Source organism: Cetorhinus maximus, chromosome 6 (assembly GCF_964194155.1).
Source record: "Cetorhinus maximus chromosome 6, sCetMax3.hap1.1, whole genome shotgun sequence".
Lineage (NCBI taxonomy): Eukaryota > Metazoa > Chordata > Chondrichthyes > Lamniformes > Cetorhinidae > Cetorhinus > Cetorhinus maximus.
The window spans coordinates 152051563-152339920 of NC_135884.1; the positions used below are offsets into that span (position 1 = coordinate 152051563).

General features: G+C 45.0%; 1 protein-coding gene across 2 annotated transcripts; it reads right to left on the reverse strand.

Moving 5' to 3' along the window:
* Positions 1-14911: 14911 nt before the first annotated feature.
* On the reverse strand, positions 14912-195432 carry cdh11 (cadherin 11, type 2, OB-cadherin (osteoblast)). 2 transcript variants are annotated; one of them, XM_078544661.1, is made up of 13 exons: positions 195292-195432; positions 194834-195096; positions 100151-100571; positions 88683-88977; positions 80881-81000; positions 74938-75105; positions 73631-73818; positions 67252-67508; positions 53096-53232; positions 38232-38353; positions 37819-37924; positions 19897-20148; positions 14912-16427 (listed from the first exon to the last, which is right to left on the reverse strand). In XM_078544661.1, exons 3-13 carry the CDS (start codon positions 100376-100378, stop codon positions 15934-15936), a joined length of 2367 nt encoding a protein of 788 aa, XP_078400787.1. In that variant the 5' UTR covers positions 100379-100571; positions 194834-195096; positions 195292-195432; the 3' UTR covers positions 14912-15933. The 2 variants fall into 2 exon arrangements, with proteins under 2 accessions (XP_078400787.1, XP_078400789.1); XM_078544663.1 differs by having other exon boundaries at positions 67252-67505; positions 195292-195421.
* Between the last annotated feature and the right edge of the window lie 92926 nt (positions 195433-288358).

Sequence of the window (288358 nt, forward strand, 5' to 3'; positions counted from 1 at the left end):
TGAAGTTGGCCTTTACATAGTCTGTTGATGAGGCTTGTTACCTCATATCCTGAGGCCACAGTTTCTGTGGGAATAGTACAGTGAATCCAACTCAAGAAAAAGATTGACTAGACCATTAATGGCAAGGTCTTTCTTGATATATTTTTCAAAAAGTGTCTTAACAGGGTAAAGGATCCGTCCAGAATCCAGGGGTAGGGTTTTCAGCTCAGCGTGCGGGCACGTGCCCTCCATGCACGAGCGTTAAATAGCGCACAATGATGTCGGGCGAGTGTCCTGGCGCCATCGCACATTCGCACAATATTTCGGTTGGTGGGCGCGTGCGCAGGAATCGGCGGCACACCCACCGATAATTAAGAGGCTGTTAAGAACATTAATCAATTAATTAAAGTGAAATTTCCCCTGCACGTCCAACCTTAAGATTGGGCGGGGCGGGCGGGCGAATAGGCCAAACGGGCCTTTGCGTCTTTGGCGAAACCTCACCCACGAACAGCGATTGAGAAAAACAATTTAAAAATTGAAAAACTAATTTTCACACGTCCCTGCTCGAGTGACAGAGTCACATGATGGGACCATATTTTCCTCGTTTTGAAATTTATTTTTAACGTTAAAAGCCTTCAACTCCCCTGAGGCAGCCCTGACGCCTTCAGGGAGCTTTCACTGAGCGCACCCCCCACTCCCCCCCGGGTATGCGCACACTTCAGCGCTCGCGCTACCCCTGCCTCTGCCCCGGCAGCGCCGAGGTTGTCAGGGTGCGTTTCACGCTGACTGGCCGTGAGACAGCCAGCCAGCAGGGAGCCGTGATCGGGGCCCAGTCGCGGGCAGCAGACCCCGGGCCTGCCCCCCAAACCCACCCGACGAGGTCTGGCACAGGGCATCATGCAGCTAGGTTGATGAAATTGGGTCGAGGCTGATAACTTCTTCCTGTAGACCAAGGAGGTAAAGGAGGGGGTGGTGGGTGGTGGTAGGGGGTCAGTGTCTATCAGGATACTCACCTCCTCCAGGGAAGACAGGACATCAAAGCACTGGCTATAATTGCACAAAGGTCCCTTCAACTCTATAAGAGGCCGTCTGGTCGTCCAACCTGCGAGCTGGAAGATTATTGTTTTCCAGAAGTGAATGCAAAAAAGATGGTTCAAAAATCAGTAGAAATAGCGGAAGCAGATCCTGACTCTGTAGTAAAAGCAAAAATGCTGCGTAAGCTGGAAATAAGAAGAAAAAAAAATGCAAAAAGTGCTGGAAATGCTCAGCAGGTCAGGCAGCATGTGTGGAGAGAGAAAGTTCACGTTTTAAGTCGACTTAAAACGTTGGGCGCAATTTTCTGCCTGTCAGGCGGGCTGTGTGGGAGCGAGCGCGGAACCCAATCGGCGCCCACGATCGGGTCCGCGCTGCCATTTTACACGGGTGGGCCAGTTAAGGCCGGCCCAGCGAGAAACGCGGCTCCCGAGGACAGCGGGAGTGGGCGGGCGGCGGATGGACTGCAGTGACCACTGGGTCCAGGGCCTGTTTAAAAGAGCAAAGGCTTGTCAGTCATGGCCAGTGGAAGGTCTCCCCAGAGCTGCTGGTGAGCAGGCCAGGCAGGAGGGTAGGGCAGGGGGGCCAATGTGCCCCTCGTTTTTTAGATGACTGCCTTGCTGCCCTCCTCGAGGAGATGGCAGCACAATGGGAGGTGCTGGTTCCCCAGGATGGGAGGAGGAGACCCCCCCCGACAGGACCAAACGTGCCTGGGAGGAGGTGGCGGAGGTGGTGAGCTCCCGCGACGTGGTGCAGTGCACCTGGATCCAGTGCCACAAGCGTTTCAACGACCTCTTTCACTCAGGAAGGGTGAGTACCATGTTGGCATAGGTCACTTAACCCAGCAGGTGGGCTTTCCCCCCTGGCGCTCCCCACCCCCCCCACCCCAAGTCTGAGTGTAGTGACTGCATTGAATCATTGTCGGCATGTGTCCTTCGCTGGATGGGCCAGCAGATATTGCCCATGCCGAGGTCACCCTGAGAGGGTGGTGAAGAGACGGGCTCTGCCCCCGCAGCATGTGGTACACTGAGCCCCATATGACTGTTTTGGGGGCAATTTGGAGGAGCTGCACCTGGGCGCAGGGCTGGAACTGCAGGACATGTCCAAGTTCTAACATGCTGGGAGGGGATCTTCCAGGTGGTGGGGCACTGATCGATCTGCTGCCCTCTGCGCTCCACGTGCTTGCACCTCCTCCTTGCTTTGCAAGGTTGGACCGTGTGGTGCCAAATGGGTTGTAGGCAGCATTTGGCCAAGGGGGTGGACAGGCCTAGCATCTTTGTGTGAGTGTGCGGCAGCTGTGGGGTGAGGAGGCACTGGGACCCTGAAATGTCCCACTCTGGTTGGGGTGGGACGGCAGCGAAGAGATTCCAGGTACAAGTTGCACTAATCAACGCTCTTCTCTCCTTTTCAGGAGAATGCTCATAATGCCTTCGAGTGGGTGAGGATTGGCAGAGGGCCGCCTAGTTGGCCATCATTACCAGGTTTGAGTAGGATGCCCTCGATCTGGAGAGGCGCCATGTGCCCAAGTCCACCGGTGTCGGCGAGGCTGGGGTGCCACGGGCAGGTATGTTTGCCCAACATTGAGGTCACCATTAGTGCCCCAGCAGCCATGGCACTGCTGAATGTTCAGTGATTGAAGTTTGCAACATGGCTTGACCATTGCTTATGAAAGGATGAGCGCATAATGATCTGGGGGACAGGAATGCACTTTGACATTGTCTCCACGTTAACTAATCAAATGTCCTTGTTCTTCTTTTCAGCATCAGTGGATCAAGGGGGGAGGAGGAGGCACAGTAGCCCCCTCTCACACCTGAGGGTCCTAAGTCCCTGACCCACCAGCGTCACACCATCTCTGACAGGCAGGCACCAGCACAGATACTAGCACCTCGGTGGGCATTGGAACATTGGCTAGTGTCCTGGGGCACAGCAGCGAGGGCACGTCACAGTTGTTGGAGGAGCTGGCGGAGACAGAGAGTGCCCATGGCGCCAGCAGTCGGAGGACTGCAGGGGGCCAGGCACATGCTCAGTCGGTGCCTGATGATGTGCCCCTGGAGTCATCCAGGAGGCAGCAAACACTGGAAGTCCAGCAGGGTGTGCGGGAGGACCTGGGGGAGATACATGAGGCTATGCTTGGCTTGGACTCTGTGGTGGAAAAGTCCACATGGACCAACACCGATGCAATGAGCCTCATGGCCAAGCACCACGTGTCCTCCATGGAGAGAGTGGCGACTCTTGTGGAGAGGCTCCTCCAGGAGACCAATCATGGCTTCCTGGGAATGCGCTCAGACCAGCAAGCCCTCACATTGGCACTGACCTCAGCTGGTCAGTACCAGTGTGGGAGATGGTGCAGGCACCAAGTTTCCCAGCTCGGTGCCCATCCGAAGCGACCTCACATCGGCGCAGCAGCTGTCTGTTGTCTCTGCGGGCACCTCTCAGGGCGCTCCGGATGAGGGCGGCAGCTCCTCTGCCCCTCTGCCAGTGACTGTTGCATCCGATGAGGTTGCAACGACTGGGGAGATGCCAGCTGTGGAACTGGCAGATCCCTCCCAGGCGGGGCCAGCACAGGCTCCACAGGCCAGAGGACGCCCGCCAAGGTTATCGAGGCCAACAGGACAGCAGAGTCAGCAGGCTGGCTCAGATGCCACTCCGAGCGATGGGGCGGCACCAAGACATAGCACCGGGAAACGTAAGCATAAGGCACATTAGACACACCACGGGATTCTCACTGGTGATTTTGTGTTGCTCCACAATGAGGTCATGATTAGTTGGTGTGCTGTTTAACACCTTTGTCATTTTGTTTCCTTAAGTTCATTTTGTTATATCATTCAATTTAGACATGTGACATGGCTGAGGTGACTCATTTCCTCTGCAGGTGGATGGTTACCCATGATGTTATGAGTGGGTTGTGTCACACTGAGCTTTATTGACAAGAGCCTTAGCTAATGTTCCTATGTAGGCAGATTCTGCACTCAGGTATCGAGTATGGAGCCTGCAGCCCAGGCTTGTCCTGGAGGTCCATCTGTGCTGTGCTAGCTGAAAATTCATTGGATTAAAGCCTCCCGGGTGTCCCTGCCTCCCTGCAGTATGCCCGGGTCAGCGACTATCCCCTCAGCATTTCCCTGTGCGTGCTCATCCTCGGACTCACTGCTGGACTCATCGTGTGCAGCTGCAGCCACTGCATCTACATCTTCTTCATCAACTGCCCTTTCCAGCGCAAGATTGTGCAGAGTGCAGCATGTAACCACTATCAGCAACACACGATCTGGGGGGTATTGCAGTGCGCCCCCTGAGCACTCCAGGCATCTGAAGCACATCTTGAGAACACCGATGGCTCTCTCCACCACAGCCCTTATGGAGGCGTGGCTCCTATTGTACCGCTGCTCAGCTTCTGTTCTTGGATGGCGGAGAGGCGTCATGAGCCACCTTCTGAGGGGATAGCCCTTGTCACCCAGCAGCCATCCATCCAGCCGGGCTGGAGCACTGAAGAGCCCCGGCACCTGGGAGTGTCTGAGGATGTAAGCGTCGTGGGAGCTGCCTGGGTTCCTTGCACAGACTTGTAGAATCAGCATCCTGTGATCACACGCTATCTGCACGTTCATGGAGTGGAAGCCCTTCCTGTTGATGAAGGCACCGGGCTCACCTGCTGGCGCCTTGATGGCCACATGTGTACAGTCTATAGCACCCTGGACACGGGGGAAGCCAGCAATGGCCGCGAAGCCTCTGGCTCGCTGTGTCTGACTTGCCTGGTCCCAGCAGTAGTGGATGAATGTCAATGCACGTCTGAACAGAGCCTCTGTAACCTGCTTGACACAAGTATGCACAGTTGATTGGGAGGCACCGCAAAGATCACCCACCAACCCCTGGAAAGAGCCAGAGGCATAGAGGTTGAGGGCAGCTGTGACCTTTAAATGGAGTGCCCACCCACACAGTTAGCGGAGATCTCAGGGCCTATCATCTGACAGATATAGTTGACTGTCTCCCTTGAGAGATGGAGCCTCCTTCGGCACTGCCCCTCAGACATATTGAGGTAGCTGCTTCTCCGCCTGTAAACCCTGGCAGCAGGATAGTGGTGTCTTATGTGGCCCCTTCCACCTTGGACTACCTCTTGGCCCTGCGCCCCTTGTGCCTGTGCCTCTCCTCCCAAAGGTGGCTCCCCTGGAGGCTGAACGTGGACTCCTGGCCTCCTCCCCCTTCTGGCCCTCCCTTCTTCCTCAGAGGAGGTGCCTCCAGTGGAGAGCACAACTCCCATTCCCAGGTTAAGGGAAGGCTTCCTGAAACCTGCAGGCCCCAAAAAAGGATCTTGACTGCAGAGTGCTGACCTGAAGGTTGTGAGTCCTGTCCAAGCAGCTGCTATGAGCTTTGAAGTGTTTCTGCTCACACAGACAAGCATCAGTGACTTTCCAAATTAAATATCTGGCTATTCTGCCCATTAACTCTGTTTCCCTCTCCACAGGCGCTAGCAGGCCTGCTGAGTGTTTCCAGCATTTTCTGTTTTAAACCTGAGCCTACAGCAGCCTCTAAGGTGGCTGAAAATGTCAGATCAATTTTTAGCATCAGTCCGGGAGGGGCTGCTCACTCTCTGTTTCTCGGGGGCTCAGAACGGGAGGGTTGGTGTGAGGAAAGGAGAGTGGGGTGTAAAGCAAGAGTTCCATGGTTCAATACCTACAGCTTTCGCTTCATGCCAGGCAGCAGGATCAGGGTAAGGTGGGATTTAAAAAGGGGCCTACATCAGTAACGTACCCTCACTGGGGCACAGGAACACCAGTACTGGGGAAAGTGGGGGCTGTACCATCAGGATGGTCTATACCTGAACCGTGTTCTAGCGAGCCACATAACTAGGGAAGTAGAGGCAGTCTTCAACTAAATAGTGGGGGCAAGGGATCAAATTCGGAAAGATATGGGCCAGGATTTTCCCCTCGGCGATTTGGGGGCGGGGTCCGCTCGCCGAGGGGAAACTGACACGGGATGAGGTCAAGAGGAGTCCCCGAGGTCATCCCGATCCCTTTAAATTTTTAGGAAGGCAGGCGGACAGCGAAATCAGCTGTCCGCCCGCCGACCTGTCAATGGCCAATTAAGGCCATTGACAGGCTCATTAAAGTAATTAAAGACCCTGCCCGGCCTCCCGGCAGGCCAGGGAGCCCCAGCAGGCTCCAGATTATTCATGAAACTTCATCCACTCATGTCTGTTTTGTAAAAAAGTAATAAAGTTTATGTGTTTTTTATTAACATGTCCCATCTCGTGTGACATTGTTACATGAAGGGGACATGTTAATAATTTTTTAATGTTTCTATTTTTACACATAACTCACCTGTCATGAATCTCCTCGAGACAGCACTTGGTTTCAGGGAGCAGTGTGAAAGAGCGCACTTTGACAGGTGGGGAATTCCTCCCCGCCCCCAGCTCAGGTAGCACATAGCACTTCCTGTCGGGGATGCCGCTGGGTGGGGCCTTAATTGGCCCGCCCACTCAAAATGGCGGCGGGCCCTGTTTCGGTGGCGGGGGTCAGCTGTCCACTCACCGCCGAGCCGGTGGGGCCCGGCCGCCATCCGAGGGCAAAATTCTGCCCTCAGTATCTGAATGCACATCGCATTTGAAACAAGACAGATGAACTGAGAGTGTAAACAGAAATAAATAAGTATGATCTGATGGCCATTACAGAAACATGGCTACAGGATGACATAGATTGGGACCTGAATATTGAAGGGGACATGAAATTTAGGAAGGACAGGGAGCTAGGAAAAGATGGAAAGTGGCTCTGTTAATTAATGATGGTATGAGCACATTGGAGAGGGGGTGACCCAAGTTCAGGAATTAGAGTACGAGAGAAAGCTAGCTGAAAGTATAAAGACAGATAGTAAGGCAGCTCATCACCACTTTCTCAAGGGCAATTAGAGATGGGCAATAAATGCTGGACGAGCCAGCGATGCCCACATCCTGTAAATGAATTTAAAAAAAGATTTATCAAAGTGAGCATTGGTCCTATAGAAAGAGTGTCTGGGAAATTCATAATGGAAAATCAGCAGAAGGCAGATGAACTGAACCAGTATTTTGCATCAATCTTTACTATAGAAGGTACAAGTAACATCCCAGAAATAGTTGTAAATCAGGAAATGGAAGGGAGAGAGGAACTCAGGAAAATTACTGTTATGATCCGAAGCTGAGGTTACCACAGGACAAGCCTGATCACAGGGTGGAACCCAACTTGATAGATTCTAACTTTTATTTGTTTGTTTAGATACGTGGAGAGGGGCTACTGAAGAGGGTCACCCGAGTCTGCTAATGAACTTTTAACAAAAGCATAAATCATTTATTAAACAAGAACAGATGAACTATATTACAATACTCTTTCACCCACAGCTATGCCTTTACAGATATATACAGATTTGTAAGGATAACACAAGTTACAAAAGCTATCTTATACTCTAATGTCCACAGTAAGTACACGGTCCATGTAAACCAATAGGTAACCTGTAGTCACACACACCACACTCTGTAATCAAATGACAGATGCCACCCCAGACAGATGCTATGGATCTCTCCTCAGCTCCCCCCAGACACTTGTTACACAGTGAGCCAAGCAGTCTCACTGAATTCCATCTTTCACATGAGCATTTCCAATCTCCACTTTCCAAGAACCCACCTTGGAATCTTCTCCCAAACTGATGCTTTCTCTCAGATGCCTTCCGCAAGTGTTCACCTTTAGGGATTCAAACTCTCCTTCCGATATTCCTCTCCCCTGGTCTCCACATGCATTCAAGCTGTCTTCCATGCACTCACTCTCACTCACTCAGCCATCAACAGTACACCACAGCTTCACATGCCCATAGCAAAGAATTACAAATCCTCAGCCACCTCGTTAGGCCTACTTGCCTCTTGCAAGATGTTCTCGCTTTAAATCTGCTTCCTGCAGCTTTTGTCTTTAAACTTGAAGCTTGGAGACTTTCTCTCTGCCCCTCACTCTTGATTTCACTTAACAGGACGTTTGCCAGGTTACTGTCCTTCCTTGGACTCGAAGGTCTACTTGGGACTTTCTCCTGTTCCACTCCCCTGGATTTTGGGGCCTTTTTCTTTAACTTGGGACTGGCTATCTGTCCACCTTGCTCCAGTCTCTCCTGGTAGCAACTTTCAAAACCAACTAAACTCAAACAGCTTCCAAATCAAACAGCTGTTCCTAGTTTCTTTTGTGTGTCTGTGGGAGGGACCTGCCTCTCTGGTCCCCCGTTACTAGGCTACAGCCTAGTTTCTCTACTCCTATTTGTTTAACTTAGCTTAGAGTCGTAAAACTCTCATCAGAAATGCAGGCAACGTTTAAAGTGAAACTAAACTCAACATGACTTTTTCTTAAAATGCAAATATAGAAATACAAATCAAACTTAAATATTAAAGCTAAAACCCATTCCTAACACCCACAAATACCAATATAACTTACTTAAACAATCTCTATTCCCTATCATTCCAATCACCAGGGAAGTGGTATTGAGATAATTGTTGGAGCTGCGGGCTGACGAATTCCCAGGTCCTAATGGGCTTCATCCTTGAGTCTTAAAAGAAGTGGCTAATGAAATAGTTGATGCGATGGTTTTAGTTTTACAAAATTCCCTAGATTCGGGGAAGGTTCCATTACATTGGCAAATAGCAAATGTAACGAAGATAAATGCAAAATACTGCGGATGCTGGAAATCTGAAACAAAAACAGAAAATGCCAGAAAAACTCAGGAGGTCTGACAGCATCCGCGGAGAGAAAAACAGAGTTAACGTTTCGAGTCTGTGTGACCCTTCTGCAGAGCGAATGTAACTACTTTATTCAAAAAGGGAGGGAGACAGAGAGCAGGAAACTGCAGGCCAGTTCGCTTAACATCTGTCATACTGAAAATGTTTGAAGCTATTATTAAAGATATCATAGTAGGGCACTTGGAAAAATTCAGGGTATTCAGGCAGAGTCAACATGATTTTGCGAAGGGATATCATGTTTAACCAGTTCATTGGAGCTCTTTGAAGAAGTAACATATGCTGTGGATAAAGGGGAACTGGGGAATGTACTGTATTTAGATTTCAAGAAGGCATTTGATAAAGTGCCACATCAAAGGTTATTGTGAAAAATAGAAGCTCATGGTGTAGGGGGTAACGTTTTGGCATGGGTAGAAAATTAGTGAGCTAACAGGGTATACGGAGTAGGTTTAAATGGGTCTTTTTCTGGTTGGCAAGATGTAATGAGCGGTGTGCCACAGGGATCAGTGCTGGGCCCTTAACTTCTTACAGTTTATATATAGGGACTGATGAGGGGACTGAAGGCATGGTTGCTACATTTGCTGATGACACAAAGCCAGGTAGGACAGCATGATTTGAAGAGGACTCAGGGAGGCTGAAAAAGGATAGAGACAAGTTAAGTGAGTGGGCAAAGCCCTGGCAAATGGAGTATAATGTGGGAAAGTGTGAAATTGTCCATTTTGGCAGAAAAAGTAAAAAAGAAGCATATTATCTGAATGGTGAGAGATTGCAGAGCTCTGAGATACAGAGGGATCCGGATGTCCTAGTGCATGATTCACAAAAGGCTAGTTTACAGGTACAGCAAGTAATTAGGAAAGCTAATACCATGCTATCATTTACTGCAAGGGCAGTTGAATATAAAGTAGGGAGGTTATGCTTCAGTTGTACAGGACATTGGTGAAACCTCATCTGGAGTATTGTGTACAGTATTGGTCTCCTCATTTAAGGAAGGATGTAAATGCATTGGATGCAGTTCAGAGAAGGTTTACCAGACTAATACCTGGAATGGGTGGGTTGCCTTATGAGGAAAGGTTGGACAGGCTGGACTTGAATCTGCTGGCGCTTAGAAAAGTAAGAGGTGACTTAACTGAAACCTTTAAAATCCTGATGGGTCTTGACAGGGTGGATGTGGAGAGGATGTTTCCTCTTGTGGGAGAATCTCGAGCTAGGGGTCACTGTTTAAAAATAAGGGGTCGCCCATTTAGGACAGCGATGAGGAGAAGTTTTTTTCTCTCAGAAGGTCGTGAGTCTTTGGAACTCTTTTCCTCAAAAGGCGGTGGAAGCAGGGTCTTTGAATATTTTTAAGGCAGAGCCAGATAGATTCTTGATAAGCAAGGGGGTGAAAGGTTATCAGGGACAGGTGGAAATGTGAAGTTGAGGTTACGATCAGATCAACCACGATCTTATTGAATGGTGGAGCAGGCTCGAAGAACCGAGTGGCCTACTCCTGCTCCTAACCCGTATGTCCGTATGCCACCCTGAATACTTTCAGTGATGCCAGTTGCTATGGGCTCTCTCACAGCCAGCAGCATGATCCACAGCACCACCTCCTGCATCAGGCTCAGGGGTTGACGTTGTGCCTATCCCTCCACTCGATCAGCTTTCTTCCCTTCCATTGTGTGCCATCTCGTCCTGAGAGAGGGCTGAACGTTAGTGATTGTGTTGCACTGTGTTTGGGGTGATGTACCTGCTGCTGCTGAACCGTGTCATAGTGTCATAGAGTCTACAGCGTGAAAAGAGGCCCTTCGGCCCATAGTGTCTGTGCTGGTCATCGAGCTGGGGGTGTGGGATCAGTGAGAGGCGGGTGTGAGGCTGGCATCATTGGCAGGTGGGTGAGCGTGAGGTGGGGTATCTGGAAATGCGGTGTGAATCCTGAGTGCCTGGGAGTGCGGCTGGTGAGTGAGGCGGGTATGGAGTGCATTGAGCAGCGAGAGGCCGATAGGGCGATGGGCTGAGATGTCCTGTAAAGATGCATCCACTGACCTTGACAAACCATGTGAGGTAATGGAACTCTTTCTGACACCGCTGACATGCCCTTGAGGCCAGACTCTGGGAGTTCACCTCCCAGGCCATTGGTTCCCATTGACATTGGAGGGCAATCCTTGAGGGCCTCTTGGCTCAACCTCCCTCAGAAAAATGGCGTCTCTTCTCCTGTGGACCTCCATGAGTAAGGCCTCCAGCATTTGCGAGTGACAGTCTTCCCTTTGCCATGCCTCTTCATTTCCTTTTCTCCAAATGTAGCACTGACAGGGAGCCACAGCTTCCATTCAGAGCTGCCTCCAGTTAAGAGAAACAAACTGTCTCTGGAGTCGGGCTGGAACACGTGCCAGACTCACTAATTTTTGGGCCACCTGTTGAATGTGCAGCCAGCACGTGGGTCAAAGTGAAATCATTCAAATGAGGAGACGGTGTTGTGTTTACATGCTGCTTCTCTCAATGGGAATGGGTGTGGGAGTTCACCATTCACTGCCCCTCTGCTCAAAAAACAGATCTTTATGAACTGTTAACCCTCAATGCATCAAACTCAGATTCCTTCCCATTTTAAAGAGCATAAATCCAACAGTATAAATCTACATCTTTTAGACGGGATAGAATCTTCAACAACTCCAGGCCAAAAAAATGTCATTATGGTGCTTTCATGCACAAATATCTTACCCTACCCCCATAAGCCTCTTTTACACAGTCAGAGTAACAGTCATGAGCCTCACTCATGCCAACACAAACAGCCAATGGGACATTATCTCCACCCTCCTTGAGATTTACAGTTTGGGCGGTATTTAACTGGGCTAGTAAGAGGCCGACGGGGGAATTAATGGGGCAGAAGCCGAAATCTCGGCTTCCTGACATGAGGTTGGGTGTGAGAAATTCAGTCGCTGGCGTGTTGGTGGCGGGAGCAGGCATCACACTGCCCGATGGCAGGAACCAGCTATTTACCACGTATTTGCAAACCATGAGCTTTCATTGAATGGTAATTTCGCCAAATTAAGCCCTGCCTTCAGGGTTAAGTGCGGTTAAGCACGGCTCATGCCTCCTGGTTCCTAATAGCTTAAAGGTGGCGTGCGCCAGGCGAGGTGGTTCAATCTTTAGATCTGAGGTGAGGTTCTGTCTTCGTCCAGCTCAGATGTCACAGGGAGGGGGCCAGGAGAAGCTGGATAGTCCAGTCGTGGCGTGGATGAGTGGGGGGAGAGGGTGGTGGTGGTTGGGCCCTCAAACATCACACCAGTTGGGCTGGCAAGAGGATGGTGGTGACAATAAACTGACAATATGCAGTACCTGAGCACAACTGCTCAACCTTCATATGGCTCAATGGAAGATAGTCATTAATCCATGCCAGCACCTCATGCCAGCTTAGGACTGTCACTGGTTACAGGTGTAGAATGAACGTTGACTGCCATCTTATTTTAACCCAGCCACACCTCAAGATCGCTCGCTCACTTGCTCTCTCTCTTCTTTTTCTCACTGACCGGATCCGGCACTCAGCGGTATAGCAAGGCCACTGGCGTGTTTGGGGCAGGTGTGGGAGGAGGTGTCCAAAGGGAACCGGGCTTCAGCCTATAGGGTGGGGTCCATCAAGCAGTGGTCTGGTCCCTGTGCATCCAAGGGAGGCAGCTCCGCCACATATGGCAGATAAACAGTCAGGGGAGGGAAGGGGTATCAAGCTTGAAGCAGGCAAGCCCAGCTGGAGGGAGGGCAGCCATCAGGAGCCACACACATCCAATAAAATTTCACCCTTCAGTGAGAGAGCTATTGACAGGTGCTACTCAGTAAGAGGTGTAATTTTGACTTGTGCAATTAGGTGAAATGATCAACTGTGAAATCGGCAGTCAATTTTACATCCTGTCAAAAGAGATGTAAAATGAGCTGCCTGTTTTACACTGAGTTAAAGAATCTGAACTAAAGCTGGCCCGAATTTATTTTGTTTGCAGCCAGTGAAGAGGATACTTTGGTTGCTCTGGGAGCGTGTATAATGCTGAAAAAGCCACACTTCTTGCCCATCCCTTGTTACCTTGAGGGCAACTGTGTCATGTGGGACTAGGATCACATATAAAGAAATAAAAACTTAAATTTCTATAGCACATTTCACAACCTCAGGGAGGCCTAAAGTGTTCTACAGCCAAGGAAGTATTGTTGAAAGTGTAGCCATTATTGTAATATTGGAAACGCAACAGCCAATCTGAACACAGCAATGTCCACAAACAGCAATAACAGCCAGATCATGTGTTTTTGTGATGTTGATTGAGGGATAAATATTAGCCAGGACTCCTCTGCACTACTTTAAAAGGGTGCCATTGGATCTTTTACCTCCATCTGAGAAGGCAGATGGTGGGTTTCAGTTATAAGGTTTCATCTGAAGGTCAGCACCTCCAACACTGCAGCGCTCCCTCGGTACCCCACAGGTGTGCCAACAGGGCGAGAGAGCTACTGAATGAGCCAAGGCTGACTCTTTGGTCTATAAGCCAGATGGGATGGGTTTGGCATGCATTCCTTTACTGAGGATGTTATTGAACTAGTTGCATTTTCACAAGTCTGGCAGCTTTCATAACCGCTTTACCTGGTTCAGCAGATTTACCAAATTCAACTGCCCAAACTGCCAAGAGCCTATAACTTGTGACGGCTGGTGGGGTGGAGGGTCATTGTGGGGTGTGGGAGGAGTGGCGAAATGGAAAAATGAGATGGTGTGAGTTGTGGACTGTGATGCTGAAAGTTAGGAGGTTGTCAGGGTTCACAAAGGAATATGTGCCTCTGTCCCTAGTTGCCTTCATGTAAGCTGACGTACTAACAATTCGAGAAAAAAAAATGCCCATTTATCCTTCAGAGTGCCCAGGCCACAGTACCAGGCTGCAGCACCCGGTAGAGGTCAGAGGCATCGCATGAAGAGTCCACATGTCTCGTTTGAACTTCTTATGGATGACCCTTAGAGCCAAAAGCATGGAAATTCCCGGTTAATGCTCGGTGAAGGGATTGGGGAATTCCGTCTCTAACTTCTCATGCCCCTGCATCTTTAAAGTGGACCATCAGCAGGATCTTTGACCAGTTTAACATTAGCCTCAGCGGCAAGCACTCCAGATTGAAACATAAGATTATGGATTCGTGTCCTACTCCAAAAATATGAGCACAGGATCTAGGCTGGCACTGCAGTGCAGTACTAATTGAACGCTTTGCTGTCAAAGGTGCAACTTTTTGGATGAGATGTTAAACTGAGGTGCTGTCTGCCCTTTCAGATCAATGTAAAATATCCCATTGCAATTTTTCAAAGAAGAGCAGGGGAGTTGTCCCCAACATCCTGACCAAACAACACTAAACAGAATGTCCAATTGGCTTTCACATTTCCGACATTGCTACAAAAGTATTTTATTGCTTGTGAAGCACTTTGGGTTGTCCTGAGATGATGAATGGCACTATATACTATAACAGGTATGAGAAGCTGGGGGTGTCTCGTTCTTCGACTCTAAGGTATCTGATGAACCAGTTTCATGAGTGGCATGTGGTAAGAAAGAAACTACTTACATTTCTATAGTGCTTTTCATATCCTTAGGATGCCCCAAAGTGCTTTACAGCTAACATTCCCAGTGTCGTCACTGCTGTAGTGCAGGAAATGCAACAGCCAGTTTGTCACAACCATGAGGTGGCGATAACTATTGACCTAGGACACCAAGGAGAACTCTCATGCTTCAAATAATGTCAAAGATCTTTTTGAATCCACCAAGGATGACACATTGGGCCTTAGTTTGACATCTCATTACTAGAGGAGAGTGGGGATTGAACCTACAACCTTCATGACTCAAAAGCAAAAGGTGCTACCAACTGGACTCTCAAGTTTTATAGTATTTATTCTAATCTGCTATGGCTGCCACAATGGTTCACCTTGAACCAACCAGCTTGACATAGGTAGGCAACTAGCCATAGTCCTCAAGGGTCCAGAGGCATCTCTCTCTATTAGAGAGAGAACAATTGGCATCAAGCATTAGGCAAGCCAAGGAGGTAGGTCCCAAGACCGCCCCAGCTGAACCTGGAATTGAACCCACACTATTGGCATTATTTTGAACCACACACTAACCATTTACCCGACCGAGCTAACCAGCCACCCCAGCCTGCCGTACACCCAGAGAAACCTGCAGAGTTGACGGCAACTTGTAGAAAAATTCTTTTATTGTAAAGTCCGGCTTCTCTGCCTGAAGCACAATAATAAAGCAACAGTACAATGTCCATAAAATAGAATAGTGATGCCGTAACATTTTGTTGCATGTCATATTATTGAGACTTCATGTATTTTTTACTAAAATAAGAACTTTTAAGATTGTACAAATCGACACATAGAAATGACGTAGAAATCAGGCATTTCTCACTGTGATGGGACAGGTCTGTGCCCGACACGTTATTAAACACAATACTTAAAGCAAAAAAAAAGGTTTACAAGATTTAAACAGGAATAAGGTCTTGTTCTTTCGTTTTTGCAAAGACAGATGAGTTCTGTGCCCTCTCATGCCTCTCAATGTCACTGTTAGCTGGACCACGGAGAATATTCTCGCACATTTAAAAGGTACAGTCAGTGACTAAATTCAATACTTAAGGCTCAATATTCAAACTGTGCGTCTCACTGATGGCACGTTCTGCGAGTCACAAAGGTCTGTGGAAAAGGGCCTTCTTTCTCTTCCCCCCCCACAATCGATTTGACCGAAAATGTACTGTTGGTTTGATTTTTTTCTTTTTTCTTCTTACTCTTTAAAGCTTTATCTTACAGTTTAGTCATTTCTGTCCCGGCTTCTCTGAAACGACTGCAGGAAATTCTAATGACGGCAGGCCAGCTCCATTTCCTCTTTCTCTGTTTTGGATGCGGTGGTGAGCGAGAGGACAAGAGAGTGGGAGGTGGAAAACAGCAATGACCTAGCATCGGGTACGCCCCTTTCACAGTATCCACCTTGGGAAAATAACAACGTCCTTCAACATTGAAAGGATGGAGTCATTAACATCAGTTCCTGCGCTCAATAAAATTGAGCAAATATATATATATATATTAAAAAAAAGAAAAAAAGAAAATAAAACGAAAAAAAAAAGGGATGGTAAATCTGTTCGATCCCACCAAAGTTCCAGTCCAGCGTTTCTCTCTCGAAGGGTTGATGTGGAATTTTAAGGCCAGGCTGCTCTGGTAACTGTTAAGATTCTTCGCAGGTCTCTTTAGATCCATACAGCTCTGCCAGCCTCTTAAACCGGGGTCCCCAGCTGTTGAGGTAATCATAGTCCAGGTCCGATTCGGTGGTGGCCGATTCCAGGGAGCTGAGGGACCCAGCCACCGAGTCCCTCCCTTCATAGCCGTAGATCTGGATGGAGTCGTAGGGCGGGGCAGTGGGGTCGCAGTCAGCCTCCTGGAGCCTGACCTTGATGAAGTCGTCGACGTCCACACTGTTGGGGGCGGTGCAGAAGCCTTGCCTGGGCATGTACTGCAGCTCGGGCTTGATGTCCTTCCGTGGAAGGAAGCCGTTAAGGCCGTCGGGGTTCTGCAACGTGGCGATGTCGAAGGCCTCAGTGTCCTCCTCCCCGCCTCCTTCATCGTCATAGCTGATAATGTTCTCCCGCACGTCCTCTTCTTCAAACACTATCAAGGGCTCTTTCTTTTGGCGTCTCAAAGTCACAAACAGGACCACGATCACTGGGCAAAGGCAGAAAGTAAAGACAGGTTAACATCTGGAAGAGGGCTTGCGAAAAGCTCAATGTTTTTTTCACAGCAAAGAGGCTTGCACCCTCACGCAGGTGCTAAATGTAGCGTACCCAAGAACACGCTTAGCTGACAAGCTGAAGACTCTTTCAACAGGGGATTGACACAGTCTTGCGCTGTAACTAATGGCTTCACAAATTCCCAAAACACTGAGGCTGCATGTCAATCATGAGCATATTATCATTTCAACCCTTTGGTTGCCTTCCATTGCACAAGTTCACCTTTAGAGGACAGCTATGGTTCATCTGGGTTTGTTTTGGAACTGGAAAGCATTTCAATTCTGGAAGAGGAGACCAGGTAGTTTGGAGTGATTAATGGCTTGTTCATACTCTCCCAGTGGAGCCAGCCTGGCCGTTTGTCTCAATAAAAGTGGGGAAGAAACGTACAGAGAGCTGACTTTCACGGGTGGAGAGGGGCATGCTGTACCCCCGACAACCCCAGGAGGAAATGTCGGGCGGCATGTTGAGCAAATCCACCCCCCTCCACAGCAATAACATGCCTTAAGTAGGTGATAGTGGGACTTCCGCCCCCCTCAGTGGGAGGAAGTCTCTGGCTTCGAGAGCTGCCAGCCAATCGAATTGCTAGAACTCAGTAGCGAGTGCTGCTGGGACGGCAACTAGGCCCCTGGGTAAAGGCAGCCATGTTGTCCGGACTCAGGTAATTCCCAGTTTTGGATGGGGGAAGAATCGGGGAGCCTAGGGGAAGGTGGAACAAGGGGGATCGGCGAGGGGGGGTGGGTGGGGGGGGGTGTGTTTTGGTGGCCAGATGGGAATTGAAAAAGGGGGTGGGGCGTGCGTAACATCTTTGGGGATGCCCCTGATGCGCACAGGGCAATCCCGAAGGATGAACCCACTTCCTTCCCGCCCTTGAATTGGTCTGCTTAAAAGAAACGGCCTGTCCATTCCTGCCCGCCTGCCCATACTGCACTGACTGGCTCAATTTCCCCTTAGTCACCTTTTTAAAAAGGGTGGGCGAGCTGCCGATTTCAGCACCCGCCCGCCTACCGTTTCCTGGGGAACACGTTGGGGGGTGGGTGGGGGGGGGGGGTGTTGCCACCCGACATCTTTTACCATGAGACCCGAGAGACCCTAACCTGCCTTTTCTTTGTTCGACCGCCGCCATTTTCTTTTTGAATGGGCCTGAATCAGAGAGATAACAACAGATAAAGTGGGGCAAGGAACACATTCAGTGTGCACCGGCTCTGGGGTGACTGCCAAGTCAGGCAGGTGGCAGATTTCTCAGGCCTTCTGCACTCAGTTCAGACCCAGGCTGGTGAATTAGTTCCCCAGCCCCCGGGACCAGCAGAGACACTCCAGAGTCCACAACAGATGCCCGAGGCTTGTCCAGGATGAACAAGACAGACCATGAGAGTTATTTTGTTGTCCTGCTCCCCCCACATCACACCAGTTTTCCCTAATTGAGTGCCATCCCATTTCAAATTCGCCTTAAAGTTGCTCCTTAAAATCTACTAGTTAATAGATTTAAACCCCCAAAGCATGGGATTCCCCAGCTTTCCTCGTCTTTCATCCTCCGTTTCACACCTTCTCTTCTGCTGTACTATTCCAGAACTTTCCTCACCTATCTCCCATCTCCCCCCCTCCATAAACTTGAGCTCACCCAAAACTCTGCCTCCCATTCCCTATCTTGCACCCAATTCCCTTCACTCATCATGTGCTTGCTGACTTGCATTGTCTCCCATGGGCTCGGTTTTAAAGCCTGCGTCCTTATTTTCAAATCCCCCCCATGTTTAAGCCCCTCCCTATTTCATGAATCTCCTCCACCCCTACAACCCTCTGAGATCTCTGCATCCCTCTAATTTTGACCTCTTCCACCGCCCCAGTTTTCATCGCTCCAACATCAGTGGTCATACCGTCAGGTGTTTAGGCTCTCACATGTGGAATTCTACTGCCCCACCCCAACCCCCAAACCTCTCCACCATTGTCACTCCTCCTAGGAGTGTAAAACTATTCTCAGCAATGGTTACCATGAAGCTACCATCAATTGTCATAAAAACCCACCTGGTTCACTAATTCCCCTTTGGGGAAGGAAATCTGTCGTCCTTACCTGGTCTGGCCTACATGTGACTCCAGACCCACAGCAATGTGGTTGGCTCTTAACTGCCCTCTGAAATGGTTTAGCAAGCACTTTCAAGGGCAATTAGGGGTGGGCAATGAATGCTGGCCTTGCCAGTGATGCTCACGTCCCGTGAAAGAATAAATATGAAAAAAAACCTTTAAAATTCATCATTAGGAAATGCTAATCAACTCATTGTAAATCTAAAAAGGTCTGTCAGTGAGTTATTGTCACCTCTCTGATTACCTGCCTCTACAAAGAGGGTCAAATGTCAAAGCACACAGCTCTTTGTAATTCTGAGTTGTCCTAATTAAATATGCAAATGCACTTAGTGCAAACAAGAGGATGTTAATGAACCAAAAACATCACTCAGCCTGATTACTTTCTCCCAGTATGCATTTTGCTGAAAGATATTTTTGATATATTTAACTTTAGTTCACAGTGAAGATCATCAACTCTACTCAACTCAGGTGTCCATGGCCAAGAAGAGTATGGTATACTCTTTTTTTTAACTTTCCTTTCATGACCCAAAAGCACTTTCCAGCAAGTTGAGTACCTCTTGAAGTGCAGTCATGGTTGCAATGTAGGGAAATGTGATAGCTGATATGCGCACAGCAAGATCCCACAGCAGCAATATGATAATGGCCACAAAATCTCATTTTCCTTGGCGGTTTTAGTTGAGGGATAAATATTAGACCTGGACACTAGCAAGGGCTCCCCTATACTTCTTCAAAATAGTGTGGTGGAATCTTTCTGTGTTTACTGGGGTGGGGGCTTGACGGGGTTCAGTTTAATGCCTTGTCCATCCAACTCCACACCCCAGAACGTAAGTCAGGCTGACAGGCCTGTGCATTACCGAGAGAGTGCTGCACTCAGAGGTGACATTTTTCAGGTGAGATGTTAAATTGCGGCTCCATCTGCTCTCTCCAGTGGGTTTAAAGAATTCCATGGTACTGTTTCTAAAAGCAGGAGAATTCTCCCTGGTGTCCTGGGCTAATATTTATCACTCAAGTAACATCACTGATACAGATTATGTCAGCATGATCCCATTGTTGTTCATGGGAACTTGCTGTGTGCTAATTGGCTGCCTTGTTTTCCCACAAAGAAGCAGTGATTTTACTTCAAAAAGTATTTCATAGCCGTAATGTTCTTTGGGATATCCCAAAGGTGTGGAAAGTGCTATGGAAATACCAGTGATTTATTCATTCTTTTTGTCTTTCTTTCTTTCTCTCTTTTTTCCCCATTCTCCCTCACTCCTTTCCTTTCTCTCTCTCTTCTTTTTCGTTCTATCTTTCATTTCCTCATTCTCTCACTTCCCGCCTCCACTTACCGAGAAGTATGATGATGCAGGTGAGGATGGCGATCAGTGCTCCAGTGCTGAGCCCCGCTGGTAACGTCAAGGGTTCGGCGTTGCACGACTGCACGCTGCCATCAGCGCTGCAGCTGCACACCCGAATGGTGAGGGTGTTGGTGCTGCTCATGAGGGGGACCCCTCCGTCCGAGATCACCACCGGCAAGAGGTAGACTTCCTGTTTCTGCCGGCTCATTGCTCCGCGCCGCACCTTTATATCAGCGGAATGTCCTGCACGAGGGGAACAATGGCGCCGAGTGAGGTAACATTGGGCAGAATCCCCTCATTTATCCGCATGAGGAGAAGGAACATACTCAACAAAATGGGTATCATAGTCGGGTGGTTACAGCCCTGGATTACTAATGGGACATGACAAATTTACAATCCCACCATGGCGAGCTAGAGAAACATAGGAATTGGTCATTCACCCCCTTGAGCCTGCTCCATCATTCAATTAGGTAGATCATGGCTTATCCACCTCAAGTCGTTTATCCTCCTTCCATAACCCTTACTGCTGGCACAAACTAAAATTGATTGAGCTCAGTTTTGGAATTTTCAAATGTCACCCCCCACCCCCCACCCCAACCCCCCTACCACCCCCTACCATTCCCCCCCCCAACCCGCCCCCCCAACCCACCCCCCACCACAACCCCCCATCCACCCTCACCCATCCCCCGCCCAACCTCAATCACCTTTTGGGGGAGAGAGTTTCAGGTTTCCATTACCCTTTGTGTAAAACTCACTTGGTTCACCCATGTCCTTGAGGGAAGGGAAGCTGCTGCTGGGTTATACGTGACTACATTCCCTCCAATATATTGCTAGTTCACAATGTCCTGAGGGTGGGCAATAGATACTGGCTTGTCAATGTCACCATTATCCCAAAAACAGAGTTAAAAAATAATTACAATGTGAGATCAAACAATATAAACTCATTTATACAATAGATACGAAATATGAACAAGGAGCAGGCCACTCGGCCCCTCTCACCTGCTCCGTCATTTAATAAGACCGTGGCTGATCTGATAGTGACCTCAAATCTGCATCCCACCTAGCGCCAATAACCTATCACCCCCTTGCTTACCAAGAATCTATCCAGCTCTGCCTTAAAAATATTCAAAGGCTCTGCTTCCACCCTCTTTTCAGGAAGAGAGATCCAACCCTCAGGGAAATAATTTCGCCTCATCTCTGTTTTAAATGAGCGACCCCTTATTTTTAAACAGTGACCCCTAATTCTAGATTCTCCCACAAGAGGAAATATCCTCTTCACATCCAGCCTGTTAAGTCCCCTCAGGACCTTATATGTTTCAATCAAGTCACCTCTTAATCTTCTAAACTCCAGTGGATACAAGCCTAGCCTGTCCAACCTTTCCTCATAAGACAACTCTCCCATTCCAGGTATTAGTCTGGTAAACCTTCTTTGAACTGCTTCCAATACGTTTACATCCTTCCTTAAATAAGGTGACCAAAGAATACAAATAATGTATACTCATATGGACAAGGGCAGCAGATAGATGGGAACATCACCACCTGGAAGTTCCCCTCCAAGTCACTCACCATCCTGACTTGGAAATATATCGGCCGTTCCTTCACTGTCGCTGGATCAAAATCCTGGAACTCCCTTCCTAACAGCGCTGTGGGTGTACCTACACCACATGGACTGCAGCGGTTCAAGAAGGCAGCTCACCACCACCTTCTCAAGGGCAACTAGGGATGGATAATAATTGCTGGCCCAGCCAACGAAGCCCACAGCCCGTGAATGAATAAAAAAAATGTATATATACACAATAGATCCAAACAATATCTGCAGAAATTAGGAACAGAGCTGTGAGTCAGCTTTAGGAACTTAGGAGTTATGTCATTCATTCATTGAAATCATGGGACTCATTTTCAGCCCTTCTGTTCAAGCCGGGGTTTCACCATCTGAAAAGCTTTTATTGAGGGGGTCTCACTGTCGGGACCTCTTTTATTGAGGGGGTCTCACCGTCAAGACCCCTTTTATTGAGGGAAACTCACTGTCAGGGAGCTTTTTATTGAGGGAGTCTCACCATCAGGACCCCTTTTATTGAGGTGGACTCACCATCAGGACCCCTTTTATTGAGGGAGACTCACTGTCAGGGACCTTTTTATTGAGGGAGTCTCACCATCAGGACCCCTTTTATTGAGGTGGACTCACCATCAGGACCCCTTTTATTGAAGGGGACTCACTGTCAGGGACCTTTTTATTGAGGTGGTCTCACTATCAGGGCCCCTTTTATTGAGGGAGACTCACCGTCAGGACCCCTTTTATTGAGGGGGTCTCACCGTCAGGACCCCTTTTATTGAGGTGGTCTCACCATCAGGACCCCTTTTATTGAGGGGGTCTCACCGTCAAGACCCCTTTTATTGAGGGAAATTCACTGTCAGGGACTTTTTTATTGAGGGGGTCTCACCATCAGTGCCCCTCCCTTTTATTGAGGTGGTCTCACCATCAGGGCCCCTTTTATTGAGGGAAACTCACTGTCAGGGACCTTTTTATTGAGGGGGTCTCAGCATCAGGACCCCTTTTATCGAGGGAGACTCACCGTCAGGGCCCCTTTTATTGAGGGAGACTCATCGTCAGGACCCCTTTTATTGAGGGAGACTCACCATCAGGGCCCCTTTTATTGAAGGGGTCTCACCATCAGGACCCCTTTTATTGAGAGAGACTCATCATCAGGGCCCCTTTTATTGAGGGGCTTTTCACATTGGGATCCTTATAAAATAGGGTGGGATAGACATTTGTTTTCACCTCATGATGTCTTCATGGTGAACTGGAATGGAAATCAGCCAGATTCTACTAAGGGTGGGCGACCCATTCTGCCAGTTTACCAACTAGGTGGTGAAAAGCTACCCACTGACTCACCATCTCATGAACAACTGAACAGTTAAAACCACAGGATTCAAAGCTCAATTCTGCACATTTCTGTTCATTCTTGAGGATGTTAATTTTGCGTGGAGAGATCGCTGGAAATTAGCATCAGCAGAAAGAAAGTCATTAACCTTGGGTGTCTCAGCAAGTTAGTGATTTCAACTATTTATCAGCTTTCTAATTCAGTTTCTCAGCACGGTCTCTCTCTGTTCTCCCTCCGAGCTTGTTCTCCCCTCTGATGGAATAGATGTCAAGGTCTTGGAAAGGTTGCAGGGGAGGTTTATCAGAATTATACTAAGGATCAGAGACATCAGTTATGTGGAGAAACTAGAGAAGCTGGGCTTGTTTGCCTTAGAGCAGAGGAGCTTACCAGAGTGTTCAAATAAGGAAAAAACTGGCAGGAGGTTATAAGATAATTAGCAAAAGAGCCAGGATTGGGATGAGGAGAACTTTTTTTATACCGCAAGTTATGGAACGTAATGGCTAAAAGGGCACTGGAAGCCAATTCTGCGTTACTGCCGATCGGGAATTGGATATATAATAGAAAAAGAAATATTTGCAAGGCAATGGGGAAAGAGCCGGGGATGTGGGACTAACTGGATAACTCTTTTCAAAGAGCCAGGACAGGCACAAATGGGCTGAATGGCCTCCGTGCGAATATGATTCTATATTCATAATGAATAGAATATGATTCTATTACCCGATGTAATCAGCAAGAACTACTGAAACAACAGGAGTCAGAGAGGAAAAAGGGGAAGAAATGGGTTTGTTTTGACATATTTGAATGAGTGACAATGCGCAGGGACAGCACTGATGTTGGAAGGCATAAAAGTTGAAGTAAGTCAAAAAGAAATAGCAAGTAATTGCTTCCGAGCACAAGTCTTTTACAGTCCATTTCGTGTCAGAGGATGGAGAAACTGCGGAAGGTACAGAAGTCTCCCAATTTGTGGGCCTTAGAAGCTTGAAGAGTAGGAAGTTCAAAAACAAATGAAGCACTGGCGTAATGAGCAGCCTTTGTTACACAGAAGCTGGTAAATCTACACAGTCCTTACAGCTAATCGTTCAATGTTGCTGCAAAACTTTTTTACGTTTCATGCCCTTCAGGGTGGAATCTGACTGCAGTGACCCCTCTCTCCAGCACCAACCACAGCCAAGCGCCTCACTGGCACTCACTGCTCAGCTTCCTGCATGCCAGGTAATTGTGCCCCGCTGATGGGCAATGCCTTCAGCCCAAGGAACAGAGAATATCAGAGAAAGAAAGCAAAAAATAAATGGTATATTGAAATGTGTGGATAATGAGGACCTCTGGGACTGATGCTAGGCAATCCTCATGCACAGATAAAGGTCTATTACAGGCTGGAGAGTGAATCATCAGCTCGGGCCTCATTAACCCTTAACGTAGTTGAGAAATTTCTAAGCTAAAATTGTTAAACGTTAACCAAACTCTTCTACGGCAAGACAGAGAGGTTAACGACTCTACCCCAAGTCATTAATCACATGCCAGAATTAATTAATTGGAGGATATATCAGTTAAGTGCCTGAAACCATTTGTTATGGGTCAGAGGGACTGTAAGTGACCATTATAACTAGGTGCTCTCCTTTGATAAATACTCAGCTGTTTGTAGATTGGTTACGCTCCATCTCCCATCTCCCACATCACTGTGATGTTGGAATTCTAGCACTGGAGAGCTTTGCATCAGCCATGGCTCAGTTAGTAGCACACTTGCCTTGGCATTAAAACAACCTTGGCTGATGTTCCAGAGTGGTACTGAGAGAGTGCTGCAGTGTCAGAGGTGACTCCTTGTGGTTAAGATGTTAAACTGAGGCCCTGCCTGCCCTAACAGGTGGGTATTAAAGATCCCATGGCATCATTTTGAAGAAGAATAGGAGAGTTGCAGTATTCCCAGTGTCCTGACCAATATTTATCCCTCAATCAAATTCACAAAAACAATTTATCTGGTCATCACCACACTGCTATTTGTGGGAGCTTGCTGTGCACAAATTAGCTGCTGTGTTTCCTACACTATAGCCATGACTACATCAAAAGTAATTAATTGGCTGTAAAGCACTTTGCCCGGTCCAGTGGTCATGAAAGGTGCTACACAAATGCAAGTCTTTCTTTTCATACCATACAATTATCACGGAAACCAAATATATGAAGGAGCATGATATCTCCAGTACTTTGAAACAGTCATTAAGCTAAGCACTCTAAAGGGAATTGGAGGAATAATTAGATAGCTCTTTCAAAGAGCTGGCACAGCTTTGATGGGCTGAATGGCCTCCTTCTGTGTAGTTCCATTCTATGATTCTTTTTCATTAATCTTGATGCAACCTAATTCTGCACATTGTTCCCCAATCTCTTCTTCCAGAAGGTAAGGACATGCTTTTATACCCCTTTCGTCATGTCCTCAAGACACCCCAAAGGTTTGAAGCACAGCCACTGGTGTTATGTAAAACAAAGTGGGCAATTTGTACACAGCAAGATCCCACAAATTGCAAATGAGATGGATGATCAGTTCGTTTGTTTGTAGCTATGTTGGTAGAGAGACGAGACTCCACAAGGGCTCAATTCCTCCTCTTCTTCTTCAGAGTAGCATAATGGGCTCTTTTATGTCTGCTTATTTTGTCCGTTAAGGCAGCACCTTTGCCTGTGTTCCCACAAAGCCACCCTCACTACTGTCTCAGCCTGAATCCTGGGCCTGGGCTTAAAATAACAAGGCTACTGGACTAGAGGCCAGGGGCAGAGAGCGACTGACAGGTGGACGGTTCAATTCCAGAGGGCCTAATAACCAAAGATCATGGCAGGCATGTTCCACGGCTTCAGGCGAGCACTAGTTAGCAGGGGGCCAGAGGACTGAGCAGTAGCTCAGTAATACTGGATTAAAATGGGCTGCAAGGACCAATGTTGAGCAGAATGCTGGGAATGTTGAACCAAGTTTGTTCTACATTGATTTGCAAAGACAAAACCAGACAAAGTAAACTTAGTTTTCCACAAAATAGTGCCATGGGATCTTTTATACCAATCAAGAGGGCAGACAGGGCCTTGGTTTACCATCATAACCAAAAGGAGGCACCTCTGACAGTACAGCACTCCTTCAGTAAACACAGACAAAATTGCATCCAAAATGGGTGGATTCCCTGCAGTTTATTCCATGACCCTGTTGCTACTCTTTAGGTGCAAAAAGTACCCCCCCCCACAACTCCTTAAACTTCCCCTTTAAGTGGGAGTTAGATAAATACGTGAGAGAGAACGGATTAGAAGGGCATGTTTTTATTTTAATTCGCTCACAGGATGTTGGCATTACTGGCAAGGCTAGCATTTATTGCTCTTGAGGTGGGGGTGCTGGTGGTGAACCATCTTTGGGACAATTCAGTGGCTTCCTCAGCGACTTCAGAGGGAAGTTAGTAGTCAACTACACCACTGTGGGTCTGGAGTCACACGTGGGCCATGGTGGGTAAGGACTGCTGATTACCTACCCTGCAGGGCATTAATGAACCAAATGGGTTTTTATGACAACTTATTAGTTTCGTGGTCACCTTTACTGAGACAAGCTTTCTGTTTCAAATTTATTTAATTAATTGAATTTAAATTACCCAGCTAACAGGGTGGGATTTGAACTCATGGCTCCAGGTCATTGATCTAGGCCACTAGATTACTAGCCCAGTCACGTAACTAGGATGTGGCGAGGTGAAGGAGGGTGCTCATGTAGAGCGTAAAGACTAACATGGGCCTGTTGGGCTGAATGACCTCTTTCTGTCCTGTAAATACTGTCTAATTCTATGTAGTTATTTTTCAACGTGTCATAGTGTCATAGGGCAGAATTTTATGGGCCCCCCACCAGCGGGTCTGCAGGCAGGGGCGTCCCGTAAAATTCCCTGGGTGACCTTGCCACTACCTACCCACTCGGCCCTGACCTGTACACAATTTTACAGGCATTGGTTGGAGCTATTATTTGCTCTTTAATGGACGCTAGCAGGAGGAATTCGGGGATGAGGGGGGATGGCCGGGAGGGTAAGCCCGCTTGGGCCTTGGGTGGGAGAAGTGGCGGGGTTGGGGGCACCTCCATCACTGGCCCCTTTCCAAATCGGGCACCCCCCCACCTAAAGTCTGTTCCCCCCACCCCCAAGCGGGTGTCCTGCCCCTGCCTGAGCTTGCCATCACCCCGGACCTCCTGCCCTGTCCCTACCACATGACCCCGGGCTTATCCGGTTCTGCGGACTCTGGCACTGTTGGGGCTGCTTGTAGTCCAGCAATGGCCATTACTCCCAGTGGTGAGGGGAGACTGCCTCCCGAGTGTGGGGCAGAAATTCCACCTCCCGCCAATTAAGGCTCCACGCTGAGGGGCAGCCGTGGTCCCCGACAACAATTTCGGTGACAGGGCAGGAAACCACACAGAGTAATCACAGCTCAGAAGAGGCCATTTGGCCCATTGAGTCCATGCTAGCTCCATCAGTAAAGCAACACAGTTAGCCCCATTCCCCTGCACAGTCTACATTGCTCTGTATGTGTTATTTCCCTCAGCTGCCCATCCAATTTCCTTTTGAAATCATTGATCATCTCTGTTTCCACTGCCCTCATAGGCAGAGGTTGCTACCAGGCAGTGTGTAAAAATGTTCTCCCTCCAGACTTCTCTGATATTCAAGCTGAGTGTTCACCTTAGTGAACAATTTGCCCGGATCAGCTTTAGCTTAATCTCAAAAATCTCAGTCAGGCCACAACAAAGATCTTTCCCTTTTCAGAGAGAACATGTCCACCTTCATAAACCTCCTGATAGGAACACACACCAAAGAATCCTGAAACCAAGAAACATCTCTATCGTCTACTTCCTACCTGTAGGAAACTCGTTCGAGTTACCAACAGTCACAGATTGCAACTCTTTTCGAGTACAATCACAGTTCTTGGTTTCCGGGAGTGGGACATGAACCCACAACCCTCTGATTCAAAGGCGAGGGTGCTATGAACTGAGCCACAGCTGACACCTCCCTTGAAGAAACATCTTTGTAGCTTATCCCTGTTGTGGGAAAACTTCACTTTCCCATAAAACCCATATCTGAAATCTTTTCTATTACTGTTCTCCTTCATGGTGAGCCTGTCAGACATGGTTTGAGTTTGAGCAGAATTGATTCCCAAGTTTAAATGTACTTACACAGCTATTTTTCTTCCACGATTATAATCATTTTTATAAAGCATATACATAAATATTCAACAGGAGGAGGAGGTGAATAAATCTCACACATTGTGAAAGCATCTCATTAACTTTCAACTTCCATGCCCAATGTGATCTCCAGTAGCACAACATGTATAATGCAATAAGCTCTTTAATAAGGGCAGAAAATGTCATCATTCTTACACTGCTATGATATGTCATCTCCTTGTGTAGCTATTAATATGGAGGGCTTAGAAATGGGAACTGTTAGAACTGCAGGTTTGTTAAAGTGTAGTAAAGGCTTTGGATATCAAAGCTCTGGAAAGGGCCCCTGGTACTGTAAATTGGGACACTAGTGAAGGATTGTGCTGAGGAGGAGGTTGATGGAGGACAAGAACAAGGCAGAGAGAGAGGGGATGGGTTAGCACAAGGGTAGAGAATAGGAACAGGACAGACAGGATGGATAGGCATAGGATAGAGTGAAGAGGTGGGATAAGAATAGGGTAGAGAATATAGGATCGATACATTGCAGAAAGAGGAGGGTATGGACTAAACACAAAGTAGAGAGTGCAGGATATGGGATAGACACAGGGGCAGGAAGGGATATGGGTTAGACACAGGGGCAGAGAGAGGGGGATATGGCAAAGACAAGGCAAAGGGAGCAGGTGTGGGATAGAAACAGGGGCAGAGAGAGGGGGATATGGCATAGACACAGGGCAAAGGGAGGAGGATGTGAGATAGATACAGGGCAGAGAAAGGAGGATGTGAGATAGACACAGGGCAGAGAGAGGGGGATGTGGATAGAAAAAGGGGCTATGGGATAGGCACAGGGAAGTGAGAAAGGAATATGAGATAGACACAGGCCAGAGTGAGGGGGATGTGGAATAGGCATAGGATAGATGGAAGGGGAAGATAGGTACAGGGTGGAGATGGGATCAGATCAAGGGACAGAAGGCATTGGATAGCTGCTGAATATGGATAGCATCATGAAGCCTGGGGGATAGTGTAGGAATCTGATCATGGAAGGATAGTGTAAAGAACAAATCATACATGATGAATGATCAACTCACATCCATCATCAACATCTTCGACAGAAATGCTGCTGATGCTTCTGTTCGAGCCCTTATCTACCAGCTAAACACACCAGGGTTAGTTCTGGAGCCTTCCAAGTCTTTTTTCTCTCAGTTGTTACTTTTATATCTTCCAAACTCTTCCCTTGGGTAGAACAGCAGGAGGAGATTCAGTAACATTCCTTCCATGGCTGTGACCGTCTCTATGCCAGTCAATAGCAGAGTCAGTCCTTTACGGTGGGAGGGTTTAATTGCTACAACCCGTACAATAAGGGGAGGGAGATACCCAGCAGACACAAGTACCCAACTGGATGTTAACCCAGAATTCCTTGATAAAGCTCCACTCTGCACTCAGCAGGATTGGGCTGAAAGAGGTTTGAGCACTCCACCTTCAGATTCCGAGACAGACTGAACCAAACGGCCTCTCCACACAACTCGCCCAGGCTTTAATTTAACCAGCACTGAGTCTCATTATTCTCGCTTTCAATGTTTATCATGTCTAAAGGAAGCAGCACATTCTCTAAGGTAAGCTCTTTGATGAAAACTATGCTTCAGTTTGGATTGCGTTGGTGAACAAATAAACGGGACAATCGTTGTTTATGGAAGGCTGATCAAAGTGATAGACCTGTCCATTCTGCCAGATTTCTCTGCAGACACCTCCATTCTGACATCTTGTCTTCCTATTCTGCTGATAATTACACCAGAAAAAAATATGGGCATCTCTAAGGTCCTATTTTCTTGATTGCTTCACATTGATTGGGAACCTCCTTATCCGATCACTGAGATACAAGCTATTCCAAATGAACGTCATTAAAATCTTATTAGCTCCCAATCACTTGTGATAATAGAGTCAAGCAATGATCAGAATATCTTTTTTCTAATTAGTCTCTGTGATACTCATGATTAAAGGCAGGGTCACAGAGGTCACAGGGAAATGAAATAAAGAGCAGCAGAAAATTCTCTCCGAGATTGAAGTGATAAATGGTTAGCTTCTAACCAGCCTGACAGGGCTGATGGTGCAGTTACTGATCTGAGTGCAATTGAGTCCTACATACTGGGAAGTCCTACATACTGGGAAACACTCCTCCTCACCCTCCCCATCTTTTCTCTTCCCCTCCACTGTCTCTCTACATCCTCCCATTCAATCCTTTTCTCCGCTTCCCTCCCTCCCCCACCCCCACCCCCACCCCAGTCTGTATTGAGATAAATGCTCTCATCCAGGGCAATCGTCACAGTTCCTCATACTGTTCCTGAGGGTACGGCTATCAGGAAAGACTGAACAGGCTGAAACCTTAAAAGGGAAAACCGAGAAAGTGACCTAACCGGGTCTTTAACATTATAAAGGGATTTGATGAGGTCAACATAGACGTTTCCGCTTGTGGGGAGACTGAGCCTAGAGGCCATAAATGTACAAAATCCAATCTAGAATTCAGGAAAAACTACTTTCTTCAGAGAGTGGTGAGAATGTGGAGCTCACTACCACCAAACATAAGAAATAGAAACAGGAGTAGGCAGTTCTGCCCCTTGGGCCTGCTTTGCCATTCAATAAGATCATGGCTGATCTAATTGTGGCCTCCACTCCAATTTCTTACCTGCCCCCATTTAACCCTTATCTCCATTGTAGGTCAAAAATCTGTCTAACTCAGCCTTGAATATAATCAATGAGCCAGACTCCACCACTCACTGAGGTTGAGAATTCCAAAGATGAATGACCTCAGAGGAAAGAAATACCTTCTCATCTCCCTCTTAAATAGGAGCCCTTATCCTAAAACTGTGCCCCTTAGTTCAAGATTCCCACACAAGGACAAACCTCTCAGGGAGTGGGTGAGAGGAATGGCGCAGAAGAAGGGGAATCTGTATAGTAAGCATATGTTGATGGGGTGAGATAATGAGAGGAGGTGCGCGTGCAGCACAAATACCACAACAGGTCTGTTGAGTTGAGTAGCCTGTTTCTAGCGCTATGGATGAGTTAGATTGTCCTCTCTGATTTCTACTGTGTTTTCCTTAGTGGATAATGTGTGTGGATGATGAATAAAGACATGATTAGGATTGGATGTAATATCCCCATGCTGAAGTAAGGCACCCACATTCACTGTATAATCTCACTTGCAAAGGAACAGAAAGAACCAGCATTCATACAGGCCTTATCATGTGTTCCGGGCATGCCAAAGGGCCATAAGACCAATCCATTACTATAATTTTGATGTGCAGTCACTGCTATTACGTAGACAAATGAAGCCATCAATTTCTACATTACAGGATTCCCAAAAACAACAAATGGGATTAATTGTAATTCCAACAATCTTTAGCCAAAAAAGAAGGAAATTCTGGAGATGAAGGAAATCTGAACACCAGAGAAATGTTGGAAACACTCAGAAGGTCAAGTAGCATCTGTTAAGTGAAGACAATTTGATGTTTCTAGGTAGAGGAGTGGTACTCAGAACGAGGATGACACTTCCGGTTATTTGCAGGTTAATTTTAGAAGGTCCCATAACCAAAATACCAAATTGTGCTCTTCTACCACAGGGACCTTTTGAGTGTTTCCATTCTGTATTTGGTATTGGTTGATGGAAAAACAATGCCCAGGATAAGAGGAAAACTCCTTTGCTTTCTTCTAGTGCCAATGGATCTTTGAGGCCCACCTTAACAAGAAGATAAGCCTTTAATTTAGCATATTACCTGAAAGATGGCACCTCTGAGAGTACAGCACTCCCTCAGTACTGCACTGCAAGTGTCAACCTAAAATTTGTGCTCAAATCTCTGGAGATGTGCCTGGACACATGACTACCTGACTAGTCAAGAATGCGAGCTCAGAGGGTGGGAAAGGACAAGGAAGTGAAGGGAAGAGAATGGACAGAGATGGCAGTGAAGAGAGTAAGTGGATGTAGTAGAGAGGAGATTGAGGGGGTGGGGAGAAACAGAGGCAATGTGGGAGTGTAGAGAGGGAGGGAAGGTGAGAGAAGGATGGAACAGGAGTGTGTAGAAACACAGTGGAGGGGAGGAGAAGATGGGGATGAGAAGGAGAGGGGAGAACAGTGGTGAGAGAAGTAGGAGAGTGGAAAGAAGGAGGGGAAGTGTAGTAATTATTGTTTTATTTAGTGTGTAATGTACCTTTAAGAATAATACTTATTAGGAAATATCACATGATCTGTTGTAACCAATAGGAGAGTAGTGCGGGCTACCTCAGCAGACAGTGTTGGGACATAGTTGGAGTTGAAAGCACACGTGTAGTTGCTGCTGAGTATATTGTAAATAAACTTAATGTTCCCACTTAGAAAGTTGTCTGCAGATCAACTCTATTACTAATAGTACAACTTTGCCACCCTACAACAAACTGGTGATGAGGATAAAATGGTATTGAACAGAATAAATCAAATTAAAAAGAATTTGGCATTGTACCTTGCCCAGTGATTGTAAGTACCAAGCTCCGTTAGAATTGAAGAAGTTATCCTCTCTCAAAATGCCACAATTTGGGAGAATTGCTCCTTTTGAATCAGCCACAGGTGATTGGTCCCAATACATAGAACGCCTCAAGTTCATTTTTCAATCAAACGAGATTATGGGGAAAGAGAAGAGGTGAGCGATCCTCTTGTGTACTTGTGGGAGCGAAACCTTCAGATTGATTCAAAGTTTGACAGCACCCACTGCCCCGATTCAAAGAATTTTGATGAATTGGTGGACCTCGTGAAGGGTCACTTTCAACCCAAGTCCTCAGTCACGATGCAGAGGTCTAGGTTTAATTCATGAAATAGAGCCCAGGGTGAAACAATTGCATGCTATGTGGCAAATTTGATGTAGCTAATGGGACATTGAGAGTTCGGTACGACTCTGAACGACATGCTCAGAGATTATTTAGTGTGTTATGTGAAAGAGGACACTATTCAGAAAAGATTATTGTCTGAAGTGAATCTGGATTTCAAGAAGGCGCTAGAGATATTGCTGGCCATGGAAAGCGCAGTAAGAAATTCACAAGCAATACAAGGGTGCGCAAAATGGCGTCATCCTCCACATCGGGTGAAGAACCTCAAGCGAAAGTGGCGCGAAAAAGCGAGACTCTGCCGAGAAGCGGGAAACAGCCCCCGCTAGCCGAAGAATAAAGAAAAATAACTTGGCAATGAAAACGAGGAATAATTTTAATAGAGGTGAAAACAATTAGTCTTTTAGTGATTGGTAGTTCAAAAAAATCAAATGCCACTAAAGTCACAAAAATGAACTTATGATGAGACAGTGCAAGGAAAGATTCAAGCAGGCTTGTAAACAAAAGAAGAAGCCCAATGAAATCTACAGTGTAGAAGAGCCTGAAACAACAAATTCAGACATTTACTCGTTGTTTAATCTGAAAGTTGGAAAGACAAAACCTATATGTGACACAGTGAAAGTAAACGGCAAAGCTGTTAAAATGGAAGTGGACAAGGGAGCTTCCATTACAATAATTAGGGAACATACCTTCAGATATTTGAATAATGGTGAACTTCAACAAACAGCTGCCAAGCTAAAAACATACAGGTGAAGACATTCAAGTAAAAGGCATAAGCAGAGTAACTGTCCATTATGGAAGCCAATCAGCACAGCTACCCTTGATGGTGGCAGCAGGTGAAGGGCCAAGCCTCCTGGGACGAAATTGGTTAAAGAAGATTAAGTTAGAATGGGCTGAAATTTTCCAGTTGAGAGCAAGTGGGCTACCAGAGCTACTTAGAAAGTACACCACTGTCTTCAAGGATGAACTGGGGAAAATCCAGGACCTGCAGGCCAAGATTCATGTGGATCCAGAAGCAAATCCTCGCTTCATGAAGGCGAGACCGGTGCCATATGCCCTGTGAGAAAAAGTCGACATTGAACTGAACAGACTAGAGAAACTGGGCATTACACAACCTGTTCAGTTCTCAGAATGGGCAGCGCCCATGGTCCCTGCCCTTAAACCCGACCAAAGCTTCCGAATTTGTGGAGACTACAAACTGACGGTTAATAAAGTAGCTAAGCTAGACAGGCACCTCATTCCAAAAATCGAAGACCTGTATGCCCAGCTGGCAGGAGGGACAATGTACACAAAGCTTGATATGAGTCATGCTTATCAACAACTAGAATTGGATAATGCCTCCCGGGAATTTGTCACAACTAATACCCACAAAGAGTTGTACCAATGTACACGATTGCCTTTCGGTGTCTCCTTAGCTTGTGCCACCTTTCAGAGAACAATGAAAAGTTTATTGCAGGGACTGCCCCTGGTTGTAGTCTATTTAGATGATGTATTGGTGACAGGGTTTACTGAAAAAGAGCAATTGGCAAATTTAGAAGAAGTCTTAAAACGTTTCTTGCAAGTTGGAGTGCATCTAAAAAAAAAGTGCACATCCCAAGTGAGGGAGGGATTCTATTTGGGTCACCAGGTAAATTCACAGGTACTCCACCCAAGTGAGGAGAAAGTGAGAGCCATAAGAGAAGCACCTGCGCCAAAGAACGGCTCAAAGTTCAAATCATTCCTAGGAATGATCAATTATTGAGGGCGGTTCTTACCCAATTTGTCTACAGTGTTGGACCCCCTGCATTCTCTACTCAAAAAGAACCAATGTTGGTCTTGGGAGGCACCCCAGAAAGAAACTTTCATAAAGGTGAAACAATTGTTGCACTCGTCCAATCTATTAGTGCATTATGACCAGACAAAAGAATTGATGCTGACATGTGATGCACCTCCCTTCGGAGTGGGAGCAGTGCTCTCCCATCGGATCGACAACGGCACGGAACGGCCAATAGGTTACGTATCAAGGGTGCTCATCACAGCAGAAAAGTGATACTCACAGATCAAGGCCTGTCCATCATCTTCGGTATCAAGTATTTTCAGCAATATGTACGCAGCCATCATTTTACAGTTGTTTCAGACCACAAACCAATGCTAGGATTGTTTAGTGAGGAAAAGGCTATACCACCCATAGCCTCAGCAAGAATACAACGATGGGCTTTAATTCTGGCAGCATACGAATACATTTTCGTACATAGGCCTGGCAATCAAATTGCAAATGCCGATGCCCTTAGTCACTTGCCTTTACGAGAAAATGATGAGCACGTCCCAGTTCCTCAGGAACTTGTTTTACTGTTAAATTTCTTAGATTCCTTGCCGGTATGTGCTTGACAGATCAGAGACTGGACCCAGTCCTATCTCAAGTAGGAGAACAAGTGCTACATGGTTGGTTACAGGAGCCCGTATCTGATGAAGTGAAACTGTACTTCAGCAGAAGACATGAAATAACCAGTCAGAATGGCATCTTATTGTGGGGTGCATGAGTGGTAGTTCCTCCAAAGGGAAGGGAGCCACTTTTAGTTGAATTACATAGTTTCCCATCCAGGGATGTCCCGAATGAAGCCCATAGCACGCAGCTATTTATGGTGGCCAGGAATGGATGGAGAAATAGAGAGTTTGGTAAGGCATTGTGTGCAATGTCAGCAATTTCAAAAGTTACCAGTGACAGCTCCGTTAAACCCATGGGAGTGGCCATGTAGACCATGAGTGCGGTTACACATCGACTATGTTGGACCTTTCCTGGGAACAATATTTCTGCTCATTGTTGATGCCCATTCAAAATGGTTGGACGTATATGAGGTGAAGTCACCAACATCGGGTGCTATAATTGAGAAACTACCTTAGAATTTTGCCATTCACAGACTACCAGAAGTAATCATTTCCGATAACATCACAGCATTTACGAGTGCTGAGTTTCAAGGGTTTATCAGCCTCAATGGTATCACTCAAGTAAAAACTGCACTGTACCCACCCTTCCTCAATCGGACTGGCCGAAAGGGCGGTTCAAATGTTCAAGGCAGGCATGAGAAAGCTAACTGGTGATTCCTTGGCAACCAAGCTAGCACGCTTTCTTTTTCATTACAGGACTACCCCTCACACAACACCACCTGTGGTGTTATTGTTGAAACACTGTCTCAGGATGAGATTGAGCTTAATAATGCTGAATTTAGAGGAGAAGGTGGAAAGGAGTCAGGGAAACCAGAAAACTACACACGGCTGACAGTTGCAAGAGGAAATTTACTGTGGGAGAGCCGGTATACATGTTAAACTTGGAGGAAGGACCAAAGTGGTTACCGGGTGAAATAAGTGCAGTGACTGGACCTATATCTTACCATGTGGAGGTGGAAGGCCAGATCATCCATAAACACGTGGATGTTTAGGAAGAGAGAAACAAATCACCATGATTTGGTTCCACCAGTGACCATGACCAAGTCTGCATTTCCTATTGAGGATATTCAACCCAGGACTGACATGTCTGATGTTCCTGTAAGAGTTGAGGATACAGAGCTGCAAGTGCCCACCGAAGCACCTGATGTTCAGGCAATTCTGGAAAAGGAGTTTCCTGACAAATAATCTGAAGCTGTGGAGCTGCGACATTCCACATGTACCAGGAAACAACCTGAAAGACTAAACTTGTAAATTCCTTACCCAGTGTAAATATTATGTTGTCTTGAAAAATATGTACTTGTAAATAGAATATGTATTGCTGAGTTAAAGGGGGAGGAACGTAGTAATTATGGTTTTATTTAGTGTGTAATGTACCTTTAAGAATAATACAGATCACATGATCTGTAGTAACCAATAGGAGAGTAGCGTGGGCTACCTCAGCAAACAGTGTAGAGATAGAGTTAGAGTTGAAAGCACACATGTAGTTGCTGCTGAGTATATTGTAAATAAAAACTTAATGTTTCCACTTAGAAAGCTGTCTGCAGATCAACTCTATCACTAATAGTACAACCTGGCCACCCTACAGGAGGAGAATGAGGAGAGAGAAGGGAAGTGGATTGTGCGGAGAGGAAATGGTGAGGAAGGGGAGAGACAGTGTAAAGGGAGCAGGGGGCACGGGGGTAGATGGGGGTGGGGCAGCTCATCCACAACATCAGTTTTATGCTTAAGTAGCAAGTTGAAAATCTACCCAGTTAAAACAACTTACACTTATTAAAATAATTAATATCCTTCTTGTTTGAAAATAAATCACTCTGTCCAGATCACTCTACTGAATAAATCTAAACCAATGAGTCAAATATATTGTTATAAACTGAAGCTTAAAAACATGGGCCGGAATTTCATTTTTGGTGAGGGCACAAAGTGGGTGATTATGGGTTAGCCGTTTGCAATCTCTTCCAGTTTTCTCTCTGCTAACCTTGAATTTTACCCTTTAATACCCACCCACCTGCCCCACTTGGTTGTGTGGCATAGGGGCAAAAAAAGCAATGACCCCAATTAGTATAGGAAACAATTTTAAAACACTTTTCGAATAAACTGAGCACACTACAACCAGAACAGTTCCGCTGTCTGCATCACACCCATGCCCTGCTTACCCACCACCCTTGTGCTCACTGGTTCCTGATCGAGTCGTGCCTTGATTTTAAATTCTCACCCTTTGTTTCCGTGGCCTTGCAGCTCCTGGGCTCTGTAACCTCCTCCAGCTCCGGAACCCAACAAGATCTCAGCATTCCTCCAATTCCAGCCTCTTTTCGAGCATTCCAAATTTTGATCACTTCACCACTAGTGGCCGTGCTTTCAGCTACCTAGGCCCTAGGGCCTAAACTCTGGAATTCCCTCCCTAAATCACTCAACTCCTCTCTCTCCGTCTTTAAGGCTCTCCTTCAAAGCTTTCTGTCTGACCCAGCTTTTGGTCACCCACCTCACCTTTGATCTCCTTATGTGGCTCATTTGCCAGATTTTGTTAGATAATTGCTCATGTTAAGCTTTGTGGAATGTTTTATTTTAAAGGCACTATGTAAAATGAAAGGGACACTTTTAGGCAGCTCAGCACCTTACCTGTGTTTTCTGTGATTGTGAAGTTTGGATTCGGAGCTATGCTGAAGGTCAACTTTGGCCCATTTGCATTTTCATCCTTATCCACAGCCTTGATTGTCTGGATGAGCTGAAATAAGGGAATCAGAGAGTTTAAGATCTAATCAGTATTCAGCAATTAGAATCGATGAACACTCACTGTCCCCATTCTGAAGGCAGTTTACGTGTGACCATTTAACTTTGGCCTGTAGATTGGATGGTCACTATAGCAACAACATAATGGAACATAGGCACCTCACAAAGGAGTGAGTTTAGAAATCATTAATTCTCCATTACCCCCCGTTCCTGAAGGTCTGCAGACTTTCCAAACTTTCCAAATCACTCAACAATCCTGAGAGACACAACCAGAATATTTGAAGTTGCCCAATGATGCTCACCTTTCCTGTATTTGCATTTTCACACATATCCACCTCATAAGGTTCTGCAAATTCTGGTGCATTGTCATTGATGTCCTGGATTTTGATGGCAACTTGAGCACGTGAAGTGTGAATTTGATTATCTATGAAGAAGGTTAGATTTAATAACGTGAAAACAGTGGCACCCGGACAGAAAAAAAGTTAACTTCAAACCGAGGTTAATCAACTTGAGCTAAACCTGGAGTGGGAATCGAACATATGATTCACTCACCAGGGTGTCCCCCACCCCCTCCCACCACTGAACCACAGCTGACATCAACAACAATGCGGGACTAAGGGTAAATCGGTATGAGAAGTGGCTCAGGGAAGTTGCTGATATTCTGCCAGTGTACATAATGTCCCCTGTGGCATTAACAGTATCAAAAGGACAGAAGGAAATCAAAACGTTAGCTCTGTTTCTCTCTCCACAAATGCTGCCAGACCTGCTGAGTTATTCCACCACTTTCTGTTTTTATCTCAGATCTTCAGCATCCACAGTATTTTGCTTTTATCCGAAGGACAAGAGCTTGGGCAATGGATTATCAAGCTGTCACTGTTGCCTTCCGTAGTCCAAAGTTACGGTTCAAACTTATAAACAGCAGCTTGCAACATATACAGTAGCTGATGGACACCACTATTCTGGACTCAACTTTTCCAGCTATTAGCTTAGGAGTCTTGTGCCAACCATGACAGGTGCAGCAACTGAAAAATAGGATGAATTAAGTCAAATTTTATTTAAAATTGCACGAGGAGCTGATAGCTCAACCAGAGCAGCAGTTGGATACGAAATACTGCATTTCAGCTCTTTTGGGAAGTGACTTCAACTTGTCAAAGTTACCCTGAAATCAATGCCATAGGAATTAAATGCTTGCAAGTGCTGGAATAGATCTATTGGGCACAGTGCAGTAACGTTTTGCCACAGTGATGTTGATTGAGTGGTTTTGATCTCGTGCGTCTCACTCATGGGATGCTTCTATCTGATTAATCCTCAGCCGAATGCGGATCAGATGGAGCATTCCTCAGCTAAATGAAGTCCTGGAAATAGTGAGCCCAAAGTCAATTAAGAGTAGCTGTGTTTATTTCAATGAGCTTCAGACTCCAATCATTGAAAGTAGCTATTGTGGGATTACTCTGAGTACTTAGTCCAGATTGAAGAAATGTCCATTGAAAACTGTGTTTCTTAACCAGCATTTGATAAAGAATTTTGGTAAAGAGGACAGTATTAGTTCCACCAGTTGCACAGAGTGTGTAATTATTGGTTTCCACAGATCAAGTCACATCCTCAGAAATTGCCTAGTTATCTGGGCTCAACTGGGCATTGTTTGGGGCACTCCAATGGACCTGTGTAATAACTTTAGGCTGCTGTGTTTGCAGTTACAGCCCATGGCCAAGGATGGATCTTCATAACTAAAAGAGAATAGAGGAGGCGTTAAGATGTTTTTTTTTTTAAATCACACCTCTTGAGTTTCTAGGATATAGGAACATAGAAAGAGTTATGGAACTATTCACCCCATCATGCTTGTGCCAGGCAAAAATGAGCTATCCAGTCTAATCCCACCCTCCAGCTCCTTGCCCATTGCCATGTAGGTTCTGGCGTCTCAAGTGCATATCCAAGTGTTTTTATTAAATGTGATAAGAGTTTCTTCATCTATCAGACCGTGAATTCCAGACTCCCACCACCTTCTGGGTGAAAAGATCTCTCTCAAATTCCCTCTAATCCTTCCAATTGGCCATTGACAGGTCGGCGGGCGCACAGCTGATTTTGCTGCGCCCCCTCACCCAACCTGAAAATTTAAATGGGGCGCGGTGACGTCGGGAGTTCCGCCTGAATTCACCGCACGTCGTTTTACGCATCGGCGAGCGGGCCCCGCCCCCCCACCCCCCGCTCGCCAACGGGAAAATCCTGGCCCAAGATCCCTATTTTCCTCTACACTTCTCAGTATCTGACCATTTATTGTCTATTCCCTTGTCTTGTTTCTCCTCCCCAAATGCATCACCTCACACTTCTCTGGATTGAATTCCATTCGCCACTTTTCTGCCCACCTGACCAATCCATTGATATCTTCCTGCAGTCTGCAGCTCTCTTCCTCATTATCAACCACACATATAGGTTAGATGCAACATTGAATGCAGCAGTAAAAAGGGTTTTTTTTTTCCATTGGCCTGATACCAAACAGCAATGAAATAAGCAACCATCTGTCTCACTGTCGGCTGAGTCTCAGTGACTAGCACTCTCAACTCCAAATTAAAAAGTTGGGGATCCAACTCTCGCTCCAGAGACCTGTTTAAATAATCTAGGTTGACACTCCAATACTGTCCTGCGGGATTGCGGATAGCGTTTAGTTGAGATGTTCAACTGAAGTCCCTTTTTTGCCTGCTCAGGTGGACACTGCTAATTCGGAGAAGAGTGGGAGAGTTCTTCCTCGGGTCCTTTATCCATCAACTAACACAGCACAGAATATCCAGTCATTATCATATTGCTGTTTGTGGCCGTTAGCTGTGTGCACATTGCTTTCCGGCATTTCTCCACGAAACAACAGTGATTACGCTCAAAACAATGTTTCATAGGCTGTAAAGTGCTTTTGGATATCCTGGGTTTTTTTTTCTTTATCACTAATACAATGATAACACTAAATCACCAGATGCTGTCTGTACTTCAATCACTTCGTTTTGATTTACAATAAGGATTCAAGTCTCAATCTGTACAGGGTTAAGATGGTTTCGGCTGAGGCATCATTAGGGGATGCTATAATTCACCCCAGCCACCACAGGAGAGATTAAGGTTGACCAGGACTCCAACTAGAATGATCAACTCTGTAGGATTGGCTTAAAGTCCCCAGGAATTGAAAATTAATCTCCAGGCCACTGCTGCGGGCAAAACACTAGAGAAATGTCGTAGGACCATTAAAAGAATTTTGTGTTTTCATTTTCTTTGAGCACTTTCATTTATGTGTTGTAAAAATTGGGATTTGCTGAAAAGAGGGACATGTTGCTGAAGCTTATCGTTCTGCACTCACCAGGATAAACAATTTTAGATCTTGAACTCTCTCCTCCATCCCCACCCCCTTTCCGTTTATTCCCCCTCCTTTTTGTTTTTTCCAATAATTTATATAGATTTTTCTTTTCCCACCTATTTCCATTATTTTTAAATGTATTTCCATCCATTGTTTTATCTCTACCTTTTAGCCTTTTTCGATTCCTTCCCCCCACCCCACCCCCACTAGGGCTATCTGTACCTTGCTCGTCCTGCTTTCTACCCTTAATCAGCACATTCCTTTAGATAATATCACCACCTTCAACACCTCTTTGTCCTTTTGTCTGTGACATCTTTTGGTTATCTCCACCTATCACTGGCCCTTTACCTAGCTCTTCTTGTCCCAACCCCCATCCCCTTAAACCAGCTTATATTTCACCCCTTTCCTATTTTTACTTAGTTCTGTTGAAGAGTCATGCGGACTCGAAATGTTATCTGTGTTCCTCTCCGCCGATGCTGCCAGACCTGCTGAGTTTTTCCAGGTATTTTTGTTTTTGAGCATTTGACAAGAATGCCAAATTTCACCACAAATCAAAACAATTTAGACGACAGGGGGAGAGGTTGCTGATTGGCTGGCAGACTTTCTTCATGGCAACATCTCAGCGAATCAGAGTTGACTTGCCAACCAGCCGGCAAAATGTGTCAAAGTGCTCCACAGAAATGCAGGACTATTATCTAAACATTCCAGGATATTTGGAGCATTCTACTCCACTTTGTACTGCGCTGTGAAATTGTTGCTGAGCAACGAAACTAGAGGACACCAATTTAAGGAGAATAGCAAGAGAACCAAGGGCGACATGAAGAAAAACCTTCTTGCCCAGATTTGATTTATTTAAGCGTGCGCACAGTCACAAAGCCAATAGCCTCGTCAGTGGCTAGAAGGAGTTCTTTAAGCCCACCTTCAAGTTTAGTAAGCGGACACTTCTCAACAATGTGAGTCATTGTTTGGATTTTTACAGTTAGGACCTGGGAGGTAACAAAAACAGAAAATGGTGGAAAAACACAGAAGGTCTAATGGCATCTGTGGAGTGTAGAAAAACAGTTAACATTTCAAGTCCGTTTGGCTCTTTTTCAGATGCTGTTAGACCGGCTGAGTTTTTCCAGCATTTTCTGTTTTTCTTTCAGATTTCCAGCATCCACAGTATTTTGCTTTTATCTTAGGATCTAGGAGGTGCTGCCTGAGAGAGGTGGAGGCAGATTCAATCATGGCTTTCGAAAACGAACTAGATCATTATCTGAAAAGATTAGCAGGGCTGCGGGGAAAAGGCTAGGGAGTAGGACGAGGTAAATTGGCCTTGTCCAGAGCCGGCACAGACACATGAGCCAAGCAGCTTTCTGTGCTGTAACCATTCTGTGATTCTATTCTAGAAATAGGACCTCAGTTTTATATCCCACCAAAGAATGTCATCTGTAACGATGCAGCACTACTTGAGATTGCATATTCTAATGGGCTAGAACAGGAAAGGGGTTGAGATCAAAGACATGACCTACTGAATGGAGAGCAGGCTCAAAGTGGATCTATGGCCTACTCCCATTCCTTAAATCCTGAAGTGATGTTTGAACCCACAGCATTCTGACTCAGAGGTAATGGGACTACCCACTGAATCGAAATGTCACAAATGACATCCAATTAGACTATGAAAAGGTAACCTATCCCTCCTCATCCTTCTCAACACATTTGTAGCCTTTGACATATAATTAGTCACACTAGCCCCTTCTAAAGCCTCTCCACCATCATCTAGCTGCATGGGAGTGCACTCGCCTGGTTCTATTCTTATCTATCTAGCCATAACCAGAGAATCACTTCCAATGTCTTCTCTTCCCATTCCCATGCTGTTACCTCTGGTAGGATTTACCCTTGGCCCCCTCCTATCTTTCATCTTCCTGCTTCAAATCATTGACATCACCGTGAAGACACACCATTAGTTTTCACACGTGAGCTGGTGACACCCAACTCTATCTCGCCACCACCTCTCTTGATTCCTCCACTGTTGCTAAATTATCAGACTGCTTGTCCGACAGCCAGCGCTGAATGAGCTGAAATTTCTGCCAATTAAATATTGAGAAGAGTGAAGCCATGTCTTCAGTCCCCTCAAAAGCTCTGCTTGCTAGTTACCAACTCCATCACTCTCTCTGGTAACCGACTGAGACTAAACTAGTCTAAACTTGGTGTCAAATTTGATCCCAGGATGGTCTGCCAATCACATATTTGCACCCCCAGTGACAGTGCCTGATTTCACTTCCATAACATTGCCTGATTCTTCCCCACCACAGCTCCTCTGCTGTTGAATAACTCAATCATTACATCTAGACATGACTATTCCAACACTTCACTGGTCAGTATCCCACATTCTACTCTCAGTAAACTTGAGATCATACTCTGCTGACCATGTCTTCACTTACATCAAGTCCTGTTCACCCATCACCTCTGTGTTCACTGATCCACATTGGTTAATGGTTAAGCAACGACTAGATTTTAAAATTCTCATCCTCATTTTCAAATCCCTCCTGGGCCTTGCCCTTCCCTAACTCTGTAATCTCCTCCAGCTGCTCATCCCTCCGGGATATCTGCACTCCTCTCATTCTAGCCTTTTGAGCATCCCTGATTTTTAATCACCACCCCTCTCCTCCTTTCCCCACTCAGGTGGCCTGCCTGCAAAAAAGGCATTTTCAAAGGTAATTTTTTTTAGAAGTTGGAGAGAGGGCACCTCCATTTTGAAGTACCCTCTCTCTTTCTTTACCTTCCAGTGCAGCATGATGCTCTTTTCAATCTGGAAGGCTTCTTATTAGCCCTCCAGCTTTGAGAGCCCCCTCACCATTGTTAACTGGAAGGTGAGGCCATCCTCTGGTCATTGGCCACCCCAAGGAACATCACAGAGCGGGGGCTCCTAACTTGCATTTCAGCCTGACAGTGGGGTTCAGAATCCAGCAGGGAAAATCTGCCTGTCATTGATATTAACTGATTGTGGTTGTGGACTCCAGTATTCGATACTATACGTTGCTCTGTACAATATGTGGCGTCACCTGAGACTGGGAGCTGAAGGTCAGATAGCACATGCTGGAGCCTGTCTTGATCGAGTTCAGACACTGCAGATCTGTGTTCATGTTAGGAAAATGCGTTGTCAATAAAGTTAGCTCAGCTACAATGTCGACGGCCACTGTGCCTCATTAAAAAATGAAACAAGAAACAAGACACCGTCCCTTGATTTTTTTTTTACTGCCCTCTGAAGTAGTCTTGCATGCCACTCAGTCATATCACCCTCTTGATGGGCAGCCAATAAATGCCAACCTTGGCAGCAACCCGAGAATGAAAGTAGCATTCAGCCGTCAATGTTTCAGGTTTGTTTGGTTCTCTACAAAATTACCACATCATTTTCAATTGCCCATTTTTTAGCATCATCTTGAATTGACAAGAGGAAACTGCCTGTCTCTTTGCAATCTATAACCAACATGCTGAGTCTTCTATCGCTTCAGAGAGAGATCTATCTTCAGAAAGATAAACTATCTTGTGTGATTTCCAGAGGAAGAAAACATTTGAATTGCAACATCTGGAAACTTCCTTCTTTTTCTCTCTTGTATTAGCAAAAAATAAAGGCTCACTTATTCCAAAACTAAGGCCAGTGAAGAATCCAGGAACAAAAACCTATTTTCTCCAGCCTGTCTCACGAGTTCTGATGAAAGGTCATCGGTCTGAAACGTTAAGTGTGTTAACCTGTCACCACAGATGCTGACTGCCCTGCTGGGTATTTCTAGCATTTTCTAGTTATATTTCAGATTTTCAGCATCTGCAGCATTTTGCTTTTATCTACCTATCTCTCCATCTATGTGTCTGTCTATCCATTCAAGATCTTTAGTATTTACCTAACAATCTAAACTATAAAAGCTGTAGGTATGGCTACACTTCATTGTGGTGCCTATCACACTTCACGCATCACACACTGTCTACTGCACATTTCTCGGCCACTCTTTAAAAACATAAATATATATTTAGCCATACTCTGAAGTAATAGAAAATTCCAGAGCCAGAATATCTGGAATTACTTAATTGACCTTCCCACAAATAAAGCCGGGCTGAAAACAATTAACCTTTGAGTGAATTCAACCTGTGTTCACCTAACACCTTAAAAGAGAAGAGACCTACATTTTATCATCAGAATACCACCTTACGTTTTACATCTTATTATTCTTTCATGGGTTGTGGGCATCATGGGCAAGACCAGCATTTGTTGCCCATCTCTAATTGCCCGTGCAAGGCCATTTCGGAGGGCAGTTAGGAGTCAAGCACACTGCTGTGGGTCTGGAGTCACATGTAGGCCAGACCAGGTCAGGACAGCAGATTTCCTTCCCTGAAGGACATTAGTGGACCAGATGCGTTTTTACAGCAATCTACAACAATTTCATGTTCACTATTACTGAGACTGGTTTTATGTTCCAGATTTATAAATTGAATTTAAATTCCACCAGCTGCTATGGTGAGATTTGAACCCATGTCCCCAAAGCATTAGGCTGGGCCTCTGAATTACTAGCCCAGTGACATTATCACTACACCACCATTTCCCACATGGGATAATGTTCCTGGCCTTATGAAAAAGCATAGGCTATGATTTATTTGTTATATTACAACAGTGGCTACACTTAGGAAAAAACTACTTAATTTGCTATGAAGGCGTTCAGGACATCCTGGGATCATAAACAGTGCTATATAAATGCAAGTACATATGAAAGTACAAACACATGAATTAGGAGCAGGAGTAAACCAGACTGCCCCTCAAGCCTCCTCCGCCAGTCAGTAAAATCATGCCTGCGGCCAAAAACTCCACTTTCTTTGCTACCCGCTATTGCCTTGGACTCCCTCGTCAGTCAAAATCTATCTAACTGGGTTTGTCTGTCTCTCTCCTTACCACGATGGGAGATTCAGCATACCACTCACTAGACACCTCCTGGGAGACACGCCACATGCCAGATGTCGCACACCAGATGTCGCACACCAGACATCACGGTTTATGGCTCCAAATAATCTTTAAAAAGATTTGGCCTCTATGAAGCATTTTTTATCATTTGAAGTGATGCGATGTGAAGCATTAAACATTTGTGAAGGCGTCTCTTTAGTAAGTTTTAAACACACTTAGGGCAGGTAAAGGCCAAGCCAAAAAGTTAGCTTCCCATAACAGGGTTCAGAACGTTTTTTTCATTTCCCTATCGAGGCTCTGTTACTTGCCTGCATAAAAGGACAGGATCATTCTTCCAGCATCAAAGGTACTCAGTCCTTTGGTATGTGAATATCCCAGTAACAATATCTCAAAGTTAATAATTCAGAGCAGGATATTGCTATGCCTGATCGCAGATGTGGGATTACAGAAGGGTTTCTATTATCACTGCTGAGGACAGAATTTCCTTTCAAGAGATTAAATGGATTCAGGAAGTCCATGATATGATACATTTATGCATAGACCATGGAAGGAGATTAAATGGGTGTTTGGAGTCCATAATAAATAAGATTGTACATAGGCTGTAGAAGGAGATTTAAAGGGTGGGTGAAGTCCATAATGGGGCGAATTGTACATGATGTGTGGAAAGAGATTAGACAAGTGGATAGAATCCATGATGGAGCATCACGTGTCCGTGATGGGCTGGCGTGTACATGGCTTGCAAGGCAAACATGTTATAGGCCAAATTAAATGTTCTCATTTCACACTGTTTTTTTTTAAGAAAGAGAGGGCTTGTATTTATAGAGTGCCTTTCATATCCTCAGGGCACCTGAAAATACTTTATAGACAAAAAAAAATCACTTTTGAAGTGCAGTGTTGACAAATGCAGCAACTAACTTTGTGCACAGCAAGATTCAAATGCAGCAAATGAGAGAAGTGACCAGTTCGTCTGTTTCTGACAATTGTATTTTTAAGTCACCGTGTTTTCCCCTTTCCTATTTGATTAGTTCATTGTTCACTCAAGAAACATTTCCCCTCAATCCAATCTACCAGAACATTCTATTCAATCACATTGCACTAAAAGAAAAAAATTGGGATACAGTTGCCATGGCACCCAGCCTCTATATACCACTAAATATATTTATCACATAAAAAATTAACAAAAACTTTTCAAAAACCAATTGTCTCAAACTTCCCAACAGGCATGACTTGACTGGCTAGATTATTGAGGGTCGGTCTCTAAGATATTCCCTCCCTCCTGCTCCACGCCACGTTCATCGCCCTGACTTCACACATTCTCAGGTCAGCTAATGTCAAGGGTCCTAAATGTATAAAAACATCCGGATGTCCAGGAATTCCCAATACAAAACGTCCAGGGCAACCTAGAAGATCAGTTTCTGCATCCAATGCAAAATTCTTCAACTCCCAAGATACTTGCAAAGGTCTGCACGGGATATTAATCCCTGGTGACTTCACGATAATCCTGTATACAGGCTCTGGAGGCCCAAGGTTCATACAAAATTGGGCCTCAGACCTCAGTTAAGTGGATGGTAATCCTACTGGACTAGGATTGCAGAGGCCTATAGTCTAATGCTCCAGAGACTAGAGTTGGGGAATTTAAATTCAGTTAATTAATAAACCTGGAATAAAATGTTAGTTTCATTATTAATGATCATAAAACTACTGGATTGTTGTACAAACACATCTGATTGACTAACGTCCTTTCAGCGAAGGGAATCTGCCATCCTTACCCAGTCTGGCCTACACGTGACTCCAGACTTGCAGTAATATGTTTGACTCTTAACTGCCCTCTGAAACAGCCAAGCCACTAAGTTTTATCAAAACTTCCACAAAAAACAGTGCTGCAGGTGTACCCACACCACATGGGACTGCAGCGGTTCAAGAAGACAGCTCACCACCGCCTTCTCAAGAGGAAATTAGGGGTGGGTAATGAATGCCGGCCCAGCCAGCGATGCTCATGTTTCAATGAACAAATAAAAAAAATTTTAAAAATGGAAAAATAGCTGTCAGGAATTAATTTCAGGCCACTTTCCCTGATGGGTGAGAATTTGGGATGCAGGAAGAATGATTTGCCTTCCATGTTGGGAATGACAGGAATGGTTGTCGGTGGGACTGAGCAAGGCCTCGTCAATTAGTCCCCGTGCAGTCAAACTCTCGCTTTATCGGTTCACCTGTACTGTAAACATAAATCTCCGGAAAATATTGTTTCTCAAAGCGGGGGATTCACAGGCCCGAGAGGAGAAATCTGGAACTATGCAACATCCGAGAAGCTCAGCTGTTTAGGTAGCTCATGAAATGTTGCTGCTGCACTTTCAGTTCAACGAATTCGAGTGTCAGTCAGGGTGAGCCGCTAAATCTCCCATCAAAGATCCTCCTATCTCAGCAAGCAGCTGGTACATCTATGAGAACAGAAAGATCAATAGGAAGGCAGATGCAGAATTCTGGGGGAAGTTTGAACTTGCCCTTTGGGAAGGCTGTCTGCTCGTAGAGAGGAGAAAAGACCGAAATAAACACTGAGAGGAAAAAAAAAATATGAATCCGACTGTGGGGAAAGATAAGCGAGGAAAGAGTGAAACAGGCAGACACTTCTCTTCAAATGAAAGACAATTATTTCGGAGCCACATTGAAGGATGAAAGAAAAACCTGCATTTATACACTGCCTTTCACATCCTTAAGATATCCCAAAATACTTTACAACCAATGAAACACTTTTGAAATGCATCACGGATGTAATGCAGGATGCACAGCAGCCAATTCACACATAGCAAGCCCCACAAAGAGCAACATGACAATGACCAGATAACCTCTCTTTTTAGCGGTTTTCTCTCTTTAGAGGGATAAATATTGGTCAAGGAACTGGGGATAACTCTCCTGCCCTTCTTCAAAACATTCCGTGGCACCTTTTATGTTTATTTGGCAGTCTGGGCCTTTAGTTTAACACCTCATTCGAAAGACAGCATCTCCGGCAGTGCAGCATTCCATCACGCACTAAGGTACGAGTCTGGATTTTTGGTTTGCCTCTGGGGTGGGACTTAAACCCACCACCTTCGGACACAGAGGCGAGATCGCTGGCCAGTAAGCCACGGCTGACAGTGGTGATCAGGAGCAACGGAGGGACAGAGGAAGGTTTCGGGATGAACAGGATGCAGGCAGGGCATATATGGGGGTGGCTAAACCTGTTTGGATGTATTCCTGGTGGTTTCGCCAAGGGACAACCCACATCCCAACTGCCCCACGCAGTCAAATAGCCTTTTTTCCCCACCTTCCCCATCTGCAATACATTTACAACTAATAAACAAAACTGTTCAAAGAAAATGGAAAATAAACACAGGGCAAAACTTTTTAGCTCGGAGGGCAGGCACGTGCCCACCCTGCTCGAATTGTAAAATGACGCTCATTGACGGTGAGCAAGCATCCCAACGCCAACGCGCAGTCCCACGATATTCTGTTCGGCGGGTGCACGCCGGAGTTGGCACTGCCAACAATTAAAAGGCCCGTTAAGGCCATTATCAAGGTACCGACTGACATTTTTCACTGCCTGTCCCACCTTACGATGGGCGGGGCAGGCGAATAAGCCAAGCGGCCTTTGCACTTTTTAGGAAACCTCATCTCCACGGGCGGGAACGAGGTTTCCTAAAGCAAATATAAAAATAAAGTAAAAAAATTTAAAATTGAATTAATAACATGTCCCCCGCTCCTGCGACAGGGTCACACGATGGGGGTGGGGTGGGGGGGAGGCGTGTTTTAATCAATTATTTATTTCTTTACGGTTTTTTTCTTGAAAATGCTTCATCTCCCTGAGGCAGCTCCGTGCTTCAGGGGGGATTGTGAAGCGCGCGCTCACCCCATTCACACTCCTCCCACCAACCCCCCCCACCCCCAACCACCCCCACACCTCCCGCCCGCAGTGGCAGCCCTGCCGCTCACGTTTCGTGCTGGATGGGCCCCTTTGATTGGCCCGCCCAGCACCAAATCACCTTCCGGCCTCAATCCCGGGTTCCCCACCGCCCCTCACCCACCTCCGCCCAAGGTCCCGCCCACAGTGATTTTTCTCCTGGGCTTTCGCGCAGTGCTCACGAGACGGCCGCTTAATTTTTGGAGATTCCAGGACAACCTTGGGAGGGCTGGGAACTCCAAAGCAGGAAGCCTAAGGCTCAACCGAAATTGGCCTAGCAGGGCCTCGTTTAGATAACACCAGCGAGCTGCTATCAAGGATTAATTTTGGGCCGCTTGCCATCTTGGGAGAGGATAGGGCTTGAAATGCTGCTGCTGCTGCTGGCGAGACCATCTGCTGGGAGCGACAGGAATAGTTGCTGTACTAGACTTGGCAAGGCCCGTGTCAATTTGTGTGCTGTGCAGTCAAGCTCTCTCACCATTGTTTACCTCGTCCTCAAAACACTAATCTCCAAAAAAAGATTGTTTTTAACATGTTAATATTCGCGGAGTAATTATGTCAAAAGGGAACAACAGAATTTGATCAAGACCCCCACCCACTATGAGGGAGAGAATCTAAATGCAGCTCTCCCTGATGAGTTAAATGGTGCCAGGGTAATGAAACCACTAATTCATCAAACCCTTAGTGGATTAAATCCGTAATTTGTTTAATTGACTAAGAAGGGAACTATTAAAATGATACTGAGGTAAAGGAATTCTGACGTATATCAGTGTGGGGTCCATACCGCCCCCACTTCAGAATTTTTGACCACGCTGTTTTGTATTTGACCTTTTATTTCCGTTTTGCGGGTGTTCCAGGCAGGGTTCGTGTTCCCTGCCAAACAGATCAGGTGTGCGGACATTGAGGGAGGGAAGAAGGAAGGGAGGAAGGAAGAAGGAAGGGAGGAAGGAAGAAGGCAAGAAAAAAAGGAAAGGAAATAAAGAGGAAAAGAAGAAAAGGAAGAAAAAAATAAACGAGGCAAAGAAAAGGGTAGAAAGAAGGAAGACAGAAGGAAGAAGAGAAAAGGGAAGAAAGAAAAAATAATGCAAGAAAGAAGGAAGCAGTAAGCAAAATAAATAGAAAGAAAAAAATGAAGGAAAGAAAGAAGAAGGAAAGCAAAATGAAGAATGGAAGAAAGGATGAAGGAAAGACTGACATTTAGATTGGGCCTTTCACAGCCATGTCGTAAAAATCCAACTGGTTCCCTCAACTGCCTCCTTATCCAGTCTGGGCCAATCCGTGACTCCAGTCCCACATCAACATGCTTGAATCTTAACTGCCCTCTGAATTATCCTTGCAAATCACATATTTCAGTGCCACGAGGGGATGGACAGTGAATGCCAGTCTTTTCATCAATGCCGACGTCTCAAGAATGAATAATAAAAGCAAAATTATATGGAAGAGGTAGAAAAATGGAGAGGATCTTATTTTAAAAGGGCTGGTTTGCCAAATCAATAGTGTTTACAAAGTGGAGTGACAAGCAATTACTTTCGAGTACAGCACGTAATCTGCAAATTGATTTTTATTTCTGAGCTGGTCAGAGATAGCCAAGTAGAAGGATTCTGAGCATAAGGATAGGAGGGTGGCAGGGGTTGGTAGTGGAGAGAGTGGCTACCACTAGCCTCATCTCCATTTATTATTTTATTTTCTAGTCTATATTTCTGAGTTAATAAAATCAGAATGTTTAACCCTACTGGACTGTGAGAAACACTAGCTGTAAATCATGGAGAGGAAAATTGGGCATCCTACCCTCTTCTGCAGTCAAATATTCCTCTATGTGCCCCGCCCCAAATGATTATGATCACTATGCCACTGGGGAGAAGACTCGTGCTCTTCCTTGAAGAGTAGCGTGGGGTCTTTTACCTTATGCCTGGATATAAGAGGAAAACCTTCCTCCACCTTCTCATAAAGTCCAGGCTAAGTTTGTGCAAAGAAGGAATTACATTCATGTTGGATCTTTGGTCACAGGTTTAGTTGGACTAATGGATCTGGGTTGCATGCTTGTTTCAGGATGACAGGTTGGTACCATAGACATAGCAGATCATTAGACAGTTCTTATGTCGAACACATTCTACTTTATTTACAAAGGAACTCAGCAGTTACACTTATGTACTTACAACTAAAAACCTGTCTCTACATTACTCTAGACTAGTGACAACAGACTACGAAGGTAGCCCATGCTACTCTGTTATTGGGTAATGAGATCATGTGATCTTCTATTATAACATTCTTCTTAAAGGTATATTACACAAGAGATTACTACAATTCATATAGCACCTTACACATCCACAGGGTGCCCCAAAGCATTCTACAGCCAATGAAGTGCTTGTTGATGATTAGTCACTGCTATAGCATGGGAAACGTGGCAGCTAATTCTGTGCATAGTAAGATTGCGCCAAGAATAATATAATCGAGAAGAGAGGCAAGTTGCCGAAGCTATTTGTCATCAGGGCGAACACAACAATAATGGTCAGGTCACCTGTTTTTACTGACGTTGGTTGAGGGATAAAGTTTGTCCAGGACACTGGAGAGAAGTCCTGTGTTCTGCCCTGAGGAGTGTCGTAGGATCTTTTACGTCCAAATGATGGAGCAGACAAGGCCTTGGTTTAACACCTCATCTGAAAGGTGGCACCTTCGGTAATGCAGCACTCCCTCAAGTGCTGGCATTAGGAATGCCAGCCTGGATTATGTACAGGTCTCTGGAATGGGACGTGAACCCATGCCTTCCGATTCAGGGAAAAATGAGCTCACATTGAGCAATGGCTAACACCTTAATAGTAACCTGGTAATTCACTTAATAAACAACCTGGTAATTCACTTAATAAACATCCTGGTAATTTGCTTAATAATCAGCCACAAAACCCTTGATACCCAAGATTCACTCACCGCACCCTGGCCATTAAAAGTGGATCTGCATCTCAATACTCACTGACTTCTGTTGCAATGACAGAGATATTTTGCCAGGCTGTTAGCTCTCTGTCCAGTGGCTCTGTGGTTTTTATAATCCCGTTCTGTGGATTGATGGTGAATGATCTGTCGAGGTATGATTGCTGTTCAATGGAGTATCTGAGGAATTGGGAAAAAAAGGAATGACTAATTAACCTAAGGAGTTACAGAGCAGGCTATGCAACTCAGGGATGTACCAAACATCCCCTCCCGCCCCCACCAAATTTATCCTTCGGTAACTTCTTTCACAGCTTTATCCCTTACCTCTCCTACTCCTCCTGAAAATGCTTGATAAATCTGACAGTCGAGGGAAGTCAGGTTAGCAGGAAAGTGTTGGCTAATACAAGGGAGACATTGGGCGATTGAATAGACAATGTTCCATTCCCCAAAGTTAACATTCAAGAGCTCAGTTAGCACAAACATATCCCCAAAAAATATAATCAGATTCTTAGCACACAGCTTCACCAACCGTGAGTACATTTCACAATTGTGGCTAAACGTTCACCAGAATTTCCATGTTTTACTCACTCCCGGGTATCTGTTATTCTATATATAAACCCCCCGAACCCCTCGATTAGAATCCAGTCTGTAACTCACTCCCGGGTATCTGTTATTTTATATATAAACCACACCGAACCCCTCGATTAGATTCCAGTCTGTAACTCACTCCCGGGTATCTGTTATTCTATATATAAACCACCCCGAACCCCTCGATTAGATTCCAGTCTGTAACTCACTCCCGGGTATCTGTTATTCTATATATAAACCCCCCCAAACCCCTCGATTAGTTTCCAACATGTAACTCACTCCCGGGTATCTGTTATTCTATATATAAACCCCCCCGAACCCCTCGATTAGTTTCCAACATGTAACTCACTCCCAGGGTATCTGTTATTCTATATATAAACCCCCCCGATCCCCTCGATTAGATTCCAGTCTGTAACTCACTCCCAGGTATCTGTCATTCTATATATAAATCACCCCAAACCCCTCGATTAGATTCCAGCCTGTAACTCACTCCCAGGGTATCTGTTATTCTATATATAAACCACCCCAAACCCCTCGATTAGATTCCAGTCTGTAACTCACTCCCGGGTATCTGTTATTCTATATATAAACCCCCGAACCCCTCGATTAGATTCCAGTCTGTAACTCACTAGAGGGTATCTGTTATTCTATCTATAAACCATCGAGCCCCTCAATTAGATTCCAGTCTGTATCTCACTATAGGGTATCTGTTATTCTATCTATAAACCACCTCGATTAGATTCCAGTCTGTAGCTCACTCCCGAGTATCTGTCATTCTATATGTAAACCACCCCGAACCCCTCGATTAGATTCCAGTCTGTAACTAACTCCCGGGTATCTGTTATTCTATATATAAACCGCCCGAACCCCTCGATTAGATTCCAGTCTGTAACTCACTCCCGGGTATCTGTTATTCTATATATAAACCACCCCGAACCCCTCGATTAGATTCCAGTCTGTAACTCACTCCCGGGTATCTGTTATTCTATATATAAACAACCCTGAACCCCTCGATTAGATTCCAGTCTGTAACTCACTCCCGGGTATCTGTTATTCTATATATAAACCCCCCCGATCCCCTCGATTAGATTCCAGTCTGTAACTAACTCCCGGGTATCTGTTATTCTATATATAAACCCCCCCGATCCCCTTGATTAGATTCCAGTCTGTAACTAACTCCCGGGTATCTGTTATTCTATATATAAACCACCCGAACCCTCGATTAGATTCTAGTCTGTAACTCACTCCCGAGTATCTGTCATTCTATATATAAACCCCCCGAACCCCTCGATTAGATTCCAGTCTGTAACTAACTCCCGGGTATCTGTTATTCTATATATAAACCACCCGAACCCCTCGATTAGATTCCAGTCTGTAACTCACTCCCGGGTACCTGTTATTCTATATATAAACCACCCCCAACCCCTCGATTAGATTCCAGTCTGTAACTAACTCCCGGGTATCTGTTATTCTATATATAAACCACCCAAACCCCTCGATTAGATTCCAGTCTGTAACTCACTCCCCGGTATCTGTTATTCTATATATAAACGACCCCGAACCCCTCGATTAGATTCCAGTCTGTAACTCACTCCCAGGTATCTGTCATTCTATATATAAACCACCCGAACCCCTCGATTAGAATCCAGTCTGTAACTCACTCCCGGGTATCTGTTATTCTATATATATATAAACCACCCGAACCCCCCGATTAGATTCCAGCCTGTAACTCACTCCCAGGGTATCTGTTATTCTATATATAAACCACCCCAAACCCCTCGATTAGATTCCACTCTGTAACTCACTCCCAGGGTATCTGTTATTCTATATATAAACCCCCGAACCCCTTGATTAGATTCCAGTCTGTATCTCACTATAGGGTATCTGTTATTCTATCTATAAACCACCTCGATTAGATTCCAGTCTGTAACTCACTACAGGGTATCTGTTATAAACCCCCTGAACCTCTTAGTTACATTCCAATCTGTAACTCACTCCTGGATATCAACACCTTTTAGGTTTAGCAATCCTTCTCTTTCATTAACTCACTGGCAAAGATCCCTCTGGTGCTCAGCAGTGACTAACTGGCTCTGTGTCTCGGTCGCTCTCTAATCAAAGGAAATGGAAATATACATCCTCTGGATCTCACTAATGCTGTCATGTGTAGTTTGCCAGAAGCCTGGTGGAAGATTATAAGTGTCCATCCAGCTCTGTGGGAGGCAGATATTCTCTCCATCAGTACAGTCTTTTGAGCACACATCCATCTCATTCTCTGGGATATTATTCCAAATCCCATATGTAGATTGGTACCCATGTGCATGTAGTAAAGCCTGGGAGGCTGCTGTATTAGATATTATATTAAAGCTCCCTGTCCTTTTCTAGTCCCGGACATTCACTCATTGCACATATTTTTTGGAAAACAGTTCTGCAACCCGAAGTTACTGCGATATTTGTTCATTTTACAAAGGACTTCAGACTCAATGTTATAGGGGATTTCAGCAATCCTGCACTCTCAGTGAAGAGCTACATGTAAACAGAGTGAAGATCAAGGATAGAGCTACCAGAGTGGTGTGGAGATTCAATAATTTACGCCCCTTGTGAACACTGGGTTGGTGAATTTACCCTTCATCTCTCCTTCCCTCCCTTTCTCTCTATGTTGGTATCTGCGCCTTCAGCTACCTGGGCCCGAAAATCTGGAATTCCCTCCCTGAAGCACTAAACCTCTTTTCCTCTCCGACTCTGCCCCTCCCTTTAAAACCCACCTCAGTGGCCAAATCACCCTGGCCTAATGTCTCCTTATTGTGGCATGGTGTCAAATTTTGTTTGTTCCTGCGAAGTGCCTGTGGAACTCGCTACCACAGAAAGTAGTTGAGACCCAAAACATGGTATGTTTTCAGGAAGGAGTTAGATATAGCTCTTGGGGCGAAAGGCATCAAAGGATATGGGGAGAAAGCGGGAGCAGGCTATTGAGTTGGATGATCAGCCATGATCATAATGAATGGTGGAGCAGGCTCGAAGGGCCGAATGGCCTACGCCTGCTCCTAGTTTTTATGTTTCTACCTTAGAATGATTTTCCAAAGCAGAGGCAATTATGTAAATGCATGTTGTTTATGTTTGTGGGATTCAGTTGGTGCAAAGTGACTGTCACATTTCCCTAACAACAGTGGTCACTGCACTTCAAAAAGTAATTCATTGTGTAAAGCACTTTGAGGGAAACATGTTTGGGTGTTATGCAAATACTCGTGGCTAAGTATCACACCACACTGTGTACTGACAACCTCCAAAAATAGCTTACGGCACCTGCCACGTGTGGATTGTCTCAAAGTGTCTTCCATGAGGGGAGAAGTGGATGTCAAACAGGAGATCAGCAATAAAGGAAGGGGAAAAGGGGTTGGTGTGGTGATGGGGTTGGAGGCTCAGCTGACGAGACTGACAGAAAGGAGAGAGATAGAATATGAACTCAGGTTGGGTGCGAAGGCTGAAGCGTTGGCATCCTGATAGTGGAGTGAAGCCATGACCTGTGACAGATCAATGAAAGGGAAAGGATGGATGAGGGAGTTTTGGCTGAGCTGAAGCTTAGTGAATGGGAGGCTAGCCAGAGGAGCAATCAAGTCTGGAATCACTCCGCACCAAGGAATACCGCCTCTAGTTTTATCACCGGAAAATGTTTTAAGCTTGGTGTCCTGACTGAGAAAAAACAGAGCTTCCCTGGAACCCACTGCCAATGTTAAGGGTTAAAAAATCATTCTTGCTTTAAGACGAAGGGACCATTAGTTAATTAGTCAGAGAACGCAAAGCAGACGGAAAGACCAGCTGCCAATGGGGAAGGGTGGTGGCTGGGGTGTGAGGGGGGTGGGGGTGGGGAGGGGAATGCAGCATTGTACGTGGCATTCGCTGGAGGTGAATGACGGAGGTGAGGAATGGAAATTAAGTCTGATTCAAGCCATCTGCCAATGATTGAGAATAAAATATTAGCAATAATTTATGTTGCAGATTTTCTTGTCTAGTAATCATGTAATGGAATATTGAAATGTAAAATATTCATATGACTATTAATTTTAAACGGGCACGTCTTTATTCAGAGCTTTTGGAAAGTATTTTTATGCTTTTGGGCCATGAGGGTTAATGTTATCCAGAGGGTATAGACTAAAGTTGAATTGTGGAGCTGGATTTTCTAGAATTTGTTTGGTAACTTTTGAAGATCATGTAAGAACCCAAGAAATGTTTGGGACAAGAAACGTTCATTCGACCAACACTCAGCCCAGTTTCTGTTTGACCTCAAACCCAACAACCCAATTCTCAACATACACCTCAATCCCTTCGCCTCTTCAGCCGATTCACAATGGGTGTCGGCAGCATTGCACTCGATGTTAACTCCAAGTGGATGGGTTTTGAGAATTATTTGAAATCATATTATTACTATTAGAGTTACAGGGGGAATTTAAACAGAACGCAAGAGATTTACACAGGCTGAGGTAAACTCCACAACTGGAGACATAGGGTGGAATCGTCTGCTCTTCCCATGGTGAGTTTGGTGACGGGGGTAGGAGGGTGGCAGGTGGGGACTGTGCCAACTTTCTGCCTGCATCCCGATTAAGTCGGTGTTGGTAAAGCTGGTGGATGGCCTTCCTGTCCCACTGCCAATTGAGGTCCTTAGGTGTGCAATTAATGCCCCTCTTGAGGCCCTCATCCTGCCACCGCTGGTACCAATCCAAGCGTGAAGCATGGCAGCGGACCCCTGGAGGGGTCCCTCGCTCAGGAAGACTCAGTGCATGACCAGGGATCCAGCGTTGGCAAGATGGGGGTGTGGGGCGGGGAGGAGAAGGCACTGACAGTCATACCCCTGCCTTTGCTGCCAAGCAACCCCCCCCTCCCCTCCCCCCCCACCCTTCCCCCCTCCTTGCGAACCCCCTCCACCCTTCCACCCTTCCCCACTCCCAGATATGGGCATTTGGTCTCTCCTCAATCTGGGGCCTCAGGCGGGTGTCGTGCAGGCCGCAATTACCTCCTTTCAGTGCTGCTGCTGCTGAGTGCAGAAGAGCTGTCAGACTCTGATTGGCTGACAGCTCTCAGTGGGCGGGACTTCCCCCCCAGGGTCCTTGGTTCTAGGGGAAGGCCTGCCGCTGGCCTGTCAAGTGCTTGACTGGCGCAAGTTGCGGCGGGGCGTCCTTGAGAAGGAGCAATGCGGGTTTCTCTCCTGCTCCCCAGCCGGCGGCCAAGACCCCAGACACTTCCACAAGGTTACACCCATTGTGGAAGGATATTACACGAGTGGGGTAGAGGCCACAGCAGGCTAGAGTGTGCCTGGGCTGTAGGAGGACAATAAATGAGTGGATTGAGTCAACGTTGGGGCAGCAATCGTGATAAGGTGTAATATTCTGTGGAAGAATATTAAATGTATCAATATAGGATAGCACAAAATGTGCAAAGCAATACAGAGAACAGCCAAGATACTGTAAGATATAATGATTTGGTGATCGCATGCTTGTGTTTCAAAACTTGGAATCATGGATGATAGAATAGTAACAGCGCAGAAGGAGACCATTTGACCCATTGTGCCTGTGCCAGTTCTCTACAAGAGCAACTAGGTTAGTCCCACTTCTCTGTCCATTCCCCACACCCCTGCAGGTGTTTTCCTCTTCTGGTGTTTATCCAGTTCCCTTTCAAAAGCCTTGATCGAATCTGCTTCCGCCGCTCTCTCAGACAGCACATTCTAGGTTCTGACCACGTGCTGTGTAAAAGTTGCATTTCATCAAGCGGCTCTTTGGTTCTTTTGCCATTCGCTGCCAATCAGTGTCCTCTGGTCCTCAAACCTTTCACCAATGGGAACAGTTTCTCCCTGTTTGTTCTGTCTCGATCCTTCATGACTTTCTTTTAAAGCTGTTATCAAAACTCCTCTCAACCTCCTCTTCCATAAAGAGAACTGATCCGGCTTCTCCAATCTTTTCATCCAACGCAAGTCCCTCGTCCCATTCCTGCAGGAAGCTCAAAGGATTAAAACCAGGCCTCATCCTCCATGGTCTGAAAGCCAGAGTGACCAACTTGGCTCTTTGTTAGCCCTGCTGTGAATGTTGCTGCACCTGTACGGGTGCTGTTGGGCTAACATTCATTTATGAGATATGGGCATTGCTGAGAAAGCTCCCTATTAATTGTCCTTGAGAAGGCGGTGGTGAGCTGCCTTCTTGAACTGCTGCAGTCCATGTGGTGTAGGTACACCCACAGTGCTGTTAGGGGAGGGAGTTCCAGGATTTTGACCCAGTGACAGTGAAGGAACGGCGATATATTTCCAAGTCAGGATGGGGAGTGACTTGGAGGGGAACTTCCAGTGGTGGTGTTCCCATCTATCTGCTGCCCTATCCTTCTAGGCATTGATATCATGGATTGGAATGTCGGAGGACCCTTGCCGGGTTGCTGCAGTGCAAGTTGTAAATAGTACACACTGCTGCCATTGTGTGCTTGTGGTGGAAGAAGTGACTATTTAATGTTCACACTCCTGACTTGTGCCTTGTAGATGGTGGACAGGCTTTGGGGAGTCAGGAGGCAAGTTACTCATCGCAAGATTCCCAGCCTCTGACCTGCTCTTGTAGCCACAGTATTTATATGGTTAGTCCAGTTCAGTTTCTGGTCAATGATAACCCCCAGGAACTTAATGGTGGGGGAATCAGTGATGGTATTGCCATGGAATGTCAATGGGAGATGAAAGTTGGGAAGATGTGGTCAATTATTGTCACAGTGCAAGTGAATGGTAAACCCTTAAAAATGGAAGTAGACATGGGTGCTTCTACCACTGTAGTAGGGGAACACACTTTCAGGTATTTAAATAAAGCTGATCAACAATTAAATTTGGAACAAACTTCTGCCAAGTTGAAAATGTACACAGGCGAAGAAATCCAGGTAAAAGATATCCCCAGAGTAACTATTCATTATAGACACCAATCAGCACAGCTACCAGTGATGATATTAGAAGGCGGAGGGCCAAGCCTTCTAGGTCGAAATTGGTTGAGGGAAATTAACCTTGATTGGTCAGTGAGATTTCATAAGGAAGCAGGAAGAGGTCCTGAGTTGGAAAAGGAACAAGGCAAGGTACTTCAGAAAGGATCTGGAGAGTTCAAGGACTGCAATTGGATGAAAAAGGAGTGTGTAGCCATTCAGCAACCTGAAGAAATGAAGACTATCTTAACCAACAACATGGAAAAACAGCAGAAGAAACTCAAGGAGACTCTGCTGAATGACAGAATTCAAGATGAAGTGAGTGAGCTTCGCAAAGAAAAGGAAAATCTGTTGAAAGACCTTCACACACGACAAGGATCCCTCAGGTCAAAGTTTGAGCCTCTGGAAAATTACGAAGAGAAACAGGAAGAATTTAACATCTCTCTGAACAAACTGAAGAACCAGTGGGCAGAGAAGATGCAGCAATGTTCAAATTTCCAGGAGGAAGCCAACAGATACAAGAAGGAGACAGAAGAGCTGAAGAATCAGCTGAATGAAGCTAAAGAGGCTTTGAAAGCAAAAGTCATAGAACTTTGCAAGATGCGAGTAGATAATGAAGTCATGGGTAGCTCAACCACTGAACTAAGACAAGTTGAGATTTCACTTAGAGAGCTTTGGCCGACAGTGAAGTCAAAAAAAAGGCCGAGACTAAATTCTATGGTAAAAAGAAGAATACACGTAGGAAGAGGATGCAGAATTACTGATGAGGCACCATCTTCAAACAAGACTAAGCCTGACACTTCCCAATGTGGAGGGGAAGGTGGAGGAAAGCCAGGGGTACCAAAAAGCGACTCATGGTTTGTATAGTCGCAACCAACAATTTACTGTTGGAGAAGCAGCATATGTAATGAATTTCGGTGGAGGACCAAAGTGGTTACCTGGTAAAATAAGCTTTGTGACCGGACCATTGTCATACCACATGGCACTGGAGGGCCAGGTCACCAGTAAGTTTGTGGATCATTTAATAAGAAGGGAGATACCCAACAAAATGATGTTCCACCTGTAACCATTACTGAAACTACGGTTCCTGTTGAAGTTGCTCAACCAAGGACAGACATGCCCGATGTCTCTGTCGGAGTGGACGACACTGAACTGCCTGTGCCTAATGAGGTACCTGATGTTAATGCGGCTCCAGAGAATGTGGTTCCTATGAAAGAATCGGAAGTTGTGGAGCTGCCACGTTCCACATGGATCAGGGAACCACCTGAAAGGCTGAACTTGTAATTTCATGACCTGTGTAAATACTGTAATGTCTTGAGGTAAATATCCTTGTAAATACAAAATGTACAGAAAAGTTAAAGGGGGAGGAATGTAGTAATTATAGTTTTGAGAAACGTAGGATTGTAGCTTTAAGAATAATCCAGTGTTGTAAGGTCACATGGTCTATGTAAACCAATGGGTGAGCAGCATGGGGACACTCTAGGAGAGTTCTTCTTTAGTTATAGAGTTGATGCACACGTGAAGTTGCTGCTGCTGTCTTGTATATAAAGTTATTTGTGTCCACCAAAAAAGGTTGTCTGGAAGACCAACTCTATAACAAAATGCTACCTTGGTGTCAGGCGCAGTCACTCTCTCACCTCTGGAACTCAGCCCTTCTGTCTATGTTGTGGCCAAGGCTGTAATGAGGGCTGGAGCGGAATGGTTCTGGTGGAATCAAACTGAGCATCAGTGAGCAGGTCACAAATGCTGCTCAATAGCACTGTTGGTGATATCTTCCATCATTTTGGTGATTATTGAGGTGGTAATAGGTCAGATTAGGTTTGAATTGCCTGGGTCATTCTGCATTTGGCCAGTGTTGTAGCTGCACTGTTTCAGCTTGGCTAGAGGTGCAGCTAGTTAAAGAAATACTTGTATTTATATAGCGCCTTTCACAACCACCTGACATCCCAAAGCACTTTACAGCCAATTAAGTACTTTTGAAGTGTAGTCACTGTTGTAAACATGGCTGTTAATTTCTGCAGAGCAAGCTCCCACAATCAGCAATGTGATAATGGCCAGAATGTCTAATTTCATGTGATGCTTATTGAGAGATAATTATTGGTTGGAGCACCAGGGATAACTCCCCTTCCTTTTTTTCACACTAGTGGCCATGGGATCTTTTACACCCACCTGACAGTGCAAATAAGACGTTGGTTTAACACCTCATCTGGAAGACGGGAGAAAAAGTCTTCAGTAATACTACAGGATGTTGGCAGAGCCCATCGCCATTGCTGTCTCCAGTGCAGTCAACCATTTCTTAATATCAGGTGGGGCGAATCGAATTGGATGCGGATGAGCATTGGTGATGCTGGAGACCTCAGGAGGAGGCCGAGATGGATCATCTACTCGGCACTTCTGGCTGAAATTGGGGTTGCAAATGCTTCAGCCTCACTGACTTGTTGAGCCCTCTTCTAATCATTGAGGATGGGGTGTTTCCACCTCCGGTTAGTTGTTTAAGTGCCCATTACTATTCCTGACTGGATGTTACTGGAAAGCAGAGATTTGATCTGATCCATTGGTCTGGTGATCACTTGACTCTGTCTATTCTGAGTGTACGAGGTAAATTGGGCCGTTTTTTAATAAAACAGGAAGCATGTGTCGTTTTCTAGAATCATGCTGGCAGGTCAGTAGCCAACATCAATATTAGTGTTGCTTTAGACATCATTGTCTATGATTAGTGATTAGTGTAGACCACACTCGGACTGCTGGCAGATTTCCCTACCGTCTGCAAGACCCAATCCTCTTGCTCCTAGAGCAGTAATTCTGGGATTCTTTGCCTCCAGTTAATAAAACACAGACCTTCACCAACACACATGCACACGCACACGCACAAACACACACACGTGCACAGGCACACACGCACAAGCATGCACATACACCTCCTCCCAGACACATACACACATACAAACACACAAATACCTCCATTCCCCACCCCCCCAAAAAAACCACATACACACCTCCTCCCAGACACACATGCGTACACACACCTCCACACACACACACACACACAAGCACACGGCTATCTCTCCTCCATCAAAAGACACAGCTGAGACCTGATAATCGTGCCAATGTTGACAGTCTGGGAGTCTAACACTTTGCACTGGGTCCCCAGACAGCTGCCAGAGAGCTCTCAAATCAATTTAAAAAAATGTCTGCGTAGGATTTAAATTTGTGGCGCTCTACGAGTTAAAGGATGGAGCTGGAACCTTTCTGATTTATTCCCCTATCCTTTCTCAAACAAAACAACTCACCATTTTGATTTGGGTTAGAGGATCTAAGTTAAAAAATCTTTGCCTGCAGATCCTCAAAATGGTTTGTGTGTCTAGCTCTGCCTTCAGTTCTGTCAGTGTCTCGGGAGGTAAGCTGTGGTCTTGTGACAGAGATGTGTCCCGCACTTAGCTGGTTCACATTCTTGCCCCCTGGGGAGTTTAGATTTGCAAACCATGTTGTCAAACAGATCAAATGCAGCTGGGATTACTGGAGTACTGTATATATAATGCAACCTGCTAGAATCTAATTCTGATATACTGAAACACCATTTGTAAAATCCCAGTTTTGCAATTTAGCTGCTTTGAAACAAAATAAGACAGTTCCCCTCATACAATGAAATTATCAGTCACATACAGTGAGAATCTGAATCCTAATCTCCTGTTACAAATTTCCAAAAGGAAAAAGCAATCAAATTTGCCTGACAAACTGTTTAAAAATGATTGTCTACAGTCACAGGAGACTTAAAACAACAATGTGCATTTATATAGCACCTTTAAAGCAATAAACTGTTCCAAAGCACTGCACCAGGGGCATTATCAGACAAACAAAGCGACATTAAAACAGATATTCAAACATTAGGTCAATTGTGGTAGGTTTTAAGGAGTATTTTAAAGGAGGAGCGAGAGAGAGAGAGATGGAGAGGCAAATCCATTTATTCAGGGAGTTCAAGAGCTTAGGAATGTAGGAAATAGAAGCAGGAGGCAGCCATTCGGGCCCTCGGGCCTGTTCCACCATTTAACTAGATCATGGTTGATCTTCTACCTCAATGCCATTTTCCCACACTATCCCCATATCCCTTAATATCTTTAATATCTCGAAATCTATCAATTCCTGTCTTGAACAAACTCAATGACTGAGCCTCCGCAGCCCTCAGGGTTAGAGAATTCCAAAGATTCACCACCCTGTGAGTGAAGAGATGTCTCCTCAGCTGAGCCCTAAATGACCTGCCCCTTATTCTGTAACTGCGTCCCCTGGTTCTGGACCCTCCAGCCAGAGGGAACATCCTTCCTGCATCTACCCTGTCGAGCCCTGTAAAGAGTTTTGCCTGCTTCAAGGTGGCTGGAGTGACTGAAGGCCCATGATGTATGCAGTAAGCAGGGGATGGGGAAGAGGCCAGAACAGCAGAAATGCAGAGCTGTTGGGCGGTTGTGAGATTGGAGGAGGTTACAGAGACAGAGTGCGGCGAGCGCATGGAGGGCTTTGAAGACGAGGATAAGAATTTTATATCTACGGTGCTGCTGGACCAGAAGGGAATGTAGGTCAGTGAACACACTGGTGACAGGTAAACATGACTTGGTGCGAGTTAGGACATGGGCAGCAGAATTCTGGATGAGTTCAAGTTTATGGAGGGTGGAAGATGAGAGTCCAGTCAGAGTTTTTTAATAGTTGGATTTTTAAGTAACAAAATGAGGGTTTCAGTGGCAGATGATGAGCTGAAAGGTGAAAGACGGTCTTGGTGACAGAGCATATGTATGTTAAGGGTTTTATACAGAGGTGGTTTCCTCGCCCACCCTCAGCTGGAAAACCCTCTTTACTTGGCTGGGTCACCCTGCAGCGAGTTAACGACTCAGGGCGAGACTTTCCGCCCCCATCCGAGAGGAAATCTCACCTCTGAGAGCTGCCGGCCAATCGGCCAGGCAGCAGCTCCCTGGACCCAGTCGCATTCCCAGGGAGCAGTGGCCACTGCTGGTGTTCCCAGCAGTCCCCAGTGTCGAGAAGCCCAGGGTTTTGCCCAGTGCAGGCTGGCAGTTTCCAGCCAGGGCGATGGTGTCGGGGCGGTTCGGTTAGCAGGGGGTGTGGGGGTGGCGGGGGGGGGTGGTGGGTGATCATGGGGGGAAGTGGGAAGTACTGCGAGGTGAGGGGTGGCCTCCATTTGACACAGGGTGCCCAAACAAGAGGCACCCCCTCAGCCCGCTACAAGGTTGCCAGGTAGCGATAACACTTCCCACCCCTGGTAAAATTCCAGGGACCACAGGAGGCCATTGAGTGCCTCAGCTGGCCCAAGGTAGGTCTGGCCACCCACCACCTCCCCTGCTGCTGGCAAAATACCAGTGGAGGCAGGTAGGGGGCAGGCATGGCGTCACCATCATGGCACCTGATTGCATGGAACCCTCCACTTCGCAGTCTGACAGCCTGCTCCTGGAGGGAGCTGTGAGGTTCCCACCAATGGGGTTGGACGCCCAGCTCAGGATCAAATAGGACAGCAAGATTGCAAAGAGTCTGGTTCAGCCTGAGACAGTGACCAAGGACAGGGAAGGAATCGGTGGCAAGGGAAGGTAGTTTGTGGTGGGGCTGATTACCATTTAATGGAATGTTAGACAAGCACCCTGTGATAATGGAGGGGCGGACATAGGTTGTGGGTGCCATCTGCATAGATGTGGAATCTACTGCTGCGTGTTTTCTTATAATGTCAACGATTCTTCCGCTAACATAGGTCACAAGTTATTTTACAATATTAATCACTAACAACTACTGAGGTTGCTGTTTTCAGTGTTTCTATGTTGAAATGATGGGAGGATTCATAGGCTGACTTAACAGCCTGACAGGCCCCAAGTTGACAGCTCCTTCCGTGGCCAGAACCATCTCTGTAACAGTTCATAGCAGGGGTTAGTCCTACACTGTGGGAGAGTTTAATGGGTTCCCACTATCCTCACCTACCGGACTCAAGTATCTCACTTGCCATCAATCCAGAATTTGGAGCCAGAGCCCCAGTATTCACTGGTGAGGAGAGCCTTGAGTGGGGTTTGAACCCCAAACCTTCTGACTCAGAAGCAGGTACAGCATATGTGCTCCAGTAACTGGTGGGCACACAATCAGAGCATATTCAGGTCAGATATCAGGAAGAAGGCCTTAACCAATATATTGGTGAAAAAAGAGACATGTTGCCAAAGTTTTTGATCTTGCACTCATCATGCTCATAATGTGGCTCAGTTACACTTCTAAATGTGACATACATTCATACACAGGCACCCATTCTCCGCAAGCAAAAGGAATATGCTCCAGCCTTGCACCTGTTTTTGAATTACCCAGAAACTTGGGGAGCCTATCATTCCCTGTTGCCTTCTCCATGGCAACACCTCGACCAATCAGAGCTGATTTTCCAACCAATCAGCACCCATTTTTTCTGTAGTCTAAATTGGTCAGTGATTGGTCAAAATTTGACATCCTTGCATTTGTCCTGACGAGTGCAGGATGAAAAGCTTCGGCTCACAGGTCTCTCTTTTCAGCAAGATTCAAGTTCTGCGCTACCGAGCGACTGTTTGGTGCCCGAGACAGAGCTGCAACAAGGAGCAAATTCCAGATAGCTTCACGAGTAAATAAGAACGGGACAGGAGCCACCCGTCACATGGGTGTCACAATGAGGAAACGTACCTGATGGGACTACGACCTAAATCGTGGTCCATGGCGTGCACCTGGCCCACTGTAGTTCCAGCTGGAGCGCTTTCGTTGACTTCCATGAAGTAGACAGGCATGGAGAATACAGGAGGCTCATCTGCGTCCTCCACAGAGATCTTGACTGTCGCCGTATCCTTGAAGGGGCCCCTGCTGACGAAGCGAGGATCAAAGTATACATTGGCCGCCTCCACTTTCAGGGAGTACAACTTTTTGGTTTCAAAGTCCAGGCCCTGCTAAAGGTAGTGACAGAGATGAATTACTTGGCAGCGAGAACAGGCTGAGCTCAAACGAACACTGATGAATAGGCAGGGTATGGGGGCAACACCATGATGGATGTTAATAGCTGCGCTTATAGACTAACTGAGATGAAATATTTCATTCCGAATTCAAGCGACAGAGGGAACAAAGCACCATTTCTGTCATCCACCTCTACCATGTTCTCTGTGCATTGCAGTAAGATCTAGGTGCAGCTGTCTTTAGCTTCGATTTTACATAAGGTCCAGTGACCTTTCAAACACATTAGTTTACATAGAATAGTATGAAACATACAGGACAAAAACACATCATTCAGATAATTGGTCCACGTCAGCGTCTATGCTCCAAATGAGCCTCTTCCCCACCTCTCTTCATCTAATCTCATCAACATATCCTTCTGTTCCTTCCTCCCTCATGTATTCCGCTTCAATGCATCCATGCTACCTACCTCAACAACTCCATGCAGTAGCATTTCACATTCTCACCATTCTCTGGGAGAAGCAGTTTCTCCTGAATTTCCGATAGCATTTATTAGTGCCTATCTCCTATTGATGGCTCCTAGTTTTGGCCTCTGCACAAGTGGAGACATATTCTCTATGTCTATCCTATCAAACCCTTTCATAATCATAAAGACCCCAGCGGTATCAATCCTCTTTCTCTGCAGAAAACAGCCCCAGCCTAAACAGTCTTTCCTGCCAGAAATAACCTTTCAGTTCAGTCCTGGCATCAATCTTGTCCATCTTTTTTGCACTTTCACCAGTCCTTCTATATCCTTCTTATAATATGGGGATTGTGCACAATACTCCAAGTACGGTCTAACCAATGTACCATACAGTTTTAACGTCACTTGATTGGATCACACAATGATAAAGCACAGGAGGAGGTCATTTGGCCCATTATCCCTATGTCAGCTATCCAATTAATTCTAGCCCCCTTCTCTTTCCACATTGTCCTGATTTTTCTTTCCCTTTCCATTTACATCTTGAATTCCCTTTCCTAAGTTATTATTGAATCTGCTTCATCCACCCTTTCAAGCAGTGTCTTTCATAATCCACTGCTTTTCAATTGTCTCCCTCTAGAAATGAACCCCAGTGCTTTAGTTCACACACCTGTCGCTGTGTCTTTTTCATCATGTGGGTACCTCCCAGATTGTCTGTGACATCAGCTACATCATTATTTCATAGGAAAATAATCCAAAATGATGGGTTTAGAGCAACCATGCTTAGGGCTGAACTTCACAGCCTTGTTGTAGCCATGTTGTCAGGGACGTTGGGGTCGAGAGGGGATTTAAATCCAAGACATAGAGTAGCACAGCCACATTCTCACTTCATCTACCTTCCAGTCATCCATTAGAATTAGTATCAACTCCAACACCCTGACCTCTCAGCCTGACCTAGTCCAACCAGAGGGCTGAGCCATAATCGATTCGATGACCCCAATAACCACCTATTCCAATCACAGCCCCTCAATCCCCAGCTACTCCGGGCAGCCTGAACCCCCTGCGTAGTCCAATCTGTAACCTGTACCCACCTCAGCTGATGTGATACTGTATTTTAGCTGCTTCGAAAGTGCTTTCTGCCAACTTCGGGTTTGAATTGTTGGTAAACAAGTTTGGTTGTCCTGGGATATACTCAATTTAAAATTTTCCAATCTTGGGCAGTGCAGAGGGTAATGGGTCTAGAACTGACCTTTGTACATCCCGGGAAGAGTGAGAGTCAAGTGAGGCTGTCCTTTCCTGAGAGACTTCTAGCATTCCTGACTAGAAAAATGCTTTCATCTGGACTAACCCTAATGCAGATGAGGGTGAGACAGGGCTCAGTGGTGATGCCACACTTGGTCGAATAGCAGATCGAGATTCATCACATGGGCTTCTATGGCAGGGGTGTCATAGAATTCTTATGGATGCATTGAAGCAAATGGGAGCATGAGTTAGCAACTCTCATCAAAAGAGGACACTACAGGAATACAAGCTGGGATTGTTTATTGCAGAGCATCAGAACTTTAGTCTGAGGGAACCAATCAATAAAAAGGGCAAAGATCACAGGATCTCTCTCCTAATTAATGCGCTCTACCAAGCAATGTCCAATAGCGGCAGATTTTCTTTCCTGACTAGGTAAAGCAACAGGGCCAGGGTTCAACTCCACATTCAGGCAGTGCTCTTCAGGTCACAAATATCAGATAGCCACTAACAAATCCAGTAAGGCATTCGGGAGAAAAATCGTTACCCAGAGCATGGTGGGAATGTGGAGCTCGCTGCAGGGATAGCATTGATGCATTTAAGAGGAAGCTAGATAAACACGAGGGGGGGAAAGGAATAGAGGGTTATGTTGATAGGGTGAGATGAAGAGGGATGGGGGGAGGTTCATGCGTAGCAGAAACATCAGCATAGAGCAGTCGGCTTAATGGATATTTCTTTGCTCACATTCTATGTAATTCTTTTGGGTCAAAAATTTAAAGCATGCAGATCTTTCAGTTTAAAAACAAAAGGTAGAAAGGAACCTTTAAGACTAGAATGACATCTATCATGACTGATCAGGGTAGTAAAAAAAAACAGATGGTAAGATTAGCATGAATTTTACATACAAACTGACAGCCCTAATTAGGATGATGTTGTGAAGGGCTGAATAATGGATTACATTGAGTTTGGGTCCATACACGGCTTTCCAAGGTCAGCCATGGTGTTAAACTTGCTCCAGCTGATTAAATAGAGCTGGCACAGGATTAGCTACAGAGGCACATCTACAAGAGATAATATGACACAGTCCATGTCTGTCCTTCAGTAATAGATGATCCAGGATTTTAAAGCAAATTAATGCATCCAGCTCATTCCTGGCATCTTCAAATCTCTCCATGGCCATCGCCCCATTCAAACTCTGTAACCTCCTCCAGTTCTGCTACTCTCTGACATCTCTGCACTCCTCCAGTTCTGGAATTTTATACATCCTGGTTGCCTTCACTTCACCATTGCTGCTGTAGCATCGACTGCCATGGCTCTGAGCCCTGGGAGTGCCTCCCTAAATCTCCCTGCTTCTCACTCCGCCTTTCAGGCACTCCTTAAGGTTTGACCACCTACCAGGGAAACAAATGTTTTTTTACACAACACATTGTTATGATCTAGAATGTGCCGCCTGAAAGGCCAGTGGAAGCAGATTCAATAGGAACTTTCCAAAGGCAATTGGATATGTTCTGGAATGCAAGGCCATGGGGAAAGAGCAGGGGATTGAGGCTAATTGGAGAGCTCTTACAAAGAGCCGGCACTGATATGATGGGCCGAATGGACTTCTTCTACATTGTATGTTACTCTCATTCATTGAAGTGAGGGAGGTCAATGTTGGGGGATGGGGTTATTGTTCATTTTGGATACCAGCGTTGAGCGATTCCAGCTCATGCACAGGAAGCTTCACTTAAATATATCCCTCGATATCAGCAATAATCATCAGCCTTCACTGCAACAACAGAGGCAGCTGATAGAGCACCCTCAACATAGTAAAACATCCAAAGGCGCTTCAGAGGAGCGTAATCAGATAGAATTTGACACTGAACCATGTAAGGAAAAATTAGAGAAAATGACTAAAAGCTTGGTCAAAGGGATAGGTTTTAGGGAGCATCTTTGAGGAGGAAAGAGAGGAACTGAAGTTTAGGGAGGGAATTCCAGAGCTTGGAGCCCAGGCAGCTGAAGGCAGAGTCACCAATGGTGGAGCAATGAATGGGGGATGCAGAAGGGGCCAGAATTGGAGGAGCACGGAGGTTTTGGTGGGTTATAGGGCTGGATTAAAACAAAGATAGCAGGGCAGTGGGGGATGGTGAGTGGGGTGGTGGTTGAGGCCACGGAAGGATTTTAAAACTGGATGCAGATTTTAAAATCAAGGCATTGCTTAAGCGGGAGTCAATGTAGGTGAGTGAGGCCCAGAGAGTGATAGGTGAATGGGACTTGGTGTGAGTTAGGACACAATGGACAGCCCCGTTCCCCCGCCAGTGTATCAGTGCGAGAATGGTTTATTTCCTCACGGATGCCATGATTTCTATTGCCAATTTTGTGCCCGTTTACTCTCCGTTCTGGGCAGTTTTGGGAGCTGTGGATTCTTGCCCAGTTGGAACTCATGTGAGACTGCTGCAGATTTACTTCTCTGAGACTTCAGCAGTTGGCAGCGATAGATCTTTGTGCTATCAATCTGGCTGGGATTCAAAACTCCAGTCTCAGAAATATATAAAAAAATAACTTGCATCCTATAACTAAAGGTCATCTCTCCTCCTTTCTGTTTAAAAATAGAATAATTTTAATAAAACATAAAGTGTGTGAGAACGTAAGGTGAAAGGGGGAAATAGTGAATAAGTTCCCCACTTGAATGAAGAGAATCCAAGGACTTCGACTTGCCAACTCTGGCTGGTGTGCATGCCTGGAGGTTTCATCACATGACCTCCTGCCACAAACCACCCCTCCCGCCATTGGCCAATCTTCCAGGCACCTATTTCTCACAGCCAATTGGAACGAGAACAATCTTTGTCACTCCAGTGAGTTTAGCTTGGGAGGAGACAGTGGTGTAGTGGTATGTCCCTGGGCTAGTAATCCAGTGGCCCTGGCTAATTAGTGACATGGGTTCAAATCCCACCATAGTAGCTAGTGGAATTTGAATTTAGTTGATAAATCTGGAATTGAAAGCTCGTCTCAGGAATGATAACTATTACCTGGCTCACTAATGAAGGAAGTCTGCCATTCTTACCTGCACTGGCCTGCATGGGACTCCAGACCCACAGCAATGTGGCTGACTCTTAACTGCCCTATGAAACAGCCACTCAGTTCTAGGGAAACTAGGGGTGGGCAATAAATGCTGGCCTTGCCAGTGATGCCCACATCCCATGAAAGAATAAAAAAAGTCAAACAGCCTTTATTTCAATATTTCTGCACCTAATCATAGATTATTACAGCACGGAAGAAGGCCAATCGGCCCATTGTGCCTGTGCCAGCTCTTTGAAGGAGTGATCCAATTAGTCCCACTCCCCTGCTCTTTCCCCATCACTTGGCAAATGCTTTCCTTTCCAATTCCCTTTCTGAAAGCTCACATTGCTCCATCAGAATTCAAGGGCACCTCTACATTTAAGGCCATGCAGTGAATCTGTTTCTAACAATCCTTTAGGCAGTACCTTTCAGTTCCAGTAATAAATACAAGTGTTTGAGGAAAACAAAAAGAACGTTTGTTTTTGAATGCCCCTCCCACCTTACAGGCAACAGTGACCTGGAGATTAATCTTCAATTCTTGAAGACTCCTGGACAATCCTAGAGCTGGGCTGATTCCCCATTGCAATCTGTAATCAGCAGTGTTCAACCATCAGCTGAACAGACACAATGTGCAATTTGTTGATCAACACTCCTCGTGAATGAGACCCCTCAACTGGACTGTTAAGCTGTTAAAGAAAAGCATACGGGATTCTTGGCTTTATAACTAGAGAGAAGTAAGGAGTTTCCATGATACTTATAGAAATCACTGGGTAGGCCTCAGGCAGAGTACGGTGTCCAATTCTGGGCACCATACCTTAGGATAGATGTCAAGGCCTTGGAGTAGATGGAGATGAATGTGGTAACCTGATGACCCTTAAGAAGAATGTTCTAATGAAAGATCACATGACCTTAGTATCCAATAGAAGAGTAGTGCGGGCTCCCTCAGTAGTCTATAGTTAGAGTCTGTAGTGTAGAGACAGGGTTTGAGTTGAAAGCACACAAGTGTAGCTGCTGAATGTCTTCGTAAATAAACAGAATGTGTTCCACCTAAGAAGTATCTACTGACCTACTCTGTCTATAGTACTAACTCGGCTGCCCCACAGCAAGCATGCAATCCGGACTCATAAGTCCCAACAAACTGGTGAACAGGATCCAACAATGAGATTTACGTGAGTGGTAGCAGAGACAAAACATTTCAATTATCTGAGGAGACTGAAGAAGATGGGATTGTTCTACAAATAGAGAGGTCGGGGGGGATATTTAATAGAGGTGTTCAAAATTATGAATGAGTTTTGATGGAGTAGATGTTTCCACTGGCTGTTTCCAACGCCCACTCCACTAGGCAAACAATCCCGTCCCCACGTTCACTTGATGCTTTGGTACCTTTTTCAGCTTGATAACTCCCTCCTGAGTCTGTGAGTCGGTTGCGATTTCAAAGAAATCTCTGCCGTCTCCATCAATGATTCTGTAGGACACCATCCCGTTCTCCCCAATGTCTGGGTCTTTGGCCTTTACCCGTCCCACCACTGCTCCTAAATCAGCAGCCTCCGAGATCGACATCTGATACACGCCTGAATAGAAATGAACAACACATGTCGCATTTACAATGGGGTTTCTTACTTGGATACCATTGATTATCAATGAGAATTGGTGCCCCATTAATGACTCGGTGCAAACTGAACCTGGAATAGGTATTGCTGCAGTGGTGCACATTTGTGCTAACTGACATCAAACTTCTTTTGGAGCCCCGGCATAGTGTTTATGTTTCTGGGCTAATAATCCCGAGAACGTGAGTTCAAATCCCACCAGGGCAGTTTGATCATTTGAATTCAGTATTGAATATAAAAACCTGGTGTAAAAATGACAATGAAGCTGTCAGATTGTCATAAAAGCCCATTTGGTTCCCTCGCTCACGGCCTTTAGGGAAGGAAGGTCCTCCTGTCCTTTCGCAGTCTGGCTTTCTGACTCCAGCTCCGCACCACCTGATTGACTCTTAACTTCCCTCTGAAGTAGCCTGTATAACATCTGAAAGTGATTCAAGAAGGCCTACCAGGTCTCTTAGGGCAATTAAGGATGGGCACTGAATGGCAGCCTTGTCAGTGATTTCTACATCCTGAGAATAGATGAAAATGTCTCACCAGGAGGATGTTTATACCGGGGACCAGAGGCTTCAGCCCAGTGGGATAATGAAGGCACCTGCGCCTGTACATACCCCACACCATCGAAGGTTTGGGGCCACTTAAGGATGGATGAAATGTTGCTGCTCCATTGTGTTAAGTGGTAAAATGCTAGACTCAGACTTAGAAGGTCATGAAGTCAGCCCCACCCCCCTACCCCCCACTCCAGGAACTTCAGCACATAATCTATGCTGGCGCTCCCAATGCAGTACTGTGGGGAGTGCCGCACTGTTAGAGGTGTTATCTTTCAACTACTTCATAACATTTAGTTTTGGAAATATTAAACAGAAAAAAAATAACAATGCTTTGGGATCAGCCTCAATAGAGAGGGCTGGCCATTCTTCGTGTGAGAGATTGGGCGCAATGAAACAGGTGGAGGCCCTTCAGCCGCTCAAGCCTTTTCCACAATTCAATTAGCTGATGGCTGATTAACATATTAACTCCCTCCACCTGCCTCGGCTCTGTAACCCTTAATACCTCAACGGGTGAAAGGATAAAGAGGAGCTTTCTTACTTTGTGGGAACTTTGGTGGGTTGTCATTGACGTCTGTGAGGGTGATTGTCACTTTTGTCGTTCCGGAGAGACCTCCCATGTGGCCGCCCATATCCTTTGCTTGTATCACCACAAGGTATTCCTCCCTTGCTTCCCGATCCATGTTCGGAAGGGCCGTCCTTATGATGCCTAAAGAGAGGATAAGGGAAGGATCACCATTTCTGGCATTTGTACAGGCACCGGAAACAGACCTTACACCGAGCTTGTTTTGCTGAATCAGATATTAAAACCCTCATGGTAGCAACAACATTAATTTGCATTTATATTCCACCTTTAACACGATAAAATCTCTCGAGGTAAGCTTCACCGTGGTGTTTTCATACAAAGTGACGATGAACCACGCAAGGAGAGATGAGCAGAAGCTTGGTCAAAGAGGTAGGTTTTATGGAGGGGAGTGAGGCCGAGAGGTTGAGGAAGGGAACGGCAAAGCGTCCAGGCAGCTGAAGGCATGGCTGCCAACAGAGAAACGATGAGAATCTGGGTTAGACATGGTGCCAGAACTGAAGAATTGCAGAGATCTTGGAGCATTGTAAGTTACAGAGATACGAAGGGACAATGCCATGGAGAGATTTGATGACAAAGAGGAGAATTTTTAAAATGCAGTTGTAGCCGGACGGGGAGCAAAGGGTTGATGGGTCAATGGGACTTAGGACAAGGGCAGCAGAGGTTTGGATTGGCTCAAGTACATGGGCGGTGCAACAGACCTGAAAATGTCTTTTTTTTTTAAATTTTCAAAACCGTTTTTGTTTACCACCCCTGCCCCCACAGCTCTATACTGAAGACAGTGATTGTGCTCAGTTCCAATTCCACGGACACTGGGAGCCTTTAGAATCATGGGACCAGACTGGGCAATGAATATTAACAGGCTGTTCGACTGCAGGGTCATTACAGTCAAGCATCCCCTATCTCCACCCAATTCCCAGCAGGAGTCCCGACAGTTAAAAGCCGGAATCCTGGCTTTGGATAATTTGCTTCTGAGGTGAGGTTGCAAACAGGGCACATTATAGGAACTCAACAACCACCCTGACTGACTCAACTTGTCTCAGGTGAGAACAGTGGCACTTAAACGCATTTTCAATAAAATCCCAGCATTTGAATCTCCACATGGCTTTGCTTTAGCGATTGGTTCAACCATTGCTCATTCTTTGGAATAAAGAGGTTCTTCCTGGTTGATCAGAACAGGAAGAGGCCATTCAGCCTCACAATTCAATAAGATCATGGCTGATCTGTATCTTAACTCTATTTATCCAGCTTTGCTCCATATCCTTTGATAATCTGACCAACAAAATCTGTCCATCTGCATTGTTGATATCTCCAGTTGAATCTCTCCATCTCTCTTGCCTCCTTTGAGGCATTCCTTAAAACCTCATCCTTTTACTGACCACTAGTCTTAAAATCTACTTATGCAATTGAGACAAATTTAACTTTGATACCCACTCCTCTGCTGGACCCTGGGGCAGTTAACTACATAAAAGGCACTAGAAATAAATGCAAGTTTCTGTTTGCAATCTATTTTGAACAATTTATTACACGTGGCCCTAATAGCCTACCTCACTTGTGAAGCAACCATTTCATGTTTGTACATTTTTTAACATTTCACATCCCATGTTGAAGTCAGCCATTAGCCATCATTCTTGTTAGCTGTAAAGCTTAAATTTCCCTGCTTTCTCTTGTCACGGAGTCAGGAGGTTGTGGGTTTAATTCCCATTGTAGGACTTGACCATAAAATCCATGGTGATGCTGAGGGAGTGCTGCACTGTTGAAGGCGATGTCCATTGCGTTAGATGTTCAATCACACTCCAACCTCACCTTTTAGTGGACGTTAAAGTATCCCATGTTGCTATCCAAAGAAGCACAGGTAAGTTCCCCCCAGAATCCTGGCCAACATATATCCCTTAACCAACAATACAAAAGGAACAGATGGCCTGGCCATTTATCACATTGCTGTTTACAGGAGCTGGTGTGTGCAAATTGACGGCCGGGTTTCCCTACATCACAACAGTGAACGAATCACACTGGGGATCTTCCTGGTCTGAAGACAAGGCAGCAACACATGAATTGTATTTTCAATAAAACCCAGCATTTGGATCTCCACTTGGACCTAATAATTGTCCAAGCATTTCTCATTCTTCTGAGCAAAGACTTTTTCCCTGATACACAGGAGTGTCAGGGACAGGAGCTGGCTATATTCAGCCTCTCGAGCCTGTCCACTTTGAAGAGTCAGTACACTTCAAGAAAAAGTACTTCATTGTCTGTGAAGCATTTTGGGAAGCCCTATGGCCATCAAAATCACCAGCGAGATGGAAGTTCTGTCTTTCTTTCTCTAATCTTTCCTTGTGGCTCATTCCCCTCCAATATGCGAACGAGCCCTGGAGATAAACATTGCGAGGAAACCAGAGCCAAATTACTAAAGTACTCTTTTCACAGGCAGTTCCAAGGGCTGAGTGTAAAAGCAAATTAGTCCCACTCCCCTCATCTGAATAAATTATGCAAATAAGAAATGTCTGTATAACGCTCTTCAAACCACTAGAGTGATATAAAACACAATGTTATATTGTTTATAAAGTTTAAAAATTGCTTTACAGTTGCTCTGTTCCCACTCCTGGATAGTAATGAGGTTCAGTCTTATTTAATGCCTATTACAGCTCAACAGAAACTATATCGCTAACTACGGTTAAGGTTTCAAAACAAATTTTATTATCATTTAGAAACAATGCTTTTCTCGGGTACTTTGATTTCATTTTACTCCACTACATTTCATTCTTTTTCAGGAAAAGGAAGAGGACAGGTTGGGAACGGTTAGAGGATGGGGAAAGGGAAGGATTGAAGGAGAATGGAGAAAGGTGGCAGATTGAGAGAAGGTGGAGAAAGGGGGTCTTTATGTCTTGGGTAAATGATCTTGTTGGCCAACTGAGCTTTAACTGCATGCCTTCCTATGGTCTCATCAATTGCTTCTTGCAATCAATAATGGGGAGAGACTGATGTAAGAATAAACAGTGCTGGTTTATTGAGACATAGGGCAGAGCACCAGATCATACGTGCTCACTCAGAAACCTCCAGGAATAGACTTACAGTTCACAGTTGCCCACGCTGTACAGTGATTCATCAGTGCTGTCACATGATCAGTTCAAATGCATTCTCTTAAAGGGACAGGGTATCTCACTTTACCACAGGAGCGGATGAAGAGAGAGTGGGGTAAGGGGTTAGATTGGAGAAAGGATGGGGAAAAGGAGGGAGGATAGAGAGGAGGTCGGAAAAGGGGGGAGGATGGAGAGAACTTGGGGGAAGGGAAGGATGGAGAGAGTGGGGAAAGGGGAGGGGAGAGAGAGTGGGGAAAGGGAGAATATGGAAGAAGAGTGGGGCAAGGGAAGAGGATTGAGAGAAAGTTTGTATGGAGGAGGATGGAGAGAGGTGGGGAAAGGGGAAGATGGAGAGATGATGGGGAAAGGGGAAGATGGAGAGATGATGGGGAAAGGGGAGGATGGAGAGAGTGTGAAAAGGGGAGGATGGCGAGAGCATGGAAAGGGGAGAGAGACGGAGGTTAGGGTGGAAAGGCCTGATCAAAGAGAAAGGTTTTGAGGAGATTTATGGAAATAGGGAGTCAGGTGGCAGGGTTGGGGGAACTGGGGAGAAAGTTCCAGAGAGAAGGAGTGTAATGATTTAAGCAATGAGTAAATATTGAACTTCCATTCTTAAAAGGAAATCTTTTTTTCCCCATTTTAGAAACTTCCAGATTAACCATTCAGAGAACTGACGGGTGCCAAACACTAGCTGAGAGTGTGATTCATATCTGCCTGGGATTCAGTCCTGTGGTAGCAGTGTAATTAGGAACAGGAACAGGAGTAGGTCATTCAGCCCCTTGAGCCTGCTCTGTCGTTTCATAAAATCATGATTGATCTCTGACACAAATCCATTTACCTGCCTTTGATCTATATCTCCTGATACCCCGACCTAACAAAAATCTATCTTTGTCAGTCTGGAATGCACCAACGTTCCCTAGCACCCATAGCCTTTGGGGGAGAGAGTTCCAGATTTCTACTACCCTTTCTGTGGAGAATTACTTTCTCTTTTTACTCCTAAATGGCCCTGCTCCGATTTTAAGATTGTGACCATTCATTAGAGCCATAGAAAAGTCACAAAGCGGAAAGAGGCCATTCAGCCCATCGTGTCTGAGCTGGCCATAAAAAGAGAATAAAGAAGCTAGCCGCTTATTTTTAATCCCACCTTCCAGCACCCAATCCATAGCCTTGCAGGTTACAGCACTTCAGGTGCAGATCCAGGTACCTGTTAAATGAGTTGAGCATTTCAACCTCAACCACCAACTTAGGCAGCGAGTTCCAGACGCCCACCACTCTCTGGGTGAAAAAGATTTTCCTCATGTCCCCTCTAATCCTTCTACCAATCACCTTAAATCGATGCCCCCTGGTATTGGCCCCTCAGCTAGGGGAAACAAATATTTCCTGTCTGCCCTATCTGGGCCCCTCATAATTTTGTGCACCCCAATTAGGTCACCCCTCAGCCTTCTCTGTTCTAAGGGAAACAACTTCAGTCTATCCAATCTCTCCTCATAGTTGCAGTTTTTGAGCCCTAACAGCATTTTTGTAAATCTCCTCTGTACTCTCTCCAGAGCAATTATGTCCTTCCTGTAATGTGCTGACCAGAACAGTAAACAAAACTCCAGCTGTGGCCCAACCAGCATTTTATACAGTTCCAGCATTATACCCCGGCTTTTGTATTCAATACCTCATCTAATAAAGGAAAGCATTTTATATGCTTTCTTTACCACCTTCTCTGCCTGTCCTGCCACCTTCAGGGACCTGTGGACATGCACTCCAAGGTCTCTCACTTCCTCTACCTCTCTCAATATCCTCCCATTTGTTCTTGATGCCTGCACCAGAGGAGATAGTTACTCTCTATATCTACCCTATTGAATCCTTTAAACATTTTAACTACCTCGATTAGATCATCCCTCACCTCAGCCTTTCATTTTTTTTTTAAATATTGAATCTTGGGATGTAAGCATCACTGGCAAGGCCAGCATTTATTGCCTCGTCCTGTTTGACCTTGTGAGCCACCTTCTTGAACCGTTGCAGCCCATTGGGTGTAGCTAGATGCTAACTGTAGCATAGTGACTTACTGGAGGACAGTTCGAGTCATCCACATTGCTGTGAACCTGGAGTCACATTTAAGACAGTGTACAAATGGCAGATTACCCCCCCTACTGAAGGACGTTTGCAAACCAGACTTTTTTTATGCTAATCTGGTAGTCCCATGATCATTAATGAGAGTAACATTATAATCCAGATTTATTGTTTAATTGGATTTAATGTCCTCTAGCCACCATGGTGGGGTTTTGAACACCTCTCTGGATTACAAGTCCAGTAACATTACCACAATGCTACCATTCCTTCCAAACTGAAGGCAACTCAAGGTTTATTATGCAACACCACCTCATAATTTAATCCTGATGAGTCTGCATTGCATCTCTCCCAAGAACATTGCACCCTTCCTGACGCTCAGTGTCCAGGATGGAACACAGTATACCAGATGCTGTTTGGCTGGGATTGCCAAACCTTTAGGATTATCCTGACAGCCTCAGGAATGAAAGATTACTATCCAGGAATCTGCTGCGAGCAACAACCAGGAAACAATTCACAGCGGCATTAAAATAAATGATGTTTTTGATACTTTCTTTGAACACATTTTCTTATTAGTTATCAAAATTTTGGTCATGGGAATTAAATATTAAGAGTTGGCAAACTATAGTTCTTGAGCAAGGCATCTGTATAATTGACTTCCTTCCTTTATCCGGCCGCACTGAGAAATAGATTTCAACATTCCATCAGCCTTCTTGATACATTTTTCTACCAGCCAATTAGTATTAAACGGTTGGTAGTTTCATACCTGTCTGGGGCTCAACGGAGAAGTAAGGCTGACCCTCCAGAATGCTGTACACCAGCCTGGCACTGTTTCCATAGGATGGGTCATCGGCATCTGTGGCTGTGACTTGAATGACAGAGGTACCTGAAAGGGAAGCGATGATCACATTGTCAAAGGGAGCGAGGGAGTGATAAATGGAGACAGTGCATGAAAGACTGCAGAGCGCCCAAACCCAAGCCTCACCATTCATCATGCTGTCAAAACCTTATACCTCAAGCTGTCAGCCTTGTGATACAAGAGTTTTGTTATGAAAGGTTTTACAAACTACATCAGGCAAGCAACTGTTGGCTCTTTAAAAAGCATATCGAGGCACTGGCAAAGGTGCGAAAAAGATTTACAAGGATAATACCTTAACAGAAAAGCTATAATTATCAAGAAAGATTGAATGGCCCGGGGCTCCTTAATCTCAAAAGGCGACGACCGAGCGGTGAACTGAAAGAGGACTTGTAAAGATCCTGTAGGGGTTTGATCAGGTAGGTATAGGGAAAATGGGAAGTATGTAATGCCCTCCCTCACGGTGCATCTGGCGGCAGGGGACATTTAATTGGGCGGGAGGTCGGCGGGTGAGGCCCCTGCCATCTTCCTGCCTCTGCCTCTGCCTTGAGAAGTTCAGAGTGGGAAGTGGGTTGTGGCCTGAGTGACTTGAGCTGCAATAGCACGAACAGCAATTAGATTCGATTGTTCTAAAATTAGCAACTGCATAGGCAAAATAGAAAGAACCTGTATTTTATAGCAGCCTCTCACAATCTCGGGACATTCCAAAAGGCTTTCCAGCCAATAAAGTAGTTAGTTCGGTTGTATGGCAGAAATTTAGGCCGCCCATTTTTTTCGTAGCAAGGTCCCACAAGCCATCAAAATGAGAATAACCAGGTAATCTTCTCTTTTAGTGATGTTGATTGAGGGTCGAGGTCCATTAGCTCAGTCGACTGGATGTCGAATGTGTGGTGCAGAATAATGCCGACAGAGTGGGTTCGGTCCCCATACTGCCCGAGGTAGCTCCTGCCTCGGTCTTGCCCCATCGTATTATTGTGGCATGAGCCGTGACAAGTAGCCCTTGAACAATGATGACACTGCGTAGCGAGAATGATTGAGGGGTAAACATTAACCAGATGTGGTGGGTGGGAGGCATGGGGCAGCACCCCTGTACTTCTTCAAAATAATGCCATGGATTTCACCTTAACCTTCAACTACTATGGTATGTCCATGAGTCATATTAGAGAAAGAGACTGCAGTAAAACCTAAAAATCATCAGCCTTTCTGATTCTACCTTAAGTACCGAAATGGCCGCTTTATTTTTTTTTGGATTGAAGTTGCTGTTGTAAATCTGAATCATCCGTGTACTGTCAGGAGCTAATTGAGTGTTTACAATACTTTTAACAGTTGATTTTATCTATTGAACGGAGGGACATCAATGCTCGGGAATGAGAATTTATACGCTGTGCAATCTAGGACAGCATCAAACACTTCCAGGATATCTAAAATCAAATATTGCGGATGCTGGAAATCTGTAGTAGAGACAGAAAGTGTTGGAGATACTTAGCAGGTCTGGCAGCATCGATGGAGAGGGAAACAGAGTGGACAGGCCGGTTTTTGTTTTTGTGGCGGAGGCGGGAATCAGAAGGCGGGTTCATTTCCGGGTCATGAATCTGTCCACGGTGGGAATTTGATATGATGATATTGGTATTTTGGTAGAGGCAAGCTGTCAACTGAGTCGGAGGTGGGTTTTCCAGCCAATTAACGGGTCCCCGGCGGCATGGGTATGCGGGAAGAGGCCCTTAAGACCATTTAAGTGGTTCAGCGGGCACCAGCCGATAGGGCAAAATGGCATGGTGGCAGGAAAACGTTGGGCACCCCTTTCCCCAGACACCTTCCTGCCTCCCGCCCCATCGGCAAGGGGTTGGTAAAATTCCAGCTGCTGACTCTGTTTCTCTGTCCACAGATGTTATCTAATCTGAGCAGATTCAGCATTTCTGTTTTTACATCTATAGTACAGATTGGGTACAGAGTAAAACTCCTTCTGCACTGGCTCAACAGTTCACTTCATCCCGAGCTCAGAAGACCACCCCTTAATGCAGTTCTACGCCATTTCCATTTGGCCCATTGTTCACTCTCCAGCTATCTAACTGAATCTGCCTCAGACCAAGGAAGTATAGGTGACACAACCAGAGACCATTAGGCCCATCCTGATTGCATGGCCCCCTGGGAAATTCAAAACTTATCCCACTTCCCAATTATTGCTCATAACCCTGTATATTCCCTTCTTCAAAACATTAACACAGTGTTGCATCAAAAATTGGATCTGCCTCACCTACCATTTTTTTTTTAATTCATTCACAGGGTGTGGGTGTCACTGGCTGGGCCAGCATTTATTGCCCATCCCTGGTTGCCCTTGAGAAGGTGGTGGTGAGCTGTCTTTTTGGACTGCCGCAGTCCATGTGGTGTAGGTACACCCACGGTGCTGTTAGAAAGGGAGTTCCAGGATTTTGACCCAGCGACAGTGAAGTAACGACGATATATTTCCAAGTCAGGATGTTGAGTGAATTGGAGGGGAACATTCAGGTGATGGTGTTCCCATCTATCTGCTGCCCTTGTCCTTCTAGATGGCAGTGGTCGTGGGTTTGGAAGATGCTGTATAAGAAACCTTGGTAAATTCCTGCAGTGCAGTGCATCTTGTAGATGGTACACGCTGCTGCTACTGTGCATCGGTGGTGGAGGGACTGAATGTTTGATGATGTGGTGCCAATCAAGCAGCTGCTTTGTCCTGGATGGTGTTGAGCTTCTTTAGTGTTGTGGGAGCTGTACTCATGCAGGCAAATAGGAAGTATTCCATCACACTCCTGACTTATGCCTTGTAGATGGTGGACAGGCTTTGGGGAGTCAGCAGGTGAGTTATTCGTCGCATGATTCCTAGCCTCTGACCTGCTCCTGTAGCCACAGTATTTATATAGCTAGTCCAGTTCAGTCTCTGATCAAAGGTAACTACCAGGGTGTTTATAGTGGGGGATTTAGTGATGGTAATGCCATTGAACATAAAGAGGTGATTGTTGGATTCTCTCTTGTTGGAGACGGTCATTGCCTGATACTTGTGTGGCATGAATCTTGCTTGCCACTTGTCAGCCCAAGCCTGGGTATTGTCCAGGTCTTGCTGCATTTGGACATGGACTGCTTCAGTATCTGAGGAGTTGCGAATGTTGCTGAACATTGAGCAATCATCAACGAACATCCCCACTTCTGACCTTATGATAGAAGGAAGATCATTGATGAAGCAGCTGAAGATGTTTGGGCCCAAGACACTACCCTGAGGAACTCCTGCAGTGATGTCCTGGAGCTGAGATGACTGACCTCCAACGACCACAACCATCTACCTTTGTGCTAGGTATGACTCCAACCAGTGGAGAGTTTTCTCCCTGATTCCCATTGACTCCAGTTTTGCTAGGGCTCCTTGATGCTACACTCTGTCAAATGCAGTCTTGATGTTAAGGGCAGTCACTCTCACCTCACTGCTTGGGAGTTCAACTCTTTTATCCATATTTGAACCAAGGCTTTAATGAGGTCAGGAGCTGAGTGATCCTGGCAGAACCCAGACTGGGCGTCAGTGAGCAGGTTATTGGTAAGCAAATGCTACTTGATAGCTCTGTTGATAACCCCTTCCATCACTTTACTGGTGATTGAAAGTAGACTGATGAGGCGGTAATTGTCCAGGTTGGATTTGTCCTGCTTTTGTGTATAGGGCATACCTGGGCAATTTTCCACATAGCCAGGTAGATGCCAGTGCTGTGGCTGTACTGCATCAGCTTGGCTAGGGGCACAGCAAGTTCTGGAGCACAAGTCTTCAGTACTATTGTCAGGGAGCATAGCCTTTGCACTATCCAATGCCTTCAGCCATTTCTTGATATCACATGGAGTGAATTGAATTGCCTAAAGGCTGGCATCTATGGTGCTGGGGACCTCTGAAGGAGGCCGAGATGGATCATCCATTCGGCACTTCCGGCTGATGATTGTAGCAAATGCTTCAGCCTTATCTTTTGCACTATGCTGGGTTCCAACGCGATTGAGGATGGGAATATTTGTGGTTCCTCCTCCTCCAGTGAGTTGTTTAATTGTCCACCACCATTCATAACTGGGTGTGGCAGGACTGCAGAGCTTAGATCTGATCCGTTGGTTGTGGGATCGCTTAGCTCTGTCTATCGCTTGTTGCTTATGCTACTTGACATGCAAATAGTCCTGTGTTATAGCTTCACCAGGTTGACACTGTATTTTTAAGTATGCCTGGTGCAGTTCCTAACATGCCCTCCTGCATTCTTCATTGAACTAGGGTTGATCCCCTGATTTATTGGTAATGGGTAGAGTGGGGGATATGCCGGGCTATGAGGTTACAGATTGTGTTCAAGTACAATTCTGCTGCTGCTGATGGTCCACAGCGCCTCATGGATGCCCAGTCTTGAGTTGCTAGATCTGTTCGAAATCTATCCCATTTAGCACGGTGGTAGTGCCTCACAACACGATGGAGGTTATCCTCAAAGTGAAGGCAGGAATTTGTCTCCACAATGACTGTGCAGTGGTCACTCCTATCAATGCTATCATGGACAGATGCATCTGCGGCAGGCAGGTTGGTGAGGATGAGGTCAAGTATGTTTTTCCCTCTTGTTGGTTCCCTCATCACCTGCTGCAGACCCAGTCTAGCCGTTATGTCATTTAGGACTCAGCCAGCTCTGTTGGTAGTGGTGCTTTCGAGCCATTCTTGGTGATGGACATTGAAGACCCTCATCCAGAGAACATTCTGCACCCTTGCCACCCTCAGTGCTTCCTCCAAGTAGTGTTCAACATGGAGGGAGGGCAGTACATGGTAATCAGCAGGAGGTTTCCTTGCCCATATTTGATCTGATGCCATGAGACTTCCTCTCATGGGGTCTGGAGTCGATGTTGAGGGTTTCCAGGCCAACTCCCTCCCGTCTGTATACCACTGTGCCGCCACCTCTGCTGGGTCTGTCCTGCCAGTGAGACAGGACATACCCAGGAATGGTGATAGTGGTGTCTGGGACATTATCTGTTAGATATGATTCTGTGAGGATGACTACATCAGGCTGTTGCTTGACTGGTCTGTGAGACAGCTCTGCAAATTTTGGCACTAGCCCCCAGATGTTAGTAAGGAGGACTTTGCAGGGTTGTCAGGGTTGAGTTTGCCGTTGTCGTTTCCAGTGCCTAGTTCAATGCTGGGTGGTCCGTCTGGTTTCATTCCTATTTTTATGACTTTGTAGCAGTTTGATACAACTGACTGGCTTGCCAGGCCATTTCAGAGGGCATCTAAGAGTCAACCACAATTTAGTATGAAGAGCTACATGGGACCAGCACTGGGCCAAAAGAATTTTGTGAGGTCACGAGTATCTCGTTCTGGGACTGAAAACACCATTTCAAGTAGCTAGGACCACTCTGTGTCTGGGCAACTCTTCCCTGTTGGCACCTTGAAAATTGCACCAAGACTCCACGTCCATCCTAGGATGCTGATTTGCATACCATAATAAGGCGCCCACCTGAAACAGGCAGGCATGGCCACCTGTTTGTCGAGTGCTACGTGGAAATGGTTTTCTATGGATTGCTTACAGGTACATGGGCCAGGCAGGTCGGTGCTGCAAGTTTCAGGCCACCAGCATCCCCTTCTTCCGCCACCTCCCCCTGCCTTAGCGGACGGAATGGAAATTGGTTTCAGTGTATCCCAAGCTCAACAACAACAACAACAACAACTTGCAATTAGACAATGCCTTCAATGAAATAAAAGATCATCCCAAGGCCTTTCAGAGGGAGCGTTAGCAGAATAAAATGTGACTCCAATGAGGACATATTTGGACAGATGACTAAACAGGTAGGTTTTAAGGACTGATTTAAAGGAGGGGCAGGTACTGAGACTGAGGGGTTTAAGGAGGGCATTCCAGAGCTTAGAGCCTGGAAAGCACAGCCCTTCCCTGGCACCAGGGGACTGGAATGATGCTGCCCATCACGGCCTACAAACAGAGGAGACATTAATCAAAGAACCCACAGAGAAAAGTCAAGGTCTAACCCATTACGTCACACAGTTTTCAACAGTTGGTTTTCCAGTTTTGGGTATGTGTCCATTGAGCTGAATATGTGTGTGTGTGTTGTCTGACAACAAGAAATAATTTGTAGCATAACTGATTTTTAAAAAGATTAAGTCCCTAATACTGTAGAACCAGTTATATAGTGGCAGTGAGAAAAGCAATGAAAGGGTACAGCAACAAGGAAATCCCTGAAAGTGTGATGAGTAAACAGGTACGATAACCAAGAATAGAGCAGCAACAATTTACATTTATAGAGCCCCTTTAATGCAGTTCACCCGCTCAAGATGCTTCATAGGAGCAATTGTCAAACAAACTTTGCTATCAAGCCACATTAAGAGATATTGAGCAGGTAAACAGGTAGAGTTTAAGGAGCATCTAAAACGAGGAGGAAGAGATAGTGAAGCAGAGAGATTGAGAGCTCAGGGTCCAGGCATACCATCAATGCTGAACTGACGGGATTCAATGGTTTGTGAGAGGTCAGAATTAGAAGAATGCAGAGATGCCAGAGAGTGTTAGGACTGGAGGAGTTGACAGAATGAGGAATGGGTGAGACCACGGAGGGATTTCAAAGCAAGAATGTGGATATTAAAATCGAGTCGTTGCAGGACTGGGAGTTATGTAGACCAGTGAGCATTGGGGTGATGGGTGAACGGGAGTTGGTGCGAGTTTGGATACTGACAGAAGAGTTTTGGATAAGCTCAAGTTTACGAATAGTGCAGCATCCAAAACCATGGGAGAATATAAGAACAAAAGAAATAGGAACAGAAGTAGGCCATTTGGCCCATTGAGCCTCCTCCACCATTCAATAGGATCATGGCTGATTTGATCGTGGCCTTAAGACTAATTTTCCCCCTATAGCCCTTGACTCCTTATAGATCAAAAATCTGTCCAATTCAGCCTTGAATGTATTCAATGACCCAGCATTGGAATAGACAAGTCTTAGCGATAACAAAGGCATGGATGATGGTTTCAGCATCAGATGAGCTGAGGCAGGGGTGGATACAGGCAATGTTACAGGCTTGGAAGTAGACAGTCTTGGTGACTGGGATCAAATGGGGTCAGAAGGCTCAGGTAAGGGGCGAATAGGGATACCAAGGTTGCAAACCATCTAAGACAGTGGCAGGGAGAGGGATGGAATCGGTGGCTGGGAAACAGAGATTGCAGCAGGGACAGAAGGCAAAGGATTTGATCTTCCCAGTACTTAGTTGGAAAGAAATTTGTGCTCAGCCAATTCTGTAAGATGGACCAGCAGCGTGACAAATCAAAGGCAGCAAAGGGATCATGAGAATAAGATTGAATACAGTAATAAATAAGTAATGCAACAAAGGAGTATAGCACCAAATAAGCATCGTAATAGATAAGTACAGGAATGAATGAGTAGACTAAGGAGTAGAATAATGAATAAATGTACTAACAAATGCATGTAGCAATGTATAAATAATTAAGTATAGTGAGTACAATATTGAACGGCTGTCAATTGGGTATAGAAAGATGAGTATTTTAACAAGTGCAAAAAGTACAATAATGAACAAGTACAGATGGAAAAGGGTGAACTGATGAATGACTATGAGTATGTAGTAGCAATGAGTAATAAATATGTATTACAATATACATAATAATGAACAAGTCCAGATCAAAATGAGCAAAGAACATATTTTCAGTATAACCTTCAGTAAAGCCGATGGTACCTACCGACATTAGACATCTCTGGGACTGTAGCGTGATGAGGTCCGGTCAAGAACTCGGGAGGGTTGTCATTTATATCCTGGACTTTCACAATGAACTCGGAGGGAGGCTCCAGAGGTTTGTTTGTTAAACGGTCGACAGCTTGTGCCATCAGAGTGTACTCAGCGCGCTCCTCTCGGTCCAGCGTTTTCGTTGCGTGGATGTTCCCTGTTTTCTCATCGATAACAAATATAGTTCCAGCTCCCTCACCGGACAGGATGTACCTGATCTTCCCTCCTCCACTGTCCAGATCCGTGTGGAGCTGCAATGGCAAACAAGCACCTCAGGTATTACTGGTCAGAGCACACTGTCAATTCACCCAAATAATTCACCTTATAGAGTCTCACCATCAGGATCCCTTTGAAAGAGTGAGTCTCGCCATTAAGACCCATTATAAGGAGTGAGTCCCACAACACTCATTTAGAAAGAGTCAACATTAGTGATCCTTTTATAGAGTGAGTCTCACCATCAGGACCCCTTTTAAATAGGGAGCTTTACATTAATATTATCTGGACAAGGCTGAAAATTTGCTTTCTCTCTTTTACTATTTGTTCTCGTTCTTATATATCAGATTCCCAATGTCTAAAGTTATTCCCAATTTGTCCTTTTCCCTTTTTCCTCTGCATCCCTATGAAGGTTGCTTTCTTCAGGCCCTGGCTATGCTATCACACACTCGGGAATATCTAATCTTAACACCAAGCAAGAATTCTCTTCCCAGTTCTGACATTCAGACCTGTCCACAGATCTAAATGAGATTTCAATCGCCAACTCTTTACCTGTGGCATTATCTCTTGCCAAAAGAGGCAAGCTGCATCAACGCACGTCCACAGAGCAATACCGGGTAGGATTCATCTATTATAATCCTCTACTCTTATCCGCTTTTCTCTGTCTTTCCTGTTTTTGTTCTGTTTTCTTTATCTCAAGGGGGCTAGAATACAAAAATGAGGGAATGATGCCTCAGCTGCACAGCGCCTTGGTCAGATTCTACCTGGGGTAACCGTGTTCAGGTCTGGGCACTGCACCTCAGGCAGGGTACGTTGGCCTTATTGAAGGGAATACAACACTGATTCACCAGCATTGCACCAGGGCTTAGAGAGTTAAATTACAAGGAAGCTTGAATAACTTTGTCTTGTATTCCCCTGATTATAAAGGATTGAGGGGTGATCTTGAGCAAGGTGTTTAATGTTAAAAGGATCCAATAAAGTGTGTATGGAGAATTTATTTGCTCTGGAAACAAGAATGAGGGTACATAAGGGAACACCACCACCTGGAAGTTCCCCTCCAAGCCGCTCACCATCCTGACTTGGAAATATATCACCGTTCCCTCACTGTCGCTGGGTCAAAATCCTGGAACTCCCTTCCTAACAGCACTGTGGGTGTACCTACACCACATGGACTACAGCGGTTCAAGAAGGTGGCTCACCTGCCATCTTCTGAAGGGCAATTAGGGATGGGCAATAAATGCTGGCCTGGCCAGCGACGCCCACACCCCATAAATGAAACCAAAAACAACCTTTTGGTTGGGCTGGATCCAGGAGGGAAATCAAGAAGCACTTTCTGACACAAAGGTTAGTGGAAATCTGGATGTCCCTTCCCCCAAAAATTTGGAAGCTGAGACACAATTAGAGCTTTTAAAATTGCTAGATTTTTTATGGTAAGGACATCAAGAGACAGAGTAAAGACAGATAAATGGCATCGAAATACAGATCAATTGAAGAGGGGGGAGACACACTGAAGGTGCTGAATGAGTCAAATGCTCTTCTTAATGTCACTAAATCATCCTTTTCCTCCGGGCCTCAGGTTTCTTTGAGAGAGTTTTGGTGTTTCTAAGGCAGCACCTTTGGTCATTCAGGAAGCCGGTGTGCTGGATTGAAGTCTCACTCCAGGGCTTCAGCACATGAATCTCAGCTATGCAGAGCTGAAGGCACAGCCTTCAGATGCTAAACTTCATGTCCTGTCTGTTCCTGTGGATCAGGTGGATGCTAAAAATCCACTGGTGCTTCTTTGTGTTGCAGTATCATTCAACTTTGCCTCATCCAAACCTTTTTTTTTTTAACCACTAGGCCTAATTATTCCAATGCCCTGACTGCCGCCCATCTTCTACCTTCTGTAAACTTTAGGTTGTCCAGAACTCTGCTCACACTAACATGCACTAAGTCCTGCTCACCCATCACCTCTATGCTCGCTGGCCTTCATTGGCTCCCCATTAAGCAGCACCTCAAATTTAAGATTCTCATCCTTGTTTTCAAATCCCTCACCCCTCCCTATCTCTGTAAGCTGCTCTAGCCCTACAACCCTCCAAGATCTCTGCACTTCTCCAATTCTGATCTCTTGAGCATTCCCAATCTTAGTTGCTGCACCAATGGCGGCCATGCCTTCTGCTGCCTGGGCCTTAAGCTCTGGAATTCCCTCCCTAACCCTCTCCTCTCTTTTTTAGGACACTCCATAAAACCCACCTCTTTGACCAAGGTTTTGATCATCTGCACCAATGTCTCCTTATGAGACTCGATGTCAAAGTTTATATTGATAATGCTCTTGTGAAGTGCCTGGGGACGTTTTGTTACATTAAAGATGCTATATAAATGCAAGTTGTTGTTGTATACTAAAAGGGTTATTGCATTTGCCAACATAATGCCTTTCGTTTAGTGAAAGTCTTGTTAAGCACAAGTCGTTCTTTATGGAAGGGTTTGATAGGCTTGACATAAGAGAAAATGTTTCTGCATGCGGGACAATCCAAAATGAAAGATTATTAATATAAAGTAGTCAATAATAATTTCAATAAGAAATTCAGGAGAAACCCAAGATGTGGTTAGAATGTGGAACTTGCTTCCGCACGGAGTTGTCGAGGTGAATAGCAAACTTCTGCTTAAGGGAAAGTTAGATAAGTAGACAAATGAGAAAGGAATAGGAGGAAATAATTGTGGAGTTAGATCAATTAATCTGAAAGGAAGCACTTATGGAGCATTAATAATGGCACAGACCAGTGGGGCCTCTTTGTCTCTGTACTTTTTATGTAAATAATATTATTGAATTGTCTCCTTCTGATGGTAAGGTATCCCAGCAAGCAGTGAAGCCCCATATTAAAAAGGGCAAGTAATAGAAATGGTGAGAGTTACGGCAGAGATGGTCTGTGTGAGGCTGCTGTTCAGCATGCAGTAATTAGTTTGCTTCTTCAAACATGAAGAGAACTACATGAGTGACAGACTGAGGCCTGAGCCTGAACTAACCTAGAAACTCCACGCAGGAGAATATGATCCTCTCACTCGAGATCACAATCTCCATGCACGCCATACAATTAACTCCTGCTGCCTTTGTCTCTATTCTCTCTCTACGTGAGCAAGAGCTCACAATGGAGGCTGTGTTAACCTACCCATCACAGTGAATGGGGAAACCACAGGGCCTTTATTTTCAACTGGGCGACCCCACTGCAACTATGATCACAAGATAGTCCTTGGCCATGAAGTTCATCCTCGTAGTCGCACTAGAGGCAACCCCATGGAGGTCTAGCTTCATTTAACTGGTGCTCGTTGTGCCAGCAGCCTCTACCAGCATGCCCACAAGGTGCACCAGATGGAGAAGGATGCCCACACGAGGACCCTGTGTGTCCACTGGGAGCCTAGGGACCACTATCCTGACGTCGCTCAGCCCAACCGGCTGATATGATGCTACAAACCCAATGGGGAGCCTGCAGATCCAGGCAATGAGTTTGCATGTCACTCTGCAAACAACAAGCACTAAGCAGCAGGATGGGCCCTGCACTAACGTTCCTTAAAGGGCCAGCCACCCAAATTACAGGTAAGGTCATTTTTAAGAACGTCTGCTATTGCAAACCATCTGGAGGTGGAGTGTTCTTTGAGCTGTTGTTGTGCATAATTTGGCAGGGACTGTTCCAGTCTCATCACAGGGAGGGCAGAGGAGCTGGTGACCTGTCTACACAAAGGCTGCAATGGGGTATGGGTGCAGCAGCGGAAGTGCCTCTGGGACTGCAGCACAACAGGGAGATGGAGCAGAGGCTATGGAGAGGGAAAGTTATGCCTGTCAACTTGGTGTGACACTTGGCAGTGACAAGGGGTGTCCGGCAGGCCAGACAATGCACCCAGCATCTCAGCTGCGTTCTCCTGTATTCTGTCCCATGCAGGTCCTCATTGGAATCCTCTGCAGCAGAAAGTTCCTGTGACCTCGCCTCCTGTCAGTTGGCAAACAAACCATTCTTTACCCCTGGCTGGGCTGAAGCCCACTCGTGCTCAGTGACTCACCGTGTGTTGATCTCAGCACTATGTTAACCTCCAAGGTATGTACAATACTGGTGTCTGGACTGGTGGTTGAGAGTGTCAGATAAAGTGACAGGACTGCTTCATCATGAAATACTATTGCTTTCTCTCCTCCTTCTGGAGCTGGGGGTAAGTGGGTGTCTAAAAGCAGGAACTCAGAAGGGGGTGGTTGTTGTTAGAGTGGTGGGAAGGTGGGGGTTGTGGAAAGTAAAAGGCCCTTGGTTGCATCACCAAGAGCTATGCCAGATAGCAGGATGAGGGTGAGCTGTGTGTTGAGAAGGGGCATTATAGTGTGGCACATTTGCATGTACTGGAAGCTACATATATTAATACACAGGGCCCTGTTCTTTGCAGATACAAAGAACATGGACACACATTGTGTCAGTTTCAACTAAACAAAATAAGTTCCGACCATTTACTAGTTCATTCCCCAGGGCAATGTTTTGACTAATCAGAGTCAAGCTGCCTGGTTTAAATTTCAAACAATGTTTGGCAGTTAACTGTCAGTCACCATCAACTGTTGCATTCTCCATGGCAAAAAACCCCACCAATTAGAGTCCACTTGCCACCCAATCAGCACTCTCTTCTCATGCATATAAATATGTTGTTTTCCCTGACATTGGTATTAGCAAACTGCTCTGATGAGTGCGAGGTGGCGAGGAGGGAGGCAGGAGGGCCTGAAAATTAGGTGGGTTGGCTTCAGGCCTGATACCTGATATCTTCCCACCTCCATCGGAAGTAAGTTCTGGTTAGGAAAGCCCATGGTTGACCTTCCTACCCCTTCCTACCCTGCCTCCGCTTGAGGTCCTTAAGTGGCCAATTAACAACCACTTAAGGTCTTCTTCCCGCCTCCGCTGTGGTTCTCTCAGCTCCAGGTGAGCCTGCTGACACGTGGCCTGCGTGACTCATGGAATTGTGCAGACTGCACGTCAGCGGGAGGGAGGGGAGTCCGCTAATCTGTGAGCAGGGGTCACCACTGACAACCACCCCCTGCCCTTGCTGATGCCCCCATGACCCCCCCCCCACCACCTTCAACAGCACTTAGCATTTTCCTGGAGCTTCACCGGGTATTGATCCAGCAGCAGCCACAGCCTCCTCTGAGTGCAAGAGCTTCCAGCTTCTGATTGGCCAGCAATTTTAGGTGGGTGGGATATCATATCCCAGGGCCCTCAGTCGGGAGGAAGGTCCACCGCTGTTCTCTTAAGTGGTTGATGGACATAAGATAGAGTGGGCCTTCCTCCTAAGAGTCAGTATGGGTGTCTCGCTGCTTTCTCAGGTAGCGCCGTAGACACCCGCTGAAAATGAAAGATCCTGCCCATCATCTCTGCCCAGGGCCCAGATCCTTTCTCTTGAAAAGCTTCTCCATGATAATTAGCTCTCTAGCTCCACCCAAAGGCTTAAGCAATCAAGCACAGTTACAAAGATCTGTTACCAGACCATCATAATCAAACACAGATCAATCAAACCATTGAACAATACAATGCTGGATGGCACGATAGCCAGCTCCATGATGCTGAGAGCCTTCACCTCTGTAGAGCTCAAAGGATGCAGGTGTCTTTATTCCCCACCAGTTCTGCTCTGCTCCCTTCTATTATGTACCACCTTGTCTTGCAAGAGATAGGACAAAATGTCACTGATTGTGCAGCAGTATGTTTGGGTAATGTTCCTTCCATAGTTGAATAGCTGGAAGTATATAAAAGGTAGCAGAAGCTAAGTGTGAGAGAGTGAGGTGAAGTATCTGGATGTTAGGCCTAAGTCCTTGACTGTCAGGGAGTGCTACTGGGTGAGTGAAAGGAGTGTGGTGCATTGAGCAGCACGAGGGGCTGGTGTTGTGGTGGGTAGATGGTGTCATGTGAAAATGTGTTCACTGGCCTTGACCATGCTTGTGAGGTTATTAGACTTCTGGTGGCACTGCTGCCAGGCCTGTGGGTCCAGACTCTGTGTATTGGCCTCCGTGGCAACATGCTCCTGATCCCTTTTGAAGGTGGTCTTTGAGGTCTTCTGGCCTCCTGAAGAACCATGGCATTTCTTCTTCTGTCCACCCCCACCAGTAAGGCCTCCCAGTGCTGCATTCGCCATCCTCACTCTGTCCTGGTCGTCTACTTTTCATGTTCCAAATTCCAGCAACACTAATCAGTGTAGTTTCCCTTTAAGAGGGACAGCCTGCCTTCAAGAAGGGCAGACGGGCTGTGCCACATGTTCTCAGCACAATACTGATTAGCCCCATCCCGAGCACAGAGGCAGTCAACAGCGAGAAGCCCACTGGGCTCCATGCTCCAACCATGACAATGAGCAGGGAGCACCAAGTCTGCAGCCGCCCACCTCCAACAGATTCAGGGAGGAACCAGTCACAAATCCTAACCCCCACACCCAAAAGCAGGGCAGCCAAATTTCTTGCCCTTTTAATTTTGCTCCCCAACGCGATGCTGAGAAAAACTCTTCACACTGCACCACGGAACATACGCGTGTGAATAGTTAGCATACATTGTGATTCCATTTCTCACTGTTTTAATGGAGCTATAAACAGTTTCATAACTAGCGCTAAAATTGTAAAGCTGGAATTCTTTTTTCCCCAACAAACGGTTATCAGAATATAAAATTCCAGACCACCTGTGCAAGTCAAGCGCACTGTGACATTTAAGAAGGAGTTAGTAGAAAAATATTGCTGAGGAAGAGCAGGGGCAATGGGGGTTAGAGGAGGTGGTGTGGATGTGCAGTGGCTCAGGTACAGGTGTCAACTATGACTCCGTAGGCAGTGCTCTCACCTCTGAGTCAGGAGGTTAAGGATTCGAGTCCCACTCCAAAGACTTTGGGCATATACCCCAGCACTGTAACCAAGGCAGTGCTGCACTGTGTGAGGTGATGTCTTCCAGTCGAGACTATAGACTGAAGGCCTGCCTGCCCTCTCAAGTGGACACAAAAGATACTGTGAGATTATCTTCAAGGAAAGAGAATATTTATCCCTCAACCAATGTTACTGAAATGGAGAAAGTTTCTCTCTCCACAGACGCTGTTAGACCTGCTGTGTTTTTCCGGCATTTTCTGTTTTTGTTGCTGAAACAGATTATCATCTTGCTGTTCGTGGGAGCTTGCTGTGCATAATTTGGCTGCTGTGTTCCCTGCATTACAACAGTGACTACACTTCCGAAATACTTCACTGGCTGCAAAGTGCTTTGCAGTGTCCCTGCGGCCATGAATGGCGATATAGAAATGCAAGTTCTTTCTGGGCTGAGATGATACCACTGATGCCGACAATGGACATGATTGTTCTAGTGGAGTGCAAGGTTCCGAATATGGTGCCTCTGGTAGCAAACGTAAGGCTGAAAGCCCCCCCCATCACTGTTCCCTGAAGGCTCTGGGGCAGACACAGGTTTACAATAGGCTATTACATGGGCACTGGGCTCTTGTTACTAAGCTTTGCCAGCTGTGAGCACACATTGGGAAGACATGCTTACCTTGGATACCATCATCCATCTTGAAGCAAATAAACCCCCACGCATCTGCACGGGGTATTTTTTTTTTCCTATTTGCATTCTGGGGCCATAACACAGCAGGGGAGCAGTTAGGTGGACGGGGTCAGCAACATTGGAGTGAAATTGCATGCCATCGCCAAATCAGTACATTTACCCTCATGTTTGTCCCAATTGCAGGGTCTTTAAAGGAATCGTTATGGGGCGGAAACACCAATTATCCGTTTTCTTGCCTCTCCTGAGGGAGCATGTTGTTTTTGGGTGGAGTGGGGAGTCTATATCATGATAGACAAGGTGTCGCAGTTATCATGAGACATACAGATTATTTTCCTGTCCGTCATTGTCCGTGTGTTGAAGCAATAAGATTGAGTTCAGTTTCTCAAATCCTATTAGGCCCAGGTAACCATTTTATCCCTTTTCCTGATTTTTGACACTGATAAACTTGGAGAAATCTCACACGTCAATTTTCAGTTCTTGTGACTGGTGACCTACTGGAAAAGAAATAGAGTTTGGAGACAATGATTTGCCAACCCTATGTGCAATATACTTTCATTCCCTTGAGTATACAAGATTAAAGGGTGAGCTAATTGAGGTGTTTAGGATGGTCAAAAGGGGTTAAAAGCTTAGGTAGCGAGAAACTAGTTTCTCTAATGGGTAGGGGACAAGGAGCCAGAACCTTAAAATTGGAGCCTGGCCGTTCAAGGGTGATGTCAGGCAGCATTTCTTCATACAGAGGGTAGTGGGAATCTGGAACACTCTTTCCCTTCAAACAGCTGTTGAGGTTGGTGGTCAGTTGACAACTTTGAGATTTTTATTTTGTTTAAGACATACAGAACCAAGGCAGGTAGATCAGCCATAACCTAACTGAATGGCGGAACAGACTCGAGGAACGGAATGGCCTCCTCCTGCTCAAATATTCCTAAGCTTTAGAGCACCCATTCTCTCTCAGATGCTAGTGATGGATGGCTGTGTTGGAGTTGCTGAGAATGGATGAGGGCTGTGGTTTCTTTATTGGTGTTTAGCCACCAGGTAACTCCATACTCTGGGGTCTACCTGCCTTTCTTCATCACATTCTCTGGCCATGGGAGCCACCTCCTCTTTGCCAGATTTTTCATGCTTCCCTCCCCCTCTTGGATTCTCCTATAACCATCTCCATCTCCTCAAGACCTGTCCCATTAGCACGTCATTTTAAATGCACATCTTCCTGTTGTGGTTACTTTGGCGATTTGATTTGAGGATTTGGGGATTTTGAAAGGAATTGGCGGGTCGGATAGAGAGGGTACTTTTTCCACTCATGGGAGAGTCTAGGGAAAGGAGTAGTACCCTTAAAACCAGGGCCAGGCCAATCCGGAAGAAGTTAGGAAACATTTCTTCATGCAAGGGTGTGGAAGAGCAAAGCGCCCAGAAGGAGCAGTCAATGCTCGCTCACTTAATAAACTTAAATGTGAGGTCAATCGATTTTTGCTAGACAAGATTTTTTCGGGATGTGGAGCCAAGAGTTAAGATATAGATTATACCTGATCTCATTGAACAATGCAACAAGCTCAAAGGTTTGAATTCTGATAAGGACCAGGGTAAATCATACTGCCCTTTTATGTCCACCTGAGTGGGCAGACGTAGGGCCTCAGTTTAACATCTAGTCTGAGAGAAATTAGTATTATTACATAAATCGTACTGGTGAAATTAATGACACTAAAAGCCAACAAACCCCCTGGACTTGATGGCGTAAATCTCACGTGTTTTAAAAGAGGTATCCGCAGAGATAGTGGTTACGTTGGTTTTGACTTTCCAAAACTCGGGATCAGGAACAGTCCCTGTGGATTTTGAAGTAGCCAATTTAACCTCTCTATTCAAGAAGAGAGAGAGGGGAAACAAGATCCGACAGCAATCAGCAGGAAAATGCTAAAATTTATTAATGAGGACCTGGTAACAGGGCACTTAGAAAATCATGATACACTTAGGCAAAGTGGGCAGGGAAATCGTATTTGAAAAATCTGCTGGAGTTTTTGAAGTTGTAGCTAGACAGGTAGATAAGGGCGAACCAATAGATGTAATATATTTGGATTTTCAAAAAAAAAAATCATTCAGTAAGGTTCCATACAAGAAATGATTACACAAATTAGGTGCTCATAGGATTGGAGGTAATATCGATTGAAGATCGTTAATGGGCAGAAGAAAGACAGAGTAGGAATAAATGGTCATTTTCAGGTTGACATTCTGTAATGAGTAGGGTAGCACAAAGATCAGCTCTTGGGCCTCCGCAATTTACAGATTACATCAATGGCTTAGATGAGGAGAGCAAGTGTCATGTGTCCAAGGTTGCTGGTGATACAAAGTTAGGTGGGAAAGTAAGAAAATAAGAGGCATACGCAAAGAGGCTGAGAATGAATTTAGTGAGGTTAAGTGAGTGGGCAGAAATGTGGAATATAATATGGAGAAGTGTGAAAGTTATCCACTTTGTAGAAAAAATTCAAAAGCAGAATTTTTTTTTAAAACGCTAAGACTGGGAAACATTTGCATTCACGATGTCCCAGGAGTTCTTGTACATGAACCACGTACAGAACGTTAACATGTAGGTATCGCAAGCAATTAGGAAGGCAAATGGTCTAATAGATTTTATTACAAAAGGATTGGAGTATAAGAGTACAAAACTCTTACTACAATTATAATAAAAGCAAAAAAACTGTGGATGCTGGGAATCCAAAACAAAAACAAAAATACCTGGACAAACTCAGCAGGTCTGACAGCATCTGCGGAGATGAATACAATTATATTATATTACTACAATTATATTGGATCTTGATGGACCACACCTGGAGTACGGTGTGCAGTTGTGGTCTCTTTATCTAAGGAAAGATATACTAATCTGAGAGGGAGTGCAACAAAGGTTCATTGAACTGATTCCCTAGGGTGAGGGGATTGTCATTTGAGGAGAGACTGAGTAGACTCAGCCTACATTCCTTAGAATCGTGCTTCCTAGACTTTTTCCCACTGTGTCCCCATTTTGACACTTGAAGTTGGTGTGACCCCAGAGTGAGTGGGGTGGGGGGGGCTGCGTGGTGAGGTGGGTAGGGGGCGGATAGGCTATGTGAGGGGGAGAACAGCTGTGAAAGCGGGGGTGGGGCATTGGACAAGAAAATAAATTACGCACGTACAGGTCGTCGGGCCTTGGGTCTGATGTCAGGGCTGATCCATCAGAGCGAATGCTCCACATTGCTGCCTCAGAGGACAGGGAGCTTACCACCCCGATCGCTCGACCTACGACTCCCCAGTTTGGAAATCCCTGCCTTAACTTAGAAGAATGAGAGCTGATCTGAAACGTAAGCCCTTAAGAGGTTTAACAAGGTAGATGCTGTGAGGAGGTTTCCCCTGGCTGGAGAATCTAGAACACGGGATCATAGTCTCCAAATAAGGGATCAATCCCTTATCGACTGAGATCAGGAGAAATTTGTTCACTCAAAGGGTTGTGAATGGTTGGAATTCTCCAAAGAGCTGTGATGCTCAGTTATATTCGAGACAGAGGTTGCTAGATTTATGGGCACTGAGAGGATTAATGGATGTGGGAAGGTGGAGTTGAGGTTGAAGATCAGCCATAATTTTACTTAATTTGAGCAGGCTTGAAGGGCTGAATGGCCTACTCCAGTGCCTATTTCTTATGCTCCTATGAGAAAGAATGATGGAGAGGTAGTCTTACCCTGCCCACGAGTACAGGGTCTGGGCCTGTATACTCCTCTATAACAAAGAATTGATTCCACACCCAGCCTCTCTTGGATCTGTGAAGCACTTGACCTTTGACACCGAGTCCATGACGAGATCGTGTTGACACCCGGGAGCCAGTGGAATTTCTCGCAAGGGCAGAATGACTCCAATGGACAATGCTGAAGCATGCCAAAAAACAATGTAAATAAAAGTCTCGCCTCATCTCGTTTCCAATTTGCCTTGTTTAACTTATTTATTTCACCAGCTGCGACTTGGGAGGTCCAATCGCCACGGAACGGCCCTAACTCTAGACTGAGCAGGGGACTTGTTGTCAATGTTCCTTCATTGGGATGCCTTGCTGCTTGCTCAGTAGTTCATTGCCAGTCCGCAGGGCCAGGACTTCCCGACTTTATTACCTACAAGATCACAAAAAAGATAAGAGAAATCAGATTGTTAGCCCTTCCCTGAAGGAGCAACAGTTAATCTTCCACTCTACAATGAACTGAGATGTAGCCCAGAACACTTCCTCCTTACTGTCTTCTTTACAAGTTAAGACCACCGATCCAAAAAAAAAACAAGGTCACAATGTCAGGGTTGAATGCTATATCGGCACAGATTTTGCCAGGAGAATAATTTTGAGGCTATTCCCGTTACTAAAGAGTAAATCAGACAGCAACTTCTGATGTCCGCACATGCGCAGTTAAACGCGGAAATCATGAAGTTGCTGCCCGAGATGCCCTGTTCCTCCAGAGGCTTCGTTATAACAGTATCTAGCCAAGAGACGCAGCATTGAAACACAAAGAGTGACGTAAAGATGCGATGCTTACCCATTCGATACCCACCAATTATGCCATAAAAAGTTGGGTCTCGTCATTCTAGTGTAAGAACAATTTTAGTGACACGATCAATCTCAATGACTGCCCAACAATCTCTCCAAAACTGAAAATTTACTCTTTTTTTTGAACTGTGGAGTCTCATTCCCTCACTTTTTAATTATTTTCGGTAGTTTAAAGAAAGGTTTTTAAAAATGCATTTATTTCTGTCTCTCAATCTTCTTCCTTTTCCTGCCTTTATTTTGCTTTCTGGACACGATGTTAAAGAATTAGCTGTCCTGACTTACACTTGTGGTTCAGGCATTGCATGCCTCAGTAAGGGTTTTCAACCTGTTTCATTAAAGAGAGACACAGTCACTTGCCCTATTCGCAAAGGTCCCAGGTCTCTTTAGGGCTGACATGCTGTTTTGACTCGAATCACCACATGTTCCAGCATAAAAAACCCACAGCTAGTGAGAAAAGGCAAGTGCATTGATTGAAAGGCGAGTGCTCTTCACGAGCTGCTGAACTCAAACTCTGAGCCATGATAGCCAACTGACTCCTATACCACAAGTATACACACTCAGGTACACACAAAGACACACACGCAGACACATACGCAGACACACACACACACACACACACACACACATACAGAAGAGGTATTCAGGGTTGATGGGTTTGCTATCAGGCTTTTCATGCAAAGTGCTTGGGACATGATTAACTTCACAACATCAAGCTATCAAAGGAAATGTTTTCCTTCACACATGTGGAATTGATAGAGAAAATGTGATCAAAGTGTTGGAGACTGATTGAAATTAAAGGGTGTGCCCATTCATCCTCCTCCTCCGGTGATTTTCTGGGCAAACGTAAATAAGTGATAAAGCATTTTCCATTGGACACCTTGAAGTAAATACAGTGAACACCTCCCGTTTCCTTAGCTTTGTGGGGAAGAAAAGATTGCTCTAATGCAGTGTCCCTAATTCTTCAACCTCCACGTCAGGGAGCAGATGAGGGGCCTTGATTTAGTAGCTCATTGGAAAGACAGCTCCTCTGACAATCCAGCACTCTTTCATTCCTGCACTGGCATGTCAACTGCAATTGTTAAATGACATCGCCCTATCACCGTAACTTCCTCCCTTATAACACCATTGAGAATGTCTGCGACCCCAAGTTCCAGCCTCTAGAGCTTCCCTGATTTTAGGTACTCCACCTTGTCTTCAGCCCCCAGGTTCCTCAGCTCTAGAATTCCCTCCCTAAACCTCTTTCCCTCCATATCCCTCTCGCACTTCAAGCACACCTTAAAATTTGCCTCTTTGATCAACTTTTTAATCACCTGCCCCAATACCTCTCTCTGGGTTAAATTTTGATTGAAAGCACTTGTTGAAGTGACTTGGGACTTTTCATTATGACAAAGGCGCTGCATAAATGAAATTTGTTGTCACTGTTGTTGGTATAAGATTTCGCCTTCTCCTCCATATCGACAAAGATACTGCAAAGGCTACGGGCCCTGACAATATCCCAGCAGAAGTACCAAAGATTCATGCATCAGAACTTGCCTCACCCCTAGCCAAGCTGCTACAGTACAGCTGCAACACAGGCATCTACCTGGGCAATTTTCCACATAACCGGTTATGTCCTGTACACAAAAGCAGGACAAATCTGATTGAAACTTACAGAATACTGAAAGGCCTGGATAGAGTGGACGTGGGGAAGATGTTTCCATTAGTAGGAGAGACTAGGACCTGAGGGCACAGCCTCAGAGTAAAGGGAAGACCTTTTAGAACAGAGATGAGGAGAAACTTCTTTAGCCAGAGAGCGGTGAATCTATGGAATTCATTGCCACAGAAGGCTGTGGAGGCCAGGTCATTGAGTGTATTTAAGACCGAGATAGATAGGTTCTTGACTGGTAAGGGGATCAAAGATTACGGGGAGAAGGTGGGAGAATGGGGTTGAGAAACTTATCAGCCATGATTGAATGGTGGAGCAGACTCGATGGGCCGATTGGCCTAATTTCTGTTCCTATGTCTTATGGTCTTATGGTCTAAATCCAACTCGGTCAATTACTGCCTCATCAGTCTACTTTCAATCATCAGTAAAGTGATGGAAGGAGTTATCAACAGTGCTATCAAGTGGCATTTGCTTACCAATAACCTGCTCACTGACGCCCAGTCTGGGTTCTGCCAGGATCACTCAGCTCCTGACCTCATTAAAGCCTTGGTTCAAATATGGATAAAAGAGTTGAACTCCCAAGCGGTGAGGTGAGAATGACGGCCCTTAACATCAAGACTGCATTTGACAGAGTTTAGCATCAAGGAACCCTAGCAAAACTGGAGTCAATGGGAATCAGGGAGAAAACTCTCCACTGGTTGGAGTCATACCTAGCACAAAGGAAGATGGTTGTGGTTGTTGGAGGTCAGTCATCTCAGCTCCAGGACATCACTGCAGGAGTTCCTCAGGGTAGTGTCCTTGGCCCAGCCATCTTCAGCTGCTTCATCAATTACTTTCCTTCCATCATAGGGTCAGAAGTGGGGATATTCATTGATGGTTGCAAATGTTCAGCACATTCGCGCCGCTTCAGATATTGAAGCAGTCCATGTCCAAATGCAGCAAGACCTGGACAATATCCAGTCTTGGGCTGACAAGTGGCAAGTAACATTCACGCCACACAAGTGTCAGGCAATGACTATCTCGAACAAGAGAGAATCAAACCATCGCCCAATGACATTCAATGGCATTACCATCACTGAATCCCTCACTTCCAACATCCTGGGGGTTACCATTGACCAGAAACTGAACTGGACTAGCCATATAAATACTGTGGTTACAAGGGCAGGTCAGAGGCTAGGAATCCTGTGGCGAGTAACTCACCTCCTGACTCCCCAAAGCCTGTCCAACATCTACAATGCATAAGTCGGGAATGTGATGGAATCCTCCTCACTTGCCTGGATGAGTGCAGCTCCCACAACTCTTAAGAAGCTTGAGACCATCCAGGACAAAGCAGTCCACTTGATTGGCACCACATCCACAAACATTCACTCCTTCCACCACTGACGCACAGTAGCAGCAGTGTGTACCACCCACAAGATGCACTGCAGGAATTCACCAAGACCCCTTAGATAGCACCTTCCAAACCCACGATCGCTACCAAGGGCAGCAGAAGCATGGGAACACCATCACCTGGAATCTCCCATTCAATTCACTAACCATCCTGACTTGGAAATATATCGCCGTTCCTTCACTGTCATTGGGTCAAAACCAAGGAACTCCCTTCCTAACAGCAGTGGGTGTACCTGCACCACAGGTACTGCAGCAGTTCAAGAAGGCAGCTCATCATCACCTTCTCAAGGGCAACTAGGGATGTGCAACAAATGCTGGCCCCGCCAGTGAAGTCACATTCCATGAGAAAGAAAACAAACTAAGATTCCAAATGTACGTACAATAGACAAGTCAGCAATAATTCTTGAGACCATCATTTTAATTTAGCAGTTTACAATGGATCACCACTACCTTCTCAAGGACAACTAGGGATGGGCAATAAATGTTGGACCAGCCAGAGAACCCCAGATCCCGTGAATTAATTTTTTAAAAGCATTGAACTAAATAATTTTGAATATTCCTGAGGGCAGTTGGAGAAAAACTCTTGAAGTGGAAGCAATGAAGATTCCAGGAGACTCCCAAGTCAGTTGTTACAGGTTACAGAATCAAGACAGGTAGATGGAATTAAGATACAGATCGGCCATGATCTCCTTGAACGGCAGAACAGGTTTCAGGCTGAATGGCCTCGTGCCGCTCCTCTGTTCATAGAATTATAGATTGATACAACACAGCTGAAACCCATTTGGCCCATCTTCTCTGTGCCCAGCTCTTTAAACAAGCTATCCAATGAAATTCACTTTCCCTTGCTCCTTCCTTAAAACCTTGCAAAGATTTCCCCTTCAATTATATATCAAATTTCCTTTCTAAAGTTACTATTGAATCTGCTTTCATCATCCTTTCAGGCAGCATATTCCAGATCACAACAGCTCACTCCTACATTTTGTCCTGGGTTGGACATTACCAACACATAATGCAATGCCTTAGGCAGTTACCATAGTCCCTTTCTTCTTTTATCTCCTCTATAGGGAAGGTAAAACGCCTTTAAATACTCAATGCTTTGTCAGATTTAATCTTAACACACTTCTTGTAGATTTTGCACTTGACAATGTTCAAGGCATAATTAGCCCATGGTGTCTGGTGTCTCGTTGTTGGAAATCCCCACCAGGCTTCTATGGAACCAACTTTACTCTTCAATTGCTGTCTACGAAAGAGAATTATACTCAGGATGAAGACACCATTAATGTTGCCTCATCACTCCAATTCCAGCATCAAAACCTTTGAGATCCAGAAAAACCTAAAACACATTTTCTTGTGATCCTTATTTTATGTATTGTTATTTGTAGTGTTTTGAGTTTGTGTGTGTGTCTGTTGGTGTGTGCTGGTCTTCCTTTGAGGGACACTGTGTCCCATCAAACACCCCCAGGGCAGGTACAGCACAGGGTTAGATACAGAGTAAAGCTCCCTCTACACTGTCCCCATCAAACACTCCCAGGACAGGTACAGCATGGGGTTAGATACAGAGTAAAGCTCCCTCTACACTGTCCCCATCAAACACTCCCAGCATAATGTTGATGCTGTTGACTAAGGCAGGAACATCAGTCTGGACAAAAATTAACTATTAGAAGATCAATATCACATAATACCACCTTTAGTCTATCATTTGAACTAATTCTGAAATAAACTTGTTAAACAGCTGATGTTCAGAGAAAGATTGAGAGATGAGCTTTCATATTAAAACCTGTTACTTTATTCTATATTACTGTATCCTGTATTACTGTTAAATTCCTGTTAAACTATTATGCAGCAAGTGCCGACAGAATATGTAAATGCACAATAAGGACACAGGTTACAGACAAGGCATGGGTTGGAATATGTTCCTCACTCCAGTTGGATGTTGCTGTAATGATATTTATTAATTTAGAACTCGCACCTGCAACCACACATTGCTCATGAATTATGTACCTCTCACACAAAGTGCACTGTTTGTTCTATGTTTAGACACCTCAAAATGCTTAAGCTCAAACATTAAGTGAAATGCAATTGATTTTTTATTAATTGTTTGATAGAAGTTGCCCACTTTTTGAAGTTTGACCATTAATCGTTTTGTACAGTGAAATCGCAGCTTATACAACCTTTATCTGAGCTTTTGCATATTAGAATATGTCTTGCTGTATTCACTGTGCCTTTTGCAGACACCTTCCCTAAGGGACTGAGTTTTATATATATATGCAAATACTGCTGTCTCCAGCACTAATATGTGATGTACTATTCAGAGGGTATTAATAAAAAGCAAGTTAAAATTCAATTTCCTCCCAGAACCAATGAATGTGTAGTCTGTGGATAAATGTTCAGACACTCTCCGAGCATTAAAGCTGGAAAAGTTTGAAGTTTTTGGCTTAATTCTTCGTATTTCTCTCTTTTTTTTAAACTAAAGACAAGAGAGGTAATCCCAGGGTCTCCGCTGAGCCAGTGGACGGAATCAGAGGTGAATGGAAATTATGAAAGGAGGTCAGTAGTGACGGAGTAAGACCTAAGGGATCTGATCAAGAGGTTCTTGCTGGAATGGGATCTAATGGGGTCTTTGGAATTCTTATAGAGCCATAGCAGACAAAGCATACAATGTAAAGGAAGAAAAAATTGCATTTATATAGCACCTTTCACATCCAAGGGCTTTACAGCCAATGAAGTGCTTTTTTGAAGCACTAGGAAAACACAGTAAGCAATTTGCACGCATCTCCCACGGGTATTGATCGGGTAATTTTTTTTTACTGAAGTTGCTGGAGGGTTTACGATTGACCAGGACATTAGGAATAACGTCCCTGTTCTTCTTTAAAATAGAGGTCATAGGATCTTTTATATCTCCACCTGACAGGGCAGACAGGGTCCTCACTTTAGCTTGTCACGCAAAAGACTCTTGACAGTGCCACACTGCCTCAGTATCGCAGTGTAGCATCAGCCTCTGTTTTGTGCTCAGGACCATGGCGTGGGACTTGAATCCACGTCCTCAATTTGTGAAAGGTACCACATGAATAAGAATTCATTCTTCTGTTTCAAAAAAAAAAGTGTCTTTTCCACAGTCCCTAGCAGGGTCGGATATCTTGCCAACTCAATGTCTGGTCTCGCACATGAAGAACAGGTTCTTCAGCCAGAAGAAGATTGGTATACCTGGAACAATATTCCCGACTTCAGTGGAGGAGAAAACTCTGAATGGACAGCAACATGAAAAGCGTACCGAGCTTTGCAAACAAAGAAAGCCATTCTTAACAGCCCATGAATTTACAGAACAGAAATTAAGAGACAGACCGAGGGTAGGGGAGCTGGGGCGCTGGAGAGAGCTGGAAAAATAAAACATTGAAGAGGGTCAAGGAAGGAATGAAGGGCCATTGTTATTTTAGGAATGGAATAAGATGAAATGGGGCCTAAATGTAAACACAGCCTGTGGTTAATCAGACTTCCTGAAAGTAGAAAATAGACAAATGTGCATTTGATTTCCAAACAGACTAAACATTTTCACGAGATGGTGTGTGATTGGAATTTTTTTGTGTGATAAATCATTCTCAATAGGAAATTCCAACAAAACCTTAAATTAAGCTGTTTTCTAATGGCAGGATGATTGATTGGAATACATTCTAATCTTGGACCTCTGAGTTGGGTGAAATTTTTCATTTCACCTTTTCTCCAAAATCCTTAAAGATGTTAAATTCTAGGGTATAATTAGAGCAGAAAATGTAATTTCATCGTTGGCCTGAGATGGTGAGAGGTTCAATCCTTAACTTGCTTTTGTTTGGAATATCTTTCCTCTCACAACCACGGCTTTCCCGCTTGAGAGTGTCACCCACTGTTTTGTCACTCGCTTGGTAGCTCTCTAACCTTCAAAGTCAGGGCGTCGTGGGCTCAAATCCCATTCCAGTGAGACAAGCGCAGAGATCAAAACTAACACTCCGGCGCAGTGCTGAGGGAGTGCTGCGCAGCCGGAGGTGCCTCCTTCAGATGAGATGCTAAACCAAGGCCCTAGCACTCTGCCTTGTTTGGGAGGATGTAAAAGACCCCATGGCACGATTTCAAACAAGAGCAGGGGAGATACCCCAGATGTTCTGTCCAATATTTGTCCCTCAATTAACAACATGAAAACAGGTTACTGGTCATTGTCACGTCGTTTGTGGGATCTTTCTGTGCACAAATCGGTGGCTGCATTTCTTTACATTACAACAGTGACTACACTTCAAAAGTACTTCATTTGCTGTGAAGTGCTTGGGGGACTATCTGTAGCTGTGGATGTCACCATATAAATGCAACTCTTCCATCCTTCATCCCCTGTGAAATCTAGGGTTTGACCTCTCAGGTTCTTTTGTCCTTCAACATGACAGGATAGGACAAGATTAATGGAAGCAACAACAACTTGAATTAATATCCTTTTGCTTAATCTACCAACATCTGTGCCGTCTATTATCTTTGTGCAATCAACAAATCTTCATATTTGGCTTTCTGTCCCTGAGTAGCTCACTGAAATCTATCAATCCCAGTCTTGAAAGCTCCAATTGTCGCCTGGCATCCGTGACAGAGAGAATTCGACATTTCTACCTCACTTCAGGTTGCTAACTCTCCTGGAATGGCCAGGTGACCCCCAGAATTAGCCTCGATCCCCCCTCTATGACCGAACAAGGCATTCTGGGAGCACATCAGCTCCTGACAATGGCAGCCAGAATTGGCCATCAGCCAATCACAGCTCGTGCTCGGGTACCACCTGACCTTCCCTAGGTCAGGGACCGGCTGTCAGCCAATCACCGCCCGCGTTCAGGTACCAGCTGATCTCCTCTGTGCCCGGAACCTGCTCCCCCACCCATGGAAAAGCCTGACTCAGCACAGGCGGAGGAAAGGTCCTGATAGACGACAGGCGTGCTCCAAACGGTCGAGGCGATGCCCACTCGGGGGGACAGAGCTGGAGGGAAGGGCACTGATTATGAGCCAAGGTTAGGCTGGGCTGAGACTGGATAGTGATTAATTTACGTTATTGATGTTATTAGTTAGTGTCCGATTGAATCGGGGGTGACCGGGTGGTCTGTGGTGCGCTACAGATCCCCTGAGTCCACTGGCAGGGGTAGTGAATTGTTCAGACTGAATAAGGTGGAATTGAGAGGAGGGGGGTTCACTCCCTCTCAGTGCCACACTGAATCAGCGTTCACAGTCAACAGAAACAGCTGATGTGACTCCAGACCAGGTGACCAGCTTGATGGAAAAGCTCGATAAGAGAGGAGCCTGCAGCTGCTTTCCGCTGTGTCTTTGTAGCTGCCAATCTCACATGGACTACGTTGAACTAGATATAAAAAAAAAATACAGCACGGAAGGAGGCATTGGCTCAACTAGTCTGTGCTGTGACATCAACATCTCTCGGAATACGTCCCGTCAGAGTTGGCAACCCGAACTACGCTCTGTGAGAGAAACTGCTTCTTGGTGTTGTTCCTGAATGGCTGGCTCTAATTTTAAAATTATGTTCCCCGTATTCCCGACTCCCCCACACCAAAGGAAATAATCCCTCCTTATTTACCTCGACGAATCCTTTTAACCAGCTCGATTATATCACCCTTTAATCTTCGGTGCTCGAGGAAATACAATCCGAGTTTATGCAGCCTGTCCTCATAGTTTAACCCTTTAAGGGCGGGCATCATTCTGTAACGATGCCAGACAGTGAGCATTATGACTTGACAAGTCGTTGGACTAAGGAGGTTACCGCAACTGAAACAGGACATCATACCACCTCCAACTGAGGTCTGCAAACAGGTGTCAAGATACGTAACTACCAAATAATGATCGGGAATAGGAGCCTGGGCTGCATGTTCCTCTCACTAGCCAACTGTAACCCCTTACTGTTGACCTGGCTATGAGTATCAGCTGGAGTTCCGTCTTGAACCTGAATCAGAAGGTTCAAGCCCCATTTATTCAGGCTGTTACTCCTCATACCGGTACTGAGGGAGTACTGCACTGTCGGAGCTGCCATGAATCATTCAACCAAGGTGAACGACCGTTAAAGGTCCCACGGCCCTATTTTGAATAAGATGACTGAAGCAATATTTACCCCTCAACAAAAAACCGCTGAAACACCTCGGAGAGTATTTTGTGCCGGTGGTGAGGGGTGCAGCTGCTGGCTTGAGAGCTAACAAGACCCCTGCTTCGTACCTTACCAGGAAGGCCTGCCAGTACCACCTGCCGATCAAGCAGCTGGCAGGCCAGTGGTGGGTCTTTCCTTGCGATCAGAACCCCCCCAGAGGGTGGAAGTCACGCCTACCAAGTGTTAACCACCAATTAGAGGATGGCAGCTCTTTTGAATGCCAGCGCCACTGGGGAGGCCCAGAACCCAGTTCCGTGATGGTGGGATAGTGTTTGCAAGTTGGGGGATGTGGGAGAAGCAGTGTAGGGGACTCAGTAGCAAGAATGAGGGAGGGAGGGGGTGCGGTGTTGGCTTTCAGCACCCTCCCCTGCCTTTCCTGATGTTGGGTCCCTCATTCTGGCACTGAGTGCCTATGAACAAAAGACCCCCACCATCCCACCCTGGGACCAGGTAAGCAAATGTGCTGGGATTGGTCATCAATTAGCCACTTAAGGGTCTCAACCGACAACAGGGCAGGAAGGATCAGCCATGGGCCTTCACACCACCCGGGTTAGTCGGGGTGGAGGGAAGACGATGGCAGGGTCCACGCCTGCCACCCTCCCACCTGATTAAATGACCACCCCAGCACCAAACTCGTCATGAGGGAGGGCACAACACTCTGCCCCTTACCTAGTCATCAACTCAGTGGCATTTGTGGGATCTTGCTGCGCACATTTTGGTTGCCGCGTTTTCTACTTTATACCCGTGACAACATTTCAAAAGCACTCCGTTGACTGTAAAGCGCTTTGGGATGGCTTGAGGTCACGCAAGGCACTATATAAATGCAAGCTTCTTCCGTCTTTCAAAATCCATTAATGCCGTTTAGACCCTGAATGAAATTTATTCCCCATGGCTCAATAAAGTTTTAATAGCTGAATTTTTGAAGATGTTTCCAAGGATGGAATATGGAAATATCTCTGTTATTCCCAGGACGGACAAGACGATTAAAAAAGGAAAAAACTTTACCGACAAAAAGACACTTCCCACATCGGATATACAGCACAGAAACAGGCCTTTTGGCCCAATCAGTCCATGCTGGTGTTTATGCTCCACTCAAGCCTCCTCCCATCTTTTCCCATCTAAATCTACCATTCTAACCCTCTACTCCCTCCTTCTTCAACTGCTTGTCTACCTTCTGCTTAAATACAACTTGTACGTTTTTTTTCCCATTCATTCATGGGGTACGGGCGTCACTGGCTAGGCCAGTATTTATTGCCCGTGGCCCTAATTGCCCTTGAGAACTGAGTGGCAAGGCCACTTCAGAGTCAACGTCAGGGCACAAGAGTCAACCACATTGCTGTGGGTCTGGAGTCACATGTAGGCCAGAGCAGGTTAAGGACGGCATATTTCCTTCCCTAAAGGACATTAATGAACCAGGTGGGGTTTTATGACAATCGGCAATGGTTTCACGGTCGCCATCAGACTTTTAATTCAAGATTTTTTATCGAATTTAAACCCAGAATTCAAACCCAGGTCCCCAGAGCATTACCCTGGGTCTCTGGATTGCTCGTCCAGTGACAATACCACTACGCCACGGCCTCCCCCCTGCAGTAGCAAGTCTACATTCTCACCACTCTTTGGGTGAAGACGTTTCTTCTGAATTCCCTATTGGATTTCCTGGTGACTATCCCAGGTCGATGGCCTCTAGTTTATTTTTTCCATTTTCCACTGATTTTACCAGAGCTCTAATTACTGAGAGTTTCAGAATGGATTTAAGGTTGCAAAGTCATATGTTCCTGGGTGAAAAGACCTCATTCTGGGGGTTGATTGTCAACTTTCCACCGAGCTGGAAATGAAAATTGGACCAGTTCAAAGTCTTTGGAAGGTTCACCTCCGAACTGTCACTGCAATGCTGATTAGTGGCTTGGGCTGGTTAAGGTCTAAGGGAGAGGTTCTGGAGGAGTTACAAACAGTCGCTATTCCAACAACAGGAACAACTGTATTCATTTAATGATTTTGTTGAGGTAGGATGGGAGGAGGCTGATGTGAAGCAGGAATATCAGCATGGACCAGTCAGGCTGAATGGTGTTTCCAATGCTCTACATTGTGTGTAATACAACAACCCACGGCATTCCATAGCAGTGTAAGGAATAGATGCTGAACCAAAAAGACTTACTGGAAGAGGTGAAAAAAGAATGACTTGCATTCATATAGTACCTCATGACAACCAGATGTCACAAAGCGTTTTACAGCCAATGAAGTACTTCTTTTGGAGTGTCGTCACTGTTGTGATGTAGGATATGCGGCAGCCAATTTGCACTCAGTAAGATCCCACAAACAGTAACACAATAGCCACCAGATAACCTGCCTTTGTGATCTTATTGAAGGATGGCTATTGACTGTTGGGAAAACTCGCTTCTCTTCTTCAAAATAGGGCTGGGGTCTTTTACGTCCACCTGAGGGGGGTGGGGGGGGGTGGGTGGGGGGTGGGGTGGAGAGAGAGGGCTGAAAACTTCTAACAGCCAGTTGGTGAAGGAAGAAGTCACATCTTTGTGCAGTTTTAGATTTATTCACAAAGTGAGGCATTACAAATGTATAGCACCTAACTCTATAACCCACTATCAGTGTCAATAAGTGCCTCCAGATACTCTTTTAAAGCCCAAAGATAAAACAAATTAACAAAGTGACAGCCCCTTAACAAAAGACTAACCTTTAAAGGAAACATAAAATGGTGTTTTGGGGGGGGCTGATGATGCAATCCAGCCCCTGTAGTGCCCACCAGTCGCGGAAGGACTGAAGCACGCCAGCGGACACCGCGTGCTCCCTCTCCAGGGGCATCCGGGTACAAACGTAGCCGTGGATAAGTATCTCTTAATGTTCTTTTGAGTGTACCAATAAAATAAAATAGACTAATTAACTAATTAAACAGACTCACAGGCCCTTAAAGGGGCACTGTAACAAAAGACAAAACTTTAAAGAAAACTTATATAATTAAATTAAAAATGTTGTTTTGGGGGCTGATGATGCACTCCAGCCCCCAGTGGCGCCCATCAGAATCGGAAGATCTCAAGCATGCCAGTGGACACCTCTCCAGGGACAAATATACCCCGGTGCAAATATAGTTGCGGATAAGTGTCTTTCTATAGACCCTTGTATGCAAAACAAAATCAATAAATTAAACTAAAAATCAATGAGGGGTGAGAGATCCTAGTGGGGTACTGTAACTGAAACAAAAACATGAAAGGAAGATAACAAAAGTAAAACAAAATGTAATTTCTGGGGATTGATTATGCACCTCAGCCCCACAGTGCCCACCGATCACAGACGGCCTCACAGCATACCGGTGGACACTGTGCGCTGCCTCTCCAGAGACACCCAGGCGCAAATATAGATGCAGATTAGTGTCTTTTTAAATGTGCACGAGTCATTATCCAATGAGTGCCCTCCACCTGTATACACTTAACATTGATTTATGCAATTAACAAGGATTAACAAGGGGGACTGAATGAAAGGAATAACTGGCTAACAGGAAGCAGAGTAGGCACAAATGGTCTTTTTCATGTTGGCAAGATGTAACAAGTGGCATGTCACAGGGATCAGTGCTGGGACCAAACCTATTTACAATTTATATAAATTAAAGGAATAAAGGGTTTGGAGGATTGGTGGAGTTACAGAGGTTAAAGACATTAGGAATGTAAACGCAAGAATGTGATGTTGATGTAGGTCTTATTCTCTAAACGCTAGTAGATCTGCTGTACGTTCATGGTATTCATGGTTTCTTACTTTCAGGAAGAGTAGGATTGATATGGGGAGGCTTGACATTGGTCTTGGAAGGAATTGGAGAGGTTGAAATCCACCCCAGGTTCAATGGAAAAGAAAACTGGGCAAGTTGTAAAAATGGGCAGCCACTCTTGCTCATTGTGTGCGACATTGTGTCCATGGTAGTTTTGCTGAATAGACTTGTGCCCACTGGGAACTGGATAAGCCTTAAGAAAACATTAGTTAAAACATTTTCTTTTAATATTAATTCTCAGGATGTGGTCACCACTGGCAAGGCTGACATTTTATACCCCATTCCAAGCTGCCCTTGAGAAGGTAGTGGTGTGCTGCCTTCAAGCACCACAGTCCACATGTTGAAGGTACACCCACAGCGCTGTTCGCTTGGTGTCAACTATGGATCAGTAGGTTGAACTCTTGCCTCTCAGTTAAAGGTTGTATGTTTAAATCCAACTCCAGAGACTTGAGTACAAAAATCCAGTATGACACTCCAGTGCAGTACTGAGGGTGTGTAGCACTGTCAGAGGTGCTGCATTTCAGATGAGATATTAAACAACAAGATTCTGTGGTACTATTTTAGGGGAGAGGAGCAATTATCCCTGGTGTCCTGGTCAATATTTATCCCTCTATCAACATCTCGCTTAGACTTAGTTCCTCTGGTTCCTTGTGGGACAACGGGCAGCAAGACTGCCAGCTATTGCTCTGTCGCAATCTCTTTCGCTCCAGCCCAGGTGGTATCCGGCTTTTGACGGTCAACATCAACATAAACTTCAACTTCACTAAACACAAATTAGTCATTGTCATGTTGTTGTTTATGGGAGCTTGCTGAATGCAAACTGGTGGTAGCATTTCCTGCATTACAACAGTGATTACACTTCAAGAAACATTTCAGTGGCTGTAAAAAGCTTTGGGGCTTCCAAATGTCATGAAGGGCAGTATAGATATGAAAGTCTTTCTTTCTTTAGGTAGCAAGTTCCAGGATTTTGACTCAATGAAGATGAAGGAACGGCTGACATATGAATAAACGATGGATATTTTAATGGCTATCCTGGGAAGAGGGTCTGTTCCATTGTACTGTTCTAAGTCGGGTTGACAGAAGTGAAAGGATTTTAGATTAACAAGTTGTCCACTTCTCACTCCCATTTCAAAATGCAAGTGTAACAACCAGCCATTGATCCCACATACAATACACAACTCAATGCACATCATCATACTTGGGGAGATGACAAGCAAAATGACTTCATGCAATAGGTGAAATGAGTGAATATAGTAGAGCACTCAAGTAGACAGCTTAAAAGAGCTAAATGACTTTTTGGAGAAATGGGCTGAAATTGTGAAGTGCAAAATTAGCTGTGAATGAGGCTAACATAAATCAATGATTCATGCCTTCGTTAAAACAAAGCATCTGGAAATTGCATGCACTTTATCATTATTAACATGAATAACGTGCCAGCTGAGGTTGTGAGGGGAGTCCTAGTGCAGAAGACAGCGGAAGGCGATCGGGGGTAAGGTTGGGGAATAGTAATCAACACAGCAAGGCAGTGGCCCAAAGATGAATTCAATGTGGAGTGTAAGACACTCCAGGTTCTACACTTATAAAGATAGCAATCAGCAATGCCTACTGCTGTCAGTCACTAACAATCTCACAAAGTGGGATGCCCAATGTTTCTCTCAAAGAAACATTGGGCATCCGCACCACCCCACCCCCTACCCCACCATATCAGCATGTGTAAAGGCTCCAATACCGGTTACGGATATTATTCCTGGACAAGCGGACTAACCAATGTGGCGGGCGACTAATTTTCATCTTCCATATTGGACGCTTGTGTGCCCTTTTTATGCCTGCTCACAGGTTGCTATGTGATCCAGCTTCATAGAATATCACAGCAGAAAAGAAGGCCATTCTGTCCATTGTGCATGTACCTGCTCTTTGAACGATCTATCCAATTAGTCCCACACCCCAGCTGTTTCCATGCTGCAAATCTTTTACCCTTCATGAATTTTCTTTACAATTCTGTTCCAAAATTCCCACTATTAACTCGTGCCTCTGCTTCCACCACCTTTCGAGCAGCACCTTTCAGCTCCTAACAGCTCGGTGTGCGTAAAGGAAGCTCTCTTCATCTCCCCTCTGGTCCTTCTGTCAATTAATTTAAATGTGTGCCCTTTGGCTGCTAACCCTCCTACCAGTGGAAACACTTTCTCCCACTCTATTCTGTCAAAACCCTTCAGAATTTTGAACATCTCTATTAAACCTTCCTTGCTCGAAAGCGAACGAGTCTCCCCACATAATTGAAGGCCTTTGTGGTTACCGACCTTCCTGCCATGTCTGGGCCATTATCCGGGGTGGTATTGTAGTTACTGTGCGCTGTAGTTAAATCGCAGAAAGTTCTTCCTCCATGCTGCTCCTTGGACCGTTGAATGCGGCAGAATCTGAATTTCTACAGAAGGTAGCAAAAAACAAGACGGCCCCTTTTGCATCTCATTTGCTCTGGGATGTAATATTAACAGCACTTGCTAAACGCAGACTGCAAGAAGCCACTAACGGGCCAAGGGAATAAAAGGAGCCTTTTAAACAAGAAGCTGGTGGCTCGAAGGTGCACGACAGGAACAGTGGAGTGACCACACTCCAGTAGAGGAGTGGGTTATTGGAGTAAATACATTACAGGTGGCGGAATTAAAAGTGTTTCCGTTGTCCTAGACGATTGAGCTCTGCTTTAATGATTTTCTTTAATTCATTCTAATGATGTGGGCATCGCCATCAAAGGCAGCGTGTATTGTCCATCCCCTAGTCGCCCTCAAAAGGTGGCGGCAAACCTTCCTCTCGAACTGCTGGAGTCCCCGTGTGGTGAAGATGTTGTCACACTATTTGGTAGCTCCAGATTTTGACCCAATAATCACACAATTGTTACAGTTACAGAAGGAGGCCATTTGGCCCATCGTGTCTGTACAAGCTCTCTGAATAAGAAACTCACCTGGTGCCAGTCCCCTGCCTTCTCCCTGTAACCCTGCACATTCTTCCTTTTCAGATAACAGTCTAATTCCCTGTTGAAGGCCTCGACTAACACTGCCTCTACCACACTCTCAGGCAGTGCATTCCTAGTCCTAACCACTCGCTGTGTGAAAAAGTTTTTTCTTTTGCCAATTACTTTAAATCAGTGCCCTCTCATTCTCAAATCCTTTCATGGGTGGGAACAATTTCTCCCTATGTGCCCTATCCAGATCCCTCTTGATTTTGAATATCTCTGTCAAACCTCCTCTCAACCTTCTTCTCTCCAAGGAAAACAGTCCCAAATTCTCCAATCTGTCTACACAACTGAAGTTCCTCATCCCTGGAACCATTGTCATGAATCTTATCTGCACCATCTCCAATGCCTTCACATCCTTCCTAAAGTGTGGCATCCAGAATTGGACACAATACCCCAGCTGAGGTCATACAAGTGTCTTATACAAGTTCAACATAGCCTCCTTGCTCTTGTACTCTATGCCCCTATTAATAAAGCCTAGGATACTGTACACTTAATTAACCGATCTCTGAACCTGCCATGCCACCTTCAATGACTTATGCACATTTACACTCAGGTCCCTCTGCCCCTGCACCCCCTTTAGAGTTGTACCCTTTATTTTATATTGTCTCTCCACATTCTTCATACCAAAATGAATCACTTCATATCTCTCTGCATTGAACTTCATCTGCCACCTGTTTGCCCATTCCACTAAATTGCCTGTGTCCTTTTGAAGCTCTACCCTATACTCTACACAGTTCACAATGCTTCCAAATTTTGTATCATTTGCAAATTTTGAAATTGTACCCTGTAACACCAAGGTCTAGGTCATTAGTATATATCAGAAAAAACAAGGGTCCCAACACTTACCCCTGTGGAACTCCACTACAAGCCTTCCTACAGCCCGAAAAATAACCATTAACAACTCCTCTCTGTTTCCTGACACTCATCCAATTTTGTATCCATTTTGCTACTGTTCCTTTAATTCCACAATCTGTAATTTTGCTCACAAGTCTGTTGTGTGGCACTGTATCAAATATCTTTTGGAAGTCCATATACACCACATCAACAGCATTGCTCTTATCAACCCTCCCTGTTACCTATTCAAATAGCTCCAGCAAGTTAGTTAAACATGATTTTCCCTTAACATTTATTTGCTGGTTTTCCTTAATTAACCTGCATTTGTCCATATGACTATTAATTTTGTCCTGAATTATAGTTCTTAGAAGTTTCCCCGCCACCAAATGTAAAGTGACTGGCCTGTAGTTGCTGGGCTTATCTTTACACCCTTTTTTGAACAAGGGTGTAACATCTGCAATTTTCTAGTCCTCTGGCACCACCCCTGAGTCTAAGGAAGATTGGAAAATTATGACCAGTGCCTCCACAATTTCTACTCTCGCTTCCCTTAGTGTCCTTGGATGCATCTCATCTGGTCCTGGTGCCTTATCAACTTTAAGAATAGACAGCTTATCCAACGCCTCCATATCAATTTTAAATCCTTCTAGTGTCTGAATTACCTCCCTCTTTCACCATGAGCTGGGCAGCATCTTCTTCCTTGGTGAAGACAGATGCAAATTATTCAATTAATACCTCAATTAATACACCTGCCTCTATGTGTAAATCTCCTTTTTGGTCCCTAATCAGCCCTATTCCCCCTTTTACCATCCTTTTACTATTTATATACCTATACAAGACTTTAGGATTTCCTATTATGTTAGCTGCCAGTCTCTCCTCATGCTCCCTCTTTGCTTTTTCATTTCTCCTCTGAACCTTCTCTATTCAGCCTGGTTCTCCATTGTATTATTCACCTGATATCTGTCATAAGCACACTTTCTCTGCTTCATCTTAATCTCTGGGATGGCCTATAGACTACACTGAGCAATGTAATTGCACCTTTTTTGTTTCTTAGCTCTAGCCTAATAGATTCTGTCCTTGACCCCTCTCCTTCCCCCGTGACCACTGCAGTCTCTCCTTTCCCTCTGGCCCCGGCAGCCTTTCTCTCTCTCCTGCCCCCATGGCCACTGCAGTCTCTCCTTCCCCTCTGGTCTCAGCAGCCTCTCTGTCTCTCTCTCTCTCCTTCCCCCATGGCCACTGCAGTCTTTCCTTTCCTCTTGACCCCTCTGGGGCATCTACTTTCTCCAGCACTGCAATGCCCTCCTTAATCAATACCACAACCCTTTTCTTCCTTTAATATCTTTCCTGAATACCTTGTATCCAGGAATATTTAACACCCACACTGTCCTCCTTGCAGGTCTCTGTTATCGCCACAACATCATATTTCCACATGGCAATCTGCGCCTGTAACTCACCAGTTTTATTTACCACACTACGTGCATTGACAAACATGCACAGTAATCCTAATTTAGACTTTATTACTTTCTCCCTTACTCTGACCTCACCTAATAACTTACTATTTCCTATTCTAGTGCTATCTACCTCACCCAGTATTCTGTGCACATTGGTATCCCACTCTGATAATTCCTCATGGTTCCCACGTTGATTTGAACCATCCCCAGTATCACTAACAAATCACCCCACAAGGAACTAAGTCTCAGCCCCATCCGGTCTGTCCAAGTCCCATCTCCCCCAGAGACGGACCCGATGTCTGAAGAATCTGGAACCTTCCCTCCTGCACCATCTTTCCAATGACACATTCATTCTTATCCTTCTATTTCTTGCGCTTGCGCTTAATGATGAAGGACTGATGTTGCTGTTTGAGTGTCTTGCTATAGGCCACTTCAGTTAAGAGGCAACCACGTTGGTGCTGCATTGGAGTCACGCACATGCTCAGACCAGGTAACAATTGCGGATTTCCTTTCATTAGCAGAATTAAAAACACAATCGGGAGTAGGAACACTGGCTGATTTATTTCCCCTTCACCAATGCTCAGCATGTGCAATGATGCCTGACTCTATCTCAACAAACAAAAACCAAGTCTTGAGGTGCTCTTTCCAACAGCAGCAGCTTCAGACAGTAAGTGTATCTGAATCAAATTAATTAAATAAACCTGGAATAAAATGTAGCTAGTATCTGTTTGGTTGAGAGTAATACTACTGAATTATTGTGAAAGCTCAACTGGTTCACTAATGTCCTTCAGGGAAGGAAGTCTCCCATCCTTGCCCGGTCCAGTCAGACTCTAGTCTCGCAGCAATGTAGTTAACTCTTAAATGCCTTCTGAAATGGCCTAGCAAGCTACTCAGGTGTACCAGATAGCTACAAAAGAAGTACAACCCTTCACCAGCATTTCAGGAAGGTTGCTCACCACCATCTTCTCAAAGTGATTAGCAATGAGCAATGATTGCTCGTCTTACCAGTGATGCCCAATGCCTATGAATGAATAAGTAAAAAGAGTTAGAACTTCAATTATATTGTAGCACTGGCACTAAGCCCTGTTGTTGGCATGTAACAGGGTATTTGTCTTCCAAGTAAGACAACAATCAACCAAGTTGTGGCAACTAGTAGCCCCAGCATCAGAAACTATTCTGTTGTCTCGAAATTATCCGACATCCAGCAATAGAAGGAGAAATTTCTTTCAACTAAATACTGGGAAGACTACAGTTATGGCAGGGGTTGAAAACTAACTCCATTCCCCAGCCAGAAGCTTCATCCCCTTACCTGTCTTCATCCCCTCTCCCTGTCTTCATCTCCCCTCCCTGTCTTCATCTCCCCTCCCTGTCTTCAATCCCCTCTCCCTGTCTTCATCCCCCCTCCCTGTACTTCTCTGAAAGAAAGGAGGCAGAGAAAACTGAAAGGATGAATCAAAAAAAAGAGGAATTGAACAGGCTGCGGCTCTTTTATCTAGAAAAGAGAAGGCTGAAGGCACTACCTGAGAGATGTCTTTATGGAGGGGTTTGATAGTTGTAGAGGCAATATTTCCATTTGTGGGGGAGATCAAAGCTAGGGGCCAGAAATATAAGATAGTCACTAATAAATCCAACAGGGAATTCAGGAGAAACTTCTTTACCCAGAGTGATGAGAATGTGGAACTCACTAAGTGTGTATTCAAAGGGAAGCTAGATAAACACATGAAGGAGAAAGGAATAAAAGTCTATACAGATAGGGTAGGATGAAGAGAGATGGAGGAGGCTCATGTGGAGCGTAAACAGAAGCACAGACCAGTTGAGCTATAAATGGCCTGTTTCTGTTCTGTAAGTTCTAAGTATTCTGTATGAAAAATAAACTTTCCTAGCACATTTTGATCAACCAGGTTACACCTAAGGAGAGCAGGTTGGCAGCCATTAGAGAAAAAGGAAGTGGTGCAATGGTTGAGGCCTAGATACCCTCAGGCTAATGTCTCTTAACTATTTCTATATATAGTTTTGGATACATGACTGACAGATCTAGCTTGACCAGCTAGAGCTACTAGCTAGTGTGAGAGATGGATAGACTGGAATTGGCAGGAGACAAGAGAACTCAGTGAGGCATCTGATCCATCTGTCAATCTCCAGACATCAGATCAACTAACATCAATCCAGTGAGGGGGAAGAGACGTAGACATAAATTCTTTTTTAAAAATTCTTAATGGAATTCGCATGGTGGTTTGTTGGAACAGATTGTGTGTAATGATGTTTAAATTTACACACATCCCTGCCATGAATCCTTTATTCGATAGATAGGGAGCTGAGCAATAGACAGCAGGCTGTGGTCTCTCTGTGATCATCTGCTCTGTATCCTTTGCAAGCTGAATGTTGAAAGATCAGGACAGAGGATAAAGGGCTAAAATAGCTGCATATCATGTTTTATTTTCTGAACTTTGATGGAATAGGGGCAAATAGAATCATCTCACAAAACAAAGACATCACAGCTGAGAACAGATGAGACAGTTTACAACCAAACTTCTTCAAGTGCCAATTATACAATATTTATCTACTATTTTTTTTGTCATTTTTAATTAGGTTACTGTCATTGTGGAGTATCTGAGTACATTTTCATTCCATGGCTCTTTTCAGATCCCTGTGACTGGCTGAGCAAGATCCTGCTAAACCAGCACTAGACCACAAACAAATTATAAACATGGCACCTCCAAATTCATCGATTCCTCCCTATGCAAGCGAAAACTCCGATAATTCACCAAACAAAATAACAGCACCCTCGCCGAATTCAGCGAAACACGGCAGAAAACCCACCAAAACATAGGAAACCCAACAAAACACAGAAAACCCACCAAAAACACACCGGCAATCTCAATAAAACGCACCAGCGAATTCACCAAACGCACCAGCGAATTCAACAAAACGCACCAGCGAATTCAACAAACGCACCAGCAAATTCAACAAAACACACCAGCGAATTCAACAAACGCACCAGCGAATTCAACAAACACACCAGCGAATTCAACAAACACACCAGCGAATTCAACAAAAGCACCAGCGAATTCAACAAACGCACCAGTGAATTCAACAAACACACCAGCAAATTCAACAAACACACCAGCGAATTCAACAAAACGCACCAGCGAATTCAACAAACGCACCAGCAAATTCAACAAAACACACCAGCGAATTCAACAAACGCACCAGCGAATTAAACAAACACACCAGCGAATTCAACAAACACACCAGCGAATTCAACAAAAGCACCAGCGAATTCAACAAACGCACCAGTGAATTCAACAAACACACCAGCAAATTCAACAAACACACCAGCAAATTCAACAAACACACCAGCAAATTCAACAGACGCACCAGCAAATTCAACAAACGCACCAGCGAATTCACCAAACACATCAGTAATCTCAACAAACACACCAGCAAATTCAACAGACGCACCAGCAAATTCAACAAACGCACCAGCGAATTCACCAAACACACCAGTAATCTCAACAAACACACCAGCAAATTCAACAAACACACCAGCAAATTCAACAGACGCACCAGCAAATTCAACAAACGCACCAGCGAATTCACCAAACACACCAGTAATCTCAACAAACACACCAGTAATCTCAACAAACACACCAGTAATCTCAACAAACACACCAGTAATCTCAACAAACACATCAGTAATCTCAACAAACACACCAGTAAATTCAACAAACACACCAGCAAATTCAACAAACACACAAGTAATCTCAACAAACACACCAGCGAATTCAACAAACGCACCAGTAATCTCAACAAACACACCAGCGAATTCAACAAACACACCAGCGAATTCAACAAACGCACCAGCGAATTCAACAAACACACCAGCAAATTCAACAAACGCACCAGCAAATTCAACAAACACACCAGCAAATTCAACAAACACACAAGTAATCTCAACAAACACACCAGCGAATTCAACAAACACACCAGTAATCTCAACAAACACACCAGCGAATTCAACAAACACACCAGCGAATTCAACAAACGCACCAGCGAATTCAACAAACACACCAGTAATCTCAACAAACGCACCAGTAATCTCAACAAACACATCAGTAATCTCAACAAACACACCAGCAAATTCAACAAACACACCAGCGAATTCAACAAACACACCAGTAATCTCAACAAACACACCAGCGAATTCAACAAACACACCAGCGAATTCAACAAACGCACCAGCGAATTCAACAAACACACCAGCAAATTCAACAAACACACCAGCAAATTCAACAAACACACCAGCGAATTCAACAAACACACCAGCAAATTCAACAAACACACCAGCAAATTCAACAAACACACCAGGGAATTCAACAAACACACCAGCGAATTCAACAAACACACCAGCAAATTCAACAGACGCACCAGCAAATTCAACAAACACACCAGGGAATTCAACAAACGCACCAGTAATCTCAACAAACACACCAGCGAATTCAACAAACACACCAGCAAATTCAACAGACGCACCAGCAAATTCAACAAACACACCAGGGAATTCAACAAACACACCAGCATTCTCAACAAAACATACCAGCAAAAAGATGCATGATGTAGCCTGTACCTGTATTTGAAGGGGAAAAAAATGTTCAAGTGTTGCCTGAGGCACAGCCATTAAATTGTACCAGAAACTTCCTGTCATTAAAGTCCTGCAGTCAATTATTTTTGATATCTGGAACTTTATAGAAAAAATAAGAGATTCCACATGGAAATGTAGCCAGGTATGGCATGTCTTTAATAAAAGAGGGATATGTGTACCAGTACTGTATAGTGCAGGCATGAAATCCTTTAGGAATGTGCTTCTGCTATTTGGTTAATGGGCACTGGAATGGAATTTAAAGGCATTATAAACTTGTCAGAAGTGATTGGAAGATAGCAAATAGGAAACATCTTGTTAGATCAGCATTAAAGCTGTGTTTCTCTGGATAGTTCCACACTCCCACACATTATACAGGCAACTGTCTCTAGAGGTCTCTCAGCCTTAGCCTTTGTTCCTCTGCTTGTGATGTACAGAAGGGTTAATGCCTCAATTAAAATAGTGGGCAGGGAATTCTGAAATGAACCTTGCATACTCATTTCCTGCAAATATCTCCTGTGATTTCGAGCCCATTTTCTTTGTATAGGACAAAAGAGAAAGCTTGTTAATCTAGACACAATATCCTTGTCCTGCCAGTGGTCCCCCAACACCTAACTTTGCAATCCTTCTCATCTCTCTTATTGCAATCAGCACTCTGATCATTCCTCCTGTGGGCTTTCACATTAACAAGAGGAGACCATTCAGCCCCTCGTCTGCCATCAATTAGAACATGGCTGACCTACATCCATCAACTCACCCTCCCTCTCTCGTCATGTAAGAGCACAAGGAAAAAGAGCAGGTGCAGACCCTAAGGCCTTTCGAGCCTGTTCCATCATTCAATATGGATGATCTTCCAAAAGTACATCCTGTGTACACTGCAGCTACAGTAGTGGATACCGTGTGCTGATTGAGGTGGGGTAGCCCCTCTCCGTCCATAACCGTGGCACAGCATCCACATTAGGAGTCAAGGGACAGAGAAAACGGGGGGGTAAACAAACGGAGTTAGCCTGTCAAAAGGAAGAAACATATAACATGTAAAGAGGCATGCAATGTAACTTTCCTCTTCAGTGATCGCCTGTGAACAAGGTGTATGTTTGATGACATCGATCAGCATGAGCACCCCAGGTTTATTTGTGTGTTTGCATGCGCATGTGTGTGTGTGTGTGTGAGTGTGTGTGTGTGTGTGTGTGTGAGTGTGTGAGTGTGTGTGAGTGAGTGTGCATGCTTGCGAGTGCACTTGTTTGTGTGTGTGTGAGTGTGTGTGTGTGTGTGTGAGTGTGTGTGTGTGTGAGTGTGTGTGTGTGTGTGAGTGTGTGTGTGTGAGTGTGTGTGAGTGTGTGTGTGTGTGAGTGTGAGTGTGTGAGTGTGTGTGAGTGTGTGTGTGTGTCTGTGTGTGAGTGTGTGTGCGTGAGTGTGAGTGTGTGTGAGTGTGTGTGTGTGTGTGTGTGTGAGTGTGTGTGTGTGTCTGTGTGTGAGTGTGTGTGCGTGAGTGTGAGTGTGTGTGTGTGTGTGTGTGAGTGTGTGTGTGTGTATGTGAGTGTGTGTGTGTGTGTGAGTGTCAGTGTGTGTGAGTGTGTGTGTGTGTGTGTGAGCGTGTGTGTGTGTGAGTGTGTGTGTGAGTGTGAGTGTGTGAGTGTGTGTGAGTGTGTGTGTGTCTGTGTGTGAGTGTGTGTGCGTGAGTGTGAGTGTGTGTGAGTGTGTGTGAGTGTGTGTGAGTGAGTGTGTGTGTGTGTGTGAGAGTGTGTGTGTGTGTGTGTGTGAGTGTGTGTGTGTGTGAGTGTGAGTGTGTGTGTGTGTGAGTGTGCATGCTTGCGAGTGCACTTGTTTGTGTGTGAGTGTGTGTGTGTGAGTGTGTGTGTGTGTGTGTGAGTGTGAGTGTGTGTGAGTGTGTGTGTGTGTGTGTGAGTGTGAGTGTGTGTGTGAGTGAGTGTGCATGCTTGCGAGTGCACTTGTTTGTGTGTGTGTGTGCAAGTGCGTATGGATTTTCTCCAATAATATGAGATATCAAAACACAGCCACTAATCCTCCCATGCTAGTTAATTTATTTCTTGAATCACTCAGAATGAGATTGTGTGTTGGACAGAAGCAGGAATAATTCCCAGCAATCTGTGAATCAGACTGTCAGCAAGTAGGATGGGGGGGGAAGGCATTGAAATAAAAGCCTTTATGCTATCTCTGACTGAAACCACAAGGGAGCAGTGGGAGAACTGATTGCTACAGCAAGTCCCCTAGATACCAAGACTGAAAGACTTAAGACAAAATCTGCTATGTATTTATTTATATCACTGTGAATCTTCACGATTAATACTTGCAGCAGGTTTGTCAACACTTTTTGCTTTACAATTCCATCACCTCCCCCCAACCCCCCCAGCCAGCCTTGCCTTCACAGCACTGCTGTCATGTGTACAAATGGAGCCAGCATGTTGTCAATTCTGGGTTGCCAACCCTCCAGGAATGTCCTCGAGTCTCTGGGAATGAAAGATTCAACTCAGGACATTGCAGTGAACAGAAACACAAGGAAAAAAAAAATCATTGTGGCAATTTTTGCACGTTTTTTTTGGTTTATTATAAAATCATTTGAGATGGAGTCAATCAGGTAATGAACAGTTACCTCGCTTTCTGATGGGCTGTGGGAGGGCAGGACTGCGTGAAGATGGAGGAAGTGCGGGGGCGGGGCAGTTGGAATCAAGAGACCATGGGCAGAATTTTACGTTGCCCCACCAGTGGGTTTGCAGGGTGGGCTAGATTTCCCCAGATGGCCGTCCCACTGGGCCTCCCACCCACCCCAAACTCCGCAATTTTATGGCGGACAGGCGAGGTCTAGGTCAACCCCGACCGCCCTTGTCCCAATTGAGGCCCTTAAGGACCATTTAAGGCCTGTTTCCTAACCTGGCTCAATTTTCAGGCTGGCAGGAGGGGTTCAGGAGCAGGGTCAAACCCTGGAAGTCACCCTGCTTGGACCTCAGACAGGATGGGTGGAGGGTGCCTCAATCAATTGCCTCCTTTCAACATAAAACACAAGGTCTAGCCCCTGCAGGTACTCCCTTCTCCCTGGCATCTCCACCAACCGCCCCCCACAACCCCACCCCTCTGCCCACACCCTAGGCCTCACCTCCCCTCTCCACCCTGAGACCCCCACACCTACTTGGTCCTGGACTCCTGAGACTTAGGAGCTTGCAGTCCCAGTCTTGTCCACTGCAGCATCTGGCGCTGCTGGGGCTAGAGAGCTACTGGCCAATCAGAGATGGGATTTCCTCCTGATTGAAGGACAGAAGTCCTACTTGCAGCCAACAAAGGCTCGTTGGAGCATTAAATAGCAGCGGGGCAGCCAGTATCAGCGGGGATACATTCTCCACCAGCTCTTCTGATAGTAAGGTTGCCAACTCTCCAGGATTGTCCTGGAGTCTCAAGGAATTGAAGATCAATCTCCAGGACACTGCTGTGTACATCCCTGGAGAGAAATCATCGGGATGTTAAAAAAACTGCTCTTTTTGTCATTTCCTTTGAACATTTCTCTTTGCCAGATATAAAAATATTGAAAATGGTAAAAAAAAGAGGCTGTTTGCCTGATAGTCAAGCATCACCCAATTGGGTAAAGAGCTTTTTTGCTTTCCAACTGGCGTAGGCAGGTGGTGCATCACCAGGATGGATCTGTTGGCTGGAACGTCGGGGAAAGCCATGTCATGAAACATCCAGGAATACATTTAATCTCCGTCTTCGACCTTATCGGTTGACAGGAATGGAAATCCCGCCATCCTAAAAATCCTGGCCCATCCAGGAATGCGGCCAACCAGAGTTTGCAACCCAAGCATAGTGCCATCCCCGGACAGTGCTGAATAAGTTAATCTCAGTCAGAGCAGGTGTTAGTGCAATGCGCTTGGACTCAGAAGCCCTCACGGTGAAGGAGAAAAGCATCAGACACGGTTAATTCATTCTTAGAATGCCAGTGTCACTGGCAAAGCTACAAGCGCCGATCTCCATGTGATGGAGGTATTTACCACAATACTTTTTGTTTTGGATTTCCAGCATCCGCAGTTTTTTTGCTTTTACCACAATACTAGGTAGGTTTATTTGGCATAGTGGTTTTACACAAGCACACTTCAGGGGGAAAGTTAAGAGCCAGTCACAGTGGCTTGGGACTGGAGTCACTTGTATGCCCAGACTAGGTAAGAGCAATAATTTTCCCCAATAGGGCATGAGTGAATGAGATGCAATTTTAGAACAATCTGACAGTTTCATGGTCACTGTTACTGATACCAGCTTTTTATTTCCAGGGTTTTTTTTTAAACTAAATACAAGTTCTCAAATTGCCCTGTGGGGATTTGAACTCACATTCTCTCGATTAATAGTCCAGTCACATAACCTCCATACTGCTAAAGCAAAGCTTTGGATTAATGGTAGCGCTCCTGCCTCTGAGATTGAAGCTGGAGGATTCGAATTTTACTTCCACAGCTCTGGCAAGCAGAGAGACTAGTGCTCCTGGCTCTTAGTTCTGGGCTGATGTTCAATGGGTCACTCACACCTGGTGGGTGTGTTTGCTCTGCGTCCCCGAATCCTCCAAATAACATATGTTAGACACAGATAAACCCTCCTGGGAGAAACGATGAAAGGTGTTGGCCTGAAATGATGGGCTGCATTTCTCCCCACCCTGTAGAGGGGGTTTGGTGGAGGAGGGGAGGTTGCAGGAAAATATTGGAGAGCCACTGAGGGATGGCTTCCTGATGCATTCCCTCCTCTGGGAACCTTCCCAGGCAGGGCAGGGAAGAAATGGCAGCCTCTCCGGATAAGGTGGGCAGCTAATTATGACACGATGGGCACAATTAAGGGCTAATTTCCAATGGAGACAGGACATTCCCACCATGGGAGTGCCCTACCGCCCCCCCCACCCCCCACCCCTCCATTTGCTGGGCCCACCAGCTCTTATAAAGGCAGCCTCCTGATGCAGTCCAGGGGGTCATCAATGTGTCCTTTATATCAACCCCCTCCTCTTCACGGGGTTCTGAGGGTCACAGCCGCAGCCACAGCTTCCCCTCTTAAAATCATGTCCTGGCAGCTGGGGTCACCATCAACCTCAACAATTTTATAATTCTTCCGAAGGTGTTTCCATCTCGATGTGGCACCCGTGAGGTCTCCCACCTACATCAGCAGTGCCCACCTCCCCCGATGGGGCTGCTGGCTGCCCACAGCCTCAGGTGTTCCAGTTGGTAATCCCCACTTATACAGCCTGTCCGCCGTCGCTATTTGGGTAGGGTTTTCGAAGGCGGCTTGTTACTTGGTTAGTTCCGGAAAGATCGCGCAAGTGGGTGGAACGCAGACACCATTGAGGTCAGGGCTCGCGTTTGGTGATAGCATCGGGTTCCCGACGCCCATCGGAAAATTCAGCCCATTGACGGTGTTTTTCTTTCCACAGATGCTGAAAATGTTGTTTTTCTTTCAGATTTCCAGCAACCGTGATATTTTGCTTGCTTATTGCTGTTTGTGGCACCTTCCTGTGTGTAAATTGGCTGCTGCCTTTCCTACATTACAACAGCAACTACGCTTAAAAGTGCTTCATTTGGCTGTAAAATGCTTTGAGATGTCCAATGGTTGTAAATAAATGCAACACTTACCAGCTAATCAGCATCCTTTTCTCCTATAGTATAAAATGTTGTGATCATTTGAAATTTGGCATTAGAACCATAGAAAAGTTACAGCACAGAAGGAGGCCATTCGGCCCATCTTGTCCATGCCAGCCCGAGGACATTCTTGTGTTTGTCCTGATGAGTGCAAGACAAAAAGCTTTTGACAACATGTCTCTTTTTTTCAGTAATATTAAATGCAAGTTCTTCACAATTCATGAAGTCTCTGAGATCAGCCTGGCCTGGTGGATGTTTTCCTCTGGTAGATCTTATACAGTTCAATTGTTGTAAACTCAAGTGATGGAGCAATCAAACTGTTTTTTTGTTGCACCATTTTACTCGCTGATACCATGCCAGCTTCTGCTTTATTTTCAATTTATGTCACTGTTGTGTTTCTGAGTTGTGGGAATTGATTTTTTTGTTTTCTAAAAAGGACCCGTGATTTTTTTTTAAAAATAAAATAAAGCACAGAATTATTCTTGTATTGCTCACCGAGACATTTGACCTCAATTCATGCTTTCTCCCCTCCAATTTGTTGTGGAAATTAGAGCCTCGAATAATTTTAACATTGGCCCAGAAATCTTTTTTTTTAAATGTGTGGGTTTTTTTCATGTAAAGCAATCCGGTCAATTGCGAATCCCCCTTTTCGATTTTAACTACGCTGATAATGTCGGATTAACATTGCATTTCGTCACACCTGAAGGGTGGTACTCTCTGATAATGCCTCACATCACACAATGTCCTCTCTCAGGTTATCCAATTTCAGCACTGCTGAATGTTCATGGCAGGTGGGAGTAGGGTAGCAGCCGTAATGGCGTTGTTAGTTGACTGGCAATCTAGAATCTAAAGTTCAAATCCAACCACAGCATTTGAGAATTTGAAATCAGGTAAATAAAGTGATAAAAATCCAACTCATTCACCTGCATTTATCCCCCAACCAACACCACTAAAATAAAAACAGGTGATCTGGTCATATCACATTGATGTTTGGAGGAGCTTGCTGTGTGCAAATTGGCTGCCGGGTTTCCTCCATTACATCAGTGCAAAGTTTCTAAAGTACTGTATTGGTTGTTAAGCACCTTGGGACACCCTAAGATCATCAAAGACGCTACAGATATATGAGTCTTTCATTATTGCTTGGTTAAAAAGGATATAGATTGAGGCAGTAGAGAAGGTACAGAAAAGATTTGCAAGGATGATACCAGAGATGAGAAGTTATAGGAAAGTTTGAGCAAGATGAGGCTATTTTCTGTAGAAAAATGAAGGCTGAGATGTGACCTACTCGAGCAAGGCCTTTAACACTAGGAAAGGGTTTGATTGGCATCATTATTATACGACAAGAGGAATGCACCATCCATGCCTAACCAAGAAGGTTAAGGACAGTTTCAAATTGATACCATTAGCACAAAGCTGCAAAGATTAGTGGTAGGCCAGGAGTTTGGGAAGGTTTTAGAAACCAGCAAAGGGTGGATAAAAAAATAAAGAAGGAGAAATTGGGAGTATGAGAGAAAACTAGCAAGGAATATAAAAACAGACAGTTGAAAACTTCTACACGTATATAAACAGCTAAAGAGAAGTGGCAGTGAACATTGATCCTTTAGAGGGTGACACTGGGGAATTAATGATGAGCTAAGGAAATGTCAGAGACTTTGAACAAGAATTTTGCATCGTCTTCACAGAAGAAGTCATAAAAAGCATCCCTAGAAAAGTAAAAAAAGCAGAGAAGAGGGGAGAAAGGAACTTAAAGAAATCACGACCACTATAAGACAAAATAAGAGGAAAACTAACAGGGCTAAAGGCTGACAAGTCCCCTGGACCTGATGGCCTGTAAGCTAGGAAGCAGAATTTTTACCCTGTCGGGCAGGCGCAGTGGGCAGGCCCAGAAGCAGCCGCTCGGCGGTTTACCACCTGCGATCGGGCCCTGGCAATTAACGGCCAGCCACACGCCGAGAGCCTCAGAGCTACCGGGGTGGGGAGGGTGGGAGGAGCGTGAGCGGTGAAGTCTGCGCATGTGTTGGGGTGTGCTCACTGAAGGCACCGAGCTGCCTCAGGGAGCTGGGGGTTTTTAACATTACAAATAAAAATTTCAAAAAATGAGGGAAACACGTTCCCCTCATTGTGACCCTGTCCTCGTCCGCCCCGTGGATGAGGTTTTGTTAAAAATGCAAAGGCCGCTTGGCCTATTCGCCCGCCCGTCAACCCAACGGTTGGACAGGCAGCGAAAAGTTCAATTTAATTAATTGATTGAGGGCCTTAATAGGCCTCTTAATTGCCGGCGGGGGCGCTGTCACCTCTTGCCTGTGCCCGCCCGCAGAGCCAAAATATCAGGAGAGTTTCCATTCAGCCCCATTCGGGTCGGACGCGTGCCTGCCCGTGGGACAGAACTTCTGCCCCTAGCGTCTTAAAGGAAGTGGCTACAGAGATAGTGGATGCATTGGTTTGAATCTTCCAGTATTTTCTCGATTCTGGAAAGGTCACAGAGGATTGGAAAACTGCAAATGTAACCCCTCTACTCAAGAGAAGGGGGAGACAGAAAGCAGGAAACTACAGGACAATTAGTCTAACATCTGTCGTTGGGAAAATGGTGGCACCCGTTATTAAGGAGATAGTGGCAGGACATTGAGAAAATCATAGTACAATTGGGTACAGTCAACAAGGGAAATTATGGTTGACAAATTTATTAGAATTCTTTGAGGATCTAACAAGCAGGGTGGATAAAGGGCACCCAGTAGATGTGAGTTTCTAAAAGTCATTCAGTGAGGTTCCACATAAAAGGTGTTGGTGATGATATGTTAGCATGGATAGTGGATTGGCCAACTAATAGGAAACAGAGGCTGGGACTTTCCACTCCTGCGGAAGGAACTTTGGCTGGTCCATCAAATTTTCCATCCCGCCCGTGACGATTGCTGTGGGTGGGACTGGAAAATCCCGGCTAGAGAATCAGGATAAATGGGTCATTTACAAGTTAACAACTTTAACTTGTGGATTGCCGCGGGGATCAGTGCTGGGGCCTCAACTATTTCCTCTTCCTTCAGGGCATTGGCTACCATGGACTTCCATCCAATTAGTTCATGATTATAAACAAACACAAAAATATCTGGAAAAACTCAGCATGTCTGGCAGCATCTGCGGAGAGGAACACAGTTAACATTTCGAGTCCGAATGACCCTTCAACAGAACCCATTCATGATTATACTTGGCAAAGTGCTGCAGTGGTTTGCCGTTGCCTTCTGCAGTATGGCTGACCAGGAAACACTCCCGCTCTTCTCATCTTCCATCACGCAATTTGGAAAGATGTACAAGCTGATAAGCAACCTGTTTGGCCATTTTATGAACACATCTTCCATGGTCATCGGGTCCTGAAGTAGGACCTGAACCCAGAGCTCCTGGCCCTGATGTAGGGACACTACCACCATGCTACCAGACCTCTCTCAACTATTTGTGATCGATATTCATGTTTTGGACGAAGGGACTGACTGTATTGTAGCCAAATTTACTGATGATACAAAGATAGGTAGGAAAGGAAGCTGTGAGGAGGATACAAAGAGGCTGCAATGGAATACAGATAGGTTAAGCATGTGGACAACAAAATTGGCAGATGGAGTATAATGTAGGGAAGTCTGAGGCTGTCCACTTTGGTGGGAAGATAAAAACAGAATATTATTTAAATGGAGGGGGATTACAGAATGCTGCAGTACAGTGTACAATGCTACTTGTACATGAATCACAAAAAGTTAGCAGGCAGTTACAACAAGTTAATTAGGAAGGGAAATGGAATGTTGGCCTTTATTGCAAGGGGGTGAAGTATAAAAATAGGGAAGTCTTGCTTCAACTGTACAGGGCATTGGTGAGACCTGTGCACAGTTTAGGCCTCCTTACTTAAAGAAGGATATACTTGCAATAAAAACAGTTTAGAGAAGGTTCACTAGGCTGATGCTGGGACGAAGGAGTTGTCGTACGAGGAAAGGTTGAGCAGATTGAGCCAATCTATCTTCACTGGAGTTTAGAGGAATGAGAGGTGATCTTATTGAAACATGTACGATTCTGAGGAGCGGGCTTGACAGGGTGGATGCAGAGAGGATGTTTCCTCTTGTGCGGGAACCTAGAACTAGGGGTCTCCCATTTAATAAAGTCATAGTTTTACAGCACGGAAAGAGGCCCTTCGGCCCATCATGTCCATACGGGCCATCAAGCCCCTATCTGCTCTAATCCCATTTTCCAGCACTTGGCCCATAGCCCTGTATGCTATGGTGTTTCAAGTATTCATCTAAATACTTCTTGAATGTTGTGAGGATTCCTGTCTCTACCACCCCCTCAGGCAGTGAGTTCCAGATACCCTCCACCCTCTGGGTGAAAAAAGTTTTCCTCAAATCCCCTCTAAACCTCCTGCCCCTTACCTTAAATCAAGGCCCCCTAGTTATTGACCCCTCCACTAAGGGGAAATGTTTCTTCCGATCTACCCTATCTATGCCCCTCATAATTTTGAACACCTCAATGTGAATACCACCTTCTCTGCTCTATGGAAAACAACTCCAGCCTGTCTAGTCTCTCTTCATAGTTGAAACATTCCAGCCCAGGCCACATCCTAGTGAATCTCCTCTGCACCCTCTCCAGTGCCAACACATCCTCCTACTTTGTCGTGATCAGAACTGCACACAATGCTCCAGCTGTGGCCTAACTAACTTTATACAGCTCCATCATAACCTCCCTGCTCTTGTATTCAATGCCTCAACTAATAAAGACAAGAATCCCATATGCCTTCTTAACTTATCTACCTGTTCTGCTGTCTTCAAGGATCTATGGACATGCACACCAAAGTCCTTCTGACCCACTGTACTTCCTAGGGTCCTACCCCTGGTTGGAGTTTAGGAAGAATTTCTTCTCTCAGGGAGTCATTAGTCTTTGGAATTTCTTCCGCAGACAGCATTGGAGGCTCGGTTATTGAATATGTTCTGAGTTAGACAGATTTTTGATCGACAAGAGAGTCAAGGGTTATGGGGGACAGGCAGGAAAATTACTTTATGGCCACTATCAGATTAGCCACGGTCTTACTGAATGGCAGGGCAGGCTTGATGGGCTGAATGGCCTACTCCTGCTACTATTTCTCATCATGGCTATCGCTAATAAATCCAATAGGAAATTCAAGTAAAACTTCTTAACACAGAATGTTTTGAGTATGGAACTTGCCACCACAAGTGGTAGTTGAGGTGACTAGCATGTAAGGGGAAGATGGATAAACACATGAGAGATAAAGGAATAGAAGCAGATGTTGATGGGGTGATATAAAGACGGGGGCAAGGAGGCTCATGTGGAGCATAAGTACTGGCACAGGCAAGTTGGCTGAATGGCCCATAATTGTAAAATCTATGTACTCCTATGTAAAAGCTTTGGGCTTTGAATATTATAAGCACACTTGTGCCAGTTGGTAGACTCTGCTTACTCTACATGCTCAACATTGACCTTAAATGAGCTCAGGTCCTGCACAAGGTGTCAGATCTCACTTATTTCCAGTTATTTTCACTAGTATCACGAAGAGAAGACCAACCAAAGCCATTTCTGAGGTTATGCTAAATAATATAAAAGAGAAATCAGAGTGTTATCCCTTTCACTAAAATTTGCAATTAGTTTCATTGTGTCTCTCGCACCTAACATTTAGCTGTTGGCAGTGGTCTGGCTCTTGACAATCTAACTGGGCACACAGTGAACGCAAGGGGATGGGAGACAATGAGAACCTTCTTCAATTCATCACAAGTAAATTCTCACACGTTAAACACATACATGCATCAAATTCACACACACCAAACATACGCACTCAGTGATAAATACACACACACATCACATACCAAATACACACAAACACACACACTTACACCAGCCAAAAATACAGAAACACATACTATCTCACAAATGTACACACACATGCACGTGTACACACACATGCACAACAAGCACACACACACGCACAAACACACGCACACACGCACACACGCAGATGCAACGCACACATGCACAAACACTCGTGCACACACACATGCACACACATAAACTCAGTTCAGGCACATTGAATGCACACACATAAACTCAGTTCCAATTCTTGGCGATTTTCATTGGTTCGCACAGGAGTTGCAATATGGATCTGATAAGGCCTGTTCAGTGGGAGGATGCATGGTGTTGGAGTATTTCCATGCTGAGAGTAGGTAGAGGGGCAAGGTTAAGGGTGAGAAAGGAGGAGGAGATTAAGGAGATAATAAGGATGCAGAGGTGAGGACGAAAAAGAAAATGATCTGGATGTGGAGAACGAGGAGGAGGGTGTAGAGAAGAGGGAGGATGAAATAAGATGGAGCGTGAGATGGATTAGGAGGAGGAGCAAGGAGGCAATATTCCCCCTAACCTGCGTGAGTGTGTAGCCATACAGCAATCAGCAGTGTGCCGCAAAGTGAACAAATGGGCCACACACAAGCAACATTCCCTTTAAGGTGATGAAACCCAATGAATTGCATCCTAGGGTATTAAAAGAATTGCTGGTATTTTCCAGAGTCTTTGGGAAAAGTCCCTGCAGATTGAAACACCTCTATTCAAAGAAGGAGAGGGAAAGCAGGAAACTATAGGCCAGCTAGTCTAACATCTGTCATTGGGAAAATGCTGAAATTCATTATTAAAGAAGTAGTTGCAGGACAATTAGAAATTCAGAATACAATCAAACCGAGGCAACATGGTTTAATGAAAGGGAAATCAGACTTGACAAATTCCTTAAGAGTCATTCTTTTCTGACAAGTTTCTTAAGATTTCTTGAGAATGTAACAAGCAGAGTGGATGAATGGCTACTAGTGTATGTTCAGTAATTTGGATTTCCATAAGATATTCAGTAAGGGGCCACATAATTGTTACTACACAAGAGAAGAGCTCATGGTGATGGGGGTAATGTATAAGCATTGGTGCAGTATTGGCTAGCCAACAGGAGACAGGCAGTCGGGAGAAATGGGTCATTTTCAGGTTGGTAAACTGGACCCTGTACTCCCGACCTGGCCGGCTCCTTTGTAGGGTTGGCATCTCCTAGACCCCCTCAAATTTCACAGAGTCAGGTCAGCTTCTCTATGACTCATGGTTCATGCCCCCTCAGAGGAGTCATGAATCCCAGTGTGGATTTGGGAACCTTTTGAAAGGTTAAGTATAAAAGGCCTTTGGAATTCTCTTCCCCCAGCCAGCAGTAGAGGCTGGGCAATTGAATATATTGAGACAAAAACAAAAATAGCTGGAAAAGCCCAGCAGGTCTGACAGCATCTGTGGAGAGGAAGACAGTTAACGTTTCAAGTCCGTATGACTCTTCATCAGAACATAAGAGTCATACGGACTCGAAACGTTAATTCTGTATTCTTCTCCACAGATGCTGTCAGACCTGCTGAGCTTTTCCAGCTATTTTTGTTTTTGTTTCAGATTTCCAGCATCCGCAGTATTTTACTTTTATCTGAATATATTGAAGGCTGAGTTAGACAGATCTTTGATTGCCATGGGAATGAAGGGTTACGGGGGACAGTTAGGAAAGTGGTGGTAAGGCTACACTCAGATCAGCCATGATCTTATTGAATGGCGGAGCATGCTCGATGGGCCGAATGGCCTACTCCTATTTCTTATGTTCTTCTGCTTGCATGGGTGGTAGCATCTGATTCTTAAACAGACTGTACAATGCAACAAGCTGGCCATGCACTGTTAATAGAAGTTAGAGGGAACATTGAAGGAAGGTAAGTTAATGAGGAGGAAGATGAGATGGAGCAGGAGGAGGAGGAGGGTGAGATGGAGCAGGAGGAGAAGGAACATGGGATGGTGGAGTAGGAGAGTGAGATGGAAGAGCTGGAGGGTGAGAGAGTGGAGGAGGAGGGGAAAGGTGAGATGGAAGAGGAGGGGAAAGGTGAGATGGAAGAGGAGGAGGGTGAGATGGAGGAGGAAGAGGGTGAGATAGAGGAGGAGGAGGGTGAGATAGAGGAGGAGGGTGAGATGGAGGAGGAGGAGGGTGAGATGGAGGAAGAAGAGGGTGAGGTGGAGGAGGAGGAGAGTGAGATGGAAGAGGAGGGGAAAGGTGAGATGGAGAAGAAGGGGGTGAGATGGAGGAGGAGGAGGGTGAGGTGGAGGAGGAGGAGGGTGAGATGGAGAAGGAGGGTGAGATGGAGGAGGAGGAGGGTGAAATGGAGAAGGAGGGTGAGATGGAGGAGAATGACTTCCAACCTCTGCCACCTTCTGGTCACATCTGAGAACTGCAACAGGCTGGCAGAAACACTTGTGGTCAGGATCATGGGGATATGAAGCATCTTTCGATTAAACTGATCAACAGAGAATTGTTTTTCAGCAGAAAACCATTTCACCATAGACTGATCTCATGGTGTAGGATGGAGGAGAGTATTAATGGCAACTGGTCAGCATTATGACAAAAGCCAAATCTCAACATCACTAACTAATGTGACTAGCCTGAGGCAGTGAATGCATTCGCCCTCAATACCACCTCCACCCCCTCTCAGCTTCCACAGTTAGGTGATACAGAGGGTCCTTTGCACGGCCGTCTTTCCCCTCCAGCAGCAGCAGCTGATTTAATCATTCTCCATGACGTGACATGTCAACTTCACTTGCAGCAGCTTATTATACACAGCTTTCGCAACAAGCCTCAAGGAATTTGCAATCAGTGATTGACAAGAGATGGTGGGAATTACAGGGGTATCAGTGCCCAAGGAGTCATTCGACTGACCAGTCTCCTGGGTGTGGGGAAAGGGGCTCCAAAAACTGCTTGTCAAGGCCTCCCCTACAGTCGATGACGATGCGGGGAAAAGCGGTGTCTATCACTTCATGGTCAAGAAACACGGTTCATTATTCTACTTAGAATAACCAATTGCTAAACATAAACCATGTCATGTTGACAGTGAACACAAATAATGTGACAGCAGATTTTTTAAACACTGCAACTTGCATTTATCAAGCGCTTTTGGCTTTTGTATTAGTAAAACATCCCAGGACACTTCAAGGGGAAATATCAGGCCCCAGGCCTGGTAAGGCGAAAGCAGGACTGATAAGACAAAAAGCTTAGTCAAAGAGGTTACCATTAAGGAGCAGGACAAAGGAGGAGAGAGAGGCCAGAGGTTTAGGGAAGAAATTCGAGAGCTCAGATCCTAGGCAGCTGAAGGAACAGCCATCTAATATTGGATCAATTTCAATCAGGGCTGTGCAAGAAGCTAGAGTTAGAGGAGCCAGGGTTGTCAGGGAGATGTAGGGCCAGTGGCGGTTCAGAGGTAAAGAGGGGCCAATGGAGGGATTTGAGCATAAGCGTTTTAAAATCAGGTCACTGGGAGAAATTGTGAACAAGTAAAATATGGTTTGCCTGTCAACTCAGAACCTCACCTTGCAGTCAAAAGGTTGTGGGGTCATGCACCCTGTACGTGGACTTGAGCTCATTATCGAGGCTGACACTCCGTTACAGGACTGAGGGAGATCGGCACTGTCGGGAGGTTCCAGGCATTGAATGTGAGCTTTCAGGTTGCTCAGGCAATTCCTAATGTTAACAACAACAAGACCCTGAAACCATAAGAGTAGTAGCAGGAGGAGGCCATTCGGCCCATCGGGTCTGCTCCGCCATTCAATGAGATCATGGCTGATCTGATAATCCTCAACTCCACTTTCCTGCCTTTTCCACATAACCATTGATTCCCTTACTGATTAAAAATCTGTCTATCGCAGCCTTGAATATACTTAACGACCCAGTCTCTACAGCCCTCTGCAGTAATGAATTCCACAGACTCACTATGCTCTGAGAGAAGAAATTCTTCCTCAGCTCTGTCTTAAATGGACGCCCCCTTACTCTGAGATGATGCTCTCTGGTCCTAGACTCTCCCACAAGGGGAAACAACCTCTCAGCATCTACCTTGTCAAGCTCCCTAAGAACCCTCGGGGTAGAACCTTCGGCTCGGTGAGCGGGCCCCGCCCCTGCTCACCGAGGCTTAAAGTGACGCGTGGTGACACCAGGCGTGTGTCCCGACATCACCACACGTCATTTAGATTTTCAGTTCGGCGGGCACACATCTGAGTCGGCTGCGCGCCCACCGAACTGTCAAAGGCCTGTTAAAGCCATTTAAAAAGCCAGTAAAGCAATTAGCTGAGCTGCCCGTCCAACCTTAAGGTTGAGGGGGGAGCAGGTGAAGAGCCCAGGTGGCCTTCGTATTTTTCGTGGAACCTCATCCACGGGCGGGGTGAGGTTTCATGAACATTTTTTAAAGTGTTTTTAAAAATTTTAATAAAATGAATGGACATGTCCCAGCTCATGCGACAGTTTCATGTGAGGGGATATGTCCTTAAATTTTTTTTAACCTTTATTCAATGTTTTATAAGTGAAACTAATCACCTCCGTGCCTCAGGGAGATTTTCTGTGCTCTTTCGCACACATCTGTGAAATAGCGCACTCCCTGACTCAGGCAACACCCCCCCCTCCCCCCCACCCGCTTCCGGGCGTCTGTCACGCTGGGCGGGCCTTAATTGGCCCTCCCATGTAAAATGGCGGTGACCAGCTGATTGGGGGTGCCGATTGGCTGCGCGCCTGCCTGCGCCCGCTCCAGCTCAGCACCCCAGACGGGGAGAAAATTCACCCCTATATGTTTCAATAAGGACGCCTCTCATTCTTCTAAACTCCAATGAGTTACGGGCCCAACCTACTCAACCTCTCCTCATAAGAAAATCCCTCCATACCTGGGATCAACCTAGTGAACTTTCTCTGGACTGCCTCCAATGCCAGTATATCTTTCCTTAGATAAAGGGACCAAAACTGTTCACAGTATTCTAGGTGTGGTCTAACTAGTGCGTTATATAGTTTTAGCAAGATTTCCCTATTTTTGTACTCTATTCCCTTTGAAATAAAGGCCAACATTCCATTTGCCTTCCCTATTACCTGCTGAACTTGTATGCTAGCATTTTGGGGTTCATGCATGAGGACCCCCAAATCCCTCTGTGCTGCAGTTTTTTGCAGTCTTTCTCCATTTAAACAATATTCAGCTCCTCTATTCATCCTGCCAAAGTGCATAACCTCACATTTTCCCACATTATATTCCATCTGCCACGTTTTTGCCCACTCACTTAACCAGTCTATATCCCTCTGTAGACTCTTTGTGTCATCCTCACCTTTCCACCTATTTTTGTGTCATCCACAAAGTTGGCAATAGTACATTCACTTCCCTCCTCTAAGTCGTTAAAATATATTGTAAATAATTGTGGCCCCAGCACTGATCCCTGTGGCACTCCATTAGTTACAGGTTACCATCCTGAAAATGCCTCTCCTTATCCTAACTCTGTCTCCTATTAGTTAGCCAATCCTCTATCCATGCTAACATGCTGCCCCCAACACCATGGGCTCTTACTTTATTAAATAGCTTTATGTGCAGTAACTTATCGAACACCTTTTGGAAATCCAATTACATCTACTGGTTCCCCTTTATCTATCCTGCTTGTTACCTCCTTAAACAGTTCTAATAAATTTGTCAGACATAATTTTGCCTTCATGAAGCCATTCTGACTCTGCTTGATTATGTTACGCATTTCTAAATGCTCTGCTATTACATCCTTTATAACAGACTCTAACATTTTCCCAATGATGGATGTTAAGCCAACTGGCCTATAGTTACCTGCCTTTTTGAATAAGGGTGTTACATTGGCAGTTTTCCAATCTTCTGGGCCTTTTCCAGAATCTAAGGATTCTTGGAAGATTATTGCTAGTGCATCCACTATTTGCGTAGCTCCTTCCTTTAATATCCTGGTCCAGGGGACATATCAGCCTTTAGCCCCATTAGTTTCCCTAGTATTTGTTCTCCAGTGATAGTTATTTTTATTTCCTCCTCCCTTTTGCCTCTTGATTATTTAGTATTTTTGGAATGCCAGTAGTGTCTTTACCGTGAAGACTGATGCAAAGTATTTATTCAACTCCTCTGCCATTTCCAAGTTCCCCATTATTATTTCCCCAGCCTCATTCTCTAAGGGGCCTATGTTCACTTTGGCCCCTCTCTTCCTTTTTATATAATTGAAGAAGCTCTTACTGTCTGTTTTTATATTACTTGCTAGTTTACCCTCAAAGTTTATTTTCTCCCTCTTCATTTTCCTTTGGTCATCTTTTATTGGTTTTTAACTCTTTCCCAATCCTCTGGCTTACCATTAATCTTTGCCACATTGTATGTTTTTTCTTTCAATTTGATATTATCCTTAACTTCTTTGGTCAACCATGATTGGTTTATCACCTTCCTAGAACACTTTTTCCTCACTAAGATCTTTGTTGTGAGTCACGAACTATTTTCTTAAATGTTTGCCTTTGTCCATCAACCGTTTTTTCTGCTAAACTCCTTTCTCAGTCCACTCCAGCCAACTCTGCTCTCATTCCTTTGTAATTACCCTTATTTAAGTTTAGCACAGTTGTTTCCAACCCAAGTTTCTCACTCTCAAACTGAATGCTAAATTCTATCATGTTATGGTCACTGTTTCCTAGGGGATCTTTTACTCTGAGATCATTTATTAAACCTGCCTCATTATACATTACCAGATCCAAAATAGCCTGATCCCTGGTTGGATCCAAAACACATTGTTCTAGGAAATTGTCCTGAATACATTATATGAATTCTTGCTTGTGGCTCTAGTTCTTGCTTGGCCTCTGCCAATTTGATTTTCCCAAACTACATGAAGATTAAAGTCACCCATGATTAATATACTGCCTTTGTTATATACCCTCATTATCTCCTGATTTATTCTCTGTCCTACAGTATAGCTACTCTTAGGGGACCTATAGACTACTTCCACCAGTGTCTTCTTCCCCTTGTTATTCCTTACCTCCACCCATATGGATTCTACATCTTCTGATCTAAGATCCATTCCTGCTATCGTACTTATTCCATCTCTTACTAACAAAGCTACCCCACCACCCTTTCCTTCCTGCCTGTCCTTTCGAAAAGTCACATACCCCTGAATATTTAGTTCCCAGCTTTGATCTCCTTGTAACCATATCTCCGTATTGGCTATTAACCTCTATTTGTGCCATTAATTCAATTATTTTGTTCCGATTACTATGTGCATTCAAGTAAAGAGCCATTAATTTTGCCTTTTTACTATTTTTCCACCCTTTGACCCTATTTGCTGCTTTTTTAAAATTTTTGTACACTCTGTCCCTTTTATGTCACACTCTGGGTATCATTACCTAAATAGCTGCCCTGCAAGGCTGACGTATCCTTTTGCTCTGTAAGCCTACATATCCCCTCTCTCCAGGATCCACCTTCCTCCCCACATTTAGTTTAAAGCCCTCTCTACAGCCCTAGTTATTCGATTCGCCAGAACGCTAAGTCCTAGCATGGTTCAAGTGAACAACAACAACTGGCATTTATATAGTGCCTTTAACATAGGCTATGGCTCTTCACAACAGCATTATCAAACAAAATGTGCTAGGGCCAAGGATGTCACTGAGTAGCTGCCGAGCACTCTCACAGGGGGCATCATGGTCCATATCAGTACCAATGACATACAGATAGACAGAGGGCTGAGTGGGTCCTGCAGGTAGGTTTTAGGAAGGTAGGAAATAATCTAGCAAGCAGGACCTCAAAGATAGTAACACTTCCAGTATCACGCACTAATGAATACAGAAATTGGAGAATTGAACAGAGGAATGTCTGGCTGGGAGAAAGGCTTTGGATTCCTGGGACGTTTTGATTGGTTCTGAAGGGTTGGGACCTGTACAATCCGGACAGGTAACACCTGCGAACCAGAGCAGAGATTCGGAAGGCAGAGAGAAAGCTAAGCTGGAAATGGAGGGCAGAGTTAATAAAAGACTGTGGAAAGCAGTGGAAGCAAAGGTTAGAAAATGGACAGCATAGGAGCTTTTCTGTGATTTGTGGTATATTGGTTCATTGCCAGGATTCTAGTGAATAAGGCAGATGAACTGAGGGCACAGATAGACACTTGAAAGCATGATACCATAGCTATTACTGAAACATGGCTGAAGGAAGGGAAGGAATGGCTGCTCAACACTCCTAGTAACAGGGCTTTCAGACAAGATAGAAAGGAGGAATAAAAGAGGAGGAGGGTCACAATATTGGTTAAAGAAACAACTGAAACTATAAAGATGGATGATACACTAAAATGATCATCAAACAAGGTCATATGCATTCAGGTGAAGAACAAAAACAGGGGCAATCACACTGCCGGGTGTAATATAGACCCCCAAACAGCCGGAGGAGGTAGAAAAGCAAATATGTTGGCGAATTGCTGAGAAATGTAGAAACAATAGGGCAGAAAAAGGAAGGAATTTCAACAATCCTATTATTAACTGGAATAAAATCAATATAAAAGGCACGAAGAATGCAGAATTCTTCGAATGTATTCAGGATTTTTTTTTTAACCAGTTATGTAGCAAGCCCAACAAGAGAGAATGCAGTTCTGGATTTAGGGACTGAATTTGGGCTGGTGGGAGGGGGAGCATTTTGGTTACAGTGATCATAATTCAGTTAAATTTAATGTAGTTATGGGAAAGGACAGAGATGGACCGAGACTTAAAACCCGCAACTTGGAAAAGGCGACTATTAAGCTGAGATGCGATTTAGCAAAAGTGGACTGGAAACAGCTACTTGAAGGCAAGTCAGTGTCAGAGACATTCAAAAGAGATAGAGAGGGTTCAGAACAAATGCATTTCCACAAAGAAAAAGGGTAGGACTTCCAAATCTAAAGCCCCCTGGATGTCAAAGACCTTACAAGGTAGATACTGAGAGCTCAATGTTGCAAAAAGCATAGACTGTAGAAAATGTAGGGGTAAATTTAAAAAGGAAATTAGGAAAAGCAAAGAGAGAGCATGAAAAATATTGACAAGTAAAAATGAGGAAAACCCAGAGGTGATTTATACATTTATAAAGAGAAAGAGGAAGGAATGGAACTAAATAGAAACCGAAAATGTAACGTGTGGGATTCATGAGCATAGACCTTAATGAAGACTTAGGGCCAGGTTTTTACGAAGGAGGCAAGAATCGAGAGGCAGGCTCATTTCCAGGTCACAAGCCCTCGCCCACGCAAACCATCGAGGCGGAAGCCTAATTAGCGAGGGGTTGGGAGTGGCAGCCAATTAGTGGCCCAGGATGAGGCGTGAATGGAGATGAGACACCAGGGAATAGGCCATGTTCTGGCCCCAACTCGGCAACCATTGCCATGAAAAGATGCACGATTTAAAAATAAAAATTGGCCAAGGTAGACGGAGAGCTGGGACCCGGGATAGGGGAGAGAAATGTTGTTAATATTAGTGTTATTAAAATGTCACTATGGTGCAATAGATCTTCATCAAAACTTCCATTTTTTTAAAATAAGACTCTTTACACGTTGCTGACCCTGTCCCTGGCACGCAGGTTGCAGCTGGTCAGCTTTCACACAGCTCCTGCCACCTGACCCCAGGAAGATCTTGGGACATTAGAAAGCGAGCTCTTAATGATCGCCTTAATTGCAAAAAGGCACCCGATGCAGGGGCAACTTCACCGTCCACCCCGCCCTCACAAAACTCGGCAGGCTTGGGAGTGGAGGCAGCAGACTGGCACACATACTGCCGGTGCTATTTTGGTTGCCGAACTCCATGCCACCCCAATTCAACACAGGAAAATCCAGCCTTTTGTGCCTGTAGAGAGTAAGGAAGCAGACTTGTAGTTAAGGAGGAGGAAAGTGAAACATTGGAAGGGATAAACATAGTGAGAGAGGGAATGTTTAGGGGTTTAACATCTTTGAAGGTGAAGAAATTGCCAGGGCTGGTTGAAATGTATCCCAGGCTGTCAAAAGAGGCAAGAGAGGAAATAGCAGAGACTTGCGGACCATCCTCTCTGGCTACAGGTGTAGGATTGGAGGACCTGCTACTTTTGCCCTGTTGTGTGAAAGGGGAGGAACAGGCAGAGCAAGTAATTACAGACCAGTCAATCTAACCTCTGTGGTGGAAATAGTATTGGAAAAAATTCTGACGGCCAGCATAAATCATCACTTGAATGGCACGGAATAATCAAGGACAGTCAGCATGGATCGCCTAAGGAAAGGTCATGTCTGACTAACTTGGTTGAATTTCTTTAAAGATGTAACAAAGCGAGTCGATGAAGCAGCACATTTGATGTGGTCTGCATGGATTTTAGCAAATTTTTAACCAGGTCTCAGATGACAGGTTGGTCAGAAAAGTAAAAGTCTACGGGGCAAAAGAGAAAGTGGCAAGTTGGATCCAAAATTGGCTCAGTGGTAGCAAACAAAGGGAAATGGTCGATAGGTGTTTTTGTGGCTGGAAGGCTATTTCTAGCGGGGTTCCGGAAGGCTCCGTACTGGGTCCCCTACTTTTCATGGTATACGTCAATGGTATAGATTAAAATGTAGGGGGTATGATTAAGAGATTTACAGATGTTACAGACATTAGCTGTGTGGTTGGTAGTGAGGAAGAAAGCCGTAGACTGCAGAGGATATCAATGGACTGGTCAGGAGTGCAGGTGGAATTCAATCTGAACAAGTGTGAGTCACGCATTGTACAGGGCAAACCAGACCAGGAGACACACAATAAATGGTAGGATACTGAGATGTGTGGAGGTTCAGAGAGACTTTGTTGTGCATGTCTACAGATCCCTGAGGGTTAGAAGGATGGATAAATGAGGTGGTTGCGAAGGCCTAAGGACGACTTTTCCCTATTTGCCAAGGCAAAGAATATAAACCAGGGAAATTACGCTAGAACCACATAAAACCTCAGCTATAGTACTGCGTAGCGTTCTAGTCATCCCATTACAGAAATAATATGCTCATCCTAGAGAGGCTAGAGAGGACAGCAATGAGCATGTTTCCAGGCCTGAAGAATTTTAGCCATATGGAAATATTGATAGGCTGATCTGGTTTTTGTTGGAACAGAGGAGGCGGAGTGAAGATTCAATTGATGTGAAGAGGGACCTAGATGGAATGGATAGGAGAACCTATTGCCATTAGCAGAGAGGTCAATAACCATGGGTCATTGATTTAAGGTAACTTGTAAAAGGTTAGAGAGGAGTAGAGGAGCAATTTTTTTTCACCTAGATGGCGGCAGGGTCTAGAACTTAAGGCCGGAAAGAGTGGTCGAGGCAGAAACCCTCATCACATTTAAAAAACACGTTGATATGCACCAGGTCGCATAAGCTACGGGGCTATGGACCAACAGCTGGTAAGTAGGATTAAGCTGGGTAGCAGGTGGCACAGACACAACAAGTTGAACATCCTCCTTACACACTGTAAATGTCCATGATTCTATGGTCTGACACCGAGCCACATAGGAGATGTTTGGACAGGTGATGAAAAGTTTCTTCAAATAGGTTTTAAGGAGCATCGTCAGGAGAAAGAGAGAAAGAGGCAGAGACTGGTAGGGAGGGAATTCCAGAGCTTAGGGCAAGGCACTATTGAAAGAAGGACAGCTAGGAACTCCCCTGCTGTCCTGGCCAACATTCTGTCCTCAGTTGACAAAAACAAAATTAACTAGCAATTCATCACATGTCTGAATGCAGAGTTAGTTTTTAATCATCATCCAAACCCCTCGATTAGATTTCAGCCACTATCTGTTGATCTCCACGTAAACCTACCTAAACCCTCGATTAGATTCCAGGTTGTAACGCACTCCCCAGTTGTTGGATCCTGGTCACCAGTTTATTGGGATTTATGGATCTGGGTTGCACGCTTGTTGTGGGATGGCCAAGTTTCAGAGTTGATCAGCAGACAGTTCTTAGGTGGAACACATTCTGTTTATTTGTAAAGGTGCTCAGCAGCTACACTTGTGTGCTTTCAACTCAAACCCTGTCTCCATACTCCTCCTTACTAACTCAGACTACAGAGGTAGTCCGCACTACTCCTCTATTGGTTACATAAGATCATGTGATCTTACTTTATAATATCATTCTTAACGGTATACTACACATTACATAAAACCATAGTTACCATACCAGTATCTGTTAATCTCCATGTAAACCTATCTAAACCCTTGCTTAGATTCTAGTTTGGAACGCGCTCCCCATAATCTGTATTTCAGCATATAAACCAACAGAACACCTCGATTAGATTCCTGCATGTGGCTGCACATGTATGATCCCTATTAACAAGTAGACAACTCAGTTTTGGTGAAGAGTGCAAGGTTTGAGTGCGGTGACTGAATTTGCACTGAGCTACTGTCAATTTGCTCAGTATGTGAAGCTTAAATAGTGTGAAATAATGGGTTGTGACACGAATCTTGGAACTGATGAATAACATATACGAGAGCTTGAATATATCTTTAAAATTCACTGGCAAACAACAAAGTAAAATACAGATTCTATGTGGGGAAAAAAAGGCTTTTCTCCAATGTCAGACATATAAACAGGCCCTATGTTTGAAACTCTAAAGGTGTAGTGCAATATTGCACTACACTGAAAATTAACTGAAATAGTATTTATATTAATCAGGGGAAGATCACTGAAAAATTGCAGACTAAGGTCGAAACTATTTGCATTTACGTAGTGCCTTTCACAACGTCAGATGTCCCAAAGCACCTTACGACCAACGAAATACTTTGGAAGTACAGTCACTTTGGCGATGTAGGAAACACAACAGCCAATTTGCACATGGCAAGCTCCCACAAACACCACCAGATCGCCTATTTTAGTGATGTTGGATCAGAGATTAATATTGGTCAGGACACTAGGGAGAATTCTGCTGTTCTTCATCAAAACAGTGCTGTGTTACCTTTCCCTTCCATTTGAGAGAACAGACCTTTATCTTGCCTAAAAGACAGTATCACTAGCAGCACCCACTCAGCATCGCACTGGAGACTAAGCACAATTCTCTGGAATTAGACTTGAACTCGCCACCTGCTCACACTGAAGGAAAGACTGACCAACACCTGAGATGGAGGCAGGTAGGTGCAGACTGATTGCTTGGACAGATATTGTGCGGATGGCCCACGCTGTCTTGAGTAGCGATGGAGTTGAGGCAGTTGGAAGCAGGAGATCATGTGATACAACCTAGTGTCCAACCAGAGTTGGCAACCCTGGTTGTGGTTAAAAGCTTTAAGCATTCTGTTGCAAAGTGGGACTAATTTGTTATCACATGCCTACAATCCTTGTGCTGTCACCATTTCTCCTGGAATGAAGCATCTCGGTAAATTTTGCTTCAGGAAGAGGTGATTGAAACAAGTGTATAAATGTATGCTGCAGGACATTTTGTCAAAGCATGTTTTGCCTGGAGCAGCAGATATATTTGAAAAGGCCACTTTCATGCAAAAAAAGAAAGATCTGATGATTTTTTTGCTTGTGAAATGTGGACCAAAGGGCTTAAGTGGCATCAGCTACTCCTTCTCCACGCCCACCCCCTCCCCCAGCCCCACAACCTCCCTCCATCTGTCCGTATGGGATATGTGCAGGTTGAAGTCACGGACAACGTGCATGAATTGGGCACTTGTCATTCAGTCACCACCCAGGGCTGACAAGCTCCCGTTCACTCTTGGGATAATTGATCACAGCAAGAATGTTTTATTGGGCTTTTCTACAATTGGAGGCTTGCAAAGTGGGGGAGGAAGAAAGGCATCCTGAGCAAGCACAGTGGGGGTTGACATCAGTCCACTAGCATTACAAAAAGTAAAGGAATGATTTTAAAAAGAACCAGATGGAAGAGTTGCTTCACATGACAAGTAACAAAGGCAAAAAACATGCATCTCCCAGGAGTTTCTGTGGGTGGGAAGGGGGTGTTTTTTTATAATCTAGAATGTCTCTGTGGGTATTGGATCCCTGGAAGGTGTTTGATGGATTGTTAAAGCTTTGAAGAGTTGACAACACCAGTGATTTGAGGGAAAAGGCTCTCTCACTTGTTCAAAGTCTCTACCTGCACTCACTCCTTTCCATTCATTTGAGACCTATGCGGGACTGTAGAAAGCCTTTTTTATTTCTATATTCGTTCTCGAGATGTGGGCGGCGCTGGTAAGGCTGACATTTATTAGCCCATCCTTATTGGTCCTGGGGAAGGCGGTGGTGATCGCTCTTCTTACACGTGTCAGCTGTGGTGCAGTGAACAGCGTGTCTTGCCTTTAATATTTTTTTTCTGAGTCAGAAGATTGTGGGTTCAAGACCCACTACAATAGCAAAAAAAAAAGTCATCGTTTGTATTTCAAGTCCAGTGCTGAGGGAGTGCTGTGCTCTCGCTGGGCTGAGACGTGAATTAATCTGAGGCTCCATCTGCCCTCTCCAGATGAATATAAAAGATCCCGTGGCCACTGCATCAAAGAGCAGGGAAATTCTACCTGGTGTCCTGGTGGAGATTTACCCCTCAGTCAGCATCATTAAAAAGAAAATCAGATTATGTAGTCATTACCTCACTTGGAACTTGCTGTGTGCTATTTGGCTGCAGCATTGGGATATCCTGAGGTTATGAAAGGCGAGTTTTTTTTTTCTTACGAGCTAATCAAATGCAGGGCTACCCAAGTACAGCTTCCCTGATGAAAATCTTCTGGAGTTGTGCTCTAGATTTGACATGGATTTCAAAGCAAAGCCGTCACCTTATGCATGTGTAGATGATCAAACTGGACTGTCAATGGGTATCGGAAGTGCTGGGCTCACAACTCCAGGAGGGTGTGCATGCATTGGTGCAACGGATTTCCGTCCTACAGATTGCTGCCAAGGATCACATGCCACAACGTTGCCGTTTCCAGTCTGCAGGAGGCCAACAACCTAACCTCAAACAACAAAAAAATTACAATTATCTAGCATCTCTAAGATAGAATATAGGAAAGTTATATTTCCCCATTGGTAGAGGGATCCATAACTAGGAGACATAGATTTAGGGTAAGAGGTAGGAGGTTTAGAGGGGATTTGAGGGGAAATGTTTTCAGCCAGAGGATCGTGGGGGTCTGGAACTCACTGCCTGAAAGCATGGAAGAGGCAGAAACCCTCATAATATTTAAAAATGTACTTGGATATACACTTGAAGGTCTGCAACCTATAGGGTTACAGACCAAGAGTTGGAAATTATGCTGGATGGCTGGTGCAGGCATGATGGGCCAAATGGCCTCCTTCCATGCTGTAAATTTCTATGATTCTATCTAGAGTAAAATGTCCCAAGGTGTTTCACAGGAGCAATTATCAAATCGAATTTGACACTGAACATATACGGCCATAGTGACAGAGGCAGCCAAAAGCTTGGTCAAAGAGATAGGTTTTAAAGAAGTTTCTTAAAGGAGGAGAGACAGTTGAGAGATGGAGAGGTTTAGAGAGAGAAATCCAGAGCTTGGTGCCCAGGCAGCGGAAGTACAGTCACCAATGGTGGAATGATTAAAATCAGGGATATGCAAGAGGCCAGAAGTGGAGGAGGTCCGAGTTCACAAACGGTTGTAGGGCTGGAGGAGGTTACAGAGAAAGAGAGAGGTCAAGGTCAGAGAGATTTGGAAACAAGAATGAGAATTTTAAAAGTGAAGCATTGAGGGACTGGGAGCCAACATAGGTCAGTGAGCACACTGGAGTTCAGTCTGGAATTCAGAACAATGCTGAAACTAATCCCAGACTTAAAGCGAAATTCAGTCAGCAGACCAGGTTGAATGGGTTCAAACTAATAAGACCATAAGATGTGGGAGCATAAATAGGCCAATCAGGCCAAAGAGTCTGCTCCGTCATTCAATGAAATCATGGCTGATCTGATAATCCTCAACCCCACTTTCCTGCCTTTTCCCATAACCCTTGATTCCCTTAGTGATTAAAAACCTGTCTATCTCAGCCTTGAATATACTTAAAGACACAGCCTCTACAGCCCTCTGCAGTAAAGGATTCCATAGATTCACTACTCTCCGAGAGAAGAAATTCCTCCTCATCTCTCTCTTAAATGGGCGACCTCTTACTCTGAGATTATGCCCTCTAGTCCTAGACTCTCCCACAAGGGGAAACAACCTCTCAACATCTACTCTGTCAAGACCCCTAAGAATCTTAAATGTTTGAATAAGGTCACCTCTCATTCTTCTAAACTCCAATGAGTACAGACCCATCCTACTCAACCTCTCCTCTTAAGAAAATTCCTCCATACTTGGGATCAACCAAGTGCACCTTCTCTAGACTGCCTCCAATGCCATATCTTTCCTTAAGAGAAGGGAACCAAAACACAGTATTCTAGGTCACAAAAACAAAAATACCTGGAAAAACTCAGCAGGTCTGACAGCATCTGCAGAGAGGAATACAGTTAACGTTTCGAGTCCGAGACTCTTCACCAGAACTAAGGAACTAAGAACTAAGGTGTCCTTTAACTAGTGCCTTGTACAGTTTTAGCAAGACTTATCTATTTTTAAACTCCATTCCCTTTGAAATAAAGGCCAACATTCCATTTGCCTTCCCTATTACCTGAACTTGTACGTTAGCTTTTTGGGATTCATGCACAAGGGCTCCCAAACCCCTCTGTGCTGCAGCTTTCTGCAGTCTTTCTCCATTTAAATAACATTCAGCTCCTCTATTCTTCCTGCCAAAGTGCATAACCTCACATTTTCCCACATTATATTCCATCTGCCAAGTATTTTGCCCACTCACTTAACCTGACTTTATCTCTCCGTAGACTCTTTGTTTCATCCTCACCACTTGCCTTCCCACCTAAATTCCACCATGTTATGGCCACTGTTTCCTAGGGGATCTTTTACTCTGAGATCATTTATTAAACCTACCTTATTACATATTACCAGATCCAAAATAGCCTTGGTTGGATCCACATCATATTGTTCTAGGAAACTGTCCCGAATACACTCTATGGATTCTTGCCCATGGCTGCCTCTGCCAATTTGATTTTCCCAATCTACATGAAGATTAAAGTCACCCATGATTAATGTACTGCCTTTTTTACATGCCCTCATTATCTCCTGATTTATTCTCTGTCCTACAGAATAACTACTGTTAGGGGGCCTAAAGACTACTCCCACTACTGCCTTCTTCCCCTTGTTATTTCTTAACTCCACCCATATGGATTCTACATCTACCGATCCAAGATAATTTCATGCTATCGTACTTATTCCATCTCATACTAACAAAGCTACCCCACCACCATTTCCTTCCTGCCTGTCCTTTCAAAAAGTCACATACCCCTGAATATTTAGTTCCCAGCTTTGATCTCCTTGTAACCATGGGCAGGATTTTTAGGTTGGCGGGCGGGCACGATTGCTGGGTTCAGGATTGGCCGCAATCGGCCCCTTACCTCAAATTCACGCTGGCTGGCCAATTAACGGACAGCCAGTATTAAGCACGTGCTGAACTGCTCAGCGCTGCTGGGGTGGGGGCAGGAGGAGGGCGATCGCTGAAGTCAACATGGGCGAGTGCTCACAGGAAGCTTCCTGAAGGCAGAGAGCTGCCTCAGGGAGCTGAAGACCTGCACAACCTAAAATAAAGGTCACAGAAACTGGAAAAAAAAAGTGTCCAAGCTTCGTAATCAGTCACCTGAAAATGTAGGTCACGAAAATATTATCCACAGAAATTTATTTCTGATTTAATTTATCACGGAAACCTCATCCCGTCCGTGGGTGAGTTTTCACGAAAAATGCAAAGGCCGCCTGGCCGATTCGTCTGCCCGCCAGCCGTAATGTTGGATGGGCAACGACAAACCTCTGCTAATTGTGCCATTCATGGGCTTCATTGCCCTCTTCATTGTCGGCGGGCACGCTTCCGAGTTTAACGCGCACACCTGCCGTCGAGATATCGCACAAGCGCGAGATGAGATCGGGATGCTCGCCCAACGTCATCACACGCTATTTTGCAACTCAAGCGGGTTGGGCACGCGTTCGCCCGCTCAGCGAAAAATTCTGCCCCATGTCTCCAGAATGACTATAAGATCCTGTAATGGGAATGGTAATCGCTATTTGTACTCTAATCCATTCATCCTGTTCCGAATACTACCTGCATTTAAGTAAAGAGCCATTAATTTTGCCTTTTTACCATTTTTTTTCCCCCCTTTGACCCTACTTGCTGTTTTTTTTTTAAAAATATATCCGTAAGTCATGCTAAGAATACTTATTCAGACTCATCAGAACAGATTTGACGCAGCCTTGGTCCCAAATCACAATGCATCTCTGTTTGAGCAGCAATGTGGAACTAGCCCCAAAGCAGTCCTGCTTCCAATCCACAACTGATCCAATTGTACGACCCACAGCAGCACATGCCCAGCAGTTAGTACTGGCTCCTCTTCCACTGGGATGAATTGTTAAATATAACTAGTAAAACTAGCCTTGGGATCAATCTTCACTTTTAATCTTTCATTGGCATCTATCCCACACACATCTCTCCTGGTGTGTCTGGCTCCAGGGCAAAGCTCCCCTCCGATGCAGTTTCTTTATTTTTTTTTTCAAAAGTTCTTCCAACTCTGGTAAGGGAAGGGGAGGCTGAAGGAGTGTATTGTCCACGTGGACAGGGATATGGATTGGTTTCACAGCCAGCTGGCTACCCACTGTTACTATCCTCTGTCACTGTATTGGGTCTGGAGCTTTGCATCAATTTTTTAAAAAGGAATAAAAGTTCCTCTTGGGAGCTCTGAAGTTTTAGTGCATTAAGCCAATCTGCAAATCCTCTTCTCACTCCTTCGTTGACCTCTGCCTTACACTTTTCCCTTCCCTTTCTTGTTACAGAGGCAGTCACTGCCACGTAGAACAGGCAGAGAGGATGCATAAAACAGCTCATGCAGGCTAAGTCTGGAAGGTTGTGTAAAAATGGTGTCAAGATATTATTGACTGGAACAGTTTCAGAGGCGATGAGACTGTAATGAGGGAAGGCGGGATGTGGCTGAGGGAGGCTGAGTTGATCGAGCCCCTGAGTCTGGAGCAAACAGTGCCACCAGTTGTCATTGTCCCAGTTGCCTCCCATTTCAACTGAAATCATATCATAGGATGGTACAGTACATGAGGCAGTCCTTTGACTCATTACGCTGGTGTCCCAGCCATTTGAAAGAGCTGTACAATTCATCCCACCAGCCCCAGCTCTTTCCCCCATAGCACTGCAAAAAGTTTCCCTTCCCAATATAAATCTGGGATTCCCTTTTGAAAGTCATTACTGTCCCTTAACAGGCAGCGCCTTCCAGGTCATAATAACTCACTGTGTAAAAAACATTCTCTGCATCTCCCCTCTGGTTCTTTTTGCCAATTATCTTAAATCGGTACCTCTAATTACTGAACTGCCTGCCACGAGAAACAGTTTCTTTCCATTTACTCCATCAAAAACCCCTCCTAATTTAGAAATCTCCTTTCAACAACACTCTCCTGCGTTGGTCACCATTAGTTTACTGGTGAGAGAAAGTGCTTCCCCAATGCACAATGTATGTCACTTGTTAATTTTAAAGTGAAGCAGGAGGTACTGATTCAGTGAGGATTCGCAGCTTTGGCAGGAGACCAAGAGACCATGGAGAGGGATAGGACAATAGGCATGAGATCACACTTTAACAAGTTGCAAACAGCTACGAGATAGTCAACCCAGTTAGTATGGTTTAAACGGCACATTTCTAAATGTCAAATGGTCAGGGCTATTCATACAATAAAGGCAACTCTTTACAAGTCAAAAAATCAGCCATGGCTCCTGTGGTAGCATTCGTACCTCTGAGTGACAAAGTTCCGGGTTCAAGCCCGACTCCAGCACTTGAACAAAAAGATCATGGCTGACACTCGAGTGCGGCACTGAGGGAGTGTCAGCCATGATTTCTCCTCTCCTTGGATATTTGATAGAGAGGTTCAAAATCGTGAGGGGGCTGGACAGAGTGGATAGGGAGAAGCTGTTCCCGCTCGTAAAAGGATCGAGAACGAGAGGGCACAGATTTAAAGTGATTTGCAAAAGAAGCAAATGCCATGTGAGAATAAACTTTTTCACACAGCGAGTGGTCCGGGTCTGGAATGCACTGCCTGGAAGTGTAGGAGAGGCAGGGTCAATCGAGGCATCCAAGAGGGCATTAGATGATTATTTGAATAGAAACAATGTGCAGGGGTATGGGGAAAAGGCAGGAGAATGGCAATAAGTCATAATGCTGATTTGGAGAGCCGGTGCAGCTATGATGGGCCGAATGACCTCCTTTTGCACCATAACAATCGCCAATGTGATTCCTTCCCATGCAATTCCATTGTACATAATCCTAAAATCATTCCTAGTCACTCCCATACAAAATCCCAATGGATCAAATCCATTCTCATTCACTTACAATGTACAGCATTTCATCGGATCAAACTTCTTCCCATTCTCTCACAAAATCCACACGGACCAAACCCTTTCCCATTCAATTAAACGGAACAAAATCCCATTGTACCAAGCACCTTGCCACTCACTCCCATTATACAGAAGTCCAATGAACGAAATCCATGGCTACTGACTGCCAAATTTCCTGAACAAAGCAGGACACTCCAACTGTGAAACCAATATCAGCCCAAGACACAGCCAAAACTCACCTTTAGGGAGTCGTAAATTTTAGAAGTAACCAGCGTCGTGTGACATCTCGCTCTGTCCTGTATTGTCTACAGTTTGTGACTGAATCACTCAATAGCTTGGACAAGGACAGATGTTTGCAAACTGACTACTTTTTATTTTTATCAGCTTGGATGCAGCATTGGAATGGGGTTGAGAAACTTATCAGCCATGATTGAATGGCGGAGCAGACTCGATGGGCCGATTGGCCTAATTTCTGCTCCTATGTCTTATGGTCTTATTGGTCATTCCTTCAGTGTTGTGATGTCAAAGTCCAGGCACATCCAACCTAACCGCATTGTGGGAGCACCTTCACCACCTAGATTGTGGCAAGTGGCAGCTCACCACCTTCTGAAAGGCAATTAGGGACGGGTAATAAATACTGGCCCAGCCAGTGATGCCGATATATATCACGAGAATAATATTGATAAAAATTAATTCAATCAGTGTCAAATCTATCGTTGTGTTTGCCCAGATTGGGATTGGGCTAAACTGCTTTGGAGATTTTACTTCACAAGGAGTGCAGGTGATGATACTTGCCAGAAATGTTAACCTTCAGCTCTCAGTTACTGACTAACTCACACCATTCTCACTCACATCATCTGCTTTTATATTTGAACTTTTGTCCCCAGCAATTCACTATTTGGTTGGCGTAGCAAACTGAGGCAAATGTACAGTTTCTCCGATCAGGCAGTTTCATTCACCCAGATGCATTTAGGGGCAAACAGGTTTCTCTTTATTCTTTCATGGGATGTGGGCTTCGCTGGCTGGGCCAGTATTTATTGCCCATCCCTAATTGCCCTTGAGAAGGTGGTGGTGAGCTGCCTTCTTGAACCGCTGCAGTCCACGTGGTGTAAGTACACCCACAGTGCTGTTAAGGAGGGGGCTCCAGGATTTTGACCCAGCGATCAGAAACAGCGGTCAGAGTTGTTGGGCTGACTGGTCTGTTTCTGTATTATCAGTTCTGTGTAGCAGTCTCAGAAAAGATTGAGAGAGGGAGAGAGAGAGAGAGAAAGAGAGAGAGAGAGAGTGGTGGGGGGAGGGGTGAATGTTCTCATAGCTTTTTAAGTGTCCTACAATGAAAAGGACTATTGTTCAACACTACACATTCTGCTTTCCCCAGTAACTGACAACCAAAAACTGGAACAAGGTAGGCTTGTCCCCAACAGAATGACCTATGTCGGGAAATCGTTTGTTTCACAAAGACATTTCATTGTGTCTAAAAAAACGCTCCCTCCCCATTAGTGCAATGATGAAAAACAAACTGAGCAAAGCTTTCTGAACTGCCTCAAGGGATTAATGGGCAGGATTGAGCACCACACAGCCCCACGCACCCCCCCCCAAACCCCCACTGTCAGCGGGTTTGAAGGCACAGGGCTCGCTAAATCCAGTGGGCAGCCTGCCCACCAGCTACACGCCCGGCTCTGCTCCCACTGCAATTATACCGGCGGCAGGGGTAACATTGGGCCGCCCGTCCACCTATGAATCAATTGAGGCGCTTAAGTGGACAGTTGTTTCCCACATAAGGGCCTCATCCCACCATTGCCTAGAGTTAACGGGTTAGGTTTCCCTGCGGAGGTTGCTAGTCACCTTCACGGGCTCCCATGCGCCCATCGAAGAAACCAACTAAGGTTTTTCCCTCTCAGGTTACCCTCACCCTATTGGCATGGCTGCCAATGCTAGGAGGGTGGGTTTCTGACCCTTCACCATCTTCCCATCACAACTGATCACCCAAGAGACTAACTAGCAGCATGGTCCACAAAGTGTCAGCAAAGTTGTGAAAGCAGTTATGGGGCCTTTAACATACGGAGCAGACACAGAGAGATCCAAAGAATGAAGAAACATCAAACAAGAAAAGATTCCAAAAACCAACTTTTGTTTTTAATTCATAAAAACTCAAGTGGAATCTTTCTTTTCCCAGAAGCAACCAATAAACATTATCTCCACCTCATTTTTCTTTGCAGTGGATGCTCCTGGGTAGAAGTGAAATGCAATGAACACGTCTCAGCTGCTGAGGGGCTTATAAGCTATATAGACGCAAGGAGACTCTTTCACTTAGGTTGCCAGCGCAGAACTAGAGGATGCAAGTTTAAAATTAACAAGCTTCCAGTGAGATGGGCAATTAAGGGAAACCTCTTCCACATAAAGCAATGGAGCTCCCTTTTAGATTGAGACTCCTTCACATAAAAAATAATAAAGAGAGAAAGACAGACTTTGTGCTTCACAACCAATGAAGTATTCTTGAAGCCACTGTTGTAGTGCTGCAATTTGCACACAGCAAGCTCCCACCGACGGCAACGTAACAATGACCAGGTAACGGCTGGGATTTTCCAGTCACGTTGATGGTGGGAATCGTCGCCGGCGGGATGGAAAATTTGACGGACCAGCCAAAGGTCTGTTGACTTTGGGCAGGAATTTCCGGTCCCGCGAAGGGCGGGTCGGGAAAATCCCGGCCAATGTGATTTTTTTTCCTTGACATAGGCTGGCGGACATTGGCCCAGCGCACCACAGAGAACTCTACTGCTCTTCTTTAAAATAGTGTGCGCAATCTTTTACATCACCTGGAAGGCAGTCAGGTCCTTGGGTTTAATCTCTCATCAACAAGAAGGCACCTCCAACAATGCAGCACTCCCTACTGCACTGGGAGTAGCAGCCTGGATTTTGTGCTCCAGTTTCAAGAGTGCAACTTGAACCCAAGCCTCCTGGCTTCAGGGGCAAGAGTGCTACCAGCTGAGTCATGGCTGGCTACTTCTGGACAGCTGGAGCTTGCTAGCTATGTTGGGAATCAATAGATCAGTTCGAGGGGCATGGGCCTCATCCAAAGCAATTTGATAGCTGCACCTCACCAGTTCTTCAGTGCTCTCTGGACATGGGTCAGCACAATAGCAAGCATTCTGAGGGATGACTGACTGTCAGCAAGTAAAGTCCTGGAGGGTTGGGTTTGGGTTATGGAGGAGAGGGTTGTGGGGAGTGCCATCATTTTGATGACCCACTGATGAAAATTCAAGACCTGAAACATTAACTCTGTTTCTCTCTCCACAGATGTAGACCTGTTGAGTATTTCCAGCATTTTCTGTTGTAATTACATTAAACCAAAGACCTGCCTGCCACTTCAGCTGTTGTAAAAAAATTCTGTTTTCAAGAGCAGGGAAGTCCTCCCCAAGAGTCCGGGCTAACATTTATCCCTCAGCCAACACTATCAAAACAGTTTAATTGGCCATTTATTGCATAGCTGTTTGCGTGACCTTGTTATGCACAGATTGGCTGCTGTACTTCCTGACTGCAATTCAATAGTACTTCATTGGTTTTGGGACATTCTGAAGTTGTGGGAAGGACAATAGAAGAGTTCATTCTGTACTTCTTATGGCTTTTGGCCACTTTTATAATGTAATCTGTCACTTGAGAGCGGGAGAGAGAGAGAGAGAGAGAGAGTAAATGGTCATGTGTCCCTGTCCACCATTTCTTTGGCTGAAGTTGCAACAATACCAGTGTTAAATGGTGCAGACATGATCTCTAAACTATGGAATATTAAGCTGAAACTTAAAAATACTTGACCATGATCAAGGTCAAAAACAGCGAGAGGTCCTTATGAGCGTGAAATGAGTAATTGGCGTCAGTGGCATGTCACTGGCAACAATCTCAACAATGCCAAACTGGGTCAAATTGACTGCAGATCTAGCGCTAGTTCAGGCAGATCAGCTGCGGGGGTGGTGGTATAGTGGTGATATCACTAGGCTAGAAATCTGGAAACCCAGGCTAATGCCCTGGGGTTTCATATCCCATCATGGCAGCTGGTGGAATTTAAATTCAATTAATAATTTGGAATAGGAAGCTAGTCTCAGTAATTGGAACCACAAAGCTATCATTGATTGTTGTATAAACCCATCTGGTTCACTAATGTCCTTTAGGGAAGGAAATTGCTGTGTTTACCTGGTCTGGCCTACATGTGACTCCAGACCCACAGTAATTGCCCTCTGAAATGGCCCAGCAAGCCACTCAGTTCAAGGGCAATCGTGGATGGGCAACAAATGCTGACCTTGCCAGCGATGCCCACATCCCATGAAAGAATTAATTGATTACATTTGCATATGGTCCACTTGCTGACTGAGTTAAACCCAGTCAGCAAATTCGAAAATTCAATAGTACCTACCATTTGAGCAATGCTGCTGTTTCCATTGGCAGGAGGGTCGGTAACCAGAGGGCACAGATTTATGATAACTAACGAAAGAACCAGAGGGAGATGAGAATTTTTCTCTATTCAGCGAGTTGTTGAGGTCTGGAATGTCCTGCCTGGCAGGGCGGTGGAAGAAGTTTTCAACAGCAACACTTTAGAAAGGGAATTGTCTACATACACGTGAGATCACAGTGCCATCGGGGACGAGCAGGGGGATTAGGGACTCCTTGGGCAGCTCTCTCAAAGGGCCGGCACAGGCACGATGGGCCGAATGGCTGCCTTCTGTGCTGAAAGATTCTATAACATGAAGCAACTTCTGCCGTACAAGACTGATTTCATTCTGAAATTCGCCAGCATCTGGCATGTTCAAGGGAACAGGAATGGATTGCTGCTGGTAAAATCTCCCCATTAGTTCAGCAAAGGGTTCTTGACCCAGGATCAACTCAGCCATCCTTCTACTGGTGCCAGCTTTGAGCACCCCCAACGTACCGATGAACATTGACCTTGACAATAAAATGGAGATTTAAGTTGCCTCTGTAACACACAGTGAGCTGATCACTCTGTCGAACGAATCTTGTTAGGAGAAAATATGATGTGAAAAAGTATTTCCCAGGCTGACAGCAATTGTCAATATTGTGCAGTTTTTAAAAAAAAACAAATAAAGCTTAATAAGGCGTAGGCTCACAAAACAGCAAGAACGTCGTTCCATAAATAATTCATGCTGTGGCTCCACGCCTCTTAAAAACTCCTTTGCAGCTTTTCTGCTGTCCAGTACAGTTTGTCGAAGTGTCAGTGCATTCTTGACCCCTCTGTGATACAAGTGAAGCCGAAAATAAACAACTCACATTAAAGACCCTGATTCCAAACTCTGAGCAGGAGAAAGACAGGACTTGCTGTGTCACTTGAAAGAAAAAGACTCCCTTTGTTTCATAACCTGTCATTTCTCATTTTCCCTCTACTGTTCACACTCCCGAGTTGAATCTTCAATTTTTTATGTGCTGTGTCTGAGTCACAAACAAGCTACAGATGAGGCAAAATTTAAAGAGGATTGGCTGCCATAAAGCCATAGAGCCATCCGGCGCAGAAGGAGGCCATTTGGCCCATCAGGTCCAGACTGGCTCCCCGCAGAGCAACCCAATCAGTTCCATTCCCCCCGCTCTATCCCCGTAACCCTGCAAATTTAATTCCCTCAAGCGTCCAACCAATTTCTTTTTGAAATCATCTCCACCCCCACTACCTTCTTAAGCAGCGAGTCCCATCTGTAAAATATCAAGTCTAGTGTATCTTATTTCCTTCTCATGAAACGTAACTGATTTTATAGAATATAATTTGACTTTATTCAGTCAGTTGTTGCTACGCCTCCATATTTTATACCTTGGAGCAAAATGGTGGTAAATGTAGATGGCCAACATGTGGGGCTGAATGGCCTCCTAATGTTCCTATGATGGTGTATGACGTAGTGGGAGGATTTGCAGGCTGCTTAACAGTCTGAGAGGATTTATTTTATCATTATTTGTGTATCTTCATGCTTAGCCAACAGTGTAATATAGTGGAAGGTTTCACAGACTGATTAGCAGTCTGACAGGCCATGATGTGAACGACATGACTGTAACCATCTTTACAATAGGCGATGGTGGGGGTGGGGGAGGGGGGGGGGGGTTCAGTCCAAGGCAAGGGGAGGGTCCTGTGGGCTGCTAGGACACATACAGTGAGCAGAGGGTGTCACCCATACCCACCAGGCACAAGGGGCTGAATTTTATGTGCCCCCCCGACAGGCAAGTTTCCCACAGAGGGGCACGTAAAATGGGGTCGCCCGTCCCAGCGCCTTCCTGCCCACCCTGGAGCTCATCCCCATAACACGGGGGCCAGACAGGCTCCGACATTGACAGCCTGCCAGCCATGTTAAAATGGCCAATTAAGTGCCAGTTAGGCTTGTTATTCATGCCTATTGATCCTAATAACGTGCTGCCCGCGCCATAATACGATCGGCGGGAGCATGAAGCCCGATATTTAACCTCAAATGGTTAAAGGGCAGAAGGGAAGGGGTGGGGTTGGAGGGGGGGTGGGGGGGGGGCGGGGGTCGCTCTTCAGAGTCTGCCCTTTGCTGATCGCGGCCCCCACCCAGACTGAACCCAACCTTCATTTCTACCTGCTCCCCCTCCTAAACCCACCCTCTCTCCCTCCCCCACCATTGCCCCTCTCCCTAACACTCCCAAATCCTCCTGGCCCAAGAGCCCGGACTTACCTGCTCCGGGTATCCTAGGCCTTGGGGTCCACACTTCAGCTGCAGTCCCGGCAATTGCCACGGACGCCTTCCTGGTCCTAAGGATCAGTCCTAGGGCCTCAATTATTTACTACCTATAATAATTAACTCAAGCTGGCCTACTCCTGCTCCTATTCCTTATGTTCTTATGTTCTCACACATCCATCCTTGTGATGTACGGCCTTCCTACGCCAATTGGAAAACAAAAAGACTCATTACCCAATTGGATGATGCTTGACTGTCAACCTATAAGCCCTCTCAGTTCCGTTTTAAATGCTTCTCCATCCGGTAAAGAGAAATGTTCAAAGAAGTTTTTTTTACAACTATTTTTTTTAATGAACCTATGATTTTTCTCCAGGGTTGTGCACAGCAGTTTCCTGGAGATTGACCTCCAATTCCTGGAGAATCCTGGAGGGTTGGCAACCCCAATCCCACTCTGATCTCCCCTTGTTGGGATTGTCTGGAGCAACCATCAAACCCTACAGCTCTGACTCCTTGGTAGGACGCTATCCGTAAGCCAAAAGCTCTGTTTCTGTGGATTAGTGGATGTGATATTTATTCATTGTACATTGTATGATGCAACACCTCTGCAGATTTACCAAAACAAATCCACTGACAATTAATAAATACAGCTAACTTATTCTCAAACACAATTCTTCCTCATGTATCACAACACTGCGCAATGTCTTTGATGCAGGATACATGACCAAAATGTTTTCTCTTTACTGCTGTTATAATCTTTTCCAGCTGAGTCACTGGGGAAGGTGAATATTCTTTTGTTCGCAACCTCACCTCCGAGTCAGAAGGGATCAGGTGGGTTTGGGTTCCACTCCATGGGCTTGAACGTGTACTCTAGGCTGACACCCCCAGTGCAGAAATGAGGGAGTGCTGCACTGTCGGAGGTGCTATTCTTTCACACAAAACATTAAAATAAGGACCCCTCTCCTCCATCAGGTGGATGTGAAAGATCTCACAGCACTATTTCAAAGAACAGTGAGCTCTTCCAGGTGTCCTGAATCCAACTCTCATCCCTTAACCAACATCACTAAAAAAAAAACAGGTTATCTGGTCATTACCACGTTGCTGTTTGTAGGAGTTTGCTGTGCACAAATTGGTTACTGCATTCCCCACATTACAACAGTGACTATACACTTCAAAAGTACTTCATTGGTTGTAAAATGCTTGAGGTCCTGAGGTCCTGAGGCCCTGAAAGATGCTATAGAAATGCGCGTTCTTTCTTTTATTTACTCTCATGCCTGTCTTAATATAGCACAGGGCAGACATTCTTTACATTAAGATTACAAATGTATTAAGCCTCATGAGAAAGAAGTCCATTGAGATTATACCTTTAAGAACCTCCATTCTTTTCAAGCTGTCTTATTCTGTTATCTTATTTTATTGCTTAACACTGTGATTCAAGATAAGGTTCTTAATAAAAGTAACTGACAGGGAGTGAAAGCATTCACTAGAAAAATAACATACTCTCCACAGTGGATTACAATGTACCAATACATATTATACTACCATTAATCATAGTCATTCCTATCTGACTGGCATCACAAAGACACAAAGACACTATTGTGACAGCATCAACTTCAGCTGTTATGAGCTGTTGAAATTGCAATACATTCATTCCCCCTCCCATCTGAGTGAGTGTGTGTGCCCACCCTCCCCCCCCACCCCAGCCCAGTAACATTCCATGGTTCAGCTGGTGAAGAATGGTCCTTGAGCCCTTTATTCTGCTTCCGAGGTGGAATTTAGCCAAGGAGGTCACAATGGCCCCAGATTTGATTCCCACATTATACTGAGTTAGCTTTATTTGGGTCAAAGTGGCAACAGGATAACTAGTGTTGCCTCTGGTTAGGGAGGAAACCTTTTGGAATTCTTTTACTACGATCCAGTGGCATCACTGGCCAGTACATGTGAGCTACCACCTGGTCATGCCTTCTTATGATGGAATAGCAATTTTCACAACTCGCTGTTTACATAGAATTGGTAATGGGGACGAGGTAGTGAAGAGTATTCAGCCTCCACAGAGTGGGATCTATAGGAAAGGTAGAACTAACATATATACTGCACCTTTCTCAACTTCAGGACATCACTTTACAGTCATTGAAGTACTTTCTGCAGTGTAGTTGCTGGTGTAATGTGGGAAACACAGCAGCCAATTTGCCCACAGCAAGCTCCTCCAATCAGCAATGTGATAATGTCCAGATAACCTGTTTTAGTGACACAAAAGCCAAATACTGCAAAGCTGCTGGAAATCTGAAATAAAATCTGGAAATACTCAGGAGGTCTGGAAGTTTATATTTTGGGTTTTGAGTCTAAGTTCAGCGATCTGAAGCCTGCCTCTGCTTCTCTCTCCACAGAGGCTGCCTGACCTGCTGGGTGGCTTTCAGCATCTTGTTTTAGTGATGCTGATTAAGGGATAAAATATTAGACAGGACATGAAGGATAATTCCCCTGCTCTACTTTGAATTCGTGAAATGGGAACTTTTACGACCGCCTGAGAGACCGGAGAGGGCATCGGTTTGCAGCTCATCTGAAAGACAGTACCTCAGAGAGTACAACACTCCCTCAGTACTGCACTGGGACTGTCAGCCTATGAACGATACTCATTGTGCAGTGCAGACTGGTATTGGGGACGGACTAACCAGGTGAGGTACCATGAGGTCCTCAGCTCCTGGTGATCAGTGCCATTAAGTGCCTGGAGCAACAATCTGAAAAGGGGGGGAAACGTTGGCATAAGGCACAAACCAAAACTTACAGGCCATAAACATAAATCATCACTAATAAATCCAATAAGGAATTCGCAAGAAACTTCTCGATCCTGGGAATAATGAGAATGTGGAACTCACGACCAAAGGGGATAGTTGAGATGAGTAACAATAGATATATTTAAAGCGAAGCGATGTAAACACAAGTGAGAAAGCAAGAAAAGGATATGCTGATAGTGGGGGGAATGAGGAATCATGGGAGGAGGCTCGTGTGGGGCATAAATGCCAGCATGGTTTATTTGGGCCAAATGGCCTGTTTCTGTAAACTCTATGTAGTGCCCGCTTTGTCTAACACGAGGAATGTGATGTAGCAAAAGCTGACTGAATGCCGACAGGTAATAAGCCTTTGAGAAGTGGGACAGAGGTGGCTCGATGACTCAGTTGCAGTAGATTATGCATATTTCGTTGTGGTATACCAGCGGCTGTTGTTGAAATCTTATGCACTTAACACTTTGATTGAACCACCAACAGTTTTGATGAGGGAAGCCACCTACTGAACGTCAGAATGAAGGGTATCTTATGCTAATTTCAGCATATTTTATTCAATTCCACAGAAATAAACACACTGCACTTCACGAGGAGGACAGGACTCCAATTATTGCGATTGAGAAAGTGCAGAGTTAATGAAGTGTGTTATTACTAATCAATCCTCACTCTGTAAATGATTCTTAAAAGCATGCAGTTGCAGACACTTCTCAATTAAGAGGCAGAGGAAAAATGATTTGCCAAATATCCTGCAGTTGACTCCACTTTAGTGAATACCCAGGCAGCTAACATTTTTGTTAATTGGTTTAAAGTCAGAACCCTCCTCAATTGTTTCTCCCCGCTATCTAGCATTCGATTCTGTTGACCTGATAAGTTTACCTTATGCACTGTTTGAGTGAAGCTCCTTTCTAAGCTATTTTAACGCAATGGCTACTGACTGGGTTAAGCAGTGCAAAAGTGGCGCTACGCCAATGGCATCAACCATTGAACTAACCGTAGCATTGCCAACCCTCCAGGATTAAAGATCAATCACTGTTGTAAGCAAAAAGCTGGGAGGAAAAGTCACAGTGGCATTAAAAGACAGTGTGATCAAACTTAGGCGTTTAAGATTATCAAGGATTTAACAGGGTATGTAGAGAGAAATGATTTCCTCTGGACCCCTACTTTTTTCGATAAATATTCACGACCTTGACTTGGGTGTACAGAGCACAATTTTAAAGTTTGCAGGTGACACAAAAAGTATTGTGAACTGTGAGAAGGATAGTAATAAGACTTGAAGAGGACACAGACAGGCTGGTGGAATAGGCGGGTAGGTGGCAGACAAAATCCAACGCAGAGAATCGCAAAGTTATTCATTGTGGTCAGAAGAATGAGAGACAATGTAAAATAAATAACAGGGATCTGGACTACTTCTGCACAAATCATTGAAGGTGGCAGAGCTGGTTGAGAAAGTGGGGGGAAGAAAGCATACAGTGTTGTGGCTTTATGAATTGGAGGCATAGACCGGGATTCCCTGGGGTGGCGGTGACCCTGTCCACTGGCTCGAAAGTCAAGGCAACATTGCCTCGGCCAGCTATGGGAGCCCCAATCCGATTTTACATGCAGCAAACTGCCTGAGGCCAAGGCTCCCATCCCTTTAAGGGACAAGGCCCCTCCTCTAGGAATTGCTGGCCAATTGGAGGGCCGGCAGACCTTTTGTCCCAGCAGCGCCACCAGGAGTGGTGGACACTGCTGGGACTGCAACCAGGCTGCAGTATCAATTGCGGAAGCCCCGGAACCCAGATAAGTGGTGTCGGGCTCACTGGGGTCACTTGAGCAGGTTACAGCGAGAGGGCATGGAGGGCGGGGGGTGGAATTCATTCCTAAAGGTGGGATGGGGATAGTTTCCACATGGGTGGCCCACACTTTAGAAAGGATCTGAAGGCATTAGAGAAGGTGCAGAAAAGATTAATGAGAATAGTCCCAGGGATGAGGAACTCCAGTTAGGTGGATAGCCTGGCGAAGCTGGGACTGTTGCCCTTCAGGAGGCTGGAAGGAGGTTTGATAGAGGTGTTCAAAATCACGATGGGTCTGGACAGAGCAGACAGAGAGAAACTGTTCCCATTGACGGAAGGATCGAGAACCAGAGGGCACCAATTTAACGGCAAAAGAAACAATGGCGGCACGAAGAAAAACTTTTACACAGCCGAGTGATTAGGTTCTGGAGTACCTTGCCTGAAAGTGTGGCGGTGGCAGATTCAATCGAGGTCATCAAAAGAGAATTGAATAATTATCTGAAGAGGAACATTTGCAGGGCTGTGAGGAAAAGCCGTGGGAGGGGAGCCATGGTGCATATCTCTTGCAGATAACCGGCATGAACATAATGGGCTGAATGGCCTCCTTCTGTGTTACAATTATTCCATGATTCGATGGTTGTGGGGATGGAGTCCAGAACAACAGGGCATATCCTCAAAATTAGAGTCAGGCCAGTTAGCAGTGATGTGTGAAAGAGTTCCAATATTCCCTTGTTCTATCTTGTGATAGCTTGTCACATTATGTTTAATTGTCTACGTTTCTTTGAGTCTCTTCTGCATTTTTCAAACCTTCCCAAAAATCGAACTGATTATCAATGAGACACAATTAGTGACTGCCTAGCAGTCCTTAACTCTCAACTAGTTTGCCATGACGCAGGGAAAATTCACATTGGTATTCCACCAGAATCTTCTGGCCAATTTGAACACAGTAAGATCCCACAGACAACAATGAGGTGACGATCATCAGAGACTTTGCTTTATTGGTGTTGTTGGCCCAGGGATCAATATTGGGGTTGCTGGGGGCCACCAATTGCAGCAGGAGGTTGTATTTATTGGAGGGGGGGGGGGAGAGGGGGAGGGGGTGTGGTCACTGATTGGAGTGGCTGGGGTTTGGAGGTCATCGATTGGCGAAGGTGAGCTCAGGGGTCACTGATTGAAGCAGGAAGGAGCTGTGGTTACTGAAATACCATTATTCACAGGACAGCCCAAGGAACATCCGATTATCCCAGCAAAATTCACAGTTGGCATCAATTACCGACATCTGGGGCCAATTTTCTTCTTTTATGGCAGGATGTGGGTTGATAGGAAACAGTTCCTCAGGCTTTATAGCAGGAATTGTGGGGAGCATCTCGATGCAGCTTACTAAGCAATAAATCTACATTAAAAACTTGGTGATTTTTTTTTTTATATGCCAGACAGGTCCTTAGCAGTGTGGTCCCAATAATTTGTGCTGGCTTTGTCCCAAGGTAAACACTATCCTGGTTTTACTGGCGTAATTAATCTGCTCTGTGAATGCGGGTAACAATGCAGTAACTGTTTGACCGTTTGCCGTTGGCTGAATTTTTTCTATAGCACAGGCAATGGCGAACTGCCAAAGCTGCACTCCGTCTCCCTCCCTCCACCTCCTTCCCAACAGCTTTACAGGCTTTCAAACCCAGCCATCAACAAGAGCCCAGATTTAAGTTCAAACTGACCAATCCCCTCGCTTTGAGTTGGGTGTTGCATCGATGATTCACATTGACCTACATCACTCCTATTTCATATATCTTTCCCCCCCCCCCCGCCCCACCCCAGCCCCCATCTGGCAACTGTCCCATCACACAGCTCGTATGAGAATGGTAACAGAAGTGGATCTGCAAGAAATGACTTTTTTTTTTAAAAAGAGAGAGAGGAGGTTGATGAATTTTGGTCCCTCCCCTATCAATTGAGAGGAATAAGCTTTGCAGGTCACCTCATTACAGATCGCAAGATGATGAAGAAAGCAGACTAAGGGAATATGGGCACGGTTGAAGGAATCAAATATCAGGAAGGACATTTTTTAAAAGGAAGAAAATGAGGCAAAACTTGCTTGCACCAAACGACAGTAGATGGTCCAGAGAATGCATTGGACAGTGTGAATACATGTCAGGTGGGGGGTGGGGGGCGAAAGTTTCCTCTGTGCGTTGGTAGCAAAACTGGTCCCTGTTATACACAACACAGAGAGATGATATTTTCCTCCCAGCTGCAGTGGAGAAAAAGCAATGAGGGATATTGTGACAAGTCAGGTTGGAGTTTAAGCTGAATTACAACAAGGGCCAAGCCTGGCTGTTCAAATGATCCTTTTCTCTTCCGAAGGAGAGCTCTCACTTCGCCATTCATAACAGGATTACTAAATTGTTTTGCGTTCACCTCTTCGCCCCCCCCAGTGTATGTTTTTATCTACACCACCCTCTCACCCCCGCTGAGCGTGCTTCCTACGAGGATGTGCGCTTGCTATACTGCAGCGTCGAGTGAAATAAACCTTGACATTTTTCAAAGTTCATGTGCTGCAATTCCACTTCAGTTCAAATTATGTTTCAATTGATGCAGCCTGCACGCTGTCACAATTTATCACAGCACCTGCTGGAAGCTCAAATCAAAACTTGTTGAAAGAAGAATAAGCCTATCCTCAGAGGTCCGAGGTTCAATCTTTGATCTTTGCTGATGTGGCGGAGCGCAGCCGGGATAGTGTTTGGACCACTATATTTGCTAAAGCACGCCAAGGCTCCGCTCATCCATCGCTTTCTGTACTTGCTGCTCAACACCGACTCTATATTTCTTAGCTCTGATGAAGGGTCATACATCAGACTCGAAACGTCAACCGTACCCCTCTCCGCCGATGCTGTCAGACCTGCCGAGTTTTTCCAGGTGTTTTTGTTTTTGTTCACCGACTCCCAGTCCGCCGTCGCCTCAATTTTAAAATTCTCATCCTTGTTTTCAAACCATTCCATGGCCTCACCCTTTCCTTTCTCTGTAATCTCCTCCGGCCCTACAATCCTCCCAGATATCTCTCTGAAATCTCGCCCATCTCCAATTTTAATCGCTCGCCCAATGCCGGGCTGTGTTTGTTTTCGGCTGCCTGGACCCTAAGCTCAGGAATTCCCTTCCTAAATCTCTCCACCTTGCTCTCTCTCTCGCTCCTCTCTTTTAGACTCTCCTTAAAAGCTACCTCTTTGACCAAGCTTTTGGTCAGTGCTCAGTGTCAAATTTTGTTTGATAATCGCTCCTGCGAAGCACGCTGGAACACTTTGCAATGTTAAGGGCGCTATGTACATGCGAGTTGTTGGTGTTCTGTTTTCAGATAAGATGTTAAACCGACGTTGTGTTTGTCCCCAGGTGGACGTTCAAAATCTCATAGCCCTGGCTGAAGTCGAGCAGAAAGAATTCTTCCGAGGTTCCTGTCCAATGTTTCTTCCTGAAGGGGTAAAAATGTGCCAGATGGATTTCAAGCAGAGAAATGTGAGGTCATCCATTTTGGACCAGAAAAATGGTTAGATCTAAATAGTTTTTAAACGCAGAAAAGCCAGGAACGGTGGAGGCTTGAAATAATTTCACACAGATCACTAAAATCTCGTAGTCGGGGACGAGGAACAAAATCAAAAAAATGTCAATGGAACGTTAGCCTTTAGAGGACGAGAATGCAAAGAGGAGGAAGTTTTTTTGCAGCTATGTAAAGTCCTGGTTAGACAACACCTGGAGTAACTGCGTACAGCTCTGCTCAATCAACTGTAGAAAGGATACATTAGCCATGGAAGGAATGCAGCACAATATGATAGGGAGGCGGTGGTGTAGCAGTATTGTCACTGGACTGGTATTCCAGAGACCCAGGGTAATACTCTGGGGACTTGGGTTCGAATCCCACCAAGGCTGATGGTGAAATTTGAATTCAATAAAAAAAATCTGGAACTGAAGGTCTAATGATGACCGTGAAACCATTGCCGATTGTCGTAAAAACCCATCTGGTTCACTAATGTCCTTTAGAGAAGGAAATCTGCCATCCTTACCTGGTCTGGCCTACATGTGACTCCAGACCCACAGCAATGTGGTTGGCTATTTAAAAAAATGCTCTCTGAACAAGGGCAATTAGGGATGGGCAATAAATGCTGTCATTTATAAATATATATAAAGTCAGCGACACCCACATCCCATGAATGAATAATAATTTTTAAAAATTCACCAGAATTGAAGCAGGGCTTCAAAAGTCCAAGTATGAAGTCAGATTACATAGGTTAGGTTTATATTCCCTGGAACCTAGAAAGCTAAAGTGGTTTGACTGAGGATTTTGGGATTTTGAAAGGTGCAGCTAGAGAGAAATGTTTTCCACTGGTGCAGGAGTCAAGGGCAAGGGGACATAATCTTAAAATAGAGCCAAATCAGTCAGAAGGGAAGTTAGGAAACATTTCTTCACACAAAGGGTGGGGGCAGCTTGGGACTATGCCACACAAAAAAAAGTGGATGCTTGCACAATTGATCCTTTTAAATCTGAGATCGATTTGCTAGCCAAGCGTATGAGGGGATATGGAGCCAAAGCAGAACCGATCTGGGACCAATGTTCTAGTGAAAAGGGTAAATAAGGCGGTCAACAGGGCTTTAAACTAAAAAGTGGGGGGGAAGGGAAGGGTAAAATGCCAAGAAGTATGACTAATAGGAAACAAAGCAGCAGGTTAGCATGTGGGGGGTGGATTCAACTTCATGGAAAATTATGAAATAACTGAAAAGAAAGGAGAGCCCAGGAGAGGCTATTAAAGTCTCCAGAACACAAAATAGGACAAGAGTGTTTGAAAAGGGCTAGGAATCTAACTTCAAGCACATCAGATAAAGGGACGGCAATGAGAAGGGGTACGGGAAATACAGGACTGAAGGGGTTGTATCTGAATGCATGCAGTATACGAAATCAGGTAAATGAGCTTGTGGCGCAGATTGAAATTGGTAGGTATGATGTGGTGGGCATCACGGAGACATGGCTGCAAGGGGATCAGGATGGGAGCTAAATATCCAAGGATATACATCCTATCGAAAAGACAGGCAGGTTGGCAGAGGGGGTGGGGTTGCTTTGTTAGTAAGAAATGAAATTAAGTCGATAGCAAGAAACGACATAGGGTCAGATAGGGTAGAATCTGTGTGGGTAGAGTTGAGGAACCACAAAGGTAAAAAAACCATAATGGGAGTTATGTACAGGCCTCCAAACAGTAGTCAGGATGTGGGGCACAAGATACACCAGGAGATAGAAAAGGCGTGTAAGAAAGGCAAGGTTACAGTGATCATGGGGGATTTCAATATGCAGGTAGACTGGGAAAATCAGGTTGGTAGTGGATCCCAAGAAAAGGAATTTGTGGAATGTCTACAAGATGGCTTTTTGGAGCAGCTTGTGGTGGAGCCCACTAGGGAAAAGGCAATTCTAGATTTAGTGATGTGTAATGAGGCAGATTTGATAAGGGAGCTTAAGGTGAAGGAACCCTTAGGAGGAAGTGACCATAATATGATAGAATTTGCCCTGCAAGTTGGAAGGAAAAAGCTGGAATCAGATGTAACGGTATTACAGTTGAATAAAGGCAACTACAGAGGCATGAGGGAGGAGCTGGCCAGAATTGATTGGGAGATGAGTCTAGCAGGAAAGACAGTGGAACAGCAATGGCAGGAGTTTCTGGGAATAATTTGGGAGACACAGCAAAAATTCATCCCTAGGAAGTAGAAGCATACTAAAGGGAGGATGAGGCAACCATGGCTGACAAGGGAAGTCAGGGACAGCATAAAAGCTAAAGAGAAAGCATTCAATGTGGCGAAGAGCAGTGGGAAACCAGGGGATTGGGAAGCCTACAAAGACCAACAGAGGACAACTAAAAAAGAAATAAGGAGGGAGAAGATTAAATATGAGGGTAAACTAGCCAGTAATATATAAGAAGAATGCAAGAGTTTTTTAGATATATAAAAGGATAAGAGAGAGGCAAAAGTGGACATTGGGCCGCTGGAAAATGACGCTGGAGAAGTAGTAGTGGGGAACAAAGAAATGGCGGAGGAACTGAATAGGTACTTTGCATCAGTTTTCACAATGGAAGACACGAGTAACATCCCCAAAGTTCAAGAGAGTCGGAGGGCAGAGGTGAGTATGGTGGCCATTACCAAGGAGAAGGTGCTAGGAAAACTGAAAGGTCTGAAGGTGGATAAATCACCTGGACCAGATGGATTACACCCCAGAGTTCTGAAGGAGATAGCTGAAGAGATAGTGGAGGCGTTAGTGGTGATCTTTCAGGAATCACTGGAGTCAGGGAGGGTCCCAGAGGACTGGAAAATCGCTAATGTAACCCCCCCTGTTTAAGAAGGGAGTGAGGCAAAAGATGGGAAATTACAGGCTGATTAGCCTGACCTCGGTTGTTGGTAAGATTTTAGAGTCCATTATTAAGGATGAGATTTCAGAATACTTGGAAGTGCATGGTAAAATAGGGCAAAGTCAGCATGGTTTCATCAAGGGGAGGTCATGCCTGACAAATCTGTTAGAATTCTTTGAGGAGGTAATGAGCAGGTTAGACAAAGGAGAGCCAATGGATGTTATCTACTTGGACTTCCAGAAGGCCTTTGACAAGGTGCCGCACGGGAGGCTGCTCAGTAAGATAAGAGCCCATGGTGTTAGAGGCAAGGTACTAGCATGGATAGAAGATTGGCTGTCTGGCAGGAGGCAGAGAGTGGGGATAAGGGGGTCCTTCTCAGGATGGTGGCCGGTGACTAGTGGAGTTCCGCAGGGGTCAGTGTTGGGACCACAACTTTTCACTTTATACATAAATGATCTGGATGAAGGAACTGAGGGCATCCTGGCTAAGTTTGCAGATGAAACAAAAATAGGTGGAGGGACAGGTAGTATTGAGAAGGTGGGGAGGCTGCAGAGGGATTTGGACAGGTTAGGAGAATGGGCAAAGAAGTGGCAGATGCAATACAACGTGGGGAAGTGTGAGGTCATGCACTTTAGTAGGAAGAATAGAGGCATAGACTATTTTCTAAATGGGGAGAGAATTCAGAAATCTGGAGTGCAAAGGGACTTGGGAGTCCTAGTCCAGGATTCTCTTAAGGTTAACTTGCAGGTTGAGTCGGTAGTTAGGATGGCAAATGCAATGTTGGCATTTATTTCGAGAGGACTAGAATATAAAAGCAGGGGTGTGCTGCTGAGGCTTTATAAGACTCTGGTCAGACCACATTTAGAATATTGTGAGCAATTTTGGGCCCCGTATCTCAAGAAGGATGTGCTGGCCCTGGAGAGGGTCCAGAGGAGGTTCACGAGAATGATCCCAGGAATAAAAGGCTTAACATATGAGGAACGTTTGAGGTCTCTGGGTCTATACTCGATGGAGTTTAGAAGGATGAGGGGGGATCTGATTGAAACTTACATAAAACTGAAAGGCCTGGATAGAATGGACGTGGGGAAGATGTTTCCATTATTAGGAGAGACTAGGACCCGAGGGCAGAGCCTCAGAGTAAAGGGAAGACCTTTTAGAACAGAGATGAGGAGAAACTTCTTTAACCAGAGAGTGATGAATCTATGGAATTCATTGCCACAGAAGGCTGTGGAGGCCAGGTCATTGAGTGTATTTAAGACCGAGATAGATAGGTTTTTGATTGGTAAGGGGATCAAAGGTTACGGGGAGAAGGTGGAAGAATGGGGTTGAGAAACTTATCAGCCATGATTGAATGGTGGAGCAGACTCGATGGGCCGAACGGCCTAATTTCTGCTCACATGTCTTATGGATTAAGTTAGGACACAGGCCAGCCAAGGTCTCGCTGAATGGTGAAGCCGGCCTGAGTGGCCTCCTCCTGTTCCTATATACTCCCTCAATCAACATTATGGAAAAAATATTCACAGTCCTTTCCTGTTTGTATAATATTTCGCTGTCATGTTTTCCTATGTATCTACACTTCAAATAATAATTCACTGCTTGAAAAGTGCCTTGGAACATCCATAGAATTTGTTAACATTCTGTAGAATTACAAATTCTTTCTTTTGTTCTCTCTTTAGAAGCAGGCTCAATATCATTAAATTCTGAGGAAAGGGCAGAATGTTAACTGTTTCTACACAAATGTTGCTTGACTTGCCATTTCCAGCATTTTCTGCTTTTATTACATATCCCTAGGCTCTTCTAAGTTCCTTCAACAGCACCTTCCAAACCCACGACCTCTACCAGGACAAGGGCAGCAGACACGTGGGAACACCACCACCTTCAAGTTCCCCTTCAAGTCACTCACCATCCTGACTTGGAAATATATCAGCTGTTTCTTCACTGTCGCTGGGTCAAGATCCTGGGACTGCCTTCCTAACAGCATTGTGAGTGTACCTACACCACATGGACTGCAGCAGTTCAAGAAAGCAACTCACCACCACCTTCTCAAGGGCAAGCAGGGATAGGCAACAAATGCTGGCTTTGTCAAAGATGCTAAAGTCCCACAAAAGAATAAATAAAAGTCTATAGGGAGGAGGAAAAATCAACTGGGGTCCGCACTCTTGACTGCTATCCTGTGACCTCTGCTAGACATTGCTTCAAGCTACAAACTCTCCCATGGGTGACAAGTCAGGGGGTAAGTTTCTACTAGTTTTGTGCACAGATTCCAGTGCAATTAACCAAACCAGGTAAAAGACCAAGGGAATTTAAAACAGGAGAGTTACACCCAAAACCCCTTCCATTTGCTTTTTAACCTTTCATACGAGTTTCACCCAGACCAAACCCGCCCCCCCCAGAAAAATAGCATCTCCCCAGTTCAAAATTGTGAATTTTCACCCATTGAAGTGATTCAGTACACAGGCATCTCAACAAAGAATTTAGTTTGCTGAGCAACTGACTAGTGCATACCAAGGAAACAATTAAACAGTTCAATGTATTTCTTTTTAAGTTGCTCTCAGTGATTTTAAATGGAGTTATTCACAGTGGAGGAGTAGGCAGCTTTATTAAAAATGCTTACTTTTGTTCGTAATCCCACTTTAGGATGTATTAATAAAAATCACACCAGGTTAGCACTCTTAAATACATCATGGATTTCTTTTTCGTAAAGAAACAATCACGGACTATTACTTTGTGTTGGTTGATGGAAGGTTTTCTGATTGTGATTGCGCAAATGAATTTTAGCAGAAAGTTGAAGCGATTTCAAGCGCATCATAGGTGTAATTGAAAACTCCCCACCAATGCATAAGCCAATTCGGGGGAATTAATTACCAATGGCCCCTGGCAGCAGGACTGAGGCCCAAAAATAGGATGGAAAATCCATTGGCCCTGTTCCACACCATGTTCCCTGCCTCCACAGGATTACAGAGGAGTCAGACTGAGGACAGGAATCCGCCTGGCCGTGATGGGTAACCAATTAAGCCCCTCCGGGCACTCTCCCGATGACAACCTCTGCCTGTCGTGTCAGGAAACCAACCATGAATGAAAGCCTGGGGCCTCCCGGTGGCAGGGTGGGCAGACATCAGAGCCAGAGGTTCCAATTAAACCTCCACTCTGAAAATCAGCCCTGACTGCGGCAGCACCTGTTATGGCATTAGGCTTTTCTGCTGATCTCCAAGGGCCATAAACTGCCTGGCTCACTTACTTGCCTAATTTTTGGCCCGCTCCCTCTCTCTGACCCCCTTCAGGGGCTCCCATCTCCAAGAGTGGGCCTGCCAATCTTTGACTGTGGTAAGCCAATTGGCCCTCCAGACTCAGAAGCCTACCCCCTCCAATCTTAGTGGCAGGGACTCCTGCAGGCTACCACTTAATTGGCTGCCTCTTCAGAATCACCTCAGTCCCACCACCGGCATTTCTGTGTTCCTGATCGTGGTAATTATGGTTTTATTTAGTGTGTAATATACATTTAAAAATAATGCTCGTTAAGGAAGATCACATGATCTTTAGTACCCAGTAGGAGAGTAGCGTGGGCTACCTCAGTCGTCAGCAGTTAGTAGTGTAGAGATAGAGTTTAAGTTGAAAATACACATGTAGTTGTTGCTGAGTACCTTGCAAAGAAAGTAAATAAAGCGTCTGCAGATCAGCTCTATCAATAGTACCAACTTGGCCACCACTCACAACACTGACCCACATTTCATGCTAGGGTCAGGATTGCAGAATGAAGATTTAGCCCTGGGAGCTCAAGTTAGCACTTTTAATAAAGGGAGGAAAAGATAAACTGATAAAGATTGACCAGTCCTCCTGAAGTAGTGTCAGAGGATCTTTTATATCCACCCGGAGGAGGGCAGACACAGCCCGGGTTTAACACCTCATCCAAAAGACGGCACATCCAGTAGCGTGGCACGCCCTCAGCGCTGCACTGGGAATGTCAGCCCAGATCCAGGGCTCAATGCTCTGGAGCAGGGAGCTGAACCCCTCCCCCCACCATCTGCTGGCTTACCAAGGCCGGGGCACCGCCGCTCTGCATTAAGGATTTTCTCAGAGAAGATTCTGATGTGAACAAGGCTCCGCTGTGATCCTACATTAATAAAAAGTAATTTAACGTGAGGACTCTGCATCAGATTTAAACTTCAAAGCCCTGAAACGAGAACAGTTAGTAATCTCTCCCTAAGTCCACAAGGGAGGTTTACCAATGCTTCACTGAAGCTTTAAAAGGAAGCTCAGCATCCATTCTAAAGAATTCATATCATCTATCCAGGAATCTCTTTTGACTTCATTTCAAGCTGAGCTTGTGCTGTCAGGCATGTATGGTGATATAGTTTAAAATGGAGACATATAACGCCTTGTCACAACTCAAGAAACATTTCAAACCACTTTATACGCAATGAGTTACTTTGAAGTGCGTTGTCTGCTGTGTGCACAAACAGATGCAACAGCCATTTTGCGTACAGTTAGTGCAATCAGTTGTCCAGCTATGAGGGAATTGGCCGGTGAATCTGTTTTACGTTAGTGTTAGTTCAGTGAGGGACGTCAGCCAGATCACAAGGAGAGCTGTTTATTCTTCTTGTAAATAAACGTCTCTCCTGGCTGGCACCCCAACAAGCACCATCCGTAAACCTCAGTTCATTTGTGGCCTGTGTACTAACTCGCAACCAAGTGCTCGCTGACCTGCATTGACTCCTCGTCCAGCAATGCCTCTATTTTAAAACTTGCACGCTTATTTCCAAACCCCTGCGTGGCTTTTCCCCTCTCTGTCTCTGTGACCTCCTGCTGTCCCACAACCCTCTCTGATCTCTCTGCTCCTCCAGCTCTGGCCTCTTGAGCATCCCTAATTTCTTTCACTCTGCCATTGCCGGCTGCCTGGACCCTGTGTGCTGGAGTCCCCTCTCTCAACCTCTCTGCGCCTCACCACCTCTCTCTGCTCATTTCAAACATACTCCCTCGAAAATCTGTCCTTTTCATCAAACTTTTGATTTTTCACCATCTTCCCAAGGCCAACGATGCTGGCCTAGCCAGCGAAATCCCACATCCTGTGAAAGAATTAGAAAAAAAAACTTGACCTGTTCCCCCCCTTCCGTGGCTTATGTCAATCTTTTGTCTGATTAGGCTCCTGCGAAACACTTTAGGATGCTTTATGATGCTAGAAGCGCTATATAAATGCAAGCTGTTGTTGTTGTTGTTGTTGGAGTGGGACACGGTTTGCACCTTGTCCAAATGGTGGCACCTGTGACAACACATCTGCCCTGTGGCATGAACCTGGAATGTCAGCGCTCAAGTCCTGGAGTGGGATTCAAAGAAGCAGCCTCTCCTGTGTCAAAGATGTGATTTGTACCCAAATGAGCCAAGCCAATAATCACCATCTGCCTCACGCACTTCAGAAGGAAACCTCAGCACGGTTCATCTGCTTTGAGAGCAAACATATTGGATCCAGAATTTTTTGGGAAAATAAGAGTGAGTTTAATAGCGCTCGGTGTAATTAATGTGCAAATTATCCAGCGCATCTGGAAGTCACAGTCTAACCCCATCCCTGTCCTTGAACTGTAAAAACCTGCCGTGCTCTGGGAAAAGAGCGAGGGGAGCGGGACTAACTGGACAGCTCTATCAAAGGGTTGGCACATGGCACGATGGGCTGAATGGCCTCCTTCTGTGCTGTATTATTCTATGATTCCAACAAGTGATTTATAAAGGCTTAGCATAAATTCTTTGCTTTTATCTTCTTCACCTCAGCTTCTAAAGCCCCATGAGTGAATTCAGTATTGAATGATAGGGTGAGCCTAACCTTTCTCAAAAAAAAACGTTTTGCATTTTTTGCATGTTTTGCAGTTAAATGTCCTAAAGTTAAATGCCCTAACCCATGCAGGGGTTTGAAAATAAAGGGTGCAAAATTTTAAAGTGGCGACATCGCTGGACTAGCAGCCAACGTAGGTCAGCAAGCGCAGGGAGCACAGGGCTTGGTGCGAGTCAGTACGCAGGCTCCAAATGAACTCAGGTTTACCGATGGTGCTTGTTGGGGTGCCAGCCAGGAGAGACGTTTGTGTAGAAAGAAGAATAAGCAGCTCTCCTGGTGATCTGGCTGACCTCCCTCACTGAAACATCCTCAAATATTCTCTATACTGTGCATAGCAAGATCCCACAAGCAATGTGACGGTGACCAGATCATTTTTCTCCATTTGGGGTAAATTATTGATGGGAACCACTTGATGTGGTCGTAGACACACATGCATGCAAAATAGATCTTCCATAAATTTTAGCAACGGCAGGATAATTATAGAACCAAGAGCATAGTTGTGTTTTTGGTAATCTCTGAATAAAGCCAAAAAGGCTTCTCACACTTAATATTGGCCAGCATACCAGGGAGACTTCCCCATTCTTCAAAAAAATGCCCCTGGACCTTCTATGTCCGTGTGAAAGGACAAACAGAGCATCAGTTTAACATCTCAGCTGGAAAATGACACCTCCACCAGTAATTATCCCTCAATCATCAAAGTAGATAATCTGATCATTGTCACATCGCTGTTTGTGGGAGCTTGCTGTGTATAAACTGACTCCCAGGTTTCCTACGTCACATCTTCGGAAGTACGTCATCGGCGGTAAAGCGCTTTGGGGAGCCCTGGGGTTGTGAAAGGTGCTGTGGAAATACCAGACGGGCTTTCCAATAGACGTCTTGGATAGAAACCAGCCGCAGAAACCTTGGCTGTCTACACATCCTCCTATTCCATGACCACTGGGATGTTACAGTGGCCTGACTCTGCCCCCCACCCCCACCCCCACCCCCACCCCAGTCAGCTAACCCGGCACAAATACACAAACCCAACAATCTTTCCTTTCCTTTAAGCTGTACGATTAAGGGTTGAACAAAAGGAGTATTTTCCACACGGGTTGTGAATATTGCTTCATGTCGTCCTGCAGCACATTCCTCTTTTATTACACCAGAGACGGTATTTAGAGAAGGCAAGGTTTCTGGCTCCTTCCACACTGCACAACCATTTCAAACAGAAGCCACTTAGATGCTGAGTGCGCTGTGTAGTAATCTTTCCATATATGGTAAAGAGAAGTAAAAATTAAGATGGACTTTTATTTCTACAGCACCTTTCACAACCTCGGGATGCCTCAACCTCATTTACAGCCAATGCAATACTCAAAAGTGTTGTAGTGTATGGAAACCTGGCAGCCATTGTGTGTACAACAGGATTCCATGAGCAACGTGAATGTGACCAGGTCATTTTTTTTTTGAGCAACGTTGATTAAGGAATAAGTATTGGCCGGGCTATCAAGGAGTACAGAGCTTTTTGCACCCACCAGAGATCGAGGGCCTCAGTTTAAAGGACAGCACCACCAACAGTGTAGCACTCCCTCAGGACTGAGAGTGGAGCAGGGGCTGAACCCACAATTTTCTAGCTCAGAAGTGCTCACCCACTGAGCTACTGCTGACACCGTGGCATGTAATGGATTCTATCGTGTACCAGAAACCACATTCAACTCCATGCATGGATTTTCTTTTAATATGAAGTTCTACTAGCAACCTCATTTTCAAGGTGCTGAAGGTTTCCCCCCCAGTGACCAGAGATGCTTCATAAAGACTAGTGACATGCTGCATCCCTGGGCTATAAGAGCAGTCAAACAGAATTAGCAGCTTGCACTGTCAATTGTTCACGCATTAGCCTGACTATCTTCCCCTTTCCGCCTTATACAGGTGTCACTCCAACAGTGGCACCAACACCATTACCCACCCAACAATTACCATATCAGAAAGCTCCCAGCCTTCCAAAAATAACTTGTGTATAATTTAAATATTCTGTTTTAAAGAGTAATTTCCATTCTATAAATAAAGGGTTGCGCCTGACTCAAAATTCATTGCACGTTGTCAATTGTACAAAAGAGAGAAGAATTTGGACTGCTCCATGTTGAAATCCAAATTAATGCCTGTCTGATCTGCCGCAGAATCTCAATGGGCCAAATCTTTTTCTGTCATTTACACTCTAAATGATTCCAATGAGCCAAACTCCTTTCAATTCACTCTCTTGATACAGAATCTTAATGGATGAATATTTTTCCAGTTCACTTCCATTATACAGGATCCCAAAGGACTAAACTCATTTCCTTTCACTCTCATATGGAATCCCATTGGAGTAAACTTCCTCTTAATCACTCCAACTGCATAGAATCCCAATGAACCAAACTCTTTCCAATTCACTCCCATTGTATAGAAACCCAATGAACCAAATCCCTTTTCAATTCATTTCAATTGTGCAGAATCCGAAATGGGTCTAATTGTTTTCTATTCACTTCCGTTATATGCAATTTCTAAGAACAAAATTTTAATTTGAATAATGAATAAATTGCAATCCAATCCAAAAATATTCCTCAGTTTTGCTGTTATTAATGCTCAGTCAAACTAAATATAGTCAACCTAGTGTAGCATCTAACCTGGAGCCTGAGGCACATTACAAATCTAAGTGCTTTATGTAAAATATCATTTTTATTTGGTTCTTGTTTTTGCTTGGATTGAATCGCTAAATGAACGATTAAGACAGGTTGTGGGACAAAGATTCGCAAACAATTATTTTTATCTGTGCTTTAGAGATCTTGATTGAGGAGAGTATTTCCTGGCCAAGTAAGTAGACATTTATGCGGAACAAATATGTTCCCCTCCTTGTGCATCTCCCTATCATTAAGATTTCAGTAAAAACCTCATCATGGCTAATTTTCACTGGCTAAGGTTCTAAACCTCACTAGATTGCCTGTTTGAGCTCCCAGAGGGGAAGGTTCCCCAGCTCTGAGAGCACTAAGCCTAAAAATTACCCTGACTGTTTCTACACACACCTCAGCTGTCACTCAGAGGTACTCTTGCCTCCTAATGTTTAGGCACAGTAAAGTTGGGAAGAGTATTTCAAAATGTATCGCATTTTGGTGCAATTTATGCCAAACTTTTGTAAATCGCTCAGTGGGGCTCAGCTGGTGTATTGCGTCCAATTCTGGGTGCCACACTTTAGGAAGCTTGACAAGGCCTTGGAAATGGCACAGAGGAGATTTATAGAATAGCCCCGGGGATGGGAGAATTTGGTTACGTGGTGACGCTGGGGTTGTTTTCCCTTGGGCAGATAAAGGCTGAGGTGAGATTTGACTAATGAATTTTGACAAAGTAAATAAAGAGAAACTATTTGCAGTGGCAGAGGGGTAATAACTAAAAGGAATAGATTAAAGGCGATTGGCAAAAGAACCAACAGCGACATGGGGGCCTTTTCTATTTCTCCAGAGTGGGTTTTTGTGACCTGGAATGAGCTGCCTGAAAAGGCAATGGAAGGAGATGCAATAGTAACTTTCAAAAGGGAATTGTTTGGGAAAAAAAATGATAGTGTTTTGTGGGACGAGCAGGGGAGTGGCATTAATTGGATCAAGATTTCAAAGAGCCAGCATAGACACAATGGGCCGAATGACCTCCTCCATGTGCTATTTGATTCCATGATTCTGAGAACTTTTGGTGATAGGGTCTGCGAATGGCAGGTGACAGCAATTCGAGCAGCTGGATTAAGAATAAGACATTTCACAATATTAAAGCGCTTTGGTTAGAGTGAGAATTTTTTCACAAAAGGTCATTTGAAAAGCAGTTTCGAGCCTCACTTGCTGAGAACGTGGGTGGTGGAAGATAACAGAAAGCAGTACAGACCTGTCTCTGGTACACATACTCAGTTGCTCTGGGATGGCTCACTCAGCTGTATTCATTCCAATGTCTCCAGTGTTTACATCACATTGAGAATTGGAATATACAGCCGACCCATGGATATTTGCAAGCAGCCAGTGCTTTATGCCAGTGTCAATTAATACACAGGAGTTCTCTTTCAGTTGTTGATAAGGAAAACAATGAACTTAAGAAAAAAGATCTCAATCTACCCATTCCTTTTGTAGACTATATAACTACAATTTATGCTTTAATAGCTTCAATTAAGGGAGTTTTATCAATGAAGATTTAGGACAGGTTGTCAAAAACTCAGTCAAAGAGTTAAGAGTGTCTTAAAGAAGGACAGAAAGACAGAGAGGTTTATGGTTTATGAATTCCTGAGTTTAGGGCCCATGAGCTGAAGGCACAAACAAACATTGGAGCGACTAAAATTGGGGATGCTCAAGAGGCCAGAATTGGAGGAGCACAGCGATATGACAGAGCTGGTGGATGAGATTACAGAGATAGGGACAGGTAAGGCATGGAGGGATTTGAGCACAAGAATGCAAATTCACCATTGGCACTGGTGTTTGATGTTTTATAAGTTGTGAATAATTCTGATCTCCATATTACAAAAAGGATATCGAAACACTTGAGAAAGTGTCAACAATGTTTACAAATAATATACCATAACTGAGAGAGCGCAACGGTCAAAAATGACTGAACAGGCTGCGACAATTGAGATGACTGAGGGGTGACCCAATAGATGTCTTATGAAGGGGTTTGATAGGTAAGCTGTGGAGGGGTTGTATCATCTTCCGGAAGAGTCCAAAACTTAGGACCATAAATATAACATAACTCTAACAGAGAATTGGGAAGAAACTTACCAGGTAGTGATGAGGCTTCACTAACACAGATTGAGGCGAATAGCATAGATATATTTAGGAGAAAGCTGGATAAGCAGGGAGAAAATAATAGGTTATGCTGATAGTAATGAAGTAGGATAACAGAAGGCTAATATGGATTACAAACACTGGCATAGACCTGTTGGACTGAATGGTCTGTTTCTGAGCTATTAAATTCCATGTAATAAAAGCCACACAGTTTCCCCTTCCAGATAATAAGATACAAATATGATTTATTCATATAATTTTGACTTGCTCCAATACCATATTGTCTCTGCCAGCAAGCATAGATGTGTATACATTACTGCAATATCAACACACTACCATGAGAGTATGATCGTGATGTACATTTGCAAATTCATCCCTTATTTTAACTGTACCACAAAATTACTGCCAGTATTTTCCTTTAGCTAGCTTAATTTTTTAAAAAGGGCAAGATTGGCATTTATGTAGCACCTTTCACAGCTTCAGGATGTGCCAATGTGCTTCAGCGCCCTGTGAAGTACATGTCATTGAGGCAATGTAGAAAACACGACAGCCAATTTGTGCACAGTAGCTTCCACAAGCCGCAATGTGATAATGGTCAATCTACTTTTAGGTATTGGTTGAGGGATAAAGAATGGCCAGGATTTAGCAGAAAAGTCTTCTGCTCTTCTTCAACATAGTGGTCATGGGATCTTTTACTTCAACTTGAGAGGGTAGTGAGTGCCTTGATTTTTTTTTTAGTGCCCCATTCAAAACATGGTACCTCCAAGAATGCAGCACTCCCTCGGTAGGACTTAGTAGCGCTCTCGCCTCTGAGGCAAAAGGTTGGGTACTTAATAAGCCTAACTGTAGAAGAAAATCTAGGCTGCAACTTCCAGTAGAGTACTGACAGGCGACTACACTGTTAGAGTTGTTGAATGTGATGTTTAACCCTTAAAGTCCCGTCGGTCATCTCAGATGGATGGAAAAGATCTGAGCTCACAATGTGAAGAGCAGGAGAGTTTTCCCCGAATGTCCTGGACAATATTTATCCCTCAACTTAAAAATTACATTGCTGTTTGTGGGATGCTGCACAGATTAATTGTTGTTTTTCCTACACTGCGCCTGTGACTGTACTTTCAAAAATGACTAGATTGGCTGTGGGTCATCCTGAGGTCAGAAAATCATCAAATTCTACTTTGCGAGGAAAATTTGGGCAAGTTTGATGCAGAAAGGGACTTGACAGAATTCACAAATTAATTGCTTGAGGGTTGATATTATTTTGAAATAGTACTAGCAGCCTCACTCTGCCACTGCTTTCTGGCCAGTTTCCAAACCTCTAAAAGTTAATTGTGGCTCTGCACCTTTTATAGGCCAGTTTACCAGCTTTGCAGACTAAACTAGAGCTTGAGACGTGCCTGGCTGGTTCTATATATGCAGCTCATGTCATCTTTTCCCGCTAACACTTCTCAAGTCTACATTCATCATAGGAATTGCCTTGTCAGTTTTAATTGCACCTTTGTCCTGGTGGAGGTTCTACAGTGCCACCACTGGTGCCAGAGTATAATTACAGCGTGACACGTTTACATACAGTTGGGCATAGGAATTTATAAAGCAATTATAAAGATAAGAACAAAATGTCACAGACTTTAAAATAGGGATTCAATTGCATTTGTGAAGCCTGGTCCAATTGTCCTCTGCCAGCATCCCTACTTGATCTTAAAATTACATTTGACCTTGACTCCCCAATGTAATAGCAGGAGATGATTGTGATCGCCAGAATCTATATATACACAAAAATGCACATGCTTGCTGATATGAATCAAACTGGTGAAGTATGAAGGGCTGTCATTATAGGACTCCAGTTCTGGTTTCTACCTTCACAGCAGAAGCCTGTTTGTGTCATTTCAAAGATTGTGCTTTAAGTGCTTAATACACTGCACCCATCATTATAGCTGTCAACAATTGTCGTGCCTGTGTTTTTTTGGAGGTGGGGGGGAGGGGACAGGATGTGGGAGTGGGGCGTAGGTGGTTAATGACCTTCAAATCAATTGCGAAGATGTGGAATCGCTAGAAGTAGGTGGCTCTTATGCCCTTCAATCTAACGTCGAGAATACAAATGTATCTTGGGGATGCTTGTTGATGCCAGATGCATTTTTTTTAAAAGCAAGTGCACAGTATTTTTTCTGTTGTTGTATTTGGTAACTTAAGGCTCAGGTTTTCTGAAGCAAAGGTTACAAGCAGCCGATCAGTGAAATTATTTGCACTGCAAACATATGGTTCAGAATATTACATAGAATTACACAGATTCTTTCACAACACAGAAATGGACCATTTGGCACAACTGGTCTATACAGGTGTTTATGCTCCAGACCAGCCTCCTCCCATCCTGCTTCACCTGGCCCTATCAGCAAACCTTCCGATTTCTTTCTCCCTCATGGATTTATCCAGTTTTCCCTTAAATGCATCGCTGCTATTCATCTCAACAGCTCCTCGTGATAACGAGTTCCACCATTCCTACCACATGGGTAAAGAAGTTTCTCGAAATGTTTTATTGGGTTTATTAGTGACCATTTCATATCAATAACCCCTGGTTTTGTTCTCTCCCCACATTTGGAAACATCTTCTGTATTTTTACCCTTCATAACTGTAATGACCTCTATTAGCACACCTTTCACTCTTCTCTTTCTGAGAGCAAAGAGCCCCAGACTGTTCAGTCCTTCCTGATGGTTATAACCTCTCAGTTCTGGTATCATCTTTGTCAGTCTTTGTTTTGCCCATTCACCATTGTATAAGGCAGGGGAACTGCAGAGGTGTGTATTACAGCCAGCAATGCAAACAAGGCACCTTCAAAGCCTTGGGGCTGCTGTAATTGCTTAAAATGTCCGTCATGCACCAGCTCTGAGGCTGAAGCAGGTCAAGGTCCTTTTATGTGCTGGAGCGCAGTTTGATGCACATTTTCCAAGTGTTGGAACTCGCTTATACTGGGAGAGAACAGAGTGGACAGCAACAATACTTTGCATTTATATAACATCTTTAACATAGCAAAAATTCCAAGCTGCTTCACAATAGGGTCACAGAACAAAATTTGACACCGAGTCACAGAAGAATTGAAAGGATATAGAGAACAAACTGGGTTAGCCGTTCACAGCCAGGTCTAACTGGACCACATAAACACTATCGGGTCTTGCTCGCTATTTCAGGATCATTCGGAAATTGCAAAGATAAGCCTTGGCATCTTTGCTCTCCTGCAGACTGTCTTCTTAAACCCCTCTCCCCTACCCGTCCATCAACAAATGCTTTGTCACTAAGAACGAGACCATCCAATCAGCTGTCTCTGCCACGTCCCTACTTTTCAATAGCCCACAGGGCCAAAGCTTCTCTAAAGCTCCCCACTGCCCTAGACCAGAACTTGTAGCGGTCTCTAGTTTCACTCCTATCCCTCCACTCATGCCCTCTCTGAACTCACCTTGTCCATGAGACCCACCTCCCGTTCTCTCGATCCCATTCCCACTAAACTGCTGATTACCCAACTACCCCTCCTGGTCCCATGTTAGCCGATATTGAAAACGGTTCCCTCTCTTCATGATGTTGTTCCTCTCTCCTTTAAGCCTGTTCATCATCATCACGGCTCTCCTCAAAAAAAAACCCTTGATCCTACCGTCCTTGCAAATTACCAGCCCATCTCCAACCTCCCTTTCCTCTCCAAAGTCCCTGAGCATGTTGTCACCTCCCAAATCCATGCCCATCTTTCCCACAACTCCATGTTTGAATCCCCCCGCAATCAGGTTCCTATCCCTGCTACAATATCAAAACAGTTCCTATCAAAATCACAAATGACATCCTACTGTACCTGTGACAAAGTTTTCTGCAGCTTTTGACATGGTTGACCACACCATCCTTCTCCAATGCTTCTCCCCTGTAATCCAGCTGGGTGGGACTGCGCTCACCTGGTTCCATTCTTATCTCTCTGATGCAGAGTATCACTTGCAGTGGCTTCTCTTCCTGCTCCCGCACTGTTACCTCCGGTACCATCAAGGATCTATCCATGGCTCCCTTCAGTTTCTCAACTACATGCTGTCCCTCAGTGACGAAAGCATGCAGTAAGTTTCATATGTACGCTGATGACACTCAGCTCCACCTCCCTTGTTGCTAAATTGTCAGTATGCTCTTCTGATATTCAGTACTAGGTGGGCAGAAATTTCCACCAATTAAGTATTGGGAAGACTGAGGCCATTGTCTTCATGTCCACACTCCAAACTCCGCTCCCTAGTTACCACCCCTATCCCCAACTGTTGGAGATTAAACCAGACTGTTCGCAACCTTGAATCCATTTTGATGCTGATGAGCTTCCAACAACATATCAGTGTCATCAATATGGCCACCTATTTCCACCTCCGCTACATCGCTGCTAGCTCAGCTCATCTGCTACTGAAACCCTCCTCCATGCATTTGTTACTTCTAGACTTGATTATCCCAACATACTCATAGCTGGTCTCCCACATTCTGTCATCTGTCAACTTGAGGTCATCCAAATCTCTGTTGCCCAAGTCCTTACTCACACCAAAGACCTGCTCCCCATCACCCCTGTGCTCACTGACCTACATTGGCTCCCACCCAAGCGATGTCTCAATTTTAGAAATCGCATCCTTGTTTTCAAATCCTTCCATGGCCTTACCCCCTCCCTATCTCTGTAATCTCCTCCAGCCCCACAACCCCCTGAGATCTCTGCACCCCTTCAATTCTGGCCTTTTGTGCATGCCCAATTTTAATTGCTCCAGCATTGGCGGCCGTGCCTTTAGCTGCTTGGGTCCCAGGCTCTGGGATTCCCTCCCTAAACCTCTCCAACTCTCAACCTCTCTTTCTTACTTTAAGATACTCACTCCTTAAAGCCTAACTCCTTGACTAAGCTTTGGGTCATCTGCCTTACTATTGTTTTATGTGACTTGGTGCTTAATTTTGCTTGATAATAATCTGGTGAAACTCCTTGGGATGTTTTATTACATTAAAAGGTGCTATATAAATATAAGTTGTTGCTATTAGGACAGGTGCCCAAAAAATGTGACCAAAGGGTAGGTTTTAAAGGAGGGGAGAGAGAGATAGACTGGCAGAGTGTTAGGAATGTAATTTCAGCACTGATAGCCCAGATTGCTGAACACACAGCTGTCAATGGTAGAGCAATGCGCAAAAGGACCAGAATTGACAGGGTATATAAAACATATTATTTTCAATGACTCAAGGATCTTGGAGGATGTTGAGCTTCAGAAAGCTAAACAGTGGTGGAGAACGCAGTTGTTAAAAATTAAGGATTTTTATCTCCCGGCCTCGGATTGCCTGGGTCTCATGAATGCGAGAGAGTGTAATGGGCTGGATCACTCCCCAGCACCTGTATAGCCTTTGGCCAAAACAAAATGCTGATGGCACCAGTGCCACAATCATTGTCAATTTGTGAACGGCAGCCCGACTAGAAAGAATGAGCCTGCATTTATACAGGGCCTTGTGCAACCTCAGCTCAGCTAAAGCGCTTCACATCCAACAATGAATCACCTTTTAACGCACTGTCACTGGTGTAATGCTGGAGAAGTGGCAGCTTGCAGCCAGCTCTCAAAACCAGCAGTCTGATCACGAGAGGCAATATGTGTCAAATGGTACAACTTTAACGGAGGTGAAGAAAGAAGGACCAGGGGGTGTTTGTGCACAAATTCTTGAACAATGTAGGACAGGCTAACAAAGCAGTTAATAAAGCGTATGAGATCCTGGGCGTTATAAATAGAGGCACAGAGTACAAAAGCCAGAAAGTTGCGATGAAAGCTTTATAAATCACTTGTTCGGCCCCAGAGGGGAGAATTGTGTCCAATTCTGGGCACCATACTATATGGAAGCTTTGGAGAGCATGCACAAGAGATTTACTAGAATGGTTCCAGGTATGAAGGATTAGTCATGTGGATGGACTGGAGGGTTTGAAGCTGTTCACTAGGAGAAGGTTTGATAGAGGTGTTTAAAATCATGAACGGTTTAGATAGAGTACATAAAACACATTGTTCTAACAGCTGAAGGGTCGATAACTGGAGGGCACAGATTTAAGGTGACTGGTAAGAGAACAAGAGGAAACATGTTTTTTTTTTATATATGCAGCAAGTGCTTAGGATTTGCAATGCACTACCTGATATGGTGTTGGATACAGATTCACTGGTAAGCTTCAAAGGGGAATTGGATAAATACTTAAAGGAGTGAAAAAAACTACAGGAGCAGTTGGGACTAACTGAATAGCTCTTTGAAAGAGTCAGTGCAGACTCAATAGACTGAATGGCCTCTTTTTCTATTGGACTACTCCACACTTCTATGATAATGACCAGATAATCTGATTTTTAAGTGATGTTTGGTCAAAAAACGGATATTAGGCAGAGGAAATCTCCCCATCTCTTCTTCAGAATAGTTCCATTGAATTGTTTATATCCACCCAAGAGGGCAGACAGGACTTTGGTTTTACCCCTTATCTGAAAGGTATCATCTCTGACAGTGCAGCACTCCCTCAATGCTGCACTGGGAGTGTAGGCTGAGATATTGAGCTCAAGTCTCTGATACCTTAATAAATCTCTTCAAATTGAATTCAGAATCAACCATGGAGTGTGTACTAGGTCCCAGCCAGACTGGTTACGCCACAAGCGAACCCATTAAGTCCTAGCGACAGTCTGGCAGCCTTCAGTCACCATGTGTACCATCCCAAAAATTAAATTCAGTTTCACAATTGCTATGATGGGACTGGAACTTACAACCTCTGGGTTGCTAGCTCTGTACCATAAACACTACAGTATGGTGGCCTAGTCCCCAATATGAGCAGCTCTACGCTATTCTCCATTACAAGGAGATCCCATTTGCACTTCCACCAACTGCTGCATCTGAACTCTTTTTGGAGAATTAGATATGGTGCGAGACAGAGGGGTGCAAGGTTGAGGATAGGGTGAGACTGAGGGATAAGAGAGAGAATCGTCTATGGGATTTTGTTGTCCTTGGCACTGGTCACAATGATATCCCTCAGTCCTGTGTGGTACATTCCTATGGTCCTATATACATTCATCTTGCGACCCACTGGTTCTGAAAAAAGTCCACTATGTTCCTAATTATGCAAAGGTGCATTGCAAGGTTCCAGAGCAGATTATTATTGTGCTTCTTCAAAATAAATCTAGTGAAAAAGATAGAAGGATATGAGTTGCGCCCTTGTATTTATTTTTTAAATCTGATATTCCTTGAGGAACATTTCCCTGCTCACCAGTTAACTCCGATGGTATCGAAGTGACAATTCTTCCAAAAATACTGGAACTGGAGTGAAGGATTTAATTCATGGTTTATTTTTAGATTGTAGAGAGCTTCAGTAGTGTGAAGATGGAAAGACGACTTTCTCTGATTGCTTGAGTCAGTGAGGCAGGCTCGATCTGAAGTTGCCACTCACTCACTCAGATGGTGATCGGGGAGGCTGCCAGGCTGTGCTCTGACACACACACACACACACACTAGAGTTAGCTGCAGAAGTAGCTGAGGCAGCGAAGCCACCGCATCTTTTCAAGGGAAAAAGCTGATGTCTTTGAAGCAGAGCTTGGAACTAAGGGCAATGGGGAAAGAGCAGGGGCAATGGGATTATCCCAGTCAAGATAGGATATCCCAGCGTTCACTGCCCCGCACTTCTGGCGTTTTATATGTCAACCTAGGTGTTGACTCCAGGCGCGCTATTCAATTAATGGAGGCATCACTATTCCCATTCTCGCCCCCAAACACATGCAGTTTGCGGGAAGCACCAACCCTCTCAAATCCAGGGGGTCCTTCTGAAGCCAGGTGCAGCATCTCACCAAAAGTCCCTGACTTTCAGAGATTAAACTCCCCCCGCCCACCCCACCACCTCCCCCCAAAATCTTATCTTTTTATTAACCGACCAGCCGGTGACGTGGTGCACGGGAAGAGGCCAAGCAACTTTTTTCCAACCAGTGACTCGCCGCCCGTTACTGGATCCACCAAATAGTTCAGTAAAACCGCACTTTTATTGAGTCCAGACACTGCGCCGACGTCTAAGTGAAGCCGAGCGGGAGACATCTTAGTGGGAAAACAAAATTAGCTCCTTCTGAGGCTACGGCAAAGGATTGGTTACAAAACACACACACACACACATATATACACACAAAAAAAAAGCTTAAGGAACTTTTTACTGAATAAAATCTCCTGGAACAAAGAAATATCCCGTTTGCTGGCTGGTTAATGACTGGAATGTCTTATATTTTGCCTCTCTCTCTGTCTCTCTATTGCAACATTTACAAACAAGAGACGATGCAGGCACAGGCTCCCCTGACTCCCCACTTTAATTTCAGACAGTGGGCAGGAGCAGGCGGATGATGACTGCCGCTGCAGCAGCATTGCATCCAGGTGAAGAGACGTCCTAATCCTGGAGAGACTGCCCCAGCATTAGATATGACAGGATCCAGTTGCAGAACGGGTTTCAGTATCTGATAGAGTGACTGTGCCCTCTAGTGACTACTGTCTATACTGAATTACACAGAGACAACCCACCACTCTCTCTCTCTCTCTCTCTCCCTCCCTCCCTCCAAAATGTTCTTCCATAGTCTTCTTCCTTTCCTTACCTCCTTCTCCCTGAGATTATATTAAAAAAAAAAGTTTTCACAGGTACCGGTCAATCCCACCCAGAGGACTCGAGAACCCATGAGCAGTGAGGGGTTTTTTTGGGGGGCGGGGGGAGCCCGAGTGGAACAGATAACCAATTTCTAACGGTTTCGTAGTCAGCTCTTGTTACTGAAGGATTTTTTTTTCGGGCCTTTCTTGCATCAATCATAAAACCTTACAGCACAGAGGGAGGCCATTCGGCCCATCAGTCTGTGAACGAACTATCCAGTTAGTTAGTCCCACTGCCCTGTTTTTCTCCCACCCCCCCTCTCCATAGACCTCCTCCCGAGTTACATTTTTACATTTTACAAAGTGCTCCAACCATTTTGAATCCAGCTCCCTATTGCGACCTAAAGATGTTATTTAACAACTGGGACAGGACTTCTTAAATCTTGCACGCCGCTTTTTTTTTGTTGAAAAAAAAATAGTTTAATTGCTGCAATCGTCTGCAATAAACAAAGGTTTCGAATGGAATTGCGTTCCAAAAAATGCGGAGTTGGTGAACGTTTGACGGGAGCCCTTTAATTCTTGGGATATTTTAAACTTGACCCACACGAACATTTTAAACTACAGTTCACGAGAGGGGTGCAGGCGCGACTCACCGCTCGTGTTGTTGCTGTAGTTGTAACTGCAGAGAGAGAGAGAGATCTGCTTCCAATTTCCAACACAATGGAGTTTTATGCCATTTTACAGGGACTCCCAAACAACCGAACGCTCCCCTTCCACCCCCACCCCCAAACTAACAATCAAAGCTCTGTCTTCCTGCAATTGTGGTCACAACAGCCACATCTGAATTGCCTCTGTAGGAATTTGCTTGCCACCCTAACACACAATGGTTGTGTGACAATGAAATAGAATAAACAACCCCCCCCCGCCCCCACCGTCTGTGCCTCAAGTGATGTTACTGTACATTTCAAAAGCTGAATTCATTCCAGTTGGGTGACTTGGTTATCTCATTAATTCATCATTTCATCTCCCCCCCCCCACCAAACTCTCTCTCTCTAAAGCATTCACAATTTCTTCAACACACCATTCTTTGCTCTCGAGTCACCCTGACACACTTGTATACAGTAAATTTCCCGTTCACGCATTCTTATTTCACATTCACACACTCTCTTCCACTCCCCGTTCCTCGACACTTTTTACTTAAAATCGCCCCCCCACTTCTCAATTACAATTCACAAAGTTCCACTTAAATTTTTACTCCCCACCTCTCTCTCACTGTTCAATGCCTTTCTATCAAACACTCCTGCACATAATTCTTTCCCTCCACCACCTCTTCCCACCCACCCTCTGTAAGAACGTGTGTTCCTCTCTGTTCCTTACTCTTCGCCGCTCTCTACTTTTATTTTTATTTCCCCCATTCATAATTTCTCAGTCAAGTTGTGTTGCCCCAGTAAGCCGAATCCGCAATCTCGCTCTGTTTCCCCCGTGCATTACTTTTCTTCGTTTTAATGTTTAGCCCATTTACCGTATCTGAAATCTTAATTTAAGCATTTAAGAAGAAAAATAAAAATGATCTCTCTTCGGTGAATCCCCCTCTGCTCAAACCGTCATAAGACTGTCCTCAAATCTTCGCGCAATTGATTAGCAATTGCGGAATATTATTTATCAATCGGTTTCAGTGAGGGTAATCATCGGCTTTCCAATTTAGCACCAGCCGGGGCTGCACTCTACAACGCCAATCGATGGTTAATGGTTTGAAATTAAAAAAAAGAGTCTTCCACCCAATAGCTCCCCCAAATAATAACTGATCGAACGTATAAATTTCCTCATACACAATTAACATGACAACTACATTGTTTTCCTCCCCACGCCCCCACCCACCCTCCCTCCCTCCCTCTCGAGAAATGAGTAAATTTGCAGATTTGGTAAATCTGATTTTAAATCCAACATTTTCACATCCCAACAGAAAGATGCTTTAGGAGCGGCGGTCCCGGTACCCGGCTTACAGCCACACCAGCTACAAGCCTGCTAAATATTCAGCTATAGTCGCGAGGACAGATTAATCATGGAATGAAATTGTGTGAGGCAGTAACATGTCCCTTGTTGTGAAAATATAAAGGAAAAGACAATTGATTTTCATGTCATGACTACAGATCCTTCAACTGTTTTGATCGGCGAGAGGGAAGGGGGGGGAGGTGGGGAGGGGAAAGAGGGATCATTTTTGTTTCAATCACCAAATACACAAAAAAGAATCAATTCTCGACAGAGTGGCTGTCCCCGTTCCAAAAACCAAACCGACACAGGCTGTGGGGTATTAACAAAACCTTGCAAAATAACCTAGAGCGTTCGGACGACGAAACTGGCAGGAAATTGATACACCAGAAATAAAATCCACAACCTACCTTTAAAAAGAGATCAGGTCAGTTTCTGGCTGTCAACTGAATGTATAAAGCAGTCAGCAAACCCCCTCATTAACAACTGCACGGGATGTTTCTCTCTCTCTCTCTCTCTCTCTCCCCGTGCTGATAACCTGGAATGTCTTCACATCGAGCAAAGGAGATGCATTTTTATAATGTGTGTGTTTTTTTTTTCAAATTCGCCTACAAGGACCGCAAACGGAACAACTGCACTCGCTGCCTCCGAGCTGGTCTTCAATGCTTAAAGACTGGAGAAGAAGGAGGAAGAGAGTGAGACAGAGGTGGTGGGGGGTGGGGGGGGGAGAGGATGAGGGTAGCTCCAAGAAAGGGAGGTCCACACGAGCACCCCTCCCACACAAAACACACACAGACACACACACACACGTCTCTGAACATCTAAAGATTCGCTCAGGAAACTGCACCGAGCCGGTGACCAGACTAACCTTGTTTTCTATCTGCCAGTGGAGATGTTAAAGCAGTTTTGCTCTCTCCATCTATCTTTCTCAATGGTCTGAAATTGGGTTCAACAGTCTTAGCCAATGAAACGCAGGGAAGTCGTTTCCCCCCCTCTCTCTCTCTCTCTCTCTCTCCAGGGAGTCTGCATTCAGAGGGATGCAAGAGGAACAAAACCGGTAATAAATTCACACACACACACACACACACACATATGCATGTACACACACACACACACACATATGCATGTACACACACACACACACACACACACATATGCATGTACACACACACACACACACACACATATGCATGTACACACACACACACACACACACATATGCATGTACACACACACACACACACACACACATATGCATGTATACACACACACATACACACACGAACCGCAGAGAAGACGGGAAATAGAAGTATTCTGGACAAGTGGAGGAGATGAAAGGAAAGGGGACACGTTCTGATGGAGAAACAAGGCGGCTGACGAGTATTATAAGACACGGCACCGGTATTACCCTTTGCCGGGGAATTTTCCCCAGCATCGATTCAAACTCAAAACTAGCTCTCTCCCATTGTAACCAAAACCCACTTAGCCCTCAACTCAAACCATGGCTGGCTTCTCGGGTGGAGAGGCAGAATCACTCTCACACTCACTCTCACTCACACACACACACACACAGGAGCTGTAACAACACCAAGTCAGAGAGGGAATCTCTTGGAAATGACATCCATTAAAAGTGTCGAGCCATGAACTTGGATCGCAAGTTTTAAATATATGTTTCGCCTAATAAGCCTGTAAAGCTTTTCAAAGCCCTCCCTGGGCTGAGTCTTGTTTGTCCGCGATGCTAACTCACACGATGCCAATTCGGGATTTTTATTCATGCATTCTCATTGCAACAGCAAACCCCCCACCCACCCCCCCCCACCCCCCCACACACACACACACACACAAAGAGCTGGGCTCACATCCAGATAGTATTCTTGTCAACCAAAAGTGAATCCACATGTGTTTCCGAACGAGAAAGTCCTCCTATTTTGGTCAGTTATGTTGTATCCGGGTTCACTGGAACATCAGATTCATTCCTACACCCCTGAGGTCAAAACGGATAGGGGCTGGGGGACAACTCCAACAGGTCTGGCAGCATCGGTGGAGAGTTAACCTTTCGAGTCCAACGTGACTTCTTGGGAACAGCACAAAAAAAAAACAGGCCATTTGGCCCTACTGGCCCATGCAAGCCTCTGCGTACCGCTCAAACCGCCCAAAAAAAAAAGAATCGTTTTGGGCTTGAAACGTTAACTGTTTCTCTCTTCGGGGATCCTGCCAGACCTGCTGAGTATTCTCAGCACTTTCTGTTCTTCTTATTTCAGATTTCCAGCATCCGCAGCGTTTTCCTTTTAGTCCTGAAGGAACATAGGAACTTTTTTTTATTCATTCGCGGGATGTGGGCTTCGCTGGCTGGGCCAGCATTTATCGCCCATCCCTAATTGCCCCTTGAGAAGGTGGTGGTGAGCTGCCTTCTTGAACCACTGCAGTCCATGTGGTGTAGGTACACCCACTGTGCTGTTAGGGAGGGAGTTCCAGGATTTTGACCCAGCGACAGTGAAGGAACGGCCGATATATTTCCAAGTCAGGATGGTGAGTGGCTTGGAGGAGAACTTCCAGGTGGTGGTGTTTCCATGTGTCTGCTGCCCTTGTCCTTCTAGATGGTAGTGGTCATGGGTTTAGGAGCTGTTGCCTAAGGAGTCTTGGTGAATTCCTGCAGTGCATCTTGTAGATGGTACACACTGCTGCTACTGTGCAATGGTGGTGGGGGGAGTAAATGTTTGTTGATGGAATGCCAGTCAAGCGGGCTGCTTTGTCCTGGATGGTGTCAAGCTTCTTGAGTGTTGAGGGAGCTGCATTCGTCTGGGCAACTGGGGAGTATTCCATCACACTCCTGACTTGTGCCTTGTAGATGGTGGACAGGCTTTGGGGAGTCGGGAGGTGAGTTACTTGTCGCACGATTCCTGGCATCTGACCTGCTCTTGTAGCCACAGCATTTATATGGCTAGTCCAGTTCAGTTTCTGGTCAATGGTAGCCCCCAGGATGTTGATAGTGGGGGTTTCAGTGGTGGTAATGCCATTGAATGTCAAGGAGTGACGGTTAGATTCTCTCTTGTTGGAGATGGTCATTGCCTGACACTTGTGTGGCATGAATGTTACTTGCCACTTGTCAGCCCAAGCATGGATATTGTCCAGGTCTTGCTGCATTTGGACACGGGTTGCTTCAGTATCTGAGGAGTCATGAATGGTGCTGAACATTGTACAAACATCAGCGAACATCCCCACTTCTGACCTTATGATGGAAGGAAGGTCATTGATGAAGCAACTAAGATGGTTTGGCCTAGGACACTACCCTGAGGAACTCCTGCAATGATGTCCTGGAGCTGAGATAATTGACCTTCAACACAACCATCTTCCTTTGTGCTAGGTATGACTGTCAAACAGCGGAGAGTTTTCGCCCCGATTCCCATTGACTCCAGTTTTGCTAGGGCTCCTCAATGCCACACTTGGTCAAATGAGGCCTTGATGTCAAGGGCAGTCACTCTCACCTCACCTCGGGAGTTCAGCTCTTTTGTCCATGTTTGAACCAAGGCTGTAATGAGGTCAGGAGCTGAATGGCCTTGGTGAAACCCAAACTGGGCATCCTCATCTAAATATCTGTTGCCTGTATCCTAATTCACACCAAGTCCTGTTCCCCTATCATCCCTGTGCTCGCTAACCTATGTTGGCTCCAGATCCAACAATGGTTTGATTTTAATATTCTCATCCTTGTTTTCAAATCCATCCATGGCCTCGCCCTTCCCAAAATCTACAGCCTCCTCCAGTCCACAACCCTCTGAGATACGTGCATTCTTCTAACTCTGACCCCTTGAGCTTGCCCCGATTTTAATTGCTCCACCATTGGTGGCCATGCCATCAGCTGCCAAGGTCCTAAGTTCTGGGGTTCCTTCCCTAAATCTCTCCATCACTCGACCTCTCTCTCGTCCTTTAAGATGCTCCTTAAATACCACCTCTTTTGGTCACCTGTCTTAATATGTAACTCTGCATCAAATTTTCTTTTCTAACACCCCTGGGAAATGCATTGGGACATGTTACTCCCTGTGAGTTGCATTATAAATGCAAGTTGTTGTCGTATCAGTAAAAGTAACCATGATGCTGTTGGATTGTCATTAGCAACCTAACTGGTTCACTGATGTCATTTAGGTAAGGATACCTGCCATCCTTATCTGGTGGAGGCCAATAGATAACTCCAGTCCCACATGACATTTGTTGATTCTGCCCTCTCATGTGACATAGCAAGACACTCAGTTGTTTTGCCATCTTCTCAAGGCTAACTTATGATGGGCAATAAATGCCCACATCACAAGAATGAATATTTATAAATCCCCACATATACCCTCCGCTCCCATCGATGACACTCTCTGTCCCATACTCAGACCGATCAATCCCATTCAGTTTGTTCTATGGGCGATGCCATTCCCCTGGGAAGATTTAAAAAAAAGAAGCACTTACATAAGTGTCATAGAAACATAGAAACTAGGAGCAGGAGTAGGCCATTCAGCCCTTCGAGCCTGCTCCGCCATTCATTATGATCATGGCTGATCATCCAACTCAATAGCCTGCTCCCGCTTTCTCCCCATACCCTTTGATCTTTTGATCACATGTGTCACATGGGCTCGAATGGTCTCACTCACTTCTGAGTCAGCATGGTTGTAAGTTCAAGTTACTCAAACTCAGGGTCTTAAACCCATGACTAAGGTCATGGTTTCCCAGACAGCAGTGATCCCTGCACTCCTATTGTCTTCAGAGACTTGGACAGCCTACAGCAGACACCTCAAAGCACTGGAGAAGTCCCACCTTCACTAGGTCCTCCAAACCCAGTGGTAAGAAAGGTGGTCCAACAGCAGCGTTCTCTCCCAGGCCAACTTGCCCAGCATCGAGGCGCTGGGCGGGACATGTCCTTCATTATGTCTGACACCAGATTCCTGAAGCAACTGCTCTCCTTGGAACTCGGCTGCGGCTGGAGACTCCCAGGAGGACAGCGGAAACACTTTAGCCCTCGAAGCATCCCTGAAGTGGTCAAACATCCCCGCTGACTCGTAGGAGTCCCTGGCTTGTGACCGACCAAACTGGAGAAGTCTCATCCGGGGAAGTAGTGAACACATCGAGGGACTTCATCAGGAACATGTTGAGGCAAAGTTGAGACATCAGAGAGAGCGCACAAACCTCCAAACAACTCATCTACCCGACCCTCCAAGCACAACCTGCCCTCATGTGACAGAGTCTGCAGATTGTGCATTGGACATCTCAGCCATTTCATAACCCATTGAACCACAATGGAAGCAAGTCATCCTCCATCCCAAGGGGCTTGAGAAGGAGGAGGATTCAAATCCCATTCCATAGTCTTGAGCACATAATTTAGGTTGACACAAGAGTGCAGGACTGAGGAAGTGCTGCACTTGCAGAGGATCCTTTATATACAAAGGCACAGTCTGCTTATGCTGGTGAAAATAAAAGATTCCATTGCATTTTTCAGAGGAAAGAACGAAAGAGTGATTTCAGGAAGCCCCAAAGCACTATACAGTCAGTGAAGTACTTACTAAAGCGCAGTCACTGTTGTGACATTGTAAATGCAGCAGCCAATTTGAGCAAAGCAAGAACCCACAACTTGTAGAGTCAGAAATGACCAGATAATTTGTTCCAGCTGAATAAGTCAAACAGCATTGTCCTTCGAAACAAAAACAGAAACAGAAATACCTGGAAAAACTCAGCACAGTTGATGTTTCGAGTCCTCATGACCCTTCAACAGAAAGTTCTGTTGAAGGGTCATGAGGACTCGAAACGTCAACTGTGCTCTTCTCCGCCGATGCTGCCAGACCTGCTGAGTTTTTCCAGGTATTTCTGTTTCTGTTTTTGTTTTGGATTTCCAGCATCCGCAGTTTTTTGTTTTTAGCATTGTCCTTCGGTTGTTCATAATAGGTAGAGTACAGACCGTACTCAGTCAGCCCGGGTGTGGACAGCCCAAAACAAAATGTCTACCGGTAGACATGATTCTGCGATCGGGCAGCACTTACTGAATAACCCTGATTCCCGGGATGATTCTCGGGATGAAGAACTATAGCTATGAGGATAGATTGGAGAGATTGGGACTGTTTTTCGTGGAGAAAAGAAGACTGAGAGGAGACTTGATAGAGGTATTCAAGATCCTGAGGGGCATGAACAGGGTAAATTGTGAGAAACTGTTCCCACTAAAGAGAACATTAAGAACTAGAGGGCACAGATTCAAAATAATTGGCAAAAGGAGCAAATGTGATGTGAGGAAAAGCTTTTTCACCCAGAGGAGGGTTGGAGTCTGGAACAAACTTCCTGAGAGGGTGGTAGAGGCAGGTTCGATCGAGGTATTCAAAAGTGAACTGGATTGCTACCTGAAAAGAGAAAATGTGCAAGGTTATGGGGATATGGCAGGAAAGTGGGTCTAGGTGGAATGCTCTTACAGAGAGCCAGTGCAGACTCGATGGGCCAAATGGCCTCCTTCTGCACTGTAAAGATAAAGTGAGTGTGCTGTTATATTAATAACCAGTTTAAGATAATCATTCAAGCTCATAATGTAGCTCATTTACACTTGCTAGTAGTGATAAGCATTCATAAGCAGGGGCCCATTCTCTGCAAACAAAAGGAATATGTTCAAGTCTTGTGCCTTTTTAAATTATGCAGGAGCTTAGGGAACCTATTGTTCCCTGTTGCTTTCTCCATGGCAACACCTTTGACAATCAGAGTTGATTTTCCAACCAATCAGCACCCTTTTCTCCTGTAGTATAAATTGTTGTGATCGTTTGAAATTTGCATTCTTACGCTTGTCCTGGTGAGCTGAAGACAAAAAAACTTCAGCAACATCTTGCTCTCTACCGCAATGCTCCAGCAATGTTGTTTGAAGGATAAATATTGGCCAGGATCTTCTTCAAACAGTGTCATGGGACCTTTAACATCCACCAGGGAGAGCAAACTGAACCTTCCCATCGGAAAGGCAGCACCTGCAAAAGTGCTCTCATGGCACTGAATCGGAGTATCAGCCTGGATAATTTACTCCAGCCTATGAAGTGGAACCGGAACCCACAACCTTTTGATTCAGAGGCAAGAATGATACCCACTGAACCACAGCTGACACCTTGGCCGGAATTTTCCGTGCCCACCGACGTCAGGCATGTTCAGTGGCGCGAGCGGACAACGTGGGCGTGATAGGCTTCACAACGGCGTGAAACCAGTTTGCGATCATCCGCTCAGCCTGCTGATTTCAGGCCGTGTCTCCCGCCATCGGATGGCGGAACCTCATCGTAATACATCAGCATATTATTATAAGGTCAGCCCGCCGGACTCATCCCCCTCCCCCACCCCCCGCCGCTGGATCGTCCACCCATGTCGGCAGGAAAACATGTTGATGTGTTTCACAACAGCACAGAAGCGACAGGCATTTGGCGAGCTGCAATTCGCTTGGGACTTTCGGGATTGGTTGCCTACCTTGCTTCGGTCAGCACTCGCAGTCATCAGTGCGAGGCTTCACAGGCAGCACCACATCATTTTTAGGGGGGCTCACGGTTAGGTCTCTCCCTACCAGATCAGCCGTATGTGGGTAGTTTCTCAATGGCTCAAGGGCTAGGCGTTGGGGAAGGAGGAGAATTGACCTCAGGCAAGAAAAGAGGCTGCAGGGCGAGGGCTGTACTGGGGAAGGAGGGTATCCCAGGGTGTGTGTAGGGGCACATGTTGATCTGTGCGAGTGGCCTCAAGGTGGTGAGGGCTGAGGAGGCAGTCTCCAGAGGAGATGAGGCCAGATGGAGATGTGAGGGTGTGTGTGCGAGAATGGGTGGTGATGTCTCTTGAGCTGGCGCTGAGTGAGATGTCAGTGAATGCGTGATGGGCTTGAGTGTGTGAGTTTGGAGTGATGAAATGGTTGCCATACCCTGGTTGCACAGATGAGATCATTCATCCTCTATCCACATTGGATGGCCAACCTCTTCTATACAGCATTGGCACTGACCACCACTGCCACCACCTGCCATGCTGGATTGATGATGCCACTGCCTGTCCTACGGCCAGAGTGGAGGTTGAGGACATCACGGGCAGGCCTCCATGGCGTCCAAATGGCATTCCAGTGATGCGCCATTAAATCTGGGGCGCCTGCAGTCTTTTTACCTTTCGTGGACATCTTCCCTGCAGTCATCGTGGCCTGGAAGCACTGACAGGTATGCGCGTGGCTGGACTTTAAATATTATGCCTGGTATTATGAAGCAGCGAGGTGATGGCATGGCCGGTGAATGAGAGCCTGCCCACCATGGAAACAACGTGTCTCCCAGGAATGCATAATTAATGCAGTGGGTTTGGGGCGATACGGTGTGAAAACCCACCATCGCAACCAGCGGGTAAAACATCCTTTTACCCGCCCGCTACTACACCTAGTGCAAATCTGGGACGGTTCTGCCCCTTGACTTGCACGTAAGCAACATCACAGTGACAGTGTACATAGCATGATCCCACTTCACCAGTTATTTTGTGAGTCGAGTTCAAAATTCTCATCCCATTTTCACATGCCTCCTGCAAATCAGAGCTGATGAGATAAAGAATGTGTCGATGAAAAGTGAGGAATGTGACTGGAAAAGTAGCAGTGAAGAACCGCCAACCTCTTATGAAGTTGATCAATCCAGAATCATCAGTTAAAAAAGAAAACAAAAAATTAAGAAAATGAAAGGTATGCCAAAATTCAGCCTTTTTCTAGAAACCAACACTTGATGTTTTTCTTCCTCAAATATTTCCAGAATAAAGTTTTAACCAAAGTTATGAACACAAAAATACACAATAACATGATCAAAACTTACCAATTGGATCATATTTGCGTCTCTGTAATAGGCTAAAGACCTTTCCCAAAAGCCTGGGTGTGAACTTCATATTTATGTGTAGACCTGCGACCCTGTTATTGAAGGCAAATCAGCAGTTCCAGGCTATGCAGTTTGAATCATTTCTCAGGTCCCATCATTCGAATTCAGTCAACCCAACTTCTCCAGATAATCTCCTCAGCTTTTAACAGTATCAATCTTTTTTTTTAAACAAATGTAGCTGAAGGAAAGTTAGAAGGCAAATTTCCAAAGCTTTCTGTTCTTTTTGAGTGTTTTTGAAAATTATTTGAATAGATTTGCAGCTAGATTTGAAATAAGACATTTTGTGCTTCAGATTGTTGAGGAGAGGCGAACAGACATAGAGAAGGAGAGAGGCAGAAATGGAAAGAGAGGGGGAGAGACATGGGCAAACAGAAAATTGGACAGGGAGAGTCAATGGGGTAGGTTTCAGTGTTCACTAACTGGGCGGTGATCTAGTAGTGAGCAATAACCCGCTTGTCACAGAAACTGCATGATTTACATTCCATTGAACTCAACAGGATGAAGATCGAGTGTGTCCTGTATGGAAGGGTGATCCTGGATCTGTATCTCTCTCACCCCATCTTAAAGCCATTACTAATTAGAATTCTGACATTTTCTAATTAACAACACAAAACAGGTGATGCTGATCAGAACCCTTTTCTTTGCTAAGCAATTTTAAAAATTGAATTAATTATTGATTTCTGGCAGAAAGAAAGAACTCAAATTAAGAGGCGGAAAGATACTGAGGTAAATTTTTATCTTCATCTTGTAAATCATAAGTCAAAGTGCTACTACAGAGCTATGAAAGACATCTTATATAAACAATAAAGGGCATTCATTTATGGACTTCAAGGAATAACTGGAAAACTCAATCCTCTCTGTACCAGTAAAACTCCAAGAATACAATGTAATAAAAAAAAAATCAACTTTTTCAATTGCCCCAAATCAATTACCCTGATATTGGGCCCCATGTGGTACAAATGCCCTTTTAGATATCACCTAGATATCACCTGTTGTGGCTCAGTGGGAGCACTCTCATTTATGAGTCAGATGATTGTAGATTCAAGCCCCAACTCAGAGATCTGTACACAAAATCCAGACTGACACTCCAGTGCAACACTGAGGGAGTGTGACACGGTCAGAGGTGCTGTCTTTCAGAAGAGATGATAAACTGAGCAGCCCTGTCTGCTTTTATTGGACAGTTGTACAAGACCCCATTTCAAAGAAGAGTTGGGGTGTTCTCCTCAATATCATGGTCAATATTTATCCTACAAGCAACATAATTAAAATAGGCTATCTGGTCATTTATCATATTGCTGCTTGTGAGGCCATGCTGTGCACAGATTGGTTGCTGCATCCTGCCTACATTACAACAGCGACAGTGCTTGGTGTGAAGTGCCTTTAGATATCCTGAGGTTGTGACTGGCATTATATAAATGCGAGTTCTTTCTTCCTCTTACTTATCTGCCTGCCTCCACTTTAACACACATATCACTGCGACTTTCTCTACTAGTCTTTTGTACAAAATCCAATATGGGCGGGGAGGAAAAGAACTTCTCTTCCAATCTCCAGTCTCCAGCCTTAAGATTTATTAATTTGAACTTTTGGATATGTTCCAATTATTTAAAATGCTGAAAGGCAGAGATAATATTATAATGTAAGCAACCTAGTTAAGATGGGCTGTGCCTAAGTCCCTTTCCTCTGCTATGTCCTTGAATGTGCTGTCACCCAACGCCTCCTTAAATCCCTACCCCTCTTCTCCCGCAACTCCTTGTTTGATCGCCCGCCTCATCAGTTGTCCACTCTTTCTGTAGTACCAAAATGACACTTATCAAAGTCACAAACTGTATCCTCTGTGACTATGACAAAAATAAACTTACCCTCCTCATCTTGTTCGGATTGTCTGCATTCTTTGACACGGCTGACTACACTATACTCCTCCAGTGCCTCTCCACTATTGCCCAACCTGGGTGGGACAGCATTTGCCTAGTTCCATTTTTATCTATCCAACAGTAGCCAGAGAAGCACCTGAAATGGGTCCTCCTCCTACTCCTGCACCAATACTTCCAGTATCCCCCAAGGATCTATCCTTGATCCACTCCTATATCTCATCTACATGCTGCCCATCATGGCATGAGCCGAGAATGCATCAGGTTCCATATGTATGCAGCGCAGCGCATATATCTCAGAGGGCTGTAGGGCTGGAGGAGATTGCAAAAACAGAGAGGGATGAGGCCTCAGCTGGAGTATTGTGTCCCGTTCTGGGTGCCACACTTTAGGAAGGATGTGAAGGCATGGAGAGAGTGCAGAAAAAATTGATGAGAATGGTTCCAGGGATGAGGAACTTCAGTTATGGAGATAGATTGGAGAAGTTCGGACTTTTTCCCTTGGAGAAAAGAAGGCTGGAGAGATTTGATAGAGTATTCAAAATCATAGGGTGTCTGGATAGAGTAGATAGGGAGAAACTGTCCCCACCCATGAGAGGGTCAATAATGAGAGGGCACAGATTTTACTAGTTGTTCGTTAGTACAGAACTTGAGTATTGTTGAGAAAAGAGATATGTTGAAGTTTTTCGTCATGCACTCATCAGGACACTTCATAAACATAGCAATAAAGGGGAAAACAACAATTTATACCATATGAGAAGAGAGTGCTGATTGGTTGGTAAGTGGGCCCTGATTGGTCAAGGCGTTGCCATGAGGAACGAGTCAGCGAATAACTGTGACTAATTTTGTTTAGCTAAAACAGGCACAATTGATTCGATCTGCCAGTCTTTGGGAAGTACGGTCTACATACCTAGCATCACACTGGCACTGAAATTCATATACCCCATTACTCAATTGTGTGATGGACAGAACATCTTTTTGGCTTGACGGCAGCTTCCTGTTAGTGGTGAATACCACTCGTGTTGCTACTGCACAGTAGCAGCGTGAAACAGGTGACGGCCATAGGCCAGTTCATGAGTTTGTGTGATATACAGCACAAAATTATCTGATCATTATCCCACAAAGATGCCTTTGATGCCCCCTATTTCAGCATCAACCTTGCATGGTGAGCAAATGGCTCGGGCCCTATTTACAAGGTTGCTGCTAAGACCAATCTTACAGACAATGGCGTACATACCAGCAAACGGAATAGGGGTAGAAGTAGGCCATTCAGCCCCATGAGCCTGCTCTGCCATTCATTAAGTTCATGGATGGCATGTTTGTGTCTCGAGTTCTATATTCCCATCTACCCCCGATAACCTTTGATTCCACTGCCTAACAAGAATCTATCTACCTCCGCCTTATAAATATTCAGTGATCCCGCTTCCACTGCCTTTTGAGGCAGAGAGTTCCAAAGTCACACAACCCTCAGAGAAAAAAATTTCTCCTCATCTCTGTCTTATAAGGGCGACCCCTAATTTTAAAACAGTGACACCTAGTTCTGGACTCGTTCACAAGAGGAAACACCTTTTCTACATCCACCTTGTCAAGACATTCAGGATCTTCTATATTTCAATTAAGTTACCCCTCGCACTTCTAAACTCCAGCGAAAACAAGCCCAGCCTGTCCAACCTATCCTCATAAGAACAAACCTTATAACATGTGGAACTGTAAGAATCCCGAAGCGTGTATTGACCAGCGAAGGTAGGCTTGCATAATGTGGTATATGAATTTCAGTGCCAGTGTGATGCTGGGTATGTGGGCCATACATCCCAAAGACTGGCAGATCAGATCAAACAGCTTGTCCCAGACGCTGTTCGCAATGGGCAAGTACAGACCGTACCCAACCAGCCCGTACTTACAAAACTCAAAACACGGTGTCCAACATTAGATGTGATTCCCCGATTGGACAACATTTGCTGAGGATTACACTGACAACCAATTTAAGATTGTCAGCCAGGATCGCAGTGTGGCACATTTGCATGTGCCAGAAGCTACATATATAAATGCACGGGGGCCTGTTCTTTACAGGCAGAAAGAACACGTACACATATTGCCCAGTCTACTTCAGATCACCCTGAAAGGATAAGGTATCTCAAAAATTTGAGCAGCGGGTGAAGCTAGCTGTTTCTCGCTGCCACTATGCAGTAACAACACGAGTGGTATTCACCGCTAACAGGATGCTGCGGTCAAGCCAAAAAGAAGTTCTGCCCATCACACAAATGAGTAATATGGTATATGAATATCAGTTTCTGTGTGATGCTAGATATGTAGACTGCGTCTGATCATATCAATTGCGCCTATTTCAGCTAAACAAAATAAATGACATCTATTCGCTGACTCATTCCTCATGACAATGTCTTGACCAATCAGGATCAAGCTGCCTGGTTTAAATTTCAAACAAATGCTTGGCAGTTAACAGTCAGTCACCATCAGTGGTGCATTCTCCATGGCAACACCTCTACCAATCAGGGTCGACTTGCCAACCAATCAGCACTCTCTTTTCATACAGTATAAATTGTTGTTTTCCCCTTTTTTGGTATTTGTGCGAAGTGTCCTGATGAGTGCAAGACAAAAAGCTTCGACATGTCTCTTTTTTCAACAATTGGCAAAAGAATCAAAAATAACATGAGAGGGAGAACATTTTCGTGCAGCAGGTGGTTAAGGTCAGGAATGCACTGACTGAGAATGTGGCAGTGGCAGGTTCAATCGAGGCATTCAAAAGAGAATTAGATAATTATCTAAAAAGGAAGGATGTGCAGGGTTACGGGGAGAAGGTGGGGGAATGGCACTAAGTGAATTGCTCATTTGGAGAGCTAGTGCAGACACGATGGGCTGAATGGCTTCCTTCTGCACTATAACAATTCTGTGATTTTTATGATTCTACGAAATTGAGGCACTGCTTAACCGGAAGCCAATGTAGGTCAGTGCACAGGGGCGATGGGTGAACAGGACTTGGTGCAAGTTAGAACATGGGCAGCAGAAATTTGAGTGATTTCAAATTTGTTGGAGGGTAAGTTGTAGGAGGCAAGCCTGGAGTGCATTATAGCAGTCGGGTCTGGAGGTTCCAAAGGCATGAATGAAGGTTTCAGCAGCTGATGAGCTGAGACAGGGGTGGAGTTAGGTGACGTTACACAGGTAGAAAGAAGCAGTCTTTAACACACTCCATAAATCCTACCTCTGTGACCAAGCTTTCGCTCATTTGTCCTAATATCTCACTTGTGGCTTGGTGCCAAATTTTGGTTGATAATGCTTCTACGAATCACCCTTGCTATGTTAAAGGTGCTGTATAAATACAAATTGCTGCTTTATTTGTAGAGAGGCTCCCTCTGTAAAAGGGTCCTGCTATAGAGACTCCCTTTTTCAAGGAGCCCTGATGGAGGGACTCTCTTTTTAAAAGGGACCCTACCTCTTTAAAAGGGGTTTTTGAAAGCCAGTATTTTTAGAAAGCACTATAACTGGTGAGCCTAAGGGGCCCTGATAGTGAAACATGTTCTTTGAAATTGATAACCCAGTGTGAGGCCCTAATCATTGTGAAACAACTTCCTAGGAGACGAAATGTTCCTGTTATGACATCCTGTTGCTCAAGGTGCTCACACAATAGACATTTTTTTCCTCTGTTATCAAAAGTCATTCTGCGCTGGAGTGTAAACATTTCACAGCAGGCAAGAGGAGTTACTGAGACAATGCATTAGTGTAAGAGGGATCGTTTACCTTACTTGATCAAAGCCGTGGAGCTTTTTAACAGTCCACTGTAAAGTGCAGAAGGCTCATAGCTGCTGTTGTCAACAGAGGTTGTCAAGCTAGGTCTCTGCCTGCTTCCCATTAGAAGTATTAGACTGTAACTGAGACAGCCAGAGATATTTAGCCGCATAGTCGTCTTAATAACTTAATTGCTTCCATCTGCAACAAAGACCTTGATGCAAAAGCTCAATCAGTCCAATCTGGTCGCAAACAAATTGCCTGCCAATGAATTAGAGAGTGTCATCGTCTTCAGGGTTACCAACCCACCAGGCTTGTCCGGGAGTCTCCAGAAATTATAAATAAATCTCCAGGGCATTGCTTAAAAAATTGGTTCCTTGAGTTTGGTGGTCAAGAGTCACCTGATTGGATAACCAAAATTGAGTCTGTTCACTTTCTTATTGGCAGTGGGAAGAAGGGGCACCAAGAGGATCGATGGGTCAGGTGACCAACTGCAGGGGATTGATAGATTTTTGGACACTGAGGGAATTTTTAAAGAATTCTTTCATGGCATTTGGGTGTTGCTTGCAAGGCCAGCTTTTATTGTTCATCACCCTTGAGAAGATGGTGGTGAGCTGCCTTCTTCAACCACTGCAGTTCCTGTGGTGTAGGTACTCCCACAGCGCATGTTAGGGAGGGTGTTCTGGGATTTTGACCCAGCGACAGTGAAGATATGGTGATCTATTTCCAATCAAGATGGTGTGAGACTTGGAGGAGACCTTGCAAGTGGTGGTGTTCCCATGTATCTGCCCTTGTCTTTCTAGGTGGTAGAGGTCCCAGGTTTGGAAGGTGCTATTGAAGGAGCCTTGGTGAATTCCTGCAGTGCATCTTGTAGCTGCTACTGTGCATCAGTGATCAAGGGATGTGGGATAGGATAGGAATTTGGAGTTGAGATAGAAGATCAGCCATGATGTTATTGAATTGGAGAGCTGGTTCGAGAGGTTGTATGGTCTACTCCAGTTCCTATTTCTTATTTTCTTATAGAAGTATGGAGAGTAGAAGGGGGAGGAGCATTTTGAAGCAGGAGGTCATGTGATGAAGCTTCGAGTCATGTGTTTCATTTAGAACTATGAATGGTTGGTAGAGCAGTTTGAGAGTAAACTGTTTACATTGGCTGGAGAGTGAGTAGCCAGAGGATACAGATAAAATGCAATACTACCAGCGGGGAGATGAGAATTATTTTCACACAGTGAATTGTTGTGATCTTGGACGCGCTGCCTGAAAGGGTGGTGGAAGCAGATTCATTGGTAACTTTCAAAACAGAATTGGATAAATAGTTGTCAGGGAAACATTTGCAGAGCAATGGAGGAGTAGTAGGATCGTTTGGACAGCTCTTTCAAAGAACCAATACCACCGCATTGGCCTGAAAATTCTCCTAATATGCTGTAGCATTCCAATCTATGACATTGGAAGTATTAAAGCTCCTTTTATATTCTGTTAGGGCTGAGCTAATGATGCTGCCTCATGACACCTGGGCCTCACACATTAAGGTTGCCAACTATAGTTGGACATATTCCTGGATGTTTTTTAAAAAATTTCACTCATAGTTGTGGGTGTTGCTGGCAAGACCAACATTAATTGCTCATCTCTAACTGCCCATGGGAAGGTGGTGGTGAGCCACCTTCTTGAACCATGTAGTCTATGTAGCTTAACTACTGCACTGTTAGGGAGGGATTTTAGCCCAGCAATAAAGAAGGAATTTCCAAGTCGGGATGGTATATGACTCAAAGGGGAACAGGGAATGGTGATGTTCCAGCACATCTGGCTACCCTTGTCCATCCAGGTGTTAGAGGTCATGGGTGTGGGAGATGCTTTGAAGAAACCTTGGTGAGTTCCTTTCGAATTGAAAGAGTCCGTTAAGCCTAAGGGGCATCACCCTTATGCCCTCAAGAGTCCCAGGGCGGCCATCCTTCCTTGGTGTATGAATAACATTGTGCGGAATGCGAATCAAATACTTGTTGTGAAAGAGTCCTGAGCCAAGCTCGAAGAACAGGCACCTTTGGACAATTGGGATACAGCTGCCAGAATTAAATTGTGCCTGAACACTCAACAAGGGCTCAATATGTTTCCACATTAACACCCCTACAGCTTTACTATAAAATTGATTAAAAAGTCAATGATAATGAGTGTATTTTACTTCCTGTTTGGCTGTCAGTGAGAATTCTCCATGCTGGGTGACATCATCATTGCCTGGAAATCCCCTTGTTCTGGTGCCAGGTTCAAATTAATGTTAGTGAAGCTGAAGCGTTTGACATCCCTTAACACTTCACAGCCAATGAACTTCTCTTGAAAGCATAATAACGAGCACAGTAAATGCTGGAAAAATCCAGCAGATCTGGCAGCATCTGTGGAGAGAGAAACAGAGTTAACGTTTCGAGTCCGTATGACTCTTCCTCAGAGCTAATGAGAAGTAGAAATATGATGGATTTTATACCGTTTTAAAGGGGGTGGAGCAAGTGGAACGAGATAGAATGTCAGGGTTGGTGGGAGCTCAGGGGAGATTGATAAAGATGTCATGGACACAAGACAAAGGGAGTGTTAATGGTTTTTTTTTCACAGGATGTGGGCTTCGCTGGTTGGGCCAGCATTTATCGCCCATCCCTAGTTGCCCTTGAGAAGGTGGTGGTGAGCTGCCTTCTTGAACCGCTGCAGTCCACGTGGTGTAGGTACACCCACAGTGCTGTTAGAGAGGGAGTTCCAGGATTTTGACCCAGCGACAGTGAAGGAACGGCGATATATTTCCAAGTCAGGATGGTGAGTGACTTGGAGGGGAACTTCCAGGTGGTGGTGTTCCCATCTATCTGCTGCCCTTGTCCTTCTAGATGGTAATGGCCATGGGTTTGGAAGGTGCTGTCTAAGGAGCCTTGGTGAATTCCTGCAGTGCATCTTGTAGATGGTACACACACTGCTGCTACTGTGCGTCGGTGGTGGAGGGAGTGAATGTTTGTGGATGTGGTTCTAATCAAACGGGCTGCTTTGTCCTGGATGGTTTTGTGGGAGCTGCACTCATCCAGGTAAGTGGAGAGCATTCCATCACACTCCTGATTTGTGCCTTGTAGATGGTGGACAGGTCTTGTGGAGTCAGGAGGTGAGTTACTTATTGCAGGATTCCTAGCCTCTGACCTGCTCTTGTAGCCACAGTATTTATATGGCTAGTCCAGTTCAGCTTCTGGTCAATGGTAACCCCCAGGATGTTGATACTGGGGGATTTAGTGATGGTAATGCCATTGAATGTCAAGGGGCGATGGTTAGATTCTCTCTTGTTGGAGATGGTCATTTCCTGACAGTTATGTGCGCAAATGTTACTTGCCACTTGTCAGCCCAAGCCTGGATATTGTCCAGGTCTTGCTGCATTTTGACATGGATTGCTTCAGTATCTGAGGAGTCGTGAATGGTGCTGAACATTGTGCAATCATCAGCGAACATCCCCACTTCTGACCTTATGATGGAAGGAAGGTCATTGATGAAGCAGCTGAAGATGGTTGGGCTGAGGACACTACCCTGAGGAACTCCTGCAGTGATGTCCTGGAGCTGAGATGACTGACCTCCAACAACCATAACCATCTTCCTTTGTGCTAGGTATGATTTCAACCAGCGGAGAGTTTTCCCCCTGATTCCCATTGACTCCAGTTTTTCTCGGGCTCCTTGATGCCACACTTGGTCAAATGTGGCCTTGATGTCAAGGGCAGTCACTCTCACCTCACCTCGGGAGTTCAGCTCTTTTGTCCATGTTTGAGCCAAGGCTGTAATGAGGTCAGGAGCTGAATGGCCCTGGTGGAACCCAAACTAGGCATAGGTGAGCAGGTTATTGCTAAGCAAGTGCCAGTTGATAGCACTGTTGATGACCCCTTCCATTACTTTACTGATGATCGGGAGCAGACTGATGGGGTGGTAATTGGTTGGGTTGGATTTGTCCTGCTTTTTGTGTACAGGGCATACCTGGGCAATTTTCCACATAGCCGGGTGGATGCCAATGTTGTAGTTGTACTGGAACAGGTTGGCAAGGTCACATCTGAACAAATAATGAAAAAAAATAATTGGAGCAGCACCATTGGGCACTTCCTACCCACCCCACACTTCCCAGCCGCTCACCACCTCTGATCCTCCTATCAATGTAATGCCCTGGAAGAGGCAAAGACACAAGGAGAAAACTCAGGGCCAATAAGGGAAAAAATACTCAGGATAATTTCTCTCTGATTTCACACCCTCACCCCAGCACCACACACTCCGCCTATTGCCTCCCACACATGATCATACCAGTGCAAGAGATCACATAGACTGAGCGTTATGTATTGCATCTATGTGATGCAATCTCTAACCCAGTCAGGAAGTGGTCCAGCTTCCTTTGGAAGGCATATAAGAAAGGACGCTGGAGAAAACCTTATGTTGGAGAGGGTGTGTGGGTTTAGCTGGGCACTGGAAAGTTAGTAAGGTTCAGATAGCCCCTGACCAGAGTGATGGCCTGGGCTATCACCTATAGGAGGAACAAAGCAAAATTCCACAATTTCTTTTCCCAAATCGGCCTTGGATTTTTATGTTTTCTCACCTCCCCCAGGAAATCAAATGGCTTTTAGGCGGGGTGGAGAATGTTATACATTATAATCGTGGTTGTGTGGGACAGACTGAATGGACCAGAGGGTCTTTTCTCGTCTTTCATTTTTTGTCTGTCTACAGACAACCACACCTATTGCCCGCCATTTCATTGGATAAAAGATTCACAAGCAGCGAAACTGTGATTTTTTGATGATAGCTAGGGGGCCAGACATATCTCTAATACTCACCCTCTTCACTCAGGCAAGAAAGAACTCGCAAGTATATGGCACCTTTTGCAACCTCAGGTGGTTCCAAAGCGCTTTACAGCCAATGAAGTGCTTTTGAAGTGTAGTCACTGTTGTAATGTAGGAAGAACAACCAAGTTGACAATAGCAAACTCCTACAAACAGCACTTAGATAATGACCAGATAATCTGCACTTTAGCAATATTGTTTGAAGGATAAATATTGGGCCCATTGGGGAGAACTCACCTACTCTTCTTTGAAGCCACGGAATCTTTTACTTCTGCCTTAGAGGGAAGATGAGGGCCTCAGTTTAGCATCTCACCTGAAAGATGGCGCCTCTGACAGTGCAGCACCCCGTCAGTACTGCACCGCAGGGTCAGCCTTGATTTTGAGGTGAAACCTCTGAGCGATCCTATTAGGTGATGGACCAGTGGGTGAAGAAAGGGGGCCCTTTCATTCCTGAAGCATTGTGATGACAATGAGTCAGTGCTTTCAGAAAATAAAAAAGGGAAAGGGGCGGTTTTGACTTTCTTTAAAGCTCTTGAAAAACACCCCTCTCTTGAGACTGTTATAAAAGCTAATTATTTGTTGATGTTAATAATCAAAATAAAAGCTCCCCCCACCCCCCACAAAGAACTTGGTGTCTCCGTGTCTAACGTTCTGTTACAGTGGCCAGAATCCTGCTTCATTGGCCTTGAGCCCAGAGAGTCCAGTAGAGCAGTTACCATGGTAATATGCCTGTTGTTGCCTTGCCAGTTTAGTGGCCCTCATTGCTATCTGGAGTCAAAAACAATAACTGCTTGTGTACTGGTGCTGGTTTAGTAGGGATTCCCTTGCACTTACACTGTGGAATCCACATTTACCCTACTAAGGTAACCTATAAACATTTATCGGCAGGTGAGGGAGGAGGATCTAGGAGTCTGAACGCAAGGAATCCAAACTAAGCAATAGCATGACATGTCTTCAAAAGAGTTAAAGGGGTTTTGCATTCATCTAAATTTCCCTCTGGTTCAAGGTTCAATCCCTGGTCTGCACTGAGTTTCCAAAACTCAGATGCTGTGGCAGCATTTAAAAAATGTCAATGTCTAGAAGAGGCCATTCGGCCCATTGAATCTCATTCCTATCATGCCAATCCCCCTACCCCTCCTTTGGCCCATTCTGTTGTGTTTACAATATCTCTAATAGGCTGTCAAGGTCAAGGTACTCCAATCATTCCTCTGTCTTTCAATCATTCTCTCAACTTTCGACAGTTCAACTGTATTATTGAATATTGCTGAAATAAGAGACATGCGCTTTTCATCTTGCACTCCTCAGGACGCTTCAGAAGAACACCAATCTAAGGGGAAAACAACAATTTAAACTGTATGAGATGAAACTGCTGATTGGTTGGCAAGTGGACTCTGATTGGCAGAGGCATAGCCATGGAGAATGCACCAATTGGTGGTGACTGACAGTATCCATCTGTTAGGTCAGTGGAACTGTCAGTCACCATCAATTGGTGCATTCTCCAGGGCAACACCTCTACCAATCTGAGTCCACTTGCCAACCAATCATCACTCTCTTCTCATTCAGTATAAATTGTTGTTTCCCCTCTTATATTGGTAACCTTGCAAAGTGTCCTAATGAATCCAAGACAAAAAGTTTTTTCATCAGTACTCAAGTTCTGTACTATCAAATGACTTATTATATTATTCGTGAACCACACTGACCTGAAGCCACTTAAGGCTGCAGTCAGATTAAAAGATCTTGCATTTATATAGCACCTTTTATGATCTCGGAATGTCACTAAGGTGTGTTGCAGCCAATGAAATATTTTTTGAACTGTAGTCACTGGTATCATGTAGGAGTGTGGCAGTCAATTTGTGCACAGCAAGCTCCCACGAAGAGCAAGGTGATAATAACCAGATAAACTGTTTTAATAATGTTGGATGAGGAATAAATATTGGCCAGGACACCAAGAGGAACATGCGTTCTCTTCTACCAAAAATACTGTTGGTTCTTTTACAGCCACCCGAGAGAACTGATATGGGAGCCTTAGCTTAACATCTCATCCAAAAGGTGGCACCTCTGGTTTTGCAGCACTTCCTCAGTACTGTACTAGGACAGTTAGCCTGTGTGAAGCGGCCAAGTCTCTGGAATATACAACTTTCTGTTGCCCCCAAGGTCAAATAGCCAATAACACTTATTATCCAGACTTGACTGTTCTGTGAATTACGCCCAAGCCTGTAGGTAGTTTTCTGGAGGTGAGGTGCAGTATTGCAGAGAGGAAGATGGAGAAGAGAGTTGGTGCAATGACACAACCTTGTTTGACCTCATTCTTTACTGAGATAGGGTCTGTGGTGTTGTAATATGCCGTTCAGCATGACATCACTAGAAGGAAAATGTGTCATGTGATCATGTGATTGCTGTAACAGAGACCTGGCTAAAGGAGGGACAAAACTGGCAGCTTAATATCCCTGGTTATAGAGTCTTCAGACACGATAGAGTAGGAGATAAAAAAGGAGGCGGGGGGGGGGGGGTAGCACCAATGGTTAAAGAATCAATTCCAGTTGTGAGAAGGGATGATATACTAAATGGGTCAACAAACAATGGATTGAGCTTAGAAATAAAAAAGGGGCAGCCACACTACTGGGAGTATACTACAGACCCCTAAATAGTGAAAGGGAGATAGAAGAACAAATATGTAGGCAAATTTCTGTTTGTAAGAACAAGAGGGCAATAATAGTAGGAGACTTCAACTATCCTAATATCAGCTGGGATTCAAACAATATAAGGGGCACTGAGGGAGAAAAATTCATGCAGTGTGTCCAGGAAAATTTTTTCAACCAATTAGTGACAAACCCAACGAGAGGAGATGCAATTCTAGACCTAATCTAGGGGAATGAAAAAGGGTAAGTGGGTGAAGTGACAGTTGGCGACCATATCGGGGACAGTGATCACAATTCAGTTAGATTTAGCATTACCATGGAAAAGGACAGAGATAAGGCAGGAGTAAAAGTCTTGAACTTGGGGAAGGCAAATTTTGCAGAAATGAGAAGGGAATTGGCTGCGGTGGACTGGACAGCACTGCTGGAGGATAAAACAGTGGAAAACCAGTAGGAAGCACTAAAAAGTGAGATCCTAATTGTACAAAGTAGACATGTCCCCTACAAAAATAAGAGTGGTACTGCCAAATCTAGACCCCCCCTGGTTGTCTAGAGGAATACAGGGGAAGATCAAACAGAAAAAGAAAGCGTACGATAGGCACAAAGAACTAAGCACTGCAGATAGCCTAGACGAATATAGGAAGTGCAGGGACGAAGTAAAAAAGGAAATAAAGAGAGGCCATGAAGAAAGATTGTCAAGTAAAGTTAAAGATAACCCAAAGATGTTTTACCAATACATTAATGCTAAAAGCTTACTTAAGGAAAAAGTGGGACCCATCAGAGATGAAGATGGAAACTTGTGTGTAGATGCCAAGGCTGTGGGAAGGGTTTTGAATGAATATTTTGTCTCCGTGTTTACAAAGGAAAGGGAGGATGTAGATTTGTGCAGTTCTGGTCACCACATTACAGGAAAGATGTAATAGCTCTGGACAGAGTGCAGAGGAGGTTTACAAGAATGTTGCCAGGGTTAGAAAAGTGTAGCTACGAGGAGAGATTGGATAGGTTGGGGTTATTTTCTTTAGAACAAAGAAAGAGAGAGGTGACTTGATTGAGGTGTACAAAATTATGAGGGGAATAGATAGAGTGGACAGAATAAAACTGTTTCCCTTGGTGGAGAATTCTAGAACCAGGGGACATAGATTCAAGATAAGTGGCAGAAGGTGTAGGGGGGCATGAGGAAGAACTTTTTTACGCAGAGGGTAGTGGGTGTCTGGAATTCACTGCCCAAGTTGGTGGTAGAGGCAGAAACTCTAAACTCTTTTAAAAAGTACCTGGATTTGCACCTTAAGTGCTGTAAGCTGCAGGGCTATGGGCCGGGTGCAGGAAGGTGGGATTAGAAAGGGCACCTAGGTATCCTCGGGCTGGCATGGACAAGATGGGCCGAATGGCCTCCTTCTGTGCTGTAACTTTTCTCTGGTTCTATGGTTCTAAGTCTTAGTTTTGTTTTTGCTTTGAGCGGAGCACACACACACAGCTCCGATGCCTTCAAGCTCTATACCCGGTATGTCTATTCTCCTGTGCCTAATCTTAATAAAAGAACTCACAACCTGCTTACCCAATTACCCTTATGAGCGATTGGTGCCTTGGGTCTTGTACAGTAACTAATCCTAAGATATGATATCATTATAATAACATGACATGGTAATCAGCGGTGGTAAGACAGGTAGCAGCAGGATTAAGTACAGGTACGACATGGGTGAACAGCCTAATATAATGGTACATGGCACGAGAAGGCGCTTGATGTTATGGTCAGACTGGAGGAAGTTGCAGCATTGGAGAGTGCTGAAGACATCGCGTTGCGGCTGTGAAGGAAAGCTTTGGAGACACAGCGTCGAGCTAGTGTGTGAGTAAAGAGCTGGTAAGCTGGATTACTCGCGGCGAGATCGCAGCGCAGGCCTGTCGGTTCCGTGAGCGGGGCAGCGCGTCGAGAGGACCAGCAGCGGGGTAGCTCAGTCGGGGAAGGCGAGTGACCATCGTGTGGGTCAGATCGATAGCGAGTGAGGGAGGAGCAAACAAAAAAAAAAACTGTCTTAGAAATCGGGCCATAGAAGTTTGTGATTATAACGGGCGGCTTCAGGAGTTGCTGAACAATAAATCGAATAGAAAAGCAAAGACGCCATTAATCTGTGGTGCATTCCTGCCACAACTCGTCTTTGTGGGCGGAGCTTCAGAAAAGCGCCTGAAATCAGCTGCAGTGACACTCACCCCAGGTACTACAGGAGAAGGAAGGTCAAAGGGATAAAAGCAAAATACTGCGGATGCTGGAAATCTAGAACAAAAACAAAAATACCTGGAAAAACTCAGCAGGTCTGACAGCATCTGCGGAGAGGGATACAGTTGACGTTTCGAGTCCGTATGACCCTTCATCAGAACTAAGACAGATAGAAATGAGATGAAATATAAGCTGGTAGAAGGGGGGTGGAACAGGAGAGCTCGATAGGGGGCCAGTGATAGGTGGAGGCCAAGAAGAGACTGCCAAAGATGTCATGGGCAAAAGGACAAAGGGGTGTTGACGGTGGTGATATTATCTAAAGGATGTGCTAATGGGGACATTAAGGGTAGCAAGCAGGACAAGCTAGTGGCAGATGGCCCTAGTGGGGTTGGGGTGGGGGGAAGGAATCAAAATGGGCTAAAAGGTGGAGATGAAACAATAGATCGAAATAAATTTAAAAATAGGAGGGAAAAGAAAAATATATTTGTAAAAAATTATATATTATTGGAAAAAGGGGGATCAGAAAGGGGGTGGGGATGGAGGAGAGAGTTCATGATCTGAAATTGTTGAACTCAATATTCAGTCCGGAAGGCTGTAAAGTGCCTAGTCGGAAGATGAGGTGCTGTTCCTCCAGTTTGCGTTGAGCTTCACTGGAACAATGCAGCAAGCCAAGGACAGACATGTGGGCAAGAGAGCAGGGTGGAGTGTTGAAATGGCAAGCGACAGGGAGGTCTGGGTCATGCTTACGGACAGACCGAAGGTGTTCCGCAAAGCGGTCACCCAGTCTGCGTTTGGTCTCTCCAATGTAGAGGAGACCACAAAGGTCAAAGGGATATTGTCAGAATGTCCACAAAATTCCCCAGTTTGAATTGGGGTGCAGCTGACCTAATATCCAAATTCAAAATGTTTAAACAGCGCACAGAGCTTTGGTTTATTGACTCAGGTGTGTCTGAACCAGGTAAACAAGCCATAAAAATTCACCCAATGATTGGGAATGAAAGTCTACACAGACTGAACACATCCAGATTAACAGCAGAAGAGCTAAAGGACCCCCAAAAGATATGGACTACATTGGAAGACCAGTTCAGAATCAGGTGAAACTTTTGTATTCATCGACCAGAGTTCATGTCATTTCAACAACAGCCGACAGAATCCATAAAGCAACTCATCAGTAAATGCAGAGAAAAGGGTATGTACTGCACCGAAGAGCTACTGAAGGATGGATGTAAGTATGATGCGATCCTTGCAGGTCAACAAAACTTCCAGGTCCTAAGTACAACCTGAATTGTTGATGGGGTCACCAGAACACCCAAAGCTAGTGTGACATGTGGAAGGCGTGGCCTTCTGCATGCACCAGGGAAATGCCCTGCTTTTCATCAATTCTGCAAGGCATGTGGCAGAAAGGGCCATTGTCAGTGTCAGTGCACTAGAGCAAAGGCTGATGCAGCTACAAAGAGCCATGCATGGATCCAAACAGACCGTACACAACGGGGACCTTCAAGCAATAAAAATGACCATCCAGTATCCCATCATACATGAGAAATTTGTCACCAACTTCTGGCTACTATATGATGACATGCAAGTCCTGATCCTCACCAATGGAACCATTACAGACCCTGTCTCAGCGAAGAATAGATATTTTGATGTTAGATCATGAGCTGAGGTGATAGAAGTAGTTTCTGAGGTTGATCTGTCTTGTGATGTCTGACTGATTCGAGGGATTGTTACTAGTTTGAGGTCATGGCCCTCCAATCACCATCTACCCCACTGGCAGCGTCTGCAGGTCACACATTCAACCTATCATCCATTTCAGAACCCATTGAACCAAAGTGGAAGCAAAGTCATCCTGGATCCAAGGGACTGCCTAAGAGAAAGGATCCGGATTCAAAAATTTGAGAAAAACATACATGAGGTGGTTGTGTCACAAAAATGCCTCTTTATTTTTGAAAAAATGATTTTTAAAAATTTTTCAACTGGAAATTTGATGCTTTAAAAAAATGAGACAGCAAACTGCTTTAAAATGTAAGGCCACCTTCCAAGGTGAGGGTGAGAAAAGCAAACAAGAACCCCCTCCAAAAGGAGTGTGAAGAGAGAGACATTTCAAAAGACACCTACAGACATCAAAACCCAAAACTCTGACTAAGGAAGAAATTAAAAATGCAAAGTGCTGAATTTTAATCAACAATAAAGACAATGGGAACTGATATCCAGCCAGATACACCCAACAGACACTTAAAAACCAACCTGGAGGATGAAATAACCCCATCTCCTGTTGGTTTCTACTCTCTTGAAATGTGTCAAAAATTTCTGAGTTGAAAGATCAAAATGTTCTATAACAATGACTGCAAGACATGTTAAGTGAATTCTTTTTTGGGGATATACAGGCAGGAGGTTTTTAAAAGCTAGTTTTGCCAAGCCAGGCAAGGAGAGAAGTGATCAAAGTCACCTGGAAAAACTGCTAAAGGGAGCAGTAAGGAGTCTCTCTCTCTCAATTTAAGAAAAGCCCTATCTCTAGAGTATAAAAATTCAACCCAAGAGATAGTGACTGTCCATTGGAAAGAACCTCAGGAGAAACCCATTGATTTCTGGGAAATGGATCATGGAATTAAAAGGAAGGAAATTGTCTCCAGCAAAGTGCAGTCACCTGGACTTCAATTCAACTCCAGGATTCTAAAGGGAACCAGCCAACTTCAAACGGCCGGAAAGTTCAGCAATCTACATCTCAAGGACAAGCAAAGGACTTGATCATATATTATTTTAACTTTAATGTGGACGTTAATTTTTCTTACTTCTGGTATCTGCATGTCTCATGTCTTTCATTATTTTTCCTTGGGTTTAGTAACTAATAAACTTGCTCTTCCTTTGGCTCAAGAAATCCTGGTTTGATTGGCTCCTTACTAAAAAGTTAATACATTTGGATTGGAAAAGGCATTTACGGGGAAGAAAAATCTAAAAACTCTTTTTTGCGACCAACCGAGGGGGCCAGTTCATCCCTCCTCACCCAGTCCTAACAACTGGTAAATCTTAAAATGATGATGATGTGCATGACTAGACAAAGAGCAGTGAGCACATGTTTCTCACTGTCAACCTCATGGAAAACATAGATACCATCTCGCCGTCCAAAATGTTTGCCAAGATTCGAATTATCTGTCCTAAGGAAATTGGCAACTATTTGTTATTGGCCAAGATTGACACAAGGGCAAGTGCCAACATACTACCTCTGTGAATTATAAAAGGCATGTATCCACAGATGTGGAAGGCCACAGGAAAACCTACTATGGTGAAACTTTCAGCGTACAGCAGTTCACTAGTTCCATGTGCAGGATCCATAGTCCTGGAGTGCAAGTACAATCAATCTTCCTGGGTGTGGCAGATGTTTTACTTCGTGGAAACTACGGCCCAGTGATTGCAGGTCTACTGGCATGTCATGACCTCAAACTAGTAACAATCCCTCGAATCAGTCAGACATCACAAGGCAGATCAACCCCTCAGAAACTACTCCGATCACCTCAGCTCATGATCTAACATCAAAATATCTATTCTTCGCTGAGGCAGGGTCTGTAATGGTTCCATTGGTGAGGATCAGGACTTGCATGTCATCATAGAGTAGCCAGAAGTTGGTGACACATTTCTGAGGCAACCAAATTTGAGGAGGATACGTCATAAGCTTTCACCGTTGACAGAGTCAAAGGCTTTTGTGAGGTTTAAAAAGACCATGTACAATGGTTGGCGCTGCCCTCATACTTTCCTCCTAATCCAACATGCCCAGCATCGAGGAGCTAAACACCCAAAATCAGCTCTGCTGGGAAGGAGATGTCATTCCTATGCCTGACACCAGAATCCCTAAGCTTCTGCTCTATTAGGAATTCAGTCAGGGCAGAAGACTCCCAGGAGAACTGAGGAAACGCATTTCGGATATCCACAAAGCATCCTAGAAGAGGCCAACCATCCCAACTGACTCACGGGAGACCCTGGCTTGTGACCAATCAAAATGGAGAAGGTTCATGCAGGAAGGTAACAAACACATCAAGAGACTTTGTTAGGAACGTACAGAGGAGAAGTGAAGCTGTTGGAGGGAGGGCACAAGCCTCCAAACAACTCATCTACCTGGCCTTCCATGCACCATCTACCTGGCCCTCCAAGCACCATCTACCTGGCCCTCCAAGCCCCATCTACCTGGCCCTTCAAGCCCCATCTACCTGGCCCTCCAAGTACCATCTACCTGGCCCTCTAAGCCCCATCTACCTGGCCCTCCAAGCACCATCTACCTGGCCCTCCAAGCCCCATCTACCTGGCCCTCCAATCACCATCAACCCCCCTGGCAGAGTCTGCAGGTCACACATTCGACTTATCATCCATTTCAGAACCCATTGAACCAGAGTGGAAGCAAAGTCATCCTGGATCCAAGGGACTGCCTAAGAGAAAGGATCCGGATTCATAGATAAAGGCTGGAGAAGGATACCAGAGGGCAGTTTGCACCGATGGGACTGTACTCTCACACGAATCAGCACCTTAATGAAAGGGAAGATTGCATTTGCAAGGCATTGCACATTTGAATGTTAAAACAGAACTTTGAATTTGATGCCTTTAGGCTGAATCTTGTTATGCCATGTTACTGTATGAAACCAAAAGAAGGAAAACATGAGGGCAAATGGTTCACTGGAAAGACTCATTCTGAAGGACTGTGAGTAATTAATTATTCAAAGGTTTGCTTTAAAGAGAGCCAAATCCCTAAATAGAGAAGGATAATTACAAGGCACATACTATTTGTAACCATCCGTGATACGATGTACATGTACCTTTAAGGGTGTGTATCTTAAATTGCTGTCAACCACTCAGACAAGATGTGATACAATAGTCCCATGCCTCCATACTCAGAATACACGAGCAATACTACAAGGCAGATGTGCCCACTCAGCCTCTTAGTTAAAACGTTATGCATATAGTCTCATCTTCAAATTAAGGAACTGCATAATTGTTTTAACAATCCTTGTCAAGTAATTGGTGCATTTACATCAAATGGAAGAATGCAACAAGCACTTCCTAAAGTGCTTCGCAAAACAATGATGTACATTTGATTGAATAGTAATTGTTATAATGTAAGAAAACGTGGCAGCCAATTTGTGCACAGTAAGATCCCACAAACAGAAATGTGATAATTACCAGATCATCTGTTTTTGCAATTTTAGTTAAATATTGGCCAGAACACCTAGGAGAGCTTCCCTGCTCTTCTTTGAAATAGTGCCACAGTATTTTTACATCTGCAATGAAATCTATACTTACCTTGCTGAGCTCAAAGGTTGGGAACTCCGATTCCTGACGAACCTTGGGACTTTAGCACTTGCGCTGGCTGGGAACTGGCCGCACATGCACAGCCCAGGTATATACCCTTCTTCAGACCGAGCCCTGTGTGCCTGCACAGGACGGAGAAAGAAGAACAGCGCAAAAGGGCAGGTCGGGGGGTCACCACTGTTGAGTGAATGTCCCAGGGAGTAGGACATGAGATAGGGACAGGGAGAGGCACCAAAACAGAAGTCCTAGGTAAGGGAATAAGACAGGAAAAGCTCTCGTTAAGTTAACTTAAAAGAAAGGAGCAGAGAAATAGGCTCCAAAATAAAGAAAGAGCTGCAGCGAGCAGGCTTTAAGCAAAGTGGGCTCGAGAGGAGCCCTGAAGATTGAAGAAGGCAGATGATGGTTGGTTACTCCAGGCTGTGGGCCACTGGAGCAAAGATGACACTTTGGAGCAGTGGTGGTCCATTTGGCACGGCCAAAGGTCTGAAATAGTGCTTGTAAGAGGACGCTTGACTGTACTTGAAAATCCAGGGGAAAGGAAGCTCGGACAGTGAGATTAAAACTATGCGAGGTGGGTCAGTGTTGAAGTTGTCTGAGTGGGAGCAGCTTTTGGAGAGAATTTCAAGGTGAGGTCTTCAAATGTGGAGATTGGAAACTCTCGTGAGAAAGACAAGGTTTCAGTGAGATTGGTTGGCTCGCAGTGTGACAAATGTCTGGGTGGGTTGTTGAGAAATCCATGCAACTGGGTTTGGTCGCATCTGTCATTTATTCTGTAGTGTGATGTGTTCAAGCACAGTTCGCCTGACACTTAACCTGAATGTTAGTGTATAAGATAGATATTATAACTTGTTTTATCTTTCTGAGCGTGTACAGTAAAGTTTATTTTCGTTTGTTCCAAGCCAATGGAATCTTGTGGCTTTATTCACTTAGTAAATGTCTTGAATCTCAAAACTTTGTCTACTTTAAACAGAGTTGTATTGATCCTGAACCAGATCTCCCTCCGCAACCCAGGGCCTGACCATAGATCATAACAGGTCCAACTGAAGAGCAAACAGGGCCTCAGTTTTTTGAGGATGTAACTAGTAGAGTTGATGAGGGGGAGCCAGTGGATGTGGTTTATTTGGACTTTCAGAAGGCTTTCGACAAAGTCCCACAAAAGAGATTGGCGTGTAAAATTAAAGTGCATGGGATTGGCGGTAGTGTATTGAGATGGACAGGAAACTGGTTGGCAGACAGGAGACAAGGAGTAGGAATAAATGGGTCTTTTTCCGAATGGCAGGCAGTGACTAGTGGGGTACCGCAGGGATCAGTACTGGGACCCCAGCTATTCACAATATAAATTAATGATTTAGATGAAGGGATTAAATGTAATATCTCCAAATTTGCAGATGACACAAAGATGGGTGGAAGGGTGAGCTGTGAGGAGGATGCAGAGATGCTTCAGTGTGATTTAAACAAGCTGAGTAAGTGGGCAAATGCATGGCAGATACAGTATAATGTGGATAAATGTGAGGTTATCCACTTTGGTAGCAAAAACAGGAAGGCAGATTATTATCTGAATGGCTATAAATTAAGAGAGGGGAATGTGCAACGAGACCTGGGTGTCCTCATATGCCAGTCACTGAAGGTAAGCATGCAGGTGCAGCAGGCGGTAAAGAAGGCAAATGGTATATTGGCCTTCATAGCCAGAGGATTCGAGTACAGAAGCAGGGATGTCTTGCTGCAATTGTACAGGGCCTTGGTGAGACCACACCTGGAATATTGTGTGCAGCTTTGGTCTCCTTATCTGAGGAAGGATGTATTTGCTATAGAGGGAGTGCAGCGAAGGTTTACCCGACTGATTCCTGGGATGGCGGGACTGACATATGAAGAGACAGTGAGTCGGTTAGGATTATATTAGCTGGAATTCAGAAGAATGAGGGGGATCTCATAGAAACCTATAAAATTCTAACAGAACTAGACAGGGTAGATGCAGGAAGGATGTTCCCGATGGTGGGGGAGTCCAGAACCAGGGGTCACAGTCTGAGAGTACGGGGTAGACCATTTAAGACTGAGATGAGGAGAAATTTCTTCACCCAGAGAGTGGTGAGCCTGTGGAATTCGCTACCACAGAAAGTAGTTGAGGCCAAAATATTGTATGTTTTCAAGAAGGAGTTAGATATAGCTCTTAGGGCGAAAGGGATCAAAGAATATGGGGAGAAAGCGGGAGCAGGCTATTGAGTTGGATGATCAGCCATGATCCTAATGAATGGTGGAGCAGGCTCGAAGGGCTGAATGGCCTACTCCTGCTCCTATTTTTCTACGTTTCTATGTTTTAGGTCAGGTTAGACTTTCTACTCAGGTGACTGAAGACCCATAACTTTCAAACTCAAAGGTGAGAGCAGAACTGACAGAGACACAGCTGACAACGTGAGCATTCTTTACTTTGGGAAATCCCTTTCATTGACAGAGCCCAGACAGATTACAAACACAGGTATCAGCGAAGGTAAAGTGCTATCTAAATGGGGTAAAACAGGTATAAACAATAGGCTAGGAGGTGTTAAGTTCTTATTCTAGTCTGCCTCGGTCATGGGGCCACGGCTGACTGGTGCAACTCTGGGGAGCCAGTACAGGCACAACAGGCTTCAGTGCTACAAATGATTCTACTCCTGTGTGTCCATTCCCTTTTAGAACACAGTCCTATGTATTCATTAGACTTTCTTTAATATGGTTCCAGACATCCTTAATTTCCTACTCTCTCCCAGTTATCCATTACTCTCTTGCTCTGTGACTCACTTCCATATAACTATTACCCAACACCTACATCTAAGTAACCATTACACTTCCTCTAACTCATTACTAGGTAATCATTACTATCTGTATAACTCACTGCTAGTTATCTGTTACTCTTAGAGTTTCATTCCCATGTATCCATTCCTGTAACAATAGCAACTTGCATTTATATAGCATCTTTAAAATAGTAAAACTATCTCAAGGTCCTTCACAGGAGCAATTATCAGTCAAAATTTGACACCGAGCCACATAAAGAGAGGACAGGGAACAAAACACCTGGTCAAAGAGGCAGTTTTTAATAAATGCCTTAAAGAATGAGAAAGAAATAGAGAGGCAAAAAGGTTTAGGTTGGGAATTCCAGAGTTTAGAGCCTTGGCAACTGAAGGCACATAATGATAGAAGCATAGAAAAGTTATAGCACAGAAAGGGGCCATTCAGCCCATCATGTCTGCGCTGGCCAAAAAAGAAAACATTGAAAACAATTAGTGCCCATTTTAATCCCGCTTTCCAGCACCTGGTCCCTAGCCTTGCAGGTTACAGCATTTCTGGTGCTGATCCAGGTGCCTGTTAACTGAGTTGAGGGTTTTTACCTCAACCACCAAACCAGGCAGTGAATTCCAGACACCCACCACCCTCCGCCCTCTGGGTGAAGAAGTTTTTCCTCATGTTCCCTCTAATCCTTCTACCAATCACCTTGAATCTGTGCCCCTTGGTAATTGACCTCTCTGCTAGGGGGAAACAGGGCATCTCTGTCTACTCTTTCTAGGCCCCACATAATCTTATACACCTCAATCAGGTCACCTCTCAGTCTCCTCAGTTCCAAGGAAAACAACACTAGCCTACCCAATCTTTCCTCATGGCTGTAATTTTCAAGCCCTGGCAACATTTTTCTAAATCTCCTCTGTATTCACTCCAAAGCAATTATGTCTGTCCTGTAATGTGGTGACCAGAACGGTACACAAAATCCCAGCTGTGATCTAACCATAATTTTATACAGTTCTATCATTACGTCCCTGCTTTTGTACTCTATACCTCAACCAATTAAGGAAAGCATTCCATCTCTTTTCTTTAACACCTTATCCATCTGTCATGCCACCTTCAGGGACATGCACCTGTGGACATGCACACCAAGGTCCCTCACTTCCTCTACCCCTCCCATTTATTGAGTATTCCCTAACTTTGTTTGCCCTCCCCAAATGCATTACCTCACACTTCTCTGGATTGAGTTCCATCTGCCGCTTTTCCGCCCACCCAACCAAACCATTGACATCATTCTGGGGACAACAGCTATCCTCTTCACTATCAACTACACGGTCAATTTTTGTGTCATCTGCAAATTTCCCAATCATGCCTCCCACATTTAAGTCCAAATCATTAATATACACAACAAACAGCAAGGGACCCAACACTGAGCCCTGTGGAACGCCACTGGAAACTATTTTTCATTCACAAAAACATCCATCAACCATTACCCTTTGTTTCCTGTCACTGAGCCAATTTTGAATCCAACTCGCCACCTTTCCCTGTGTCCCATGGGCTTTTACTTTTCTGCCCAGTCTGCTATGTGGGACCTTAATGTACTGGTAAAACATCTTTGGGTTTTCTTTGATTTTACCTGCCAATATTTCTTCATACCCTCTCTATGCTTTCCTAATTTTCTTTTTCTCTTCACCTTACTAAAATTCACATAGACAACATGCACCATTCTACTCTCATCAACCCTCCTTCTTACTTCCTCAAAAAATTCAATTAAGTTAGTAAGACACGACCTTCCCCTACCAAATCAAGTTGAATGGTGGAGCAGGCTCGAAGGGCAGAATGGCCTCCTCTTGTCTCATGTTCCAGTAAAAATATTGGAGGGTGAAAACAACAGTGAAGTGTTTGTTTCAACCAATTCTGTGGTAAGTATAGAAAAATAATATGGAGAACAGTAACTGAATTGGATCCATAGAAGAGAGCTTTTAATTCACCAGAGAGTTCAGTTTCAATCCATTTCCTCTTATTTTATTCCCTCCTCTCTCAAGCATGATGATCTGTACCAGCATTTAGCTCCCTGGGCAGCAATACTGCATCCTCATCCTACCAGTGCAGTACTGAGGGAGTGCTGCAGATCTGACAGCATCTGCAGAGAGGAACACAGTTAACGTTTTGAGTCCGTATGACTCTTCAACAGAACTAAGGAAAAATAGAAAAGAGGTGAAATATAAGCTGGTTTAAGGCGGGGGGATGGGACAAGTAGAGTTGGATAGAGGGCCAGTGATAGGTGGAGATAGCCAAAAGATGTCATAGACAAAAGGACAAAGAGGTGCTGAAGGTGGTGATATTATCTAAGGAATGTGCTAATAGGCGACATTAAGGGTAGAAAGCATGACGAGCAGTCATCCTTCATACGCTATTGATGCACGACTACTAAAGTGAAGCTTTGGACGTTAGGACCTTAATAAAAACAAAAAACTGCGGATGCTGGAAATCCAAAACAAAATCAGAATTACCTTGAAAAACTCAGCAGGTCTGGCAGTTCTGTTGAAGGGTCATGAGGACTCGAAACGTCAACTTTGCTCTTCTCCGCCGATGCTGCCAGACCTGCTGAGTTTTTCCAGGTACTTCTGTGTTTGTTAGGACCTTAATGTTTCTCAAGGAAGGTTTCAGTTCACACAGATCTGATTTTGGGCAGAGCACAGTGATAATGCAGAAGCGTCGTCAGCCATCATTTCATTCTGTGGCTCAGAAGAAGTCATCGTTCCATTCTTATGTTCCACTCAAAGGCCCTTGATTGCCTTTTATTCAAAACACAAGTAAGAAAGGCACAATAGAGGCACTTCACTTAAGATAGGCAGATTTCCAGACGAGGAGATTTGACTGAAGGAAGCTTGACCTGAACAAAAATGGTCGAGGGGAAAATATGAAATAAATGCAAGTCATATAAAGACGGATAGTAAGAGTTTCTGTAGATATTTAAATAAGAAAAGAGTTAACAAAGTAAGCGTTGGCCTTATGGAGATTGCATCTGGAGAATTGATAATGGAAAGTAGGGAGATGGTGGATAAATGCAACAGAACAGGTATTTTGCTTCAGTCTTCACTATAGAGGACACAAGTAACATCCCGGAAATAGCTGTAAATCAGGAAGCGGAAGGGAGGGAGGAACTCGGGAAAATTACAATCGCCAGGGAAGTGGTATTGAGCAAATTGTTGGGGCTACGGGCTGACAAATCCCCTGATCCAGATGGACTTCACCCTAAGGTCTTGAAAGAAGTGGCTAGTGAGATAGTTGATGCACTGCTTTTAATTTTCCAAAATTCCCTAGATTCGGGGAAGGTCCCATTATATTGGAAAATAGCAAACATAACTCCTTTGTTCAAAGCGGGAGGAAGACAGAAAGCAGGAGACTATAGGCCAGTTAGCGTTACATCTGTCAATGGGAAAATGTTAGAAGCTATTAATAAAGATGTTATAGCAGGGCACTTAGAAAAATTCAAAGGCAATCAGGCAGAATCAACACGGTTTTGTAAAAGTGAAATCATGTTTAACCAATTTATTGGAGTTCTTTGAAGGAGTCACATGTGCTGTGGATAAAGGGGAACCAGTGGATGTTCTGTACTTAGATTTCCAGAAGTCATTTGATAAAATGCCACATCAAAGGTTATTGCAGAAAATGAAAGCTCATGGTGTAGGGGGTAACATATTGGCATGGGTAGAAGATTGGCTGGCTAACAAGGAGCAGAGAGTTGGCATAAATGGGTCTTTTTCTGGTTGGCAGGATGTGACGAGTGGTGTGCCACAGGGATCAGTGCTGGGGCCTCAGCTTTTTACAATTTATATAAATGACTTGGATGAAGGAATGGTGGCTAAATTTGCCGACGACACAAAGATAGGTAGGAAAGCAAATTGTGAAGATGATGTAAAGAGGCTACAAAGTGACATGGATAGGTTAAGTGAGTGGGCAAAGACCTGGCAAATGGAACATAATGTGGACAAATGTGAAATTGTTCATTTTGACTGGAAGAATAAAAAAGAAGCTTATTATCTAAATGGTGAGAGACTGCAGAGCTCTGATATTCAGAGTGATCTGGGTGTCCTTGTATATGAATCACAAAAGGCTAATATGCAGGTACAGCAAGTAATTAGGAAAGCTAATAGAATGTTATCATTTATTGTGAGGGGAATTGATTACAAAAGTAGGGAGGTTATGCTTCATTTGTACAGGGTATTGGTGCGACCACATCTGGAGTATTGTGTACAGTATTGGTCTCCTTATTTAGGGAAAGATGTAAATGTGTTAGAAGCAGTTCAGAGATGGTTTACTAGACTAATACCAGGAATGGGTGGGTTGTCTTATGAGGAAAGGCTGGACAAGTTAGGCTTGTATCCACTGGAATTTAGAAGAATAAGAGACGATTTAATTGAAACCTTTAAGATCCTGAGGGGTCTTGACAGGGTGGATGTGGAGAGGATGTTTCCTCTTGTGTGAGAATCTAAAACTAGGGGTCACTGTTTAAAAATAAGGTGTCACTCATTTAAGATAGAGATGAGGAGAATGTTTTTCTCTGAGGGTTGTGAATCTTTGGAACTCCATTCCTCAAAAGGCAGTAGAAGCAGAGTCTTTGAATATTTTTTTTAAGGCAGAGCTAGATAGATTCTTCATTAACAAGGGGGTGAGAGGTTATCGTGGGTAGGCAGGAATGTGGGGCTGAGGTTACATTCAGATCAGCCATGATCTTATTGAATAGTGGAGCAGGCTCGAGGGGCCGAGTGGCCTACTCCTGCTCCTGATTCATATTTTCGTATGTTCATGTTTAGGCATAACATAAACAGAGTCATTCTTGGCTTTTGGGTCACCACCTGATCTCCCATCTTCATCCAGACCAACCTGGATATCAGTGGGGGCTGTGGAGAAGAATAGCCATGCCTCAACATTGATGGGAAAAATTCGGAAAGAAAGGAAAAAATGGGGCCCCAAATGGAAGACATGCTCCTTTGTGTGTCTATTTAAGGAAAATATTAAGAAGGGAGTAGTGACTTCAATGGGTTATTTGTTGTAAGGTTGTTTGGTGTGTCACTAAAAGGCCTGGAGGCTTTATGTGGTTGAACATAAACTGTTTATCTGTTTATTGTTAACACGCCACTACATACACATCTCTAAGGTATAGGATACACTGTCTAGATGCTTCTTCAAGTTGACTTCTCTCAGACTCTCTCTACACACAGTCTGCTATCATGTGTCTCTCTACAGCACACTGGGACAGCACTGTTCTCCAGTCTCATGTTAACCCTTGTTTTACCAAACACCGTTATACTATATAATTAATGCGTTAATACAGAAATTTCTGGAAACTCACAGGGAGGTCGAGCGGGAGCTGCTATTTTTGGGAGACTAACGGAGTGATGCATATTTGTGGCAATTCATGATTCAAGGATTATCTCTTCCACGAGGCAAGTTGCAGGTTTCTTACACATTACTAATTGCGAGCACACTTTTTATATTTCTTTGGGGATTAAGCTGTTAGTTGTGATTCTATGGGTAGCACTCTTGCCTCTCAGTCACATAGCTGCGTGCTCAAGCTCCACTCCAGAGACTTAGGCCCAAATTCTAGGCCCAAACTCCCAGTACCTTAGTGAGTCCTTCACTGTTGGAGATGCTGTCAGATTAATCTGATGCCCTGTTTACCTGTCGGGTGGGTGTAAAACTTCCCCTGGTACTATTTAAAGAACAGAGGAGTTCTTTCTGGTCATACGAAGAGTCATACAGACTCAAAACGTTAACTTTGTCTTCCTCTCCGCAGATGCTGTCAGACCTGCTGAGTTTTTCCAGCTATTTTCGTTTTAGTCTCAGATTTCCAGCATCCGCAGTATTTTGCTTTTATCTTAGAGTTCTTTCTGGGGTCCAAGTAAATATTTATCCCTCAGCCAATGTCACTAAAACAGATTGGCCCAGATCTTCTGGTCCCTGGAGATAACCCACCCCTCACCCAACTATCCCTTCCCCACCCCCCCCACCCCCCCCCACCCCACCTAAGATGCGCTGGGGAACCCCTTGGGAATCTCCACACACTGGACTTCCAATGGGCAATTTCCCTGTGTCTGGAACCCTCCAAAGCTCTGAGTTAAAGTCAGAGGCTTTCAATAGTTCTGACTCGCTTGGCAGAACGGTTACCCACAAAAGGCTAGAAGGATTGAAATCACTTCTAACTCCTGGGTAACTATACTACTGACAACCTGACCCTCCACTGATCCCCCAGACTACCCCCCGATCCTCCACCTATCCCCTGACCCCAAACTACCCCCAATCTACCCTCCTCACACAACTACCCCCCCAACCTCCAACTACCCCCCCAACCTCCAACTACCCCCCAAACCTCCAACTACCCCCCCAACCTCCAACTACCCCCCCAACCTCCAACTACCCCCCCAATCTCCAACTACTCCCCCAACCTCCAACTACCCCCCCAACTTCTGACTATGCCCCTCGCCCAACTACCCCAACCCTCCGCCTACCCACCCAGCCCCTCCATCTACCCCCTTGCCCGACTACACCCTTAATCCTCTGATACCCCCGCCCCACCCAACTACCACCCCCCCCCCAATCCCGACCACTCCCCTGACCCCCTCCGACCTCCCTGACCCTCCGACTAACCCAGCCCCTGGACTACTCCCCCAGACCCCCCACCTTCCCACCCGCTCGACCACCCGACTACCCCCGACCCCTCGACTACCTCCCCCAGCAAACTACCCCAACCCCCCGACTAACCCTCAACCAGCTACCCCCTCTGACCCCCCTGACTACTTTGTCCTCCTAGGGTTTGGGCAGTGCTGTGGAAGGAGCCTTGGTGAGTTGCTGCAGTTCTGTGATTAGCTGAAGTGCTAGTCTTTCTCCCTTGCTCGGCACGGGGAAGTCTTCCTTGTTTCTTGGCAACCAGACCTGGAAGCAACGTTCAAGGTGAGGTCTGAGCAGAGCATTGGACAGCTTTATCACTGCCAACTCAGGCTTCCATTGTGCTTAACAATGGACAAATTCAGAACTCATTTCCAGGTGCAATATTTCAGGGTGCAAATGATCAAACTAAGGAACAGGCTCCCTCGGGACAAAGTGAGAGCCGCTCGGACTGATCTGTCCAAATACAAAATAGATAGATTGCTTTCAGAGAATGTCATTTGATAATAAAAGTTTACAAATTATTTGTGACGTGTTGGGCCGTAACATCTGACTGGCGTCGGAAAGTGCTGGCCTGTAGAAATTAGATGAAATAAATATCTACTTACCTGGTCTTGAAAACTACGCTGCCGCTTCCCTTCTCCGGAGCAGCTTGGGGCCTGAATCAAAAGACTCCTCTCCGGCTCCAGCGAAGTCTAGATCCAGCGTATTCCAGGAGGCCAAGCCCCCTTTTTTACAGCACTAGCTGCCATAAGGCAGGTGAGTTTAAAGGGCCAGGGACATTGGCCTGGGGGCTGTGGGGGGGGCGGGGGGCTAGTCCAGGGAGGGGTGTCGGTCATAGGTCTTGTGGGGGAGGGTGTCAGGTGTCTGGGGCGGGGGGGGAGGGGGGATGCGGATGGAGGTCTGGGGAGGGTCCAAGGTCGGGGAGCTGGGTCAGAGGTCAGCGGTGGGGGGGGTCCCATGGTGGTTGTGTGGGGAGGGGGGGGTGGTTTTTGCTTGTGGGGGAGTCCCATGGGGTCGGTGTGGGTCTTTACAATGGTGACTCAGAAGTTAGGAGACGTTTTAATTCTCCTAACATTTCCTGGGCAGCTATTGGTACAACCTGGCGGAACCATCTTAAGTTTGCAATTTAAATTACATTTTCGAATGGTTCCCAGTGCAGCGCAATTGTCCAGAGAAAGTGTGCGCTTCTGGGCAATTTCCATGCAAACCCTTACCTGGGAACTTCACAGAGGGAATTCCCAGCGCATCTCAAGGGATCCCCCCCCTATGACATCTGACCCTGGTGAGCGCGGAAGTTAAGGGCCACTATGTCTGACGAGTGGAGTGTAGTTTGGGAGGGACAGATGACCTTGGCTGAACTTTACGCTGACTGGGTGCACGGGGTGTGAAACCGTGCGAGACGGCGTCGGGCGAGCGCCCTGATGTGATCCCGCACTCAGGCGATATTCCGGTCGGCGGGCACGCGCAAAAGTCGGAAGCACGCCTGCCAACAATTAAGAGGGAAATTAAGCCCATTAATGGCACAATTGTCGATCATTTTACACGGCCCGTCCAACTTTACAGTTGGCAGACGGGCAAATCGGCCAGGTAGCCTTTACATTTTTCAGCAAACTTCATCCAAGAGTGGGATGGAGCTTCCGTTATTAAATAAAATAAAAACCTGTGGGCACCATTTTTATCATCTATATTTTCGGGTGACTGGTTATGATGCTTTCCTGATTTTAAAAGCTTTATTTCGAGGGGTTTTGGGTCTTCCGCTCCCTGGGGCAGCTCTCTGCCTTCAGGGAGCTTCCTGTCAGCGCTCACCCCGTGCCCGCATTGATATCATCGCCCGCCCTCCGCCTGCCCCCCACCCTGGCAGCACTGGGCATTGCAGCGCCCGCGCTTCACGCAGGCTGACCATTAACCGGCCAAGCCAGTGTGAAATTGCGGTCGGGGGGAGGGTGCCAGTGGTCCGTGTGGTCAGTGGTCCGTTTCCCAACCGCTCCTGGGCCCGCCGATCGTGCCCGCCCACCGAGCTGAAGGTTCAGGCTATGGTTCCCAAAGCACTGGGGGCTTTTTCCTCACCTCATTGCCTGGGTCTGTTGTAGGCTCATTGATAGAGATTGATCAGTGTGATTGGACCACAACTCCACCATTGTGTTATGTGATAACCAGGATGGTAGAAGATGAATTGGATGGAACTTGGTCTTATTTCAACCAGCACTGCCCAGTGTTCCACTGGACCAGTTTTACCATCATCTCAATCTGAAGAACAGCATGAGCCTGATACCCATCGTGAATTACATGCATCACGGACATCCTCCCAGGTCAGGACCTGGCCAAGGGCCGTTAAACACAGCTTACAGACAACTGAATGTCTGAGGATTCACTGGTCAGTTCTTGAATCGAACTGCTAGCTATTATTTCATTAAATCCACCTCAGCAGGTATTCTGGGCACGTTGGCCGGAATCTTCCAACCCCCCTCCCCCAGCCATGGCAGCTCCCCCACGGCGGGGCCAATGACACATTGAAATCCCCGTTCACATCGGCGGGACCGGGAGATCCTGTCGGCCTGAGGGGCTGGAGAATTACGGCCTTGAAGATCCATTTTCTAAAGCTAGGCTTCAATTTTACCCTTTGTTAATATGCAGCGGAAGCTCCCGGGAGTAAATGATTAAATAAATCACAGCGGTCTGGTGCACTTTTAAAGTTGTAGTGAGGACTACCTTCAAGTGCGCCCAACATCAAATCCCAAACTCATGGAGCTGAGAGTCTGACCATAGCTGTGGCTCAGTTAGTAGAATGTCTACCTATGATCTATAAGGTTATTGGGTTCACTATGGCAATGCAATCTAGGCTGGCACTTCAACATAAATACTGAGGGAGACATTAAACCAAGGTCCTGCCAAACTCTACGGTGAGTTGTAAGACTGGAATTGGTCCTATCAAAATCAGAGCTGGGGAGCTTCTCCCACTATCCTGCTCAACATTTTCTCCATCCTGTTACAATCCCCATGGGGAAACCATAAACCAAAATAATCAAATTTACTGAATGACTCACAAATGAAGACATTACTAACAAGATTTCGCTTTTTGTGCTTTCTTCTTTAACAGACAACAGAACCAATGCAAGTTGGACATGAATTTATAGGGTAAAAGCAAAATACTGCGGATGCTGGAAATCTGAAACAAAAACAAAAACAAAAATCGCTGGAAAATCTCTGCAGGTCTGACAGCATCTGTGGAGAGAAAATCAGAGCTAATGTTTCGAGTCCGTATGACTTTTCTTCATGAATTAATAGGGAAATGATACATCAAATAAAGAAGTAAATTTCACTTTAAATCATCAATACAATAAAGGTACATCTTACACAACCACAAGTGTTGCCCTTCAGCATGTACAGCATTACATAGCTACACAATTCCACAATTTGCTATTCTTCATTCACAAAGGTTAGGTCAGAAGTCCTATTTGATAACAGCATTCACCCTCGATTTTCACAGGTATGGTTATCATCATAGCCCTTCTCCCTCTGGTCGTGACAGTCCTGATGGTGTAACCTTTCAGAATTCCTTTTTAACTGACCAACCACAGTTGACCTTTTGGCCACTTCTGGGAAAGCACCCAGCTCTTTAGCATCTCCAAACTATTCACACAGCCTTAAAACTCCAGGGCTTAAAACTTTTTAACCGACTTGCACAGAGCCACCAAGAGCTCCTACATCTGTGTGCTGATCGCCTTCTGCCCCCAGTTCTCCTTTGTGTCTGCCAGCCATGTGGCTTTCATCTGTTGACTTCCTGTTGGTATTGCTTACAGGTCATGGGGCATCAGGTCACATAGACCAGTAATTCTTATTGTCCATGAAAATTGCAACCGTTACAATTGATGTAAACACTCAAGAGCCCTTACTAAACATTCATAAAACAATTATAGTCGACTGTAATTGACTGTACTTCTTCCAGGTCAAAGGTTGTGACGCTCCTCCAAAAGAGATTAGCTGGACATTTACCTTCCTGTGGGGCCTCGCTGGGTGCAAGGCGGTTGCTGCATTATTTCGTTGTTGTTTGTCCGCCCTTGCTTGTTTAAAAAATTGTTGTCAGGTTTCCTACAATACGACAATGACTGTATTCAAAAAGGAAGGACTTCATTGGTTGCAAAGTGCTTCGGGACATCCTGAGGTGGTGAAAGGCGCTAAACGGATGCGAGATTTCCTTTTAAAAAATGCCTGTGTGTTCGAATGGATTTTGTGAGTGAGCTGGCCTCTTTGTCACTAATGATACACGGTTAGATTTCAGCTCATGAAACCGTTTATCAGACCTCGTTACACTTCTATTATGACATTGCTTGGCTTGAGCCTGCTCATCTCTATTAAAGATGTTGGGCTGAACAGAGTATTCCTGTAGTGACACATTGATTCACAACTGAGCAGCTCTGTCCTCGACCCAGACTTCTTAACCTGCACAAGCGGCAAGTCAAAAGAAGTGGTTTCAGGATTCGCAGTTAAGAGCTCCAGGGGTTGACTCCTTCTCAGCGTGCGGCTTAACATGGTCATGCACAATTGCATTGTGTACATTACACAGTCATTAATCCTTTAAAGGAAAAATTAAACCCTTAAACCTTCCAAGACGGGATCTCGTCACTAAGGCCTCTTTTTAATTCCAGGTTGCTCCTCCCTCCCTCCCTCCCGCGCTGGAGTTCGGTTTCTGACTGCATTTAGCAAATTGAGCGCTGATCCGACTGAGTTGTTTAAAACGTTAAAAGGATTCGATAGGGTAGAAGAAGAGAAATGATTTCCGCTGGTCAGGGAATCCAGAAAAAAAGGAAGAACTTACTTTTCTACAGCACCTTCCATGAGCACAGGACATCCTAAAGTGCTTTACAGCAAGTGAAGTAATTGTTGATCTTTGAAGTGCAGTCATTGTTGAAATGTAGGAAATGTGTCAATCAATTTGTGCACAGCAAGCTCCCACAATGAGTTAATGACCAAAAATCTTTATTACTGAAAAAACATTTTTGTCTCTTTTTTCAGCAATAGTGAAGTTCTGTACTACCAAACGACTAAAGATCCTTCACCCCACCCCACCCCACCCCACTTCACCCCACCCCACCCCCCACTAGGGCTATCTGTACCTTGCTTGTCCTGCTTTCTACCTTTAATTAGCACATTCCTCAGATAATATCACCACCTTCAACACCTCTTTGTCCTTTTGTCTGTGACATCTTTTGGCTATCTCCACCTATCACTGGCCCTCTATCCAGCTCTACCTGTCCCACCCACTCCCCCTTAAACCAGCTTATATTTCACCTCTCTTCTATTTTTACTTAGTTCTGTTGAAGGGTCATTCGGACTCGAAACGTTAACTGTGCTCCTCTCCACAGATGCTGCCAGACCTGCTGAGTTTTTCCAGGTATTTTTGTTTTTGTTTTGGACTAAAGCCCGTTATCTTTAGTCATGTTGGTTGAGTGATAACAATTGATCAGGATGAGTTTAATTCCCCTGCTCTTCTTTGAAATAGCACCTTGGGATCTTTTACATTCACCTCAGTTTAACATCTCATCCAAAAGACAATAGTGCAGCTCTCCCTCAGTACTCCACTGGGAGTGTCGGCCTAGATTTTGCACTTAAGTCACCAGAGTGGAACTTAAAACCACAACCTTTTAATCTAGTAGCAAGAGTACTACAATTTAAAGTACTGCCATTGAGAGGAGTACCACTGAAAGAACTGCCATTGAGAGCAGTAACATCGAAAGTATTACCATTGAGGGTATTGCCATTGAGAGTAGTAACATCAAAAGTATTACCATTGAGAGTACAACCACTGAAAGTGCTACCATTGGGTAGTACCATTGACCCACAGCCAACACACTAAACAAAAGGACACAATCTTAAACTTTAAACCAGGTCGTGCATCAGTGAAATCAGGATGTCCTTCTTCACATACAGGATAATGAAAGTCCGGAACTCTCTCCCACAACTTAATTTAAATCACCGATTTAAGATGATTGGCAAAAGAAGCAACGGCGACATGAGGAACAATAAATATTTTTATGGTTAGGGATTGGAATGCCTGACGGGGAGGATGGTGGAGGGAGATTCAATCAAAGCCCTCAAAAGGGAACGGGATAAATATCTGAACAGAAAACGTTTGCAAGGCTGTGGGGGAAAAGGTAGGTGAACGGAATTATGTCAGTTGCTCTTGCAGAGCGGTTTACATGGACATGATGGGCTGAATGGTCTCTTTCTGTGCTGCACCATTCTATGGGCTGGATTAAACGCTGGCAACGGGCTCTCCGTGCCCAAACCTAAATGTCGGGGGTGGTTGAAGCCGCCTCCACTTAGCCGGCTCGCCCCACTTTAATTTTTTAAGGCGAGGGTCCGGTAATCAGAATGAGAGGGGATATCTGTCCTTCTCCAGGAGCAGTGTCCTGCCTCACTGAGCTGAGGGCATCAGCTCTGCACAGCGGCAGCGCCTGCAGGAGCAGTGGCCACTGCTGGTACTGCGGGGAGGCCAGGAAGTGGCTTTCAGTGATGAACACAGAGGGGAGAATTTTCCCACCCGTTGTGGGTGGGGGTTGGGGGGGGTGCTGTGCCGGGGGGTTGTGCCGCCATTTTACGTGGGCGGGGCTAATTAAGGCCCGCCCAGCGTGACGCGCGCCCGGAAGCGTTGAGGGCTCCCCGTGCGGGCGGAGTGGGGGGAGAGGGGGGGTGGGGTTCTCTGAGTCGGGGCCTGTGCTCTTTCACGCATGCGCACGAAAGGGAGCAGAAATCTCCCTGAGGCTCGGAGCAGGGACATGTCCATTAATTTTTTTTAAAATTTAAATTCAATTTATAAATGTTTTCATGAAACCTCGTCCCGCCCGTGGATGAGGGTCCATGGGAAATGCAAAAGCCGCCTGGGCTCTTCGCCTGCCCCCCCCCACCCCCCGCCAACATGGCCCAGTTTATTATTTGAATTGATATTTAAATGGCCTTAATGGGCCTTTGACAGTTCGGTGGACGCGCAGCCGAACTGAAAATCTAAATGAGGTGGGGTGACATCGGGATGCCCCGCCCCCCCCGCTCGCCGACCCGAAAATTCGGCCCAGACATACAAATATGTCCATATCTCTCTGGGGCCAGACTAACAGGCTCTGGTGATGGGTGGGTGGGTGGGTGGGTGGGGGGGCATGTTGCACAGGGCAGTCGGGGAGGGTGGAAAGGAGGTAAAATTGCGGGGATGGGCCTCTGAGCGATGTCGGGGACCTGCCAAGGGGCACCCCCCTGCCCTCTTTAACTAGCCTGGAGCCCGCAGGGTTAAACCTGCCGAGCTACACATTGGGTGCAGGCCTCTCCCACCACCCATTGAATCAGAGAGGCAATGGAATGAGGGTCTTAATTGGGCATTAATTGTCCATGGATTTTGCAGTATCCAGTGCCTACAGCTATTTTTTGATATCATGTGGAATGAATCAAACTGGCTGAAGACTGGTATCTGTGATGCTGGGGACCTCTGGAGGAGGCCGAGGTGGATCATCCACTCGGCACATCTGGCTGAAGATTGCAGGAGATGCTGCAGTCTTATCTTTTGCACTGATGTGCTGGGCTCCTCCATCATTGAGGATTGGGATATTTGTGGAGCCTGCTCCTCCAGTGAGTTGCATAACTGTCCACTACCATTCACGACTGGATGTGGCAGGACTGCAGACTGCAATCTGATCCATTGGTTATGGGATTGTTAAGCTCTGTCTATCTCTTGCTGCTTATGCTGTTTGGCATGCAAGTAGTCCTGTATTATAGCTTCACCAGGTTGGTACCTCATTTTTAGGTATGTCTGGTGCTGCTCCTGACATGCCCTCCTGCACTCTTCATTGAACCAGGGTTGATCCCCTGGCTTGATGGTAATGGTAGAGTGGGGGATATGCCGGGCCATGAGGTTACAGATTGTGTTTGATTACAATTCTGCTGCTGCTGATGGCCCACAGAGCCTCATGGATTCCCAGTCTTGAGTTGCTCGATCTGGTTGAAATCTATCCCATTTAGCACGGTGGTAGTGCCACACAACATGATAGAGGGTATCCTCAATGTGAATGCGGGATTTCATCTCCACAATGACCATGCGGTGGTCACTCCTACCCATACTGTCATGTACGGGTGCATTTGCGGCAGGCAGGTTGGTGAGGATGAGGTCAAGTATGTTTTTCCCTCTTGTTGGTTCCCTCGCCACCTGCTGCAGACCCAGTCTAGCAGCTATGTCATTTAGGACTTGGCCAGCTTGGTCTGTAGTGGTGTATCACTCTTGGTGATGGACATTGAAGTCCCCCACCCAGGGTACATTCTGTGCCCTTGCCATCTCAGTGCTTCCTCCAAGTGGTGTTCAGCATGGAGGAGCACTGATTCATCAGCTGAGGGAGGGGGGTACGTGTTAATCAGCAGGAGGTTTCCTTGCCCATGTTTGACCTGATGCCATGAGACTTCATGGGGTCCAGAGTCGATATTGAGGACCCCCAGGGCAACTCCCTCCTGACTGTATACCACTGTGCTGCAACTCTGTCCTGCCAATGGGACAGGACATACCCAGGGATTGTGATGGGGACATAATCTGTAAGATATGATTCCGTGAGGATGACTATGTCAGGCTGTTGCTTGACTAGTCTGTGAGACAGCTCTCCCAATTTTGGCACTAGCCCCCCAGATGTTAGTAAGGAGGACTTTGCAAGGCCGACAGGGCTGAGATTGCTGTTGTCGTTTCCAGTGCCTAGGTCGATGCTGGGTGGTCCATCCAGTTTCATTCCTTTTTTGGGGCTTTGTAGCGGTTTGATATAACTGAGTGGCTTGTTAGGCCATTTAAGAATCATTGCTGTGGGTCTGGATTCACATGCCAAACCAGGTAAGGACGACAAATTTCCTACCCTAAAAGGCATTAGTGAACCAGATGGGTTTTTTTTAACAACAATCATTTCATGGTCGTCATTAGACTTTTAGTTCCAGATTTTTATTGAATTTAAATTCCATCATTTGCCATGGCAGGATTTGAACCCAGGTCTACACAACATTACTGTGGGTTTCTAGTCCAGTGGCAATACCACTACACCATCACCTTCCCTCATTCCATTCAAAAGATGGCACAACCCCTCTGGAGTGTAAGCCTAGATTCTATATAGTCAAGTCTCTGGACTGGGACATGAACCTACAGCCTTCTGCTAAGAAGCAAGGAAATTTCTCACTGAACCATGCTTATTGAACATGCATCTTTCCACAGTTCCTCCTTCTCACTTTCCTGAAGGTGCTGATGCTGGGATAAGATTCCAGGGCCCCTCTGGTACTTTCCCAAGTGGCTAATCTATATCCAATTCGGTTTGCGTCAGTGACAGGCTATTTGACAACAGGAAGCATCACAACATAGGAACGTAGGAATATAGGACCTAGGAGCAGGAGTAGGCCATTTGGCCTTTCGGCCCTGCTCCGCCATTCATTACGATCCTGGCCGATCTGACTGTGGCCTCAACCCCACTTTCCTGTCTGCCACCCGTAACTCTTGACTCCCTTGTTTATCGAAAATCTGTCTAACTCAGCCTTGAATTAATTTGATATCCCAGACTCCACTGATTTCTGGGAAGAGAATTCCACAGACTAACAACTCTCTGAGAGAAAAACTCTGTTCATCTCTGTTTTAAAAGGGAGACCTCGTAATTCTTAAACTTTGTCTTCTGGCTCTAGTCTCCCCCACGAAGAGGAAACGTCCTGCCCGTATCCACCCTATCAAGTCCTCTCAGGATCTTATAAGTTTCAGTAAGATCACTTCTCAATCAGCTTTTAAGTTCCGGTGGGTATAGGCCCAACCTGTTCAACCTTTCTTCATAAGATAAGCCCCTCGTCCCAGGAATAAGACGTGTGAACCTCCTCTGAGCTGCTTTCAACACAACGATGGGCAGGATTTTCCCCTCAGGCGTGTGGGCGCGTACCCAGCATGCCCAAGCGTGGAGTAGAGCGCGATGACGCCAGGCGAGCGTCCTGACGTCATCGCGCACTCACGCGATATTTCGGCCGGCAGGCACACGTGAGATTCGGCAGTGCGCCCGCCGACAATTAAGAAACTTATTGAGGCCATCGATCAATCGATCAACCTTTATTTTTTGCTGCCCGTCCAACGTTACGATTGGGGAGGGCGTGCGAATCGGCCAGGCTTTGGCTTTTTTTGGAAACCTCATCCGCAGGTGAGTTGAGGTTTCTGTAATTAAATTTTTTAAAAATAAAAATTTCAGGGCAGGATTTTTCAAATATACATGTAAAGGTGAGGGTCCGCTGTGTGTGCACGTTTTCCGGATTTTAAAAACTTTATTCATTGGTTTAAAAGTTTTCAGCTCCCTGAGGCCTTGAGTGAGCTTTTCAGTCCTCGCTCCCCACTCCGGCGCACGCGCAGACTAATGCCCTCCCCCCCCCTCCTTCTCCCGCCCCACCGCGGCAGCGCTGAGCTTTTCAGCGCGCCTTTCACACTGACTGGCCGTTAATTGGCCAGCATGAAATCACGGTCGGTGGGGGGGCCGATCGTGGGTTGGCGGGCCGTTTCCCGGCCCCTCCCAGGCCCGCTCGCCGTACCCGCCCGGCAACCCAAAAACCCTGCCCTCTATAACTGTGTCACAATCGAGCATAGCCCTGGATTTACCCAAGCAATGCACGCCCGTCTTGAGGAAGTCCCTTTAGTAGCTTCAAGATTTAGGAATCATAAGTGGTTATCTCCTTTCTAAGCAGCTTTCACCATCAGGAAAGACTGAATAGACAGAAGCTCTTTTCTTGTCAAAGGAGAAGGTTGAGGGGTGAATTACAACAGCATGTATTTATATAGCATCTTTAATGTAGCAAAACTTCCCAGGAACACAAACACATAAAGAGATATCAGGACAGGTAACCAAAAGCTGAGTAAAAGAAGTGCATTCTCCTTTCAATAAAGTTATCTTTCTTTCTTTTTTCTTACTTATTTCTTTTTATATTACCAATTATAATTTCATATAATTATCCTTGTTCAATAAAATTGTTGTTTTAACACATTGCTTACGGACATAGAGTCATGGGGTCTACAGCACAGAAAAAAGGCCCTTCGGCCCAGTGCAATGCTTGCATGGTCACTCATTCCTGTTACATCTAGATGACGGCTCCGAACTTAAGTGAGATTCCACAAGAGAGTCTCATGTCCCTTATGCATCTTAAAGGAGGACAGAGAGACAAAGAGGTTTAGGGAGGAAATTCCAGAACTTCGGGTATTGGCCACAGTAGGGGAGGGATTAAATCAAGGATGTGCAAGAGACCAGAATTAAACATAATAGGGTCTTTAAGATCACAAAGGGGTTTGATTGGATAAGCACAGAAAAATCTCCACTTACTGGAGAGACAAAAATAAGGACCAAAAATATAAGATAGTCATCAGTAAATTCAAAAGGGAATTCAGGAGATAATTTCTGCCTAGAACACAATTAAGCGATGTCATGTATGAATTTTAGTGCTGGTGCTTTACCAGGTCCCAACAATTGGCTGATCAAATCAAACGGCATGTTCCTTCCCAATAGAGTACAGACCATAGTCTAAAACAGAAGCAAGGTACTGGGGAAGCTGGAAATCTTAAATTAAAACAGAGCTGAAGAAGAGTCATATGGACTTGAAACGTTAACACTGTTTCTCCCTCCACAGATGCTGCCAGACCTGCTGAGTTTTTCCAGCGTATTCTGTTTTTATTACAGGTCGTAATCAACCACACTTGCAAAGCTCAAAACAAAACATCTGCTGCCAGGCGTGATTCACGATTGGGCGGCGCTTATTGAACAATCCTGAGTGCAACAATCGCTACACTAACAATCAATTTAAGATAATCAGTCAAGCTCATGGATCATTTGAAATTTGCCGTTTTTGTGTCTGTCCTCATGAGTGCAAGACAAAAATCTTCGGCAACATGTCCCTCCCTTCAGCAATATTCAAATTCTGTACTATCAACTTGCTATGACATGGAGTCGTTGAGGTGAATAGCAGAGCTGCATTTAAGGGGGGTCTGGAAAAATGCACGACAGGGAAAGGAATAGGAGATTATGCTGATCGAGTGAGGTCAGGAGTGGAGGGAGGAAGCTTATGCGGAGCATAAACCCCCAGCACAAACCAGTTGGGTGAATGACCTATTTCTGTGCTTTAAATGCTGTGTAATTCTAAGTAATCCATTGTCAGGTCTGAGTTAGGACCTTTTGTTCTCTACCGTTCACCTGCTGATCTCACTGAGACACTGTTGTTTCTGCTGGTTGGGGAGCCTAAAACACTGGGACACAGTCTCAGGATAAAGGGATGATCATTTAGGACTGAGATGAGGAGAAATGTCTTCATTTAAAGGGTTGTGATTCTATGGAATTCCGTACCCCAGAGGGCTATGAATGCTCCATCGTTGAACATATTTAAGGTTGAGATAGACAGATTCTTGGTCTCTCAGGGGATCAAGGGATATGGGGAGCAGGAAGGACAGTGGAGTTGAAGCCCAAGATCAGCCATGATCATCTTGAATTGTATGGCCCACTCCTGCTCCTATCTCTTGTGCTCTTGGGTGAGGGGAGTCCACATCAACATTAGGAATCAACGACCTTGGTGTAGATCTCGAGGTACATAGAGGCCTACACAGGGTAAAGGGGCCAGGTTTCCTATCCTATAAGGACACAAGTGAGCCAGTGCTTGGTCTCTACTGCAACCCAACAGCTTCATAGCGATGTTTAACAGGTCCCAGCTTTTTAATTTCCAAACTCTTTTAGATTGAATTGAAATTCTCACACTGCCCTGGTGGGATTCAAACTCGCAATCCCTCGTTATAGGCTTCTGGATTACTAACCTAGTAAAAGTAGCTGGTCCAATCTAGTAGTCTTGTGTCTGAGTTGCTGGAAAATCGAATGGAGGCTTGTATCTGAGGTCTTCAGGTTAAATGTGTTTCCGCGGCATTTTCAACCCACCACACCATTCGCTAAACTCAAAATAAGCAAGGGGGGGTCAAAGGTGAAGAATCCAAACTGAAGGCCACATGAGCCGTCGTTGACAGAAGTGAGCGTTGGGGGTACCTGAAAAAGTACAGTAGGTAATGTCCTATTAATGGAACTGAATACAACTCTCAATGAATGGCATTCTTCTAAAGGAACAGAAAGTAACAGTGTTGCCAAGGTCACTGATGCAGAAACCATGTTCTGAGAGCATTAAGTTTAACTGTTTTGTTTGACCCACATGGGATTGCATTCAGATTCCATGTCACGTATGTAAGTAGTTATCAAGCCCTCTGGATATTTGGAGAATGTTCTGATTGCAAACATTTTCTGAGGTTTCATACATAATTTTTATTTTCCTTTATTTTATCAAGTGTACTTCTAGAAAACAGAATCTCATTGTTGGGAAATAGTGCAAGGCAGTTCATAAGAACATAAGAAAAAAGAGCAGGAGTAGGCCATTTGACCCCTTGAACAACCTGCTCTGCCATTCAATAAGATCATGGCCGACCTGATTTGCCACCTCAACTCCATTACAAAAACAGTAATACCTGGAAAAACTCAGCAGGTCTGGCAGCATCGGCGGAGAAGAACAAAGTTGACGTTTCGAGTCCTCGAGGACTCCTGCTGAGTTTTTCCAGGTATTTCTGTTTTTGTTTTGGATTTCCAGCATCCGCAGTTTTTTGTTTTTACCTCAACTCCATTGTCTCGCCTGTCGCCCATAACCCTTGACTCCCTTAGCAATCAAAAATCTATCTAACTCAGCTTTGAATATGTTCAATGGCGCAGCCTCTACTGCTATCCCAGGGAAGAGAGTTCCAAAACTGAGTGTCCTCTGAGAGATAGATTTTTCCGCATCTCCGTCTTAAATGGGAGACTGTTAATTTTGAAACTCTGGCCATTAGTTCTAGATTCCCCAGGAGGGGAGACATCCTCTCAGCATCCACCCTGTCAAGCCCCCTCAGAACTTTATATGTATCAATAAGATCACCTCTCATTTTTCTAAACTCCAATGAGTATAGGCCCAACCTGCTCAACCTTCTCTCATAGACAAACCACCCATCCCAGGAATCAGCAGAGTGAACAAATAATCGCTTGATAGTGCAAAACTTGAGTATTTCTGAAAAAAAACAGACCTGCTGTCAAAGCTTTTCATCTTGCACTCATCAGGATTGATGCAACAATGCCAATTTTCGAAGGGAGCAACAATTTATACTGCATGAGTGAATGATGCTGATTGGTTGGCAAGTAACCACTCTGGTTAGTTGAGGCATTTCCATGGTGAATGCACCAGAGAACTGTTCCCCGAGTCTATTGTTTAATTCAAAAAAAACGCCTGGACATGTTCCTTTTGCCTGCAGAGGACTGGCATTGAGAATGAATAAATGTAGCTTCTAGCAATCATAAGTGAGCTGCATTGTGAGCCAACTGATAGTCTTAAAATGATTGTTAGTGTAATTCTTAGCACACTCAGGGTTGTTCAGCAAGTGCCACCCAATTGCAGAATTACATCTAATGTTAGACGTTATATTCTGAGCTTTGCAAGCATGGGTTGGTTGAGTATGGTCAATTCTTGGTCTATTGTGAATATCTGATGGGACGTGCTGTTTGATATGATCTTCCAGTCATTGTGATGTATGGCCTACATACCTACCATTGCACCGGCACTGAGATTTATCTACCACATTACTCACTTGTGTGGAAGGCAGACTGACAGATTACATCATTGACCACACTCAGCCAATCCATGCTTGCAAAACTCAGAACATAACGTCTGACATGAGATGTGATTCCACGATTGGATAACACTTGCTGACCAATCTCAAGTGTGCTAAGAATTACGCCATCAACCAAATTAAGGTTATCAGCCAGGCTCGCAATATGGCTCACTTACACTTGTCGGAAGCTACATAGATTCATATGAAGGGACCTGTCCTCTGCAGGCAAAAGGAACATGCCCAAGCATTCACCTTTTTTGAATTAAACAAAAGGCTGGGGCACAACAGTTCACTGGCACATTTGCCATGGCAATGCCTCGACCAATCAGAGTCAATTTGCCAACCAATCAGCAACATTTCCTCATGCAGTGTAAATTTTTACTCCCTTTGAAATTTGGCCATCTTGCATCTGTCCTATGTGTGCAATACAAAGGGCTTTGACAGCACGTCTCTCTTTTCAGCAATAACTTAGTGAACATTGTCTGAACTGCCTCCATTGTACGTTTGTCCCTATTTAAGTAAGGTGACCAAAACCATTAACTATAAACTGATAACATCACCGACAACAACAACTTATATTTATGTAGCACCTTTAACTTAGTAAAATGTCCGAAGGCACTTCACAGAAGCGTTATCAAGCAAAATTGGGCATAAGCCACATTAGGAGATTAGAAAAGATGACCAACACCAAGGGTCACAAAGGTAGGTTTTAAGAAGCATCTTAAATAGATAGAGAAAGAGGTAGAGGTAGCGAGATTGAGGGCGGGGATCCCAGAGCTTAGGGCCTCGGTAGTTGAAGGCACAGCCACCCATGGTGGAGAACTTAAGTTCCAAGATGCCCAAGAGGCCAGAGTTGAAGGAGCATAGAGTCAGAGGTTTGCAAGTCTGGGGCAGGTTATAGAGAAATGGAGGGGCAAGGCCATGGAAGGATTTGAAAGCAAAGATGAGAATTTTAAAACCAAAGCATTTGCCAGATTGGGGGCCAATGTAAGTCAGTAAGCACAGGGCATGAGGGATGAATGGAACTTGTTGTGAGTCAGGTCACGGGCAGCAGAGGATGCCTCAAGTTAACTTAACTCTAAGGAGGAGCTTAATTTGTTTGACTCTCTTGTTTGTTAACAGGAAGATCCTCCAATAATGAATAGATACTCACACTGATTCTTTTGTTTAAAAGGGTACAAACTTCATGGAAAGTCAGCTCGCTATCATCATTGGTTTACCATAATTTTCAGCCCATACAGAATCCTAACCCAGATATTACCTTAATTAGCCCTGAAATCTAATTGTAGCTGTAGCCCAAATTCCAATCATAACTTGGAATCCTGGCTGAAATCTTAACTCAAACCCGAACTTTAATCCTAAATCCTCACCCTAACCATAATCATACATCCTAATCTTAACCGTAACACCAGCCACAAACGCTAAGCAAAATTCACAAAACCTTAACCATGATGACCAGAAAAATGAAATTATAAGTTTAACCTTAAAAGCATAACTCTAATTCTAAACTCTAATCTACATACTGCAACTCTAACTGTAGCCGTTAACGTTGACCCTAACTCTAACACTTAACCCGACTGTAAACTCTTCCTACCTTAGCCCAAAAAATGGCAGGCTGCTCCTCTAATCCTTGCCCCTTTACCCATGCCCATCACACTGCACAGTACCCCCATATATGAATCCTTTGGAAATTACGATCCAAATGCCATTTAACATTTTAATGATTTTTCCACCAGGCACTATGAGGTTTTCGTCTTGACAAACATTTTCTTCTCTCTGTTATTTTCAACTTAATCACGCTGTATGCAATCCTTTCGCATCTGTCTGTACTCCTCTCAACCCACAATCCGCAAATCTCCAGCAAGAACTCCTTCACTCAAGGAATCATTTATCGATTTATTCCCTTTCTCCGCCCACCACCCTCCCCTCTTCATCAGAAGGTGCTGGCCCTGATCTGGCGCAGTTTGCGATGATTCCCTGGCACTTTGCCGAGTGGCCATTCTATACACCTGTGAGTACCAACAGTGAATACAAATGTGGAATGCATCACGGCTGAAGTCAACCCCACCTCTTCACCCCGCCACCAGCACCACCCCACTCCCCTCTCCCCAACACCCCACTCCGGTAATGCTTACTACTTAAAGAGGCATCAACGCAGAACTGAGATCAGCAAATTCAGCAGGGGGGAGGATCTGAAGCTGAGAGTTTCCTACCCAGTTCTCCATCATACATGCACTTTTAACAGCTGAATTTTCAAGGGAATCTCAACACAAACTTGGGTACTCGATTTCAGATACATAAATTGCGTTAATGAAATGTTAAAAGGAGTATTTTAATATAATTCATTGTGATAAGGCCATTGAATCACTGAAGCCCTGGGCTAGTCATAGCTCAACTATTATCTTAAAAGTTAATTTAAATATACCCTGAGTATGAGAAATTTAATTAACATTCTAAATTCGAGCAAGATGTTTACACAGGATATTTGTTAATGTATTTAAAATATTGCATACGATGGGGTCTATTCAATCAAAATAAGCTAATTGACAGTTTCATGCCTTTTAATTAGCAACAAATGCTAATCATGCAGGAATCACTATATCCTGATAAGCTGGAGGGTTGGTGCAATCCGGTCAATTGTTCAAAGCTAAAACCTTTATTAAGGAAGAAAAGTCCTTTTCTCACAATGTGTTTCCAGCCCCTGTCTCATGTCACCGCCTAATTTATGTAATTTAAACCTTTATAAATCAGAAGGTAGGCCCTGGGTGCACCACCGTGTCCAATTATGGGTGCAATGCTTGAGGGAGGATGTCAAAGCCTTGAAGAGAATGCAGAGTAAATTTATCGGAATTGTATCGAGGATAAAGGACTTGGGATATGCGGATAAACTGGAGGAGTTGGGATTGTTCTCATTCGAGCAGAGATGTTTAGGAGAGATTTAATAGAGGTGTTCAAAATGATGAAGGGTTTTGACAAAGTAAAGGAGAAACGGTTCACACGTGAGTTCTGCCGAAGGATCGTGAGGACTCGAAACGTCAACTGATTTCTTCTCCACCGATGCTGCCAGACCTGCTGAGTTTTTCCAGGCAATTCTGTTTTTGTTGAGGAGGGTCAGTAACCAGGTCAGTAACAGAGTTAAGGCAACTGGCAAAAGAACCAGAGGCAAGATGAAAGGAAGCATTTTTTTTAAACACAGTGATTCTTTTTGTGATCTGGAATGTGCTGCCTAAAAGTACAGTGGAAGTAGATTCAATAGTAGTTTTAAAAAGGTAATTGGATAAATATTTGAAAAGAAAAGAATTGCAAGACAATTGGGAAAGAGCGGGGAGAAGTGGGAGATAGAACCCTCAAAGATTCGGGTTGCACAACTGTGATCAGATGTATTCCTGGAGGTTTCATCACATGAGTTGTCCCCACGGTCCAAACTGTCGGCCAACATATTCACCCTTGTGACGCACTGCCTTCTTACGCCAATTGGAAAGAAAAAAGACTCATTACCCAATTGAACGATTTGACTATCAGCCAAATGGCCTTTCTTCCCATTTTCAATATTTTTATATCTGAAAAAATGTTCAAAGAAAATGGCAAAAAAAAAAACAATCTTTTTGAGTGTCCTGATGATTTTTCCCCAGGTTGCACACAGCTGTGTCCTGGAGATCGATCCTCAATTCCTGGGGACTCCAGGTAATCCTGGACGGTGGGCAGCCCCATCAAAGAGCCAGCACAGACACGATGGATTGAATGGTCTCCCCCTGCATTGTGTGATCTTCTGATTCTTTGAGATGATGAGGGCCATTCAACCTATCCAATTTATCCATCCAGTACTGATTATAAATTCTCCCCATTGCTGAATCCAATTTGCTCCCATGCGGTTCCAGGGTTTCTGTCCACAGGAATATGGAAGTTTGTTCCACGTATTGATCCTCCTCTGCCTGAAGAATATTCTGATCATCAGTAGGACGTGATCTGCCTGAAGGAGGCCTGGCTCAATTCCCTCTTCTTGAAGCCATTTCCTGACACCATCCCTGAATTTAATCTTTACCACTTTGAAACCATGTCCTCCCTTTCCCCGCCCGCCTTTGTCCAATTCTCTTTATTTAATTTGAAGTACTTTCCTTTGATTTACTTTTTCTTTATCACTTACTATCATATATTTCTATAAGACCTACTCCCAGTTGCTTCGTTTCTAGGCTGTAAGGTTCAGGTCTCCAGCTGTCCCTCATAAATCAGAGCCCCGAGACGAGGGAATCAGTCTTATGGCTCTTCACTGGACTCAGTCCAGTCTCTGAACGTCTTGCTTGAGTCTCAATGACCAGGACTAGACTACTAAGATGTTAGACCAGAGCATTGCACAGTTTGATCATGTCTCCGTCTGACTGGTTTGGCAATGGGCAATGGTCTAGCGACATGTGTGGGTAGAAATTTGTTTTGGGCACTAACTGGGTGGTCTTACATTGGACACCCGTTACATGCCACACATTTCTACTATTTGTTTCTAGTGAAGTGATTGGAGCTGAATATCAAATTGGGCTTAAAGCAGGAGACCAGAATCAATACCCCACCCACCCCGTATTGAGCTGCCACCCAAGATACACTTGTTTGGTTTGAGACATTAAATCGAGTCCTCAGCTGCACTCTCAGGTCGCAAAAAAACCCCATGGCGTTATTACAAAGAAGAGCAGAGGACTTCTCCCCAGAGGCCTGGCTAATGTTGATTGCCTGGTAGCACAGTGGCAAAGTCATTGGATGAGTAATCCAGAGTCCTATCTTAATCCTAAGGGGACATGTGTTCAAATCCCACCACAACAGTTGATGGAATTTAAAGTCAATTAATAAATCTGGAACATAAAGGTGACCATGAAATTACCTTCGATTGTTGTGAAAACCCACCTGGTTCACTAATGCCCTTTAGGGAAGGAAATCTGCCGTCCTTACCCGGTCTGGCCCACACGTAACTCCAGGCCCACAGCAATGTGTTTGACTCTTAACTGACTTCTGAAATGGCCTAGCAATCAAGTCAGTTAAAGGGCAATTAGGGATGGGCAATGAATGCTGGCCTTGTCAGTGACCCCCACATCCCATGAAATAATAAAGGAGAAAAAAAAAATCAACATCACAAAGTGAGGTTATTTGGTGGTTATGACATTGGTTCTTGTGGGAGTTTCCTGTCCACAAATTGGCTGCCATGTTTTCCGCATAACAACAGTGACTACACTTCAAATCATGAGCTGTAAATCTTATTGGGACATAAAATGTGCAAAACAAATGTCCTTTCTTTCATTCCATATAATACCCAAACCCCTCGATTAGATTTCAGTCTGTAACTCACTCCCGGGTATCTGTTATTCTATAAATAAATCACCCCAAAACTCTCGATTAGATTCCAGTCTGTAACTCACTCCCAGGTACCTGTTGTTCAATACAGAAACCATGCCCTGAACCCCTTGATTAGATTCCAGTCTGTAGCTCACTCCCGGGTATCTGTTATTCTATATATAAATCACCCCAAATCTCCCAATTAGATTGCAGCCAGCAACTCACTCCCGAGTACCTGTTTTATATATAAACCGCCTAAATCCCTCAATTAGATCCCAGTCTCACTCCTGGGTATCTGTTACTCTATATATAACCCAACCCAAACCCCTCGATTAGATTTCAGCCTGTAACTCACTCCCAGGTATCTTTTATTCTATATATAAACCACCTGAACCCCTCGATTAAATTGCAGCCAGTAACTGACTCCCAGGTATCTGTTATTGTATATATAAAAAACACCTGAACCCCTTGAATAGATTCCAATCTGTAATTTGCTTCCGGGTATCTGTTATTCTATATATAAACCACCCAAACCCCTCGATTAGATTCCAGCCTGTAATTCACTCCTGGGTATGTTGTTCTATACATAAACCACCCCAAACCCCTCGACTAAATTCCAGTCTGTAATTCACTCCTGGGTATCCGTTATTCTATACATAATCCCCTCAATTAGATTCCAGTCTGAAAGCTATTGCTGGGTTTTATTATCCCCTACATATATTTATCATTTGAAGACCTTTGAAACATTCCAGTCCATAACTCAATCCTAGGTAAAATGCCATGACAATTCTCAAAGGGTTAATAAAGTTTCCACTGGCATTTTTATTTATTGGTTTAATTCCTTTGATCTGTTGAGGTATTTGTTTAATAAATAGCTCTGGCCTCCCACAGAATGACTGAATGATGATGTGAGAGCGCTGTGACCTTGTTGAGAATCTCACCCTTCCTCAATCTGTGGTTTTTCCAGTGGGATTTCTGTTACAAAGATGGGGTTGAAAAGTTATTCATTAATGCAAAATCAAAGTTGGTTTCAGTGCATCAGGAATAACCTCTCATCATCACAAAATAAAGAAATATTCATTGAATGTGAAGCAGAGGAAATGAATCCTGAAGTTTAATCAAACACACATGGAGAGATGGGGGGACAGTTGAGTGAAAGAGCAGTGCAGAAAGACACAATGGAAATGAAGAAAAGAAAGAAATTGAATTTCTATAGTGCCTTTCACAGCCTCAGGACATCCCAAACGCTCTACAGCCAATAAGGAACCTGCCAAAGCGTGGTAACTGTTAGAATGTAAGAAACACAGCCAATTTACACACAGCAAGCTCCCACAAATAGCAATGTGATAATGACCAAATCATCTGTTCTTACTGATATTAACCAAAGGATTAACACTGGTCCAGGAGAAATCCTCAGCCCTTCTTAAAAAAAAGCATCATAAATTCTCTTACATCCACCTGAGAGGGCAGACAGGGACAAAAACAAAAATACCTGGAAAAATTCAGGTCTGACAGCATCTGCGGAGAGAAATACAGTTGACGTTTCGAGTCCGTATGACCCAGACAAGGCAGACAGGGCATTGGTTTAATGTCTCACCCAAAAGACAGCGCCTCCTACAGTGCACCTCCCTCAGTACGACACGGGAATGTCAACCTGGATGTGTATTCAAGTTTTTCTAGCACAACCTGAACCCATAACCTTCCCGTTCAGAGACGGGAGTGCCACCCACAGAGCCACAACTGACAGCTGAAAAGAAAAAAAGACTTTCATTTATATAGCACCTTTCACAACCACTAGATGTCCCAAAGCGCTTTACGGCAAATGAAGTACTTTTGTAGTCACTGTTGTAATGTACGAAGCCACTTTGTGCATAGCAAGCCCCCACAGACAGCAATGTGATCATGACTGATGATCTGCACTTGTGATGCTGGTTTAGGAACATATATTGTCCAGGACACAAGGGGTAACTCCTCTGCTTTTCCTTAAAATAGCACGGGATCTTTTACATTAAACTGAGACGGCGGACGGGGCCTCATTTTAACATCTCACCTAAAAGAAGGCATCTCAACACTCCCTCAATGTTGCACTGCAGTGTCTGGACTGGGACTCAAACCCACAGCCTCCTGACTCAGAGACAAGAATGCTATCAATTGAGCCAACAAGCTTGCCAGCAGCCCTTGACCTGTTGGTCTGTAAAGGTAAAGAACATTACACACCAGGTTTGATAGGTGATAGGTTCGACTCAATATTCACCTCCTCCACCACTAGACTGCTGTGGCTATAGTGCACCCTACCTGCTGCATGCAGTGAAGTAACTTACAAGCTTACTTTAACAGGACCTTTTAACCTCATGACCTCCACCATCAAGATGACAATAGGCAGCAACATCATGGAAGCGCCCACCTCCAAGTTTCTGACCAACACACATACCATCCAGACTCGGAGATATATCACAGACCCGTCATTATTGATGGTGACAATCCTGGGACTCCCTCCCTAAAAGCAAGGTGGGTGTACAGACGCCACATGGATGGCAGAGGTTCAAGAAGGCAGTTGACCACCACCACCTTCTCGAGGGGCAATTAGGGATGGGCAATAAGATGCCCATGCCCTAGGAATGAATGAACCCAGTGGATGGAAAGTCAAAGAACGTGATGGCAGGATCTTAGGGTGGAATTTTACAGTGTTGAATGTGACGAGCCGTTCAAAAGCCCATTGACTTTGGCGGGATGGTAAATTCCTATCGGTGTAACATTCTGCTCTCAATGTTTAACCATACAAGACTCAGAGCCGCTTGGCGAGACCTACTGAACATATAACGTACACCTCAAAAAAAAAATCCAGAAGCTGAGAGAAGCTAGAGCAGAAATTCCAACGCTAGGAAATTAAAGGAGCGGCATTCTGAGCTGACTGAAAGCAGCTGAAGTGAAGACACAGAGCGACATCGCCCGAGAGAAGCTTCAGAGCAGAATTGGAAGCAGAGAGACAGAGAAAAACAACTCCACTGTGCAGATGTGGGCTCTATATGATCATGGAAGTCCAGTTTGAATATCCACAGATCTTTTTTTTATTCATTTGCGGGATGCGGGCACTGCTGGCTAGGCTGGCATTTTTTGCCTATTGCTAATTGCCCACCTGGGGATGCATCAGGAAGCTATGCAAAGGTAGAACACCCAGACAATCCCAAGATACCACACCTGGAAGAGACCCAGCTCTGCTTCTTGGACCATTTAAGAGTCAAGATGTAGGCCAGGCCGGGTAAAGACAGCAAAATTTCCTTCGCTAAAGGGCATTAGTGAATTAGACGGGTTGTCACCTCAACAAATGATTCAAGGTCATCAGTAGAGTTTTAATTCCAGATTTTTATTGAATTCACATTCCATTCACCTGCTGTGTTAGGATGTGAACCCAGGTCCCCAACACATTACCCTAGGTCTCATGAACTATCAGTCCTGCAACAATATCACTACGCCACCCACCTCCCAGTCACAGTCAACTTGTGCAGAGACAAAGGACCTAGCAAGGGTGAGCTAAAAGTTTAAGCTCTTGGCCAGAACTAGTGTTAAAAAGTTTTCAGTCTTTTAAAAGTCAGAGCAGCTCCTGTCCGAAAGCACAATAACCAGCCCAGGTTCAGAGTCAGCGCCATCCCAGGTGGCAGCCGCACTCACTGCGAAGGAAAAAAACAATAGCAGTTTAAAAACCCAGTACAAAGCTGGGAATCACAGAATCACACAGTGCAGAAGAGGCCCTTCGGCCCATCGAGTCTGCACCGACACGTGAGAAACACCTGACCTACCTACCTAATCCCATTTACCAGCACTTGGCCCATAGCCTTGAATGTTATGATGTGCCGAGTGCTCACCCAGGTACTTTTTAAAGGATGTGAGGCAACCCACCTCCACCACCCTCCCAGGCAGCGCATTCCAGACCATCACCACCCTCTGGGTAAAAAGGTTTTTTCCTCACATCCCCCCAATGCCCGAAAATCCACTGATATTGCAGGGGAGGCCCAGAATAGTCCATTAAGTAAATCATTGCACAAAAACCAAAAGACAAAGAGGTCAGGGTAGCCATCACAGCGGAAGCCCACCAAAACCCGACCAGTGCGGGAAGACCCTTAAAAAAAAAAATCACTGGGACGCCATCTTTAAAAACTGCACAGCATTTAAAGCTGCACTTACAAAACACTTAAGCAACCACGGATAATAAATCAACTTTACCAGGCCACTTTAGACTGATCCAAGGCACAGAGCAAGCACAAAATTAGGGACTTTGGTGGAAGGGATTCCTTAGATATATGATAGCTTCAGGCCTAGAGAAAAGACAGAAGTTGAACATGTGAATACACTACTTTATTCAGTAGATCCAATGGCTGATGATGTTATAGCGAGGCAAGGGGTGAATGAATCCTCAGCTAACCTCGGTGAAGTTTTAACATCATTTGATACATATTTTAACCTGAGAAGCAAACAAAATCTTAGAGAGAGCGAAGTTTAACAAATGTGCCCAACAGCTAGGGGAACCTGTTGACTTTTATTAACCAGATGTACAGATTGGCTGAAGGCTGTGGCCATGGTGACCTGAGGTCAAGGGACAGCATTGTTGGATCAGTGGCTGACGGTGCCTTTTCAGACATGCTTCAGGCCAAGGAAGATCTGACCCTAGAAAAGGCCATCCAAATAGTCAGGCAATCTGAAATCCACCTACGGCACTTATCCATTTTACATGGCAAAAACGAGCCATGGTACAGAGCAACTCCAACTGTCCAGCGGAGCAGCAGAGAGACTTCAGGCAAAGGGAAGCAATACCCAAATCGACAACGAGAGGGTGGGAGATCGTGTCAGTGCTGTGGGGCAAAATGACCCCACGGGAAAGACCAACGTCTGGCAATCTCATCGTGGAGTTTTAATTGCAACCATCTGGGACACGTCGGAAAGCAATGCGACCCTGACATACAGAGGATCCAAAGACAATCCATGAGATTGAAGTACCACGCCAGGAAGAGACCCAACCGTGCTTCTTTGGGTGAGGTCACAGACCCTGGATTTTCTTTATGGAATGCAGACATTTCAATGAATGATCACCTCATCAACTTTAAATTCTACATGGGAGCTAGTGTTGCTGCCCTCTCGGTCAAGGAACTGTGGCTGAGAGACCTTTGGCTATGAACGACAGACACACCCACTCTCTGGGCCTGGAGGAATCTGGCTTCCGGTTATAGAATTGATTCTGGATCCATTAAGGGGTGGCACCAAGCAGATATTTGAAGTCATGTATGTCATCCATAACCAATCATTTTCTCTTCTGACAAGGGATGCCTGTGTTGCCCTTAACCCTCTTAGAACAGCAGAGGACGTCAAAACGACCTCTGTCATCAGACAATTACACAGAGCTGCAAGTTCTCGAGAGTCCCATGAGTAAGGATATCCTAGACCGGGACTAATTTGCCTTCACTCTTTGCAGAGCCGGTTTGTCCAATTTCTTCGCAGGCGGCAGAATCTCTTTTTGGTCAGACCAGCCGGACACTCGGACGGTTGCCACAGTGCCTCAAGTGAAAGATAAACAAGAGGATGACCCGCAACCTCAAGATAAGCCGCAACCTCAGGCTCCAACCATTCCTGTCACACGACCTCCAAATACCACGGCACAGGCGCTCCAGCCAACACACCCAACTGCAAGACGTTGCTGGAACAAGGGGAGCAGCCATCAACTCACCAAAGCACACCTCAGTGATGCACACAAAGGAGCACAATGTCATGACAAAGGCCGAAATGGATGGTGAGCCCGCCGATAAGGCACATCCACACAACAGGGGGAGTCACCTCCAACATCCACGAGGATCACCGCAGACCACACACACTGAAAGAAACACCAGGTTTGTACCAAGAATGAAGAGAGTGAACAGTCTCCCTGAAAAGAACGGGATAAGCCGGTGGCCCTCAAGCAGACCAGATGGGGCGTTGACAAGAAGTTCGACTCCGAGGGCAGAAAAAGCAAACTAGAAAAAGACAACCAAATGCAGAAAGGCAACCTATAACACAACTCTGAATCAACAAAGTTTGCCCAAATCAACAGAGCCTCCCACTCCTCGAAATGTGAACGGAACAAGATCTGGCAGAATTGTTAAGCCTCTGAAACTGTAAAGTCACAAACTTGGGGGGTAGGAGGTGGGGGAGGGGGGTTGCTGGGAGGAGCAGGAGTAGCATAATGGTAACGTAAATATGCTGGGTAAACATGATTGTGACGTGAAATGTTGGGTAAAGATTGGGGGAGGTGTAGTATAAGGGTATCTGACAAAGCAAGGGTTAATGTGGGACTGGGTACAGTATTGCCCACAGGGTGATGTAAAGAGATACATGACCTGAGTCTAGAGAGAGTTGTGGATTGTTCAGAGACTTGTGTAGAAGCATGCATGCAGTTAGCTCTAAGCTTGGATTATACCCTGTACATATGTACAGAGTTGTGTGTTATCAATAAACACTTAATGTTTAACCATACAAGATTCAGAACCTATTTGTGAGACCTACAGAACAGACAACATCCACCACTGAGGAGAACAAGGATAGCAATTGCATATGGGAACACCACCTCCTGGAAGTTCCCCTCCAAGCTACTCACCATCCAGACTTGGAAATACATCGCCGTTCCTTCACTGTCGCTGTGTCAAAATCCTGGAACTCCCTCCCTAATAGCACCCAGGGTGTACCCACAATACACGGGCTGCTGCTGTTCAAGAAGGCAGCTCACCACCACCTTCTCAAGGGCAATTAGGGATGGGCAATAAATACTGGCCTTTGCTAGCGATGCTCTCATCTTTGAATGAATAAATAAAAACACAGAAGGAGGCCATTCAGCCCACAGTGTCTGTTCTAGCTCTTGAAAAGAACTATCAATTATTCCAGTGCTTTCCAAACGTTTTCTTATTGTGAACCCATTTTAAAGCTTGAAACTTGAAGTGACCCCCAGGATGAGATGGGGGTCGGGGGACGAGGGAAGTGCTAGTTTGCTCACCAACCTTTTTGAAGACTCTGATGGAGGCAGTGATGGGGCTTTGGACCTTATTCCCTTAACACACGAACCAACCGATGCACAAAAAAAAAAGCACACACCCATGTCCTCAAACCCAGTCGTAGGACTGTCCTGCCCGAATCTCTACTCCACTGCCACATCATTGCCTCGGAGCTCGCAACCCCAATTTCTCAGCCCGCGACCCAACTGGGAGTTTGGGAGCCCCTTAATTAGTCCCATACCTTTGGGACCTTTCGCCAAATCCCTGAAAATGTTCCCTTTTTAAGTAGGGGTCCAGTTCCCTTTTGAAAGTTGTCACTTAACCTATTTCCACCATCCTTTCAGACAGTGCAATCCAAATCACAAGAACATATTGCACAAAACAATTCTCCTCACCTCGCTGACAACCAACTTACAATTGTCAGTTGGGCTTGCAGTGTCTCGCATCTGTGTGCACCGGAAACTACATATATTAATACACAGGGGCCCTGTTCTTTGCAGACAGAAAGAACATGGACACACATTGTGCCTGTTTCAGCTAAACAAAATAAGTGACAGCCATTCACTGACTCATTCCTCAAGCTGCCTGGTTTAAATGTTTAAAAATGCTTGGCAGTTAACTGTCAGTCACCATCAGTGGTGCATTCTCCATGGCAGCTCCACTTGCTAACCAATCAGCATTCTCTTCACATGCAGTATAAATTGCTGTCTTCCCCTTATGTTGGTATTCTTGCAAAGTGTCCTGATGAGTGCAAGACGAAAAGCTTAGACATGTCTCTTTTTTCAGCAATACTCAAGTTCTGTACTACCAAATGACTAGCTGTAAATATAATCGTATTCTCCGGAGAATAGAAGGATAAAGGGTGATATGATATTGAGGATTTTATGATTTTTGAAGGGAATTGATAGAGAGAGAGAGAGAAACCGTTTCCACTTTTTATTTGTCCCAGGGCCAGTGGACACAGCCTTAAAGTCCAAACGTTTTGTGCAATATGTTGTATTTCCTTACATTACAACTCAAAAGGTGCATAATTGGCTGTGCAGCCAATTGGAATGTCCTGAGGTCACGAAAGGCGCTATATAAATGCAAGTGTCTTCCTTGTTTCGTTCTTTCGGGGAAGCAAGCTCCTACACCACAAACAACAACCAGCCTGACAAACTGTGGAACAGAAACATTTCCCTTTGTCAAGCTAGCATAATTTACCTCAGATAAACATTCAAGTCGAACAACAAATTTGTGATAAATTCACCATAAAATGAGTCAGTGTCTTCACCTAGTCACTGGGCTATTGGAGTTTTATGGAGAATCTAATTGCGTCCCATATTCTGAAGGCCCTCGGAGCACTTGAATGTGACTCTGTGACAAGTAAATGATGATAAAGTATATAGTGCGCAGCAGATAAAAGCCAGCAATTCACTCATTACTGGCGTTGTGTGGCTTGTGTGTGACTCCTGCACCTAATTCCTATAAGTAGAAATAACTCTGCAACATTTTAGAGGAGGTGAAAACAGGAATGAGGAGTATTAGGCACGAAAATTCAGCATCATTAGCTTCCATTTTGTACATCGGGAGTTGACGTAGCCGTAACCCATTTAGCAAGTATTTGACCACCTGCCAAATTGGTTGAAGCCTTTGTCAGGCTGCCTGTAATGGAGACACACCTCAAGTTGATATTCAAACCAGATTCTGCACTAATTTCAAGAAGGCCTTCGAGACTGATTTGCCCTTGCCGGAGTTCAGGACGCGCCATTTCAGAGACTGGAGCAAGCTAACCGGGGTTGTCCTCCAAGGGGGACATTGGAGACCCACCCCCCAAAAAAAGCTTCAAAAGCTGTGGAAAATGTCTGGTACTTTGTAGAATCACCTGGACAGGCAGCGCCTCCTACTGGCTCCACAACATCAAAAAGCAACGACAAGTCGCTATCCCGGATCTCCCTCGCACATTTTCCCCGTCACCTCCTGGACTTGCTACTAGGCCTCGTCGTAGATTAATATCGATCAGGCCGCAATGGGCAAGATATGCCATAGAGCCGGACTGGCGCCAACCCCCACCCCACCCTTGCTCACTGTATTTATTCTGATAATGCCCGAGGACAAATTTTCTGTGGCCCTTGCAGGGACCTCTCTTGTTCTTTGTGCCTCTCAGACGCTGCTGGAATTGAGCCCAGTCTTGGACACTAAGGAATTTAGGCTGCATTATTGAGGTTCGAGAGGCTGCCAAGCCCTACCCCTCACAAAAAAAGTAAATATAATTCTATTAAGGAATGATACAGCACAGAAGAAGGCCATTCAGCTCATCATGCTTGTGCTGGCTCTTTGGTGGAGCTATAAAATTAATCTCACTACCTTGCTCTTTTCACCTGGCCTTGTAAATGTTTTCTTTCCCCTTTGCGTATTTATCTAATTCCCTTTTGAAAGTTGTGACTGAATCTGCCTCCGCCGCCCTTTCGAGCACTTGCTGTGTAAAAAGCTGTTTCTGTGTGTCTCATCTTTTGCCTGACACTTTAAATCTCTGTCCTGTTCCTGACCCTTTTTCTCCTCGTTTACTCATTCTGAACATCTCTGTACTTAACCCGCTCTAAGAGGAACAAACCCAGCTTTGACTTAGCAGGTCTCCTCCATCTTAATGTTTTTGCAGCACATTTTTTTCATCCCTATTTCATGGGATGTGAGCATCACCAGCAAGGCCAGCATTTGTTGCCCATTGCTAATTGCCCTTGAACTGAGTGGCTTGCTAGGCCATTTCAGGGGGCATTTAAGAGTCAACTACATTGCTGTGGGTCTGGAGTCACATGTAGGCCAGACCAGGTAAGGACAGCAGATTTCCTTCCCTAAAGGACATTAGTGAACCAGATTGTTTTTTTTTTTCAAAAATTGATGATAGCTATTATGTTATTGAGACTGGCTTTCAACTGTAGATTTGTTAATTGAACTTAAACTCTATGAGCTGCTGTGGTGGGATTTGAACCCTTACCCCCAGAACATTAGTCTGGGTCTCTGAATTGCTTGTTTAGTGACATTGCTATTGCTGCCCCCCCACCCAACCTGGTTAGGTTTTATCTGGGGCCTTGTCAAGGGCAGGAGAGGATGAGATATTTCTGTTACAGAAGTTTGAACCACAGGATTGGTGTTTATGTAAGAACATGGAGTGATGGAGGAGGTGAAGGAGCGTGTAGCGTTTACAGGAATGTCAAGTATGAAGTGCATTGTGGCTGGAGTTGTCAAAGGGCAATTTTGAGTGCCCTTAGAGTGAAAATTAATAACTGTCGGGATTATTCGGTTTTCCTTCTCTTTTATTTCTCCTCCACTCATATCCAATGCTTTTGTAGTGCGAGGCATGAAATATAAGCATCTGATCTACAATTGGAACGAATTGTAAACAGGTACAATGGAACTGGAAAATTAACTGATTATGCAGAGATCAGCAGCAAGTCTGGAGTGTGAGAGGATGTTGCAGTCCCAGAGCTGCACTCTCAGAGGTGCCACTGTGACACCAGAAAGAAAGATTAGCATTCATGTAGCACCTTTCACTACCTCAAGACAAACAAAGATTCTTGATTAACAAGGGGGTGAGAGGTTATCGGGGGTAGGCAGGAATGTGGGGTTGAGGTTACATACAGATCAGTCACGATCTTATTGAATGGTGGAGCAGGCTCGAGGGGCCGAGTGGCCTACTCCTGCTCCTAATTCTAATGTTCCTGTGTAAAAATGCTTTTGAAGTGTTGTAATGTAAGAAATGTAAAAATTTTAAAAAGTGCAAAGGAAATTCCCCTGATCATTAACCCTTCCTCAACGAAATGCCATCAAAAATTATTAACCTGTTATTCAGCTCATTGCCCTTTGTGGGATCATGCTGTGCATAACATGACTGACGAGGCAGAACAGCAGCAATGCCCCTGACAATCAGGGTTGCTCAGTTGGCCAGGAGTCTCTCCCTTCTTTGCAAGCCTGGAACTGGAATTAATTCTTCCTGTCATTTTACTGGCCCTCACATGTGTAGCTGTGGGGTTTAATGCTAGGTTTAAGGCCCACTGAGATCTCTGCACTGCTCCAATTCTGGCATCCGGAATTTTCATTGCTTTACGATTAGCAGCCGTGCCTTCAGTTGCCCAAGCCCTAAGCTCTGGAATTTCCTCCATAAACCTCTCTGCCTTTCTTTCCTCCTTTAAGACTCCTTAAATCCTACCTCCTTCATCAAGCTTTAGCCATCTGGCATAATATCTCCTTGTGTGGTTCAATGTTTGATAACGCTCCTACAAAGTGCCTCACTATTAAGCTAAAGAGGCATTGTAAATGCAGGTTGTTGTTGTAGACCAACAGCACCAAACTCAGACCCACTAATCCTTTACATCTTTTTTCTGTATGTGATGGATTGTGTTACAATGCTGGCTTTTCATCTCTAGGACATATGGGCTCAAATCCATCCCAGACTGATGCAACAAGCATCTCCTTAGTCGGGAGGCGTTAAGGATCGAGACACTTTCACTTAACATGAACGCAAAAACCTGAACAAATACTCCTTATTGGCAATCTCACCCTTCGAGCGACAGCTAGAGGCTGTGAGCTTGGAGATTGTATCCATAGAACATTTAGTATTAAATAAAGCACATCATCTTGTCCTTGTATGAGCCCTTGGGCAGGCCTTCATTAGAATACTGTGTCAGTTTTAATCTCTTTAGGTGGTGAGGGATATGGAGGTTTTTGGCCAGAACGCAGAGAAACACCAGAAGATTAATTCCTAGTATGAAGCATTTCGGTTACCCAGAGCTGAGTCTGCAAACATCAGAGAAGAACAGGCTCAAGAAATGAAGAAATAGGAGCAGGAGTGCATCGAGCCTGCTCCACCATTCAATATGATCGTGGCTAATTTTCAGCCTTAACATCCTGCCAGCTCTCCATCCTCCTTGATTCCTGAAAGACCGAAAACCTGGCGATTTCAAGCGTCAATGTGTCCAACGATGGAGCATCCACAGCCCTCTGGGGTAGAGGATTCCAAAGATTCACCACCCTTCGGGTGAAGAAATCTCTCCCCATCTCAGTCCGAATGGGGTGATTTGATCGAATTTTATAAAAACGATGAAGTCACTAAATTGTGTTTATGTGACTCAGTTAGGGAGGGTCAGAAGACAAGCTGAACTAGCCTGGATATTTTGGGTGGATCTTCGTTTCCCGGAGAAGAGTGAGCCTCTGGGATAAACTGCAGGATCTTGCACCTCGATTCGCTAAATTTCTTCAAGGAAGCAGAAGTCACGTCATAAAGGAACTAGGTACAGCAGGGAGTTATCAGAAGCCGAGTGATCTCCTGGGCTAGTTTCAGGAGTCAGGGAGGAATTTCCCTGATATTTCCCTAACTGATCTGGATTGTTACCTGTTTCCTTTTGCCTCCCCCAGGAAATGGCTATATTCCAGAAACCCATGTGGTGAAGGATAGTATAGACCCAATCTTTACTCTGTCTTACATTTATTTACAGAGTTAAATAATACAAGCATATGCCTCCTAACTCAGCTGCACCATAATTTCAATAAGTGCCTCTCGATACGTGCTCAAGTGAAACCCCAGTTAATGCCCTCCATCCGCATTTAATTCAACACAATAGATCACGTGAATTTTAGGTCGTGGGCTGGAGGAGTACATATGTTATGATGCATGAGACATCATGGGTCAGTTTGGTAAACCAAAGGGTCTTTTCCTGTCCGTCACATTCAGAGAGGCCACAGGGGTGTGGAAAATGAGAAAAGTAATGTAGCATTGGGGTGAAACTTCAGTACAGTACTGAGGGAGTGCTGCACTGTCAGAGGCACCATCTTTTAGATAAGATGTTAAACATGGGTCCCATCTGTCCTACTTTGAAGAAGAGTCGGAGAATTCTCCCTGGCGTCCTGCCCAATAATTTTCCTTTGATCAACATCACTTAAAAACAGACAACCCAGACATGCAAACAGTCATTTGGTAGCACAGAACTTGAGAATTGCTGAAAAAGACATTTTGTTAAAGCTTTTTGTCTTGCACTCATCAGGACAATCACAAGAACACCAACGTCAGGGGAAGCAACAACTTAATACTGTAGGAGAAGAGAGTGCTGATTGGTTTGGCAAGTGGGCTCTGATTGTCCTGATGAGTGCAGGATGAAAAGCTTTGACAAAATGTCTCTTTTCAGCGACACTCAAGTTCCAATCATTATCATGCGGCTATTGGTGGAACATTGGTGTGTGTGAATTGACAGCTGGTGTTTTGTATGTCACATTGGTGATGATGATTTAAAAGTACTTCATGAGCTGTAAAGTGCTTTGCAATGTCCTGAGGTTGTAAAAGTGCCAGTAGAAATGCAGGTTCTTTCAATGGCTTTATACCTGTGATTGGGGCCAAGCGGAGGAAACCAATTCTGCAACTACCTGCATGCTTCCTGAACATGGGAATACTCGATGCTGACACTGCATCTCCGAAAAGGGGGAGTGTTTCGTTCCTGTGTAGCAACATCCTAACCTTTCTCAATCTCGCTCTGAAAAACGGCATATGGTTTATTTTAAAAACTGCTAAAGTTGTGCAACGAAGAGTATTAAGGACTGCTGACTGTCTTAAATCGCTGTTGGGACTGTGAGCAGGAATGTAGCTACAGTAAAGGAAGCTGTTTTCATACGCTCGAGGTGAGAGGTGCTAGCACAGCATTGACTGGACTGCAAGAGGCACCCTGGAATGCACAACAGGAAACCACACTTTTAATAAAGTACTCAGCTTCAAGACCCATAAAATACTTTTGGCTGGCACATTATTAAATGCACCACAGGCTAAAGATTGATTGTTAACCCTTGGGGGACCCTTGTAAAGAAAGCAGTCACTGTTCATAAAATGACAGCACGGAAGGTGGCCATTTGGCCCACAGTGCCTGTTCTGGCTCTCGTTGAAAGAGCTCTCCAATTAGTCTCACTCCCCTGCCCTTTCCCCAAAGACCTGCAGCATTTTCCCCTTCAAGTATTTAGCCAATTCTCTTCTGAAAGTTATCATTGAACTGGCTTCCACCACCACTTCAAGCAACGTGTTCCAGATCACAACAACTCACTGCATAGAAACATTTCCCCCCTCCCCCCACATCCCCTATCTTTTCTGCTAATCAACTTAAATCTCTGTCCTTTGTTTCAAGTGGCAGGTGGGTCGGTAACCAGTTTCTCCTTTCTCAGTCTATCAAAGCCCTTCTGCACCATTTCTACAGTTTTAGGATAGGTGAAAACCTCAAATGGGTGCGGCTCATTTGACAGGAGTGCAGATTGCGATCTGGGATGGAGCAGGTGAGCAAGGATTTGGGGGGGGCGGTCACAGTAGTGCCCGGTTAGTGGTACACCTGATTTCAGTCACTCCAGCACCACTGTATATTGGGTGTGTTAACAAGGATAAGGTGGTGCAAGGCAAAGGGGGAATGTTAATGAAACAAGAGACAAAGGATAAGTCTAGAGGAGGTGTAAATGGTGTTAGTAGAATCTTCACTAACAGCTACAGTGTACAGGAACAGGGGTTATGATCTGAAATTGTTGCACTGACTGTTGAGTCTGGAAGGTTGTACATTGCCTAATTGAAAGATGAGGTGCTGTCCCTCTAACTTCTGTTGAGCTTCATTGGAACAGTATAGGTGACCAAGGACAGGGTGGTCAGAGAGGGAGTCGGACAGATAATTACAATGATTTTTTTTGTATTCATTCATGGGATGTGGCCTTTGCTGGTTTGGCCAGCATTTATTGCCCACCCCTAGTTGCCCTTGAGAAGGTGGTGGTGAGCTGCCTTCTTGAACCACTGCAGTCCATGTGGTGTAGGTGCACCCACAGTGCTGTTAGGGAGGGAGTTCCAGGATTTTGACCCAGCGACAGTGATACGGGAACGGTGGTATATTTCCAAGTCAGGATGGTATGTGGCTTGGAGGGGAACTTCCAGGTGGTGGTGCTCCCATGTATCTGCTGCCCTTGTCCTTCTAAATGGTAGTGGTTGTGGGTTTGGAAGGTGCTGTCGAAGAAGCCTTGGTGAATTCGTACAGTGCATCTTGTAGATGGAACACGCCGCAGCTACTGTGCGTTGGTGGTGGAGGGAGTGAATGTTTGTGCACGTGGTTCCAAACAAGCGGATTACTTTGTCCTGGACGGCATCCAGCTTCTTGAGTGTTGTGGGAGCTGCACTCACCCAGGCAAGTGGGGAATATTCCATCACACTCCTGACTTGTGCCTTGTGGATGGTGGACAGGCTTTGTGGAGTCAGGAGGTGAGTTACTTGTCGCAGGATTCCTAGCCTCTGACCTGCTCTTGTAGCCACAGTATTTATATGGCTAGTCCAGTTCAGTTTCTGGTCAATGGTAACCCCCAGGATGTTGATAGTGGGAGATTCAGTGATGGTAATGCCATTGAACATCAAGGGGTGATAGTTAGATTCTCTCTTGTTGGAGACGGTCATTGCCTGACACTTGTGTGGCGCAAATGTTACTTACCACTTCTCAACCCAAGCCTGGATATTGTCCACGTCTTGCTGCATTTGGACATAGACTGCTTCAGTATCTGAGGAGTCGCGAATAGTACTGAAAAGCAATCACCAGCGAACATCCCCACTTCTGACCTTATGATAGAAGGAAAGTCATTGATGAAGCAGCTGAAGATGGTTGGGCCGAGGACACTACCCTGAGAAACTCCTGCAGTGATGTCCTGGAGCTGAGATAATTGATCTCCAACAACCACAACCAATTTCCTTTGTGCTAGGTATGACTCCAACCAGTGGAGAGTTTTGTCCCTGATTTCCATTAACCCCAGTTTTGCTAGGGCTCCTTGATGCCACACTCAGTCAAATGTGACCTTGATGTCAAGGGCAGTCACTCTCACCTCACCTCGGGAGTTCAGCTCTTTTGTCCAGGTTTGATCCAAGGCTGTATTGAGGTTAGGAGCTGAGTGGCCCTGGCGGAACCCAAACTGGGCATTAGTGAGCAGGTTATTGATAAGCAAGTGCCGCTTGATAGCACTGTTGATGACCCCTTCCATTACTTCACTGATCATCGAGAGTAGACTGATGGGGCAGAAGTTGGCTGGGTTTGATTTGTCTTGCTTTTTGTGTACAGGACATACCTGGGCAATTTCCCACATAGCTGGATAGATGCCAGTGTTGTAGCTGTACTAGAACAACTTGGTTAGAGGCACAGCAAGTTCTGGAGCACAAGTCTTCAATCCTATTGCCAGAATATTGTGAGGGCCCATTGTCTTTGCACTATCCAGTGCCTTCAGCCGTTTCTTGAAATCATGTGGAGCGAATCAAATTGGCTGAAGACTGGTATCTGTTATGCTGGAAACCTCTGGAAGAGGCTGAGATGGATTATCCACTCAGCACTTCTGGCTGAAGATTGTTGCAAATGCTTGCAAATGTGCTGGGCTCCTCCATCATTGAGAAGGTGGATATTTGTGGAGCCTCCTCCTCCAGTGAGTTGTTTAATTGTCCACCACCATTCATGACTGGATGTGGCAGGGCTGCAGAGCTTAGATCTGATCCGTTGGTTGTGGGCTCACTTAGCCCTGCGTATCACTTGCTGCTTGGCACCAAAGTAACAGCTTCACCAGGTTGACGCCTCATTTTTAGGCATGCCTGGTGCTGCTCCTGGCATGCCCTCCTGCCCTCTTCATTGAACCAGGGTTGATCCCTTGGCTTGGTGGTAATGGTAGAGTGGGGGATAAGCCGGGCCATAAGGTTACAGATTGTGTTTGAGTACAATTCTGCTGCTGCTGATGGCCCACAGCGCCTCATGGTTGTCCAGTCTTGTGTTGCTATATATGTTCGAAATCTATCTCATTTAGCATGGTGGTAGTGCCACACAACATGGTGGAGGGTATCCTCAATGTGAAGGCGGGACTTGGTCTCCACAACAACTGTGCGGGGGTCACTCCTACCGATACTGTCATGGGTAGATGCACCTGCAGCAGGCAGGACATTAGTGAACCAGGTGGGTTTTTACAGCAACCAACAAACCGTCCAAGGGCCCAAACACTCCTTTCAAGTGAAGCAGCATTTCACTTGCCCTTCCCTCAATTTAATCTACTGCATTCGCTGCTCCCAATGTGGTTTCCTCTACATTGGAGAGACCAAACGTAGACTGAGTGACCGCTTTGCGGAACACCTTCACTCTGTCCGCAAGCATGACCCAGACCTCCCTGTCACTTGCCATTTCAACACTCCACCCTGCTCTCATGCCCACATGTCCGTCTTTGGCCTGCTGCATTGTTCCAGTGAAGCTCAACGCAAACTGGAGGAACAGCACCTCATTTTCCAACTAGGCACTTTACAGCCTTCCGGACTGAATATTGAGTTCAACAACTTCAGATCATGAAGTCTCTCCTCCATCCCCACCCACTATCCGATCCTCCTTTTTCCAATAATTTATATTTTTTTATATATATTTTTCTTTTCCCACCTATTTCTATTATTTTTAAATGTATTTCCATTCATTGTTTTATCTCCACCTTTTAGCCCATTTCGATCCCGTCCCCCTACCCCACCCCCACTAGGTCCATCTGACCCTTGCTCGTCCTGCTTTCTACCCTTAATGTCACCATTAGCACATCCTTTAGCTAATATCACCACCGTCAACACCCCTTTGTCCTTTTGTTTATGACATCTTTGGCAATCTCTTCTTTGCCTCCACCCATCACTGGCCCTCTATCCAGCTCTACCTGTCCCAACCCCCCCCCCCCTCAAACAGCTTATATTTCATCTCATTTCTATTTTTCCTTAGTTCTGATGAAGAGTCATACGGACTCGAAACGTTAACTGTGATCCTTTCCGCAGATGCTGTCAGACCTGCTGAGTTTTTCCAGCTATTTTTGTTTTAGTTATGGTTTCATGGTGATGGATTATCTCTATTGCTGCTGGAAAATGAGATTATAATAGTTAAGTACTTGTTTGACCGGTGCAGACTCGATGGGCCAAAGGGCCTTTTTCTGTGCTGTGGACCTCTTTGACTCATAATTCTAGATGTTTATTGAATTCAAATTCCAGTTTCTGTTGTGGCAAGATTTGATCCTACAGCCCCAGAGAATTACCCCTGGTCTCCGGACTACTGGCCCAGCGACAGTGCCATTACCCCATCACCTCCCCTAGCTAGGTGGCCAGAAGCTCAGGGACATGCTTGCAGATGGAACCAAGGCCCAACCTGCGTTTGACCTCCCCAGTGTAGACAAGACTACGTCATAAGTAGGGAAAACAGTAATACTAAAGTGAAAGAAGTACAAGTAAATCACCTGGAAGGACTTTCTCAGACCTGGACAAGCCCAACGCAACAGTGCAGCATTGACGGAAGTGCTGCATTGTTGGAGGGCCATCTTTCGGAGGACTTCGGTAGGACTGAGGTCCTACCTGTCCATCCAGTGGGTGTAAATGATCCCAGGTCACTGAATGAAGGGAGGGTAGGAAGCTGCCCCAGTGCTGAGAATTTTTTCAGAGGTCATTCCGCTGACATCAGGAGCTTTGATGGAAATGCAGTGGAATTGCTGTTTACACTCACAAAGACAGTTTCTCCTGCCTGTTGAGAAAGTTATAATGGGAACAGCTTTGAGTAAATTCCAAACCCACTTGTCCCTTTACCACATCATTATTACACGATAAAAACAACTGGCATTTATATAGCATCTCTAACAAAGTTAATTGCCCCAAGGTGCTTCGTCAGACGGTGATAAATTCAAATGTGGCACTGAGCCCGTAAGGACAGGTGACCAGGGGCTTGGCCAAGCAGATGGTTTTAAAAAGCATCTTAAAGAAGGACAGAGAGGCAGAGAGGCTTCAGGAAGGAATTCCAAAACATACGGCCCGGGCAGCTGAGGGCCTGACTGCCAACTGGCAGGGCGATGAAAATCGAGGCTGTGCAAGAGGCCAGAATGGGAGGAACGCACATAATCTCAGAGGGTGGTAGAGCTAGAGGAGGTTACAGAAATAGGGAAGGGCCAAGATCAAACAGTTTGATCGACAGACCACAAAGCTGATTCACTCTTAATGGGATCTTTCTGTGCAAAAATGTGGCTGCTGCTGACTACGTAGGAGAGTGACTGCGCTTTATTAGCCAAGATGTGCTTTGAAGCATCCAGAGGAAGTGACAGGTGCTATATACAGGCAAGGTCTTATGTCCTGCTGATCAGTGAATTGCCCAGCGCCGGAGGGGAGAAAACTGGACAAAATATCTCTGAACGAGCGAGAGCCTTGGCCGTTCTTTTGAGTCCAGCTGGTACCCACAGAGGCTTCTTTATTTTTAAAGTTTGAAAATTAATAAAGCTGAAAAAAGAAACAGACCCTGAACCCCAGCCCTCTGCGCTTTATGTTGCAATTACTTCATCCTATAAATTGTTTACTTTCCGGTTTGATCTGGTTGCTTTGCTGGCCTTTGCTGTGGTATTTCAGCGCACACTCTTTCATTTGCCTTCCTGGAAAGACTAAAGATCCAGAATTCTGCATTCCTGGCCAGCTGTCAAAAGAGGGAGATAAGAATGTCTTGAAGCCTTTGGTCAACTTTTTTCTTCTCTGTGCTGAATTGGCAAACGGAGGGGTCTTACGCCTCAACAGTGACTACATTTCTAAAGTATTTTGTTGGCTGTGAGGGGTTTTGACACGTCCTGGGGTTGTGAAGAGGCTCTACGTAAATGAAAGTCTGCTTTTTTTTTTAATGCCAATTATTGTCAGCAGTTCTAGAACAAGGCAAAAGAAAATAGGTGGCGAAGGCCTGAGATGCCCATTCTCCAACCCATTTTGCCCTCCCTTGGGGACCTTCACAGGCTCCTCAGGAAGATGAACAGTGAGTAGAATGGCAGCAGGGAGTAGATGGTGGGGGAAATGGGGATCAGGGGTCGGTAGGGAGCAGAGGCTCGGGGCGGGGAGCAGGGAAAGGGTGATGAAGAGCAGGGAGCAGTTGGGGGAAGTGTCTGGGGAGCAAGGCCGGGCAAGGAACAGGGAATGGGCACAGGGATCAGGGCGTGTGCCAGAAGAGATGCAAGTGTGAGTGAGGGAAGTGGCCTCACAGCTTATCTTTCATTAATTTTTCACCAGCCAGCGATCTCAAGAGAGGTTTCACCAGCAAGTATGGCCGCATACTGCTCGCACCCATCCACATTCAGATCTGAGGCAGCAAGTGCGTGAAAAATTCTTCCCCCTTTTCAGGAAGAATTTCAGAGCTGAGGCCTTCTGGCTTTTGCTTGTGAATGGCAGGCAAAAAGGCTTTGCAGCCCTAGTGGGAAATTAGCCTCTGAGACTTAGATCGAAGTCAGCTTTACATTAGCACTTGAGACAGAGAGTACAAAAGCAGGGAAGTTATACTAAGCCTTTCTACCACTGGTTATGCCTCAGCTAGAGTATTATGTCCAGTTGTTGGGATCACACTTAGGGCCTAGGAGACTGCGCAGAAGAGGTTTAATTGAATGGTGTCAGGGACGAGGGACTTCAGTTATGTGGAGAGACTGGGGAAGTCAGAATTATTTTCCCGAGAACAGAGAACGTTGAAGGGGAAATTTAATAGCGCTGTTCTTTTTTATTCGTTCATGGGATGTGGGCGTCGCTGGCTAGGCCAGCATTTATCACCCATCCCTAATTGCCCTTGTTCACAGGGCATTTAAGAGTCAACCACGTTGCTGTGGGTCTGGAGTCACATGTAGGCCAGGCCAGATAAGGACGGCAGATTTCCTTCCCTAAAAGACATCAGTGTACCAGATGGGTTTTTACAACAATTGGTAGTGGTTTCATGGACTTTTAATTTTTATTGAATTCAAATTGGATTCTGAAATACTAGCCCAGTGACAATACCACTATGCCACCGCCTCTCCCTAATAATCACAAAGAGTTCTGATGGGGAAGTAAGGAAGAAACTGTTTTCTTTGACAGGGGAGTTTGGTAACCAGAGGACGCAGATTTAAAGCTATCGGCAAAAGAATCAGGGAAGGGAGATGAGGAGAATGTTTTTGCACAGTGAGATGTTATGATCTGGAATACACTGCCTGAAACTGTGATGGAAGCAGATTCAATGGTGACTTTCAAAAGGGAATTGGATAAATATTTGGAAAGGAAAAGCATGAGTGGCAGTGGGGGAAGGGCAGCAAAGCTCTTTAAAAGAACTCGTTTAGGCATGATGGACCAAATGAGCTACTTTGGGACTGGATGATTCTATGCTATCATTTTCTGCAGCATAGCTCTGCTATGTGACTGACCTGCACCAGGGTAGGGAGGAATGAGAGGGCGGGAATATTTCTTCTGACCGATGGTGCTTCGGTTGGTGCAGCATCCTTCAACTTTGTGCTGGAATCCAGCTTATATTATGAGCTCAAATTCCTTTCCAACCTGGAGAAGTGAGTATTATCAACTGAGCTAAGCTGGCACCTAGAGAAAGGGTATTTATAAAGCACTTTGCACAACCTCCGGACACCGGGGATCGACAATTCCCCTTCTCTTCTTTGAAATAGTGCCAAAGGGTCTTTTGCACTAACAATAGCAACTTGCATTTATACAGCACCTTCAATGTAATAAACCATACTCAGGTTCTTCATGGGAACATTATCAAAGCAAAGGCGACATTGAGCAATGTAAGGAGATGCCAGGACAGATAGTCAAAAGCTTGGTCAAAGAGTTAGGTTTTCAGGAGAGTTTTAAATGAGGAGAGAGAAGTAGAGAGCTGGAGGTGTTTAGGGTGGGAATTTCAGAGCTTAGGGCCCTGGTAGCTGAAGGAATGGCTCCACTGGCGGAGCAATTAAAATCAGGAATGTACAAGAGGCTTGAATTGGGGGAGCGCAGAGATAGGGAAGGATGAGGCTATTTGAAAACAAAGGTGAGAATTTTAAAGTTGTACATCCAGCTGAGAGAGCAGACAGGACTGTGCAGATGGCACCTCCAACAGTAGCACTCCCCCAGCACTGTAGTGGGAGTGTCAGCTCGGATTATATGCTCAAGTCTCTGGAGTGGGGCTTGAACCCACAACCATCTGGCTGTACACAAGGGTGCCGCTAACTGAGCCCAGGAAGGGGAGGTCAAGATACAACCCTCCATAGTGGAGCATTCTGCCATCTAGTACCCCAAATGCCACAAACAAAACCAACTAGACCACGGTGGGAAGGTTTGAGTAACTATCTGGCCTTAGACCGAAGCCTTGATGAAACCATTCATTTAATGGGATTGTCAGTTCATCGGATTTATAATAGTTGTTCTCTCCAAGTATAATTATGTACTGTGCTACTATTTTTTTCCCCTGTTTAATTGAACTGGGTGGAGGCCCCTTTTCGTGGTTAAACCACAATGAAAATCCATTGGTTTTTATTGGGTCTCTATTTATGGTACAGTATTTTTGTCAATTTGAGTCTCAGAGTCGGTACTTCAGAGCTCCTGGTCTCTTATTAACAAGCTTTAACTTTAACATTCTCTCGTCATCATAATTTCTCCACTCCAGTAAAAACAAAGCATGTTCTGACTCAATAGTGACACATACTTGTAGATGTAAAAAGTTACCTGATTGCATCTGACGTGGCAACAGAACCATTTCACTTTTACCTTCATGTCAGAAAGGTTCGGATTCAAGGCACACTCCAGGGACTTGAGCACATAATCTGGGTCAATACTCAGGTACCATACTGAGGGAGTGCAACTTTGTCAAGGTGACGTCTTTAGAATGAGATATTAGATCGAGGTCCTATCCCCCATGAACAGCTGGATGTAAACCACCTCAAGGAAGTATTTGTTGCCCTAGTTTCCTGGTCAACATTCTCCTCTCAACCAACAGCACTTCAAAAACAATTTAACTAGTTGTAAAGTCCTTTTTGGAACTTTCGGTCATGTAAAAGGCATTAATAAATATTAGTTTTTTTTAGTTACTTTGTTTTTTTATTCTTTTCTGACTTTGCCTCCATCTCTGAGCCACAGCAGGTGTTGTGTTGGCCAACATTTATCCCTCAACCAACACCTGGAAACTGATTCGCCTGGTCATTATCACATCGTTGTATCTGGAATCTTGCTGGATGAAAATTTACTGCAACATTTCCCACGCCTCAAAAAAATGTTTCATTGCTTACAATATGGGACATCCAGCAATTGTGAAAGGCATATCTAAATGCAAGTTTTTCCCTTTCCTTACATGTCTCCAGGCTACTGTTCATTTTTTAAAATTTAATCTTTCATAGTACGTGGGTGTCACTAGCAATGACAGCATTTGTTGCCCATCCCTAATTGCTCTTGAACTGAGGGACTTGCTAGGCCATTTCAGAGGGGCAGTTAAGAGTCCGCCACATTGCTGTGGGTCTGGAGTCACATGTAAGCCAGACTTCTTTCCCTAAAGCACATTAGTGAACCAGATGCATTTTTACAGCAATCCATGATCGTTTCATGGTCACCATTACTGAGACTAGCTTTTAATTCTAGATTTATGAATTGGATTTAAACTCCACCAGCTGCCATCATGGGAATTGAGGCTGTGTCCCCGGGGCACTGTGAGGTTCTGGATTACTACTCCAGTGATGTTACCACTACACCACCATCAGCTCCCACTTGTAGAACATTCTAGGTTTCATCTGGGGACGGAGAACGGTGAGATATTTCAGCTTCAGAATTTCTAATCACGGGGCTGGTGTGTACATGAGAACATTGAGTAATGGAGGAGGTGAAGGAGTGTGTGGGTTTGCAAGATTGTATTCCCCCAAATGTTTCTGGTCTTTCATCAGAACTGGGACTCAATGCCATCCTTTGTCTTCTTGTCCAGTAAGAGAATGAGATTAAAAGCAAAATACTGCAGGTGCTGGAACTCTGAAATAAAAACAGAGTTGTACATGACTGGTCACTTTATTTAAGGAAGGATGTAAATGCGTTGGAAGCAGTTCAGAGAAGGTTTACCAGACGAATACCTAGAATGGGTGGGTTGTCTTATGAGGAAAGTTTGGACAGACTAGGCTTGTATCCGTTGGAGTTTAGAAGGGTAAGATGCGACTTGATTGAAACATATAAGATCCTGAGGGGTCTTGACAGGGTGGATGTGGATAGGATGAATCTAGAACTAGGGGTCACTGTTTAAAAATAAGGGGTTGCCCTTTTAAAGCAGAGATGAGGCAAAATTTTTTTCACTCAAAGGGTCGTGAGCCTTTGGAATTCTCTTCCTGAAAAGGTGGTGGAAGCAGAGTCTTTGAATATTTTGGAGGCAGGGGTGGATAGATTCTTGGTAAGCAAGGGGGTGATAGGTTATCAGCGGTAGGTGGGATGCAGATTTCAGATCAGCCATGATCTTATTAAATGGTGGAGCAGGCTTGAGGGGCTGAATGGTCAACTCCGGCTCCTTGTTCAAATGTAAAATGCTGGAAAAACTCAGCAGGTCTGGCAGCATCTCTAGAGAGAGAAAAAGAGTTTCAAGTCCAATATGAGTCTTCTTTGGAATTGGGATTCACATTAGGAAATAGGGTTGGCGGACACCAATATAGCAAAAGGGAGGTTTGATTGAATATGTAGAACATTCAGTTTGAACAGTTTGAACCTGTTGGGCCCATAGGCATTCTCTTCTCCCTTTCCTTGTGTCGGTCATTAGGGACTGAGATGAGGAGAAATGTCTTCAGTCGGAGGGATGTGGATCTTTGAAGTTCTTTACCCCAGAGAGCTGTGGATGTTCAGTTGCTGAATATATTCAAATTTGAGAGTGCTGAATTTTTGTCTTTTGGACAAGGTATATGGGGATAGTGCAGGAAGGTGGAGTTGAGGTAAACAATCAGCCATGATCTTACTGAAGAGTGAAGCAGGTTCGAGGGGCTGTATAGCCTCTACTCCTGTTCCTATTTCTTATGCTCATATGTGTATGATCTCCTTAGTGGAGAGTTGGGTGTGCAGCCCATCACTTAGGGTTGCCAACTTTGGCTGGACATATTCCAAGAGACACGGGCAGAACTGAAATCAGGACAACCGGGCAGCATGGCGTGAGCGGGCTCTAAGTTTATGAGTTGGCTGTGTACGAACAGAGGTACATGAATACAAATCCTGCTCCAACTCCTCTTACTGCTGGCAGTGTGCACCAATTGGTGAGGGGAGGGTGGGGGAGTGGGGGGGGGGGAGATACTGGAAACGTCAGTAACAAGAAAATCTCAAACAAAAACAAAAATAAAAATAACTGGAAAAACTCAGTAGGTCTGACAGCATCTGCGGAGAGGAACACAGTTAACGTTTCGAGTCCGTATGACTCTTCATCAGAACTAAGGAAAAATAGAAGAGGTGAAATATAAGCTGGTTTAAGAGGGGGTGGGACAGGTAGAGCTGGATAGAGGGCCAGTGATAGGTGGAGGCAATGAAGAGATTGCCAAAGATGTCATAGACAAAGGAACAAAGAGGTGTTGACGGTGGTGATATTATCTAAGGAATGTGCTAATAGGTGACATTGAAAATCTCAATCCCGCCTGATCTGCTACTTACCCTCTATCACAACCATATACAACTGCTACTATCACCCTTCACCTCAAATTCTGGTGTTTCACATGCCAAGTCAGGTCACCCCAAACCCACCACTCCCCATCTCCCCAGCCCCACCCCAGCCGCAATGTCCTCAGGGAGTTGTAGTCTGCTCTCCATTCAGTTCCCCGTGCAGCATAGGGATAGAGAGACTACATTTTCCAGCCAGTGCCGCGGGACCCTCCTTCCTGGGTGATGATGCTTGTGAAGCAGACTGGCCCAACTCACTCCATGGTGTCAATGAAACATTGTTTTAAAATCTCCCGGAAGGCTTTCTGTGGTCACCAGAAGATTGATGCCAATTCCAAGAGATTCCCGGCCATTCCAAGAGGATTGGCAACCCTACCATCATGCCATGGGGCAGTATTTTGAAGTAGATCTGAGAATGGCCCCTGAGTGCCACACTGTTCAATACTGTGACCTCCATTAAAAGGATTTGTGGGCAATATCAGTCTGAAGCAGGAAGGGGTCATTCAACCCTTTGAGGCTGCTCTACCAAACAATTATACCATGCTGGTCTAAATCTCAACATCAGTTATCACCTTTTCATCATACCCTCTGCTACGTTACCCAAGAAAAATCCTTCTATTTCAATTAGTCCACAGCCTCTGGAGGGAATGAGTTGCAGATTTCCCTTTTTGTGAAAACGTGTGTCCCGAGTTCACTCCTAGAAATCCTGGCTCTCGTTTTAAGATTGTGTGTCCCCTTTTTCTATATTTCCCCAGTCAGGGTTGGATAGCTTCTCAGTGCTTACCCTATTGAATCTAAACACCTCTGTTGAAAGGGTGGTAGAGGCAGAAACAATCATAACATTTAAGAAGTATTTGGATGTGCACTTGTGATGCCAAAGCATACAAGGCTATGGGCCTAGTGCTGGAAAATGGGGTTAGAATAGTTAGGTACCTGTTTGACTGGCGTAGACTCGATGAGCCAAAGGGCCTTTTTCTGTGCTGTAGACCTCTATGACTCTATGACCTTGATTAGATCACCTCTCGACATTTTAAAGTGTCTCTAAGTTGAAAAATATTAACCTATTAAGTCCAATCAAAAAGAATCACACTGAATTTACAATACAGAAATAGGCCATTTGGCCCAACTGATGCTGATTGTTGATTCTCCACAGCAGCCTCTCCTACATCTAATCCTAGTGATGTATTCATCTATTCCTTTCTCCCTCATGCACTCACCCACCTTCTCCTTAAATGCATCAATGCTACATTTGCCACAACTGCTCCTTGGGATAGTGAGTTCTACATTCTCAGCATTCTTTGGGTAAGCTTCTTTGCAACTTTAATTCTGGATTTTTTTTGAGTTTTTTTATGTATTGCTCTGGTACAGCAGCCATCCAGGTGAGGGGTGAGTATTCCATCACACCCCCAACTGGAGCTAATACCGAGTTATTATGTGTTGAAATACAGAAGTGGGGTTTGAACACGCAACATTAAGTCAGAGAGGAGAGCTATTAGCTAAATCAGCAACTAGCAATTGGGCATTAATTGGGACACAGTCCGCCATTCTCCACATCCTGAAGGATAGTATACTGTGTTGGATGAAAGCCCAATTTCCAGATGCTATCTATAACTGAGCTGGGTTAACTGTGCAAGGCCTGTGCATGTCATTGGAGTAATTATCTCAATTTACCAGGTAAAGAGTGATAACAGGCAAGCTCTTGAACCACCCTTAAATACGCTGTAGATAAAAGCAAAGAACTGCGGATGCTGGAAATCCAAAACAAAAACAAAAACAAAAATACCTGGAAAAACTCAGCAGGTCTGGCAGCATCGGTGGAGAGGAACACAGTTGACATTTCGAGTCCGCATGACTCTTCAACAGAACTAATTAAAAATAGAGAAGGGGTGAAATATAAGCTGGTTTAAGTGGGGGGCGGGGGGGGCGGGGGGCGTTCGGACAAGATGAGCTAGGTAGAGGACCAGTGATAGGTGGAGATAACCAAAAGATGTCACAGACAAAAGGACAAAGAGGTGTTGAAGGTGGTGATATTATCTAAAGGAATGTGCTAACTGAGGGTAGAAAGCAGGACAAGCAAGGTACAGATAGCCCTAGTGGGGGTGGGGTGGGGGGAAGGGATCGAAAAAGGCTAAAAGGTAGAGATAAAACAATGGATGGAAATACATTTAAAAATAATGGAAATAGGTGGGAAAAGAAAAATCTATATAAATTATTGGAAAAAACAAAGAGGGGGAAAATCGGAAAGTGGGTGGGAATGGAGGAGAGAGTTCATGATCTAAAGTTGTTGAACTCAATATTCAGTCCGGAAGGCTGTAAAGTGCCTAGTCGGAAGATGAGGTGCTGTTCCTCCAGTTTGCGTTGAGCTTCACTGGAACAATGCAGCAGGCCAAGGATGGACATGTGGGCATGAGAGCAGGGTGGAGTGTTGAAATGGCAAGCGACAGGGAAGTCTGGGTAATGCTTGCAGACAGACCGAAGGTGTTCTGCAAAGCGGTCACCCAGTGTGCGTTTGATCTCTCCAATGTAGAGGAAGCCGCATTGGGAGCAACGAATGCAGTAGACTAAGTTGAGGGAAGTGCAAGTGAAATGCTGCTTCACTTGAAATGAGTGTTTGGCCCCTTGGACGGTGAGGAGAGGGGAAGTGAAGGGGCAGGTGTTGCATCTTCTGCGGTTGCATGGGAAGGTGCCGTGTGAAAGGGTTGAGGTGTAGGGGGTGATGGAGGAGTGGAGAAAAATATGCTACTTAAATATGCTACTTGTGGAACTTAAATCTTCCATAGTGTCCTGGCCAATATATCTCCCTCAAACAACATCACCAAGAACAGATGTTTGCGTTAACAGGCTGCTGTGTTTCTTTCATTACGAGTTCTCCTCCAAGTCAAACACCAACCTGAGTTGGATCTAAATTGCCGTCCCTTCACTGTCGTTGGGTTAAAATCCTGGAACTCCCTCCCTAACAGCACTGTGGGTGTACCTACACCATATGGACTGCAGCGGTTCAAGAAGGCGGCTCACCACCACCTTCTCAAGGGCAATTAGGAAGGGGTCAGGTATTAAATGCTGGCTTAGCCAATGGTGCTCCCATCAACAAATATAAAAAAAGAGTGACTACACTTAAAAGGTTGGCTGTAAAGCAATTTGGGATTTCGTGGGGTTGGGAAAGACATTGTCCGACAGAGTCTTTCTTTCTTTAATCAATTACTTTTCTATGAAATTCCTCCAGAGGAAAATTTTAGAGACAACAACAGCAATTTGCAGTTATATAGCACATTGTAAAGCATCCTGCTTTATGCTCAGGTTATCAAAAGTAATCAATGGAAGGGACTTTGATCTGTTTTTTTTGTAATCTATCTCTTCAATCACACAGTTTACAAGGTAGAACAAAAGGAGACCCGTGGAATAGTTTCTGATCCTATCACATTGCTTTATTCAGATTGTATTTTTTGTAAATTGTCTCCCTGTGTTCATTCTGCCTCACTCTTCTGTTGTGGTTGCTTGAGTATTTGGGGATCTGTCAATTCATGAAAGTAAACCTTGAAGTGACAGCTGGGAATCTGCAGAGCTGAACAAGCAGAATGGGGCCTAAATACCAGGGAAAGGATTTCAGTGTAAGGATCTGGCAAAGACAGAAAGAGAAAAGAACTTGCATATGTATGGGCCCTTATCACATATTCAGCATGTCCTAAAGCTTTTTACAACCAGTCGATTACCTTTGAAGTGCAGTCACTGTTATTTGCACAGTCAAACACAGCAGCTAATTTGAACACAACTAAACCTGGCACAAAGCAGCAAATGATTGAATGACTGTGCAAGCTGTTGTTGGTTTGAAGGAGAGATGTTGCCCATGACACCAGGCAGAACTTCCCAGCTCTTCTTCAAATAGTGGCCGTGGGATCTTGTGTGTCCACCTGAGAGGACAAGCGTTTTTTTTTTGTTTTGAACGTCCCACTCCAAAAGGCAACAATGGTACGCTCCCTGCACCGGCAGTATCAGCCTGGATTATATGCTTAAGTGGGACGTTAAACACCTGACTCAGACTGGAAGAATCCTGCCAAATGAGGCAAACTGACATTTGGGATTAATGTTTGTCTTTGACGTGTGTTGCATGCCAATTATATTTAAAGTGGCACACGTAGCATGTGTTTAAATTTAACACAAAAGCAAAATACTGCGGATGCTAAAAATCTGAAATAGGAACAGAAAATGCTGGAAAATGCTCAGCGGGTCTGGCAGCTTCTGTGGAGAGAGAAACAGAGTTAATGTTTCAGGTCAATGACCTTGCATCAGAGCTGGAAGGGGTTTGAGATGTACCCGTTTTTCTTGTTTAATTCATTCTAATGAACATAATATAAAATTAACGTTGTCAGGAAGGATCCACGTCCAGAGGAGACACAAGCGCTGATGTGGTGGAACATGGTTTCCCTGTAGAGCCCACGGGATTGTGAGTTGTGAATGTACCTGGCTTTTTTATCTAGTTTTCCCTACCCCCTTCCCCACCTCACCTCACCTCCACCCCAAAGAAGCAATTCCTCGCCTCCATCTAGGGGCAGCTATTCTATGAGTAAAACATTGTTTTTTATTAATCAAGAAATTGTGGAGGGAGATGAATCTCTTCCTTCCTCATAGTACAAAGGTGTTGAGTGAAGAAATATTTTAATATTGATTCTTGAGATGTGAGTGTCGCTCATGACAAGGCCAGCAAGGCCCCTCCCTCAATGCCCCTTGAGAAAGTTGGTGAGCTGCCTTCTTGAACTGCTGCTCATGTGGTGAAGGTGCTCCCACAGTGCTATTAGCTTGGGAGTTCTAAGATTTTGACCCAGCGACGATAAAGGGATGAATTGATGTTTTATTTGAAATCATTAATATTGCTTTTTCTTTTTCCCACTTCAGTTGATCAATTGACTAATTGTTCAATCGGATGTGTTATTTTTCCAAGATTTCATGTATATTTTTCTTCATCTTTTTAAATGTTTTGCGTGATGCAGATTATCCCCTCCATCCCCATCACTTTCTCGGTCATATTTAGAAAGAAAAAGTCAAAAATGCGAGAGATTTAAACGCTCATTGTTCCCAACTATCTATCAGATCTTTGCTGGATTTGTTGATCAGCTCCAGGCCGATGGCTCCTGACACTTTACCAGTTTATGGAGTGAGGAATCTGCCAGAATTCCTACTCCTGTCAACCATGCAAGAACTCACATGAAGCTACCACCACTGAGGAATGGCAGGACTGAGATTGGCTTTGACGCTCCTGAGCATGAATAACCTGCCAATCCTATACCTGTCCCATCTTTCTCATGGTGAATGATCACTTGACCAGAGAGGGCTGGCAATTGTGGAATTACATGCGCATAAGAACAAAGGAGGCCATTCAGCCCTTCAGCCTGCTCCTTCATTCAACTAGCTCATCGTTGATCTGTATCTCAACACCATTTGCTAGCCTTTGCTCATATTCTTTGATACCCTTACCGAACAAAATTTATCAATCACGGTCTTGAAAATATCGCATTAACCCCCAGCATCCACGGCCGTTTGAGGGAAAGAGTTCATGATTTCCATTAACCAGTGTGAAAAAGTGCTTCCTGATTACCCTCCTAAAAAGCCTACTTCTAAATTTAAGGTTATGCCCCCCAGTTTTGGATTCCCCCACCAGATGAAATAGTTTCTCTCTGCTCACTGTATTGACCCCTTTTATCATTTAAACATCTCAGGGCAACTCCAGGATTTGCAACGAGAGGGAAGAGGGGACATGCAAAGGAACCTGAATGACTTGTATTTATCACAACCACAGGATGTCCCAAGGTGCTTTACGGTCAATTAAGTGCTCTGTGAAGTGTAGTCACGATTGTAATGTAGGAAGCACAGAAGCAATTTTTGCACAGCAAGCTCCCACAAATATCAATATGATAATGACCAGATGTTCTGATTTTGTGATGCTAACTGAGGGATAAATATTGGAGAAATAAACACTCCTTCAGTACAGCATTATGGTGTCAACCCTTTTGATTTTTTTTCATGTTGAAATCCTGGAGACTGATTTGAACCTGCAACTTTCTGAATTACAGGCACAAGTGCTGCCAACTGAGCCATGGCTGGAGAAAGCATGGCTTTCCAACAACACCCAATGGCAGCATCAATGACAGGACCTGAGGCAAAGCGTGCTTCCCTCTAGCTAGAACATAAAGACTGGAGAACTCAATAGCAAGGCTTATATTTCTATACTGCCTCGCATGACCTCAAGATGTCCCAAAAGGTTTTCCAGCCAATGAACCACTCGTAGTCTTGTGTAAAATGGCATTAGTGCAAAGATATTCAGCCCCTTTAAAGTGATCCAGCAAGAGTTTGGGTCTGACTATTTCACCATGGAGTCTCTCTCCGCCATCCTTTGTTCACCAATGTTAACAGCTGAAGAGATGCATATTTTTTTTTCTCTAGTTTCTAGGAGAGCTCTTCCATTAATTAAGAACTTGTATGGCATGCTGGCTGCCGACATCTTGTGAGGACCTTGGTTGGTGAAAGGTATTTAACTCTGATGAGCGCTGACTGTGGGATTGAAGGGCTCCACATATCATTACCTCGCCTACTTTTCCCATTACAGCCCGGGTTTTTGTGATTAACTTGGCTGCCACTGCACTGCAAACATTTCTGAAAGACACTTGACATTTGTGGTAATGAACTTGTTCAAATGTATTAGTTTCATATACTTTCATTTAGTGGATTGCACCCCAAGCATCCATTGGACGAACAAAGCAAGATTTTCTTGGTGCTTTCTTGAGCAGATTACTACATTATTCATACTGTCAGCTGTGGCTCGGTGTATAATAATCTTGACTCCAAGTCAAAAAGGTGCGTGATCAAATTCCACCCCAGGGGCTGTGACACGTATCCTGGGCTGGTACTCCAGCGCTGCCTTGTCAGAGGCATTCTCTTTCAGGAGATGGGGGCGAGGACGGAGGTGGGGGGGCCATAGTAATGTAGCTGAGCCAGGAGGGCCACTCTAATCCCAGCCACCAGAAAAATTTACTCCCCAAAATATTTATGGGGCCCCACACCACCAACTCCCTTAAATTTAGACCAGCCAATTAGACCATTCAACAACAGAAACAAGTGAACAGAGCACAATCTGCACATGGTGCCCACGTTTTTGCCTGAAAATTGGGGATGGTCTCCTCCAACAGACATTGGATTTGCATCTTTAACCAGCCTCTTGCCAGAAGCAAAAAGAAGGAAGAACTTGTATTTCTATAGCGCCTTTCATGACTTTGGAATGTTCCAAAGTGCTTTACAGTCAATAAAAGTATCTTTGTTGATGGGTAGCCGCTGTTGTAATGTAAGAGACATGGTAGCCAGTTTGTATAGAGCAAGATGCCATTAATAGCAATGTGATAATGACCAGGCAATCTGCTTTTAGTGATACATTCTGGCCACTACTCCAGGACGAACGTCTCTGCTCTTCTCCAAAATATTTGATATTCACCTGTGAGTGCAGATGGGACCCCAATTTAACATGTCATCCATAAGACAGCATCTCTGATAGTGCAGGGCTCCCTCAGTATTGGCACAGGTTGTGTCAGCCTAAATTAGGTGATCGAGTTCTCGAAATGTACAATGTTATAGTGATAATGGTCAAATCATCTGTTTTACAAGTGACGTTGGTTGAGGGATAAATATTAATTAAGACACCGACACTAAGGCACTTACATCCACCTCAGAGGGCAAGCAGGGCCTCAGTGCAGACAACAGCTCCCTCAGTACTGCATTGGGACTGTCAGCCTATGTGCCAAGGGCCTGCAGCATGCTAATTTAGCAGTTCAAGCCTGAAAACCTCCTTGATCGGGCTTTGGCATCAATGGGAGAGAATGGGTGAAGTGATCACCCATTTTTCAAGTGAGACGCAGGCAGCCAGCATTTTGAAAATTATCCCCAGCATCCCGCAACAGCTGTCCCCAAAATACTTTACACCCAATGAAGTAAGTTATTTTGAAGTGTACTCACTGTTGTAATGTAGGAAATCAGGCAGCCAATCTGCACACAGCATGATCCCAGAAACAGCGCTGTGAAAAACGACCAGGTAATCTCCTTTGGTGGTCTCTATTATTTTAAAAACAAACCCTGGACTCTCTGAGCTCAAAATAACCCCAGACTTTGATTGCAATAATGTTCTGAGGCTCACAGATCCCAAGACTATCATGTGAGACGTCAGTCCAATGGATGAGCATCAAAAGAAGCAGCTCCAGCTAGAGGAATAGAACTAGTGTTCAAGGCTGACACATGATCATTCTTACAGACAACTTTTTGGACATGTCTGAGAAGAGACCTTGTTTGATTCTATTTATATTAACACGCATTGTTGTCTTACATGAGGTGAGAAATGTTACTGTTGGAATGGAACACCTGGTCCATTGTTCAGCAGGGTCTGCTCAATCAAGAACACCACAGATTAGATACAGAGTAAAGCTTTCTCTAAACGGTCCCCATCAAACACTCCCAGGACAGGTACAGCACGGGGTTAGATACAGAGTAAAGCTCCCTCTACACTGTCCCCATCAAACACTCCCAGGACAGGTACAGCACGGGGTTAGATACAGAGTAAAGCTCCCTCTACACTGTCCCCATCAAACACTCCCAGGACAGGTACAGCACGGGGTTAGATACAAGAGTAAAGCTCCCTCTACACTGTCCCCATCAAACACTCCCAGGACAGATACAGCACAGGATTAGATACAGAGTAAAGCTCCCTCTACACTGTCCCCATCAAACTCTTCCAGGACAACCATGTTCCTTTGTGCTATGACTCCAACCATAGAAGAGGTTTCTGCTGATTCCCATTGACTCCAGTTTTGCTAGGGTTCCTTGATGCCAAATTTGGTCAAAAACTGCCTTATGTCCACCTGAAATAGATGAGACAATAATTTAACATTTTATTTGAGGGGCAGTAACTCTGAAATTGAATCACTCCACTCCCTCAGTATGGATTGTCAGCCGGGACTGTGTACTAAAGTCTCTGGAGTGGGGCTTGAAACCACGACGCTCTGAAACAAAGGCAAGAGTACTGCCCAAATGGACCACGGTATGAGACTTGAGTGGTTGATGATTTAAGCAATAATGAACGCACAGCAGATCTACAATCAGTCTTCATCCAATTTGATTCATTTTATTATTCATTTACGGGATGCTGACATCATTGCCTAGGCCAACATTCATTGCCCATCCCTAATTGCCCTTGTGAAGGTGGTGGTGAGCTGCTTTCTTGAACCTCTGCTGTCCATGTGGTGTCAGTACACCCACAATGCTGTTAGGGAGGCAGTTCCAGTATTTTCACCCAGCGACAATGAAGGAACGGTGATATATTTCCAAGTCAGGATGGTGAGTGGCTTGGAGTGAACTGCCAGGTGGTGGAGTTCCCATGTGCCTCCTGCCCTTATCCTTCAGATGGTAGTGGTCGTGGGTTAGGAAGATGCTGCCTGAGGAGCCTTGGTGAGTTGCTGCAGTGCATCTTATAGATGGTGGTGGAGGGAGTGAATGTTTGTGGATATGGTGCCAATCAAGTGGGTTGCTTTGTCCTGGATGGTGTCAAGCTTTATGAGTCTTGTTGGAGTTGCACTCATCCAGGAAAATGGAGAGTATTCCATCACACTCCTGACTTGTGCCTTGT

Coding starts and splice junctions, on each gene's coding strand:
- cdh11 (XM_078544661.1), bottom strand. CDS start 100,378: ATGAGGCGAGACTTTTATTTACATTGTTTTTTGGCATGCTTCAGCATT. Junction 38,354..53,095: donor TGTCATTGCAACAGAAGTCA/GTGAGTATTGAG, acceptor CCTTCTTCATAG/ATAATCAAATTCACACTTCA. Junction 20,149..37,818: donor CACAATCACAGAAAACACAG/GTAAGGTGCTGA, acceptor CCCCTCGTGCAG/GACATTCCGCTGATATAAAG.